This window comes from Phaenicophaeus curvirostris, chromosome 9 (assembly GCF_032191515.1).
Source record: "Phaenicophaeus curvirostris isolate KB17595 chromosome 9, BPBGC_Pcur_1.0, whole genome shotgun sequence".
NCBI lineage: Eukaryota > Metazoa > Chordata > Aves > Cuculiformes > Cuculidae > Phaenicophaeus > Phaenicophaeus curvirostris.
Genome location: NC_091400.1, coordinates 11,737,228 through 12,012,652, shown reverse-complemented (window position 1 = coordinate 12,012,652; position 275,425 = coordinate 11,737,228). Strand labels below are relative to the sequence as shown.

Genomic DNA, 275,425 nt, shown 5'->3' with positions numbered 1-275,425 from the left:
GCAGATGTATCCCTTAAATCAGAAAGTATTTGAACTCAGAGCTTGTCTGTAAATACGTCTTTGTTTCACCTATGCTTTGCAGTGAAACAAAGGCTGCAGCCGGAGAGCCACAATGAATCCCAGGATGGTTTGAGTGGGAAGGCACCTGAAAGCCCATCCAGTCCCACCCCCTGCCATGGGCAGGGTCACCTCCCACTGGATCAGGAGCTCCAAGCCCCATCCAACCTGGCCTTGAACACCTCCAGGGATGGGGCAGCCACCACTGCTCTGGGCAGCCTGGGCCAGGGCCTCCCCACCCTAAGCATGAAGAATTTCCTTCTTATGTCTAAGACGACTAAATCTTCCCCTCTCCAATTTATAGCCACTATAGGAACATAAAGATAGCTGCCTTTAATGCCTCAATTTAAAGCAAAATTTACTTTCAGTAGAACACTGCTTGTAATCCTGGTGTTATGATATCCTATTGGTGCACAGGCTACCTAAGCTCAGCTGAGCTCAATGACATCAAATCATTTCAATATTTTCACTATTCCTTTCTGTGCAGTCTGCAAATGAAACAACAAAAGTAAATTGTGGTGACAAACAGGTCTTCTGCCATAGGTAATATTCATTACCTACTTAAATTATCTCCCATAATGCAGAGGCAGACAGAACTTCTCCCAGGTTCCTTCTCCACCTGGGAGGCACACCCTGCTCACCTGCACTTACAAACTTCTGAAGCTTGATCCCTGAGCTATCCCCAGCTAACGGGCAGGGAAGGAAAAATCACCCTTAGACAGCAGCAGGCACTGAGGGGTTCCCTGCAGTCATTGCCTTACAGCAGAACTTGGGCACCGGGAGGGGGGCACAGACCGGCCTCATCCGTTAATGCCCCCCGGGGTGGAGCAGCAGCATTAAAATCCCTGCAGGTGTGAGCAGAGAGGTTAATGCAGAACCTCCTTTAAAGTGTATTTACAAGGTGAATTTTAAAGCCTCTGAGAGCCAAAACTTCATTTCTTCTGATAAAATTATGTTGACAGAACGTCGAAATTTAATGTCATGTTGAAGTTGAGTTTATTCAGCTCCAGCTTCCATTCTCCGATCTTGTTATTAATTTAATACTGAGGTAGAAAAGCCCCTGGAGGTAACGGCTGTGTATGTGTACTGATACACAGGGATAAAGGATAATAATTCCTTGGTCTGTTGAACTAAGTAGTCTATTTCCCTGAATGTCATATTTAAACACTTTCAGCTCAGTAGCACTAGCAGTTTAATATTCTTATGTTGCAGTTTTCTTCATTCCTATGTGCATAGTATTATACTAAAATACATGATGATTTCTCAGTTTCTATCAAACACTGCCTTACTAATTTTCTTCCATTTTATATATAAGATTTATTACTAAGAACAAAACATCCTTTTATTCTCCTCATTCTATTTTAGACCAGAGCCCTTCCATTTAAAAATAAAGTGAATTACCTTTAAAGTAGAGTGTCTCTGTAATAAGGTTTGAAATGTTTTATCCAGCTAGGGTCTCTCTCTTCATTCCAAAGCTTAAAAGACAAGAGCTTAATCTTCAGAAAAGGGTGTGTTCCACACTGAAATGTATGGAAACCGCCTGGAGGGCTCTCAGCTTACACTGTGTTGCAGTCATTCAGGATGGTGCTTTGCCTCTCACTGTCACTGGGCTTGGAGGCACCGTACCCTGGAGAAAGCTAGCGCGCACTGCTGTAATGGCCTTAGGAGGATGGTAGAAGGTCCAGATACGTGAGCTGGCTTTCTGGCAGTGTCACAGATGTGATGGTGGGCTGCTTGCAGCCTCCCTGTGCCTTTCACTCAGCAGGTAACCTTCACCAGATGCTGGTTCACAATGTATGCCTTCTCTTGTGAAGGGTTGGAAGTCCACATGTGAAAGTCTAAGACAGTGTAAACATGATTTGGTACCAGGAAAAGTGATGCTCTGTTGGAGCATGCAGAATGTGAGATGGAAGTAATGAGGTACACTGGTTTGTTTATTTATTTAATTTTTTTCTATGTGCTGTATTCCAGAGATAATTTACATTTATACTAGGTAGTAAAGTATGGGGCAAACCAGATGGCTGAAGCTGTTCTCACTTGTACTTTTACCTGGAACCATAACATTATACTTCGCCGTAACAACTCAGAGACCTGGAGTGACAGTCTTAATCGTAGTCCCCGATGGGTAGAAGTAAGAAACCTTTCGTTCAGCTACAGCAAGATCCCACAGTAGGTTGCAATGCCCTGCCCCTGGCACACCCTTCTGACTTAGCTGTGGCTGATATTTCCCATGCTGTGGAATCCCTTGGTGGTGGCAGTCTGGATTTCTCCTCCGAGGAGTTGTGCCAGGCAGCAAGAGTCCCACTGCTGGTGCCACCAGCCCTTGACCCCTCTCATTGGTACCCACTTATGGATGTGCTCCTCTAGCATGGAAGCCCCCACTGGGAAGCCCAAAGGAGTGGGCCAAGGTTTTTAATATGAAGAGCAGATCTGCAGGTGGAGATCCATACATCAGCATTTAAAAATGTACTGTTTAATCTCAGAGAATTGGCTACAAGGGCCCTGGGTACAAGGTCAAAAGTGTCTCAGCCCCATAACAAACCAGCACCCCCAGCACCAGCAAAAACTCATTTCATAATTTCAGATGGGGTCAATATTTTTCCCAGCTTAATTTTGCCATGGTGGGTGCTGTGCCAGATCAGGTGTCACCCAGCACTTTGCAGCATTAAAGCTGAGAGCTTGTGTGAGCTCCAGAACACACAGCATGGCTTATTCAGCTGCAATGCAGTTTTTTGCCCTCTTTCTTGGCCCCCATGGATGCTTTAGAAGATAACAGTATTTCATACAATCACAGAATGGTTTGATTTGGAAGGGACCTCAAAGCCCACCCAGTTTCAACCCCCTGCCATGGATCAGGTTGCTCCAAGCCCCATCCAACCTGGCCTTGAACACCTCCAGGGATGGGGCAGCCACCACTGCTCTGGGCAACCTGCGCCAGGGCCTCTTCACCCTCACAGGAAAATGTTTCTTCCTAAGATCTCATCTCAATCTTCCCTCTTGCAGTTTCTCTGGAGCCCTTTTTTCTAACCCCTATTGCCATCAACAAGTTCACCCACGGCTGAACATGGATGAAATTAAGACAAAGCTGAAAATTATTTAACTGACAATGGACCCAGCACCACTCCAGGTATTTCTCCAGCTTGTCTGGCTCTTCAGCATTTCCTTTCTCTCCACACATTTTTCACTTTTGCTAAAACCTGCTCCACTGGTTGTGGCAATAGCTTGAAGGGGTTGTGTAAACAGCAGCACTGCCAGGTCATCTGCATCTCTGCTCAGCTGGTGGCAATGCTGGCGCCTCTGGTCCCTGCAATCTGTCATCCACAGGCAGACAGATGTTGACAGTTGTTCTCCTGCCGACTGCTCCCTTAGCCATCGAGTTACTGTGCTCATCCAGCCATGATTCATCTAAGTTAACCAGGTGGCATTATATTTTAAAGGTAGAGACCCAATTTCCATGGTAAATGTCCCGGATTTTTATTTCCCCTGGTATCTGGAAAGGAACATTTCCAGAAGGCACGTACAGGGCTGTACTGGGACAGTTTAGGATTTGTATTACTGAATGCAATTCTGATATTAATGATGAAAAAATGACTGATTCTGTCAATCCTGTGTTGTCTCAGGGAAAAGAAACCAGAACTGATTTATCCTTTGTGCCATTTGTTAGTTCCATCACACTCTCAGTAAGTTCTAAACACAATTGTAATGGCATGGGCTGTGTGCCTGACTGGGAATGACCTCAGGAGGATGAAAATACTTCTGTAGGTGTTAAATAACGTCTTATGCATCATCAACACAAGGATGCATTAAGGTTAGAAAGGAGTACGGCAGAGCTGAGGCAGCGCAAAAAGAGAAAACATTTGATGGCAATTAAGATGCGTATCTTTCTTCTCAAAAAGATTAATTGAATTACAGCTTTGTTAAAAGCATCTTTCAGTTTTGTTAAAAGCAATAAGAACCCAAAAGAATTGTCTTATGGTTCAGTCATAAATTAATTATTAACCAGCAAGAGTAATCAACATCATTGAGCAAACGTGGTGCTCTCTGTTAAAAGCATTGCAGCATGGATTGTCATGGCAGGCATAGCCAGATCTGACACTATGAAGTGAAAAAAAAGATGGGGATGATAGAGGAGCTGGTTTTGGGGCACATGCTGGGATGGAGAAGAGGTGAAGCTGTGCTGGAGGGAAGCCCTGAGCTGCGCTGGGGCACAAACCTGCCCTGTAGGGCACAGCTCCACAAGGTTGCCTTAGGTAGCTGCAAGTCATGGGACTTACCTACCAACCTCCAAGTCCATGAATTGCTTTACAGTTTAAGGTTAGCAGATAAAAAAGTGTTGCATTTGCTTAATGGCAAAGATTTCCCTTGTTTGAAGATAGTAATACAGAAATTTGTTCCATCTGTGCACCTTTCATTTAAGATATCAGCAGTCATTGCTGCTGGAGACTGGGGAATTCCAGCGTTGCTTCTCCTTGGAGTGGCATGGAGCTGACTCTTTGGTCTGAGGGAGCAGCGATACCCACAGTGAAGGGCACCAGCCTGGCCCAGTGCCTGCGTGCCGGGCATCCTCCTCCTTTGAGGTCAGGGAGCCACCTGAGCGCCCACCGCCCCTGCCTCCCATGTCCTTAATTCGAGCTGTTCCCATTCAGTGACTCTTGTGAATGCTATAAAACTGCAGTTTACTGAGACACCAAGGGCCGAGGGTGTGATAGGGCGCCAGTTTAGTCCACAAAATGCAAGAGCTATGATAAGCAAGAACAAAGGACAAAAGGAAAAAAGGCAGAAATTGTGGCTAACAATTACATGACTAACCCACTCGCTCCTCTGCAATGATTAAACATTAAACTCCCACAAGCTTAATAAACAAAAAGAAAAGCCCTCCGAATTCCCCCAAGGCTTTGTCTTCACAGCAAGGTCTGAACTTGAGGAAGGAGTGTAGACACAGCCTCCACTGAGCTCCTTCCGCCCTGATGGGTGTCTGTTGGGGGAGTCTGTAACAGGGGTGTCTCTGGCCAGGCTGGCCTCAGCATGGGATGCTGCCGCACTGTGAGGGTAGCTCCCATCCTGTCCCACCCCATGCCGTCCCATGCAGCAGGGGGCCAGAGGCTCTGTCCCTCTGCAGAGCCAGGGGCTCCACCTTCTCTGCGCAGGTTCCAGACCAAAGAGGCAAAATGGAACCTCTTTTTTTCTCCTACAAAGAAATGATTTGGGTTTACCTCTCCTTAGCTGTTATAACCCCACTGGCTTGTCCTCCTTTGGCTTCATTTTATTCATCAGGTGGATCCCAGGCAGAACTGCCTGTAGCCTGAAATTTGGCTTTTGCTACTCATCGCCTCCCCTGTTTGCCAGCACCAGTTTAATTATTCTGACTGACTTCAAAAAGCAGGGAGAGATTTAAAAGCAGCCCAGGTTGCAAAGCGAGGAACTGAACTTGCTTTCACAGAGCAGCCTTACCAAACCAAAGGCCGCAGAAGTGGTTCTCTCATTGGTGGAACCAACCACTGCTTTATCAAAGTGAAGAGTGGAGCAGCTGGCTTCCCATGCAGTTCCTGACTTGGCTACAGCTCCCAGCTGTGCAGAATCCCATCTTCCCTTGGGAATGCAGCACAAGCACACATAGGCACGCTGAAGCAAGCAGCACGAAAACAGACCTTCTTTTCCAGGGTCCCACAATGTGCTTGCTTCACAAAGACCTCAGCTTTCCACCTCTTTGCTCTGCTGCCCATGTTTGTGTTGCAGGCTGTGAATAGCATCACAGAAGCTGCTGAGGCTGTGATTCAGTATTTTCTTGTGGGCAACAGTGGGTCACTGTGAGGAGGGGAGGGGATGGATTGCCAGCAGAGAATGCTCTGAGGGGGTGTTATCCCAGAGGCTGGTGTCTCAGGACAGCTGGAGAAAGGTGATGGAAAGGCCCCAGGTGCTGGCAATGAAGGCTCTCCCATTGGAGCACCTCCAGGACTGTCTGAGCAGCTGTGCTGCAGTCGGGCACCTGGGAAGGTCCAAGGTCACGGTGAGGCTGTGAGGGAGCTATGAGACAATTCCAAATCACCACTTTTAGCTGTGTACAGCAGGTAAAGAGAGATGCCCTGGCTGCATGCTGGTTCACAAATACAGCAACGTTGTTCAGTCATCCCGATTGCAAAATACGAAAATATCCCACTGCTGAAGCTCATCTCTGAACTGCATCACTGTGGAGGGAAAGAGACACCTGAAATCAGAATTGTTTTATCATAATTGCTTATTGCTGTGTGCAAGCCCACTGACAGTCTCTGCCTAGCTGGTATAAACGGGGCTGTAGCATAATGGGACGGTTCCTTAACAGAGCTGAAGGTGAGGTTAGGCAGCTGCAACCAGTCAGGTTATCACATCCAATAAGTTAATTAAGCCACATGAAAGGTTAGCTTAGAAGATTTACCTTTTTTATGTTTGCAATGGGCTGTGGGGCTGTTTCCAGCTGGGGAATGTGGTTCAGTGAATGAGAGATGGCGTATTAAGCTCAACTGCTTGAACAAATCTGTGTGCAAATAAGAGCTGCGGATTAAGGACTTAGTTGTAAGGAGTGAAAATGTAGAGCTTTAAGGGACTTAGAGAGCTGGGCAGGGGAGAAGTAAAATCGGAGAGGAAAGGAAGAGAACAGGGAGAAGTGAAAAGAAAACAGAGAAAGGAAATTATGGAGCAGACATGAAACAGATTACCAGGAGGAAAACAAAACTATATGGAGACTGGGTTGTCCTCTTTCAGGTGGTGATGGTGAAATAAAAACACCTCAGTGGCCACTTCAGTTCAGCTCCCCTGGAAAGCCTTGTAAAACCAGCAGGACATGACCAAAGATATGGCAAAGGGCAAGTGTTGCTGCCATGTAATCTGTTTTCTTTCATTGGAGGGAGGTCATGGCTCTGATATTTTCCTCCTGACTGGCCTGACTTGAGTACCAGGCTGTTTGTTTGTTTGTTAGTGCAAGGTTTCCAACATCTGTCTGTATTTTCCTAGCAGCGACCTCATGGTTCCTGCAATTTCCCACCCTTGCCCACAGACCTTTCTTGGAAGGCGAGTTCAGTTTGTGTTTGTTAAGTACCCTTCAGCTGAACTCACTCAACACAACAACACAGTGACTAAATTGCAACGGATGGGAACTATCTCAGCCTTTCTGTAATGCTTTGCTAATAGTAACGAGCAGGTCGAGCGGTGGAACCAGTGGGGATGCTGAAGAGCCATGGAGGGATTACATAGTCAGGTATTTCTGGAACCATCTAGATTTCTAAACATACAGATGAAATCATGAGGAGCTCAGAGTGCGGCTGAGCAAAGCAGAGGCAACTCATTCTTCACCTCCACCGCCAGGCCAAAATTGGTCCAACACCAGTTGGATCAGTGATGTGGTCACCTGGCTTTACAGCAGCTGGAGCTGGAACCTGTGAAATGGCCACCAGCCAGGGCTGGCTTCTGACAAGTCCCTTGAGCCTTTGGAGTAGCTCCTGGCTCACCCGTGCGTGCCTCCTGCAGCAGGTTCAGCCTGCAGCTCACCTCCTGGGGCATCTCTTGGGGTTACCTGCAGGAAACAGAATTCCTTGGGGCAATAGAGGGAAACCACAAAGTCAAAGCCTGGAGTGGAAATTTTGCCAAGAAACAAGCTGTTCTCTGAGCAGCCAAGTCATGACCTTATGGATTTGTGCCTGACACTTATCCCCACGCTGTGAGGCTCCCTGCTCCTTCCCATGTCCTCCTGGCTGTCCCCTGGGGGGGACTGGGCTGTAGACTGCTGCCCAGCGGGCAGAACCGCAGCTGAGGACCACATTGCTGCTCCACCAGCACTCCAGCACGTCTTTCCTCCCACTGATTCTTACCATATGGACAGGGGTGCTGTTATCTTTGGGATTCGTTAGGCTCTTGCAAATCTGATTTTAATTAGCCGGTGCATTCTGAATTCCAACAAAAATGTATTTTCAGCTTTAATTCTGCTTTAAAATTGGCTTCTGCGTAAGAATATATGAAAAAATGATGTGTGTGGACTTGGGAGCTTGCTACCTGAATGATTTATCTGCTAATGGATATCCCTAAATGTTTGACATTTCCTGCAATATGTCAGTGTTATAATTTGGCAGCTAATTGAACACTAGCTTTATTGAACCGTCTCTAGGAACAGTTTACACTTAAATACACAGCCAACTGTTCACTGCTAAAGCTTTTACAGAAATGGTTGCCTTAAGTTTCCTTTCACGATCGTGATTTACTGCAAGCACATTGCCTTTTTCTTTTTTAGCAAGCAAAAGAATGAAGTTTATGTTGTAGAAATGTGAACATGGGCTTTGGCAGGCTGTTTTTCTGACCTCAGAATCACTATGAAACATGTATTTTAAATACTGTGAATCCTGAGAGTAAATGTATTTACAGGAATGGAAGCCTGACCAGAATGATAAATGTATCGGGCTTAATCAGAAATAAACAGTGACTTATTCATAGCTGTTTCAGAAAGGCAGGAATTCTGCTGATGCTGTTACATAAAAAGGCAGTTTATAGCAAGCAGAATGTGTGTGCCGAAGTCAAGGGAAGTCTTCACAGACACATGTTTTTCCCATAGCTACGTGACTTCATTCCCCAGTGGCGTGGCTTCATTTTGACAGACTCTCCTTTTCATCTCTGGCCGTTGCGCCATCCCCACGGTGGTGGGATCGCTGGAGAGCACAGTGGGAACTTGATGAGACACAGGAAACTGAAGTTGAGGCTTAAATCCCTTAAGACATCCCAATCTGTATTCACAGGAGGGATGCCCAGTGCTAGTCATGACCTGCCCCAGGAACCTGTGCGACAGGGGCGTTTGCTGCACTGCCTGGATTTTAGTCCAGGTCAGATGTTATTCTGGAGTATCCACCACTGCCCCCGCCGTGCCCCCTCCCTGCTTGTGGGAAATGCTGGCTCGGAAGGCAGCTCAGGATCCCACAGGCAAGGCTGCACCTGTCTGGAAATGCAGTTTTGAGAGCCCTGCGTCTGGAGTCCAGCAGGAGTAAAGAGCTCGCCTAGAGCTGGAGCCTCATCTGCCCCATCTCAGTCAATGGGATAGTCAGGCCAAAGGCTGCAATCCAACCAGCAGTGGGGCTGGAGCAGAGCCACGATGAGCTTTTAAATTGCTCTTGAATTGACCCTGATTTTCATTTGAAAACTGTGATTGTAGAGCATCTACGCTGAAGCCCAGAACACCAGAACCTGCTCACTGGCTTTGAGCCCAACACATGCTCCATTAAACCACAATTCATTTATTCTAAATAAATAATCGTCATCCTTTATGACACCATAGAATACCTTGAGTAGCGTTTCTGCTGATATTAAAGTAGAAGAAGAGGAGCAAGAGATTGATAGCCAATGTTTTGTGTGCTGAAAGGCAGAATTAATCACAACTCCAGTCCAGGATGGCACCACTGCATGAGCTCTGGCCTCAGCCGGCCTTTCACCATATCAGTGTTGCTCAACATTTCAGCCACAACACAGGTCTGGGATAGAGTCACCCTGGAAAGAACAATTTATAATGAAGGTGTGGATCTAATGGCATTAAACAAGAGGCCTTTCTCTGAACCAGGCTGTGTTTTGTCCCCTCTGGCAGCAGTGGGGTTGCTTGCGTGGCTGCAGTACAAGTCAGACCTGCAGGGCCCGGAGGCTGCCAAGAGTCGTGCACTAAAATTCCAAGTGTAGAAGAGGAGCAGGAGGAAGGGACATAGGCTGGAGGGTCAGTAAGGGCACAGAGCAGTATGTGAACTCACACAGAGTTACCAAGTCAGTTGCACAAGTGATCTAAATTGGGGTCATTCACGGGTTTTGTAAAGCTAGAGCCCACTTAGAAAATATTATTCAGTCAGAAAGAAATTAGAAAATGTGTGCAACAGTGGGAAAGCTGAGACGTGAACATCCCCAAACTGTTTCTTCCTATAATCTAGAGCTGGGTTTTGTCATCCAAGCCCAGGCCTTAATACAGAGGAACTTGCCATTTTTCAGCAAGAACCTGTGGGTAATGGGAACAGGCTGTTGCTTGAATTTACCCTTCAAAGGAGCCTGACACAAGGAGAGGCTGCAGCTGCTTACTTTCAGTCTGTGACAGACATGATTAGTAGGTTAAACTCATTGCTCTCTCTCATTGCTCTCTCTCATCAGGTGCTCAAATCACTTCTTTGAGAGGGGAACCATGAGAACTGACTGATGCCAGGAGGTGGAAGAAGGTAAGTGTGTGCCACATGGCTTGGAATGGTAGCCTTGCTTCAGCACAAACCGAGCCCATGTTGGAAGAATTGATATAATTTATCAGTAACTTAGAATTCTAAGCTGACTTCTGGCTGAGTATTTGGCAAAACAGCTGCAATCCCATTTTGAACTTGTAGCAGAAAGACTGTTTCTTTTTAAATGAGGAAGGGGCAGCTCTAGGCACCTCATTTTCTGGAGGTGTTTTGCAGGCAAGGGGAAAAGAAACACTTCTGGTTTCTGAGTAACTATTCAAAAGTCCACACAGAGGAACCACAGGCGCTGTCTCATCGGTAACTTTTCACACAGGCGAGTTAAGCGATGCACAGCTCTTCACAGGAACTTGCTGTTTTGCTGGGGAGCAAGTTCGTTTCTAGTATTGTTAATTTTAATAAGCCCTCTCTTGTCTGGTGGTTAGACCAGGTCTACAAGTTGGAACACCGGGGTACCGCCCCTGCTCTTTGTCAGCCTTGTGTCTCTGCTCAGGCAAGACACCTAAATCATTCAATTTTCCTGAATCTTCAGCTCTAGCGCTGCCCATCTCCACTGCTGAACTGGAATAGCCTTTGCAGAGCTCTTCAGGTTTTCTGAGGGGAGACATTATTAGTGTCATTTCTGATTTAGGTTACACCCACGCAACCTGCTTGTTCGTGTGGAACAGTGTCATTTCTCAGACTTCCTTACTCTGCAAAGGCTTGGTGTTATCTGCATTAGGAAGTGTGATTAAGGAAAGAAGTATGCTTCTTTTTCATGTTTTTAAATTATTTTTTTTTAACAGATGTCTTCTGAGGGTGTGCTTTTTCCACAGAAGTCATTCTACCATTTTCTAAGCTGAAATCTTTGCTCCAGTGAGTTCTGCTCCCAAGAGAACCCATTGGCATCGTCCATGAGGGCTGGAGTCCACGCACTGCTGACATTTTCTTTGAAGTTCTAAGCATCTATTTTTGACACAAATTTCAGTCAAAATAAGGGATATCAAATACTCCAGAACTCAGCCTTGGGTGAGGCAATCCTTGTGGAGGCTGTAGGTGCTTGGGCATCCCTTATAGAAAGCACTGGCATTGATGTACACAGGGTTTTATTTACAGAACCTCTGCTGCTCAGTCCTCTAGCTGTGACCCTCGAAGCCCTCTGCAGTTTCTAGAAAGAGCCAAGTTAGTTGCTGGTCATAGGTAGACATGAGGATCAATGTACGAAGGCTGAAGAAGCATGTCTAGCAAAGACATGCATCAGCAGGCTGTTGAATCAGCTCTTTGAACAAACTGGTGGGTGTTGGAGTCGGGCTGTAGAGCCGTATGTGCTGACAGGCCCATCTGAACACCAGCTAATGGCAAAGGCATGACATGTGTCATCAACTGAACAACGAGAACTGGAGACAGCATTTCTGTCATTGACTCAATAGTGTTGCAACAAGCGTGGTGTTTCTCCGGTGCTCCGTGTCTGCTGCCACATTTTGAAGTTCATGGCTATGCCTGTTTTTCCTTATTTTTTGTATTTCATATTAGGGTCTCAGCAACTTTACGTGCAGTAAGCATTTACTTGCCACAAATACCACACTGATGTTCAGGCATAGCAAGCATAACTGTGGTAGAGTTCATCCTTTTCCAAACCTTTTGCAAGAGGACCGTGTCACTCCGGCTTTTGGGTGAGCTGATCATTACTAGCCCGTGGCTGCCTCTCTGAAGAGGCAAGGAAGAAACTTCAGGCAAAAATCTGCAATATTCATGGGAAAAACAACTGCTAAATATTGGTTGTGTTAACTGGGAATTGCAGTTGAGGTTGGGAGGCTGTAGTCCTTGCTTACATGCGGCTTTTTTGAAGTATAAGCAGAGATAAAGCTCTCCGAGGTGTTTTCAGCTGGAGTAAAAATACTGAATCTCATGCCAAGGTTTGCACAACATGTGATTTCCTCCCCTTTTTTGCTAATAGTTCAAACTTATAGAATTTTTAAGGTTGGAAAAGACCTCTAAGCTCATCCAGTCCAACTGCCAGCCCAACCCCACTGTGCCTGCTAAATCTACTAAGCCCTGTTCATGGGATGCTGTAGAGTCTTTATCCAGAACTATGGGGTTCTGCAAAATTGCTACACACAGGTTGAACAAGACTGTGATTCTGTGAAAAGTATGATGATTCCCTGGTAAGGACGAGCATCCCTGTCATCAACACTGGGAATATGTTGGAGAGGACCAGGCAAACACTTCTCTGCTGTCCAGAATAAGAGATGCATGTTCCAAACACAGACACCTCGACGGTGCTTCCAGGTCTTATTCCATACCCAGACACAGTCCAGCAAAGGGCAGGGATTGTGCCCCTGTACTCAGTACTGGGGAGGCCACACCTCAAATCCTGGGTTCAGTTTCACAACCCTCACTCCAAGAAACACATTGAGGGGCTGGAGCACATCCAGAGAAGGGAAGGGAGCTGGGAAAGGGAATGGAGAACAAGTTTTACAAGGAGTGGCTGAAGGACCTGGGGTTGTTCAGCCTGGAGAAGAGGAGGCTGAGGGGAGACATCATCGCTGACTACAACATCCTGAAAGGAGGTTGTAGAGAGGTGGGTGTTGGTCTCTTCTCCCAGGTAATAGGTGATAGGATGAGAGCAATGGCCTCAAGCTGCACCAAGAGAGGTTTAGATAGGATATTAGGAAAAACTTCTTCACTGAAAGGGTTCTCTAGCACTGGCAGAGGCTGCCCAGGGAGATGGTGGAGTCACCATCCCTGCAGGTGTCTGAAGGATGGGCAGATGAAGTGATTAGGGGTATGGTTTAGTAGTAGACAGGTATGGTTGGACTTGATGATCTCAAAGGTCTTTTCCAACCTAGAGATTCTATGATTCTATGATTCTATGAAATGCAGATTATTAAAGGTTTGGGTGAGAAGCAAGATCAATTTTGATTGAAAATGTCATCTCCTCCACACTGCTTTGGTGTTCAGTTCTGAACGCACCTTTTGAGCTTCTCCTGGGCCAGCCCAGCCCTGTAAGCGCAACGTTTGTCTCGGTGAGAGGTGAGAATGAGCCCGGTACACACCAGCATCTCCGGAAACCCCCGAGCAGCAGCAAGCTGGCAGCACAATCTGAGTGCTGCAAAAAAACCCTATTCACCATCATCTCCGATATTATTAATCAGCCCACGGTTTGCCCAGACAGGAAATTGTTACTGACCACTTTAATTTTGCTAAACAAATGAAACCACCCTATTACTCATTCAAATCTAATAAACCGCAGAACACAGAGGAGGAAGTGAGCACTTTAAAATGGCTTGGAGAAAAGTTCTCACTTTGTTTTGCCATTTAATTAAAGCCATGCTCTTTACAGGAAAAAGAATAATTAAATAGCAACAATGGGTGTACTATGATAACCTTCTCCAACATGGAACTGTCTACCAAAGGCAAAGGGACTTCTCATGCTCCAATTTGTATTCCCAGAGCAGTACCTGCTCCTCAGGGATAAAAGAATGAGAAAATACATTGAGTCCCAGGACAGATCTCTTCTGTCAATGAGCTGTTGGGAATTACAGAGCTTCATTAAAGAGACCAGTTAAATAAATTTCCTGATGCTTAAGGCCTGCAGATACTCAAAAAGCAAATTGCTGAAGATGGGCCCTGCAAAGCACCTGACATCCAGCTGTTCCATCCATGCCTTGGCAATTCCTGACCATCAATAGTTTAAAATATCCACAAAATCTCACCTCATGTTTTGTATTTGCAGTTCTAACACTATTTCAAGACGTGATGTGATTTGTATGCTTGTGTAAATATTATCTTCGCAGTCAGAAGGCTGAACAAGCATGAATGTACTTGTACTGCAGCAGAGAGCGATGCTGTAATTGTTTGCCTTTCTTCTCTACGTCAAATTATGAATTTAAATGAAGGCAATTTCACAAACAGGCATAAATGAGAATTCTTACTCCAGCATAAAAGCTGTATAATATTTCGTAAAAACATAGAATGGTTTGGGTGGGAAGGAACCTCAAAGCCCATCCAGTTGCAACCCCTGCCATGGGCAGGGACACCTCCCTCTGGATCAGGGGCTCCAAGCCCCATCCAACCTGGTCTTGAACACCTCCAGGGATGGGGCAGCCACCACTGCTCTGGGCAACCTGGGCCAGGGCCTCCTCACCCTGCTTGTGAAGAATTTCTTCTTAAGAAGCCTCATGTTTTACTCCTTCTACCTGAAAGAAGAATTCATAAATGACAATTATTCCTTTGTAATGTTTGGCATCTAAAAGATGGTTAAAGAACTAAAACACTGGTACCAGATAATGTCAATAGTAAGGGCAAATATCACAGAGAATCTAACACACAACATGTTTTCTGAGCACAGCAAAGGCCATTAAGGCTTTTTCAAGTACATAGGAGTTTGTCCCTGTCTGTACAACACGTGTTCCTTGGAACTGCTGGCGATTGGCATCCTGAAGCATTTGATGGAAGGACCTTGCCAATATGGAGCTGGATGGAACAAATCTCTCACCTGATTTGATGTAGGCAATCTAGTGCAGCCTTAATCAGATGCAAGAGGAGGAAGGTCAACAACCAGATGTATTAATTATATTGTATATTAAAGAAGCTCTTAGCATATTTACTAAAATTCCCTTTTAGGCACCACCAGAACAAACTGTTGTCTGGTGAGGGAAATCATTTTTGTGGCCATGCATCAGGTCCGTGCAGGGACCATGTTATCCTCACCGTGCTGACGTGGAGCCGGCCCCTGTCCCCTTCCCCATCACAGGTGCGCTGCAAAGTGGGATGTGATCTGCTCTGCTTCCCATTCATCAGAGTATTCTCCCTACCAGTTCAGTTGTTCTTACTTCATTTGTTTTGTTATTTGGAAAGACTCACAGATTCAACATCCTAGAAAACAGCTGTCGTTTTTACAGGAAAAAGTATGTGATTCATAATTTTCCAGAAATTCGCACATTACCCATGGGACATACTGGCACCTTCTGGAAAACAGGCTACATCTTGAGCCTTGCACCATATTGTTTCTCTCTCTCTACTTGATGTACATTACAAAGAAAATGATTCAGTGGTGTCTCTGCAATGGCGTTTTGCACTGGCACAGAGGACCATGCTAGATCCAAGGAGATGGAGGATAAGGAGCTATAGGGCAGACTTTATTGCTAAGCCAGATCATGCAAAAGAAATCCATAATGCAATTATGATTCGGTGTTTAATTTCAGTAGCCACGTTCTGCTCGGTTTCTTTTCTTTCCTGTCTAAAAGCAGTGTCCTCCAATTGCCTCATTGGATCCATAGGGGTGTGATGGAACCAGACTGTGTGGCAAGGGTCCTGAGCAAAAGGCGTCATGGCCAAGAAGACCCTCAGCTCCATCTTTCTTCCTTGTAATTTTGAGGGGTCTACTTCCAAGCGATGCACAGAGTGGAAAAACCTCACAGATACTTGAAAAAATATTAATAATTAAATAGACTGAGCATTGCATAAGCTGCCGGTGAGCACACTTGGTCTCAGAAGGAATAGCTGGATGTTTTGAATAATGCACTCTTAAGAAACCTCCAGAAAGGCAAAAAATTATTCATGAAGTGCATGTAAGGATAACAGTAGCCTGTCCACTAAGCTGAAAATATCTTTCTGTCCTCCTCCACTTTTCATCCCCATTCATAGGGTACCCAGCGTCCCAAGGCGTATCACCAAAGCTACTCCATATACGCAATAGGAGAGTAAAAGCTTTGCTGTTCAGAGGTCCTTACTGACACCACATGTGGCCAACATCTGGCCAGGACTTGAAGGCACTTGGTAAGGATGCAATACAAAAAGCAATAATCCGAGTTTCAAGGAGTAGCCTCCAAGATTCTCTGTTTCTGTTCTGCAAATGATTCCTCCATGTCAGGGCACCACAACGCTCAACAGAACCCACCGTCCTTGGCCAGGACCCCACCTGCCAAGGCCCTGGGAAGAGGTCCCTCTCCTGCCATCCCTCCAACTGCCTGAATGAGTTTGGTTCTCCAGCCGCCTGTCCAGCTCGAGGCCACCCCAATGCCCTGGATTCTGACACTCACGTTAAGACAGTGGTATTTCCTACTCTCAAACTGCGTCTTCCTATCTCTTCCTCTGAAAGAAGAACTCTGGTGGAAGCGAACAGCAGCCTTCAAAGGGAGGCTTCCCTGCAGAGCTGTTGGACCTGGCTTATGGCTCTGGAAGCCCCCGAGCCCTCACCCGAGCAGTTCCTCCCCAGTTTTTCCCTGCAGATCCCCTCCCAGCCATGCTCCCAGCAGAGAGGACTGGGACAACCCTGGCCAGGGCTGGTTTTCCCCGTGCACTCTGGGTTGCAGGAGTCTTTAGGAGTACAGGTTCCCTGCATGGGATCCCCAGCAGTGCAGGGAACATGCTTACCACCACAAACCCCACGTTATACAAGCGCCAAGGGTCCTTTTGCTTGCCCATCACCTCCCAGCACTTACAAGAAGTGATGGTATAGGCCTGTTAAACACAAAAAAAACAGCCTAGCCCCCAGCTTGCGGAGCACTTCTACCCTCCTTTCCAGCATACCTCATCCTTCATGTTTGCTCCAACAATTGTTTAAACAGTTTGTGTTTGCTTAAGCAACCAGATTTATATCCTGGATCAGTAAATAAACCTGTAAGTGTGTGCTTTCCTACAGTAACTTCTACTCTGATTACTGCAAAAGACAACAAGTAGGAACAAATTACACATGTGCAAAGGAAACCGGTGTCTTTAATGACAAAGATCAGAAACTAAAGGCCTGGTTTGATGTATGCAAGCAGACATACAGCCAGTTGTGGTTGCCTGGCTCCAGGATTCAGGCTTCTCTAAGCAAAATGATGGCCAAGTAAAGATGTTAGGGAAAATGATAAAATGTGAATCCTGAAAGTCTGTGGGTTAGGTTTGACTGAGCTTTGGCCAGAGCTGCTGGATTGAGGAGCTCTGTCTCCTCTGGCTTAGACATTACATAGCAGAGCTCGTAATGTTTCATCTATTCTGGAATGTAATTTTGCAATAAATACCAATCCAAACTGTTAGGTGCAAAGGAATTCTTTCAAGCAACCTTTTACATTGCCCACCTGTGTTCAAGTCAGTGAGAGTTTGGGAGGAAGGTGTCCCCTGCCCCGGAGAGAGGAACCGCAAGGAGCTGGGCTGCACCAGATCAGGCACTGGCACTTCAAACCTTGCCATCTTAAGACAGGAGCTGGTCAGGTTTAAATCACAAACACACAGTAAAATGTACTTGAACCGAGGCCACATAAACGAAGGGATTGAAAAACAGCTCTGTATCTCAGTCCTATTTCCCTTTCCAGGAAGGAACATCTCTTGGGTAATCTAAAAACAAAACAAAGTAGCAGAAAACTTTACTTAACCTCGAGCTAATTTCCTCTCCAGACTAAATTTAGCCGGTTAGCTGTTGTTTGGTGGATGTGCCTCCCGGCACAGGGACTGGCAGAGGGGGGTTTGCCATTTGCCCTATGCAACTGGTGTAGCACCCTCGCTCCAGCCAGCTGCTTGGACTTCACATCCTACCATTAATTTTTAACCTGAAATGCCGCTTCACCTTTGGAGACAGCAGTGCTGGAGTGGCAGCAGGAGCCTGGTGGCTGGATTTGGCTCCCTGGAAAAGCCCAACCGCCCAAACGGCTGCTAGGAACCGACATCCAGTGCCTTCTGCCGCTCACAGGACAGGGGGGAGGAGAGCAGGAGGATACAAACATTATCATAAAGGCTTCTCCATGCTTATTTGGAAACAGACAGGCATTAATTCAAGGAAGATCAAGTCAGGGACCAGCCCAAAGCACTTAGATTATTTTTCCATGAGTCAAGAGTTGTACTCAAAACAGAAATTAGCCTACAAATACCAAGGCCATGCTGGTGCACGGAGCATTTCCCAGCACAGGTCCCTGCTGCCAGCCTCCTGCTGCCGAAAAAAAATGAGCTGACAAATGGCTTGGAAAGTTTTTGAAACTTTATTCATTCCATCTGTCTCTGACTTTCTTAAATCTTCTAATTTTAAGGCCAGAAGTTATCTGTACTACTGTCAGCTGAAGGTGTATCAGTCCTCGAAGGAGCATAAAAGAGTTATGAGTACATTTAGAAATGCTCTAAAACTGAGAGCAAGTTCTTCTGGAGGCAAGGATTGAGGGAAGCTGGAGACCACAAGAAAGTGCCACCTTCCCATACCTACGCTCTCATAAGTAGTCTAACAATAGGAAGAAGGGGAATGGCTTTCAGCTGAAAGAGGGGAGATTGAGATGAGATCTTGGGAAAAAATGTTTTGCTGTGAGGGTGGGGAGGCCCTGGGATGGAAATGAAAAGAAAGCTCTACTACAGATAATGCTTGTACTTGAACCTCCTGTCCTCATCAACACTCTTTCCTAAGCCCGTGGCGGATTCGCTTGGATTTGTTGGTGGAGAATGTATGGGTTTACAGACCCACAGAGCCTCTGTTAGGTGAAGGACGCTGTGCCAGATGCAAACCAGGACGGAAGGGGATTTAAAATTGTTTCCACTCTTACAGCAGGAGCCTCTCTTTCTGTCTCTGGCATTAACAAATAAATGCAATTACAGGCAGGGCAAGAATGAGCAGCTGGTTTCTCGTAGGAAACAAAGTGGTGAATAATTAAAACAATTGGCTCTAGGAAGGAAAAAATTGTTTTTCAGTAATATTTCTATTTTTCATCTGGTGACACCAAATCTGGACGAGATCTGTGGAAGCTTCTTCAGGACTTGTTTGCAGAGATAAGTGCAGGTGGTGTCACGGACTTCACAAAAAGCTATGGATTATACATAGCTGGTACTTTCAGGGAATGATTATTAACAGGAGACACCTCTACCTCTATTTATGGGTTGCCTGAGCACTGCCACATCTTCTGAAAGAAATGAAGGGAAAGATTAATCATTTATGCTTCCCTGACAGGTGGCAGGGGGCTTGGAACTGGATGATCTTTAAGGTCCCTTCCAACCCAAACTATTCTATGATTGTCTTCTCTGAGCAGCTGTGCATGTGCAGGTCCTAGAAACACAGGTACTGTTTTGCAGAGGGATCATTATGAGTGAGAAATAAACTGAAACTCCTTTGTATCTCCTCCCCCACACTGTGAAAAGTCATGGCTGGCTGGGCCCCATCGGAGCTCAGCTCAGAAAGCAGTAAAGGCACTCAGAAGTTGTTTTTCCCACCAGAAAAAGAAAAAGAACAATTGTATACCACTTCCATTTTCTGAAGAGGAAACGGTGATTTGTCTCAGCCACGCTGCTGCCTGGGAATTCAGCAGCCTTTGGTCACAAAGGAGTTAAACAGCAATTCCATCCCAACTCTGGAAGAAAACAGGTTATCTGGATTGCTCCTTTCCAGAGAAAATAAGCATTGATGCTCTCTAGGACCTTTTCTCCTTGGAGGTCCGTGGTGGCTCTGCCTTGGCTGGTGTTTATTGAATCCCACCTCAGTGTAACACAAACATGGTGCCACACCTGAAAGCTGCTGGAAAATCTCAGCGAAGCAAAACAAGAAATGCACTGAAATGGTCTGAAATTCAGCCTCCTGAGCGGTCAACAATTCCAAGGCACGAATTAATTACATTATGCAGGCCAGCTCACCCAGCAAGTCCTGGTGGAAACCCAGAGGAGTATCCAGCAAATGAGGGTGGGGAGACACTAGCCCAGGTTGCCCAGAGGAGTGGTGGCTGCCCCATCCCTGGAGGTGTTCAAGGCCAGGTTGGATGGGGCTTGGAGCCCCTGATCCAGTGGGAGGTGTCCCTCCCCATGGCAGAGGGTGGAATTAGATGATCTTTAAGGTCCCTTCCAACTCAAACCATCCTATGAAGTTTTCATTATGACCTTTTAAAATATTGCAACAGCATCGCTGGAAAAGCCCCAGATCCTCTTTTTCTTCTGTTCTGAACCAGCCCCTCCAAACCACGCTGCTAAATCTCACTCCAGGTCTTATGTCCAAACACAAACCCATCTTGTCTCCTCAGCATGAAATCCTATAGAATAGCTCTGCTTTTGAGGAGCCTGTCACATATTTCTGATTTTTAGCCCAGAACACGCACTCTTGTACATGTGACAGACACGTGCTAGAGTCCCTCTGGAGAGCATCACCTCTCCTCGTGGGGTTGTCCCCACTAGACATAAGGGAAGTGATACACAAAAGCACAGTAAAACATTTGACAATGAGTTAACAATTGCCCAAAGGGCGCTTGTTCAGCTTTAGATCAGCCTCACACAAATCAGCCCAATAAACAGCAGTTCCACAATACAACTCCTTCCTCTCCCTGTATGACACCTGCTGGTTTCCCTGCGGATGATGGACCTGTTTTGGGTGTGAATCGGGCTTGTTTAGGAAAAGCAGCTGAGTCACTGGTAACATCCGGTGCTGTAATCAATTCCCCACATGGTCACCAGTTATTCCTGGTTTATTTTCTGGAGACCTCTGATTTGCTTCTCCAGAGCTGTCATTATCTCGTTGTGACTGGGGTCAGCTAAAGTCACATGTCAAATAAGCAAACGTTACATACCTCTCAGTGCTCTGAAAGAACTCCAAGTCCAGGGCAGCAGCTAAGCAGAGGAAGTGGTGGAACGATTCTGATGTTCGTTTTCTTCCATCCTCATCTGTGAAGTGGGTAATTCAGAGGAACAGAACTATCATACCTCACATTGGTACGAAAGTACATTCTTAATAAACATCTGCAATATTAACTGAGCAAGATTGAGATGAGAACTGTCATAAATCTTATGGTGACATTAAACATCAAAATTTCAAAAAAGTCTTTAAACAACACATTGCAAGGTGCAGCGGGGCAACCAGGAGACAGAACATGTGGACATCCCGTCTTTGAACACTTTTCCACTCTGCAACAGGGATGTGATAACAAAAACTTATTCAATTATTTCTTACAATGCTTTATCATAATGCCTATGCCAGAACATCCCAGATTGAGATTGCGTAGGAAGTTTTCATCATGTCATGTCATCGTTTTCGTGGAGCTGACTTTACCAGTCCAGTAGCATTCTTCCCTGTAGAGTACATCCTGTGCTTACGCAGCATTTACTTGTAGCTAGTTGTTGGGTTTACAAACAAAACTGTGTGAAAAATCTGTATTTCTCATTGCATTAACAATGAGTAAACCCAGCAGTAACGTAGATACTGTTCTACACGTTGTTTGTATTCTGAAAAGGAAGAGGAATGAGGCCAGGCTCCTTCAGAAATGAGACAGAAATGCCATTGAGATCTCGTTTCCTGTGCAGGAGCTTGTGAGAACTTCAGTTGCTGCAGCCCTACACTGGTTTTGAGCGGTGTCATGGTTTGGAAGATCTGCTACATCCTCCCAAAATCACTCATTTGAGATGAAGAAAGCTAAAAATGGGCCTGCTTTTTAGGTAAAGAACTCTAATAACTTGAATAAATTGAGCTGAGGAGAGCATTGGCCTCTTCTCCCAAGAAACGTGTGGCAGGACAAGAGGACACAGCCTCAAGTTTCACCAGGGGAGGCTTGGATTGGGTATGAGTTAAAATTCATTCACTGAAAGAGTGATGAAGCCCTGGCAGAGGCTGCCCAGGGCAGTGGGGGAGTCTCCATCCCTGGAGGGGTTCAAAAAACCTGTAGGCACGGCACTTCAGGACATGGTTTAGCAGGCACCGTGGGGCTGACGGTTGGATTGGATGAGCTGAGAGGTCTTTTCCAACCTCAATGATTCTATGGTTCTATGATCTTATGACAGTCCCTTTGAATGGAAGCAGAGACCTCTTCACGTCTACTGCTGATGAAGAGTGGGAGGGAAGCCTCAGGACATGTTTACGGCTAGAACAGCCTCACCATATCTGGTAATTAAGAGATCATCCCTGACGTGTCCAGCGAAGGACAACAGGCCGCTGGCCTCCTCACCACACATGGCACAGCATATGCCTGCTTGGACGTCAAATCCTTCTGAAGTAATTGTTTAAATTAGTGGCAGCCAAGCACAAGTAGGAAAATGTTAGATGCTGTTTGTGTGCTGGTTGTACACACTGCCATTCAGAGTCCTTAATCAGACTCCAGAAATGGTGGGATGGCTTGAAATGCTGGGTTTTTTTTGTCAGTTATAGTTTAGGGTTTCTGCTTGTTTAACTCTGCCTTTCTGTGATTCAGGATATTTTAGGGTGGTACCTGTCAACTTTTCTGCTTCCAGGGTGTGGGGCTTCTAAACCCACTCTCCCTTCCAAACATTATAGGATTTGTGAAAAGTTGCAAGGTGGCAACACTATGCATGTATTGGTTGACTTTTTTGGGAGAAGAGGTCAATGACAGCTTCTACTTTGCTCCTTGCGAGCAGATGGAGGAGAGAAAGGCAATCTCTGCCATGCAGTCTTGTCACTACATGGTTGCAATGGTCAAACCAGGCATATCAGCTGCACTGTGAAAAGTAGTCTTCAAGCCAAGGTTGGATGGGACTTTGAGCACCCTGATCCAGTGGGAGGTGGCCCTGCCCGTGACAGGGGGTGGAACTGGATGGGCTTTGAGGCCCCTTCCAACCCAAACTGTTCCATGATTCCATAATCTTCAAATCCAGAATCTGAACTGGGAGAACAAGATGGACAATGTTCACTTCAGCCAAGAGAAATAATTCTGGACAGTATTCTGGTTTATACATTTTTTAAAACATATTGTGGCCTTTTCTGGGAAATTAATTTCCTCGTCTCCTCTTCCTCCTTCTCCCCTCCCACCTGAAATGGTGGCCACCAGAAAAGAAACTTCTTGATCCCAGATTTGTTCCATTTCCTGCAGTAAAAATTAAAATCACTGCCTTTTTCGTAAATATCTGCCAAGGACGGAGATGCGCTACTCAAGAACTTTCTGCAACTGCTTCAGTTTGAAATGAATAAATCAGTGGGATCTGAGGCTCTAGCCAGCATTTTCTAATTTGTTTCTACTGGCAAAAATGCCGCAGTGAGTTACATCCAAACAAATTTGGTGGCAGCATCTGCTTCATAATGACCTAAATGTCTAAAGCTAATTTTAGACAGTGACTTGCAAAGGGTTCAAGCAAGGCCTTCAGAGCCTGGATTTCATTTTTCACTCCTTTAAGCGAAAAGCTGATCTATGGCATTTATGTGGTTACTGTTAATTTAGGGATCCATGGTGGGGTCCTCAGCCAAGCAGAGCTGTAACCCATACCTGTGCACAGGGCAAGACCTCCACATGTTCAGAGAAGCGCATCAGCATTGTTTGTTGTGGAGTTGGAGGAGGATCAACCCTCAAGGCCACAAGTGGTTTGACATACTGAGAGGCGAGTCTGTAGGGAGAGAGAATGTGTTCTGACACCCCACCTGACAACGCTGAGGAAAATTGGGCAAACCTTGGTGTTCAACAAACCTTCAGCAGTTGTATGGTTCGAGAAATCCTGTCTCTGGGCAGTCTGTGATGCCTTCAATCCCTGGACTGACATTTCCAGCTGCGTTGCAAACATCCCTGGCACAGGTGGCAGTGGTGAAGTTCCACCTTCTTGGCTTCCAGAAGGATTTAGGCGGCTTGTGTTGGGCTGCGTTTAGGATCTGCCCTTTGGGATGGAGCTCAAGCAAGTAGCACTGCTGGAGTTGTCTGGAATTTAGAAAAGGTTACAATCCTCCTGCGGTTAGTACTAAAGTACCCGTACAAGTCCTGCTAACAGAAGGGCTCCACGCTGGCAGTGGCTGCTGGGGCTCTGTCTCAGGCTATGGCCTCGGGTTTGGGTCTGATGTGCTCTTTTATCCTCTGGAATTTCTGTTTTATTCCAAATTTGGGGTTCTGAGCTTAGATGGGCTTTAGCGCCCAGGACTGCTCTGTTTGATGGTTGGACTGGATGATCTTAGAGGTCTTTTCCAGCCTTAACAATTCTATGATTCTCCGATATTCTATCTATATGACTTTTACATCCAGGCTATGTCAGTGTTTCAAAAATGCCCTATAATACTGCATCATACAGACACTAAAGAATCTAGAGGCATAAACAACACCACGTTTCTGAACCACATGAGCAAATGTGCTCTTGAAGGGCATTTTAAAGAACCATTCTGTAATAAAATTAATCACACTAATGATAATACATAAAAACAACTTGAAAATATACAAGGGATTATTACTATATATGTTGTAAAAAGACCATTAAAAACATATTTAGCACTTGAGTTGTATGTAGATTCGGCCTTGTGTTTTAGGGATTTTATGGTATGATTTTCTTTTCTTTTAAAGCTAGTGGTAAAAACACAGCTCAGGTCAAAATAGTAAATAATGAATCACACACAAATTCAGCCCATTTCCTATCTCTCCCTGAAAAAATGTTGATTCCAGGCATGGGAGCAGAACTTGGAGCCAAGCAGTGATTTCTTTATGAAAATCATGACTCATAGGAAAGAATGCCTCAGGGGACAGCAGGAGAAAGACTGAATTCAAACAAAACCATAAGTAAATTTGCTTTAAAGCAACAGGCCATCAAAGACAGGGCAAAAGGTCAGTAAAGGCCCTCAGCCATTTCCGTGTTGTTTCTGTTATCCTCACAGCATCCCCCAGCTCCTCCACCTGGAAACGCTGTGGTGCTTCCCCGGATGCTCCTCGACAGTGTGGGTGTTGGAGGGGCAGCACCAGGGGGAAAGGTGTGGGACACCTGGGGACAGCGCAGGGACCGGCCTGAGCCCATCATAGAATTAAAGAATTGTTTGGCTGGAAGACACCTTTGAGATCATCTAGTCCAACCGTCCCTGTCCACTACTAAGCCAGATCCCCAAGCAACTCACCTACCTGTCTTTTAAATCTCTCCAGTGATGGGGACTCCATCACCTCCCTGAGCAGCCTCTGACAGTGCTCAACAATGCTTTCAGTGAAGATTTTTTATTGTGATATCCAAACTAAACCTCCCCTGGCACAAACAGAGGCCATTTCCCCCTGTCTTATCACTTGTTACTTGGGAGAAAAGACCAGAACCCACCTGATCACAATGTCCTTTCAGGAGCTGCAGAGAGTGATGAGGTCTCCCCTGAGCCTGCTCTTCTCCAGGCTGAACAGTCCCAGGTCCTTCAGCCTTTTCCAGCCCCTTCCCCAGCTCCATTCCCTTCTCTGGACACACTCCAGCCCCTCAAGCTCCTTCTTGTACTGAGGGGCCCAAACCTGAACCCAGGATTTGAGGTGCACCCTCCCCAGTGCCAAGTCCAGGGGCGTGATCCCTTCCCTGCTCCCTCTGGCCACACCACGGCTGATTCAAGCCAGGATGCTCTTGGCCTTTTGGCTGCCCCAGGCCACAGCTGACTCGTGGCCAGTAACTTAAGTTGTTAAACTCATGTTTAGTAACTTACGTGCCTCTTTTGCCTTGCTCTTTCCCTATTCACAAATATGAACAAAAGCAGTTTCTCCACCTCCATAAGTTGCTTTGCAACCTCTTGATGAGCCTTTAATTTTTACAAATATTCCTTGCCCTCCCCGGGAAGTGTCTCCTCCCTCGGGCAGATTCATTCAGTGGGGCAAATTGATATTCCTCAAACACATTTCACAAATGCTGATTGTGAAATCAAAACAGAATTTCAGCTCAGCTTTCAACAGCAATCTCTCATCTGATTCCCATTTCTTTTTTTTCTCCCAGAGTGCTGATGGATGATTGATTCCAATAAGCATTGCTGTGTACATTTACTTAATTATTTATGAGTAATTAAAATACCATGCCTCCTGTTCCACAGCCGATATCACACAGCCAGGAGCACAAAACGAGGCAGTGATGCAACATAAAAATGTAGGGTAGCTTCTTCCTGTAGGGCAACTGTGTGCTGCTTTAATGTTGTGTCGTTAAAGCTCTGCTCAGGACCAATTAATTTCAGTCTGTGAAGACTAAGAATATTATTTGTGTTATCTCAGTACAGATCATTACTCTCTCCCACGCATTTTAGGAGCTTTCAGAAAAAATGCAATTCAGGTTCCAGCAAGATAATGTGGGGCCTCGGGGTAATTCCCCATTCAGTGCCTTTCCTTTGTTGGGATCAGAGTGCTTTGAGCTGGCAGGGGCTTTTACAGGATGCTACAGCAAAGGAACTATATATTTATAAACCATGATTGCTATAGAAAACAAATTTCTTTCATTCTCCATGAACACTTAAAAGATGAAATAAAGACAGTTTCCTATTTCAGAGTTAATTCCTGATGACGAAGGAAAATGCATTACAAAGTTAAAATTTGTGTTTCAAAAAACATTGAACTGGAATGGATTTGATTTCTTTCCACTCAGACTCACTTCTTTACCTGCTAAGATATAGAAGAACTGTTTCATGAGCTGGAGTTATGTGGACAGTTGGGTTTATCCCTAGGAAGGGCCACCAGAAAGTTGTTTTGAGTGGTTCAAATTCATGGAGCGTAACTAACCTGCAGGAAGAAAAGATCTGTTAGCAACCAATCTGTATAAATGTTTTATTCCATATCACCATGTCAGGGAGTGATTGGCCCTGAGCCACCATTTCCAGCCATAATACCCTCAGAAGCACTGGGAGGGCAGTGACAGAGTGGACTTCTACAAATACTTGGGAAAGCCTAAGACCATCTGCCCAGAGAGACTTTACCCTGGAAGATGTAACACAGATTAAAGTATCTCTTATTGTGTGTCTGATGGTCCTTTACCCTAGAGGTTCCTGGGTAAGGTCTAAACCATCTAAAATCCCTTTGCTGTTGGACACAAAGCTCTTCAGCCCCGGAGGAGCTTCTCGCAGACCACAGATGAGAGCCATGTGTTTTCCTAGTTTGTTTGGGTTGGTTTGGTCTTACTTGGCTTCAGGGGTGAAAATTGTCTTGTAGTAGACACTGAAAAAAGCCAAGAGAACGAATCTTTCCTTGCAGAAATTGCTGTGGCAGCGTCACCCATACCATCCCTTGGTGTCCATGGTAGCATGGATAACTCACTGACCGTTCTCCTGCATGAGAACTTATGGAAGGGTAAAACACTGGAGTCTTGTGTCCAGAAGACTATTTCATCAAACGTCCTTGTCAAAATGATAAATACAATCCATTTCTACTGTAGCTTTGTAACTCCTAGAGATGTGCTGGCCTTCCTAGCTCATTAACTTGTGTTTCTTTCAATGTAAGAAATAATTCCTGTTTATATAACGGCTGCCTGATTAGCAAGGAGAAGAGTGGCAGAAGATTTAAATGTTAGAAAACAAAGGAAACCAGCTGGAGTGAGAGCTATCTTATGACCTGCTATAGGGCATGAGGAATTTGGATGGGCTGGGGAGTACCAGCAGCCAGAAGGAAGAGTGTAGGGCGATGGGTGATGCGTTTTGGTACCAGAGAGAAATAAGGAACTGCAGGCTTCTGAAACAAGCTCAGGCTGCAGGAGATGAAACACTAGGAGCCCCTGTGGTCCACATCTGGCACTAACAGGAGAGGCAGAAACTGGGAATTCACCTGAGCTGAAGGGAGAAGATTTTCTGAGTGGGCAGTTTCAAGCCAGAAGAAGACAGAAAGTATTCCTGGCTGTTCACAAGGAAACTGAGCCTCGCCAGAGAAAATGTACGTGTCAAGGATACAGCTTGAAAGGTGAGGGCATGTGTGAGGAATCCTGCGGCCACGGGTGTTTGTGGTGACAGCTGGGGTAAAGGAAAAAGTACTGGGTTTCCAGTGGAAAAGGCGGCATCAGGACAGCTTACATCAGAAGTGGGAAAAGCTCGCTTCGTAGTGGAGGAGCCTGACAGGAACAGCCACGTATTTCTGTTTTTGCTTAACACTTCGTATTAAAATTGCAATAGTTTGTTTGGGCAGGAAAAGCCAATTAGTGTAACTGGTAACTAACACCTTCCCAGTCTGAAAGAGATGGGAACCGCTGCAAAGGAAGGGTCAGGTGGTGCTCAGCAAGTTAGAGGGAACAATACAGGCATTGGGTCCTCCTGAATTAAAAAACTGCACAGTATTTGCCAGAGATTACAGTGACACACGCTTGTTCTTTAGGTGTTATACAGGACTGCAAGAGACCCAGAGCCCTAACTACAGAGAAGGAACAACAATCAGGAAAGAGTCAAGGAGCTACCTTTGCTTTATTGTCAGCCTCCCCTCCAGTATCACCAAGAGATCAGTGAGGATGCTGCATTACAGTTGTGATCCAGTTTCACAGCCTACTCTTTCATTTCAAGTTAATTAACATGAATGAGGATTTAACATGGATTGGGGGGTGGTTCTTGTTTACCAGAGTGTCAGCTCTGCTTACCTATCAAGATTATTCTCATTTTCCTGACTTTCAGATCCACAAAGTGACTCGGCTGCTGGATGAGGGAAAGGCTGTGGATGTGGTCTTCCTGGACTTCAGTAAAGCCTTTGACACAGTTTCTCACAGCATTCTGCTTCGGAAACTGTCAGTCTCTGGCCTGGACAGGCGCACACTCTCCTGGGTGGAAAACTGGTTGGATGGCCGGGCCCAGAGAGTGGTGGGAAATGGTGTTAAATCCAGCTGGAGGCCAGCGACAAGTGGCGTTCCCTAGGGCTCAGTGCTGGGTCCAACCCTGTTCAACGTCTTTATCAATGACGTGGATGAAAGCATTGAGTGCACCCTTAGCAAGTTTGCAGATGACACTAAGCTGGGTGGAAGTGTTGATCTGCTGGAAGGTAGGGAGGCTCTGCAAAGGAATCTGAACAGGCTGGACCACTGGGCAGAGTCCAATGGCATGAGGTTTAACAAGGCCAAATGCCGGGTCCTGCACTTGGGGCACAACAAGCCTATGCAGCGCTACAGACTAGGAGAAGTCTGTCTAGAAAGCTGCCTGGAGGAGAGGGACCTGGGGGTGCTGGTTGACAGCGACTGAACATGAGCCAGCAGGGTGCCCAGGTGGCCAAGAAGGCCAATGGCATCTTGGCTTGTATCAGAAACGGCATGACCAGTAGGTCCAGGGAGGTTATTCTCCCTCTGTACTCGGCACTGGTGAGACCGCTCCTCGAATCCTGTGTTCAGTTCTGGGCCCCTCACCACAAGAAGGATGTTGAGGCTCTGGAGAGAGTCCAGAGAAGAGCAACAAAGCTGGTGAAGGGGCTGGAGAACAGGCCTTATGAGGAGCGGCTGAGAGAGCTGGGGTTGTTTAGCCTGGAGAAGAGGAGGCTGAGGGGAGACCTCATTGCTCTCTACAACTACCTGAAAGGAGGTTGTAGAGAGGAGGGTGCTGGCCTCTTCTCCCAAGTGACAGGGGACAGGACAAGAGGGAATGGCCTCAAGCTCCACCAGGGGAGGTTTAGGCTGGACATTAGGAAAATATTTTTCACAGAAAGGGTCATTGGGCACTGGAACAGGCTGCCCAGGGAGGTGGTTGAGTCACCTTCCCTGGAGGTGTTTAAGTCACAGGTGGACGAGGTGCTAAGGGGCATGGTTTAGTGTCTGATAGGAATGGTTGGACGTGATGATCCGGTGGGTCTCTTCCAACCTGGTTATTCTATGATTCTATGATTAGATACTAAAACCAGGAACCTGGAGGGAAAAAGCCGTTTATCACAGTTAGCCTAAGTCAGTGTTTGTGATGAGTAGGTTATGGCACTCTCTAACCATAAATGTGAGTTGCTTTCTCATTAAAACAATTAACCAGATAGGGGTTTGTTAGAGAGAAACTACACTTAACACCAAAACATCGCTCTGCAGTTGAAGTTGGACGAGCTTGGAAACAAAAGCTGGGGAGGCCAGACTGTCAATATTTTGAAGCTTCTTACAAATCAAAGCCTGGTTCATTGTAAAAGGGCAGCAACAACAAATATCCCAGAAACTTTGCTTTCATGTTTTCCTGCCCATCGTCACTGCTTTGCTGTTTGTTTGTTTTAAAGTGCTCCCCTCCACTGGTGCTGTTACAACACACTGTTTCCAGACATGGATGGATGTTTATAAATCCGTGGGGAAAGATTTAGCTATCTTTTAAAAACAGGCTATTTCTGTATCTGGGTGTAAAGGACTGATGTTCAGTGGAGAGTCTCATCCCATCAGCCTTCTCTCTGCTCTGGGTCGCTGCGGTCATGTTTACAGGACAGACATGGAATGACTTTTTTTATGGTTGTCCCAGTAGCTGGAAGACGTGACCATGGATTTCAGAGCCTTCAGAACAAGTAAACCCTCAAGGATGCCAAGATCCCATAGAACAGTTGCAGGAGTCTGAAACAGCTAAACAGAAAGAGGGTTTTAAGATACTTTTAAGTTAAGATGTTATGATCAGTGCAGCATTAGCATTTGTACTTGAGTCCAACCCATCACACCTGTATCACATATTGATTTTTTGGGCTGTTCAGCAGTTTATATATCATAGAATCATGGAATGGTTTGGGTTGGAAGGGACCTCAAAGCCCATCCAGTTGCACCCCCTGCCATGGGCAGGGACACCTCCCACTGGATCAGGTTGCTCCAAGCCCCATCCAGCCTGGCCTTGAACACCTCCAGGGAGGGGGGAATTTTTGCCCAGTTCCACTTTACTGCACCAGCAAAAAGAAATAATTTTGTGCCAGTGAAAAACTAGAGCGGAACTGATCCAGTCGCCAGACTGGGGTTTCTGCAGAAAGCAGGAATTCTGAACAGGCGCTGGACAAAGCTTACAAGCTGGTACTTGCCTTGTGGGGAGAGGCCGGTGTGTGTTGGCAGCTCTGCTCCAGCACTCCCAGCTGCGTCCTCTGACAAATGTCATCCTTTCCGTCCCAGGGGTGAGGAGATGAAGTGGGAACGAACATCTAGTGGATCCAGTATTTGCACACAAGGAGATCTGGCAAGAGACATGTAAAAATAACACTGAACCTACAGGCACTTGGTTTGGGAAATGGGTGTTCTTTGGGTTTAACTTTTGTGAGAGGTCACCCAAGGACAGAGAGAAATAGGTCAGTTTGTGATGTAGCATGTTATTATCGTCCTCCTAAAAAGGCAGGGGCACCTACATTTTTTAGCATTTTAGTGTAGAAATGGAACTTGTGGGGAACTGGATCCCAAGTTCAGCCCACATCCGTCCTAGAGACTCAGCCCCATCCTTTGCATTTGTGCAGTGCCAAGCACAACGAGACTTAGAATCACAGAATCGTTAAGGTTGGAAATGACCTCTGAGCTCATCCAGTCCAACTGTCACCCCAACACCACCTTGGCTGTGGCTCATGTCAGGCTGGCGATGCTGCCAGGGTCATCGCAGGGGCTGGAGGCATTGCTTTTGCAGGATGCTGTAGGAGCAGCCCCTGCACAATGAAGAAAACGTTGCTTTTGAAGACAGTAAAATAAAGTCACTTCTATAGCAGGGGTACCTGGAGCCAGTGTGACCTGGGGGATGGACCTTCAAGGCACTGAGAGCCAGGCCGGGGAGCTGAGGCTCACTTCAAGCTGTCCTGTGCAGGATGTGTGGGTGCCGGGTACCACCTGCCGGTGGGCTCGGGCAGTGCCTGCATCCTGCACCCAGCCCCTCGGCTGTCAGCTCATGGGCAAGGCGATTCCATCACATCGTTCATGCTCAGCAACTTCAAACTCCGCAGAAGAGAAAAGCGGAGACCGAAAAGATCTCAGCCCAGACAGACATTAATCGATGGGGGAGCGATTCAGCACCTTGAATTTGGGTAAATGCCTTAGTTTAAAGGTGTCGATCCTTATTTCCGTCAATAACACAAACGCAAAGAGTGATGATATAGTGATAACGGTGGGACTGGATGATCTTAGAGGTCCTTTCCCACCATAATGATTTTGTGATGTTCCACGCAAGCCAATGAATCATAGAATCACCAGGTTGGAAGAGACCCACCGGATCATCACGTCCAACCATTCTAAACCATGTCCCTCAGCACCTCGTCCACCCGTGCCTTAAACACCTCCAGGGAAGGGGACTCAACCACCTCCCTGGGCAGCCTGTTCCAGTGCCCAATGACCCTTTCTGTGAAAAATTTTTTCCTAATGTTCAGCCTAAACCTCTCCTGGTGGAGCTTGAGGCCATTCCCTCTTGTCCTGTCCCCTGTCACTTGGGAGAAGAGGCCAGCACCCTCCTCTCTACAACCTCCTTTCAGGTAGTTGTAGAGAGCAATGAGGTCTCCCCTCAGCCTCCTCTTCTCCAGGCTAAACAACCCCAGCTCTCTCAGCCGTTCCTCATAAGGCCTGTTCTCCAGCCCCTTCACCAGCTTTGTTGCTCTTCTCTGGACTTGCTCCAGAGCCTCAATGTACACAGAAGGATTTCCCCAAGAGCTTCAAGGTGTCGAACAGCAGTTAGAGGGTTCCTAAGCTGCTCAACAGTTTTCTCCCCTTGAGACCGCCCACCCAAAGGAGCGTTGCTTACCTCAACGATGGCTCTGCCTCACCTGGCCAGCAGCTACAGTTGTGGTTGAGCTAATGCCGGGCTTCTTGATGGACCAACAGCTGTGATATAGAGGAAACAAATATTTTTAAAGAGTTATATGAAAAGGAATGTTTATATTTATGTAGTGACCTTCCAGAGTACTGAAAAGAGGCCTGCCGGAAGCTGGGGACAGGCTTTTTAGCAGGGCCTGCTGCAACAGGACAAGGATTAATGGATTTAAACTAAGAAAGGGTAGATTTACACAGGATGTATGGAAGAAAGCTCTTAGAATGAGGGTGGGGAGGCCCTAGCCCAGGTTGCCCAGAGCAGTCATAGCTGCCCCATCCCTGGAGGTGTTCAAGGCCAGGTTGGATGGGGCTTGGAGCAACCTGATCCAGTGGGAAGTGTCCCTGCCCATGGCAGGGGGGTGGAAGTGGGTGACCCATGAAGATCCCTTCCAACCCAAAGCATTCTATGATCCTATTTTGTGATCAGAAGTCAAGACATCTGAGTTAAAGAGATAATTTCAATAGCTAAATTGGAACCGGGTGAGGACTCTGGTTGCTAACAGCTGTTTGCCAATAAAACATTCCTTGGCATTTTCTTTGAGGAAACCTCAAAAGATCTTTTCACATTAACAGCCTCCAGAATGGGTGTTCAGTTTCCTATAATTGTCAGCAAAGCATGGGAAGGTTGATATCCTGCGTGGGAGCGTGATGCCCGGCCAAGCACGGGTGGCAGCCAAGGAACAGCTGAGAAGTGCCCGAGCACTGCCGCCAGCTGGGAAAAGAAGGCATTCCTGAGAAAAATGAGTTGACAGAAGGAACTGGAAGATCAGCTGGGGTGACAGGAGAATGAATAAGTGTTGGCTCCATTGCTTTAGTGTCTGCGGGAAAAAGAAAAGGGGAAAAATATTTTAGTGATCTTGAAGAGATCAGAGCAACTGGGGTAACAAGAGAGAGCTGAGGAGAGGGGAGATGCACAGTGATCTGGAACAAAACAACAGCTAAAGCCCCCTGTAAGTCTAGGGAGAACAGAGGAAGAGTGAAAAGAGGGTGTTTGAGAAGGTCTGATATGGAAACCGGGTGCTTGTCCGAAAGGTTTCCTAATCTTCAGATGAAACCGCTTTAACTGCTCTATAACCTTGTTCCTGAAAATAACATTACATTCCCAGGACCAAATACATGACCTCTGGTAAAAAATCTGTTTGGTTTTGATATCATCAGAATTTATTTAATCGATTTAATTTTCATTAGGAAGGAAAGGTAGCACGAATACTTCAGTTCTTCACCCTGCTGGGTGGTATTGGTGGGTATCAAGATTCATACATACATTCTTTGCCATTTGCATATGTTTCTCCAGAAATACTAATTTCTTTTTACTTTTCTGGAACATGAAAGCTCCTCCCATGCTGATCCTGTTTGGAGAACCTCAGGCAGCTGTTAAGTGTTTAATCAGCTGAAAATAAGTGATTGCTGATGATCCTAATCAGCCAGACCTCAATTGCTGCTTGATATCTCACTCCATCAAAGGAACAAATTGTGAATGCACAAATTAAGTGTGATTTAAGGACACTTAAATACTAACAGAATGGGGCTGTGGATGAAATTGTAGTGGCTCTGGTTCTTAATTTTCACAATTCCTGTCAGCTGTTGTCATTGCTGCCATTATTTGGGATGTGCAAAACTTGGGTTTCTGAGCCAGCCAGCCAAATAGATCAAACAAGGCAAATGCAGATATGTGAATGAGTGACACTAACAAACCCTGTCTCTAAAAGAAGTTTATCCGGTTGCTGCTTGGTATTTGTACTCTGACAATTCAACAAAAATACTAAAATTTTAAATATTTATTCCTTCTAGTTTAAATACCAAACTAAGAGGGTGTGTTTTGTGCCTGTGATCAATATTTGTTTTCATGTGCTGCAGCGAGGTCATAGAAACAATAATTCAGCAGGACAAGGGAGGGTGTTCTTTCTAGTGTGATAAATGACTACAGCTTGAGAGAGCTTGGCAATACACAATTTTTCCTGCTTCTGGTTTTTTTTTTTCGTTCAAAAAAACCACTCTCACTGGTCAGGAGGATCCTCAGCTTTCATATACAAGAAGTTACATCCCTACTATGCAAGGCATGAGATGCTGAGAGGAGCACACACTGAGGCTGGAATTACTTTTCCTGCCTGGGATAGAGTTTTGTAGGCTGCTTTCATTCCTGGGCCAGGTTTACTGATGTAAGAGAGCTGTAGTGTTATGTAGCATCACCCATGTAAAATTATATGCTTCAGCTACCTTGAGAGAACAGCTTGGCTGCAGAACCAGAGCTATTGCTAGCGAACCCATCCAGCAAAAAACATTTCACGGATGCTGAGTGGCAAATGAAGGGCTAGCACGGCTCCTGCCGCCCGTCAGCCCCACTGCAGTGATGGGGAAGCAAAAACCAGTTATTGCTGCCATAAACATCACTCGATGGCATTTTTTTGTGCCTGCGTGTGCTGTTCTCTTGCCATCAGTGAGACCCTTTGAGTTTCCATGGGTTAACACATTACTTTGTGTACCCTGTTATTTTTAAAAGCAATTAAAAAGCTGAGTGATATCACCTCGCACACTCCCGTGAGTCTCTGCTAGTCAAGGTGGTTGCCTTTAGCTTGCTGTAGTGGTTTTGGTTCCACTGAGATATGTAATTCTAGTTCTAGCAGGGATATTTGAACTATATTTTACAGCAAAAAAAAAAAAATGCTACAAATCAAATAGCTATTCCTGAGAACTCCCTTGATTCACCAGAGCCAGTGTAGCTGGAAGTTGTTTGCATTTTCTCCTGCCTTGAAGCCCTGATCGTGGTCTGTAAGGGCTGCAGCTTCTGTACCGCCCCCTTCTTCCTAGCCTTGTTTCTCCTGGGTTTTATCCCAGCCCAGTGCGGAGGATCAGCAAATCAAACGTGCAGCCAACACCTCTGGGTGGTCTTCAATGTCTCTGTTATTTCTATTGGAGTGAGAAGGAGGGCTCCTCCCATTCCACTTGAACCCTTCCTGGGTTGAAAGGGACCTCAAAGCCCATCCAGTCCCACTCCTGCCATGGGCAGGGACACCTCCCACTGGATCAGGGGCTCCAACCCCCATCCAGCCCGGCCTTGAACACCTGCAGGGATGGGTAATCCTCACCTTCTATGGGCACAATGCACATGGATAATGCAGTACGGTGGCAGCAGTGGGTCTTTGGAATCACTTGCAGTCACTATTCCAGAATAAGACTCATCACAACCCACCGCAGCCAAAATTGCGCTCGAAAGGGCCATCCCAGACCATGATGAGCTTTGTTAGACCAAATACATGGCGATCCCTTTGTACGGACACCTGTGCTCATAGAGCAAATAAAACAGTGTAGAAAAGCCTACGGAGGTCTGGCATTTATGGGTTGGCAGAGAAAGGTTGGCAGCAGGCAGCCTTTACATCACTTGGTCTGTGTGTGAGCAGTGTCCCAGGCTCTCCACCCACTCCCACCGCTGCCCTCAGTACCTGAGACTGAGATCAAGCTTTCAGGAGCAACTCTCTGAGCAATGCAAAAAAGCCCCAACTGCTTCTGGATTTAAATGGATGGATCCAGTGAGAACCCCACAGGAAGTCCGGCACTTCAAGAACACTTATAAAGAAAAAGGAAAAACTTACATTGAAGCCCTGCTGCCCGGATTAGAGCAAATAAAGTGCAGTTTCCAACGAACATCTCTCGGAAGTTACTGTCTCAGACTCGAACCAGCATCTTCTGCAATGTTCTGCATGCGGGCAAAAGAGTTCCTTCGGATAGGGTTTCTGGGTACATAACCTTAAAGAAGAAAAAAAGAGGAGGGAAAGTGAGATATTAAGAGTTTTCAGATCCACAGGACATTTGTGTCTGTTTCTTTTCCCAGTTTTCTTTCTTCCAGCTACTCAGTAAAGATTCCCACCAAACCTCCCCTCCTCTCTGCTGTTAGTCTGTCGCTCTGCAAGAGTGTTATCCAAAGCTAAACATATTTGTAGCATTTCTCTAGATGGTAAATTTCTCTTGTTTCTATGCAATTTGTCTATTTTTACACAAATAGCAAACCCATAAGATGTGTTTGTGTTACCTGTCCAGCATGTCATGGTGGGACGTAAACCTGAGGACCTTGTCCTGTACATCCCAGACATGGAGACATCAGGGTGCCACAGCTAAGGGGTCTAAGGCATGTTTTCTGCTGACTAGGTGGAAGCACATTGATTAGGTGACACCCTGAGGAGTTACTCTTCTTAACGAAGCAGCAAAGTGATGAAGATGATTTTACGGCAGGAAGAATAAAGAATGAGTGCTTTGATGCTCAACAAAAACTCCATAAATGAGCCCCTATTTTGGCACTGTAGCATCTTTAGACCTTTCACGCAGAACTAGGAGAGTCTAATCTGATTTAAAATGCATCCAAATTCTCAGCAGCAACCGGCAGGAAAGCAGGATAGCCCTGACATCCAGACGGCCAGCTCGGAGAGGGGATCTGGAGCTGAGACAGGGTTGCGACACCTGAGGGTCGGTGTCTGTCTGCAGGCACCTCGCTGCAACCAGGGCAAACTTCCAATGGCAGCAACAGCGCTAAAGCCTGTCCCAGTGCCAGCCATCGGTTCCAGTGCTGTTGCCTCTGCCTGACGGGGGCTTGAGCCACCCTGACCCCAGTTTCCCAGTTATGACAATTACAGGAATAAGTAGACTTCTGTAGCTGCTGGGAAAACTGAGAGCGAGATTGTTTAAGTCAAAAATAGAGACCTATTTTAAGTGCTGGGGCTGACTCTCTTTCTCCAGACCGAAGCAGCCCGCAGGCCATCTGTCTCCTGGAGAACAGCTCTCCAAGACTGGGCACGAAAAGATCCTCAAGCACACCATGACTTAGGAACCAGCTCCAAGACAGGGAGGACAGTTTTATTTGCTGGCTCGGGACACCCCATCCATGGGCCAATAATCCTCGCTTCATCCTCGTGAGGAGAACAAGCTGCGAGAAAGGTCACCAGGATTTGCCCCAAATAGCTCGGGTTCACAGTGTGGTCTCGAGCCAAAGTTTAGATAAGCATGAAGAGCTCGAGATAAGCCATGTTAAAGTAAAGGTCAGATGAGATCACGCCAATGCCTGATCATTCATGAGCAAAGTATTATTATCAGTTTCCACAAGGGATCCTGATTTGTGAACAGGCTGAGGTGACTTTGTCAGGTACTGCTGCTCTCTGATGTTCTTCATAATGAGGGTGGGGAGGCTCTGGCCCAGGTTGCCCCATCCCTAGAGGTGGTCAGGGCCAGGTTGGATGGGGCTTGGAGCCCCTGATCCAGTGGGAAGTGTCCCTGCCCATGGCAGGGGCTAGAATTAGATAATCTTTAAGGTCCCTTCCAACTCAAACCATTCCAAGATTCTAAGATTACCTCAGTACCAGCCGTGCTATTTAATGACAGAAGATTTAAGTACATCTTGGTGTCCCAGACCGCAGTTTCTTCTTTAACCTTTCATTGTGTGTGAAATACTTGTCATGTCTCTGTTCACCAGGGATTAAAACAAAGAACAGCCCTGTAGCTCGTGCTGCCACATCTTGGTGTGCAACACAAGCCCAGGTGAGACAGATGGCATTGGGAGCATCACCCCAAAGGGGCTCAGCGTTTCTGGATCCTAGAGATGTTTAGGATGTAGCCTGGAGCTGGTGGCCGGTGGCTGCCCATATCCCTTCCAACCCAAACCATTCTATGATTCTGTGACATAAGAGGTGTCAAATCAAAGTTTTCATCCTCCCCCATACCTGTCACTATCTTTAAACAAGTGTCATCTAGACCACCTCTGAAAACCTTGCTGGCTTGCAGAGTTCCCACGCTATCACAGCTGCAATTGCCAGGAGTCAATGAAACCAGCTCAACTGCAAGCCACCTGCATTTTGAGAGCAACGCATCCTAAACACAGGTGGATTTGGTTTATGCACACACCCATCTCGAGGCCTGCAGCTGTGTTGGGATTCAGCAGCAAGATCTACTAAATCCAGAAAAAATGGAGTGGAGCTGTGTTGGGAAGATGGTTTGGTAGAAGCTCCTCCCTGTTCTAAACCTTGGGGAGAGCTTGCTGAAGCAGTCCAGGCACAAACCCTGCATCTTCCTCTGCTGCACACACATCCCCTCGTGCCAAGCAGCCTGGTATCTCTCTCCTCTCCACAAGCTCCTCCCGTGCTTGATGGCAGCAACACTAACACGTTGATGCCAATGCCCTGTGCGCACAGCCCAGCTTCCATGACTTCCCATCAACATTTTTCCTGGTTCTGTTAACTCCCCCACTCATGGATTTGCTTCATCTTGGCAACTAATTTACTCTTTCCAGAGCCATATTCGTTGAAACCGAACATTTCACAGACATTTTTATCCAACCTGAGGAGTCATAGCTGGCAGGGAGAACGTGGAACTGAAGGCTGCCAAATACTCATAAGTGCTGCTAACGGCGCAGGGCTAAAGGGATGTCCAAAAAAGAACCCAGCTCCCCAAAGTAAAGCTTAACCCATAGAAAGACTTAACAAGGGGAGAGATGTAGATGGGTTGTTACAAACTGCTCTTACCTGACCAGGTGCTGCAGTGAAACACAGAGGTGAAGCTGAAGTAGTGCTAAGACTGTTTGATACCACATGGGTCCTTATTTCTCTTCTGTGACAGTGGATTGCTTTAAAAGTTTGTCTTAACCCCAGATCTACAGCCCCAGCAAGTCTTGATGCCCACAGCTGATTGAGATTTAAATGGGTCCTGCTTCAAACACACCTTCAGGGTTTCTGGCACGCCTGTCGGTGGGGCAGCAGCTTTTCTCCAGAGCTGATCTCAGCCATTGTGTCTTCATATGCTCAGCATAAAGTAAAGTAGAGCAAAACCTGTCATGCTAACAGGCTTTGAGCCCCTTGATCCAGTGGGAGGTGTCCCTGCCCGTGGTAGGGGTTGGAAATGGATGGGCTTTGAAGTCCCTTCTACCCCAAACCATTCCGTGATTCTATGCTGATAAAGACTGAAATTAGTAATCATCACAGAGCTGGGAGGCACAATTTAGAGACTATTATTCTATTAGAAATTTAACTCCATTGCCACATACTTACTGCAACCTGAAATTAATAAATGCACACTTTGGGATATTTTCTTTCCATTTGATGAAATCACTCCAAAAGCTTCAAGGGGGAGAAGACCAAGTTGCTAAGGGAGACTGAATCATAGAATCATAAAATAACCAGGTTGGAAGAGACCCACTGGATCATCGAGTCCAACCATTCCTATCAAACACTAAACCATGCCCCTCAGCACCTCATCCACCTGTGCCTTAAACACCTCCAGGGAAGGTGACTCAACCACCTCCCTGGGCAGCCTGTTCCAGGGCCCAATGACCCTTTCTGTGAAAATTTTTTTCCTGAGAACATCCTCAAAATTGCAAAAGCTCTGTGAAGGCTGGGAGAGCATAAGAGCAAAACCACACATCAAAAAAAATTGTCTTTGAGCACAATCAGGCTCTGACCTGCCTGAAGAGACACCAGCCACCTCATCTGAGCTCCAGGCCAGTTCTCCAGACACTGGCCTTTGTGCAAAGAAAACCAGAAACAGAGGGTGACTGGCATGGCTTAAAATGAGATAACAGATGTCTCAAATGAAGGTGGGAGGAATTGGTGCCCTGAATGTTTTGGCCCAGTCTCTGACAGTGCTCAAACACCTCCCCCCCTTCTGTGTTTAAAGCAAAACATGAAGAACATTCTGGTGAGGATGCAGGGCAGGAAGCCTTCAGAAAAGGGAAGCGACTTCAACTGAGAAATTCCCCTTCACCTTTCAACCATTATCTCATACTTCCCAGTCTTCTGAGTTAGCAGCTAACAGGGTAGGTTTTGAAAGAAGTATTGCTTGTGGGGCTAAGTTGAATTGCTGGAAAAGGTGTAAGGAATTTTGGTAACAGCGTACTTCACAGCTTTCTGGTACTGAGCGGAGAGCAGAGGGGGGATGGCAGGCTCCAAACACTCAGCCCCAGCCTTCCACTTGCATTCCTTTGCTCTAGTTTTATTGCAGAGAAGCACATTACCTGTCTGCCCTCAAACATGTCCCTGTGGCAACAAACAGGGCTCTCTTGGGGCTGATTTCCCAGTACTGCGTCAGCACCTTCTTCTGGTGATGCTTCTTATGGTAACAGGCCCCGAGACTGTCAGAAAGAAGATGGGAGACTGATGGTGTCCAAGATTCCTTTTGGATGATCCTCCAACTGAGAACTTGTTCTTGCAGTCTTTCACTCTTGACCTCAATCTGTACATCATGACTGCAATTTTATCTGAAATGTGTTGCAAAATCCACATATTTGCCTTTATCAGCAGAAATCCACAACCTCAAATGAGATGTTTTTGACAAGCCTCACTTTCCACAAAGCTGTGCTGCCAGGAGCCACATGCTGCTTCTGTGGTTCTTTCTGAACTGAATCCCATACTGGCTTTTCCCTTGTGTCATTCAGCTGCTAAGAAAGCCAGCACAATGGATTTCCAGCTCCGGTCTCCATACACACTGTTATTTGGCTTTACGATTATCACTTTCCCCCACTTTGTTGTGAGTAAACACGCTTCATCTAAGCCTGTCATAAATTTACCTGTTAAAAACACTCCGTGGACTGCTGGCTCTGGACAATGAGGGAGTACGCATGTATGCATGTACGCAGGGAGATAAGCTTGAGCTCCACAAATTCCAGTTAGGGTTTTGGATTTCAAAAGTATTAAACTCCCCATGGGCAGCCACCAGCTACAGGCTACATCCTAGGCATCTCATGGAAATCATGGAAATTATTCTTTAGAGCTCTAAGTCCTATAAATTGTATCTGTAATTGAGAGTTCTCTCAGCTGTAAATCAGAAATTATTGATCTCTTGCTTTGGAGATTCTTCCTTGAAGGTGAGAGGGTAGAATCAGACTCACATCCAGTACAAACCTTACAGATCCACTACATAGATCCAACTAACAGAGCAGGCGATAAAGAAATCCTATCTTTTTTCGCTGCAGCAGAAGGCATTTCAGTATCTGTTTCTGCTCCTTTTGCCCCAGCTGCCTGTCAACATTAAGGAAAACACAAAGAGAACACCAGGAATGATTACACTTCCAAACAACTAAATTAAAGACAATTCTTTTCTATTTGATGTGTGATTAGGAATAGCTGTGCACAGCCGTGGCAGTGGAAACCTTAAAATATCTTCTGTATTTTTAATAAGGTTTAAAAAACATTCCTTCTCTTCTGCTCTATTTTTTCTGTGCTTGTCTTCCTGTTAACATTTACGCCAAGAACCATTGTGAAACCCCTTTGCTAGCATCAATCCACAAACATGGTTTCTCATTTCTAGGTAAGGACATACACACACACTTCAGGTTCACCATTTAGCAGGAAAAATGTCAGACCCATAAAAAGCAAAATGCAGCCCCGTTACGCCCTGGGTGGCGGAATCAGCCGGAGACGGTGGGAGGCTGTGGGCTGCCCGAAGATCCAAGTCCTGGCTGCAGTCAGGAGCAACAGATGGTGTTTGTCGAGAGGATGAAGCCTTACCTTCTTATTTTATCATGGAAACATCTATCAACAGTCACTATTTCACTCAACAGATTTAAGACATACATCCTGTGAGGAAAAAGCCAGAATTCCTGCTGGAAACCAAAGCACCAGATGCAACTGGAAATCCCAGTTTTGATTATGAAAAGACATCACCAGCTTTTGCATATATTTTATTTTCTCTTTAAGGAAACGCCCTGAGCACAGAGATTACATCCAACAGAGACTTATCTTTACAGAACAATCAGGAAATAAAGATCATCCACACACCTTTCCCGCAGCAGCACAGATCGAAAGGACTGATTTGAGCTCCGAATGAAATGAACAATACTTAAACCAACTTCAGAAATCCTTGCACAGATGAGATAATTAAGCCTAAATTACCATCCTTGACCAAGATGTGCCACATTGGTGCAAACTTTATCACTAACAGCTTCATCAGTTGTGCCTAGTGACTAAGCACTGAGTAGAACCACCTTGTTTCAGAGCCTGTTGGATCAAACCTCCAGCAGAACAGCCTCAGTCTGAAGCCACCATCCACAAGGGATGACAAAGGGTCCAGACAGAGCTAAGAGTACAACAAAACAAGGAGATGGTTTGGTGTATGTGACAGGCAACAGCTACAAGGCAGGTTGGGGTTATACGCTACGTGAGCTTGCAGTGAGTATTTCACCAGAGGAAGCTCTCTAGAGTCTGCAGCCTTAGTAAAAGCTTTGTGAATGTGCGGAATTCTATGACACCGCCTGGAGCTGATTTTTCAGAGAATTATACTGAAAAAAAGTCACAAAACAAAGCTAGCAGAAAAACTACTTTGCCACGTATTTTGTGAGTTCCATAAACTTGACGACCAAATCTTTTTCCAAATGGGTAACTAAAACTAGAACTGGAAAGACCACCTCTACTTCAATACCATCAGCGGGGCTTGAAGCCAGTCATACGCCCACTGCGTGCCAGAGATTAGACCAGATCCTTACAGCTGGGCATGCAAACCTACAAATATCAGTCAGCTGCCTCTCAGTCCGGGTTTTGAATCAAAGGAGGCACCACCATGCTCCACAGTGGACCCCAAAACCTGCTTAGTGCTATCACATCAGGTGTCACATCACTTCTCGTTTCAACAAAACCACTTCAAAGGAACGCCTGCCCACCAGCTAGGGATGCACGAAGCCTTCTGTGATGCGGCCCATTCTCTATCACCTACCTGGTGAGACTGCAATGAATGGGGTTACAAGTCTAATGACCTCCAAGCAACTTCATTCACTTTGCAAAATGAGAGGGATACATAAATATCCATGGAGCAACTCAATCATGTCATGGAAGAAGACACATGCTCCTACACTTAAAGAATGAAGTTTAGGACAGTGATAAATTAACTACACAGTTGAAATCACGAGAAGAATTTGGATAAACAAAAATTTTATAATTGCTGACGAGACAGGGATTAACCACTTATTCTCAAAAACAGCAGCAGAAAGAGAACAAGATGATTTTTGGAGGGAGTTCACCAGTTCAAAACAACTTCCAAGTTCTTGTTTTTTTCTTCTTCTTCTGATGTTGTGATAAGATTCTCAAAGGATCGGAAAAAAAAAAAAAGGTCTTTTTCCAGGAAATACACATAATATAACCTACCTCCTCCATGCATTGTTCTCTTAATGACACCTCTTATCAGTTTATATTAATATTAAATCATCTTTATTTTAGATATTCTTTGTCCAGTTTGCTAATGTTCTCTGAAAGACTAATTTGCTTGCTAGAATTTTCAGTCACTTTGTGCCTGAAAATTTTAGCTTGCTTTTGAATGTCTGCCAACAGCAAACAACATTTGAAAGGTATTGGCCCTCTGCCCTACTAGAAGGCTACTTGCAGCCAAGACTTCTCCTCCTCTTTATAAGTACTACCTAAACTGTAGGAAAATGCTACACGTTCGAACAATACCCCCTGCCTTGTGATAAACAAGAGGGCAGCGTTTCTCACATTTAGGTCAGGACACTTTTTTATCAGAACATCTGTCAGGTCTGCCTACTGCTTTTTGCCTAGCAAGAAACACGGTACATGGAGCAATGCGGTTAGGAAATACAATCATCCCTTTCTAAGAAGGCAGACTTGTTTCTTCAGGATGCCCATTTTCCCCGTTCATGTCAGCCTGAGCAAATGGTGCCACAGCAATGCAAAGATGAGGAGGGAGAAGTAGCTCACGGAGGTAGTGACTCTGGAAGCCAGGCTCTTTGCATTGCAGTTGTTGGAGTAGCAGCACTGAACACTCACTCCAGGTGCTCTGGATCCGTCCCTCCTCGCCCGGTCGCAGAAGGACCTGAACGAACAGGACTTCATGATGCCACCTGCAACAGAGCCACAGTGAGACCAAATCAGCACATTCATGGTCCTGTCTGCACCCCCTCACCATCAGCCTGACCACCCAAACACTGAGCACATCATCGGGTCTGGCTGTTCCTTACAAGTGAATGAATACAATTACACCAGATTACAGCACACTAACAAGCTCCCACTTCATTTAAATAATTACAGTTTATCTTAGATGCAACCTCTCCATCTTAAATTTCTCTGAATGTGCTTGAACGCAGTGCCTCATTAGTTTCTTTTCTTTCCCAGTTTCTGGGTATATCATCTAACTTACAAATGCAGATTAAGGTAAGAGGTGGGCAATACATAAAATGTTTTTGTACAGCTTTCATGCAGTACGGATACAGCTCATCATGGCATACTGACACACCAGACTTGGTGGGATTCAGCTTCAGACTGCTGCTAAATCAATAAAATTGGGGATTGAGATTTATTATTAGGATTTCTTTTCATACAATGGTTTGAGTTGGAAGGGAAGATGAAGGTCATCCAGTTCCACCCCTTGCAGTGAGCTGGGACACCTCCCATGGGATCAGGGTGCTCCAAGCTCCATCCAACTTGGTCTTGAACACCTGCAGGGATGGGGGAGCCACCACTGCTCTGGGCAACCAGCATCTCCCCACCCTCATTGTAGAAAATTTCTTCTTATATCAAGTCTAAATTTCCTATTTTGAGAGGAAACATTTACCTTTGTTTTCCTCATTAGCTCACTGTATACTCTTTCTCCTTCCAACACTAAATATCTATTTCTTGTATTAAAAATTCATTGAGTCTGAACTGTTTGTGAGCCTTACTTCCTTGTCCTCTGATGACCGCACACGCATCTGAATGCCCTGGGCACTGCTGAGTCCCTTGTCTGTTGCAGTCTTCATCACTAGAACCTACGCAGGTGTAACACTGCAGCGCTTCACCTGCCAGGGAGGGAAAAGAGACCACTTACAGCAGGAGTGTGCAGAGTTTAGAAAAACTGCTTGAAAATATCCATTGCACATGCAAAAAATTGCAAAAAAGTTTAAAAAAACCTCTAAGGATTCTGCAAATCCTATCTATTTTTCTCATCCACACATTGATTTTAAAGACAAAACCCCAGACATACATTATTTAGTTGTTATAACTTGTATTTAACATAATCCAAGAACATTTGATGTTCTGTAATTGCATCCACACCTTCTGGTAACATTTTCAGAGCAGAGTCTACTGTAACAAGTTGTTTTTTTCCCACTCTATCATCATCTTCAGTCCATAATGCCACAAAAAAGTACATTGCAAACACATGAGATCTTAATGTGATCTGTATTTCCTTTTCTCCTTAAGCACCAATTCTGCTGGAGGTGCATCTTAGGTGGTTTGCTTTTGTTTAAATATCACAGCAGTAACTCGACCCTCTTTCTGCTACTTGGCTCAGACTACCTGGTATTTTCAAAGGCAAGCATGAACTTGAAATACATATAAACTATCTTATTTTAAACTCGCAGAGCAGAAAGTGCACTTGCTACCCGCAGGGACAGGTGCATTCAAATTTATAAGCATACATATTTCCATTTCCATTACATAGAACAGGTGAAATGTGTCGCTAGTAACCACATACCCCAAATAATCTGAACTCAGGAAAGAAGCCCAGACCAGCCAAGAGGCTCAGCCACAGCCAAAGTAGGCCACGAGAAGGAAAGAAAAAAGAAGAGAAAAGGGAGTTGACTTACTTTTGAGTACAAAAAGGGAGCTGACAAGGACCAGGCTGAACACTGTCCACATCGTGGAGATACAGATGTCCCATTAGCCAAGGAAAGCAGTTTGTTTGCTATGAAAGCCTTAACGCTTATCTTCCCTACCTAATCCTCTGCAGAGGATAACTTAGAGGATAAAGAGGTGTGCGAGAATGCGACTTATCGAGCTTATTCTGGTCGTGCTTCTAATCACACATTCTTCATCTCCACAAACCCTGCAGGCAAAGTCTTCCAGTGGCAGGAAGAAGAAAATATATTCACCTTTCAGTGACAGATAGGCTTCAAAACCATCACCGTGTGTCACAGCCTCCAACTCAGACAAACGGCCCCATTGCATTTTCGATGGGATTTGCTGGATCAGGGTCAGAGTAGTAAACATTTTGGAGGATTAAGCCAATGCGTGAGACCCAAGTGGCTCAAACCTAGTGTGTGTATATAGATATTTATAGAGAGAGCAAGATTACGCATGATGTGTGCACACGAGTAGTACATTCTGTGACCCACAAGTGCTCCAAGCAGTGACCCCCATGGGGTTTGGTTCCAAGAGCTACCGTGTCCGGCGCTGTGGATGAAGTAATCAAGTGAACTACGTAAAACAGACCCATACTTATCTTCAACTTTAACGAAAAAATTTATTTACAATAGAGAATTTCATTTCAGTGACATGCATTTTCCTTTTTTTTTCCTTTTAAATCTTATTTTACAAATCAGCAAACGCAGATAAAGTTTACACTCCTTAAGGCAAGAGTCCCCATGCAAGTAATATGTGTTTATATTAAATCCAAAAGACATCCAACATGGGAACTCATGTACAAAGGGAAGGCTAGGATCAGCAATTTGTAATTTCTTCGAGAACTTGACAATCTCCCTGATACAGGAACTTTGAGATCAACTTGCTATGAATTATACTATGAAAATGCAAACAATAGCAAGAAATTCTGATAGTCATCTTTGTACTGCATACAATTAAATCAACTTTATTTAGAAAGAAAATACAGTAGTGCATACGAAAAAGTGAAAATATAACCTGTCCACATAAACGTATGGACATCAGTGTGCCAACGGTCATATTGCACTCGGTAGCCAAGTCCAGAGATTTGGTTAGAAGTTAGCTTTTCCCCATTTTGGCAATCAGTTCATCACAAATCTTTGTTAACTCTTCTATCTCTTTATTCTGGAAAATAAAAGGCAACGTTAAGGATTATGAAAAATATTGCTGCATTAAGCTGAGCATTTTATTCTAAATTATCCAGCCTTTGGGAGAAGCGTGGGACAATGAAGTTTTCTCCAGTGCTGAACACAGAATATCTAAACTTATACATATAAACATAAACAGCACAGCTAGGTACGGTGCTTTCAAATGCTCTGCTTGCTTATTTCCACATACAGCTCCTCCAAATTCAAGAAATACAATCTAGCACTAAGGCAGACAGCTCTACAGCAGTTGTTCCTCGCACACAATAATAACACACAGTGTACGTTTGTTCCTAGGCTGCACTTGGATAGTGTTATTGTCAGCCTGATTTCCAGGGGCTTTAAGGAAAGAGGAGCTGTAGCTGGAAGCGTGTGTCTCTGCTGAGCCACAGAATAGAGGATATAAGTAGGGATTTCCTGCAGTCCCTTTGCCCTAAGCCGTGCAGATCTGTATCCAACCCTTTTGTCTGTGCTAACAGTGGGTGCACATCAGCTGGAATTGGAATTGCAGCTTAAACTGAGAACAGAAACAAGAAATGAAAATGAACCAAACCAAGAATGACCTTAAACCCAAGAACCAAAGCAAACCCAGGCCCCTGCTTGGTACAGAGCTGCACACTGAGCTTTGTCTGAGTTGGAACCAGCCGTGGTGGGATCAAAACCTGGAAGAGGGGTCCATGTGCCTACATGGCACGTTGCACACAGCTGATTCTGCTCTAAGGATTTGGACAACACTGTTCTCCCTGGGGCTGGGGAGGTGCTGGGCCAGCTGGATGTGAGGAGCAAGACTGGTTCTTGGGCAGACCCTGGCTGTGGTCTGAGCTCGAGGAGAGCTGGATGCAGCCGCTCTGGGGAGAAGGTGTCACTCAACTGGTCATCCCATTGAGTTCTGCATTAAAGGAGCTGAACTGCCATTTACCTTTTGTTCCAGTGTTCTTTCCAAGGCATCCACTTTCAGCTGCTCTTTGCGAAGGCTGGCCTGGTACGCCGCTTGCTCCTGCTGAGCCTTGCTTCTCACTTGTGCAATTTCAGCATTGGCTCTAGAAAAACACAGGCTTTTGTCATGTTGGGTTCCCTACAAGGAAGGCCAGTGGGCACTGGAGGATGGACTGCATGTTCACAGATGGATGGTGAGAGGGATAGTGACTGCACATCTCTGAAAGCAGCCCGAGACAGACTTCTTGTGCTCCCTCGCTTGCTCAGTAGAGGCTGCAAAGGCTTTTCTTAATGTCTGTGCCATTCTCTTCCCTGATTCTCTTAGACATCTGTGCCAGCATCATAAATACCACTTAGATCCTCTTGCAGGACCTTTTAAATGTGAAAATAATTCTTTGTTTCTTTAGTCATGGTCAAGAGATGGAAGAAACACCAGCACATGACAGAAATTCCCATTATGGGCTACCACCCCCCTGACCAGAGCAGCCCATGCTCTGCCTCCTGAAGGAGCAGGTTTGGGATGCAGAGTCCAGCCCCAGAAACCTTCCAGCAGCATGAACTGAAGAGAGATGTCTACAATCAATTACCTGTCCAGTTTTTCCTCGGCGTGAATTTTGAGTGCTTGGTATCTCTGTTCTTCCTTCTTTACTCGTGATAAGTACTCCTGCGCACATTTCTTTAACACTTCTTCATTCTTAAATGCAAAGATTACATCACATTTAATTCAGGAGACTGAGTGTTCAACAGGCACCCACGGGTGGGACTCACATCTGGGTATTTTAAGGGCTGCAGTCTGACCCTGACACTCCCCACAGGAGCCATCTGAAGCAATACTACACAACACATGATACCTCACAACGCTTCTGTTTGCACCTGATACCTGGCCTCAATGCTTTGTCTGAGGATCCCATCCTATCACATGCTTCAGACACAGCCTCTAAACAGAGGAATTCACACCCTTGATTGTAACAGAACACTCAGTCCAGAGCCAGCCCTGACATGTGCTCAAGTCCCACAGTTATGTGACATCTACTTATATCGTGGTGTCACAGATGTGAGCATGTTGCTCTGCTACAAGATCTTCATCTTTTTTTAAGCCAAAAAGCAAGCACAAATGAGCACTTGCATCCTCCCTCCCCTCGGCACACTAACAATACACAGGATCCAACTGGACACTGAGCCATGCCTGCTGGTGAGCAGCACTGGGACATGTGACAGCTCAGCTCTGCTCTTTAAAGGAGAGAACTTGAACAGGACTCACCTTCCGAAACCCCTCCAATACTTCTTTCATTTTTTCATATCTCCTGAAAAGATCTGCCAGTGATTTCTCCACCGAGTTCAGATCTGCCAAAGCTTGTTCCTTCTCCACTATCAGCTGCTGAACAGTGTGATGGGAGACAGATTTCTCTCTCTGTTCATCCTCTGGTGGAAAGAAGAGAGGGGGAGGAAAAAATTGACTTTCAAATGGGTAACAGCAATAAGAACACCAATCCCACTAACTTCTATAGTTTCTATTAGACTGTGCTCTACATTACTAAGTTCGCAGGATCCAGAATAGTCACTTTTATACAAAGACACAACCCTGTTCCGGAAAAAGGCTGCTAAATACACTGATATTTAAATATTTTGATGTTGGGGAGATCTGTGAATACCTCTCTGACCTCATGATTTGTTTCACTCTGAACTCAGCTGTCCCCATGAAAAAGGCATGCGTTGGATTTCCCTGGTTTGCCTGAGCTGAAGAGAAGGACGTTTATGCACATCACTAGCACCAGCAATACATTATTTGCCGTTGCTGCTATATGCTTGTCATCTCCTGGCATCTCTTCCAGCCCTGTACAAACAAGGCACTTTATTTAATGGAATTAAACTCAAGTTCTTCCCTTGGAAACACACCATTTTGCAAACTCTTGTCCTCAGGATTACTGTAGGCAAGTGCCAGAAAAGAAATCTAACATTAGACGGACTAAATGCTGATTGGCAGAAAGCAGCTTCCAAGCTTCGCCTGTGTATAATTAAATTTGAGGCAGCAGTGGTGGGAAGAACAGAGCAGGAATCCAAATCCATATGGAAGAGAAATGTTATGGGGAACTGACCTAGTAATAAAATGGAACACCCACATAACACTGGAGGAGAAGGTCTGGCATTGTCTTCCTAAATGCTTCATCTTCACACCCTAAAACATGATTTTTGTGTCCATGTGTTAAGGGCTACTTTGAATGATGCTGAAATGAAAACCAATCGGCAAAACACATAGGTTTTGTACTACTGTTTTCCTTTGTCCGTGATGGAAACTAAAATGAGATAAGAAGTCCTCCCATGTAAAAAGCATGGGGCATTTCAGAATCTACAACTTCTCACTCAAGCCTTTATATTTTGAAATATAAAGAACTAAACAAAGAGTTTACTTTTTTCTTTGAATAGAAGTCCTCATCTGAATTAAATATTTCACAATGCTGGCCAGCTCTGAAATGTCAAAACTGATACTGTCAACTCCTGAACTGAGATTAATCTTTTCTTTGGCACATCCAACCCTTTTATCCACTTTTTGCAATCCTAACTCAGCCCAGAGCAGTGATGATGCCACACTGTGTTCCTGCTTACGTTGGCCATGTTCTGTGTTCCTCTGCCACCCCTGACAGCATCTTGCAGGGCAGAGCCTGACCTAAGGCTCTTTCACTCTATGAGATGTAGAAGACTGAAAAAAACAGAGCAGCTCTCAGGACCTGCACTGAGTTTGCAGTACTGGAAGCTGCAACACCTTTATTTTACAGGTGAACAAACACCTTTGAGATGGTAGAGCTGAGAATACAGAGCCCTGTACTGCCACATTAGTTTGGTAATGTTTAACTCTTCATAAAAAAATCAATATTCTTTTCTATTTCATCTTCTTAAAGATGCTCTGATCACCTGCAATGTCTAAATAAAGGTATTAAGGAAAATGGGAAAACGATTTGCCATCCTATGTTTATTTCTCTAAACCTGAGATGCTGTCCCCTCATTTCCCAGCCCAAGCTTTGTTTAATCACACCGGAGATTATGCTCTGCCTTGCTTAATGCCAAAACACTTGCTGGTAGGATCCCGCTCTTTGACAAAACCCCTGTTGTCTCAGCTTCGTACAGGGAAAGGGATCAGCTGACATGACCGTGTCCCACACTTGCATGTATTTCATGTCACAACTTGACTTCTTCTGCTGTCTGCGCTATTTTAGCAACTTCCTTCTGCTTTGTTTTTAGGGCAATCTAGGAAGTTATTAATTGGTGATTCACTCCCTCACTAAGAGTGACCCAGCTCTTCCCGTCCCTCCCAGAGCATCAGAGGACCCTCCTCCTGCCTCCACTGGACCCGCTCCCCAAACACTCAGCCCCAGCCCAGGGGAATCAGGGGCCAGTGATACCCGATACTCCCTTTGTCCTCTCCCTTCCACTATGGCCATGGAGTGAGCTGAGACCTCATTAGACTCCAAGGAGAGAACAAGAATTTATACTGGGGAAGGGAGCAACACATACAGTGAAAAGAGGGAGAGTTTCCCCTGAGCTTTAGGATCCGACGATCTCAGAGAACAGCCAAGGTACATTTAAGCAACTAAACACTACAGAAAACAGAGTGGCATCTGGCTGGAGGGGGACTGAAAGATCTAGGTGATATTTTCTAAAACTAGGACTTGGCTTCAATGAAAAAGTTGCTCAGCTGCACCATGCTGATATCAGTGCCAGTCAAACCTTAGTTAAGCAGCTACAGATACTCACTTTTAAAGATATTTATGCGGTTATGTGATTAAAATAGTCTAATTAAATGGCTTCCATGTCTGCAACACACATTGCCCACCAAGAATAACAGCCTGCGCAGGACCAACACTACCCACACGGACAGAACCAGAGCACCACCACAGCAGATTTGTGGTCAGGCTCAGTTCAGCATCACCTCCACCACTCAATGGGAATGCAGCAAATCGAGAACAAAAGCAAAAGGAACTTAAAAGTGCAAAATGCCAGTGTAAAAGTTGGTGAAAAGCTTTACTTACCAGGCTTGCCTGTTTTGTTTTTTGCAAGCAAATAGCAAGAAGCAACAAAAATGGAAGCAAAATAGAAAATCAGGAATTGTTAGGAAAGCAGAACATAAGTAATGCAACAACCTGTAACACACAGAGCATAACATCTGTTTGCTTTTCTTAATGAGAATTTAACCATCTATTTAAAAGTACAAGAATAAAATACATGTTAAACAGAAAAAAACCAACATTTGAACTCCATCACTAAAAAGGCAAACCCACAGCAGGGATTCTGGAGGGAGCTGTGGATGGCTGTGACCAGGTGTGTGTAGGGTGGGTGCAGTGAACTTTGGGGGATGCAGGCTCTGATCCCTATGGCTCAGTGCCATGAGCTGCACAACTTGGGCACCTGCCAGCAAAGCAGGAGCATGTGCAGCCTGGAAAGTTCTTTCTTCAACTCCCTCCTCAACAGAAACAACAGTGTTCTAGGGGCTGAGGCAAGAGTAAGAAAAAAAGAAAAAAAAGGTAAAGCATCAGTAAAAAAATATGGAAGAGGCACCAACAGGGATCTTTACGCTGACAGCTTGCGAGCTCTGGCTGTACAGAGCCTGGCACGGCACTGATTGCATAAGACAAGTTGGGTTCTATATGAATGTGACAGCAGAACTTGACCTGCCACAGCCCGTGAAATCAAAGGCAATTACTGCTTGCAATGCATATTTTCAGTGCCTTTATAGGCAAACGTTTAGAATTATATATTGTTAGGATGGAATATGTTCGATATTCATTATACAGACAAATGAAAACCTACAAAAAGCTGAGCAGAAGCCATCAACCACACTGAATATTCATGAAAGGGGCCCGGGAAATTGGTTCTCTCATAATGCCTTCCTAACGGGGCTGTATAAATAGCTCAAAGGGGTTAAATCACAAACAGGACCAGCAGAGGCATTTCTTCTGTTCAAAGGCATGTTTTGCTTTAGCAGCAAGGCACTAATGGGTAACAGTGAAGTAGATGCAAACAGCACGCAGTGGCATTTGGATGAGTGAATTCCTTTATCAAAAGGGACAGTAATTTATGACAAATGACACAACAAAGCGGGACAATTAGATCAAAAACCTACATTAAATGCAGGGAGAGGAAGCCTTGCATTTAACATATTAGCATGCTGTAGGATTTGCATACTGCTCTAATTAACACATGCTTTCTGTGGTTTCAGGTCCTTTGCAAATGGACAGTAAATTACATTATTTATAGTCACAGCTCTTAAAAGCTTGCCGTAGATCATGGAAAGATTCTGACTGACACTCTATATTTGAAGAGTAAAGATCTTTCTGTTCCCTCAGCGGTCAATGCCCCCACGCTCTCATTATCCTCAACTGCTTTGTAACAAAAGGAGACAGCAATTGCAGAATTCACCATGTAAGCCAAGCCGGGACTGTGCCTTTGCCTCAGGACCCTGGTTCTGTACCTCCTTTCTGCTCTGCCCTCTCACAATGTGGTTTGTTTATAAAGAAAAAAATCTTGTTTCTCAAAAATATAATCTGAATTTGTTATCAAAAAGAAACTCCTGCTGCAAATTCTACATGTATGCTTGGGGAAAGGACAGCTCCTGTGCTTGTTCACATGGATGGCCGGGTTTGAATCCACACCAGGGTGTGTTTAGTGGAAAGCAAAACAATTCAGTTCTTTCAACACTCCCGTTTTAACACTTTCACAATGAACATGACAGATGTTACATCAGAACGCAGGCAAACTCACTCAGCTGTACATAGAAAAGGCCACGGAGGCATCATGGAGAGTGAAGCCAGGTATATTAGCATTATACATTATTAATTACTGTATAATTTATTATTTAATTGTCATAACATTTGTTTAATTGTTTACTTATAGGCCCATTTTCCCCTTCACTTGAAAGGGGGCTGGGGCGTCTCCCAGTGGCTGAGTAATGCAGGAGTAATGCAGGAGCAAATGCACCAGAGATTGAACTCCTTCCTCCTGTTCTCTTTGGGAAAAGATGTAAATTGGCTACAAAGGGATGTAAAAACAACTTGAGCATTAATCAATAAAACAACACCCCTCCCAGCAATTTAGAAGAACCCAAATCTTTGGGGGTCACCCCATACGGACTGTCTATGAAGGGAGTGCCAGGTTTAAGAGGGGCAGAAGAACGTGACTATTGACAGCTGTAGGAGAAGCCCTTCCTTGGTACAAACCCGTTAGAATGATGCAGGTGTGCCTGCTGTGTTCCCAGAACACTGCTCTGTGACGGTTCTCCCAGAGGGAGTAAAAGAAATAATGTCTGTCTTTCTATTTGCAATAAAGACCGTGTAAGCAGGCGGGGTTCCTAACACCCCCTGCTCACAGACATCATCAGCTAGGCTAGCCCTCCTTCTGCACCTCCTCCAGATTTAACTCCAAGGTCTCTCCTAATGGCTTTTAACTGTGTTTCACAGCTCTCTGCTGCTATACTCTAGCGTGCCCAGAGAACCTTGGTCCTGCTTTCTCAGCAGCCACTGCTGCTTCTCCTGCTCTTCCCAGCACTTTTGGCCATGAAGAACCCACGACCCTGCTCAGCTGAGACAGCTCAGGCTGAAGCCGTGCAAACAGCACAAGCCACCGGCACTTTCTATAGCCAGACTGAGAAAAAGAGCTTTGGAGCTTATGTGATGCTTTAAAATCACATCCCAGGGGCCAGACCTGTGCCAACAAGTCCTGCAACTGCTGGTTTTGAAATGGCACCGCCTGTAGCATTTTTTATTTATAGGCCATGCTGTTAACAAAGGTGTTTTTTAATTACTGAAAGGCAAAATGAGACCCTTGTGACAGTAAATAATGGGGGGAGGTGGATTGGCTGCTCGCAATCTCTCAGCTGGGATTGGAGTTAATCCAGGTTTTGATCTGCCCAATGCACTTAGTCCAGATAATCCCTGTTGTTGTAGAGAGCTAAGTTTGGTATCTCCTGTTAAACAGCTGGGAGCAGATGACTAAAGAGTTTTTAGGTCACTGAGATACCCGGAGATCTCCTGGAGATACCTGTGGACTCTGGGCAAAGCATTTGAACATGTTTCCTGTGGGACCGTTTGATGCAGAAGAACAAGCCCTGACCTTGCTGTGTCACCTGGGCTGCCTTGGGGGCTGCTTTCTGTGCCATGAAGCCCTTGATTTTCATCACAGCCTGGCAGCACGCATGGTGCCCTCAGATGCATTCGCAACTCCCAGCAGCACCAGCAGACATAGTGAAGCCCACAGCCTTAAACTAGGCTTCAGAAACTCAGGAGTGGAGGGTAGCATCTTTCAGAGTAGAGACACCTACCTATCATCTGAGCAATCGTCTTCTCGTATTCTGAAACTATTTTCCTATAAGAGGGAAAGAAAAAGAAAAGCATTTGGCAAACATCATAATTACTAACGCTTACTTAAACAATGATGCTATTCAGTAACTGAACTATGACATTTTAAAAGAGATACAGAACCCCTTCAGCTTTTACATGCTCCTTATTACCCGAGTGAGACATAAAACTGACAGAGTAAACATTGCACCTGATCTTTAATTCTCCATGTAAATCAGTAGAGGGGAGGGGAGGGAAAAGGGAATGCTGTGAAGCAACTTCTGTTGCTTGAAACACACCCAAAGTACAGCACCAATCATGATTTAAGTATAAATGAAACCACACTGGTCCAATTCTAGAGTTACAAAGAGTTTGATTTTTCCATCACTTTCTCCCCTCTTCTCCATGTTTGTGTTTGCTTATTTTTAATGTCAGTGTTAAATAAAGTTATAACTGGTAGCGAGCAAACCTAACTGGAGTACAGTTGGCCCTCACCCAAAATATGTCTGATCTTCCTCTCTCTAAATGTGACAAAATGATCCATTCTCACTTAAGAGAACAAGACTCAAATATTCAATAATGTAGCACAAAGTCTATCCTGTCCTGCTTCCCAAATCTTTTTTTGAATAAGAGGTGGTAAAATATTGCTTTTTAAGACTCTTATTTCATACACTCGCGGTAGGCTTTGAATTTCCTTCTCAAAAAGAGGTTAGCCAAAATAAGCAGATTAAATGTGATTTAGAAAGATGATCCCTCCCTTTCCAGAGCCAAATAAAGCTAATGAAATGAGACTAGCTTGATCTGTGCTTCGATTCATGAGCCACGTAGGACTGTCTATGAGAAACAGAATTACCCTGCACTTCATCTGAAGTGGATATTCAGAATTGGTGTTTGAATAGATCTCTCTTGAAGTCTGAGCTCATTTTCACTTGCTCCCTTTTCGAGGTCTACTAGTCAGTGAGGTTACAGAAAAAATGTGAGAAAATCTGAAGACAAAAGTCAGTAAGGAAAGGAGAAATGTGTAGAGCTCCCGAAAAGCTAAAGCAGTAACTCCAGCACCAGCTGTCTCAAATCTGAATCACAAACGGAGCCCAGGACTTGAATAATGGAGCCTTGCTTCTCCTCCTTGGGGGAAGCGATGCTTTTGTGCTTGCAGCTCCAGATAATCCCTTCACTCCTTGCTTATCATGTCATATCTAATTGCCGCATCCCTCATTTACCATGCAGGGACTGTTTCAACATTTAATCTTCCAAGAGAAATCTTTTTTTCATGCACACATGCATATTTTATTACTTCGTGTGTCATATTGGGTTTTTTCACCCCTGTGTCCTGAGGATGCCTCTGTGGAAAATTCAGCTTTAGATAATATGGTTCTTTCAAACCAAATTTTATTGAAGTTGTAGACACACAATAAATGATTGCAAGGAAGATGAAGGCATAGACGTACAGCATGCCTGTCACTCTGGGTCACCCTCTGCTCTCCTCTCGTTAAGGAATAAGCAGCTTCTGCCAGTGCCCGTTTGCTGCCGGCAGGCACGCGCAGCCAGGCATTTTCCAGGGAACAGACTGTGTTAGGCACTTGAGCGCGTGCTGCGTGCTGAGCCAACCCTTACACAATCCCTAGTGCTGTCCATGCCTTGCTTTGCTCCCTAGGTTGGACTTTTTGCAGCAGCTCCTCTGCACTTTGCCTCATTACGCATCTGTGGGCTACGCCAGGTTTTGTTTCCTTCCCAAAGCCGAGTGCAAGTGAGGCGAGAGGAACTCAGCTGGGCACTGGGAGATGGTTTTCTGCAAGAAATAAAGCGGCTGCCCTTGCCTTCTGCAGACTCCGCTCTCAAGATTCTTTGGCTCAGTGCCCTGCGCTGCCGCTATTCAAATCTGCCATGTGTGACTCCTGGCATCCATGGCAGCGTTTGCAGAGCTCTGCAACGCAGTTCCCTTCTACCCTTGCTCTCCCAGTATGCTTTTCCTGGATTTAAACAGGAATTGCATATGCAGGTCATCACTTAACACAGCTCATTGGCTTTAGCTTTAAATCACTGAGACATTTAATTCTGGGAAGAAGCTGGTGCTGGAACAGAAGCGATTGTGAAGAAAATGCAGTCTCATTTAAAAGAAAGATGCTAAAATAATCTGACAGTTCCCTTTCATTTATCAGTTAAGGAAGAGTTCTGTATGTTTGAAGGTTAAAAATAACAGGCTTTAAAAGCACCATGAAATATTCTTAATACAGCCTGGTTTGCAGTTGATGACTTTCTCAGATTCAGAGCAATGTGCAGCTGAGGTGGGGCATTCTCACCCAAGTCAAACCAGTTATCTCCCAGCACACAGACATTGAATGTAATAGAGGCAGTTTGCAAGGAGAAACAGAACAGAACAGCTACAACTAGAATGAAGTGCAGAGCTCAGGGTCCCTCTGTCAGCTCTCAAATGGAACAGCAAAATCCAAGATAACTATTGCTTAACTGACATCAAGCTCTGGTTGCAGCAACAACCAAATCAGCTCAGTTCAAAGAAAAGGGAGTAGAACCTCCTTGAAGGTCAGCACTCTGAAGTCACAGTGGTTCCTGGTTTTCTACTGGCGACTGGGATTTTGTTTTCTACTGCTAAGAAACGTTCTGCAACAAAAGGAGGGAGCCTGTACTTCTCACACCTACCTGCAAACCTTCATACACTGTGTTCTGCAGGCAAAACTATTTGTGGATAGTGAATTTTCAATTAGCACACGCATGCCCCTGCCAGTTCCACAGACTCAGTCACTCAGGCAACAGGCACAGTGCTATACAAACCACTGAGAATCCACAGCATGAAGTGAAGGCAACGCTTCCTTTACATTAACTTAGATTAAGACCTCTCTTATCTCAGTTTTTTGAGGATGTAAATGAGATTAGCACCATAGAAGTCTTCAATGATGACCCCTTCTTCAAAGGGTGCCCATCATGACAAGTGAAGATAAAGGATCAGTTTAGGATGCATCCAAAGCCTGCAGTTAAAAATAACACCCCAAACTCAGCTAACCAGAACAGTTGTACAAACACGGTACTGTGTACTGCCCCCAGCCTGAAAAAAGACTCTGTCAGTGTGGTTAGAGACAAGTGAATAACCCACCTCATCTCCATCACTTCCCTTCTGCTTTCTTCATATTTCTCTTTCCACTCAGACACTTCTCTTTCCTTGGCCACAATCTGAAGCAAAGAAAGCAAATGACCCGTTAAAGACGAAATTAAATAACTGTACAATAATGGATTTATTATAAAATCCTAATTAACAGAGGCATTGTTTTCAAGGGCACAATGGGTTCAAATGCAAGCATCCCCAGTAATTTGTTTTTTCTTTTTCAGACTGCAATTTGAAAAGTTCAGATGTGAAACTATACTCAAAATCTGAAAAAAAACCCCTGACTTCAGAAAGTGGATGCAATGTTCTTGTTTCATGTTTCATTCCTGATCACAACATGGACACTTCTCAAACAATAGAACAGGACACCACCCTGTATCTGCTCTGTCCTGGTGCCAAATCTGAAACACTTCTGTGCGTGGGTTTGGAACCCAGTCCATCCTCAAAGCAGGTTCCACCGCTGCTGCATGCATATTTAGGGCTGGCTGTCCACAAAATTCTATACACAAAAGACCATGTTCTTTGTGCGCCTTTCACTCAATCCATCATAAAGTTTGGAACACTCACACTAGATTGTACCCATTTTTAATGGTTATTTGCCAGACCAATATTACACACAGCTTTGTAAAACACATAATTTTATTCCTATTTCTGTCATCTTGCAATTTTTTATATAATTACATCGCAATGCCAAGATGCCCAGAGAACACCTGAGGTTAAAAATAATAAAGCTTTATTTTCTATAACGTCTGCTTTTCACTTGGGTCAAAACAAGTAAAACTTAGAGTGCAGCATGTTTTATTTTGGCAGCCACTGGTGGGGTTTTAGTGTGGCTGAGGATGGTTTTGAGAACAGAACAAGTATTCATAATATGAATCATTTGGCAGAAAACAGCAAAGCAATAAACCACAAGGTGCACACATTTCCTTTCCTGAATTCTAAAGAAAATTACCTCTGCTCTGGCGAGCCGCAGGGCAGAGTCCAAGTCCTGTTGAGGGTAGAGAAGAGCTGTGGTGCCTTCTGCATCTGAGGTGCCAATCCGGGAGTACAGTGCACTTTTAGAGATGGAAACATCTGCTGGGATAGCAGGTTCTCTCTGTGTGTTTGTTTTTTTAAATACAAAGAAATGAACCATTAAATACGTGTTTAACTCACATGGTTTCTGGGTGCAGTGCTAGGCACCAGGGTCCTGAGCTAGGGCTGGAGGCACTACTAAATCGTAACAGTGGTAACTGATAAGAAACTTGGAATTTAGCAATCATAAAATGTGCATTTAAGATCCATAGTAAGCATCAAGAGAGCCACAATACTCTTACAGAGAGAAAATAAAGAGCACTTTGTGATGTAGAAATTTCACCAAAACATCCACAAGGAATACATATCAGTGAAGGAAATTCAGATTGGAGACAGAGGGCTTGTTAAGGGGAATTCTGCTTCCACAAGAGCAGATCAAAAAGCCAGGAGCAAGAGGACACCTTGCTTTCTCAGGTCTGACCTCCCAGTATGCTGTGTCCGTCATAAACAGTGTTCTATAACAGCTGTGAATGTCATATAGAATCATAGCATTGTAGAATATCCAGGGGACGCTGCTGCCCCACAGGTATTTAGCATGCGATTAGTGAGTTAAATGAGGTTTTATTTGCAGCTGCCAGTTTTGTTCATGTCACCGGCCCAGGTTCACTTGGGAGGAGAGCAGTGCGTGAAACACAGCAGAGCAGAGAAGTGGCTGTGACGCCGAGATGCCGTGGCTCACAAACACCACTCTAGGTGTGCACAATTCCAGTTACAGCACATTAAAATCAAGGAGATCATAAAAGACAGTTAGGAAAATGCCAAACAAAACACGTGTAGCAGAACTCTGGTCTGGATTTCTATGCTGCCATTCCTGAGCTGCTCTACCACAGCTCCTCCCCCTGCGCTGGTTCTCCAGCAGTAGATCCATCTTCCTAGAGCTATTAGATCGTAAGATCTAAGAAAGGCTGTTCTGAAGGTCAAATCCATTGAACTGTGTGTATCGTATTTTGAAAGCCTCCTGCAGCATCATTTGCTGGATCTCATGAAGAGGTCGCTGGAAAATGTTAGTTGGGGCAAAAGAAACAAATTTCTGCAAGCTCATACAAAAACAAGTGCCAAACTAAATGCCAAGGTGAGGAAAATTGTTAGGAAAAAACCCAATTAAAGCGTTTAATGCATACTTATGCATTTTTTTATATAGTGCTCACCGCATCACTGATATAATTATGTTTTCTCTAGTGCTGTCTTCAATGTTGCCAAGTTGTACAAAAGAATAGTAATAATTACAAGCAAAACAACTTACATTTTCAAAAAACCTAAAATAAAATCTCTTGGAATTCAGCCATTGAGCAGAATTGCTTGAGGTAGTGGTCTGACATGTACAGCCCTAACTCTGGAAACCCCTCACACGAGTTACAACCAGGCTGCTGTGTTCTCTCTTTGGCAGGAACCATTGGCCCAAGCCTTCGTGGCTTTATTTCAGTTTTACACAGCTCCATAGTGATGTGCAGTCCAGTACCTGTTACCCGCTGCCCCCACACTTTCCTCACCTGAGCACATAATACAACCTGACCAATAGGATGACGGCATTACCCAAAATAATTGTCAGTGCTTGAAGTTCAGCACCAAACTGTGGAGAAGGTAAGCAGTTAATTGCAGTAATAATAAGCAGAGGGATTTGTAAGTCAGTGAACCTCACGCAGAAAGATTAGAGTCTGCAGGGGAATCACTACTAAATGTAGGTCAACGCAATCTCAGTGTAAATGTTTGAGAGCCCAACACTCATTTGCTGCTCTTCCCAGCATCTTCTGCAGGAACCAGATCTCTGACCAGAATGGGAATCCGTGCCCATGGATTAACCAGCTGCAGCTACTGTGCTGCAAGAGGGTGAGAAAGAAGGGAGAGGGGAAGGGAGAGGAGAGAAGGTGGTGCTAAAATGAAAATGAAAACTAGTTTTTATTGTACCATTTAAAGGGATTTGTATTTCACCCTGCTGAAAATGAGCTTGTCCTTTATAAGCATCCCCAATACTGCCTGGGTGATTATCGAATGACCTGTGCTTTTAACAAGTCGATGAGTGTGCGGACAGGTCAATGGAGGCAGAGCAAGACGTCCTTGTGCTTGCAAATATAGTGAAAAGCAAGCGAAAACCAAGCATAAAGTCTCAGCTTGTAAAGTTTTACAAGAACAGTGTCCCCATTGAAGGCCATATCCCTCCTCACTCTCACGTGAGTCCCCTCAAGCTGACATCAACCCCGTTTGTGCCAATGCCTTTCCTTTCTGTTTCTCTCTTTTCCTTGGAAAAAAAAATCACTCAACTCTCCACCACCTCAGCATCTGCAGTGTGGCCGACACAAACCTGTCAGCTTTCTGTTCATGTTGTGCCTATAAAACCATTGTCACAGGCCACCCTAACATAGCCTGTTTAATAGAGAAGCACTAATTCATCTCAATGCTGGAAGACAGAAACCTTTGGTGATGTAAAACCAGAAGACCGGTCCTGCTGTTGTTGGAGTTTGAGAGTGGCCAAATCACTTCCCTCTGCCTGAGAACAACAAACTGCATGCCCTTATTCTCAGCCCCAGTGGTAAAAGATTAAATACAAGCATCTCCTGCATTTTAGGTGACCTAAGCTGCCATAACAAGTGCTTGTATCTGTATTTAGCACCCTACTCTCATTACCCATCCTGTAATGGTGTAGCAAATGTTAAATGTAATTATACAACATTAAGAAAAGCACTCAGACCAGCCAACCAGAATGGAACTCCGCCAGCTAGCACCCAAATTTAAGTCACAGCAGTTGCCTAGTGGATCCTATTATACCTAATCCAGGTCATCAGTCATTGGAGGTCACATGGGTTGTCATCACAGGCTAATTTAACATCAGCAACCTCCCACTGAGATAGTAAAGTTACGCAAGGACAAAGGTCCTTCCCGGCCTAACATGACACCCACAGTACACAGCTAGAAGTGTTCCTATGCCTGGAGCAGCGTCGGGCTTTGTGAGCACCAAAACGCTAGCGATTCTCTGCCAGAGGGTGGAGTTTTGCTTATTTTTCTCTCTTGACCCCTGCTTATTGCTTTTGCCATCTCTGTTAAACAGATGAATGGCATTTTCTAAACAATCACATGAAATCCATTCCCCATTTCTAAGGCATTCATAACTCGTTTGAGACAAAGGAAAATGCTGCAATGACGTTTAAAAGCATCTTAAAATATAGCTCCACATAATCAAATGCACACCATGCACCTCAGAATCTTCCCTTGGTAACACACAAGAATTCAAAGACACACAAATCTCTTTTCAGTCTATACCAGCCCAATTACTGAGTTTTTGAACCGCTCGCTGGCAGCAGAAATGCTGGTGTCTAACAGCAGGGTTAGCATAACCTGCGAAGAGCATCTAGGTACAACTACATGTTTCATCTTGAGGGTTTCCTGGTGCTGGAGAGCCCAACTACCACCTCTCACAGCAAACTGTTGGGAGGAGATGGAGGCAGAGAGAGAATAAGGAGGCAAAGAGGATCTAGAGAGGTTCCCACTCCTGACAACTGCCACTGAGGGCAACGGCACCAGAGGATAGAGTCACACACACGTGAGCACTCAAACAGGAAGGGTTAACCTTGGTTTCTACTGAAACCAGCACATTTTTCTTGATTAGATAAAAGATTGTAGCCACATACTTTGAAACACTCCTAAATTGGCAAGGAATGAGTTTACTTCAATAACTCTATGTGCACCATGGAAACAGCTAGTTCGTGGGCTATTTAAAGTAAGTAAAATAAATCAAACATAACCATTATTTTTCCATAGAAGTACAGTTAATCTAGGAAAAAAACCTTACTTTTATGAACCAGCTACTTTATGACTGATCTTTAAAGCACTGAGAAATTTTACCCTATAATCAGCCCAAATGTTGTTATGATAGAAAGGCCTCAAGATGATACAGGGCCAGGCAAAATACTTCCCACTGCCTTATTAACGGGCAGTATAAGAAGAGAAAGGGCATTGGAACATCACAGGTCAGAAGCACATTCTCCTCATTTGGAAGAAAGTGCCTCCCTGCCTCAGGACCCTGCCATCCTGTCAGCATCCCATCCAACTGACACCCCACCTCCCAAGAAAGCAGCTGACCTTTCTGGCTTGATTTTTTTTGTTAAAAGCACCGTGAAGGGCATCATGAACAGACTGTACAGCTGGGGAATCATCAAACTCAGCACATCAGAGTCAGCTCTGCTGTCCCATTCCAAACACAGTGAGGACCACATGCATCCCCAAAGCGATACAAAGCATCACCCTAAGGCAGAACTACCCAGCAAAACATAGAAGTGACAATAAAAAAAAGGTTTAGATCTTCAAGAATAAAGACAAATTGTGTTGGGAGGTCTTTTTTCCTCAGGAGCTCCGCAGCCCTTCACAGCCTGCTGCAGTCCCTTTCTTCAGATGCCTGAAGGCAGGGCTGATCAAATTTCTCACCTCTGAACTCTGAGGGTCAAGATGTCTGATTTCAAGCTGAAACTACCAACAAAAGGCAAAATGCTCCTACAGTCCATACCTATAGTATCTTTATAAGAGCTCTAGCATTGTTTTGCCATCAAATATTTGTGACAAATCTTGCTGTAGACAAACAGCCACCTGGATTATAGAATCTGCCTCACGTGGAAGGTACGTGTCTGCTCAGAATCACGGAATAGTTTGGGTTGGAAAGGACCGTAAGGCCTATCCAGTCCTAACTCCCCTGTCATAGACAACTCACACTGGATCAGGCTCCTCAAAGCCTCAGGTTGCTCGAATTTGAAGCCTTCTTGGCCTTCATATTTGGCTTTTGTTAATCGGGATATAGCAGAACATTGCAAGTGGAGCGGGTGACAGCGTTTGTGCGAGGCACTGCTTTCAGCATGCTCATCGGTGTCACACCAAGGTGCATACAGCTCTGCACTGCACTCAGAGCCTCAGTTACCTTGTTAAAGAACAAGCAGCACTCGGGTTCTTAGTCTGCCCACACTCTCACACACAGCAGGCACAAACCAGATACCTCGGAGCAGAAAGAAGACAGGGTAATCTGCCTGGCTAGCTTCAGCGCTTCTATCCTCATGGCAGCAAACTCTAACTCCTCCTGTCAAGTGTGTGGTCATGAGCAATCCAGAGACAAAAGTGAATTAAGAACATCACCAAAATGTTTAACGCATTAAAAAATGGAAGGTTATATTTAATGTATATAGTTCCGTCAATTCCTGGATGACAAACACATCCCATGTACATTTCATGACTAGAACATTGATATTAAACGCCAGGTTTTGGTCAGTTTTGAGGTAGCTGTACAGACAATTTTATAGGGGTAAGTATGGATGGTGCTTTGTGTAAAATGGATGTTTTCTAAAGTCAAAGCTGGTTTTCACAGACTCCTCTCCTTTTACTTTCATTGTCCATGAATTTATGCCAGCTACCGCTCTCAATTCCACCTTTGCTGGTTTAAAATTTCACTATAAATATTCTAGAAGATACATCCTAACACACCAAACCAGTCTGCAGAGCAATTTGATTTTCCTAGAAGAAGCTGTGCCAAATTCTGCATTAGATAGATTACCAGAAAACACAAAGCCTAATCTTCATTGCAACAGAATTGGGGCCCAAATCTCTGAAAATTAATCTACGCACACAGACTTGCTAAGGCCAGGTGTTAAAACAACTCTCCACACACGATGTCCTGTGCTCCAGCTTAAAAGTTTTTCTTGATAAAGACTTCTGCAAAATCTACAGAACAGTGGTACAGGACAGCTGAAAGTGCTGATGAAATTTAAGCTTATGTATTGTATGAACTGACTTAAAATAGCTCTGTTCCTTAAGCTCCTGAAAGGCCAAATTGAAAAAGAACCAAATCATTATTTTGCTTCTTCTCCCCCTCCCCTCCTCCATCCACCTGTTCAGCTGAGGCGAAGTTTGCCTCTACCTGTACCCGGACATAAAGAAAAGTGACATTCATATTGATGCTACAAACCTGAAGTTTCTGAGCAAATACAGGGGGGTTCTTTTCGGCTAGGTCAGGATCTAGGTACTCAGGCTGATCACACAGGGAGGTTTTCTTAGATATCCTATTGAGCAGAGCATCAGCAGAGACAAAGGAGTCTTCAGGAGATGTCTAAAGGGTAAGGAGGATAGAGAGTGAGCAACGGAGGTTTTTGCCCAAGTATTTCAGGCCAAAAGCAACACACGCGTGTCTGTACTTCCTTGATTCCTAGCAATTTCACGCCCTACTGAAGATTATGTTGAAATTTGCAATTAATAGGTGCGGCAGATACTAGAGAAGGGCAGATTTAGACTAGACATTAGGAAGAATTCCTTCTCCATAAGAGTGGTGAGACATTGGAACAGGTTACCAAGGGAGGTTGTGGCTGCCCCATCCCTGGAGGTGTTGAAGGTCAGGTTGGATGGGGCCTTGGATAACCTGATCCAGTGGGAGGTGTCCCTGCCCATGGCAGAGAGGTTGGAGCTAGATGATCTTTAAGGTCCCTTACAACCCTAACTCTTCTATGATTCTATGATAAACGTCAAGAAGTCTTCCTAACTGATTAAACTCCCCTAGACTACCAAAAAGTAAGGAATATCAGGATCTCTAAAGCACTGGCTCTCAATCCACAGACCACAGCTCACTCTTGATACTTCTGCAAGAGTTGTCTAACAGTTATCACCAGTTTTATTGATATAATAGCTTAAGTTCAGTTCAGGCATCTCCAAGTCAGACCAAAAGCCTTGAAGACCGCCAAAACAGAGGGGAATCTCAGTAAGATTCTCCTTGCAGTCTTTACAAAGCCTTCTGCTACTTACTGGGGATACACAGAGTTATGCTCACAATTACAATGTGATAAGAGCAACTACACAACACAAGGGTGGACAGAATTAGACTGACAAAGCCGAGACCACTGGGATTTGAGTACCCAAGACTCCCTGCAGCGAGAAAAGTATTTGATCTCATTAAAAATGTTTTGTGAGATGGCATAAACAGCATCATTAACACAAATTAGGCCCAGTATTAGAGTGAGCTGCTTCTTGTTCTGATGCTTCAGTAAATATATTGTCATACAGCTTAGCATGCCTCGTGCTGTAGGCTTTTGTGAAACAAGTTTGCCTGGAAAAGTGGAGGTGTTGAGGGAACCTTCATGAATATGAGAACCAACGCTCTAAAGTCTGGAGGCAGTGCAAGCTGGGATCAAGGAAAGGCTTCCCACTCATTCAAATCCAACCTAGAGGAGCCACTGATTTAACTGGAAGCAGGAATGAAAAAAAAATGTTCTAACGACAAAAAAAAAAGTTAATTTTACATTATCAGATGGCAACAAGAGTTCACAGTTCATATGAAAATGTGAATGTGCACCTGTTCTTTACCAATAAAATTATGGGATTTCAACAGAGGTTACAACAGAAGAAACCATGCCTCTCTGCCCTTACCTCATATAAAAAATATTTCTTCAAATATTGGGTTAAAGCACAGTGCAAAAAGGCCTATGTGAGAAAAGCAGCACTTCAAAGTATCAACTTAGAATAAGCTATCACAAGAACATGTTAAGCTACAGTAAGAATTCAGAAAACTATTCTGAATTCCATAAGTGTCATCAACCTCCCTCTCTCCTTTGGGTCCTACTAGATGCTACGACCAAAACCTTTAAGTTCTAGGTTGACTTTCACTCTACTTTTGAGGTTCACCTTTGCTACCTCTTACAGGACATGAGAAATTTCTGTGAGAAAATTTCCAAACACTTATCACAAATCACTTACTATTTCAATAGCCTCTGGAGTTGTTCCGAGGGTCATCGGTTCCAGGTCCTTCTGCTTTGACTTGTCAGGCGACTGTAAGTGCGCCTCCTGGCTAGCAGCTAGGACTCGGGAAGCTGGATGTTGTACCTTCATTCCAGAGGACTGCTGGGCCTCAGGGTCTTCAAAACTTGACCTGGAAAAGGATTGTATACACGCTTTCAGGGTGGAGCAGGAGGTCCTTATAGTTTTGCTTCTGGTAAAAACTAAGCAATTACTTTTATGTGCTTGCATCTACATACACATACACTGTTTCAACTCAACTTTAATCTTTCTACCTCCTAACAGTTTGCAATATCCTTCCAAAGCAACGCACCAATCATCTAAACACAGCCAGCTCCATCAGAAAGGTTCTGCACATCTCATAGATATCCCTCACTTGCCTTTCCCCCTCCTGCTCTCACTCTGACCTACATCTCTCCCAACAAACAACTCTTAACAACAAGAACAGATGTCCTTAACAAGCAACATTTTGAGAAGTAAACACAACCCCCACATCCTGTTCTTATGAACAAGGCTCCTTGTTCAGAAAATATATCTAGGAAATGCCAAGGGAAAGTTGCAGTCAGGAGATTTCTAGATTGACATGAAAGTGACCTCAGGATATGAGGAAAAAACATAAGTAGAAAGGCATTGCCTAGTGAAACCGTTGCCACCGTGACTGTATTTAATAAGAATATGAAGGAGAAATACATGTCCTTATTCCTTGCCATTCTAAACCTTCTCTGCCTTTGCCCTCTATTCTTTATCATATGTGTACACAGATGGGAATCTATTTTTAAACAAATAACTCGGCAACTCAGAGGCAGCGCGAGGAGGAACTGCCTGTGTACGTGCCATGATGGCAACCCAGTTCCCTGCCATCCTTTCCCACCACTGAATCTGCTTGTGGTGACCTACCCTGAGCATGGCGTGGTGGAATCTGACAGCCTGACGGGAGGCGATTTGACGGGGCTCTCCTGCTGTGCATCAAACATTAGGTACAAAGATTGTTTCTTCAGGGTGCTATCATCCTGCTGGCGACAGGAGAAGAAAGGCTCATTAAGCAACTCAACCGCTTTCCATTAAAGCTAATTCAGGTCACTGAAGTGCCCAAATGACTTGACAGACAACTCATAACTCAGGGCTGTAGTAGAGTCTATGCTAACTGACACGGAGATGAGCCCTTTAAGGAACAGCTAGAGGAGAAAACCTAAACAGTTCACTCTTTGTAATGGCTCTTCTTCTCCCCCTCTGGGGTTCATCAGATTGCTGGTCCTGCCAAGCTTCTCACCAGTGTAAGCACCTGACTTACATGCTTTATTTTCCTCCCTTCCCTTGCGGATAAAGCCCATTGGATCTAGTCAAGCCATCAGTTCTACGTATTACTTAGAAGTAGAGCAAAACAACTGATAGCACACAGTACTGCACTCCCTATATCTCATTTATTTGCTGATGATTCCTCCCATCTTTAAAGTTTTACTCTCAGTTCCTCAGAATTAGTCAATAGCTGCTGTAGACAGCTCTGTACTCAGCTGCAAACACTGATCTGCTTTTAATTCCAGAAAGAGCTACTATGATGTTAGTTGAAAACTCAAATAAGAAAATGAAACAAGCTCTGCAGGACACAGGAGAACAAAGCACATGCAATTTACCCCAGTTATGCCAATTTAAAGGAACTGGTTTGCAAATCTGCTACACGCCCATTATAATTAATTTAAGGGGTAGTGAGGCTGGTGGCATTATCACGATCGTATATTATGACAAAGGAATGCAAATGAATGGAAATGGGAGTGAGAACTTACAGGCACAGAGGAGCCTATTTTCTCCATATATTCTATTTCGTATGAGTTGCCATATTCCAGTTCTGCAACAGAAACAAAAAAAGACATTAAATACATGCCAGGAAATTATTTCTGCAGAAGTAAATGAGATCTCATTTACAAGGGCTGTTCCCCTTCTGCTCAAAATTTTCTGAGGTATCAGAAAGAGAATATGCAGAGAGAAAGCAGAAGGTGTGCTGATTGTCCTCAATGAACCTATGAAACACTTCAACCAAATTCATTTGCCTGAAAAATTTCAGTGTTATCAATTTGCTGAGGATTCTGCCCCAGGGGCCAGAACATTAGGACAGTTTCAGAGGGCTTTCAGTGCACAGATGACTTGCCTCTGTAATATTCTCTTATCACAGAAAACACATTTTTCAGCAATTGGTAATGCTGATATAAGTTTCCTTTAACGTATGCAAAAAGATTTCAAAAGCTGTTGAGAAATGAGGTTATTTCTGTTTCTTAATGTTTAGCACACAGTCCTTAATTAAGGATGACTGATGCAGTATCACTGAAGACAAAAAGAATCATAAAATACCTGTATGCTCATTGAAGAAGGGGCGAGACAGCCCAGCTTACTGGGCTGTTATCATGGAATGGTTTGGGATGGAAGGGACCTCAAAGCCCATCCAGTTCCACCCCCTGCCATGGGGAGGAGCACCTACCACTGGATCAGGTTGCTCCAAGCCCCATCCAACCTGGCCTTGAACACCTCCAGGGATGGGGCAGCCACCACTTCTCCAGGTTCTGGGAATCCCCTGTCCTGCTCTTCCTGGGACTTCCCTTGCTCCAGCGACCTCTTGTCTGACTTGATCTAGCGCTTGGCTGCAGAACTTACCGCCCCCACTAAAGATCTGCACCAACTGTATCTCATTTTAGTTTCAGAGGAAAAGCCTAAGGCAGGAAGATTTATAAAGAACCCTAAATCTAAACCCTAATAAAAATGTAAATCTTTATTACTTGTCTACTGATAATCTCTGAATTACACTAGAGGGAACAACCAGCATCGCTTCCCAATCCATGGTCACCCAGTAGCTGATTCAGAGGCAGGCAGACAAAACACATCACAACGGAAAAGAGCGCATAACTTCCTTCACTGAAATAAAAGCAAACTCTACCTTCAATGACACCTTAATTTGAAAATTAAAAACATAATTAATTTGCCCTAATGCTGTATTTTACAGGTTCCATGAGTTAATTCAACAAACCATGCATACAATTTTAGTTGCATTAGAGAATTCTAATGAATTCTAATTAATTCTAATGGATGGCACACTAGCATTTACATTGCAATCACATCCCATGTTAAAATTCTTCTGGATTTGGGCAGCTTTTGAAAAGTAGGGCTTGTGTTCGGAAGATGATGACCATCATTAAAATGCCTGCTCTTTAAAAGGAAAAAACAACTCTAGAGATAATCTCTTACCTGTTCTGTTAAAAATAAAAATTTGAAGGGTGCAATGGGAGTTTAGAAAGTTCAAATTGTTTTTATAAAGCAAAGCACCATGGAGTACAAGCCCTGTGATGCCACAAGTCTACGTATCTTGTCAACCAACCACTGAATGGGAACAGTCACAACCACTCGCTACCAGACGTTGGAAGATATTAATGGTAAAACATCTCAGTGATGAGAACGCCATCGTGCAGGTTCCACACGTTTAAATTCCTGGCACTGTATGTTCTCAGTGGTAACAGGAAGCCAGGTAAGATGGACGACCTCCTGATATCAGAAAAAAGCTTCTTCCCAGAAAGAACAAATCCAAAACTGACACGATGAGTTTCAGGCCACCTACTCAATGCCAAATTGACAGAGAAAGAATGGGAAGCCAGATAACGACATCTAATGTTTAGTAGATGCCTCTCTGTATTTCCTTTACCTATAAACAGCCCAGTGACGTGCACCAGGAGTGTTTCTGGGGCAGCTTTATGACTCCAAAGAGCCATCGGGGAGTGAGCAAACAAGCACACTTGTGAGCAGGAGATGTACTGGCACTGTCCTCTGCTGGCACGGCCGGCAAGGGATCTTCAAGCTGCCTGCAGGGCTGGTTGAGGCTTTGCAATCGCAATCCAAACTGACTTTTGGGACAACACGTATTTAACCTCACTGATTTAAAAAAAGGCAGGACACAGATGGAACTACTTAAACTAGAAACAAAAGGAATAACATGGCTTGCTAAACATGGTTTGTTTTGTCTCATTGCTCTCATCAGTTCCCCGCATAATTAGATGCTATCTCCTCTCCTAGGTAGCTCCTCTAAGACATTGCCTCCCCTCCAAAACCATAGGCTCCACCTACACCTACCTCTATCCATTCAAAAGTACAAATGCCCAGAATACCTCATGGAATAAGAGAATTATCTTTAATAAATACATACAACAGACTTACTAAGTGACGTCCTCCAACTCCTCCTACAAATAGCTGTGCGTTTATGTCAGAGTTTCCTGCTAATCTTTACTGCTCATTTCAGGTCTATGCAGCACAAAAATGGTTACAGGCATTGCCTGCAACAGATGAGAGCTGGATGTATCAGCTGACTCGGGAGTTGGACTGTATCGGTACAAAAGCCGTGTTAGGTTACAGGGTAACACTCACCCCAGTATCTGGGAGGGGTAAAAATATTCCCATTGAGAAACAGCCCTGGAATGACTCAAAGATTTCTCACTGCCACAAAAGCAAGGCTGTCAAGGGAAAAAAAAATATTATTTTTAAGAGATCTGAAGGGCAGAAGCGTTGTTGATTACAATTAGCATGTAATCTGAAACTCTGACTGTACCGTGGCGCACAGACAAGACAATTAGCATTTAATTAGGAGCTTTGCTCACTTTCTTCTACCCAATCTGATAGCTAAAATGATCACCTTGGAGTACTTCTCACTACTCTTTTGTTCCATTTCCTTCCATGTAGTTTCCATTTTCCCAGGTTTGGGGGGCTTATTTTCTAAAAAGTGTTGCTTTAAGTTATTTTTTTAATACAAATTATATGAACCCACAGTCTAAAATTTATAATTTGACAATAAAGCCAAATAGATTTATCCAGTCTGAAACACTTATCTGTACAGCAGACTCAACAGATTCCCCAGGCCACGTAAGCATAAGCATGTGTGCATCAGCGTGTGCAACCCCCTTAAAAACACTGTCATTATTTGCACCTTTTAATGTCAAACACATTTGACCTAATAGCTTAGCAGTTCTGAATTGGGCAAAACCTCCTCAAGTCCAGTCTACAATGGCCTAAAGTAGCTTTACCAGCAGATCAGGAACGAGGTTGAAAGGTCAGGGGAAAAAATTAAGTTCTGATCAAGAAGTAGTTGTTTAAGCCAAGTTCAAATCACACATTCTTCCCACCCACAAAGCTGAAAATCTGCTCTTGGAGCAGACATTGCAAAGCTGTATTGTTTCTGTAAACCTCAAGGAAGGGCACACACCAATTCCCTAAATCCTGTCTCCTCCACATTCCATAGACCTGGAATGACAGCTCTTCTAATAGAAACTTCCAGCTTCAGCTAACAAATGCTTATAGGAAGGAATGACAGGAGAAATCTTAATAAGCTGGTCTAGAAGGAAATTTTGTCTGGTACGTGAATGGCTAACTATCTTTTGCATGGGGTATCCTGGACATTTTTACCATAGAATCATGGAATGGTCTGGGTTGGAAGAGACCTCAAAGCCCATTGAGTTCCAATCCCCCTACCATGGGCAGGGACACCTCCCACTGGATCCAGTTTCTCCAAGCACCCTCCAGCCTGGCTGGCCTTGGTTGGCCTTTTTATGCAGAAAGGTATCTGGAAGCTCAGAATCTGGAGGAGGGGTGGCATGTTAGGGGTCTTAATGCAATACACAAACTTCAAGCAGGACTTTAGCCTGAGACATTCTCCCGTTCTAGAGGAAGAGGCTTGGGCAAAACCAGTAGCTCAGTGACTCTGGATTCAAGAGCTCTGACTAAAAGCAGCATCAGACCCTGGTGTCCTGTGAAGGCACAGAGAGAACAGGTAGCATGCCCAGAACAGAGCATGGCTATAATTAACTGTACAAAACAAGTAAAAGCCTTTCTGTGGAAGGTCCTTTACTTTTCCTCTAAGCTTCCTCTCTACTCTTTCTTGAAAACACCAGGTCAGGCAATAGGGGGTCTCACATTCAGCTCCCTGTGACTGCCAAGTTCCCCAGAATGGTCCAAAGAACATAATTTTTAGTCTGCTTTCAGGAAAGTACATGCTGACATCCTTGAACAAACCAAACCCCTCTCTCAATAAATACATGGCTAGCCGGATGCCGACAGCCCTTTGAAGCCTACCCTCTGTAGGAGAGTTGAACTTCGTCTCATTGACAAACGTAGACAGATCTGATGGCTGCGGGTAATCCTGCTTATCCGTGTTCAGGTCCACAGTCATGCAGGTCCATTTCTGACCGGTCACGGATGATGCCAGCTTCTCCTCATCTGTTGCGTGAACCACCGTGGATATGACAGGAGGTGTTTCTGGTGTTGGCAGTGGAGTGGGATCCTGCAGAAAACAAGGGTGAATTAATTCCATTATCATTCGTTAACACATGGAATCGTTAACTTTCTGAAATCCTTTGCATAATCACGGTATCCTTTTAATTCCATACTCCTTGCTGCAGCTCCGTATAAAATACTTTAATATTGAAGTACTTCATTTAGAACTCTACTAGCAGCAAGTTCTCCCCATATACCTAAACTCTTTGAGGATAAATACCCACATTGCAAAGCTGCCTTGATAATAAGGAAGAAAGAAAACCCAGAGCTGTTTAAACGTTAGGCACTTGACATAAGTGGCACACATCACCAATGACTGAAGGCTCTTGACTACCAAAACCAACGTTTTAGGCTTCCCTCATGGGAGCTTTCATGGGTCCATGAGGTCATGAACCCGTTTCTTCGCTTCCAGGCTGTCAGGCAGCACGAATGAAAGGGTAGGATGGATAAGAGGAAGATGAGCAGCAGCATGGAAGGAGCTGTGCCACATCAAAGCATTCAAGGCTTTGTAGGCAGAACAGTCTTTTTTTAACTCCTCTTCCAAGAAAACTACCTGCTGGCAGTTTAGAATGAGGAATAAAACCATCTGAGCACATGTGCCTGGGAGATCAGCCCACTTGTTTTATTTCTATTTCCGTTCCAGCCCACCAGTTTGATGCACTTCGTTTCTGACGTTCTAATCTAAAAAATCCAGGCTGAATAGTTCCAACTAGTTTGCCTGAAGATATTTATTCATATTTTCAGTCCATTGTAACAGGGCTTTCCTAAGTGCACACACGAACCGTCTAACTGGAACTCCCAGAGCAAAGACTAGATCTAACATATTTGTTGCACATACACTTCTAGAAATGAAAAGTTTCATACCTTATGATTAAAACTCAGTGTGCTATACTTGAACACCAACATGCTTATCTTCTTTACAAAAGCCGTTTCTATTATTAATGTATGATTACACAATTAAATACACAACATTTCCCTTTTTTGCCCCTATAATTACACAAACCACATGCATCAAAACAAGGCAGTTCTTTACCTGAGAAGGAGGATCAGATAGTGGGGATCTTTTTGGTGATTTTTTCACCCTAAATGTATCACTGAAAAAAAAGTTTGAACAGTTAATATGGTGATACCAGCAAAAATTGGGTCATTTCACACTTAGCAAGAGACAGCCAGACAATGCAACCTCTGTAAGCCCTTCTGCTTGAAAATCCCACCCGCCAGGCAGCAGCACCACAGGGAAACATGCCGTTAGTACATATTCTCATCATGCACTTGGAACAGGCCTCGATTCCCCAAAAGCTGAGAAAAGCAGGATTGCCATATTTTTCATGCCAGCTCCTGACACATTTGCAGGAGGGAGGTGCTGCTTGGTTGCCATTCAAATCCCTGCAGCACTGCAGACAACCTCAGGCACATTATTAACTTCTGTCTGCTTTCTCCTCTGAAAATTAGGTCTCTTTCAATGAGAATTAAAACTGTGATAAACTCGTAAGCTCCAATGACCCCATAAATCATTAAGAAAAAGCACGGCGTGCTTTGGATGAACTGCATCAAAACAGACACAGTTCCCAAGGTGTCAGAACGTTACAGATGTGCACAAGGAACTTCTCCCTCTTTAAGACAAACACAACAACAAACATGGCAATCCTACTTCCAGTTCCCCGGAGAGCTCACAGTGCAGAGTGGGCACATGGACACTGCAGCCCTTCAGAACCCCACAGGTTTCAATCAAAAGGAATGAAGAACAAGCATTGTGCCTTGGCATCTCATTACTAATGTTGCCTTTACGTTTATTCACAATCAATCAAAAATATTTCCGTGCAAAGAAATAAACCACTGACCCCCTGTTCTCTGGATGCACATTGCCAGAGTTATTCCAAGAGGGAGAAAAATATCACAACAAACTCATTGTGAAAGACCTCAGGTTTGAACTGAGATGCACGGACAAAAATTAACAGCTCTGCCTGCTCATCCCTGATCAATGCATGGCAAGATCGACAATAGGAATTATAACAGTGGGGTTCAATTGGCAGAGGGTAAATCAATACCACAGCTACAGGGGAAAATAAACTGGACAGCTGAGTATCAGCGTGCTCAAAGCTACTGATTATCTGGTCACAATGCTGGAAGTGATTAGGATAACTTGTTCCTTTAAGAAGGACAAACACTGTGTGGTATTTATGAAAACATGGTTGTACAATGTTATTGAACAGTGGTAGAAATAAAACTTCTGTGCTTTAGCTCAAGGATACAAAATCTATATAATTTTGAAAAGAGGATCTCTTCCGATAGGCAAAGAGAATGAGGCAATAGATTCCTCAAACTCATTCTCGGCCAGGCATTTTACTTAAAATAGCTTTCAGACATGCCAGGAAAGTGAAATAGTTAACATAAAAGATTCATGCTGAATAATAACTGATCATGCTGCAAAATAAATGAGTAAAATTAAAAAGCCCATAAATCAAAGAGGAATGTTAGCTGAGAATTACTTACAACAGAGAACACACAGACATCACATCTTCTACCATCCTAAGACAAATAAGACAAAGAAAAGAGAGACAGACAGAAGGAACTGACAAAAAAGATAAACCTACAAACACTGTTAATGTTAATAGGTTAATGCAATCGGATCATGCATATTTTCTACCTATATAATCTTAACATCTACTTTTTATTATGAAATACAAGCAGAGAAAAAATATTCAGCAAGTCCTTTAATGCTTTCAAATTCAACGTCATATTTTTGACACGCTTTCATCTTAAAAGAACATGTTTTTCCAAGCTGAGGCCTCTGAGTTAAGTTCCTATAATGTACAAACCATCCCTTCCCTGCTGGCAGCCACCTGCTTTCTGCTCAAAACACACAAGTTGTTACTCTATGGGATGTAAAACTGTTCTGTAATGGCAGCTGAGATTAAGGGAAGAGCGCAGTTACGCAGGGTTTTGTCATGTCTGTTGAGTTGTTATTACAGAAACAGCGACTTGACCCTTCCATACCATTTACCCAAGTCAAGAGAGAAAATGACATTTCTTTACATTGCATCTCCCTTGGCTCTGACTGAAATCTAGCTTTGTGTTCCGACAGCACTAACTGACTGCCCCAAACACAGGAACAAATCCTGCCACACAACCAAGGCAAAGAAAAGTCTTCATCCCCTTACAAGGCTGGCGGCTGCTGCTCAGCTCCTCTCACATGCAATGCTCTCCAAAGCCTGGTCCTTCGGCTTCCAAACACTGCCTCCAGTCACCCAACGGCTTCGAGACCATGCCTACACAAGCCACCTATTTTTATTCCTCACTATACACAGGCACTGGGGAAGCATCAACTGCCTCTTGTTCAGAATCATCTGAGCAAGATGATCTGTCTCAAAACAGCTCAGCACCATTGATGTGATTTGCATTGAGCTGCCATCTCTTCTAAAGATCTCATCTTTCCACTTCGAGGTCAATGCTCAGACTGCTGAGCATTTTATTCAAGAACAAAACCTGATTATTTGTATTGATTTAACACAGGTAAGATCTGGCAACTGGCACAGATTCAGAGCAGTACAAGCTTAGCAATGGTTTAAACTCATGCCTGGCTTCTTCACCACTCATAAGGATAACTTAAAAATCGCTCTCTGTTCACGAGGAACACATTTTCAAACCCACTGCTTCCCCAAGAAGCCTTAAGTGGATTGTCTTCTAGGACGCATTATGGCTGCAGGCTGCACTGGGTGTTTCTCTTCTTTGTTAGAAACCACTTGCAAAAGTAGGTTACAGCGCTGCTGCATTGAGCAGACACCACACAATGCAGTGAATGCAGTCCCAGCAAGGGCTGGGAATTCCTGAAAACCTCCAGACCCAAGAACCCATAAGCTCTAGGATAGTTCCACTTCTGCCACCACAACAAAGAGCAGCAGTGAACTTTGTAACTGTAGGACAGGGTCTTCCTGCAATGGATTTTCCCAAGGAGACGTGATTTAGCAGACTCTTTGTAAACTCATGTTGGCCCTGAATTAACAGCTTTGGGATTGGTTCTAATATTTGGAGCAGGAATCAGTCAACTCCACAGCTGCTACTAGAAGACACGGGGGGCTCTGGCTGGCTGCAAGTATCAGACTTCCCTTCTCTTCTTCTGCATTTCCACAGCAAGATTCCAACTGTTCCTCTCTTGCACCCAGACTTTTAAGTCTTCTTGGTTTTGATTGCAGGCTTGGAAAATGAGTCAGTGTAGCATGTACATTAATTTCTGCTAAATTTCAAATATGCCTCAAAAAGAAGAAACATGGGAAAAACAGGCCCCTCCCTCAAAAAAATACCTCAAATGTACAGCTGTCTATACCTTCCATAAATCAAGAATGACCCTAATAAGCAAAAAATGGCACAAGCTTCCTTAAATCTGTCAAGGGAGGTGAATTAGAAGGCTGGAGGGCAGCAGGCTGCTCGGAAAAAGCTGAATCATCTCTATCTCACTCCATAAGGGAGATCATCTTTTGTACTGTTTTACATTAACCACGTTATCTTCAAATTGCCAGGCTTTATAAATTTTTTAATCACATTTTTCTTAGCTAGCTGAAACATCTAAACCATAAAGGGACGTGCACCAAGATACTTATAGACAGACAGGATATCTATTTCATACAAATGGGATCTCAACTTACTGATTACTAACTCCAAATAAACCACGTCTCAGCAGATAAGGCACCGTGCACGCTACCCAGTTAACCACAGAGCCAATGGAAATAGACACTGAGGTTTTTAACCAAATATCTAAATATAACACACTAGAACACTCCTCCTGCAATGTGCCCACTGAGTCTAAAAGCTGGATATTTTTCTAACACGCAGCACTCTGAATTTTAACCCTTCACAGCATTGTAAGCTCTTTCACAGAAAGGAATTTTTTTTTACATTTTTTTCTCCTGTATTTAAAAATTATATTTCAATGCTGCACTCTCCTCTTTCAGGTTATTTTCTTTTAAATACCTGGATAAAACCACCTTCCTGTTGTGTGCAATAGATCTGTCATTGCCTTACTATTTCACATCCCACTCTCAAAACCTACTTTGACCATCTTAAACAGTACCAAATTCCCAAGATGAGGTCACAGGAAACTTGGCACGACACTGATGAAATTTGGCTTTCATCAGATTCAAAGCTACTCTGAGCCCCATAACTTCAAAAATCCGGCTGCCAGACCAGCGACCCAATCTGACTTGAAACAGCCCTGGTTCCCCTCTTCAGTCTGGAAACACCAAGAGAGGTTGGAGGAGAGCACGTACAGTCTCCTGACATGAGTCCAGTTCTGTGGTGACCACGTTCAACAGTATCTCTCTTTCTCTACTCAAATATAATATAAACCAGGTATAACTGTGCTCAGGGGTAGGAATGTGCCTCTGTGCCATTTAACTTACGTTTTTAGTGGCGTCTTCTTCTTTTTTGCAGGTTTATTCAAGTTGTCTCCTTCAGTTCCGTTTGTTTCATTGGCACTGGCTGGTATCTCAAAGGAAGCTGGAGATTTAGAGGGTGAGCTGGCTATCTTGGAAGAAGACTTGAAAGGGTCAACAGAGTCCTCGCACATGTCTGGCTCAAAAGTGTACGTTTGCTGAGGCAGTTTGGGCGATTCTTGCATTTTTGTACTAGAAGAGAATGGGTTAAAATTGGGGTCATCCCACTTGTCGATATCAAAAGTGTAAGAGCCTTTTGTGATAGGGATTTCATTTGGATCCACAGGTGACTTGGTCGGTGTGGTGGGAGCATTGTCAAGCTTTTCCACTGACTTCTTAGTCTTTGGCCTCCGTAGTGGCATTTTAGCACCAGGCTTTTTACCTGCTTTTTTGGGAGGAGGAGTACTCTCCTGCTGGTCTTCACTCCCCCCTTTCTCTTCAGAATAATCGAACTCCAGCCTCACGGCGACACCTTTGACCGGAGGGTCCTCCTGCCCTCCCGTGTCAGGTGGAGTCACCTCCACAGCCTCCGGTGCCGTTGTAAGAGGTAGCGTTTTCTTATTGGCAGGGGGAGAATTCTGTACTTTGCTGCCTCCAGTGCCAAATGCGCTGATCCCTTCAAAACTGTCTGGATCCAACGGGTTGGATCCTTCGGGCACAGGCGGGGCCTCCTGTTTCTCAGCAGAGATTTTAGAAGGATCAGTACATTCGGGCTTTACTGAATCAGCCTTTGCCTCAGGTATGGGTTTATCCTCACCTGAGGCACAAGTTGCTTGTCCAAGGTCAGACAGTTCTTGTGGTGTTTCCTTCACTGGTGGAGCCTCCAGAGGTTTCTTTGCTGGCTGCTTCTTTTTTACGGAAGCTGGTCTGGATTTTTTTGTTCTCTTAAGGGTGCTAGAAGCACTGCTTGAACCAGTACCATACACATCTGCTGCCGGTGCTAACGTCTCACTGTTGCCAAGATAAGATGCTCCATCAAAATCACTTGCCTGCAAGCTAAGAGAGCGAGACAATGTAGATTTGGAAATTGGAACAGAATCAGTGGATTTTCTTCGAACATTCGCTTTGGGATCTCGGTTCTTCGATTCTGGAGAGCTCGGTCCTAAGGCATGGAGAGAATCCACCAACTCAATATTATCGAAGTCCAAGTTGTAAGTTCCACTGCTGGCTATTGGCTTGTCCTCATCGAAGACAGTGGAAAAGGAATGGGAAGGGGGACGGAAAGGGCTTTCTTCAACTGATTCGCTGTGAGAGACATCAGTTACAGTTACAGTTTCTGAACATAACCCTGTGGGAACAAACAAAAGATTGAATTTTAAACACATTTTTAAAACTGGAGCTTAATAAATTTTACTATAATCTAATATTACTCCAAGTAAAAAAAAATTAAAGGGTCAAAAATCATACAAGTGGACTAAGCAATGATTAAAGTTACGTTTCCAATATAAGAACTAGATTTGGGGAAAAAACGGTTCTGTTCTCCCAGGAAAAGAATTCAAGGCAAGTTTCATGAAAACACAGAATATGTATTTGCAATAGCTTCTAGAGCATGTCTTCTAACATAATTATCACTTAGTTAACAAGATCTAAACTAGTTACTGCTTAGTTAGAGAGACTGATACTTCCATAACATGCTAACTATGCCAAATACCAGAAAAAAACAAACACCATCATTTTAATACTCCTGTTTTTTTACTGTTATCAGGAGTTCCCAGAACTGTGGCAGAGCTCCCACACAGTGAATTCCCTGTGAGCTGACTGGTGCTTCAGCAGCGACACTTAAGTTCTGTTTCCCATGTGCTATTTTTACCAGTTTCCCAGAGGAACATGGCTTTCTCTCACAACCCATCAACACTGCTCCTCTTTCTGTCCCGAGTAATCAATATATGCCTCTTTGACCTCGTAATTCCAAGTTTATAACGAGATATGAATCAGTGAGAACTTCATATGAAATAATTATGGTAAAGGTAAGAAAAGCAGTCAATTACAGCACTGTACAAACATCCTCAAGTTGAAAATCTTCCTTGAAGAAGACCAGTAGAAGCTCCATAAGAATGACTTTAAAGGGATTTTTCAAAGCGTAGTTCTAATTCAGTGATGAAAAGAAATTTTACGGAGAAAATTACATGCTAAAAGTGTGAACAAGCAGCTTTTAACCATAATTAAAAATTTGCTTATTGAATGGAGTCCTAAAAAGAGTTCCAGAAGTCTCTAGACTGGGGATATAACAATAGGATTGGACAAAGCAGAAAAATATACAGCATGTATCAAGAGAAGTGGAAAAAATATAGGTAGGAAAGGACTAAGATGATCGTCCTTTCTGCCCTCCCATTCACACTGAAATGTCCCTGGAGGTGTTCAAGGCCAGGCTGGATGGGGCTTGGAGCCCCTGATCCAGTGGGAGGTGTCCCTGCCCATGGCACGGGGTGGAACTGGATGGGCTTTGAGGTCCCTTTGAACCCAAACCATTCCATAATTCTGTGTTTTACACTTTTTGCATATGGCTTGTTCCTGCTGTCATTGTGCTGTTCTCTATCCGAACGTCCCATTCCCCTCTGCCCATGTGTGCGTGACCCAGTCAGGGATTCAGAGACCCAGGAAACCTCTTCTCCAGCTCCCAGCCCAAGCAAGGGTAAACCAGCTCCAAGCTCTCACTAACCCGTCCAGGAGCAAAGAGCCCCAGTGTTGCCTGTTGAAGCTGTGCTGAATTCTTCATCTCGTCAATTGTTTTAATTACACAATTATGAGGAAAAATAGTCAAGCAAAAATGAATGCTTATCTAATCCTTAAATGATTCCAGAGACATTTCTACACATCTTTTCCATTCCAACCTTGACATGTTTTGTGAAGTACTTCCCACTTTGCTCAGCTATATTCATTAACGTTGTTCATAAAAGTGATACCGACAACCAATAATTACATTTAGTCAGGAGCTATAAAAGGATTAAGAACAGGAAAAAAAAATTCCTTTGTTTGAGGGGAAATTATATGTCTACAAAGAGATTACAAGAGTTATCATTTATGGATGTAGAGGACAGAAAGGGTTCAAGGCAACTGGACATGTTTCCCAAAGTAGCACCTAAGAGTGGCACCACGGATTTCCAGAGGTTGGCAAAGCAATGACAGCTGCACAGTCTCTCTTTTAAGACTGTGGAGGTTTAATGCAGTACATCAATTAAAGTAGTATTTGAATGTGTTTTTTCTGCTAAACAAATGCTGATAACGTGGCAGTACTGCAGGACAGTTTATTTTCTCCTTATTCTCTGCCAGGTTGGTTTCAGCCTGGCTGAGTGGTCACAGAATCACAGAATAACCAGGTTGGAAGAGACCCACCGGATCACCGAGTCCAACCGTTCCTACCAAACACTAAACCATATCCCTCAGCACCTCGTCCACCCGTGCCTTAAACACCTCCAGGGAAGGTGAATCAACCACCTCCCTGGGCAGCCTGTTCCAGTGCCCAATGACCCTTTCTGTAAAGAATTTTTTCCTAACGTCTAGCCTAAACCTCCCCTGGCGGAGCTTGAGGCCATTCCCTCTTGTCCTGTCCCCTGCCACTTGGGAGAAGAGGCCAGCACCCTCCTCTCTACAACGTCCTTTCAGGTAGTTGTAGAGAGCAATGAGGTCACCCCTCAGCCTCCTCTTCTCCAGGCTAAACAACCCCAGCTCTCTCAGCCGCTCCTCATAAGGCCTGTTCTCCAGCCCTTTCACCAGCTTGGTTGCTCTTCTCTGGACTCGCTCCAGAGCCTCAACATCCTTCTTGTGGTGAGGGGCCCAGAACTGAACACAGTATTCGAGGAGCAGTCTCACCAGTGCCGAGTACAGAGGGAGAATAACCTCCCTGGACCTGCTGGTCACGCCGTTTCTGATACAAGCCAAGATGCCATTGGCCTTCTTGGCCACCTGGGCACACTGCTGGCTCATATTCAGTCGGCTGTCAACCAACACCCCCAGGTCCCTCTCCTCCAGGCAGCTTTCTAGACAGACTTCTCCTAGTCTGTAGCACTGCATAGGGTTGTTGTGCCCCAAGTGCAGGACCCGGCATTTGGCCTTGTTAAACCTCATGCCATTGGACTCAGCCCAGCGGTCCAGCCTGTTCAGATCCCTTTGCAGAGCCTCCCTGCCCTCCAGCAGATCGACACTTCCACCCAGCTTAGTGTCGTCCGCAAACTTGCTAAGGGTGCACTCAATGCCTTCATCCAGGTCATTGATAAAGACATTGAACAGGGCTGGACCCAGCACCGAGCCCTGGGGAACCCCACTTGTCACTGGCCTCCAGCTGGATTTAACACCATTTCCCACCACTCTCTGGGCCCGGCCATCCAACCAGTTTTCCACCCAGGAGAGTGTGCGCCTGTCCAGGCCAGAGGCTGACAGTTTCTCAAGCAGAACGCTTTGAGAAACTGTGTCAAAGGCTTTGCTGAAGTCCAGGAAGACCACATCCACAGCCTTTCCCTCATCCAGCAGCCGAGTCACTTGGTCATAGAAGGCGATCAGGTTAGTCTGGCAAGACCTGCCTTTTGTGAACCCATGTTGACTGGGCCTGATCACCCGGTTCTCTTGCATGTGCTTCATGATAGCACTCAAGATCACCTGTTCCATGACTTTCCCTGGCACTGAGGTCAGACTGACAGGCCTGTAGTTTCCTGGGTCCTCCCTGCGGCCCTTTTTGTAGATGGGCACAACATCAGCCAGCCTCCAGTCCAGTGGGACTTCCCCAGTCTTCCAGGACTGTTGGAAGATGATGGAAAGGGGTTTGGCCAGCACATCCGCCAGCTCCTTCAGTACCCTAGGGTGAATCCCATCCGGCCCCATAGACTTGTGACTGTCCAGTCGGGCTAGCAAGGCACTGACCACCTCCTCTTGGATCATGGGAGCCTCATTCTGCTCCTCTAGCTCCTGGGTTTGTACACAGACGGAACGACCCTCCTTACGACTAAAGACTGAGGCAAAGAAGGCATTAAGTACCTCAGCCTTTTCCTCATCCCCTGTTACTGTTGTCCCTTCTGTGTCCAATAGGGACTGTATGGTCTCCCTAGTCCGCCTTTTATTATTTATATATTTGTAGAAAGATTTTTTGTTATCTTTCACTGACTTGGCCAATCCAATTTCTAGCTGAGCCTTAGCCCTTCTGATTTTTTCCCTACACAATCTCACTTCCCTCCTGTAGTCCACCCAAGAGGTTTGTCCCTTCTTCCAGAGGCCATAAACATTTCTTTTCTTCTTGATATCCCTCAAGATCTCTCTATTCAACCAAGCTGGCTTTCTCCCCTGCCGGCTTTTTTTCCGGACCACGGGGACGGCTTTCTACTGAGCTGCTAGGACCACCCCTTTGAAGAGCTCATTAATAGGAGTGGATTTGCCAGCTGAGCTGCTGCTCACTGCACTGGGACATCTGTGGCGGGGAGTCGGAGTGTGCCGTGGAACCCTGGAATTAGAGTGATCCATGCACTGAACACTGGGATGGGAACGGGAAAGGCTGAATGGGAATACATTACAATAAACACCGGCACAGCTCTAGTACGTCAGCGAGTACAAATGTAGGTCAGCACAGAATAAACAGCATCCGAACAAGAAATCGGCTGCAATTATGCTCTGTTTTCATTCTAGCATGTGCCAAAGGCCTCGATAGGATTGAGGCTCCTTGTTCAAAGTCAGCACAAACACGCATTTAAATAAACTAAACGAAACCAGTGCCCTGCAGGACTGGGCTGTAAATCACAGGCATGGTGGAGCAGAGAGCAGGGACGCATTGCAGCCACAAAGAGAATGTCCAAGGCTTTCCAGCTGCTCCAAGCACAACAGCATTCACATTTGGTGTGCTCCACACAGCGTAGAGCTTTAATCTTCTCTAATTGCTCATTTTACAACTTCCTGCTAATCAAATTCTTCACTTAGAGTATAGATTTCTGCAGAACAGTGCTTGATGCACTACTGTAATTTATCATTTCCTTATGAAGCAGTATGTGAAGCTGTCTCAGAAAACATGGCTTTTGGTGGGACTGGAATGCTGCTACTGGACTCCTCTGGCATTACAACCAAAATGGCTCTGTACAAGTAATGAAGAAATGCTGGAGAGGCAGATATAACCAGTACTCGCTATCCAAAAACCAACAGGGCATCATTACTACAAGGAGATAGGAAATGCATTGTTTCCTGACATTAACAGCCTGTTCAGAGACCAGGGTCATTTGTCCTTTTACACCACAGAATGAAGCAAATTGGTATCACCAACTACAGTATTTCATTAAAATGCAGTTTGATCGCACAGGGACACAGTACTACACGAGGCAGGAAACTTAAGGCAGGACTCGCCTTAAAGGGAAGCCAGCACAAGATTTTAAATCAGGTTGAAGCCGTTCATTTGTGCTGATGGTCACAAAAGCATTCCAAGAACACTAGCAATAGCAGAGAAACCTAAGTTGCCACAACAAACAGGCAATTCCCTCTCATTTCATTAATCAAAAAAGAAAGTCCCGGTTCTGCTCCTTCCAGAATTCCACAATATCTGATTTCAGAACTCTTTGCCCAGATCAGGTATGAAAACCAAACCCAAACCAAAAAACAACAACAAAAGGTCTAAGACTTCTGGTATCTGGATGATGAGACTTCTCAACGGGAGCCGCATGATGTATGTAGTGCTTGGCATTTTCCCCTGCTTCCTATTATGGCAGAATTAAAAGTTGCTAGAACGATATGATGACTGTTTGCATTAATAAATAAATTTCTGTTGTTAGTATCAACAAAAAGGAAACACAAAAAATCTTTTCTAGTCAACTAGAGGAATCCTTTTTATGTGCATTATAAAATACTCAGATTTTGGTAGAACCTCAGACGCCAGTAAAGCATTTTGTTATGAATAACGAAAATGTATTAAGAAGCTAAAAGGAAAAATATTTTAAGACAGCTAGAAGTACTTTGTATGTTTTAAATTCCAACTAATTCCTCCAATGGTGGAGCTGTGCTGTATGATAGGGTGGCTGAGTGCTTTGCTCTTTGTCAAAGTATCTCTAAAAGAGTGGGAAGCCCATAGCCTCGATGCTGCTGAGCTGGAAGCAAACTGGAACACAATTTTGAAAGGCTTAGAAACAAAATTTAACCAGATCTAAGATAGCAAACACAGAAGAAATTAAATTCTAGTTGTTTTCTAGAAAAAAGTAAAGAGAAACCCTTGGAAAATGCATCCAATGTGCACTCATGTCCTCCCCTTCCGTGCAGTAACACCGTGGACCAGCCCACATTGCACATGGGAATGGCAATATGGAACACTAGAAACCCTGAAATAGCTTATTTCAAGTTCCTGCTTGTTATGGGATGCCTTTGAACCTATAAAATCAATTAGTGGTGCTTTTATAACTGTAAAAACACTTCTGCCAATTATTCTGAGAGAAAAGTTGAGATGCGAAGTTTATTTTCGGTTTTCCTGTGTCAGGCTTCAAGATGAAAAAAACGGAAAAAGAACATTTTCCTACCAAACACTTTATTTTTCGTCTGGGCCAGTATTTCTCTAGAGGAAAGCTTGGCCTCAATTTCCCTGGCACAAGACAGACCTGAATGCGGGTCTCCCATATCTTGAGCAGTGAGTGGTAACGCACAGAGGGGACCCCAGCACTCACATCTCCCCTGTGTGCATCATCCAAATTCAGTAATTAACTGGGAGAGGTGGCAGAAGAAATGCTCCTGTCTGGCAGGAATCCCTGGACAGAAACAGGAGGTGTTTGAGAAGAAGGGCTTGGGACACTTTCTGGTGCTCAGATGGCTGGAACAAGGGACAGGAGAACATTGCTATGAGGAGCTGATAAGACAGGCAATAATAATTAAAAATACTACCGATATAATAATAAAATTTTAAAAAAACACCCTGAAATTCTTTTTCCTTGAGAATATAACCTATGTTCCTCACCACAAAAAGCATTTACAGAGGAACAGAAGGGTTCATTACTGACATTTGTGGAGTTCAGAGGTAGCTTCCATATAGGCTCCGTTACTCTTCTTCCCCTCCAGACTCCCCTCTTCTGCTCTGCTGATGATGAACTGGAGCCACACAGCAGGTTTTACCCCACCAGGAGCTGGCACAAACCCAGGGTGAGGCCTGCTCGGTTTCACTTTCATCGTATTTATTGAGTTAGCATTGAAGTCAACCTAATTAAAAACTCTCCTGTTGGCTTTCCAGCAGTGGGGTCCAGCTGCTGCACTAATGATATCATGCAGCATAACTACAACCATCTGCATATGTAATTATTGTCAGATAGAGATGAAATAATCCTTTCAAAAGCTTCATATCCCTCCTCCTTCCACCCAAGCACATGCACCATCACCAACCTCTCGCAGAAGACAAAGCTGTGCAGCTGGTGAACCAGAAACCCATCTGGACATTGCTGCCTCTCCCTGTGTGTGTGCCAGGCTCTCCGGCTGCCCATATTCCTTATTCCTCTTTATCGAAACCTATTTATTTAGTTGTATGGTACCAACAAGGAGCTCCGCTTCAACTGCCCATAAACCCCGAGTAAGGGACTCATTCTCTCTGCATGCAACTACGTGCATAACCTATGAGGTCAGCAAACTACCAGATAACTGCTGCTCACATGCTTTATGAAGTACAAGACGTCTAATTGTTCATGTTTCTGAAGAGGTGTGCAAACACCTCAGCCATAGCCTCAGTACTGTTAATTTCATAGAATCCTAGGATGGTTGGGTTGGAAGGGACCTCAAAGCCCATCCAGTCCCACCCCCTGCCATGGGCAGGGACACCTCCCACTGGATCAGGGGCTCCAAGCCCCATCCAACCTGGCCTTGAACAGCTCCAGGGATGGGGCAGCCACCACTGCTCTGGGCAACCTGGGCCAGGGCCTCCCCACCCTCACAGGAGGACATTTCTCTTAAGGTCTCATCTCAATCTCCCCTCTTTCAGCTGAAAACCATTTCCCCCTCGTCCTATCCCTGTACTTCCAGATAAAGAGCCCCTCCCCAGCTTCCCTTCTTCTAGAGATGTCCAAAACAAATGAATGCTTTGTGTTGCCCTCCTACAGTTGGATTTTTTCTGCATTACACATCTTCCTTCCCTCACATAAATTACCCTGTTTTATAATCCTTGCATCGTTTTGGGCTGCTGAATACAGCTCTCTCAATTTGTGGGAACTTGCTTCCCATGGCCAAATCATATCTGCAAATTAAATGTTTTCATCTCTGCCATCCGATGGCCTCCAATCTAGCCCACACTGGCGATGAACAGATCTATTCCACTCCTTGTTCTCCTTCAGTAACATCTGAAAGAAAGGAGGGGGAGATCTGGGATGTAGGGAGACAGGGATCACATGTGCCAGGGAAGCACGTGTGTAATCAAGGGTTTGAAGATAATCTACTGCTGTAATTAAAACCACACTCCAATCCTGTTCAGCATATGTCCCCTTTTGTTCTCTCAGCACTTATTTTGTAACCATTAGATTACAAAAGATCAGCAAAAGGAAAGAAGACAGAGGATGAGTGATGTCGTTTGCTACAACAAAGAAAGAACTGTAACAGCAGAAAAGAAAAAGCATCAGGATGTCTCACTATTTTATTTTTATCTGGTGGAATTGCTTTGTTGAACATCCTTCTAGCTTCTCAAAAACTGATTAAATAAATGAGGATCTTAAGCAGTATTCCTTAATAACTCCCAGAAATGTATTAGGCAGCTCAAGACATTTGCAAGACTTATTTGTCACTGTCCTAAAGGCTTAAATCACAGTTGGGCAGCCTTTATAATGCACACACCAGCCACTGCTTTGCCCATTGCTACATACAGCTGCTTCTACAGTGGACACAGGAGCTTCAAACCACTGCCCAGCAATCACAGACTCATGGGATAGTTTGAACTAGAAGGGATCTTAAAGCCCATCCAATTTCAACCCCCCCGCCATGTGCAGGGACACCTCCCACTGGATCAGGGGCTCCAAGCCCCATCCAACCTGGCCTTGAACACCTCCACGGATGGGGCAGCCACCACTGCTCTGGGCAACCTGTTCCAGGGCCTCCCACCCTCACAGGAAAACATTTCTTCTTAAGATCTCATCTCAATCTCCCCTCTTTCAGCTGAAATCCATTTCCCCTTGTCCTATCCCTGCACTCCCTGATCCAGAGCCCCTCCCCAGCTTTCCTGGAGTCCCTTTCAGTATTGAAAGCTGCTCTAAGGTCCCGCCACAGCCTTCTCTTCTCCAGGCTGAAGAAACTTCCAAGAAATATTTTATGAGCATAATTTCCTTGCCTATGCCAATACAGACACCTCCCTGCAGCTTCCCCTTCCCCAGGCACTTGTCCCACTCATCGCGTGCTTGTTACCTGTGTCTTCCACGGGCAGCTGGGGTTTTATTTCTTGTTCTGCTCCGTCTGCTACAACTGCTGCTGCTGCTTCGGGGGGTGGCTGTGGGGGCGAAGGTGGTGCCTTTACCGGTGTAGTGGACTCTGGGGTCTCAAATGCTTCTTCAGAGTCAGAGCTCCTAGTGAAAACCAAATGAGAGACTGATGAGCACAGTGAAGGTTCACGTTGGCAGGTCATACTGGGAAACGCAGGGCTTGCTGAGCTGATGGCACAGACCTCAGTTATCAGGCTATCTCTGCACTTCCCAAAGGAGATTTTACATCACAGTATGGTTTCCAGAGCAAAATATGGCTATGGTCTTCTTCATATGTCAGTATTTACGTCACTTAAGACTTCTTTGTGTTACGAAAGTGAACACATACTAGGAAATAAATCCTACAAAGCCTGCTTTCCAGTGTGAAGGAGGCTGAACCTCACAGCCAGCAGCACTGACACCCTGGTGTTAGCTTCCAAAACTCTCCTTAGCACAAGAGTTCCTACAGCAACTATAATAAATTAAAAGAATCTCCGGAAGACATTTCATCACTCCATGAAAAACCCTAGATGAAACAGCACCAAATTCCTGTGTGTGCTCCTACAGGTGAGAAAACAGACATGGAGATACCAGAGGTGCAGCAAATCTTTGGGCACCCCCTGCTCCCACAGAAACGCTGCGTTCTGGTTTTAGCAGAATTTTACCATAAACCTTGTCAAACGGTGAGTGTATGGCAGTGTAACACAAAATACGTGGAGTCCTGGTAGCATCAGTAATTCTTTTCTAGCACCTTACACTCACACAGGCACAAAAACCCAGGAAGATGACAGCAGCACTCAACATGGAGCCAAGAAAACGGAACACAAGCATGAAAGTCAGCAACTGTACGAAATTATCGGTAACTGAAGTATTAAGTGAAGATCTAAACCACAGAAGGACGCACAATTTGCTCTTACAACTGAAAGCCTTCAGAAACTGTCCCGCTCGATCTGAAAACTATAGATCTTATTAGTTTTTAAACCAAATGGAGACCATGCTTTTAAATACCTCTTCTTGAAGCCCTTTTTGTGAAACAAGGGATGCAGTGGCAATGGTGTCACATTTAATATACACTGAATACACATACAATGAACATTCAGTAAGCATTTCTGTTGGTCAGATGCAGGTTTTCACTGCTAGTCTGTAATAAAGTGAATTGAACATGACAGTCTCCTGAAGGACAGGACTGACATGCCTATTCCCAGTGACTCCGCACGGCTGTGGTCTCCACAGCTCCTCACAGCTGTCTGCACTCCACATGCCAGTGCAACAGGGTCAAATTTTGCCATTGACTGAAAAGCCATTTCATGCCCCAGAAGCACTCCACAAGCCATCCTGAATTGAGGACCCTCCTCATTTTGTTCGAATTAACAGATAACTCAGAGCTGCCAGATTCTGTCTAGTTCCTCAAAGCTCATCATTATTTTAAGCAGCTCGATGTCAGGAGAAGGGCAAGTGCAGGATTTGCATTCCATTACATTTGCCTAAATCCATCACAGCATGAAGTCTTTGGTGAGATTGGGAAGAAAAGACCCCGATGTCACCCCTGATAGCTTGAGGAGCACAGCAGACCTGATTCTCCCCAGCTGCCTCCGTGGAATCCTGATGAGAGCCCCCACCTCTTTACACACCATTGGGATACCCACCACAGCCCAGAGCCAACCCCTGCCTCATCACCTCTAGCCCCATGCAAAGCAAAAATCTGCCAGCCGGCTATTAACTTTGGATGTTTGCCTTACTTGGGGATTGTTGGAGATGGCTTTTTTCTCCCCCAACTTATGTCACTGCCTGGGGAAGTGTTCAAAAATAGCATGCCTGGCTTTTGATGACATCTATGGCTGTGGCTTCTCCTTAGTGTCATTGCTTGAACCATAGCCATTGATCAGCCCACAGAACAGTTAAACTAGGAGAGGTAGGCTGCAGCATTTTAAATCACATCTCTTCAAAGCTGCACCATGTTTGTATGTTCAAAATATTTCAAGCTTAAGAACGGCTGCAAACAAAGAGGTCCTGTAAATAAAGCTGCACAATGTGTATGCAATTAAATAATGCTTTCTCCTCCTTCCATAGAGCCGCTCCAGGCAACTTTTAAGTTGAAGAATCAAGGAGATAGAAAGTCGTGTCATATTTTCCGAGAACAGAGGTATTTCTTGTGTCATGAAAATAAACCTAGAAAGTTATCATCTAACCCAGCAGACTGAAAGGCAATTCGTATCCCTCATGCTTTCACGTAATTGTGCTGTACTTAATTCATGTTTTACTCTTCATTTCTAACTGAAAGTGTTGCTCTGTAATGCTGAAACAATAACATCTGGACTCCAAACTGTCTGTATAGCACACGTAACATATACAGTAAATATATAGGTATAAGTAATAGAACTGAAACTGGAAAAACCCTCTGTTTTCACGTCCTACTCATATTTGTCACTGCTTTGTTCAACTGGCTCAATGTGTCCTCTGTGTCCTCCTTTATCCAAATGACGGGAAGGCTGTGCACATTTATTTCCCTTTTAAACAAGCTGCTTTGCTTTACTTGCTGACTTCCCTGGATGAGGTGGGCCTAAGCGTTTCATAGAATCATAGAATAACCAGGTTGGAAGAGACCAACCGGATCATCGAGTCCAATCTGTTCTTTGCTGCTTACTCTAAGAGCCTCCACACTGGAGAACCTCCCCCACCTGTGGAAAGCAGTTATGGTGCCAGAGCTCCAGCACAAAGCTTTCTTTGCTAATATTTAATAATTCCCAAAAGATTCCAAGGCAAGGCTTCTAATTTTCATCTGCCCCTCTCCACAACCAGCAGGAGAATCAAGTAAGAACTGCCTTAACTGTAACCCAAGTGCTGTGGAGTTTGTGATGAGAAACAATTGAGCTGGTATTTGATTAAGAAATATGATGGGAAGATCAACACCAGAAAAACATTCCTTGTCACAGCCTGGGCTGTGGGAGAGAGCACAATGCCTGGAAGCACACGCTAGGACCACGCTCCAAGGTCTGCATTACATACATCCTGGAAAAATTACACCATGATCAGTTTATCTTAGTGAAAATACAGATGGTCCCTCTACTTACGATATGTTTTTAAGACTACAAAACTGCAAGAAAAGCTTTTCCCAGAACAACACGATTTCCCATGGAAAGGAAATTACATACTTCAGCCAGTTCTGTTCATAATGTCTTTTCTCTGAGAAACACAGGGGATACGCAGAACAACACAAATGACACTGCTGTGAAGTCCATGATGTAAAACCGATTGCAAGTGGTGATTTCCATGAGAATCAGCACCGATTCAGAGCTGCACAGACAGCATCCACTGCGGACCCAGCTGTGGGCAGGCTCTCACAAAAGGAAGAGCCCCTGTACCATCAACAATGTCATTTCCTGAAGCTCCAGCCAAGGATGAAGCAGGAAGAGATGGGACACTTGGGTTTGGAGATGGAGAACCAATCTGCTGGCCCAGCTCATAGCATTGTGGAGACTCAGAGTCTGAGTCTGCAGGACTGGTCTGTGGGGCAGGGATGAAGTAAAAGTTAGAGGAAGGAACACATATTCATGCATTCATTTTGTCAGCTCAGGTTATTAATGGGAGTTCACCTTTATAGCATGTCATATCTTTCTGTCTGTATCCTTTGGGGTTTGTACATAACAGGCAAAAAATGTATAAATTGTAGAAGCTACAAAATGATTAGGTGATAGTAATGGAGTACAGAATGTTCTTTCAGTCCACTTCTTTCATCTCCCTTCCCTAATGACAGCCAGTGAATAGTAAATACAACATGTACAGATGGGATTAAGAAGCAGGGGAGAAGCAAGAAATGCAAGAACCATACTGGACCAACACAGATCTGGCAACTGCACATCAATCTGCGGAGCTGGAACACTCCCATTCTCAGCTGGACACCCAGAGGTCTTGGCCAGCCTGTTACATGAATCTCCAGAGGAAACACTGAAAGGAGTCACCATGGCTGACTTCTCCTCCTTTGGCCTTGTGGAAATCCAGCCTCAGAAGTCACATTACTGTTCTTTGTAAACCTCAGGTGCTTATAATGTTAAGTCCTCCCTGGTTTCAGTATGAAAACTTGCCTTTTTATCACTGCTGCTGGAAACTGTTCAGTAAGTGAGAACAAGATTTCTTCGTTCCGATGCCTCTCCTCACTGTTTGCCCTCTTCAGGCACAACAGTCTCTGAGGTCATCCCTGTTGGCACTTGGAAATCTGATCCATTAAAAAAGCAGTTCGCAACAGAGCTGTGGCCTCCAGCCATATCGGATGATACTGAAAATGCCTCATTACGACTGGCTAGAGCTGCGGTTCAAGGGGAAAAGAGCTGCCCAATTACATACATCACAAATCCACACCGGAGTTACCTGCAGAGCTGTTTCCTTAGGCCTGAAGAATCAAATGACAAACAAGAGCACACAGAGCACATGCGTCTGTTACCAGGATATCACACAATGCCCAGTTCTCATAGTGAGGGTTCTGTGTCCCAGAGGGACTCGTAGGACTCACCCAGATGGGGTGTCTAAAGCCGTGTGCTGGGAGGACCCAGCAAACACCACCGTGCTGGTCACAAGCACTACCTGTGGCAACACCTGAAGTCAATGCACAGGTTCCATCAGACCTGGCTTTCCAAAGCAATGGTGACTGCCACATCATACACTTAAGGTATAAATTTCACATCAGCACTTACTGAACATTTTTTGAACCATGAAAAAAATCTAAATCAGAAAAGGAGAAAAAAGGCAACCTCTTACAATGTTCAATTTAGTGCTGAAGATGAATTTCGGTTTTCATTCCTCTAAATCCCATTGGGAGATAAGCTGGAAATAAAAGGGAGGGATGAGCTCTGCACTCTCACCTCCATCAATCATTTCCAGGGATGATCCTCATAAAACCCACATGAATAATTCAGGTCTGGTTTACTGCCGAGATCGGAACCGAGGATGCAGGGCTGCCTGTGTACTTCTGAGGTCAATTTTATTTCAGGGTCCCTAAGGAGGCACAGACACTGCACTGGTGAGAGCCACACAGACCAAGCTAAGGAGACACTCAGTAACTTCAGGCTCTAGAGTTTCTAAAGCCACAGAAGGAAGGAGCTCAGAGACGCACATTAATTTCACTTAAAGGTCTTCCACTGTAAACAGGCTGATAAAACCCTTTAAAAGGCGGGGGGGTAGAACTACATGATCTTTAAAGTTCCTTCCAAGCTAAACCATTCTCCGAATCTATGAAATTTTCCTGGTGCCATTTTCAGTGGTTAAGCTGATCTTTCAGGATAGATATTTAAAAAAAAAAAATCCACCAAGATCAGAACCACTCAAAAAGAACAACTCTGAGGCGGGATGTTTCAGCAATAGATCTCTCCAGCTCTGCCACTGAACTGCTGCAGGCAAACAGCCTTGGCCACTTCACTCCTGCATTCACTTCACGTCTGCCTCACCCACTCAGGCTGAGGTCTCTCAATGGCACGAGCAGCATCTTGCTGTGGATATACACATAGTCCAAGATGGGGAAAAGGAGTGGTCAGCACACATTGTATTTGAGGTTTTTTTTCCTTCTGTCATATAAAATACAGTAACAAACAATCTCCTAGAATGCATCTCATGGTATCACTCCTATTGCAGTTAGGCGGCTTTGTAATACAGACAATCTGTTGGTTTGTTTGGGTTTTTTTTCCCACCTTTTTCTTTTTTTTTAAATTTTTTTTAATTTTTTTTCCCTCAGACTCGTACAATTGCCATTCTGGATCATAATTCAAAATCACCAAGGAGTCCACATGGGAATTATTCTCCTGAAATTAGCACTTCAGGCCAGCAGCCGTTAGCTGACCCGAGGGCCTACTCACAAGGACCACGAATATTCTATTATCATTACAACAAAAGGTCATTTTTCCATCCCAGCACTAGGTTAGGATAAGAGCAAAGTGTTGTCAGCTTTGTATGCTATCATTTTTGTACGGTATTTGCCTACTCAGTGACTTCTAGCTAACCTGACATCCCACGTTAATGAGCTTCTTTTAGCATGACAGTCGTTTGTTATGTCATTGTTCACCAACGTGTTTTGAATATGAAACATCATTACAGATTTTAGATTCCTGTTTTCAACGGTATGCATTTGCAACACATAGAAAACAGATAAAATGGCAGATTCATCTGGTTATCTTAGTTACCAGATATTAATATTTGGTATCAAATTTGATTTGCTATCAAACCTAGCATCCAAGGATCTGTTAAACGCATTGTATTGAAAAACAACCCAAATATAAAGGGTGACAGACATCAACCTAACAATGTTTCCTCTTCTCTGTAATAAAATATACCATTAAAATGATAGAACTCTTCAAAAGGATTCACCAGCACAGAACTTTGCCCAGAGCAAAAAGCCAGTGACCTTCGCCTCACAGAGCTAAAGGGTCGGTGACATCTCTGGGACTGCTGAAAGCCATCTGCCCTGCTCCCTCTGAACCCGTGGGGAACGTCCTCAGCGCTGGATTTGCAGCTTACACCGAGCCAGGAGCTGGGGGAGGACGGTCATGTCACTTACATGTCACCAGACTCCATTTACAAGGCAGTTCCTTTAGGGACCCATTTCGGACCATTAACTATTACTGGACTTCTCTCCCACTGCTGTAACAGGATCACCTACCCTATGATTAAATAAATTCACAACAAGCCTGTATCATGAGGAGACAAAAAAGAAGAAAGGCATGCTGAGAGGGAAACAGATCACCAACCTTGCCCTCGGCTCCCATCCTGCTCCTGCTGGCCAGACACCTCTGTCCTGCCAGAATGCTGCTACTGGTTTGCGCACAAGATGAGAATTAAGCCTTGCAAATAGAATAAAATAATGTTTGGTACCCGCAAGGTGGCCAAGGAAAACCAGAGGGTGTTGGGCTCCGAGGGTCTGCTCCAGGGAAATGCAAAATGCCCCAGACTACACCAGAAGTGGGAATTCACAGCTTGCCTCCACTGACTCCATTCTAAGCAAGCCCAGCACCTCATAGGGCAGCACTTTGGTCTGCTCTCTGATGTGCACCATGCATGTACACAATATGTAGAATACACGTACCAAAAAAAGGTGATTACACTACCTGCACTGTTATATTGGTGCCATGGTTTATAGGTTTCCAGTTTGCAAAGCCTGACCATCAAAATCAAAGCCGGGATTATGTCATCTTAAATCATAACACTGGAAAATAACGTAGCGTGACTTCACAACACTCCTCACCACTGACCTAGTGATCTTCTCTCTCCAGTTTTACTTTAAAACTGGGTATGGCTCAATCAGAAACAGGTATAACTACCGCTTCTGTAATCACAGCAAATTAAAATGATTTTATAGAAGCAATCCATGAACCGGGATGAAGTTAATTTCCTATGTATCTTCATTCTTTACCCTGCTATCTTTCTGACACATTAAAATCCTAACAAAAATAACATTGTAGGACAGAAAACCAGAAAGCTATGTTTTTTAAAAGGGTTTTTTTGCAAAAGTACACATCCAGTAAAAGTGCAGAGGCTTAAATAGGAATTATGTTTTGCCTTCATGGGTTTCTGCAGCAAAAGGAATATTCCACACAACAGTCCACAGTTTCAGCCTCAGCGTGGGTATCCTGCCTGACATCAGAGCAGGAGAAATGTCACATGTTCATTTTATGACCTGAGCTGCGCTGCAGCACACCAGCATCCTTTGCAGCTCTCACTTAAGAATAAAGCTTTTAACAAATAAATCCCATTCTGCTGAAATGACAAAGACCTACTTTAGTGCAGCATAGTCCCACAAGAACTCATCTTGGCACAGATGTATGCAGAAAGCAGAGCAGGCACTCCTCTCCAGAACAGGATTTTAATATTATTTCAGCCTAAATATTCCTACAAGAACCATGGAAAATGTGGCTTTCCAGAAAAATAATCACTATTCCATCAAAGGTGATACCTCCTGGCCCATAAGTGATGTGCCCTGAGAAGCACAAGGTTTAACATAGAGACAAGAGGAGGAAGACCATTCTGCACCATGCTCAGAAGCAGCTAGAGTCACTTCCCTACTGGGTGCAATTTCTGTGCATCCAGTCCTGCCCCAGCACATCTCTTGCAGTTCATAGAATCACAGAATGGATTGGGCTGGAAGGGACCTCAAAGCCCATCCAGTCCCACCCCCTGCCATGGGCAGGGACACCTCCCATGGATTTGGTTGCTCCAAGCCTCATCCAACCTCACCTTCAACACCTCCAGGGATGGGGCAGCCACCACTTCCCTGGGCAACCTGGGCCAGGGCCTCCCCACCCTCACAGGAGAACATTTCTTCCTAAAATCTACTCTAAATCTGCCCTCTTTCTGATTTACACAAGAGTAAAATGATGCGAGAGGCTAAGTGTGGCTCAGTTAAACACTGCTGCTGGTGGAACTCTGCTGAAAGATGTCACTGTTCTTTTGATAACATTCAACCTCCAAAGTCAAGTCCTTGTGCAACTCACTGCCTACAACACAACAATCTGACCAACAATATCTAAAATAAAATGCCACAGTTTCTGCTTACAAACAATTATGTGGGACTTGAGCAACGGAAAATAATACTTGGCATATTATCCAAACCACACAGGTCAGTTTGGAAATGTCTTCTAGAATAGATTGAGTAAAGAAAACCCATAAGAATACCTTAAAACATTAATAACTTACTATAAAAAGGCCAATTTCTCCTCACAGGATGATTACATTTAGCGAACAGGATTAGAGCTGCAACGGAGGAGAATCAAAAGGGCATAATCATTTTAAAAATAATGTTGATCTTTGAGTTTTAACCTATTGTAGTTGCATTCTTTCTCCAACAACTGATACGGGAAGGAGGAATTATTTTTTTCCGGCTTTTTCTGCCTATTTACTCAGTGTTTTTGAGAGCATCTTGTGCACAAGCCAAATTCATACTCCCACAACAGAAGTAATTTCCTGCTTTTACACAGCAACCAGAGAGGAACATCTCAAGTTGTGGGGAGCCACATCTGAAGGAATAAACACCGAGGGATAGAACATGGCATACTTACAGAAGCACTTCAAGCTACTTAGAACATATTTATACCGGAATAAGCAAGAAGTTCCTCGTACTGCTTTAAATCACGCTAAATTTCTCCTTTTTAGCACTTTTCCTGTTATCTAAAATGTTTGGTTTTCAACACCAGTGATATAAATGGAAAACAAAATGAACTCAATCGTTTCTGACCAGCTTGCCTTCCCTTTTCCTGGCTCCAGCCTTAATAATGAAAATATCTCTGTTACAGAACCAGGACTCAGAACTGAAGCATTTCTTAATTCCTCTGCTCTTTTCACACAAATGCTTTATTCTCAGAGGAGCAACAGGAAAATACCATTTAATTAAAGGCACTCATCTTCAGACATCACAACGGCAAATAAACCAATGTGTTCCTAAATCACCAGAGGCTGTTAAATACTCAAACACATAAAGCTCTTCAGAGATGAAACAGTACAGATGGGGGATACTCTCATATCCAAGGCAGAAACCCAAAAATATAATCAGTTAATAAAATAATAATCCCAGTCAGTGCGGCATTTTGTTCACCCTTCTAGGATAGGGACTGGTGTTCGGGTCAGGAGTTGACATTTAAGTATTTAACACCCATGGCAAATACCTTTCCTCTGCCTTTGGTAAGAAAAATCTAAAGCTCTAATCCAAAGAACAACACCCTGTTGCCCATCTCCTCCGAAAGGTTCCATGTGCTTGTGGTCTCTGCCGTCAGCATCATGGCTTCAAGGGAAAAAGGATCAATAATTCATTGGGAGCCAGAGCCATAGGTCTGAAACGGCTTTGTTTATTGGAGCTATCTTTTCAATGCAGCAAGGCTTTCCTGAGCTGCATCTCTGCTCAAAAGCAGGACCCAGGGACAGAAAAGCAACTGTGAAGTGCAAAGATGAATACCTGACACCTGCGATCCCTGGAGGACCATCCTGAAAGGCACGGAGATCCGTGAAAATACTGAGATGTGGAAATCAGACTGTGCTGCTGTAGTGCTTATGGTCCTTCTTTCAGAAAGGAAATAAGGACTGCATGAAGGGTGGAGAAGGGAGGCAGGGAACCCCTTTGCTGAAAGGGAGAGAGGGGAGAAGAGTCCCTCTGCACCCATCCTGCTCCACGTTCTGCCTATGTCACCCTGCACAGCCTCTGTAGAGCTAGGCAGAGCTTTGTGCAGACCCTCACTAATCCTTATTCCTCCACTTCAGCCCATGGAGCAGCTACACAGAGAGAAACACGGGCAGGAAGCAATGGGAGCAGCAGACAAAAAAAAAAAATCTCAGCCTCCTAACAACATCTCTCAAAAGGCTACAACAGCATCAACTCCCGACTCCAGGGAGAGTGCGATCCTTCTGCTGCCATCCCAGCCCCATGCAGCTCTGGGAAGGTTCTCATTGACTTGAGCAGAGCTGTAGTTCTTCCTCTCCTGTGGTCACACTCCGTGCTGCTCCAGCTCTCACACAATGAAAGTGTCCCTTGAGGTCTCTGCTGCATGAACGCCCAGCTGAGGAAATTGCTGACTCAACACAGCAGCAGGCCAGAAAAGCCATCCCCGATTCACAGTGGCACCTCAGCAGCTGGCACCCAGCTGTCCTGTCCACAGCCTTGTAAGGTGAGGAGCAACGCAGGTAAACCTTCCCTTCCAGGCTCCTTCTTTGGATGGGAGCAGTCCTGCGCTCGAGAAATTAAACAAAGGCATTCAAGTCCCTTGCTCATCCTCTCCCTCCTTTAGCACCAAACCCTTTTCCCAGCACAACAACGGACTCTTTCCTAATGATAGCAATGAATGGTTATTAACAAGACCAAAACACGTGGGGTTCTGTGCTGAAGGAAAGTCAAAAGCAGCGGCTTCTTTGATTCTAACTCTTATTAGGAGGCAGGGACAATCTGGTCCATACTTGCCTCTAGAAACGAGCTGCTTTTGTTTAGGAAAAAAAAAATCTTCTTAATTTGAACATAATTCTGCTTAATCAAAATAAAAGAAATTGAAAGGCCTGTATTTTCCCAAAGTTTGCTTTTCATCCCAACAATACAAATGGCCCCAGTTCTTCATATGGGAAGCAAGAGGCTTCCCGAGCACCCATTCATCTCGGCAGCAGAGGGAGAGGAGCTGTAGCAAACAGGACTGTGGGGACACAACACACAAAATCAAGAGAGATCTACAATTGTCCTCAGATATCTACAACTGCTTAAACCAAATTCAGTTCTCGTGCTCTATGTATGGACAGCGTACATTGCCAACTTCACTTTGGGTTCTGGAGCTGATGAAGTATCTCACTATCTTGTCTGGTATCACCATCAATGAAGGCTCTCTGGCCAAAGCATGCCTTAGGGGACATTTAAAAGCTCAGACTATGGAGGAAAAAGGTAACTAATTTAATTATTTGCCACATTAAACTGGCTTTCTGATGCTAATGGGAGTGCAAGATACGACAGCCACAGCCTGCTCCTCCATTTGGAGGGTTTCTTCAGAGCATTCAAGGATCTGAAGGAAAAGGACAGCTTTTTTTTCTTAGACATTTTTCTACAGTAAAAAATATGTTTGTTTGTTTCTTACAGCAAACATGCCCAGTTTTTCAACAAAAATGCAAGATGCATTGACATTCTAGTTATAATTAAAACCCTGCCTTTTGCAACGGAAAAGCCCGCTTACCTGGACTAAACAAGGCACTGGTTACACAGCTCAATCCTTACAAAGCATCAGAGGTGGGTAAGGAAACAATAAGACATGAGTAAATACAAAAGCTCTCCATATGTCTAAGGTCTGAAAACAAAGGAAGTGTGTTTATAATAGAAAGAACCACTTCTTCACGTACTATTATCACATTGTAGAAACATTAAAATCCCCCAGATCATTACCTTTTCAAACACACGGGACCAAAGAACATCTTTGATTCAAATTTAACAAGCAGTTCCTTTGGCTGCTGGGTCAAGGAAATCAAAAAGCAAAAGCAGAGAGGGGAACGGCTCTGACTGTAAGCAACAGCCACAAGGCATGTGCAGGAATGCCTTTTCATTCATGTTTTCACTACCTCGCATCAGTTTGTACTCTCCAATTTGCCCGTATGTCTTAATACATAATAGATGACAGGAGTTCCATTATGCATGGCAGAGGGCACACTATTCACTGTAGAGAGCTTTATAATATACACGTATTTGCCAGATGTGTGGTGTGCCTCACTAATAGAAAAGCGAGTGATTCTGGGGTCTTTTTACTCTGTTTTCAAGTCTAAACGTGACCTGCCTACTTCTGGTGACATATGTAGCAGTTGATATAACAGCCTCTCAAAGGAAGCGCTGTCACTGACTTCAGAGCTGAGATCCTTTGGACTCAAATAAGGGAGGCTGGAATAAAAGACAGGGGAGCCTGACAGAAGAATGTGCTTGTTACTTCTGGTCCATTTTCTCTTAAGTAAAAACGTCCCCACGCCTTCCAGCAATTCATCCTATTTAGTAGACAAATCTGGCAGACAGAGCGTGCACTCCTCATTGATGGGGATGCTCACTGATGGCTGTCGGTAAGAGGCAGAAGAAAACAAATCTATGTAGAATGCTGACAACAGGCAGAACTATCTGTCAGGGGATGACCTCAGACGAAATACCAACTCTAGAAAAGAAGTCTTCCACCCTCAAGACCCAAAGTCTTTTAAAGACAATATACATCTATCTCCCACTCTTCCATGTGTACATTCATTAAAATGATTTTCCTATTATGAGCATATAAGACTGTGCAAATATTTCATCAGACTAATTTCTTTCAGATTTTTAACAACTATGCAGTGGCTTCTTTTAAGCTTGGGTCATAAATGAACAAAAAATGTTCCAGCAAGCAAGGGCTGTGTTTCTGCTGGTAAGCAGGGGTAACTTTTCTATCTACACGTGCACATCCACACGTACATGCAGAGCAGCTGCTCCCATCTATGATGCACAAGACTGAGTCAACCCAGTTTAAATTCTTCTGAGCCTTCCAGCCACCACCAAACAAATGAAGGGACCACACAGAACAAGAAATACTGAAGAACAACCCACAGGGGCACTAAGATCTTGGCCTGCTACGAAGGATCAGTAACATTCAATTTCTTTCTTGGAGCCTGACCCAGCTCCCACTGGAGTCAGTGGGCATTTCACCATCAGCTTCAGTGGGAGCTGGCTCGCTCTTCAGTCATTTTCCTCTTGGACTGGCGAGGAATGAAAATGTTAGAGACACAGCATGGGGAGCTCCTGATGGGAGGAAATAACACATCATCATCCCTTTGGCAGATCAAGCAATGAGTACTGAACGTAAATCCTGTCCAGTTGCTGCAAGGACAGCAACCACAAAGCTCCACAAAAGGAAGGTGTGGTTCATACTCAGAGAAAGGAACCCGTTCCATTGGAGAAAACACAGTTACTCAGATGACGACTGGCTAAAAGCTACCAACATGCAAAAACCTGCCACCATTCCCAGTTTTATAATGCTTATAAGGTACTGCCAAGAGATAGAAATATATTGCTATTAAGAAAATCACCGATGTATAGGAGAAAGCAAGCTGAATCCTGTTCACATCCCCAGCAGGACCCAACTGGCCTCTAAATATAGCACAAACAATACTCGCAGGAGACCCTCACGAGCACACTAATGTAGGCACACACACATCTGAACAAAGTCACACACAATAAACAACATCATTCTATCATTTGTCCTTATTTCAACTGAGTCCACTCCTGTTATATGATGGAAACGTGCCCTTGATTTGCTCAATCTGTGCCCACCAGGGTGCCTGCTGCGATTTGCTCAGCACATGACAGTGCTTATCATGTCAATAGTGAGGTCTGAACAACAACATTTTTATCTGCAGTTAACTTTCATTGTCACGGGCTTCCCTTGGGCTTTCCCTTTCTCATCATTCAAAACTGACTTTTTTTTGTTTTAAATAAAAGGACAATTGTCTCCTGACAGTGACTGGGTCACTGACAGCCCCCAGCGAACAACAGAATACCTCAGGCTGTCACTATCGATACTGGGTTTATTACGAATACTTTTATCCTGGCTGGAATGAATGTACGTTAAAATTGGGAACTTGGCATATGCATACAAAGAGCGTGTTTCATCATGGATACACCCTAAAATCTTAACCTAGACCCCTTTCCAGCATCAATTCTACCATCAATTTCTTTCTACGATTTTCCCTACTGTTTAGCAAAGAAGTCCATCATAGGATGCTTTGAAGGGCCTCCCAAATCAGCATCTGTTTAAGGAACTTGTTTGTCCCTGTATTTTGATGTTAACATAAACCTGTTCCACTAATGATTTCTGATTTACATCCCACTAATCTAACAAACTCGGGGCAGCCAGCTCCAAGCCTGCTTCCCCTCCTTTAAGAAGCTCTCTCCATTAGGTCGCTGCTGATGGCTCAACCGAAGACTTCAGGGATCCTGTAACAGCATGGGCAGTTGCCCAACTTGCCTGGGACATGCCAGATGTCTTGCCTCTGAACTATCACTGCCATTAAGGAATTTGCTTGTGTGCGCAAAGTAAGTTAAATGTAACCTCATTTAAAAGGTGTTGGTACAAATTATAACATTTAAAGTGAAAACCTCAGACCAGAACTGATTACCATCACATGCTATGAGGATGCTCTTGTCTTCAGAAAACAGGTGTGTGCTTTCTCAAGGATAAAGAAACATATCCATTCTTATCTCATTTTAAAGAGCGTTTAGTTGGAGTGGGGAAAATGGCACTATTTTCTAGTGATTCATACGATATATGATTAGTAATAACTTTCCCAAGCTCTTCCCAAGGACGTCAACAGTTATCAAATGACACCTGTGCTAAAAGTGCATCTGTTGATTACCTTAGGCCTTAAAACTTAATCTCGAAAGCCCTCAGGAATGATGAACCGCAAAGAGGAGCATATTTATATATAAAAGGAGTCACTAAAAGTGATGACAACATAATTTACTGATATGCCCCCAAAACATATACATATATATATGTATACTTTGATCAACATGTTCCTCCGCAGAATGGATTCTTACAGGGCTGGGAAAATCATCAATAAAACCCACTGAACCCAGCTTTAGGTACCTGTCTCTGACTGCCTAGTCCTTGGATCACTGTGAAAAATCAACCTCAGTTTCTGTAGATGAAAATGTAATTTACAGCACTTTAAAGATAACAAGACATCGGTTTATTCCAGCATATCGTTGAAACAGATGCTGTATGAGGAACGTCAGTACTGTATGAGATGGAACTGTACAGAAAAACAGCTTAGTTGGTGAAGCTCCACAGCAAAGGAACAAAGGATGCAGAAGTGCTCGTAGGCCTGAACCTCACAAATATAAGACAGTGTCAAGCAGATCTATCTGCTGATGCACTGGAACATGACAATAGGGAGCATGTGCCTGCTCATAAGGCCTGTTACAGACACAAAACTATCAGTGACTGTTCTGTTATTCCCCAGTGACTCTGAAGCCTTTATCTCAAACACACAAATGATGCTTCAATGATAATCAGATCTACCTCAGTAAGCAGGCATTACAATAAAAACAATTTAAGAGACCTATATGAGACCAGTTTATAGACCAGCCCTGATGGGCAAATACCTAAACCTTCCTAAAGTACATGATTAGAAACAAAATCAGTGCTCAGACACATTAGAGAAATGTGATTTATGTAACTGAAACAACAATAAGAGACAAGGCAATTCTTCCAACATCCATTGAGAGGGAAGGTCCACGCTCCAGCACACCAGCTGAGTCGTGTGGGGTGGAGGGTTAGGGAGAAAAGGCCGTTGGCTAAGGAAACCAATAAATCCTCAATCAATAAATGACAAAATCCCATTTACAAATGGGAAATGACTCTGCTATTTCTGCATGCACATAGATATGTGTGCACTCCCATATATGATTCAGCCATCTGAAAAAGTGATATCTTGTCCTGAATAACCATTAATTGTTTGCTTTTTCCTCCTTCCTCCCAATGGATCTTTCAGAGCTGGCCTTCAGCAAGATCAGATCTAAGGACCCCTTGCTTAGGATTCATCAGAGGACATAATGCAATGGCAGGGGTGGATGCTGGCAAGGGTGATGTGACCTGAAAAACGGTATCTATCCAGAGAAAAGCAAAAAGCAGCTCTGAAAAACCAGTGCAATGCAACTCCATGCTGTGCATTTGAAACAGCAAACATGGAGGTGGTGGGTTTGGGAGGGGGGAAGGGGTGATTTTTTGTTCACGAGAAACGGTCATTGTGTTTGATTGATTATGCATCCAAAGCATAAAAAGACAAAACATATGGAACGCAGCTATTGCTCGGCACAAATGAACCGAGGTGGTCGGCCTGAGCGAGGTTCATTCATACCAGGAAAGCGTTATAAAATACAACTCCCAATATTCAGCAAAACCTTAACTGCAGCTGAATGCAATTAGAATGAAACAAAGGCCCCAGACACAAAAGTCAGCGCCTTCACGCATTGTACAGGTTAAGTGAGGAAAGGCTGCGGTACAGAGGAGAGAGCAAAGGGAACGCATACTTACATGGCCTCTGACGGCTCCCGGTGCAGGCTACCTGTCTGCGCCTGCTGCAGGGACTGCGAGCCTCCCATCCTCGGCACTCCCTTGGGTTGAGGGTAGATGAGCGAGGTGGGTGAGCAAGGCCAGCTCCCTCCGTAATCCCTCCAGCAAGGAGCCGCGGCCGCGCTGGCTGTGCAGAGCCTGCGATGCTGCAGTGCAGATGGAAACAGCTGCTTGCATCAGTGGCGGCACGGGCAGCAACGCTCCAGCAGCAGCTCCTCTTCTCTGAAATGGTGCCAGCTATTTTTTTTTTTTTTATCCAGAGGAACACTATTTATAAAATAAAATCAAACCCCAGCCACTGTGACAGGCTAATCATCTGCTGAACATCAGTGGTCCACGCAGCTCCAGTGCAAGCGCCTCTGAGACCAGACTATTGGCTATTGGAAACAGCTTCAAAAAAAAACAAAAAGGGGGGAAAGAAAGGAGAAGAAGAAAAGCAGACCCTCCCTTTAAGCACACATTGTCAGCTACTGTGGCTCCCTAAGGACCTACAGGCAGGACCACTACATTGTGTTGACTCAGCTGATTTGAAATGCAAATGCACGTGTGCACTGCATGCCCTGCATACATTTCCTTCTTGTAACAGGCAAGTTGTGCTCACTGGGATGACTGCAGAAAGGATTAATAAGCAGAAAGCCTGCTTTTCTTTTTTTCACTTAAACAAATGAGCTCATCCCTCTTGCAAAAATGGAATCTTCCATGAGGAACATAGGGAGAATATCATGAACAGCCAAGGTAAACAAGCCAATGTGGGAGCGGACCCTGCCCAGCACAGCTCCATCCATCGGTGCACTTAACCATTTTGCTTGTGCCTATATGGCCCCCCATGATGCACGAAGAGGTGGAGAGCCATGGGGATGCTCCTCATCTAACGCTGACATGATTAGCAGCGAGGATCTGTGAGCCTAGAAAGCACAAGCCCAAGCAAACGGACCCAACAACTACATTTATCCTTTTGCCACTGCTGAGGTACCAGGGTACTGGGCGTTCACATGCATCACGAGGGGAAGGGGCTGGGCACCAGTACTCTCTGCATCAGTGTCTTCAGCAAAATAACAGATGCTCCACATAGAAGTTGTTTTGCATTACTAAAGGAGCAAAAAGGAAAACCAGTTCATTACCATCTGCACTAGGAGCTAAACTCCAGGGACACAAATGGCTTGAAGCTATGTAACAGTTCCGGATACACGGCAGAGCAGAGAGGTCAGATCAGATAAATTTAACAGGAATATTAAAACAAATTGACTTTCAAGCATGGCTTTCATATTTCAGAGGAGACCTCACTAGGCTCATACCTTAAGCAGCTTCTGAGGATTTTTTTCCTGCTTTTGAAAGGGAAAACTAGTCGGGTTTGCCTACTTTACAAAAGCAGGAGTTGCTGTACACACGTGCAAAGTTCTGCCTCTCTGGGTGCATCAAGAATAAATTGTTCTTAGGATAACGAGAAACAAAGGTGCTCAGTGAACACCAAGCACGTTTCATTTCCAGAGACTGCCTAAAATTGAATTCTGTTTCATGAACAGCATCAAAATAAACATGCCTTTTTCTCCATTTTTTACACAAAGGGGGAAAGCCAGTGAGCCAGGACTTTGGCCACAAACTTCCAAAAAAGTTACAATTTTTGGGCTGTTTCATCTCTTGTAAAAGCCAGACTCTCATTTCTAGTGTCTCATAGCTCAAAGCTCCTCTAAAGTCCCCCAGAGAAGCAGTGGCACCGCCTCAGTCAGAGGCAGAGCTCAGGACTCCTGGCACCCGGCTGGGTGCCTGGTGAACCCCCAGGCTCCACAACGGAGCCTAGCCCTGAGGCTTCCTTGTCGAGGCAGTGGCAACTCATTACACCTTCTGGATTTCCAGGATAAGGCTCTCACTACTGGGGCAGTCTGACCTGCCCAAGCCACCATTTCCAGCCATCATTGGATAAGAGATGAGGAATCAGACCAGTCCTGGGCACCATCACAACTCCACAGGTCCCAGAACAAGTGCTGAAAATACACGACAGTGTCACATCACAGGTTTGCACCTCTTCTGTGCCGGAGAATACAAGCTGCCTTGGGCAATTACTCTTGCAGCAGTTATTACTTCACTGGTCATTTAGCAGGACAGCATAAAACGCCATGAATTGGACAACTTCGTTAATGACAGCAAATCAGCAGAGCCAAATAAAAGCACAAGTTAGCGTGCAAAACTTTAACATAATGTCACAGACTCACAAAATCACCAAGGTTGGAAAAGACCTTTAAGATTATCAAGTCCAACCATAAGCTTAACAACTGCAAATCCCACTGCTAAGTCAGGTCCCTAAGCACCACATCTTCACATCTCTTAAACACCTCTGGGGATGGGGACTCTACCACCACACCAGGCAGCCTCTGCCAGTGCTCAGCAGCCCTTTCAGTGAAGGAATACTTCCTAACATCCAATCTAACCTCCCCTCATGCAACTTGAGGCCATTTCCTCTTGTCCCATCACTTGTCACTTAGAAGAAGAGCCCAGCATCCACCCCACCACAACCTCCTTTCATGAGGTCTCCCCTCAGCCTCCTCTTCTCCAGAGGGCCCTCAGCCACTCCCGGAATCCCTGTTCTCCAGCCCCTTCTCCAGCTCCGTATGCATTTTTCAGGGGCATTCCCAAGTAAAACACAGGATGTGAACAAAGAGTACAAAACAAAAGCCTGTGTATACTCTGGCAGTGCATTTGCAATGGTTACTAACTCCAGTATTTCCATCCAATGCGGGAAGTGAATGGTTCCAGCCAGCAGACTAAAATTACACGGCTGCATTCAGAGACCCCATTAGGTTGAGGTTACAGCTCAGCTTCAGTTTTGGATGTGGTAGCTACAGTGAACTATAGAGGACTCGTCTTCTGAATGTTGCAAGAGCTCCCTACAGGATTTCATTTGTTAAAGAGAAAAGGAAAGCACTGAGAAAAAAAAAATCCCTTTGAAAGGTAAATGTCATATTGAGAGAAGGAAAACCCCAGCAGGTACCTGGAAAGCAAGGCGGAGAACCCAGGCACTGTTTGTCCTGTCAATGGGAAAAACAGGAATATCAGGGCATCTTCCTAATAAATGTAAAGAATTCACTTAAAATGATTGTGTCAACTCCTTCAAGCTTCATGTGTACATCTATTAAATAAACAAAGGCTCAATAAAAAAAGGCTCGGATTGAATGGTGTTCTGAAGCACCATAGTCCTTTAAGGAGTTGCATAGTGCCTGAAAGTTTTTATGCTGTTCCCCAACACTTCTATCATCAGACACTCGAGTTCAGCTAGAAATCGTGGGTCTTGGCTGATGCATTCACTGACAGCCTGCAGGATCAAGGGCTTCAGCTCAGCTTAGCAGAGGCTCTGGTCTATCACGATGGGTGACATAGGCAAGGTATTGCCTCCTTTTTCCCTCCCTTTCATCCCTGTTTGTGTGCCCGGCTCAGAGATTCACTGTGAGGAAAGCTCACCACCTCTAAGCCGTTCCTGCATTTTAAGGGGACAGGATTTAACTCCTCTCCAAGGAGAAGAAATGGGAACTGGAGCGCTGCTGAAACAAGAACATGGGCTGCAATGCTAGTGAGATCCTGATGTATGTGCTCCTACTACTGTCAATACCTCATTGACTGGCCAGGAGAGAGCTGCATGGAGCCTTAGGGAAATGTTTCACACTGAAAATACAGAATTTCAGCCCATTACACCCAATGATGGTTGCCCAGAGAGACATTACATGCTCAAAAGCTGTGGTGGCTCTGATCCAGTACTACACCAACAATACCCCACAAGAGAAACTAAGACAAAATCAGATTTGATTTAGGTGCAAACTTCTAACAGTGAGTACAGCTAGCACATGGGTAGGCAACACACAGAGGAACAGGTATAAACTGGAGAGGAGCAGATCTAGATTAGACATTAGGAAGAATTTCTTCACCATGAGAGTGGTGAAGAGCCCACATAATCCTTGAACTGCTCTAGATGTTCAGAGGACCACACCACTCATTTTGCTTCTTGCGCTTCAGAGAGAGGGGACATGGAAATGAGCATCACACAGCTGCAGCAGTGAGCTTGCAAAGCTGGCTCTGGCCTTTGATTTCTCCGGGAAGCAGAAGCACAGACCCTGTTCCCAAGCTTCCCCTGCAGCCACCCCACTGCCTGGCATGAAAGCCCTGGGATGACAAGGGAGCTCTCCCTCTCCTGCCTGGCCCCAATCCACACTCTGGGCCTCTAAGAAGCATCAACTTAGCACTCCATTAAATGCTGGCTTTTAAAAAGATAAAAATTGTGTTGACACTTTAAGTATATTTTGTAAGAACTTCTCTGGAACCTGAAAAATACACAGATGTAGCTCAAAACAACAGCAACAAAAAAATTTAAACAACCCCCAGTGTGGCTTCAAAGGACTTAAAAATGCCCCAGGCACTTCAGCCTAGGGATGAACAGCCACATAACAACATAATGAGATCCCACTGCTGAAAAGGACTGGTTAAGTATTCAGTACCATCTTCTAAGATGCATCATTTTGTCCTCTTGCACCTTTCATCCATTTACGCAAAAGCCATAATTTGGCCTATACTAAAGCAATGTTTTATTGAAACTTGATGTCTGTTGCTCAGTTGTTTAAAACACTGTCCAAGGCTCCTAAATATTTGGTCTCGCTACATTTCATGTTTATATATAAATTCAGCCTCGGGTCACTTGCACCCAGTTTGAGATTCTTGGCTTCCATCAAAAAGCAGTGCTGGGCAGGGCTGGGAGAGGGTTTATGATAGACTGGAATTTATGGGCTGCTCCTACACTCTTGGCTTCGCCGCCTGTCATGCCAGGCATTTATGCTGGTTATAAACACGACTACACAGACACACAGAAACACCAGAGCCCACTGGAAGAAACCCCTCCCTTGCACATCATCGATCCCTCTCCTAGATGTGCAGAAATGAGCACCATATAAAGCAAACTGCATCGTTAGAGCAGAGCCAAACATCCCAGTTACAGAAAGGGGTCTCGCTGGTATCCTGAAGGCTACTGCCACAGCTCTGAGGAACAGCACTGTCTAAAAAAAAACAATGTACACACAGGAGATGGTAGAGAAAAAGGATAGATTATGGTTTAAAAATACTTCCCCTCCGATATAACACTTAGAGCACGTTGCCTTTGGACCCCAAAGCCTTGAATGCAGCCTGGGAAGAGGTTTGCACCCCAAGGACTCCCTTTATTTGTAGGATATCTGGTATCAAAGGGCTCACGGCTAGGGTATTAAAAACATCAGACTAATAAGAAACACAGCAATATCATTCCTAAAGCACTAGAAGGACCAAACTGCTCAAAAAATTCAACACTTCTGTATGGACAGAGTTGCAGCAAAACCAGTGCCTCTGGGAGGCTGGTTGCTGTTTGGAGAACACATTAGCACATAAAAGCACTGACATGCTTTGAGGTGCAGTGGTGACAGCCTTGTTAGGACACCCAAGGCTGGAGAGCCCTCTCCTCCAAAACCCTTGGAGGAGCACCAGCCCCCCTTGGCCTTGGCTGGTGTGCACAGGCTCCAGCTGCCAAGTCCTTCCCAGAAATCCAGGTCTCCCAGGACCAGTGTTGATCTTTGGGTTACAGAGAAGGTCAAGCAGACCGTTTCAAACCATGTGGGCACCCAAGGTTTGGAGTTTGTATTTCTGAAGACTGTACAGACCTCTAAGGAATCCAAGTATTGTCCATTATAGATTGCACAAAAATACACAGCTCTAGATATGCTATTCATACCCCTGAGCTCACCAGGTTCTTGCCACACATTTCTTTTCAGTCCTGGGACACTCAGGATCTCTCTCTCTTTTTTTTTTCTTTATTCTCCAAATTGGTCTCTCTCACCCCTGCAGACAGTTTTTTTCATTCCTTAGCCTTACCTCCCTCTCCAAAGTGGCCAAGAGAGGATCTGTCTTACAATTCCCACTTGCCTTGAGGAGAGTTCAGCTAACAGACCTCTTCAAGCACTGAGCTGCTGAAGCGGCCAGTGAAAGCTGCAAGGCATTTGCTGCCTTTCCCTTCTGTTCTTCATTCAGTTAACTCTACTCTTACCTTGTGCCCAGTGATGTGCCAGCAGGAATCTTTGTGAGACCATGCTGAACTCCTATTTGTTTTTCCAGCCAGGTCATTCCATGATCCAGCTCACCACCTGCACTCCGGTGGGACAGGGACATTAGCAAAACCTAGCGCCACCTGAAACCTTTCCATCTCCCTCTCTCCAGAGGTGTGATTCTAATTCTGCTTTGCTTCAACAAACAGCCCCACCCTTGCCTGTCAACACACCATTTGGCACTAAAAATCTTCATTATTTTCTTAGAATTATAGAATGGTTTGAGTTAGAAGGGACCTTAAAGATCATCTAACTCCAACCCCCCTGCCATGGAGTGGGACATGTCCCACTGGATCAGGCTGGTTTATTTTGAAAGATACTGTCCCAGAGAGAACCTCAGCAAACACCACCTCCCGAAGAGCCAAGCCAGTTGTTAAAGAGGAACAACTTCTTCCTTTTGGATGGAAGAAAACCAGATTGATTTTTTTCTCTTCCCTTGGGCTTATGGGCCAACTTCTTGCTACAAATGAAAGAGTAAGGATGAAAAGGTACCTGAAACATGCAATAAATGGATTCTATTTTGGTTTAATGGCAAAAACCAGTAAAGCGTAACAACTGTAACCCCTACGCTGTAGTAGTGCCTAATAAATAGGGATTTAGTGCAGTTCATGTCCACAGTGTAATTATGATATGATTACAGTCTATAATTAGCAATTTAAAGGCACATTCCCCACCATCCTTCAAAGATCCAGTTATCCCTAATCTATTCCCACCTCAGAACAGATAAATAAGAAATTCAGCCTTGAAGTAAGAATGACAGACCTGCAGATTGAAACCGCAGACTTGGTGGGTTTGGTTTTGTTGTAGCTGTTTCTTTACTTTTCTTTTTTGATGGGTTTAGAGTGGGGAGCTGGTTCATGACTGGAGAGTGCAAATGAAATCTCAGCAGAAAATAATCAGAGTGTGTCAAATCAGTGGGGTGTTTTTCAATTTTTTCTTCAAGAAAAATAAAAGCAATTAATTCCATTGCCCCTGTACAATCCCTGGCACAAGACAGCCCTATCTGTGTTACCGTGATATCAAATAACACACCGTAAAATAACACGAGGAGATAGGAGGTGCAAGGCTTCAGAGATTTAACTCACTCCTACAGATTAAATACTTTCATAAACACATTGTCTGCTCCACCACTTATCTAGATTAACACGGTGCGAGTGCTTTATTTGCATCAATACATCGTCAGTTCATGAAAACTCCTACTGTCCAGAATTTGAAGGCTGAGTACACTGACAGAGTATTTCCATCTGACAAGGCTAAGCAAAACAGAGAGTGATGATGCACCCAGGCTGGGCACTGCACCTCATGGGAAACAAATGCTAGGGTGGGTTGCTTAAAAAAAAATAAAAATAATTCAAATAAAACCAAAAATCAGTTCCCCCACCCCCTCGATCACTGTCTGGTTGCCAAGGTCACTGCCTAATCTAAATTGCAAGTGCGATTAATGGCATTAAAAGTTATGAATAAGCAAGATGCGGGCTTAGTTATTGAAATCTCCCGCATGGGAAACCCACTGCAGAGATAACAAAAGGGGCCTCTGCACAGTGCTATTCAGGATGCCAGGGGCTGCAGCCTTTGAGAGCTCAGCAGTGAATTAGGAACGTGAGAACTCAACGCCCCAGAAGATTCCACGTACAAAAGCATTTTATGAAACTGAGCAGTCACACAAACAAGGAGGAGAGATTTCCAGGAGCCGAGCACACCCAGCACGGTGGCTGTGCAGGGACTCCTCCGGGGGACAGGTTTTGGACATCTGCTCATCTACAGAGGAGATCTACGTCGCAGCTCAAAGGCAGCCAAACCCCTATGGAACACCCTTCATTCCACACCATCTAATGCAGCTTCTGGCCCATCATATCCTCCTTTGCTTCCTCCTCCTGCCGACGTACAAACACTTCAGTTTTGTATGAACCAGGCCTGAATTCACTGGGTCAGCAAACAAAACTTCAAACCCGTTTCTCCCAATCTTTCGGACCAGCCTTTGACCTGGGACCATCAGCATAAGCACAGCCAAGGATGGCGTTTGTTCTACTGCCGAATGCGCCTCTGTATATCACATCCACAAGCTAAATGCACAAGGCTCTGCTGACATTTCGATTCACCAGAGTTGCAAAACCACCACCACCAACTATGGGATCTTGTCTTGCTTCCATGGCTTTAAACATCCCGAGGTGGAAGATCCCCAAGACAGCTGGAGAGAGGCCTTTTAGGAAAGGAACCACATAATGCCAAGAGAGAAATGATGTTTCTAAGGGCTTTTATGCTCCTGTTCTCAGCTGACAAGATCCACGGGGTACCTGCCCATGGCAGGGGGGTGGAATTAGATTGATCTTTAAGTTCTCGTCTAACTCAAAACATTCTATGATTCTATGAAGTAGGTTGCCCAGAGCAGGGGTGGCTGCTCCACCCCTGGAGGTGTTCAAGGCCAGGTTGGATGGGACTTTGAGCAACCTGATCCAGTGAGAGGTGTCCCTCCCCATGACAGGGGTAGAACAGAATGGGCTTTGATGTCCCTTCCTACCCAAATCATTCCACGATTCTATTTTTGGTATATTTCAGGGTTTTCTTTTTGCTTTTATTTTAAAAAGATTTCCTATTAGGGGCAGAGTCCCCCAAAAGCACAGGCTGTATTTAGTCATAACTTTGACTACTGACAAATACAAAATACACCTCACTCAACAGTTTTAACTCCTGCATTGCCTGCTTTAGGACAGGAGGTGATCCCCTGCAAGTCCTCCTCTCCCCTGGTAGTGCCAGGTTCCTCCGGTGCCCGTGTGTGCCAAAGCGCAACCAGAGCCACGTGCACCACCTCCACCTTAGTTCTCTACTGCCACAGCTTTCCAGGGTTGACGCAAGATGATTAATGCCATTCTGAAATTCATTGTGGATAAATCAATTAGCGTACTGACATACTCATTTTCATGCTGCTGAACCTGCTTTAGCAGTAAGGAAATTACCATAAATTGCCTGGGGGAACCTGTAAAATGCACAGAAATAACAAGCAAACAGAGGGCTACCCTCGCCCTTTTGTCCATTGCTGCACACAGAGCACAGCTCTACAACACACAAATAATTGCTCTCTTTGAGCGTAGCCATGCTGACAGAACATGCCCCAGGGGCCCAAATTCTGAACCAAGATACAGTTACAAAACTGGTGAAATTCCCCACTTCTGTCAAGCATCCATTAATACCCCATACTTGGCCTTTTAAAAATACAGTTACTGGAAACCGTTTGTTGAATTGCTGCTGTTTTATGGAAGCTGTCCCCTACCAGCACACAACACAGGGGTCTCGAGGTACCCTGCCCACCACACGCAGGCGCCCCTCAGTCATGGGTTCATCCAGAGAGGGCTGCAGGATCCTGTCATTCCTCTAGAGACCCCACCGTACCAGCCCCAGCACCAGCTACAAGAAAATACACTCGAGTCCACAACATTTTTGGCTTGAAACACAGCAGAGATCCCAGGATTTGATGCTATTACTTAGTAACAAGCTGAAGAGATCGACATTGAGCAACACAAAGCATTTCCCTGCCTGGGGCTGAGCAGTTCTGAACACATCCCTTGGGAGACACAATCTCTTTCAAAAGCCTGGCAAGGAGGAAGCAAATAAAGTGCAGGGCTGTGGCTCATTCCTGCCCGTTCGTTACAGACTGGCTCATTGCATGGAAGGGATCTATTTTTTATGCCGTGCTTCAGAAGATGAGGAATACTCTTCGGGATGTCAGCCACAAAGCCTCCAGAAAAATCCTTGGGTTTTAGTTTCCAAGACTGAAGCAACTTGATCGCAATACCTTCATTGTGGTGCTGTTACAGAAAAATACCACTTCGCTTGTGCACCAGGCAGTTCAGAGACACACTGGGGTGTGCCACAGTCTAGTTCATAAAACACACCTCAAAAAACCCAACCCAACACAACCCCCCTAAACCAGCAGCCACCAAAAAATCCTCAAACCTCAAGGTTTAGAAACAAGAAGGTCTTGACATTGCATTCGCATCCCTCACTTCATGTCCAATCTCTTTCACACTCAGTGTATTTGTAAACTGAGTGGAATGACACATCCCTTTCAAAAGGGTTACATTCACTCAAGGGAAAAAGAAGTCACGGAGCTTTCCTGTTTTCCTCTGTGGCACCAATAACTCAGCTTGCTTCCTCCCATGGAAGCATTGCAAAACCACCTTCTGGAAACCAACACCACAGAAAGTTGAGCTTTCTGTGAAGACTGCTGAGACTTGGATTTCAGATAGAGAGATTTGTTGCTGTGCTTCCAATTGGCTCTGGGCTCCTTTCAGGAAAATCGTGTAAGAGAGAGATACCTTTTAATTCCAGAGGTTCAGAGACTAGCACAAGTTCTCCATCCACCTAGCGCCTCTCAAAATGATCTAACTCCAGCATGTTCTAGCACGTGAAAGAAAACCAACCCAATATCTGACAACATGGATAAGCCATCTCTCTGGTCATCCCAGCCACATTTAACATCAGAGGGTAGCTTGCAAAGCAGACAGTGAGGCTGCAGGTGAGGACATGCACAAAGACAGCATTTGCTTTTTGCTCTACCAAATGGATTCTATCCATCTCTCTTCCTCACAGGACAATCACAGGAATGGATCAGCTCTTCAGAGCCTTTCCAGCTCTACCCTTAGGCCTTCCACAAAGGACAAGTTACACTCACTAGCAACATTTCAGCTCTTCTCTCAGATTATGAAGTATCTGTGACACAGTTCACAACGTGACTGTCATAATCTCAGAGGAGGCTAAAATGCCTCAATAATGTGTTTTGCAGAACATGGTGCAGTGGCAATGCATTTGCAGAAGTGTAGCACCTTGCCATCCAAGCATAAGTGTGACAAAGTGAAACATATACCAGTTTGCACGCTATTCTTTTCCATAGCTAATTTGACTTGATAGACGTGAATCACATAAAAATGCAAGACGGTCAAAGAAGTATTTACATAAGGGGCTCATTATAACAGCCAGCAACTATTTGTATATTAATAGATTTGCTTTTCAGGAGGATGCAAGAATTATCTTGTGTCCCACAAATGTCTAATCCTCACCTCTCTATGCATCTTAATTTCCAATGAGACCTGTGAAAGTCTGCCTTCATGTTACAAAAAGAACAAACAGGCGGGTTCAACTGTCGAGAAGGGCGGCTGCGGGTGATAAGGCTGCTATTCTCAAGGTAGAACAAGGATGAATTTTGGTTCCCGACATCCTAGGCTAGTTTTTGATTCTGCATTAAGCAGTTCTACTAATATCAATTAATTACTCCCTTGTTAACCCCATCCAAGAGATTCTTATGCACACACAGATGTTTACATTATTAAACACACTGCATCATTATCAAGACCAAACAGAAACTTCAGAGCCACAAGCCAATCGAAATCTGTGAGCACAGCAGCCCTGCCTGTTTGTGGAGCTCTAGAACTATTTCTCCTCTCTTTGATTCTGAACTCTGGTGAAAAGATAAAAAAAAACAAAAACAAACCCACCATGTGTTTTGGTGGTTTCAATCTGGATTTGTAAACAGCCCTGTGTGACTATGCTGAAGCACTCAGCATGTAAAATTCAGCCCAGGGTATCCATCAAGGTCAAACAATTTTGGATGATTCTGATCATGAGAAGCTCGACACGAGCCAGCAATGTGCACTCGCAGCCCAGAAGGCCAACCATGTCCTGGGATGCATCAAAGGCAGCATAGCCAGCACATCAAAGGAGGAGATTCTGCCCCTCTGCTCCTCTCTTGTGAGACCTCACCTGGAGTATTGTGTCCAATTCTGGAATCCTCAAAATAATGAGATGGAGCTGTTGGAATGGGTCCAGAGGAGGCTACAAAGACGATCAGAGGGTTAAAGCACCTCCCATATGAGGACAGGCTGAGAGAATTAGGGTTGTTCAGCCTGGAGAAGAAAAGGCTCCAAGGAGATCCTATAGTGACCTTCCAGTACCTGAAGGGGCTACAAGAAAGCTAAGGAGGGACTGTTTACGAAGGCTTGGAGTGATAGGACAAGGGGCAATAGGTATAAACCAGAGAGGGGCAGATTTAGGCTAGACATAAGAAGGAATTTCTTCACCATGAGAGAGGTGAGGCCCTGGCCCAGGTTGCCCAGGGAAGCTGTGGCTGCCCCATTCCTGGAGGTGTTCAAGGGCAGGTTGGATGGGGCTTGGGCAGTCTGATCTAGTGGGATGATCCTACCTATGGCAAGGGGGTTGGAACTAGATAATCTTTACAGAATCACAGAATAACCAGGTTGGAAGAGACCCACCGGATCATCGAGTCCAACCGTTCCTATCAAACACTAAACCATATCCCTCAGCACCTCGTCCACCCGTGCCTTAAACACCTCCAGGGAAGGTGACTCAACCACCTCCCTGGGCAGCCTGTTCCAGGGCCCAATGACCCCTTCTGTAAAGAATTTTTTCCTAACATCTAGCCTAAACCTCCCCTGGCGGAGCTTGAGGCCATTCCCTCTTGTCCTGTCCCCTGCCACTTGGGAGAAGAGGCCAGCACCCTCCTCTCTACAACGTCCTTTCAGGTAGTTGTAGAGAGCAATGAGGTCACCCCTCAGCCTCCTCTTCTCCAGGCTAAACAACCCCAGCTCTCTCAGCCGCTCCTCATAAGGCCTGTTCTCCAGCCCCTTCACCAGCTTTGTTGCTCTTCTCTGGACTCACTCCAGAGCCTCAACATCCTTCTTATGGTGAGGGGCCCAGAACTGAACACAGTATTTGAGGAGCAGTCTCACCAGTGCCGAGTACAGAGGGAGAATAACCTCCCTGGACCTGCTGGTCACACCGTTTCTGATACAAGCCAAGATGCCATTGGCCTTCTTGGCCACCTGGGCACGCTGCTGGCTCATATTCAGTCGGCTGTCAACCAACACACCCAGGTCCCTCTCCTCCAGGCAGCTTTCTAGACAGACTTCTCCCAGTCTGTAGCACTGCATAGGGTTGTTGTGCCCCAAGTGCAGGACCCGGCATTTGGCATTTGGCCTTGTTAAACCTCATGCCATTGGACTCTGCCCAGCGGTCCAGCCTGTTCAGATCCCTTTGCAGAGCCTCCCTGCCCTCCAGCAGATTGACACTTCCACCCAGCTTAGTGTCGTCCGCAAACTTGCTAAGGGTGCACTCGATGCCTTCATCCAGATCATTGATGAAGACATTGAACAGGGCTGGACCCAGCACTGAGCCCTGGGGAACCCCACTTGTCACTGGCCTCCAGCTGGATTTAACACCATTTACCACCACTCTCTGGGCCCGGCCATCCAACCAGTTTTCCACCCAGGAGAGTGTGCGCCTGTCCAGGCCAGAGGCTGACAGTTTCTCAAGCAGAACGCTTTGAGAAACTGTGTCAAAGGCTTTACTGAAGTCCAGGAAGACCACATCCACAGCCTTTCCCTCATCCAGCAGCCGAGTCACTTTGTCATAGAAGGCGATCAGGTTAGTCTGGCAAGACCTGCCTTTTGTGAACCCATGTTGACTGGGCCTGATCACCCGGTTCTCTTGCATGTGCTTCGTGATAGCACTCAAGATCACCTGTTCCATGACTTTCCCTGGCACTGAGGTCAGACTGACTGGCCTGTAGTTTCCTGGGTCCTCCCTGCGGCCCTTTTTGTAGATGGGCACAACATCAGCCAGCCTCCAGTCCAGTGGGACTTCCCCAGTCTTCCAGGACTGTTGGAAGATGATGGAAAGGGGTTTGGCCAGCACATCCGCCAGCTCCTTCAGTACCCTAGGGTGAATCCCGTCCGGCCCCATAGACTTGTGGCTGTCCAGTCGGGCTAGCAAGGCACTGACCACCTCCTCTTGGATCACGGGAGCCTCATTCTGCTCCTCTAGCTCCTGGGTATGTACACAGACGGAACGACCCTCCTTACGACTAAAGACTGAGGCAAAGAAGGCATTAAGTACCTCAGCCTTTTCCTCATCCCCTGTTACTGTTGTTCCTTCTGTGTCCAATAGGGACTGTATGGTCTCCCTAGTCCGCCTTTTATTATTTATATATTTGTAGAAAGATTTTTTGTTATCTTTCACTGACTTGGCCAATCCAATTTCTAGCTGAGCCTTAGCCCTTCTGATTTTTTCCCTACACAATCTCACTTCCCTCCTGTAGTCCACCCAAGAGGTTTGTCCCTTCTTCCAGAGGCCATAAACATTTCTCTTCTTCTTGATATCCCTCAAGATCTCTCTATTCAACCAAGCTGGCTTTCTCCCCTGCCGGCTTTTTTTCTGGACCACGGGGATGGCTTTCTCCTGAGCTGCTAGGACCACCCTTTTGAAGAGCTCCCAGCCCTCCTGGGCTCCCTTGCCCTTGAGTACTGTCTCCCATGAGACTTCACCAACCAGCCTGCTGAAGAGATCAAAGTCTGCCCTCTGGAAATTTAATGTTACCGTCTTGCTAACCACCCTCTTCACTTCACCTAGAACAGAAAATTTTATAATCTCATGGTCGCTTAGTCCTAGGCGTCCACCTACCGCCACATCCCCTACAAGGCCTTCTCTGTTCACCAACAGGAGGTCCAGGAGGGCACCTTCCCTGGTTGGTTCATTCACCAACTGTGCAAGGAAGTTGTCTCCCACGCACTCCAGGAACCTCCTAGACTGCTTCCTTTCTGCTGTGTTGTACACCCAGCAGATATCAGGCAGATTGAAGTCTCCCACCAGAACGAGAGGCATCGATCTAGAGATTGACCGCAGCTGTTTATAGAAGAGCTCATCTGCTGCTTCTCCTTGGTTGGGAGGTCTGTAACAGACTCCCATCACAAAATCTACCTTCTGGTGGGCTCCTCTGATTTTGACCCACAGGCACTCAACCTCCTGATCGCCACAATCCATCTCAGTGATGTCCAAGTCCTCCCTTACAAAGAGGGCTACCCCACCTCCTCTCCTACCCTTCCTGTCCCGCCTGAAAAGCTTATACCCCACCATAGCCGTACTCCAGTTATATGAGTCATCCCACCACATTTCCGTGATGGCAACGACATCATAGACCCCTTGCCCTACGACAGCTTCCAGTTCTTCCTTCTTATTTCCCATGCTGCGTGCATTGGTGTAAATGCACTTCAGCTGAGCTGCTGAGCCTTCAGCCCTCCTAGAGGGAACAGGGTTCGTTCCCAACTGCCTGGTAACTGGAGTAGTTAACACCAGAGTGCCTGCATCTCCCTTAGCACCCCGAGGTGTGTTCTCCCCCACTTTTTGTGCGGTGAGGTACTGGTGGTCCTCGCCCGCGCACCCTGTCCCAATCACCAATTCCCCACATCCAGGCTCGTTCCTGTCTAGCCTGGGCTCAACCCCCTCCCCCTTCACATCTAGTTTAAAGCTCGATTTATGAGCTTGGCTAGGTTTCTGGCAAGGGCTTTAGCCCCCCTAGGAGACCCATGTGCCCCGCCCTTAGCGAGAAAGCCTGGGGGTGCGTGAGCCCCCCCATGATCAAAAAAGCCAAAGCCCCTCTCCTCGCACCAGGCTCGGAGCCAGGTATTAATCGAATTCTTCCTCCTGGCTTCCCCCTCCTCTCTATTTAGCATTGGGATGGAGCAGAATACTACTTGTGCCCCAGAGCCCTCAGGTAGTATTCTATTTAAAGTCCCTTCCAACCCAAACTATTCTATGATTCTGGAAAGAGCCAACATCTTGTTGTGAATATCTTCTAACCCCCGACCTCACCTGGTTCCTCTCTGTTTTTAGAGAATGACCACAGTATCTACCCTGCATTCAGAAAGTTCTCTCGAGATGACAGAACTCGCGTGCTGGTGTAAAACAGACCTTTGAGCACCTCTGTTACCCACCAACTACACATGGGTTAAAAACTGGGGGTCCAGTACAGCGTTATGGAGGAACATTACACAGAGTACAGGGCTAACTGTGCAACAGCAAGCACATATGCTAGAGGTGAGGACACCAGTTGCTGATGAAAATAATCAGAACTTTAGGACAAATAATTAAACAACAAGTTTCCTAGATATTACCCTGTGGATAGCTTTTTGAATAGCACAGGTATTAATTCACCATTCCACAGCAGAATACATCCATTGTGTAGGTTTCCATTAGCGATTCAGAGTATCCTCCTGCTGACAGCGGCATCTTTTGACATTTCTGAGCAGAGCTTTAGCAGAACAGCTTTATTTCCCGTGGTGCCCCCTGCCTCATAGCATACTTGTCCCAAGCTGATGGCCTCTATCTGCTGGGTGGAAAGCACAGTTCTCCAGGGACTGCCCGTTTCATATTCTCAGCTGTGCCTTGACCTTTTCCATTAATAGATGTCACAACAAAATGCCTTTATTGCTGAGCCACAACAGCACCCTGGTTAATCGCCCACAGGACAGGCATCAGCAGCAGCTCCGACATGAATATCCAAGCTTCATCTTGATTATATCTGAGATGGGAGGGCTCAGTCTGGGGATTTTCCAAGCAAAAATTCCCTAGGCCATCTATCAAACACCACGGCACCAGTCAGTGCAAGTTTGAAGGCAAGAAACTTTTAACTTATAAACTGAGATAATTAATTTCTTTAGCAAGAGCAATGCCAAGCTGAAATTCTCCCTTCAGTACTGAAAACTCTAATGCAAATCAGTAGTGTGGGGTGGGGAAGACACTGGCAGCATCTGAAGGGGAACAAATAGGACAATCTTCCTGAATGACACCTGATCTTGCAGAGTTTCATGAAAAACACAACCCAACCCTGAATTTCAAGAGGGGAAAATATTTGGAAAAGCCCTAAAAACTTATTAATTTAAAAATAGCAGGAAAGATCAGCACAGCAATAACCAGTGTAGTCCAAGCTCCCTCTTCTGGTCTTGTGCAGTAAATATAGTGGAGTAAGCAGGTCTTGATAGTCCCAACATTTGGCTTCAAACTCGAGTAGCAAAGCGTTCACAGAACTTAGACGAAACAGTTGTTATTCAGCCTCTTTCACACTATTACGTTTTCTCAAGTAAAGGATGGGCAGACACTGAAATTTACTGCGACATGTAAAATAACATTGCACAGTACCGCTTTTCGTCCCTTGTGAATCCTTCTGTTTCTGGAGCAGGCAGTTCTACACCATCACCAGGGCCCACAGCCAAAGGCAAATCCCCAGAACAGAGGTTATCAGATTCTTTGCCACTATCAGTCTGGGAAGTTCTGCAAAACAATTATTAAAAACATGCTTTCAGATCTCAGAAGGCCCAGGAAGCTTCAGTGAAGCCTCCTTACAAGATGAACTTTGACTCGATCTGAACTAAGAAGCACACCATCCCCTCCCCGATACTGTCTCTCACACTTCCCACAAATTACTACTTTGTACAAAACCTATTTCACTGCATTTCTCAGATGACCATACATGCAGTAACGTTGAAAAGCTTTGACAGCTCTTACAGACCAAAACATTACCTGCCAGAAAAATTTAACTATATATATATATAGGAGATTAGTAAAATAAATAGAACACTTCTGACTGCTTCACAGCTCTCACACAGCCCTTTTTCCTCACATACATTACAAACATTCAATTACGTGACTTGAGTGACTTGTCTTATAGAAAGAACTAAAATCCAAGATAAAAACTCTCTTACTTTAGAAGCTCTCTTTATACTGTAATGCTAAACCCACAATAATCCCTGAGCTCATGACATGAGTGTTAAGGGCTGTAACGCTGTTGTATTTGTTAGTTCCTACATGCCCCTCTGCTCTGTGGAGCCCCACAGGACCCAGAAGCATGACAGCTATGTAATGATTTCCCAAGCATGGCAATTTGGCTTAGTAGTGGGCAGGTACAGCTAGACTCGATAATCTTCAAGGTCTTTTCCAACCAAATGATTCTATGATTCCATGAAGCATGGACTAGAGAGTCCAAGGCTCTGTTCAAGTAATAGTGCTGTGGGTTGCTCTGAGGAGGTGTGGAAGGAGCTCTCACACTCAGCCACTGTGCAGGGGAGAGGAGGAACAGCCACCTGACTGAATCTGTGGCACATAAGTGAGGGAACTCTGGCTGGTCCTGGTCCTAAAGGCAAACTAGAGCGGAAGGCACCCTTATGGCTCCGTGAACTTTCAGGTTTCTTAAGCAAAACCCAAATTAGAAAAAGCCCTCAACAGCAACACAAACGAAACACTTCTCTCATAAGCCTTCTTTAATGCTCTTTAAATGGCCTCAAGTTGCACCAGGGGAAGTTTAGATTGGAAATTAGAAAAAATTTCTTTACCAAAAGAGTGGTGAAGCGGCTGCCCAGGGCAGTGGTGGAGTCTCTATCCCTGGAGAGGTTCAAAAACCATGTAGATGTGGCACTTCGGGACATAGTTTAGCAGGCACGGTGGGGTTGGGCTGATGGTTGGAGTGGATGATCTTGGGGGTCTTTTCCAACCTTAGTGACTCTGTGATTCTAAGGTACATTACCTCTGCACCCAAAAACCACCCCACAAGAAGCCGCATTGCATTAACATACTCTGATCTTGGCCACACTCATTAAACTAATGACGGAAAAGAAACTACATAACCAATGACTTTGTGTTTCACAAGCAGGAGCAGTATAGGTCTTGTCACACCACTCTGTCCTTCCCAGGGCACCTCCAATGCAGCAGAGCGGCAGAGATGTCCTGGGGTAGCAGCCTCCCTCCCTGCCAGCTCCTGCTTCCAGATACCCAGATGCAAATGCCGAAGGAAACCTTGGTGGAACCAGGCCTTGGCTGCTAAATTTCTTTCAGGTTTCCTGAACTAAATAGAAGCAGTTATCTCAGCCGTTCCTTTTCATATTTCCTCTCTCCTCCCCCAAGTAACTACACTGTAATTGTAGACAGCAGATTAAGCCATGTTACTGAACAAGAGTGAGTGAAGTTCAGGGACAGATTGTGCCTTTCTTTAGAAACACGTATACAAACAGCAGATAAACATAAATCACATCCCCAAATTTAGTTACAATACATACCACAGTAAGAGCAGTTATTCCTCAAAGCATTTATCCACTAAGATCACGACAGCTCTTTCTAGCAGGGGGTTAACCTTGACTAGCTCATATCCATGAAGCTGCTTTGTGCTACATGGGACAGCTACTCAGTGATTTCTTCTAAGAATTATCCCTGCTTTCCACACTCCTCTTTTCCTCTCCTTTCTTCCTCACTGCCTCCCTTCCTTCCTCCTTCCCTCTGTTCCTTTCTTCTTTCCTTCCTCCTTACCCTCCTCCTGTTTTTCTCTCCTTCCTTCCTCCCTCCCTCTCTCCTTTCCTTCCTTCCTCCCCTTCTTTCTTCTTCCCATCCTCCTTCCCTTTCTTTTCTCCTTCCTCCCTCCCTTCTTTTCTTTCCCCATTTGCCCACACCAGTCAGACACTGATACAGACTTCCTAAATTTTCAGTCACATCGAATTAAAACAAACAAACTAGTAAATAATAATTAAAAAGCAAGTGTTTCCTTTTCACCGAGAGGTCTTTTCCCTCTGCTCAAAATGCCCTTGTCCTAACACAGTCACAGCACCAAACTCATACGAAGGCACTGTGACTAAATAGGGTGGCACGAATTGAGAGTCAGATTTTAAAGCAAAAAAGTAAACTGCTAAAAATAAGCGAACACCGCACATGTGTTTGGAGAGTAAACAAAGCATTGCAACTCCCAGACAATTCAGCAGAGGGCCCGGCCAGGCAGACACACCAAGCGCACCCAGAGCTCTGGCCCCACGATGCACACACAAAGCACCCCAGTTGGCGGCTCCAGCAGCGCCCGTTCCTCCCAATGCCCCGTTGCCCGTCCGGCTGAGCCCTTCCACCTAAAGGGAAAAAGTATTCTGAGATACCCTTTGAGCAACATCATTCCTAATGATCTTCAAAAAGCAAAACTTGCCGTTGAAACACAGGCATGTTGAGAAGAGCTCTGCACACAGCACAGGGCTCACCCTCAAGTGTGTTCTGCTTCGACCTAAAGCAGATTCACCTTCTGACTTCAGCTCAGTCTCATCTAAGCGACTTCATTTTCTGACAGTGAACTGCATGTGTTTCGGGCAATGTTTCTTTCTGGAACTGACAACACAGGGCACTGGGATGCAGAAAGGCCACTGCTTACACTTATTCCTACAGAAACCCAGGCCATTCTCGAGCTGGAGGAGCTGTAAGGGAAAGAGGCGGAAAAGGTCGCACCTGCAGGGAGGGGCAGACAGGAGGGGTAACCCCAACCTGACCACAGAGGATTCCATCCCATGCATGTCATAACTCGGGATGAACTTGAGAGATCATGAGGGTCTCTTTCTCTTCTTCAATGACCAATGCCAAGTGAGGATCTCATCTGTCTGCTTGCCCTTGATCCTGGATCCATGTGTTCCTGAATCCAGCTCCTGAGCCCAGCTTCCTCCTGCCACTCACCTTTTTCCCGTACGTAGAGCATCAGTGATGACAAAGTCATTGAGGGGGGCGCAATTTCATATGTATATTTTTTTTTTCATGAAGGCTGTTTCAGTTTTATTTTCCAACCTGCAAGTCTTTTACTCTCATTCTGCCTTCCCAGCGGATGGGAAGGGAATTGGGAGCCCATCTGCTCAGTTTTAGCTGCCAAAGCAGGACAGGCTGGGACTAAACCATGACACAGACTTATAGTATCTGTACATATTAAAATCCACAAATAATACCCCTTCGTGTCTCCAAGCTTCAGCTAAACCATCAGTCACTGGATTCCCATTAAGAACATGCCTTGTGCAAGTGAGCTTGTAAAGATACACAGCAGGGATGCAGTCGGCACTTGCATTTTCTCCGACATCTTGCATCAACCTAAGCACTGGAAGGCACCCATCATCCATGTGCCGTGGGCAGAAGGACTGTCAGACAGGGCACCACAGGCAGCCCCCACTCCTTTTCCCCAATGCTGTCATTCTGACAAGGGGTCCACAGCACAAAAGGGTGTTGAGCAAGGCCAGGAAAAGTAGGTTGCAAGACTAAGCACACCAGGTCCAGGGCTGATATTGCCACGTAAGAATCTTGGCACTGTTCAGAGCGGTTTGGATATCAAATTGCCACAGCATAGTGCTACTGATCATCGCCCATCACCAAATGGACATCACCTGCAGATGAGTACTGCCCACCAGTGGCATCATCAGCTCACAAGGGGCAAGACATAGAGGTTTTTTCCAATCTCAGTGATTCTAAGTTCATCCAGTCCAACCATCAGCGCAACACTGCTGTGCCTACCAAAACATGTCCCAAGTGCCACATCTACATGATTTTTGAACCCCTCTAGGGACTCCACCACTGCCCTGGGCAGCCTCTGCCACTGTTTCATCACTCTTCCAGTGAAGAAATCTTTCCTAATATTGAATCTAAGCCTCCCCTGAAGCAACTTGCAGCCATTTCCTCTCATCCTTGTTACTTGGGAGAAGAGACCAATACCCACCCCTCTGCAACCTCCTTCTAGGTAGTTGCAGAGAGCGATGAGGTCTCCCCTCAGCCTCCTCTTCTCCAGGCTAAACAGCCCCAGGGCCCTCTGCTGCTTCTCATGAGGCTTGTGCTCCAGATCCTTCACAAACAAGCTGGTGAGTTTGGAGTAGACACAAAGTCTGCACCAAGTCTGGTGCACTTATCAAGCCACAGTACTTGCATCAGCTCAGATGTCAAGTGGCTATCTTTAAATCCCTGCTTCTCCACAGCTCTTACTAAAACAAGACTTGCCATTATTTTCCAGTGAGTAACATTCTAATAGCTGTAGCAAGGACACCACCAAAAGGGACAGGTCTTCCCGGCACACAATAAATCACACGCTGGCCAGTCTGCTCCCTGTAGAGCCAAACTAACTAGAAAACAAGCATCTTTCAAGCTCTGTCTCTGTTTATTTTTAAGTCATTCTCAACAGTCACTTTCTGCCCCGCTGTGCATGCAGATGCCCCTGGTCCCCCTGCCTGTGTTCAGCCGGAGGAGCACACCCCGAGGGCATCACCTTCCCCAGGCTGTGCACTCTGCGACCAGGAAAGGTCCATCTGCAGATAAAGCAACACGGCTTTCGGTGCATCACTTCTCATCAACTCCCTTCTGACCACTTAACGTGTCCTCTGCGTAACAGGAGCTGGAAGAGAGCCTGAGGGAGGGGAAAACAGCGTTTTCTACTGCCAACTCAGGTTTAGAACAATTTTGATTCCTGTGTGTTCATCCCAGAGCTGCACCAGCTCTGCCTGCTCTGGACTAGATGCCTTGCTACAGCTCTGCAACCTCAGGGGGAGCTTAAATACAAGAGCATAAGCTTTCCTTAGCCTGTGGGAGGGACCAGAGTTGGGGTTGTCTTGCCTGTTACCTATGGCCTGATCCTAATGACAACTCACACAGCAAGCACTTTCCAGGCTTGCATCTTTCCCAGTGCACCTGCAAGTTTTTTTGCTAGCGAGACAGGCAGCAAGTCGGAGGGAACTCATGTTTAACACCCCTAAGCAGAGAGCCCAGCTGAACCGTGCTCTCCCAACAGCCAGGGCACTTCTCTGCCTTCCCAATCCGAGGTTCCTCATACAGAACAGAAGCTGTATCACAGAGCACGGCACCTAGAGCACCGCACCTGCAGCACCAACAGAAAGATGTGTCTGGCCAGAATTTCTCCTAGTGCAATGTGTCCTGGCAAACCAGAGTGAACTTGGCCTTTCACTTCCATTGCTAAACAAAAAAAAACCAAAAACTTGGCAGAACAGCCAGTGAACTCTTTACCCAGTTCTTTTCAGGACAGTCCTCTGCAGAGACAGTAAACAAACCCCACTGACCCCAGCAGATGATGCCACGCTGTCCCTGATCAATACGGAATCAGCCAGGAGGAGAGAGGCAGACAGGCAGCCTCAGGGAGCAAAAAAGGGATACAGTTTCTTGCCTGGACAGATGGGGGGACAACCTGATCTTTTAATGTGTGCTGCCATCTGGAAGACATTTAGCACAAACTGACCCCTCTGCCTTACACACACCATTATTTTTCCTTGTTGAAATGCACACCCTATGCACTATGTGACACCCCTTACACGGAAATGCATGGAAACAAAAGGAACTTACCAGTAAATAACTAAATATATTGAGGGAAAAACCCCCACTTCATAATTGTACTTTGCTGCAGACAGACTGGAAATACATTGTGCCATCTAGCAGCCCTTGTGACATTTCAGAAACGTAGTGGAGTGGTACAACCAGAAAGCATCAACACGTATGTGTGCAATACAGAATTGTTTGCAGCCCTAATAAAAAGTAGTGGCACAGTATTTCTACACAAAATGCCAAAAAACTGTTGCCTATAGAATCATAAAACGGTTTTAAGGGATTTTAAAATCACCTAATTCCAGCCCTTCTGCCATGGGCAGGGACACCTCCTACTGGATCAGGTTGCTCAAGGCCCCATCCAGCCTGGCCTTATTGAAGTAAGATGACCACATTTATAAAGCCACTACCTGCTCCACATCACAGGTGAAGAGAAGATGAGGGAGAAGGCAATGACATGGAACAACAAACACCACTGAAACTCTTCCCGTGGACAGGAAAAGCCCAGTCCTGCTCTGACTGCTCCTCAGTTTGAGCACAATCCCAGGCATTTAAGAGTCCTACTTTTATCTGCTATCAGAATTATGTTGTTATCAGGTTAGGGCTGACCAAATCACAGAAGCTGGCAGGGTTTGTCACTGCCAGAAGATAGCTGCAACCATGCCTGGTTCAGACAGGAGCCAGCTGCACCAACATTAACCCCTCTTCTTCCAACTGGCTATATCTGCAGGTGAGCACACCTGGAAGCTGCTGCAGATCCTCTGACGGGACACCAGAGAACGAGGGTCACAGAGAAGCTGGCAAGTAGCAGCAGCTCAGACAGGAAAGATGGGTGGAAAGAGAAGAGGAAGGTTTTTGAATCAAAGCTGAACAAGGATACAAAATAAGGGAGTATAGAAAAACACTACTCACAAGAGTTAACTCGTGTGACTTTAAAAAAAAAAAATCAGAAAAATTTAAACTAACAACCACAGAGAGCTACCTGCAGCCAAATCCATTCCAGTGGACCACATTGTATTTCTCTCTCGTCTTCCTCTGCTTCAGGAACTGAAAACCTACCTATTTCCATGCTGAATACCCCTGGCTTGCAATTTTTCAGCCCTGAACCCTCGCAAAAACCCTTGGCCCTTCCCTCAAGGTCAGGATATGGAAACAAGAGCCAGATGCTGTGGCTGCTGCAGAGTCTTTGCACCCTCACCCCTACTGGGCTCAGTCACCCCATACGGGTGTACGACAGCTCAGCCCCAGCACTCCCAGCCTGCCCGACTCAGATCACGGAAGAACCTTGAGATGAACTTACAGACATTAAAGGTAAAAATGTTTTTAAAGACAGCAGTTAAGTAGATCAACAGAAAAATTATACTATAATTAACTTTAAATTCCAGATCAGAATGTGAACAGTGAAATTAAGAGGCTCACAAGAAGCAGTAAATTAAGACAGTGTAAGATTGCTCTTCCTAAATGTTTCCTAAGGTCACACTGAATCACAGACAGCTCGTGTGCCTTTTTCCCTATGAAGACCTAACTATTGCCCCAAGGGCAACAAAGACTATTTCAAGACCGTTTTCCAGAAACTATATATAAATATTCCCGGCACTTCTGGTGTTCATCTGTTTTCATTCCTTTGCACTCAGAGTAGCTCAGAGCTCCACATCAATTAGCGCTCGCTCTTTTCTAACCACCTTGCTACCCCAGCCCACAGTCCATTAGCAAGAAAAAACATCAACAGAATCCACAAAACCCCATCAGTAACACAATTACCCTTGTTAGAAACAAAGAAACACAACTCTCTGAGTGAAAACTTACAAGAACTGGAGCAAATCCACATCATTAGCTTCCCACTGCAAGCTTCTCTAGGTCACTTTACTCTGACTGCAAGGAAAAGTTTGTTTCTCAGACTCACTCACCAGTGTTTGCTAAGAGCCAGCCTGGGGACTGATGGAAGACCAGTCTGGGCTAGATAGCAAAGTCACCCAGATTTTAAGGTGGATTGAGCAAACCATGCAAGCTCCTTTCAGCCTTTAGATAGCACGTTATTGCTACTTCAGCTAACCAATTTAATACTAGCTTAAATATATGATGTATGTTTACACTCCACTGAATTGAACAGCAAACACGCCCTGCAAGGCTTCCTTCACTCTTGGCAGTTAAGACAAATTCACATGCCCGAAGATCCTGACAACTCAACTGCCACCAGTACAAATAAAGCAACAGTCCCCTTCACAGCGCAAATAATGGGAGACCAAAACCCCAGCATCCAACAGAGATGAGATACCTGAATGCTTTATAAGCAGCATTATACTGGTGAGGAACTTCTCAAAATTAAAGAAAACATCCAAAGGATCAGTTATTTTGTAGCAATTCAAAAAGTATAAGCACCTAAAACCCATAAGGCACATACTACACCTTCACGTGGCATGACCTTCTTCTATGCCACAGCAATTCCATCTCAAGGAAAGGTAAACAGCTTCCTTTGAAGGTTTTGATAAAGGGAGATTTAAATTCTGGTAAAGATTTCCACTGACAGATGCTCCACTGCCTACAGACTCAGCAATTCCACCAGCAACTGGCCATTCCAGACATACATCCAGCTGAGAAGAGCGACAACAATTCCTCAGCTAGCGCTGCCCCTGGTGGTCCTCAACCCACCCACATCAGTGAGTGGTTTGAGCCACTTCTCACAGCTCCAGCTGCAACATCTCCATACAGTACCTTGCTGCAGTCAGCTCAGCACCATCCACGAGGCCAACATTTCCACACTCTGCAGAAACAGCTAAGGGTTGCTCAGAAGGGTCAAGGGGAGAAGCCAACTGTATGTCATCACCGGGACCACGAGGGCTGTGAAGATAAAAGACATGGGAAAAGGCAGCCTTAGAGATCAGAGTTATCGCAGAACTAGGGCTGTTTGGCTGATCAAATGGACTTTAGCACATGTATGCTAAGGTGTGTGTTAGGGAACAGTGAAAGTTGGTGCTTTTAACAGAAGTCAGTTTTGTGCACAGCTCTAGTTCCCACCAGCCTGAAGCCTCAGGATTTTTGTCTGTGTTACCACTGCAGGACCAGCGAGACAGTACAATCTAACAGCAAATTCAGCCCCTTTGGATGATATGAGCTACTATTTGAACAAAAGAAATGGCAAGACTTCCTTGCTCAGAAACCTGGTAACACACAGGGAGCTTGAGTCCAGATTTCACCTGCTCCAAAGCTGTGTGAGGGCTCTGCACAGGGAGCACAGAGTCAGACAAAGGTGTCCTGGATTCCACAGGGAGACTCCTCACCTCGCCTTTTACCCAGCGAAAGCAGGGTGCTGCCCGGTACTGAGCGGCTCAAAGAAAATAACTTGGAAACACACCCTTGAGTCAATAAGGAAAGGGCCTGCTCAAGAAGTGGGTTTTGTTTGGTTTTAATAAAGACACCAAACTATGGGAACCCCCTGAACATAATGGTTGTGTTGTCTACTTCAACCCAACTTTCCTATGTGGCCACCCAGGGACCAGGGTCCTAGAAGCAGCAGTTGTCCCTGAAATTTCTAAAATCCTCAGATATCCGTAGAAGATAAAATGTGACCTTTAACTAGGATTTTAATTTCACATCTGTGGATTGACCCAACCGGCTCCATTATGGGGTGCCACTTTCCTAAACCCCCTTTGTCCACGTTGTTTCCAGCACCAGCAAGTGAATACAACCCTGTGCACAGAGGGATGGTGCCTTACACAAGCAGACTTGAGCAGAGCTGTACAGACCTCAACCTGTCACTCGGCATTTGGAATTACAGCCTAAACCAAAAAATTCCTCAACTGGGGCCTTCAGCTTTAACACCAGACAGTTACCACCTTGCCTAACCGCGAATCCAGTGGACCAGTAGGATCCTCTACTACAGTCTAATTTTGGTCGAAAGAATGTAACAAGGAGTTAAACTGCACTGTAAAAACGTGAATGCTATTCCAGTAACTTCACGCTTAGAATAGAATCACAGAATCATTAAAGTTGGAAAAGACCTCACCCAGTCCAACCATCAGCCCAACCCCACTGTGCCAAATAAACCATGTCCGAAGCACCATGGCCACATGCTTTTTGAACCCCTTCAGGCATGGAGACTCCACCACTGCCCTGGGCAGCGTCTGCCAGGGCTTCACCACTCTTCCAGTAAAGAAATCTTTCCTAATATCCGATCTAAACATCCTCTGTGGAAACTTGAGGCCATTTCCTCTTATCCTGTCACTTGTTCCTTGGGAGAAGTTATCTAAAGGATTCTGTAAAGCAACACGTTCCTATGGGAATAATGCTTTGTCAAGCTTGCTTCCTGTTCTTTTTATTTGATTTTTAATTAATTACCCCTGTGATCCTTTGTAAATCAGTGCTGCTGCTTTTCACCCAGAATCACAAGGTTGGAAAAGACCTACAGGATCATCAAGTCAAACCACTCCTATCGACCATTAACCATGCCCCTCAGCACCTCATTTCCAGTGTTTTCATTCTACACCCATCCCAGTTTGTCCATGGCATCCCTGACCGACCACGTGGCACCCTCCTCTCCATTACACCCGCACTAAGAGGAGGAGGGCTAAGCCGCCGCACAAGGTGCAGCTCTCAGGTGACACCCTAGAATATCTAATTATTTTTAATATTTACAATTTTATTTTTATCCAATTACAACAGTAAACATTTAGCTGTCCACACCTTCACAAGTCCAGCTCCACCAGAGGGCTGAACCTGTGGGAAGCTTTGAGCACTACAACTTTTGGTTTTCACTCATCACTAGGAGTTGCGTGTACTTCTGTCACAACTCAGGGTGTCCCTCTGCTGTGCCTTAAAAAGAGCATTTAAAAGCAGCCCTTGACAATGGGATGCTGCGACATGAGGTGATGGACAGGTCTTGTTCTGGCTTCTGAGAGAGCACTGACAGTCTTTCTGAGAACATACAGAAGTCATGGCACAAGCCAAGGCTGTGACTGAAGTGATTTTCATACCAGCAACAGACAACGTAACTGGAAACTGGGGCTCGGGGAGGTGATGGGGAAGCCGCTCATTGCCAAACCACTCTGCGCTGCACGGCACAAAGAACCAAGCTATCCAAGAGCTACTCAAACGAGTTCCACAACTGACGTTCCCAGGCCTCGCAGGCGCCCGCCGCCAGGTTCCTGCTGCAAGTCCTCTGCGGCAACCTGGCTTTTAGGCCAATTTGTTTCTAGAACAGAGCTCTGTAAAAAGGCCACAGGCTTTTTCCATTCCATTGCTTAAGTCTTGAAGAGGATCTACTTCAAATTACTTCAAATTCTACTTATGACAAGCATGACTGAAATACTCCTCAAAGGAAAATACCTCACAGTTTAACAAGCAGTTGCTTACCAACAGCTGCAGTGAGCACACTAAATTCAGCCCAAAGACCAAGGGTTCGGTCTGTTATTAGTGCCACAAATGAAAGACATTGCCCATCCAGTGTCCTTAGGCTCTTGAGTTTCATAATTTCCCTTACAAGGCCTCTCTTTACCCTTGAAAACAGATTTTCCAAGGCACTATCAGAAGGCAGGAATGCAAAGAGCAAGCTTCAGTCATTAAATATCAATGAATGAATGAAAACCTGAAGAAATCAATGCAATTTCTTCTGTTTAAACACAGAAGCTCTGACCTCTATGCAAGACGCTCTCAAACCGAGGCAGGGAACGTATTTAAAATATGTAAGAAAGCACATCTTCACACATGTGGATACAGAGGCAGCAGCGTTGGCTCCTTGGCACCAACCCCGCAGCCATCTCAAGGATGAGGAGCTCTGGTGGGTCCATCTGTTGCTCTCCTACTGATATCAGCGAGATGCAAACCTTAAAGCCTCCGCTTCATACTCAAGGTTTCAAATGTTTTGACGCTGGTGCTGGAGACAGAAGGCAGCTACAGGTCTTGGCATTTTCCCCCTGTCCATGTTTTTCTAATCAGGAGAGCTTGATGTGGCTCTCTGAACAGTCAGCAACAGCTCCGAGTTTGCTCCAAGGAAAACCAATAAGCATTTTAAGCCTTACTGTCTCCTAGCCCCAAACATTTGGCTGCTTTTGATGAGATAATGGCAAGATTTGTACGTCCTGCTCTTACTCCAGAAATCTCTGGAAAATAGCACCAACAACCGCAAGGCAGGACTCGGCTCTTGGCCCTCCCATCACCCACTAGTGCATTTTCTTCTAGAAATGAGGTGTTGGTCCCTGGCCACAGCAAGGCTGAGACATAAAATCCTCTAACGTTCATACTTGGCTTTTTATTAATTTAGGCCAAAAAGTCCAATTTTTAAGCCTCAGTTTACACATGTACAACAAAAAATATTAATTTATCACACAAAAATACTGTATTTGCTGTTTCTGATAAGTTCTTGCCCTGCAATTCTTTGCAAGGGAAAGAAATCTAGCAGAACCAGTTCAAATCCATTTATTCAAGCACACTGGACCAAACAAAATTTCAATCATTGTATTAATTCCTTCATACTATTCACTTTTACCTTCTAATGCTTAATTTTGCAGCTTATCTTGTACATCAGCCACATTCATTTAGAAAACCCAACAATAAGCTACTACGGTAACTCTATGCACTTTTGGGATTTCTGTATGTTAGAAGTATTTTCACAATTATTGTGACTCCTGTCAATATAAGTTAGCAGAGTAGAAGATAAGAAGCTATTTCTCAGATTAGAAATCAACATCACCGTACCAGAAACAAAAACTACTCTTGTTCAGGAAACTACTCAGGACTGCTGCATAAACTACCACCACAGGATTAAAAACAAACAAAATCCTCTTACCCCCCTGTACCTGGTGAGGTAATTTAAGATCAATTTAAGCAACAGACTTTTAGGAAAAATATGAGATGCTGAGATGGAAATGTCAAGTGTGGCTTCACTCCCCAGTGAACTAAGGGGACATCCACACAACGATCAAATGATGTCCCCACAGGGCAGGTCCATATGCCAGCAGCAGCTTTTAAAGCTCCAACACAGCACAGATCAGGGCTCACCAGTTACTTTTGCTGCTCACTAAGCGGAGATGACATGCTCATATTCACAAGTTCAATTTTTGGGAAACACACTGCCTTTTGTAAACCCAAAGACTTAAATCTGCATTTGTGATTTTGGAAACACGTCTCAAATTCCTTTTGCATTCTGAAGGAGGAACTATGCCCAAAGTGCCTCACATCAGTGCTCTGTATTTATAGCTCGGTCCCTCCTGCGTGCCTGAGCCCAGCCGAGCTGGGTGCTGTGCAAACACTGTAATGAAGGTGTCCAAGAGATGAACCGGCATGCGTTAATTAAACAAAATTATTGTTGCGCAGGGGACACACAAGTTTGATGTACAACACTGTGCACTGCAGAGAAAAGACGTTGCCACTGAGATACAATGCCAGAGCTGGCTCCTGGGGGAATTATCCCAGTATCTGAGATTTACGTGCTCTGCCTCTAAACCAGAGTTGGGCCGTCAGCGGAACAGGTCTGGATGCTAAGTGACCACTCTCAAAGTGCCCAGGGAGAGCCAGCCCAGCACTCACGCCTGTCCCCAAGTAAGGGAACCACCACCATCCCAGCAGAGCAGCAGGAACCAACCGCTTCTCCTGCGGGCTGCAGACTGTCCAGCTGAGCCTCCAGCCACAAGGGAGTCCCTTCCCGTACTGCAAAGACCCATACTAAGAGAATAAGAAAGGAAAATAGGCACAGAAACTGCATCCTGGAGAAACAAAGGCATCTTTTAAAAGGCTACCTGAGGGCAACACCCCATCTATTAAACCCAACCCCAGACCCTACAGGGAACTCCACACCATCCAGCCAAGTGGGATGGTAGCACTGTCGCTGTCGGAAAGCTGCACGCTTGATGATGGAGAGCAATTGTGGGAAAGGACACTCTTCTGGCAGCGCTAGTGGAAATCCTGACAAGACAGAGGAGTTATCTTGGCAGGAGATGGTGTTTATTCACATGTTACCTGAGGGCCTGGACTTCCTCGCTCACCCAACCCTTCTTGCTGAGATGTCCCTGAAGTTCTGTACCGCATGTTCAAGATTGATCATCGCTGTGATTAGTCACAACCATAAAGCAGAAACAAATTACTTCTTTTCCCGGAGTAGCCTACATTACTGTGGTCACATTAAATCCTAAAAGTTACGCTGGTTTATTACATTAGACAAACACACACAACTACTTTGGATTAAAAGACTTCAGGGAACTGAAGCACGCGTTGTGGCATTACATCCTCCACAAGCTAAAAGAGGGACAACAGGAAGCCACACAGAAGTCTTAACGGGATAAATCACGCCTGCACGGGATGAATAAGCGTATTTGCCATAATAACTGTCAACCAGCATAAAAAGTCCATAACGTCACACGAGCAGCTTCTGGAGCCTCGGGAGGGCTCAGTCGCGTCCTGATGCCGAAACTCTCCACATTCCAGCCGGTAAACCTGATCCAGAAGCTGCTGGGTGTGACCAGAACCCCCCATCCCAGAGCCTCCTCACCCGGCCCAGTAGAACCCTAACCCCACGGCAGGAGCTGCAAAACCATCACCTTTCCAGGCTTCTTCTTGGAGGCGAGGAAAGCCAATCCCCCCAAGCCCAGAGCTGGAAACTCTTGGAAAAGTTGTTCAAAGGAAAAAAAAAAAAAAAAGAGGAAAAACAAACCCTTTAGAGCACGACAAGCAACAGCTAACATCTCATTTCTGATACTCTAACTACGCGTTGCTTTTTGTTCCTTCCTTGGCTAACTTTTTACTCACCAACGCCAGGAAACAATCACCAGCTCCACAATCCCCAGGCATCCTCGCTTCCGAAACAACCCGCAAGAGGCTTTTTCACCCCGACTCCTTCCACTTCTTCCACCATCCCGGGTCTTTTTTTTTTTTTCTTTTTTTTTTTTTTTTCAGTTCTTTTTCCCACCCCTCCCGCACGCCAAGCCCTGCCCCGCAGTACAAAAGGCTGGGGATGAGTAGGAGCTTGGAGCTCTGAGGCTCCTCCCCATGAGGCTCCCTAAGGAAAGGACAAGCCAGACGAGCCCCGCGTCCTTCCCCGGTTGCTGGAGCCGGAGCGCTTTTCGCACGCAGAGAGCAGGGACCCCCACCCAAAGGAACGAAACCGCAGCTCCCACGTGCGTTTTGTTCTTTATTCCTGCCGGTTTGGTGGTGGAATTGCTTCCAGGGCTTGGGTTTTCTAGTCACAAGCCGAGGCTGCTCCGGGTTTCCCACCCGCTGCGCGGGGTTGAGGAGGATGCGGGCAGATTAAATTGCAAATGCCTTCCAAAAAAAAAAAAAAAGTCACTTCAGCAGAGATTTGAGCAATTGATGGGGTTTTTAAAGTTTCAGGATGCAGAAAGAGTGTTTAAAGGTAACTTTTTAGAAGTTACAGAGAGCAGGAAAAGTTTTTAACAGCTTCCACTGAAACTTCTGGTTTGCATTTAGAGCTATAAGCAACTAACTTCTGTATTCTTAGTCTAATTCTTCCGTTAAGTCCCACATCTTAAATTTGCACAGGTTTTCTTACAGGTTTCTTTAAAATCATGCTGGTTTTCTTACAGGTTTCTTTACTTATAAGAAGAGGGAACAGTTCTCATTAGTTGCATGCCCTTATTAATTCAGCACAAAGCAGACGTGGGTCTGTTAGAGCAAGGCCACAGGAGGACACGAAGATGATGCGAGGGCTGGAGCATCTCGCATACAAGGATAACCTGGGACAGTTGGGGTTGTTCAGCCTGGAGAAGAGAGGGCTCTGAGGAGACCCGAGAGCAGTTTCCAGTACTGAAGGGGGCTGCAGGAAAGCGGGGGAGGGGCTCTTGATCAGGGAGTGCAGGAATAGGAAAAGGGAGAATGGTTTTCAGTTGAAAGAGGGGAGATTGAGAGGACATCTTTGGAAGAAATGTTTTCCAGTGAGGAGGAGGAGGCCCTGGCCCAGGTTGCCCAGAGAAGCTGTGGCTGCCCCATCCCTGGAGGTGTTCAAGGCCAGGTTGGATGGGGCTTGGAGACCCTGATCCAGTGGGAGGTGTCCCTGCCCATGGCAGGGGGTGGGACTGGATGGGCTTTGAGGTCCCTTCCGACACAAACCATTCCATGATTCTATAACTAATCTCTTAGGTTTCCCACAACACAAGAGAGTAGCTTCAAATACCTCTTTGCATCGAGATACACCAAACTGCATAGACAAGCTGCCAGCACCCAACAAATTAATTGAGTCTCTACGCAGGGAGACCATTATCATGTTCACAACATGTCATACAACAACTACAGACTAAATATCTACAATAGCTATCCCACAGCAACTTAGTGCTTACCAAGATTCATTGCTTACCAAATTCTCGACCGAGATATTTCAGGTAAAACACTGGCGCTACAGGGACGCAATTTAGCCCAGTTAGAGTTTTCCAGCTCACTTTGCCCAAACATTCGATCATGTTGCCAGCTCTGCTTGCTTGGGTGATAAAATTAATTAATTAATTAATCTTCAGAACTCTGTATAGATCATCTTAGCAGGACCACGCATCTTCATTTAATATTAGGGTACAGTAATTATACCAGTTGGACCTCTCAAAGCACCAATTCAGAACGGAGCCTCAAGTGGAAAAAGGTATTAATCAGTTTGGATTTGACCCTTGAACTGTTTCTCTCTCCAGCTCTTGTTCAATTTTCTATGAGCAAAGGAAGGGAGCAGATTTTTGTTCAGGTAAGTTTTGTGTTACAGGAGAACTTCCACGTTCCTGAATCTGAAAGCAGATGAAAGGGATTTCCCATGGATGTGCTCATTGCTGCTTTCAACAATTCAGATGCGTAGAGGAAACAGAAGAATAAACCAAATGACTCCTAGAGACGAGGTCAGATAAGGAAATGGGGGAAGATGATGAAAAACACATAGCCTGCCAGCATCACCTGGGCTGCAAGGCATGGCTCACTGTGGGGAAACACCACACCCTGTCCAATATGCTGTGGGGAGTTGACTTAGCTGCCAGGTCCAGAGCCAACAGTATCCACTCTGACAGCAAGGAATAGGACCAAGCAGAGTAAAAATTTCTGGGAAGAGCAGCTCTCGTTTCCTGCCTCCCAAAAGCAGCAGGAAATGAGGCACAGAAGTTACCATGATTTCTGATGCAGCTACAGGCATCCAGCCACCCTCTCTATGGGGGGCGGGAGCAGAATTAAACTCTTCTTTTCATCTGGAAACCATTTCACAAATAGCTTCTGCAGGTAAAACAGCCAGAGGAGGAGCGAGACCCCAGGAAGCAGAAGACTCGTTAAAATAAATGTTGATGTTCCTTGCAAGCATGGCTTCTGTCTGGCACAAAGCCACAGCCACAGGCTAGCTATGTGCTTTCTAACAACCCCAAATTTAGCATTTTTGGAATAAAATGGTCATTTTGCTCAAATAACACACCTCTCCCTATTTGTTCATTGGCCCCTTGCTACACCAACCCTCTTTCACCTCCTGCTGAGCAATCTCAACTCCCCTTTGCCATAAAAACATTCCCACCTCCCTCCCAGCACCCTCTGCTACCTAAATACCAGAAAACTGATGTGCAGGACTCCAGGAACACTGTGCTGTGGTATGCATGGTTATCCGATTTCCCTGTGCAAATGAATTAATCTGCATTAGTAGAAGGCTTGTGGGTGGAAAGAGGAAACAAGCAGGGAAGCAACAGGAAAATAGGAGGTAAGCACCCTCCCAGCAAGCCTGGGAGACAATTACAGGACAGGAGCTGCCTTGCAGGCTGCAGCCTGCAGTGACTCTCTGTCTGGCTGAGCCTGGGAGAGACCTCAGATCAAAGGGCCCTGGAAGAAAGTCTTGCAAAAGCTTTCTCCGGAGGGCCAGGGCTGGACAGGAGTGGTGAACTGATGATGAGAGGGACTCGGAGCTGGAGACGTTGCTCCAAGCCTCATCCAGCGTGGCCCTGAACACCTCGAGGGATGGAGCAGCCACCACTTCTCAGGGCAACCTGGATGGTCCCACTGGAGCCCAGTCCTTCCCCAGCTCGCAGTGAACAGGTAGCCTCAAGGAAAGGCCAGAAAGCATCAGGATGGTGTATACTAGGAGAACAGCTGGTTTTGTTAAGGTAGAGCCCAAACATTTTCACCCACCACCACTATTCTGCATTTGGATGATGGATTTTATTTTTGCTAGATCCCTACCTTTTGCTTTTCTACAAATGCATGAAAATACCATTTACCGAGTTATCTGGGAGAAGGTAGATTGCAATCTTCAGAGTGGAGGAGACCCTAAAAGTAATAATTGTCTTTTCAGGCTAGCAATAGTAACAGGTACAACTAGGTTCCTGTGATGAGCATGTAGTTACCTGACGTTACAGAGGCACAGGGCGCTGGAAGGCAGAGCACATACACACCTGCACCTCACCCCAGCTCCTATGCCCCATACTGCTCCTGACTGTAGGACCTACACAGGACTATTCTCCTCAGGTGCACAACATTTTTACCCTACACTCAGGAAGATGTGAAGTTTAATTACAGGAAAACTAAAGGTACTCAAGTTCCATACCTTCAGAAGTGCTGGATTCTAAACTATGACTTGAGAAATGTCATCAGACCTCACCATTCCAGCTCTGCTCTACAAGGTGCTCTTAGACCATGAGTGGAACCTGTCAAGAGCTCCTGGTGGGCACCACACAGCTAGTGGCAACCCACCCTGCCCAGCTCCTGCTAATTCCATCCAAGGACTTTTCCCAGAAATCAGGTTGCTCCGGTCAAACCAAAAGACTTGGGGTGGAAGTGAGTCAGCCCTCAAAAAACCTGTGAAAAACTCACGAAACTGGCTTGGAAAGATGGTTACATTAAATAAACGTGGAAAACCCCAAACCAAATCAAATGAAGCCCCGACTCCACACAGCTTTTCTTTTTTTTCTATTCTGGTTTTTGAGAATGCAGGATGAACTCTGATTGAATCAACATGGTTTTCCCTGTAAGCATAAAGAGGAATCTCACACTTCTCCAGCTCTTCAACCTGAGGTTATCACTGGTCTATAAAGCAAAGACAAATACTACAGTATTTGTGTTAAACTTATGAAAAAAGAACAGCCACACCTGTGCTTGTTCTGATCAATAGGCTGCATCACAGACTGATCTTTAAGAAAACGTGTGTGCGTGACCTTGATTTGTTCTTTGTGAAGAACTAGTGCCCAGTTTTAAGGCCATTTGCAACAAAACAGTCCATATAAATAAACTGTAGTTTAACATTAAAGAGGAGTTTGGTTTGCATCTCCTAATCTCGCAGTCATGCACTCAGCCAAACCACAGCTGCAATCAGCATCAGAGCAGCTTCACTGAGAGATCCAAGCCACTTCTATAACAAACACCTGAACTCTTCCCCTCTGCTCAGACCCCACCTGAAGTCCTGTGTCCAGTTCTGGAATGCCCAACAGAAGGAGAAGATGGAACTGTTGGAGCAGACCCAGAGGAGGCCACAGAGATGATCTGAGGGCTGGAGCATCTCTGCTATGAGGCCAGGCTGAGAGAGTTGGGGTTGTTCAGCCTGGAGAAGAGAGGGCTCGGAGGAGACCTTAGAGCAGCTTCCAGTACAGAAAGGGGCTCTGGGGGAATCTCAGAAGGGATTACAAGGGCTTGGAGTGATAGGACGAGGGGAAATGGCTGTAAATTTGAAGGAAGATTTAGATTAGACATTAGGAAGAAATTCTTCACAATGAGGGTGGGGAGGCCCTGGCCCAGATTGTCCAGGGAAGTTGTGGCTGCCCCATCCCTGGAGGTGTTCAAGGCCAAGTTGGATGGGGCTTGGAGCCCCTGATCCAGTGCGAGGTGTCCCTGTCTATGGCAAGGACGTGGAACTGGATGGGCTTTGAGGTCACTTCCAACTTAAATCATAGAATGGTTTATCTTTCTACAAACAAATTGCCCACAACCATCATTTGTGGGGGCTGAAGTTGCATGATCCCCAGCAATTTTTATTGGCGAGGCTTTGGAATGGCCACCTCTTTAAATTCCTAGACTTTTACCTTACCCTTCTGCTTTGAAAAAAAGACTGTTTAATGTTAAAGCATTATATTTTTGGAGGATCAAAGGGATGGGAAACTGCAATTCTGCAGATTTGAAAAGAAGCAAGATGGATTTTTAGAAAAGCCTAGGATAGATTCAAAGCCTCACAAATTCCAGGGATAATTTCTCCAGGAAACCAAAGCTTATTTGGTGTTTCTACCAGAAGAACGAGATTTGAAGAACGCTATGTGCAAGAGAATTTCTATGTACCACACAGCATGGAAAAAAAGAAAAGATATGGAAAATCTCAGAGACTTTCAGATATTCAGCACAAACCGACTGTATTTTGATTCATTTAATGGCACTGTTAGGAAAGAGAGATGGGAGTTTTAAGGGCTCATTTATTTTCATGCCAGCTAGAACTTTTTCCTTAGTTGTTAGGGGCTCAGCAATGCACACATGCTTTTTGCTTTCATTCCTGGAAACAAATGCAATCTCTCTGGCTGCTGCAGGGTTATTCTTAGCTGGCTTTGATATTTCTATCAGCCAGGAGAGCATAACAATGTTATCATCATCACAAATTCCAAAGATTTTACATAAGCTCGAGTGACTTAAAAAAAAGAAACAAGCCTTTATTGATTACACAGTTTGTGCTTTGTTTGCTAAAGGAGCTGGGAGAAACAGGCTGGAAATTAACGAAGAAAGCAGTTTGCTGAGTTTTGGTGTCATGAAGCAAGTGCTCAGTGATTTTCAGAGCATCATTTACAAAGGGAAGCTAAACTTTACAGGTTTGGAGTTGGTAAACGCCAAGCAGTTCAGGACAAGGAATCATTTAAACCCATTGCCTACACACAGCCTGTGTTCCTAACTTGATTTTTGATCAGTTGAAACAAGATACCTTCCTTATGACAGCAAAGCAAGATAATGGGTAGCATAGGGCCAGTAGGACCTGTAGGAAGGTCTAGGTGAAAAAGGACCGCAGGACTGTACAGCATCCCCCTGGCTGAGCTGTTAGAGGCTTATGGCCAGATTCTTTGCCGATATCGCTCCACAGGAGCAGGGAGTTTGGCCCAGGATTCACTGCCTTCAAGGGCAGGTTGCAGCCGCAGCCTTTGCTCACTGTTTTCTCTTGGATGGAATGTACCAAGGGGTGAGGAAAGTGAATTAGTGGAATTATAGAATAGTTTGGGTTGGAAGGGACCTTAAAGATCATCTAGCTCCAACCCCCCTGCCATAGGCAGGGACACCTCTCACTGGGTCAGGCTGCCCAAAGCCCATCCAACCTGGCCTTCAACACCTCCAGGGATGGGGCAGCCACCACTGCTCTGCGCAACCTGGGCCAGGGCCTCCCCACCCTTGTCATGAAGAAATTCTTCCTTATGTCTAGGCTAAATCTGCCCCTCTCCAGTTTATACCCATTGCCCCCCATCTTATCACTCCAAGCCTTTGTAAACAGTCCTTCCCCAGCTTTCTCGTAGCCTCTTCAGGTACTGGAATTAGATAGGAAACAACCTTGCAGTCTTGGAGCACTTTCAGACCTCTGGTTGTTGTGTACAGAGGACCACAAAGGAATGGGGCAGGTACAGCACAGGGAGAGCAGGGAAGAGGCAGGATTGAGGTGAATAAAGAGGAAATGCTTTTTATCAGGAAATGCTTAGTCTGGGAAGAGATGCCCAGCACGTAGCAGGGAGGAGAACAGCATTAACATAACATACTAGGGCTGGATCATGACAATAACACAGAATGGTGGTGCTCAGCATTTCACAGGGACCTTAGAATCCAGGATAATTCAGCCTTAGACTGGAGCAATTAAAAATTCTGCAGTTTGAGATGCATTGATTCTTAAAGGCCAAAGAGACTCTTCTGTAAGAATTAACCTGTCAGGAGCTGGTCAAAGCGACTATAGATGAGCAGAGATCCATAACAGATAGATCCATAACAGAGTTTTTTTACTTTCCCAGAGTATCCAAATGTCAAGGAACAGTAGTCTCTAAGTAAGCCCCACCTGCTATTAGCAATGCTCTTCTGAGCTTCCGCATACCTGGAGCAATGTTGATAAGACAGGCTCCAACGTCATCAACATAAAAGACTGCAGGAAGCAAAACAAAGCAAAGGACCAGTGCTATGGAGTCCTGGCTCTCTAGACCTGTTTCTGCAAAGGACTCATGCAGTGCTGAGATGCAGAAGAAGTGAAAGGAAGCCACATGCCAGTCATGGAGAACACAGCCCAGGTCTGTAGCTGCTGTTCTTAGAGCTGCCCTGGTGGGGTTCAGAGCTGGGGCTGACTATACTTTGAGTATTCTGTTGGAAATGGGGACAGCGGAACTTGCTCCATGGGATTCAGCTTTGCAAGAAGCCAGACAACACAGTTAGGACAGAGAAAATAAGGGGGTCTGTGGGGTGTGTAAAACCAGTTCTGAGAGAGCAGGCAGCTTAGTCGGAAGAAGCATGATTGAAAAAAAAAAAAAACATTTGTGGAAAGCTAATTGGGGGAAAAAAACATAATTGAAAAGTGATTTTTAGCTTAATGGGTAAAGATGACAAATACTGATGCAAAACTCCCTGCTCAGACATGGGCCAAAGTATCAGCATCCTTGCTTGGATTTGTTTAGCAAACGCCTGTATTTGATTGAATGGAATTTCTTAAGGAACATAAAAGGCTGTGTGAAACAAGCAGCCCACATACCATCCCTCCGTGTTGGTACCTACCTAAAAAATATGTGGCTAGGGTTCTCGAGAGCATCACAGGACGTGTTCAGTACTTCAAGAAGCACCAGCAGTTTGGCAGGACCAGAGAGGATTTACTCAGTGTCGTTGGGAATAGAAGACAGATATAAATAAAATGAACACCCAGCATGGTATCACAGACCTTGTTTTCTGCCGCAACATGCTTTGAGTACAGCAGGGCACGCTGTCAAATCAGCATTCTATAGAAGCTTTACATTGACTTAGATGCTGCCTGAACCAGCAGCCAGCTTGGTCAATGGTATCCATTAGAGAAGATGGCAAAACTCCCTTTCACTTCTTAAAAAGCGGTGTGAGATGTGCTTTGGGTAAGAGTGAAGTTATCTTCATTTTATTCTTCCATGAACAGAAAAATCCCCAAACTAAACACTGCATAATTTGCAGAAAGGAAATTCCACAGAACTGCCCGTGCAGTTAATTCAGTGCAGGACTGCATCCCCCACAGCACAGTGGCACAGAGAGGTGCACCTACTGAGGATAACAAAGGGAGCAAGATGAGGGGTGGGGAGTAAAGAGAAACAATTCAGATGCAAAGAGAGAAGGACAGGAGAGACACAGCCTGATTAATTTCATGCATATCATTTATGTGCAAATCACCTTCAGCTGTTTCTCCCTTTGTTTTGTGATCCCGAGGTGCTGCACACCTGAGCTAGTTCTGAAATTAAATAAATAGGGAACTAAGAAAGCTGCATAATCACCATTTTGATAATTTCCTTTTGACTCCAAACTCTTCTTTCGCTCCAAACCCGCTTGACTGATCTGGAAAGCAGTTCTGCATTCCATACCTCATCCAGCAAGACTGTTAAAATATTTAATACTGTATTTTTATGCATACAAAAAAAGACCAAGTCAGTATTTACTAATGACTGAACACTTGCCTGACTGATTGAACTTGCCAATTTTTGATGGCAAGAACAAAGCACGAAGCAAATCCAAAGTATGTCTAGACCAGCTTTAGAGATCTTGTCTGACCTATGCATAAAGAATGTTTCTCAAGTAGTTTTGCTGATGCCAGCTGCTGCAACGCACTTCCCTCATAAGAGTATTGTTTAAGTTTATAAGTGATGTGAGTCACTGTGACAGACCTCCCCATTCTCTAACCTAGACGAGTGCTCGGTAGCTGGCAAAGGGCCCTCCTGGCCGAGTTCCTTCCTGTGCCATAACTGCTAGGAAATTCTTGTCCCCAAAGCAGCAGAACACCCCAGCCTCCTCGCCCTTTCCAGACAGTTTTATGTGCCACTCAGGGAGGAGCAGGGCAAGGGGCAGCCAGCAAGGAGCCCACAAGCACCACAGAGAAAGGAGGTTGTAGGGAGGTGGGTGTTGATCTCTTCTCCCAAGTGACAGGTGATGAGAGTAAATGGCCTCAAGTTGTGCCAAGGGAGATTTAGATTGAACATCAGGACAAAATTACTTCACTGAAAGGGTTCTCATGCACTGGCAGAAGCTGCTTGAGCAAAGTGGTAGAGTCCTGATCCCTGGAGGGGTTTAAAAGCCAGGCAGATGAGATGCTCAGGCATATGGTTTAGTAGTGGACAGGTACTGTTGGACTCTTATCTCAATGGTCTTTTCCAACCCAATGATTCTGTGATTCTAAGCGTTGCTTCTGCATCATCAGCTCCAGAAAAATTCAACACTATCTGCAGAAGCACCAGAAGCTCTGGGAATGCCAGCCCCACACAGAGACCTCCTACATTTGAGGCAAGTGAAGGCTCTGGGTGTCTTGCTTGGCACTGTGGTGAGCACAGCCTGTTCTGCTCCAAATAATAAACCAGTTCCTCTGCAAGGTGCAGAGAACATCACCTCACTGCAAGACAGCCATCATTGCTTGCAGCATGCTCAAAGCTCTTTGTGCCCATCGCTCACTAGCACAGCCCCAAGCCAAGTCCATGAGTACCTCCACAGCCCTGGAACACTCAAAAGCCCATTGACAAGCCAAGTGTTTTGCCAGATCAATACATCAGCGCATGATGCGATCTGTTCTTCCTACCCAACAGATGTGCAGCTGGGAATGACTTCAAAAAGCTCCCTCAGCACTTTTTTCCAGGAGCCGATTTTCAAAAATTCCAGTTTGCACGTATCAGCCAGCTGGGTTACAGAAAGGTATCAAGAAATTCCACTCCACCTCTAAGCATGCCTAGAATTTTGCCATCATTTCTGGTTTTTTCCAGTGCTCTGCTCAGCACCTGCCACAGCCCATGACGCAAACAGGAGCATTGTAAGGACTCCCTGTACATACACAAATGGTGGGGAGGCCCTGGGCCAGGTTGCCCAGAGCAGTGGTGGCTGCCCCATGCCTGGAGGTGTTCAAGGCCACATTGGATGGGGCTTAGAGCAACCTGATCCAGTGGGAGGTGTCCTTGCCCGTGGTAGGGAGGTGGGATTGGGTGGGCTTTGGGGTCCCCTTCAGACCCAAACCATTCTATGATTCTATGAGCTGTATGGGTGTAAATACTAGAAGAGAACACCCCCTTTGGGTCATGATTTTCCTTTCCAAGCAAAATTCAGGCAGCAAAACAGGGTGGCTGGGTGCCCAATAGTGAGCAGGAAAGATGACATTTTGATGCCCAGATGTGACCACCATGAACACAGGTTTTCAGTCAGACTCAGCAGAGAGACAGAGAAGTCAAAACCACCAAGGAAAGGGTTATCTTTCACTCCTTTTTGTGCTGACAGACAGGTTTGCCAAAATCCAGCCCCTCCCTGCATCTGCTAAGAGCACAGCTGTACTTCCATAAGAAAGCGGGGCTAATGCTTTAGCTACAACCTCCATTCCAAAAATATTTGTCCTTTTTACTGTAGATTTGAAAGGAAGTTAGTGGTGCTGTTTTATTGCCTTAAGACACAAAGGGTCTTAAGGAGGTGGGGGCAGGAGTTGCTGCAGTTCTTGGATCTACTGTTCACCACCAGACCACCCTCTTTCCCAGTGCCACAGCCAGGGAGGAAAGAAATTCCTCTATAGGAAGAAATCCTAAAAAAAGGATTTAAGAGTCAGATCACAATTTTGCCCATCTACCCACAGCTCTAAGAATTCTTGTAAGAGATGGACCTATACAGAAGCAGCGGAATGGGGAGGAAACATTGAAATAATCTAGAGCACGTGACTTTCCTCTCATAAATATAATATAGTTCTTGGTGCCATTTATTTTGAGAGCTGGGAAGGATTCCTTCTCCCTAGAGTTCTTTCCATAACGTCCAAGCACCCACAGTCAGCTCTTAGAAATATGGACTGTTTTTGCACAGCTATAGCATTTATGCTCCATAAGGCTTGTAGGGCAATAAAAAGCCAGAAACCCCTCTGCAGCAACAATCGCTGTCACCAGAGCACACGGGGCATGGAACACAGCTTCAAATTCAATTATACAAACCCAGTTTTAAGCTCAGAGGACTGGTCAGCATGGCAGATCCACTGAAGACAGAAAACATTAGCTGAGTTGACTGCTCTGTTTCATATTAGAGATGCATGTTCCACTAGGAAATGAGCCTGATCACAGCAGAGAGCCCTCTCTACCTCTGAGACTCCCCGATGTTTAAGCCTACCCCGCTGTGACCCACCCGCAGCGTCTCCTGCGAGTGCATGCACACGCGGTATGCGTGACACTGCTTACAGCTGCGGTCCAAGAGGAGCAGCTGCCTGCTGGTGCAAACCCTCCCACTGCAGAAACAGGTGATAATGCATTCTTAAAGCACATGCAAGGATGAAGCAACTACTCCATGAATTGCCAGCAGCTGTTCCAGGAGCCCTGCCCTGCTTGCCACAGGTATTTATTTAAAGTAGGACACCCACCCTGCTGTAAAACATGCACGGAGAGAAGTGTGCACTGCCCTTCAGGCTTTGCCACCAGGCTATGCCAGCAATTTGTTTGGTGATACCAAAGCCACTCACTGCAAAGCTTCCCAACATATAAAGGGACACAAACCGAAAGGAGCTAGAGAGAAATAACAGGCTCTAATTTTCTTGTCATTTCACAGACAAATCCTTAAAGAGAAAGTCGTAAAAGTTCAGATTTCCAGTGCTGCTGGTATTCTGCTAACGCACATCTTGCTCACACAAGTAGGTCCTATTCACTCTCTGTCCCAGACTTACATACAACAGCAAGAACTCCCCCACATTTTCACAACAACAGAAACACCTCAGGTATTTTCACTTCCAATCTGTTTTTTATCATTTTAACCTTTAAGGAACATAGCACTGGAATATTTTCCCTCCTTATTCAGTTAGTATCATCTCTGTTTTTTTGGTAAGAGTTATAATCACAGAATGGTTTGGGTCTGAAGGGACCTCACAGCCCATCCAGTCCCACCCCCTGCCATGGGCAGGGACACCTCCCACTGGATCAGGGCCTCCAAGCCCCATCCAACCTGGCCTTGAACACCTCCAGGGATGGGGCAGCCACCACTGCTCTGGGCAACCTGAGCATGTTGTGATCAGATAAAGGGAAAACACTTGTTCCACGGCCTCAAATTCTTTTGAATTAACAGCTCAAACTTGATAATTCAGGCAGCAAAGTAGTAACTCACAAAAAGAAGTCTTAACTTCAATAAAGCAGTCACTGCCAGGTGTGGAAACTATAAAACATAACAACTCAGACTCCACAAACTCCAGCCAAGGAGAATTCACACCTGAAACAGCTCTGAGTCATTAGAAACACTGAATAATGCAGAGACCAAAGGTGCTGTCAATACCATCCTATTACATGGGAGGATAACAGGGAGGCCTAGACAACTCACAGGGTGAGTAATTGGGTTACACTTGTTTTTACAAGTGTAAAAACCTGCGATCTGCCAGGTAGGCACTGCCCATCTAATTTATCTGGGTCACCAAAACTCAAGCAAAGGCCTGCTGACTTAAGGCTAGGAAGTGCTATTTGCTTGCCTAACTTTAGGCTATGAGAGGTGAACGCTGGGAAGCATAAGCAAATCCACACAGGTAAGGGCAGGAATCCAGACTGGTAGGTGGAACAGGTAGGAATTGAGCTCCTCGGGTTTTAGGACCTCTCTGCCCTTACTAATTATTTCAAATTTCATCTGCATTTAAAGGCAACAGAAATTTAATAGACATTTAAGAATCGAGTAAGTGCTGTGCCCTCCCAAACTGCCCAGACAGTGGATATCTGCCCTGAAAACTGTATCCATCATGCCCCGAGGCCTTGGCTACAGCTTCATATAGCGATTTAAAGTAAATACCTTTCCGGAGGTAATCCTGCCACAGCCACATCCTGGAGTTCAGCGAGGTCAGGGTTCTCAGGCTCAGTGAATGCACACAGTGGCAGCTTGCTTTTGGCATCCCCAAGTGAGCTTTCAAGTTCAAAATTCATCTTGTTTGGCCAATTTTCAGCAACAGCCAGATCTGTGCATGCAGAATTCTCCCCCTGCTCCACCACAGCTGGAGAGGGATTTGTGTATAGGTCCGTCTCCTGCTCTTCAGTGCTGGTGTTTAAAGCTGAGGCACCTTCCCCAGTGACTAACATCCTCACAGTACCTGTTCCAGGCATGTCTCCAGTTTGTTCCTTACCCGTGTTTGCTGTGCCTAATGCCATGTCACTGTTTTCTTTTACATCTCCCTCACTCACGTTGCTAGAGTCTAGTTTAGAGTCAGCTTCCAAGCAATCAGCATCCTGGTTTAGTTCGGCTTCTAAGTAATCTATTAACCCATGCACATTTGCTTTCTTTTCTTCCTGCACATCTTGTGATTTTTCCAGTGTTTCCAAGCATTTCCTATTCCCTGGATCATCCTGGATCATCTGTGTTTCATTCTGAGACTTAATATAAATAAACTCGCTGCAGATGGGTCTCTCCTGATTTTCCTCAAGTGACACATTAAAATTCTCTACCAGTTTTCCATGATTGTAAGATCCTCCTGGGACAAGTGCTGAAGCTGCCATGTCAGCGATGCTCTTGGCAGTGTCTGAATCACCGTACTCGCTTTTCTCCTGCTCATTTGCTTTAGGATCCCGGCACTGTTCAGCAGGAAGACTTACATCCTCCCCCGATGAGGCTGATTCTGCATTGCACTCCGTAATTAAGTTATTTCCCTTCTCAGTGGCAGCATCTCCTAAGCCACTCTCCTGTACACCGCCTGTGGAGATAACAGCTCCAGTGGGTTGTTGCTTTCTGTCGGAACACACAGGGAAGTTCTCAGCTGCTGCCCCATCAAACGAAGCCAGTCCTTTCTTCTTTATCTCTAAGCTCATTAGCGGTTCAGGATCAACGCCACCAACACACACGCTTGCCTTTCTCTCCATCCCACTGCTCTCTGGATGCTCAGGGGTTCTATCTGGCTTTGGCAGCTTTTCCAGAGCGTCTTCAGCAGGTGTAGCCCCATCCAGCCTAGGGACCACTTCTAAACAGCTACCGGACTGCCTGTTTTTCTCAGTGGCCTGGAGATCTGCTGGTGGCAGCTCTGACGTTGTGTTTTCTTGTTGCAGACGTTTGCCTTTGGCAGCTTTGCAGGAAGCCTCAGTAGCTAAAGACAACTCTTGTCCCTCTGCTTCCGAGGTGCGCTCAGGAGCTCCTCTGCCCATCTTGTTTGACTCTGGAAAGCTCTCAGGGCCACACAACTCCGCTGTATCCTTGGCCATCGGGCTCTGCTTGAAGTCTGCATGGTTTTCAGACAAAAGCTGGGGTAATTCGGCACTCAGAGTGCTGTGGACAGACTTTTTAAATATCTGGCTGATGTGCTCCCTGAAGTCTGGGAGGCTGGAGCCAATATCCAGAGAGCCACAACTCAGAGCCTCATGCTCCCGTCCAGAGTTCTCGGCAGGCTGCTCGGCAATACCGATCTTTGCCCTGGTTATGTTGTTTTCCTCTTTTGAAAGCTCTCCCATTTTCTCTGAATTCCCAGGTTTCTCTAAGATCTCACCGCCCCCATCATCCACACAGATATTGGTTGCAATTTCCTCATTACAGCCCTCTTGTTTACCAGCAGATGAAAGGCTCAGCAGCTCCCCTTCTAGAGTAGGGAGAGCGAGCGGAGTCTCTGCTGAACTGTCACTCTGCTGTTCTTTGAAGTTTACCTCACTTCGTGTTTCTTTGGATTTAATTACAGATATCTCTTTCTCCAGCTCCTCAGAATGGGACTGCGATGAGTTTCCACTACTCTGCCCCACATTTAGAGTCTCTGCCAGGACTGAACTCCTGTCTCCATCACCCTGAACACTATGGTCTGGAGCACCTTTATCATTCACACACACGCTCCCTACAGAGGTGTTTTGTGAGTTTGCTGGTTGACCTGTGCTTGCCCTGGGGAAAGAATCTAAGTGCTCAGACACTTGAGAACTTGCAGCAATCGGCAAATCGGAGGTACTTTCCAATGTGTTTTGGTATGCCACAGCTTCTAGCTCATTATTTGGCAATTGCCCACCAGTACCACTGTCTGCATTGTTCCCAGATTGTTGGCTGGGAGCAGAGGTCCCGGTAGCGAGGGCTGGGAAGTTCGCTTGGTCTTCACCAGCCTCCTCTGATGTCAGAACACAGCTGGATTTACACAGCTCTGTGGGAATTACTTCTCCTTGTGCCTGTAATGGTGAGGGGGATCCTTGTGCCCCTGGGCTTCTATAAGCCTCCAAACCGCCTGTTTCTGCAGCAGAAGCTGTGTCCCCACAACTTATCTTCCCATTTCCATCTTTCTGTACAATTCCTTCAGTAGCAGCCAGACCTTCTATCTCATCAGAGGTTTTTGCCATTAATGGCATTTTCCCTGGAGTTTCTGGAGGAGATGTTTGGGGATCGTTTTTCTCGGGATTATCACAAGTATGTGCTATTTCTGTATTGCTTGGCACGGCCTGCAATGTGTTAGTGGCACTTGCAGAGTTCTCTGTCCCCAGATGACTGTTTATAGCCACAGCACAGCTTTCACCAGCATTATCCTTTATCCTGCATACACTGCCTGGCTGCTCGTTCTTGTCAGATTCTTCAGAACACATATTGCTCTGACACGCTGCTTCATGCTGACTAGCTGAGATCAAAGAATTATTATCCTGCTCGGGCATGTTTGAGTTTTGCTTACTGCAGCAGTTTTCTTCTGCCTTGAGATCAGTGTTGTTTTGCTTTTTGGAATCCTGTAAATGAAGCATGGTCACACCAGCAATGTTTTGCCCCTGTTGGCCACTACACACATCCTCCAACACCAGGGCACGGCTTTTATCCTCATCCTTTTCTCTCACTGCATCAGAGCCACATTGGGTCATTGCTGGACCCTGCACAGAAGATTCTTTACTGAGGTTGTTTGAAACATTTAGAGGCATTCCTGGTATGTCGCTGTGATTATTTAGGTCCAATGGCTGTTCAAGTTTTAGAGCCCTTTCTTTGTGCTCCTGATCATCTGCTCCAGTGACAGTTGTCAGACAGCTTTGCTGCTGCTGCTGTTCAAGGTCTGGCTTTGAAATCCAGCCACTGTCACCAGCAGCAGACATAGATTTCTCCATTTGCTGTGCTTGGGGAAGAGTGGCTGAAACATCTGCATCTTCTTGCAGGTCTCTGATGCTGCACTCTGGGGTCTCAAAAAAGCTGTACGTGGCACTCTCAGAGGGGCAATTGTTTTCACCGACATGGCTGTCACCCCCATCCTCCACAAGAACTTGCTGATGAGTGAGTCCCAAAGTCCTGACTACAGCTGGGGAGGTTTCCAAATAAGCCATCTGCATATGTCTGTGACTTTCTGCAATCCCTTGCTCCAGCTGAGCTTGCTCCAGCACAGCTGATCTGCATTCACTCTTCAGTACCAAATCCTTGTCCTCCACAAAGCTTTCCATCATGGTTTGGTGCTCCCCTTGTTGGAAACCTTCATCTTCCTTCCCATCCACAGCACCGCTTTGTGCAGCTGCAGGTTCTTGCTCTGGATCACTGCAAGGCCCTTCTGTGATGGGACCGTTCAGTTCTTCGATTTCCACACCCCGCAAGGCCTCCGCAGTTTGTACAGCCACACAATCCCCAGTCCCTGCCAACTCGTTTAAGCCCTGGAGCTCAAATTCTGATTTGGACGTTTTCGTACTTTCTTCTGACGTGCCACAGCTCTCTGTCTTTTCTTGACTCACAGTTTTGCTTTCAGATTCTAGCACAGTTTCTCCAGCAAAAGCCTTTTCCCAGGACTCGCCCTGCTTACTCTGCTCAATATTATTGTTCTTGGAGTGGAGGAGCGATGAACTGTGTGCACCAGCTAAACAAACCTTTTCAGTCCCATCACAGCCTGGCTGGCCTGAAGTTTTGTCTTCTGCTTCAGTGTTAAAGCAATCGGAACTCAGTGGGCGTTCTTCCCTCAGAAACAGTGGCAAAGCCAGGTCATCTGTGGCAGTGCTTTTCTCTTCACTCATTTGTTGTTCTGGTTTACAACCAAGAGTGTGTGAATTATCTTTGGGTGATTTAAAGTCACTGTCTAAATTCATTACCCCAGCTGCTTCCTTCAGGTCACCTGTTGAAGTCTTTTCACAAAGACTGAGTTTTTCAGGATTGTGTCCCATGTGGGTATTTTCCCCATCTTGGTGGTGGCTAACAGAGTCCAATAATTGTCTCTCAGCCCTCCTTGACTCCTCAGGCAATTCACTGGTTTTGGTCACTTGTGCCTCCTCTGTTCCAAGTTTGGTTTTCTCTCCCACTTCATTCGCCTCTGTTTCTTTTTGATTCGACTCTGTGGATCCTCTCACAGAAGTACTTAATGCATATTCTTCCAGTAATAACCTTTTATCTGCCAGGGAACTTTCCTTGGTGGGATTGATGATGCTTTCTGTTTCAGAATGCCTGGTGCTTTCTCCAGGCACATCACCTGCTTTTATCAGTTCATCACTATCAGCTTCATCTTTTGGGCTCTCAGTTGTGACAGCTGATTTTTGTTCTTGCTCTTGCTTAACTGATAAAGGCACACTGAAATGCTCAGCACTAATAAGCTCATCTTCTTTTTGAAGCTCTCTTTGAAAACTGGGTTCTTTTTTTTCAGAGGCTGTTTTCATCACTTCATTCCTTACTGGATCTTGAGAGTTATTTCCAGGCGTATATTCCCTCGAAGGCTCTTCAGGCTTTGGTACTGGGGAGAGATTTGAAGGGTTGGAAGGCAACTCTGACATTAAATTACAGGGTTCTGAGCGTTCCCCTTCATTTCCACACAGAGCTGGTTTTGCCTCACTCCCTTTAGCTGTTGTTACAGCCCCCGTCTGTGGATTACAGACCTCACTGGTCTCAGGGAAGCCCTGAGCACTTACAGTTGCTCCAAATTTTTCACTGTCTGAGCCTCCTGTTGCTGGGCAGTTTATGATTAAGGTTTCTTTTCTCATTAGGAGACCCTCCCTACCATCTGGGCTCTGTCTACCTTGCTGTGTTACAGCCTGTGGCTGACCTACTTCCAAATCTCCTTGCTCCTGCTTGGCCCCCTGAGCAGTAAAATAATCTCCTGTTTCTTTGCCCTGGGGGAATGCGTTGACATGTGGTTCCCTCATGCCACCCAGCTGTTCGCCCTGCCAGACCAATCCTAATTCGCTCAAACTCATTTGTGCAACTCCTTGCTTTCCTCTAATTGCTGAGGGAGTGCTAGGCTCTGGGCTTGAGTTTCTGGGATCATTGTCCCCAGTTTTCACAGAACTGCCAGCAGCATTGTCACATTCTGGGCCTCTGTCCACAGATCCAGCATGTGCTCTTCCCTCTGTGTCGTTCACTGGACCTGCTGATGGCACAACTTCCTCGCAGACTGAAGCTGGCAACTTGTCATTGCTGCTTGCAAGATCTGCTGAGAGATGTTCTTCAGCACAGCCTGCTAAATGCATCGGAGCAGGCAGACTTCTGTCTCCAGCTTCTGCAGCCTGCATTAATAAATTAGAGTCTGTTTGTCCTCCTTGCTCTTGTGAGATCACGTTCTGTCCTGTCACCTCTGAAGACATCGTGCTTGAATTGAGATTTGATAAATCTTCAGCACCGGAGCTACTGACGCTGCCAACAATGGAAATGTTTATTTGTTTCACGTCAATAAAAGAACGAAATATGAAGCAAAGGAAGCAAAGAGTGAAACCAAGTCGTGCCATTGATGTTTCAAAGCCATGCAGTACATGCACTGGGAAATTGATCATCTGCTTTCAGGAGCAAAATCATCATACGCAGTGATTTAAATGCTCATAACATAAATAGATCTCCAGTTCCACCTGAGAGCCACCACACTCATAGCATGCATTTTACCCCTTCCAAAATCCATGTTAGTTCAGTGTTGGAAGAGGTGACACAAATCTAGCAGATTACAAGAGCAACACTGAAGGGTGACAAAAAGGCTGGGAAAATCATCAGTATCTCAAAGAAAAGTTTCTCATTTCTGCTTCTATGAGACTGCTTTGCTCAAAGCTACAGGCTATACAATCCAGGTTAGCTGCTGTTATCTGGCTATGCTTTTATTGTGCTGCAGAAGATTAAAAGGACCCATCTGTTGAATATTCTCTCCAACTAATCAGGAGAGTTGATTCTTACCAAAAGGTTAAAGGTCTCACCTTGCAGAAAGACTTTGCCACATGATACACACCTCATGAGGTCATTTTATTGTAGTACATATACAAGCATTTGCAAGACCTCTCTCCCTACCCATTAAAGATAAGATAGAAAAGAATGGAATTAGAGATTACATGGGTGCATGAACTCCATAGAGGAAGCTATCTTTTATGTTTTTTCGCATGCACTATGTGGACCTCATTTTCCATATCTAGGTTTGTAGGTGATGGAATAACCTTGTTGTCTCCCTCACCTCCCCTGGGGAGACTGGGCACATTGTCATTGCCTTAGGAAACACTGTGTCAAAGACCAACTCGAAACTGAGCCCAGAGTAGTACCTAGGAGCAAGGGGCATCATTTGCTTGACATGAAATAACGAATCTCCCACCCATCCCTATTCAAAACAAGATACACAGACTTGCTGTCAAATTCCCAGAGGTCAGTGGAACAGCAGCTTACTCCAGTTCCCTAGTCACACAGAAAGATCTCATTCATGGTGAGCCCATCACTGGGGCTTTGCCACAGCTCAGCAGTGACAGCCTATATTTCAGAAATGCAGTGTGCTCTACAGACCCGAGTAAAGATGCTTAAAACATCTTCCATAAGGTACACAATAGATTGTATTTTAAGTAATCTCCAGAGAAATGAGGATCATTAAGGTTGGAAAAGACTTCTAAGATCATCCAGTCCAGCTGTCAGCCCAGCGCCACTGTGCCCACTAAACAATATCACAAAGTGCCACTTCTTCACATCTTTTAAACACCTCCGACAACGGAGATTGCCATCTCCCTGGGCAGCCTCTGCCAGCGCCCAAGAACCATTTTGGTGAAGTAATATTTCCCAATATTCAATCTAAACCTCCCCTGGCACAACTTGAGGCCATTCCTTCTCATGCCATCACTTGTTACTTGGGAGAAGAGCCCAGCACCCACCTTGCCACAACCTCCTTTACAGGAGCTGCAGAGAGTGAGGAGGTCTCCCCTCAACCTCCTCTTCTCCAGGCTGAACAGCCCCAGGGCCCTCAGCCACCTCCAGAGTCCCTGGGCTCCAGTCCCTTATTGAAATGATAATAAACCAATTGAACATTTAGGGTAAGACTCACATCTAAAGTAAAACATCTCTACCATACAACTCATTAAATTTCAGCAATGTTTGCCAATGGTTTGTACATTTAATTTATAACATCAATACACTTAATTTAAACTTAGAAATTTGTTTTGCCCAAAGGGATTTTTCTTTTCTTAGTGCACTGAAACCCCCTATCCATATAGAGATTACTGACATTGAGAACAACAGAGGGCACGGTGCAGTATCTGGTATCTGGTGGATAACTACCAACATGGGGCACAAGGGGACTTGTACGAACAACAAGACGATGCCAGGAGGCTCTCTAAAGAAGGAATAGACTTGATCATTTGACATTAATTTTGCACTCAGGGAAGCTTAATTAGAAGATGAGGGACAGAAACCACAACACTGACTCAGAGAGGGGATGGCAAAGCAGGAGTCAATTGCCATTCCAGCTTTTTGTTCATTTTGCAAGTCTATCTTCTTACTGCTGAAATTGCTCATTAGCAGCTGTGTGCCCTGGGTTCTCCATCCTGGAGGCATGCGCCTGTCAGAGATGCAGTGGTCAGGGGAAGGACAAATGCAGGTGGAGGTTGAGGGATAGAAAACCTCTAACCTGTATGAAATCAAGCATCAGACAAAGCAGAAAACACCACATACAGTTACAGTTTATCCTGTATCTTTAACCTCTAGTTCTTAGCTTGTTGTTAATTCCATCTGTCAACGGAGTTGGGAAAAGAACAACAATAAACCCAGAACTGAGACATCGGTGATGTTCAAACCAAACATACATCATTGTGTATTTGCATTTTACAGATCTTTGTTGACGAAAATTTCTCTAAGATGTTTCCAGACATGACTTCTTTGTTGCATTAGACTTACATTTGCAAATACCAAATATGAAACAGTTGCAAATATGCCTGAAGTGGTCAGGTTTCCTTGAAAACAACTGCTAAACCCGTGAACTCTACTGCCACACTGGTGTCAACTCTGTAAAGAGTCGTCGTAGTAAATCTGCGACTCACTTCGCAGGGTCCAGGGCAGGTGACAGTCCTATTCACTAAGCTATTCAGCCATATGAATTGACTAAAACAATATTTCTGGTGTTGTATAATGCTGAAGATTTGTTCATTTTGCTCAGGAGAAGATGAAGGAATTGGGACAACTTTGTAATAAACATACACTGAACAGCATCAAAGCAACAGTGCTGGAACATGGTGTGACAGCACCTTCCACTGCTCTAATGACGTACCTACTCATCACCTGCTCTGCTTCAGCTTGCTGCTGCTTTATTCACAACATCACAGAACCAGAAGGTTAGAGTTTCCAATCATAAGATCTGTCCAGACTAACCTGTTTCGATATCTTCATTTGTGGTTCTCCTGATGGAGGTAACAGACCTAAACAGGGAACATAACCTACATCTTCCTTTTCATTGTTTACAATTGTGCTTTTCTGTCTGCAAGATGCTACTGGTTAGAGAAACATCTGCTGGGAATGACTTAAGCCCAGCTGATCCTGCTTTAGGGCAGAAGGACGGACTGACTGATCTCTTAAGGTCACACCCAGTCCCATTATCTTCCACTCTTTTTTAAAGAGAACAGCACTACAGGGAAATGACACCACATGCTGGAGATAATTACCCTGGGTAAAACCCAGTCTAAATGAATATGTACTAGAGATCAATAATTACCTGCAGAGAGAGAATGTATTTTCAGTCAACCTATTCAATAGGATCAACGGAAAGCCGTGACTCTAGAAGTTGGGTGTCTTTTTTTAACTATAGGAAAATAAAATACATTGTCTTTTGCGGTATCTTGTTTGTAATCTGAACTAGCTCAATATTACTGAAGAGAAAGAATCATTCATATTTAAAACAAAGCACACAAATGACAAAGCATGAAAGAACATCAAAGTTCCTCATGGTTCAGGTAGAGCTTAGGGGAGGAAAAGTCATTTTGCCACGAATAATCACTGCACGTAACTGATGAGATGTTCAAAAAAAGAAAAATGCAGCCGTGCAAAGCCCCAGGTGTGTAAGTAACTTGAAATGTGTCCCACTGCACTCAAGAGTTATCATAGAGGACCTTTTCCTTGTCTTGGAAATTAAGCAAACAATTAAGGATTTGCAAGTTCAAGGCCTTAACGATCCTCCCAGCTGCAACATGAAACAGCAATGAGTCAAACCTGTGGGTGTCTAAAGTGTTTGTTTTGCAGAAATAATTACCAAGAAATTGTTTGTTTGGAAGCATATGGAAAATTTATCAATTAATTTAATACCTGTAGTGAACCTCTTCCACCTTCAAAGCATATCATGGCAAGTTCCAGTTATCCCAGAACAAATGAAGAGCACTGCCCAGTTAATGAGACGTTTATTAGGATAGCACTGCCTGGTTTGTTTAGGGTGGGGAGCTACAAAGGACATTAAGAAACTGATGATTTATGGTGCATCTCCCATAAATCTCTGGGGATTACAAGCCCTTCCCAGTCTCCCAGCCATTAACAGTTGGAGTCACAACTCCCATGATTCTGTTTTGCCATCTACAGCAGAGGCAAGGGGACAAAAGATAAGACCAGGAGCAGCAAGAGAAAAGCTCTCTGGCATTTACTGAGGGGAAGGTAGAGATGCCCAATGTGTGAAGCCAACCTGATAATCAACAAGAAAACAACAACAGATGATGATTCAGCAACAGGAAATCATAAAGAGTTTAAATTTTCCCCTTTCTTATTCTTTTGCTTTCCTTTTAAAACACAGTGGTGACTTAAAAGAAAAGGCAGCCTTTCCAACCCAGTCATGGTTGTGAGGGGAAACACGGAGCGCTGAAGCCTCTAGAACACAGAGGTCACCTACAGCTGCTCTCCATACCCCAGTAACTCAGAACCTGAGTGACTGTATTCCCAGGATGATAAAGGCCTGAAATCTGAGGATGAACCGAGAAAGCAATGAAGGGATCAAATGCCCAGCCAGCTCTGCAACCACAGCACCGGCATAGCTGCTTCTTAAGTGTTTCTGTTCTGTTTCCCCTGACACAGGAGAGATCGGTCAGTGTCTGCAGTCTGAGTATAGGCATTTGCACACACTGGGCTGGAGGACTAGAGTTAAAGAATCCTGCACTACAATCTGTCTGAGGTATCGAAAGTTCATTAGGAACATGGAAATCATGCCCACGTTCCCTTTAAAGAACCAAAAAGGCAGAGAAAGTCACTGTTTGACCTTTTCAGTGTACACACACACATGAGAAATCCATCAGGGCTAAAGGGCTGCCGACAGCTGCCAGCCAACCCTCCCCACCCTGTGGAGCTAAGCTTGTAGGAAAAAGCTAAGCAGGAATAACGATCTCTGGGATCCTCCTGGGAACTGCCCTCCCTTTCTCCCCCCGCCCCGAATCGCTCTGCATCTCCTTGTTACATACACAGGACAAAATGCAGAGCCCGCAATAGTTTGCCTGAACTCAGTTATTCTACCATTTACAAAGTGAGCTCAACTACTGCTGCAGTGAGCAAGCAAGACTTCCTGCTCCAGTTCCACATCCAGCTCCTGGTCCCCATCCAAGATATCCAGAGAGGTGACAGGAAGCATGGCACCGAATGGATGGGCCCACAGGATGCAGGGAAGCTTTGGTTTGTCATTCCTGTGGGTCCCACAGGATCTGCATGCAGCGCTCCAGGTGGGAAAGCAGCCAAGTTCATCCACAATTCTCCTGCACTGCTTCTGGGTTCATGCCTTTTAAATTGCTGCATCTGCTTCATCCTAAACCTGCTGGGAAAAACACTTCCCGGGGTAGAGTTGTCCAGCTAAGGATTCCACAGGCTTTGTCCAGGAGAAAGGCAGGGTTCCACCAAAGCAAAGCCTGAGGCTTGTAAACTCTTCTAGTTCTTCCACATTTTTATTTTGCGTGGAAAGTTTACAGATCAATTCCAGACGGTGTTGCTTTTCAGCATGCAGGAGTGAGAAATAGGTACAAGAATCTTGGACCAAAGCAGAGTGTTTTAAAGTCAAAGTCACAGACTGTATGAATTCCAAAACATAAGAATTTTAAAGTGACCAAAATGATTTCTGAGGATTTGAGGAAGATGGGAGAAATCCACCCAGAAGGCTGGAGAGCAGCAGCCAAGGCATTTTTCCACACAGAGCTAGTCCATCCCATGACAGCCGGTCACTCGCAAGAGACTGCAAGAGTTCATTTGAGGGTGGAAAAGATGTGTTCAAAGCAGCACACAAGAGCGAGTTAAAAATAAACAGCTAGGAATCTGAAGCTTCACAGATTTTCCGTGTATTGTCTTTGTTGCTATTTTGGCAGGATAGAACTTAGATAGAACACCCAAACCAGGGCTGTGCCAGCAGGTTTTGGAGTAACAATAAGCAAAGTGATTGCAGAGTTCCTGCCCATCCAGTAGGATTCCTGAAACATGAACCTGATGTGTCTCTTCAAGCAGATTCATCTCAAGAGTCATAACTTGGCATGCTGAAGAGTAAAGCTGGTTTGGCCAGATAGGATATAAAGTCTGAGTTCTTGGTACTCATGTTTTTGAAAGGAACCCCTAAAGAACCCTCAGCTAGGCCATTTGTGAGCAGCACAGCTGCAGAAATGCAAACTGGACACAGAACAGGATAGTAGCACCTCTGCTAATGCTAAAGGAATAACAGCAAGGCAGCATCTGCTGCAGCCGAACCACAAATAATCAAACCCAGAGATAAGAGACCCCACCTTACAGACTCCATCACTCCCCCTGGCCCATTCTGACACCACTTTGGACAGCTTCACATGCTTGATGGGCAACAGTGCAGCCCTGTGTTAACTACTTGTACACAGCCCATTGCTTCCAACCACATCAGCGTGTGCCTGCTTGCTTCTTCTGTTACCACAGCCTTCCCAAGGCCACATGCAAAAGGCGCTGACGCTAATGCAAACCATTGCCTCACCTCAGCTCCCCTGTCTGTTATTTCATGCTTAGGGCTCCTCTACCTGCTCACAGCTGGAGCCTCAACTCGTGCTTCCAGTAAAACCCAAAACCACAGGGAAAATCATCTGCCCTGCTTCCTTATCAGATGACTTAAGGTTTTAGATCAGAACCTGTTAACCTGTTATTTCTGCCCCTAGTAGAGCAGGAAAGAGAAAACTTGTTACTTTGAGATCAGAAAATAAATATTTTGCAAAGGCGCTGTTGAGCCCTACAGTGTGCTAGAGCATCTTTTTTGTTTACTTCTTCCAAAGACAGAGGCAGTGAGAAACGGTAACCAGGGTTGATGCAGACAGAAAAAGGCCCAAATCATACACACCCCACTTGAAAAAGACGCGGCAAATCTTTCTGCAGCAAATTCCCCAAACTTAAAGTAAAATCATAGAAATGCTTCAAATTGCCCAATGCCGAAGAGTCTTACACGTTTATCAGCAATCTCCTGATACTCCTTCTAAGCTGCATTTATCATTCTATGCCAGGTACATGATCTGGCAAGCATTCAGCTCTATGTTAAAATCAGGCCAGCATCATCTAATTCCTTCCTTGCAGCAGCTGAAAACTCTAGCAGCGTGGGAAGAATTGAAGTATTAGAGTAAAAAAGTATTGTATTTATGCTTCAAGCAAAACATTCCCTTCAGGATATTAAATAAATACAGATTACATCAACTTTTGCCATCATTACTAGCACTGAAGAATGTCTTCACTCTGAAAGTAGCTCTATTTACTGAATCAGGTGAATTTTAAGACCTTTAGGAGAACACAGTGCTCAAATATTGGCTGGATTGATACTTTGCAGTAGGATTGTTCCACCGAGATGAGCATAGCACTCTGCAATTGTTTACACTTACGTCCTGCCTCACAGTCACACGTGACTACAAAAGACATGTTGATGTTTCTCTTTCTTAGAGGAGAGTTTATTAGTGTGAGCAAAAAAGCAGAGGAAGCTTGGTTGAGTGTTATTACAGCAGCCAGAGCCTTGTTTATAGCTGCACAGCAAGGCGAGAAGGTCAGAGTGGCAGACAGCAAGTAGCCTTGCTTTGTCAGGTTGCTTTGAAGACCAACACCATTATCATCCATCAGGATGATAGAGTTTGAAAATCAATTACACCAGAACAAAAAAATTAATGAACAGCACCTAACTATCAACAGCAGCAGGGCTTTAATTCTGTTCACATAAAGAAACATCACTTCTTACCTTGCAGGTCCTGGAATCAATGGTGGGGATGAGCTCTCAGCCAGATGCACAGCAGCAGGGAGAAGATCCGAGATGTCCTGACCTCCAGATCTTCCTGTGCTGTTTTCCTGAGGGCTCTTCAAACTGTGCCCATTACCAGGAGGTTGGCTCAGTTCCGAATCTTGTGGAGTGCTCTAGAAGGAATTAAAAAAAACCAAAATCAATTTAAATAGCTACTGGTACTTTGGAGTGCATGACGTTTTGGAGAACACACAAGCTTAGGGAGTTTTGTTCTGTCCACTGACAGACAACTCTGTGGTAGGCTTCTCTGTGTTGATGGAACTTGCAGGTTCCAAAGCCAAGGCGCTTTTTTCGTAACAGAAAAACAGAAGGAAGTGGCTGAGCCAAAAAAAAAAAAAAACCTAGGAAAAGAACAGGGAGAGAAGAATGCAACAATTGTTCAAAAGCAGCCAGGGCCTTTACCGACCCAAGGAAGGTATCATCTTCTCTTTTTCCAAGCCTGGCAAAGGCTTCCTTGTTACCACGTTTAAAGTGACAAAGGATGGAAACAAGCTATAGACTTGAATGCCAAAATATTAATGATATCTTCGGAGTTAAGATAGAGATAAAGCCAATGGCAGCCAAGTTAGAGAAGCCAACATCCGTCAAGGCCCAGCAGCTGAATCCAAGTCCAGATTCTTTCCCTCCCACTTCAACAAAGCTCAGATTGCCTCTGAACTGAAACAGAGTGGCTGATTCTTCACCACGCTATCTTTCTGTTACAACAGTTGCAGGAAACACTGCAGTTTCTGCAGTGACAGCTACAGAGATGCTACTCCACAAATACAGTAATGCTGCATCGCCTCCTCCCAAAGGGGAATATTTACCCAGGACCTTCCTACATTGAAAGGTGCACGTGGTCTTTGTTTTGATTTATTTTGTTTCTACTACAAAGTTTTCTGCACCAGACAGGAGGAGAGTCCTGGGCAAGTGGCAGGGCTGTGACCCTTGGCCTGTCCGCAGCCCTGGACATCTGACAGGACCACTGACAACAGGCAGTGGCACCTTCCTGCTGGATTTGTTTTGGCAAAAGTATTTTTAGAAGGCAAAGAGGGGGTGGCAAGAGCTGTTCTGAACAGGTTATATCCTCAGGTAGTAAGAACTACAGAGAAACAATTAAATCTAAAACAAATATGATGTCTGAATTAAGAGGTTCCATTTCAAATCCGCTTGTACATCAAACAATAGTGAAAGAGCAGGAAAACTGCACAATCAGATCACCCTCAACATACAATTAAGAATTAAAACAGCAGTGACTCTAATTGTACAAAGCCTAAGGCACACTTAATGCAAACACACATAACCGACAACAGCAGTGTCCTAGACAAAAAGCACAGTACGCAATCCCAACTAATCTCCTGGGGCTTTTTACTTTCAATTTTGAGGTTTGTTTTGTTCTAGAATTAGTCAATACATGGCAGAAAGCTACTGTTTACAAAACTACTCTGTGTGAGCACGGTTTGCTCTCACACATCCTGAAGCTTCTTGTGATCAGAGCCAGGAATGAGACACCCAGTGGACAAGAGAAGCCCTCGTAATGAGCAATTGAGAAGGTCAGGGCATCCTGAGAATATAAAGGGACTTCCCTTAGACTTAAGGCAAATTTGATTAACTCTTACATCCTCTACCTCTCCCTGAAGGAGCCTCTTCAATTCAGATTTGTTTGTTGAAGTCTCCTTCATCCCCCTGCTTTCCATTGAGATGGACCAAGGGCTCTTGGTTTCATGGTTATTAAGCACTTACCCAGCATGTGCTGACATCTGGCATTTGGAATATTTATCCAAATATGTACATTGGCCCCAAACCCACAGCGTATGGCAAAAAAAAAATACTACAATGTCAGGATTTATACAAGGAAATTTGTTTCTTCCAGCCAGAAAAAAAAAAAATAAATAGAGCTTAGTGTACAGGGCTCCGCTTTGCAGTTGGTGCTGGGTTTTGGGCAGCCTTGCTAGTGAGAAAGTGAGCGTGAAAAAGTTTATGCTGAGAATTTATTTCAGCACACACACACATAAGTGGTGAGAGAGAACTATGATAAAAGGCATTATTAAATTAATTATCAAGAAGAAGCCCCAATGAACCAAACCTGTGACTTGTGGGGCCATAAGTGATCACACTGGAGCAAGCCCATAGCCCAGTAACCACTCACAGACCACCACACCTCAGAGCTGACCCCACCTGAGAACATTCAGGAAACAGCAAGCCCAGGTGGGGAGATTCACTTCTTGGCAGAAGAGGAGGTCCTTCAGCTTCTCAGATAGAACCTCAGAGAGCCAGCCCCCAGAACAGGCACTGGTATTGATCCAGCAAGGAAGCAGCAGGTTGGTAGACTCGCAACAAACCCCATGAAGCAGCCACAGTGCCTTGTTCTTACTTAGCCAACATATTATGTCTTACTGTAAGGGGTACAGTTGGGCCATCCTGGGAGGTGGGCCACTAATGAGAGCCTCACAGTAGCAGCCAAACAAAGAATAACTTCCAGGCCACTCACAGACAAAAATTACCTCCTTTCCTTTCCCAGCAGGATAGGGAGAACCACACAAACAAACCCAAGATATTAGTCCAATTTACAAGTTTGTCCAGATGCCACCAGCAGCTGGAAAGAGCAGCAAGAACCAACTCCTTGTTTTACCTGCTTTCTTCTACCAGCATCTCAAATGTTATTCAGCTGATTTGGGTGATAGGCAGGAGGAACTTCTCACAGCTCTCTTCAGAAGATGAAGAGCAGCAAAATGAACACAGAGAAGAACTAAGTCATTTCACTGCAGTCTTAGTACCCACACATTTCTTCTAATTCATCTCTCTTTCACATGTATTCATTTAATAACCAGAAAACCTCCATGCTCTGTGAATCCACAGCAGCAAAAATAATTCAAATGCTCTATGATGTTTTCCAAATTTAAGCTAATTTCACAAAACAGGCCCTGGAGCAGCTTTGCAGAGCATGCTTTTTATTTTTAATTAACATCTGTGAAAACAATTAGAAAGACTATGTTTTGTTCAGAAGTACCATCAGAAAGCTGCTGTTCAATAAATGACTTTTGAGGTTTCAACACATACAGGCTCTGGAGTGATTTACTACAGCAGCTTATAGCTAAATGTGCTCTAGATTCATTTCAAATGCAACATACTCCTTTTGGAACAGGATTCTGAGATTATAAAAAGTTACTTAATTGAAAGACTTAAAGAAATAATTGTATTAAAAATCAGAATACAGAGGTTCTCTGCTGTTTTTCCTTTAAGCCTAGGATAATTAAAAGTCCCAACACCAAACAAACTGAGTTTGTCACAGGAAGTATACAAACAACAGATGGAAAACTAAACAGCCTGTGCCTTTGTTCCCCTAAAGTCAGCACACAATTTAAATGAATAAAACCAATTCTCTTAAATATGTGTAAGGTAATTTGCATTAAACTTTTCCATAATCCATTGGAGTTTGCAAGAATGCAAACTGAATTTCCAGGATGGCTTCATTTTCTTGATGACTTTGAACAGGAGCTTGAAAGTTAAAAAAAAGGGAGCTCCACTAATGCTGCAGCCAGAAGGATCTTGTGTACTGCTGCTCTGGCTGCAGTTACCGTAGCGGGGAGAAATTCCTTTAGTGCTGCATGGGACCCTGCTGGAAGCCTGGCTCCCAAGACACTGACTCTCTCCTCCCAGCTCAAAGCTGGAGCAACAGCATCAGGCACAGCCCCAGCTCTGTTCCAACGATGGAAGCAGCCCCGTGTTTCTCCATGAGCCACATGAGGTTTCTGCTTGCAGTGTGCAGAACGGGGCCAATGTTAAAACCTGGCATTCTCACTCAAAACCCTCCAAATCAAGGAACTGCCTTGGTCTCCCAATCCTCCTTCCTTGTACATCTGCTCTCTACAGCATTCCTCCATCACACACCCCTCCTTTTATAGCAGCACTGGAACATGCCAGAGCTCTGATGAGCTATGAGTAATCTTCAAGGAGTTACGCTAAGTTTCCATTCCCACTGACTCCCTCTGATTACTGTGAGGGAGCTGGAACAAGCCTTTACGAGTCCCAGTCAATGAACCAGAACTTACCTTCTATTTTTCTCCATGCCTTCCATTACAAGCTGGGGTTTTTTTTCTTAATATCTGCCTACAGAAGTGGTGTTCTTTCACCACCAGCCAACGCCTCCTCCACGGGACAGGAGCAGGCAGCAGTAGCACAGAAGAACACCAAGACACAGAACAAAGCTCAGCCCTAGGGCACCCAAGTTACCACTTCAGGATGAACTGCCAAGCTGACCACAGAGGGAGGAGGGATTCATGGTTCTCGTTAGGGACAATGGGTCACACATGTCCTCAACCAAACACCTCCCACATGTTCTCAACCAAGCACCTCGCCCACGTCATCAGCCAAATGCCTTCCACATGTGCAGGTGGGCAGACAGCACCAGGCACACGGAGATCTCAGAAAGGTTTCCCTGCAGTGCTTGGTGGGAATTTTGCTGCAAAGAAACAGAGTGAACAGTTGGTCATGCACAGCCTTAATCATTAGGCTGCTCCTTCTTCTTATTGTACTTCAGCGTTATATCCATGGAACTGAGATGCCAAAAAATGGCTCGCTGCAATCCTTAAAACAATCAAGCTAACATAACAGCTCAGGAGTGAACCGATACCCTGACACTGACTAGAAACCAATACCATGAAATAGGAAAAACCCAGTCTATTCAGAAAAGCTAAAACTATGATTTCCCAACCATGTGCAAATCTGTTTTCAGAAAAATGTGACTTTTAAAATTTTCATGCTACTTCTAAATAGAGACTTGTAGTAAATAATTCTAGGGGTTCTTCCCAAATACTTTTCTTTTTCATCTGTACCCACAGAAATATGTTTCCCATCAGGAATGGCGGTGGCTTTACAGACGCAAAGGAAGATTAAACCATTAATTCAGGAGAGAAGGAATAGCTTTCCAACCTCCTTTTCACTATGCTTTCAAATTAAGAACCCTGTCACAATTCTGAATCTTTATTCTCCTTTCATCCCCTCTCCTTTATCCACCAGGAAGATGAGAACAAGTGTAATAATTATTCATCACAGTGAGAAGTGCCCCAGAATTTGCTGTATTTGCATAGACGTCTGTATAGTTCTCTGAAAACAGATAGTGTGCTTTTTTGTGCAAACTCAAACAAATACTCAGCATCATTCACCACGGAATATTGGACCAGTAGCAATTACCATTGGCAGTAAGCACTGATTAATGGGGGGCTGGAGGAGAATCATAGAACCATAGAATCATGGGATCACAGAATGGTTTGGGTCGGAAGGGACCTCAAAGCCCATCCAGTCCCACCCCCTGCCGTGGGCAGGGACACCTCCCACTGGATCAGGTGCTCCAAGCCCCATCCAACCTGGCTTTGAACACTTCCAGGGATGGGGCAGCCACAACTTCCCTGGGCAACCTGAGCCAGTGCCTCACCACTCTCGTGGTGAAGAAATTCCTCCTTATGTCTAGTTTAAATCTACTCCCCTCCAGTTTACAGTTTGAGTAGTGCTCAAACAACAGAAGCATCAGCAGGAGGCGTGCTGGCTGGTAACCAACTGCCATCAAAACCTTGTTGGGGGCATGTGGTGACTGGGTGGGTGTGGAAGGGTTCTGCTGTCCTGTGCAATCCTGAGGTGTGACGGGTGAGTTGGAAGAAAACAATAATTCAGAGAGTAGAAGTGTTAGATCATGGTGGATACGACAAACTCAGAGAAAAGCCCGTGTAGGGTAACAGTGTGCCCTGTTAAAATGCTGTAGGCAAAACGGGAATGTGTTTTTGTTCCCAGTTGAATATAAGCAGTGGAATGTATACAGAGGTTATTGCAGTATTCAGAAAGTATGTAAACACACAGTGTGAGCACCAGGGCTTGAAGGGATTTGCCCAGTTAGCATCTGAGGAAATGGAAGCTGAAGACTGGAAAGCTGTTGATGTGCCCAGCATGCTCTGCTGATGCCCACAATCCTTGGACCTCTGAAAGAAGAACCATTAACTACATCCATCCAATTAACTACATCCATCATTTCTCATGGGCATGAGGAAGCTGGTATGTGGGAAAAGTCATAGTGCAGAATATTAGCTTCAGAATGTGCAATCAGATTTGTTCTTAAGAATTAAAAGGAGGAATCCTGGCAGGAACACAGCACGATGACTCGGACAAACAAATGGACCCTTTATAAGTGATGGTACCTCTGGCAAGTATGTAAGTATTGCCTATCAACTCACGCAATTCACAGGAGAAAACAAACCAGGACAAAAAAGGATAACCACACTTTAGATTTATGTTTAAAGAGAAATGGACAATAACAGCGATGTGGAGCAACCAGCTTTGTTTGGCTGTTTACTTATTTAGCAAACAAAGAAGAAGAAAGGATAAAGCAAAATATATAGAAATAACTTATGTGGTGACCGACTTTGAAATTCCTTCTTCAACTGTGAAGCAAAATACGTGCTGCTAGGAGTTCAATGCAGCAGCAGTTTTCACCTTCAAAGAGCTTTACAATTACTTGGTAGCTTTGACTTTTCTGTAATCATGAGAAAAGCTGTGAGAGATGACAACTCTCCTTTTCAGAACTTGAGAGTGGCAAGAATTAAAAAACTGAGCTAAAATCATTACCCATGAGAAAATCAGAAGATCCAGCATCTTCCAGCTTGAGAAAATGTTGTGCTCATGTTTCCTAACATAGACAACTCCTTCCATTTTTTACTTCCTAAGATCATAGAATAAGCAGGTTGGAAGACACCCACTGGATCATTGAGTCCAACCATTCCTATCAAACACTAAACCATGCCCCTCAGCACCTCATCCACCTGTGCCTTAAACACCTCCAGGGAAGGTGACTCAACCACCTCCCTAGGCAGCCTGTTCCAGTGCCCAATGACCCTTTCTGTGAAAATTTTTTCCTAATGTCCAGCCTAAACCTCCCCTGGCAGAGCTTGAGGCCATTCCTTCTCGTCCTGTCCCCTGTCACTTGGAAGAAGAGGCCAGCACCCTTCTGGTAAGATGACCTGGTAAGGGGCATAATTCTAGTAGATGGTGGACCCTGAGACAAAAACAGTCATGGAAGTCAATACTAATCCTGTAATGTGCAGTTCTTTTGGGAGCTGGTCCAAGAGTTAAGTGCAAAGCCCCCATGGAGCAGCACCAATCACGTGCCTCACTCTGCCAAACTTCTTAGAGAGCAGAAGAGAGCACGGTGGGGTTGGGCTGATGGTGGGACTAGATGATCTTAGAGGTCTTTTCCAACCATGATTCTATGATTCTGTGATAGTTCTGGTGGTCCTGGTCAGCTTGGGTTTGCTTATAAGTGAGGGTTTACTAGCCAGTCTCTGAGCCCAGGCCATCAAGATTATCAAGGGCTGAGGAAGCACACAGGCAAGTCAGTCTCTATGAAATGATGAGCCTTTTCTCTTTATTTCAGCAATGTAGATGATTTTTGAACATTTGACTGTCTAGAAAAGTCAGGGAAAAGCCTAAGGACAGACCTTGCCATTCCTGCCATTGTACTACCCAGTGCATTTGGATGGATGAAGATGGTTGTAGCGAGGTCAGTGCTGGTCTCTTCTCCCAAGTAACAAGTAACAGGATTAGAGGGAATGGCTTCAAGTTGCACCAGGGGAGGCTTAGATTGGATATCAGGAAAATTTCCTTCACTGACAGAGTGGTGAAGCCCTAGCAGAGGCTGCCCAGGGCAGTGGTGGAATCTCCATCCCTGGAAGTGTTCAAAAATGTGTGGATGTAGCACAGAAGCTTTGCCATTCCAGTAGGGCAGGGTACAAACCTGATATCTCTCAGCAGCTTGGACTTTGTGCACTGTTAGAGTGAAACAACCATAGAATGGTTTGGGTTGGAAGATACCTTAAACCTCATCCAGTTCCAATATCACTGCCATGGGCAGGCACACATTCCACTAGGCACCTTCTCAAAGCCCCATCCAACCTGGCCTTGAACACCTCCAGGGATGGGGCAGCCACCACTGCTCTGGGCAACCTGGGCCAGGGCCTCCCCACCCTCATAAGAAAATATTTCTCCCTAAGATCCCACCTCAATCTCCCCTCTTTCAGCTGAAAACCATTCCCCTCATCCTATCCCTGCACTCCCTGATCAAGAGCCCCTCCCTGGCTTTCCTAGAGCCCCTTCCAGTACTAGAAGCTGCTCTAAGGTCTCGCCGCAGGTTTCTCTTCTCCAGGCTGAACAACCCCAACTCTCTCAGTCTGTCCTTGTATGGGAGGTGCTCCAGCCCTTGCATCACGCTCGTGGCCCTTCCCTCTTATTAAACGAGTTCTAAACTTAGCACAGACTCTCCCATCTTTAACGCAAACCACGTGTAGAGCTCCCAGATGACTCAGCCGAGCGGTAGAACTGGGCTGTGGTGCTCTCTGATAAACACAACCACAAAAACAACAACTCATGTCAACTGGTACTGAGTTATGAGAACAACATCAGTGTAGGAGCTGAGAGGAAAGGCAGCATGCGAAGAGGGTCAGACACAGGCAGCTTCTCTAAAGCAGAGATCACCACCAAAGAAAACAGTTAAAATAAACCAGATTATTTTTTACAACTTGCTGAAAACTTAAATGGAGCTGCCTTGCAAGTTTGCAGGCAGCGTCAAAAACATAAACCCCAGCACAGCCAAGCCTGATGCTCACACTTTGAAACGCAAACCATGCGAACCAGCTTCATCACGCACTACCTGCTGGGCTCCTTGGCTGGGGGGGAGAAGGATGACTTGGTTTGCACTGGGAACTTCTGACTAAAAATAAACATATTTAAACATTTCAATGACTGTATGAATTTTGACTCTTCATCATGCACTACTTCCTCAATAGCCATTCAGCAGACTAAGTGGGGTTTAAGACTTTATTTCTACTTCTCCATGTCTTCCATCACCATTAATGACATTTAAATATGAGTGTAACTGGGAGCAGAAGATCAGTGCAGGGTAAGCTGCCTGTGAAACCAATTTCTGTGAGGTTTGCTCAGGGAAACGCAGCCACACCATCACACTCACCTGGTTTTCTGCACTGCTGTTCTCATTGCCCATTGCAATGCTGGCATCCAATAGCACACAGAGATTAGAAAATGATCACTGGAAGAAAAGAAAAAGCTCTAAGTCGTCTGTAAAAAAACCCAACAAACAGCCCTGGATATGCTGGAGGAGTGCCACCTCGGTCACTATACCAGCTGCCATTCCTGACACTCAGTCTGACAAGGATTTCAAGTCATAAAACTTTTTATTCCAATGCTTTTATTCCACTGTGTCCCTACTGGCTTCCTTACACTGGTTCAGTTTAACACTAGAAGACACTCCCTGAAACTCCACTTTGTTACCCCCTCTCGGGATCACCCCATGCCATTTGAGCAGAAAGGCATTTTCCTTGCCAAAGGTGCTTGGACAGACAGCCCACAGGAAAAATCCTTCATGTTTTAACCGTGTCCAAATCACCTGTGTGTCTGGGAGACCCTGGGCTCAGCTGCAAGCTCACAGCCTCAACCACAAAGCTAAATTTGACCATTGCTGTAACAGAAACAATTTTCTGTTTATGCACTCAGCTTTCAGAAAGAAGACATTGATTTTTTACCTTTATCACTGGACCTGGACCCTGCCACCTCCCTGGGCAACCTGTTCCAGTGTCTCACCACTCTCATGGTGAAGAAATTCCTCTTTATGCTTAGCCTAAATCTGCCACCCTCCAGTTTATACCCGTTCCCCCTCATCCTATCACTACAAGCCTTTGCAAACAGTCACTCCCCAGCTTTCTTGTAGCCCCCTTCTATTCCTTGTAGCCCCCTTCTATTCCTTGTATTACTAGACAGGTGAAAACTACACACTTTCTTCAATTGTTTTTTTTTTCCAAAGAACATGAGATGCACCTGTGGCGTATGGCAAGAAAAGACTCTGTCAAAGCCAGGCTGTAAAAGCGAGGTTGCACTTTGTCAGCCAAGGAAACCATATAAGCTTGTAAGGAATGTTATTGCAGTACACTTTTTTTAAACTTGGGAGATTATTTTTCTTCACAGGAGGCTTGGAGAGAACGAGAAACTCAGTGTTGTGCTTTTAAGCCATGCTGTGTTTGAACTTGAGTGTCTCCAGGGGATGAATCGGTGCTGGAACTTGCTCCCGGTGAAACCACTGAGGCCAGGGCTGCACTTTTAGTGATTAAACAGCAAGGCAAGGTTTTATGTGCTGAGATTGCTTCCAAATCCTCTGCTGTTTTAAAATAGTACACAACTAAATTAAAGAGTACATGCAATATTTTCAAAATCGCTGTTCCCAAAGTCTGAAGTGCTTCATCAGGAAGCAGCAAACACACATCTTTCCAGGCTCAGCTCAGTGAAATGTTCCAGGACAACAGGTTGAGATTAAAATAGTTTAAGTATGTATTGATATAACAAAATATTCTCACTGTTAGAGCAGCTAATTAAGGTTTCAGTGCACAGGAGAGAAATAACAGCTTCATTACAGCAATGTTTCCCCCACAGCTCCCTAGGAGCAAATATACCAACATCTCTGTGTAAGCTTCTCTCTTCCCAGCTCTCTTTCTGTTCCCACGGACAACACGTGAAAACACCTGAATATTTAAAGCCCTTAGAACTGTCCCATAGAAGCACTCCCAGCAATAACATCAGCTGGGGAATGAGTTGTTTGGTTAATAGGGGTGAGTTCTTGTTGATCAGTTGTGGATAAGGTGAATTCTGCTTATCAAGTTCTTAAACAGATCAGGCAGTGTATGGCACAGCATTCCTCTGTTTATTTAGAGTAAATTCACTCACTGTCACTGCTCCTGTGCCAACTCAGCAATACTGACTGCTACAAAGAGCAACTGCCTGTAGAGGCCACATTTGTAAGAGTCAGTTGAAAGAAAAAGTACTTTAGTTACAGGTTTTTATTAAAATGTACAAGAATCAAAGTAGAAAATTAGAAAAGTGCCTCACAAGTGATAGCTCTCACAAATCTCCTAGGATAGGACTAACACGTCCTATCACACTGCCTGGCTACTCTTGTCTGTCCCTAGAGTGTGAAATTTCACAATTACCACACAATTTCCAACTTACCAACTGCTTAATAGTGATGATAAACATAATAAATAGGGGATGAAGTCATTATAGACTCTGCAGTAATGCAACAAGTGATAAAAACAACACACGAATTACACTGTAGAGTAACTGAGACAATTTCCCAATTACAATGCCATTGTAATCCTTCTTATATACATGATTTCTAATGCATTTTCTCCATGCACAAGCACCACTTAGGTTGCAAACCACAAGCGCTTTATCATATGTATGGAATTTCAAATAAACATTAAAAACATGCTGAAAAGTCATTCATTAAATAAACATAGGTTAAGCAAAAGATAATCGTTCTCATCTTTCTATACTATCTTTTACAATTTGCATGTCATTATTACAATTATTTTAGGAGTACATATCTTAGACAACGCTCCCTGGTACCAAACTGCTCTGATCAGCTCAGAGAGTCCTTTGTACACATACAGTAAAACAACGGCTTTCCTGCAAGGGAGCGAGTGAGCAAACATTTAACTTCACACTTACATTCCGAGATTAATCTAGCAGCTTTAGGTTCCCCGACACTTTCACAGCAAGTCTTCAAACCATTCCTTCCATCTTCACCTCCCAAGTGTTCACCTTATTTTCCTCCTGCCTCTCCTCAGCCTGACACAAAGCCTAGGCTCAGGGACCCACCTCTATAACCTGCTGAGCAACCCGCTCGCCTCCACCCCGGGCGAAAAGAAAACAAGTTGTGCTTCCTCCACCAGGGCCTCCCCTGCTCCTGGGACACTGCTGGGCTCTGCATGCCATAAATTGAGTACTAACGCCTTTCACAAAAGCAACCCTAGGGAACATGGATTTCAGTTAAAATGTATTTCACTCTTAGTGTTTCTTGGCTCCTGGTGTAAGCTATGCTTCTTGCCCTACAACAATGTCCAAGGAAAGAGTAGAATCCTAGAATCATGGAATGGTTTGGGTTAGAAGGGACCTCAAAGTCCATCCAGTCCTACCCCCTGCCACAGGCAGGGACACCTTCCACCAAATCAGGGGCTCCAAGTCCCATCCAACCTGGCCTTGAACACCTCCAGGGATGGGGCAGCCACCACTGCTCTGGGCAACCTGGGCCAGGGCCTCCCCACCCTCACAACATTTCTTCCTAATATCCCATCTCAATCTCCCCTCTTTCAACTGAAAACCATTCCCCCTCATCCTGTCCCTGCACTCCCTGATGAAGAGCCACCCCTCAGCTTCCCTGTGCCCCCCTCGGCACTGGAAGGCTGATGTATCAACAACACTGTGAAGCACTTGTTTTCCATGGGAAGTGGGTACTGAGGGGGGTATCTATCCACCATCTGCGTTTCAAGTATGTTTATGTGTTTTACCTTTCAGTTTCCATATTAGTCCTAAAAGCCCTCAGAAATATACACTAGCAAATGTTGATGTTCCCGTTCAGCTTATGCTGAAATCATTTCTCATTTAATCATCCTGAAGGGTGGAGACGTGACAAAAACCTTTTGAAATGTGCTGTTGCAAGAAGTACTGGTTTATGGGTGAGCAGATTATTATTATTAATGATCATTGTCTGTTCCAGCAATGTTTCCACAAAGGGGTGGACAGCTGATAACAAAACACAGGTATTCATCACTAGTGTCCACTCCAAGGGCTTAACAAGTTTCTGTAAGCACTTCTGTAAGTGGTGCTTGGTGGTGCCACACAGCAAAGGAATTGCCCATGGTCCATGTAGAGCTGCTAGGCAGTGTTTCTGACTCCAGTATGGAAAATTCATATCCGACATGAATAAGAGGCAGGTTTTCCCAGGGAATCTTCTGTGCTGGCATTCTTGTGCCTTTTCTCTTTTACACAAAGTCTTGGTTACAAACATCTGGCTTGAAATCGTGAAGCATTTGGAGCTCTGGTCTGAACAGTTGTGAGGTCAGGGACTGTGAGCAGCCTTGCCACTGGAACCTTTCTTTATTCATGAAGCTGGTGATCCAGCAACCCAAGCCTTCAGCATTATTATACCATCTTATGCCACTGTTACTGATCAAAGCAGCATTCCACAGATCAGGAATAAATTACTTCTATTCCCTGAGCTTTTCCACATTATAAAGTAAAGTGGGTGTGGTATGAGTGGGTGTGGTGGTATGTGGGACATACAGTAGGTCAAATAAATCTGTGCTACACCTTGAAGAGCTCAGATGGAAAAGTGAAAGATCAACAGCGAAGCTCAAAGACTAAAAGGTGTGAATGTGGCTGTCATATTCCCTTGTCTCCCCAGCCTGCTTCAGAACCCAGAAAATCTAAAATCATCAAATCAAAGTGTTAGTCTGCTCTTCCTTACGAAACAGTATAGAATTTGTTGTAAAATTCGTTGCCTATAGACAAAAAATTATGCATTGTTTTTCCTTAGGCTCTGTGCCATGAATTTAAGAGCAGGGATCCTGTGGTAGCTCAGGAAAACACAAGCTTGATAATATATCCTCAATTCTTCACTTTATTTCCTCATAAACAGCAACCAAACTCATATTTGGTTTGATTCCATCTGTAGAGCTAAGGCCAGAAAATGCTACAAGTGAAAGGGAAGGAGCTGCCTTGCAAAATGGTTGCCTGCACAGACTCAGGGGACAATTACCTGCTGGCAGCTGATGGTGATTTCTGGCCATGTATTTTTATCAGCCAAACTTGTGTAAGGTTTGCAGAGCCACACAGAAAACTTTACTGCTTCCAGAACCGTGAGTCATGGGAAATAAGGGAAGCAACATCCATGAGGACAGGCAGCAGCCACACTCCCTGATCTCTGGACCTAGAACAAGTCTGTCTGACAACACTGATGTTACAGCTTTGGGACAGTTTTCTGACTTGCTGTCATGTCCAAATTACGATCCACTCAGATTCCTTTCCCAGCTATCCCAAGCAACGCCTATTCACCGCAAGTTGCTTGCACCTGTGTAGATGCTGCTCTTCTGCTCTGTTTCAGTGTGAAGTCACATCAATCTGCGTGAACCATTAACCATGAGAGCATTCCTCATCCTCTGATGTCTCAATTTATCCTCTTTGATTCTATGACAGAACTGGTGGGAGAAAATGCACTCACATCAGGCTGCTTTACTCTACTTGCTGGAATTCCCATGTGGTTCCTCATCCACGCTTCACAGGAGAATGCCTTTTCTTGATCAAAAGAGGATCAAACCCAGGAGGATTGGCAGAGTCAGACTAGGGGAGAACACAGCTCAGACTTAAAGGTAAGCTATGCAGCAGTTAATGAGTTCAGCATTTCAGTAAGATCCAAGTGATTTGTCATGAGTGACCCAACTTAATCCCACTGTATACAGTGTTTGGTCTGCTTCCCGACCACACACTGCTCAGAGGCATGAGCTGCTTGTATATTGAATACATTCTACATTAAGTATTTATTTAAGACCATTTCTTTTGTCAGTTTATTTTATGGTAAAAATAGTGCAAAAATAAGACAAAATGTGTTCATGTTCCTTAGTTTCACATGATAGATACCACACATAAAGCATTGCAAAGCTCTGCCACACCGTTATGCACCAACTGTTCTCGTAGGTAAGAGAAGAAAAGGGACTGTTTAGTATTTTGCTCCTGTCCCATCTTGATGTAAATAATGCCAAACCATTCTTAGTTTCTGCATATTAGTACAATATTGTGGAGATCTGCAAGGGTGCCCTGCAATAGCCCGTCAGCCCATGTTTTCATACAAGTTCTAAAAGAGCAACTATCAGGATCTGGGAGGTAAAACATAATCCTATAATGAGGATTAATAAACATGGAATGACTTAAATGTGCACAACTTGATGGGAAAGATGTTGCTTGGCAACACCAGCGGCTGGATCTGCTGCGAAATCATGATGTTGCTTGGCAACAAAAAGCTGAGCTGGCCTTTTGTGAGAGCTGTGAGATGGTGTTTTGCTGCCTTTCCCCAGAGAACAACAGGGACCGCCTGTGGTGAGCAAACCGCTGGATGCAGGGCAGGGCTGAGGAACCAGGGCACATAAAGCACGGGAAGAACGTATCACAAGTGGAATTATTTCTTGCCTCTTTTCAGGTTCTTTTTCCTTGCAACTGTTTTCTTCGCTGTCCCCTCTGTAGTGTTTAGCTGTCTCTTCTGTCCTTTTTTTCTCCTCCCTTCGGCCAAGTTTCTCAGTGGAAATAAAAGGGAGAGTGAAGAGCTGCCTTAAGGTCCGCTTTTCTGAGGGCAGAGGAGAGTGGCAGAGGAGACGCAGTGCGTAAAGCTGCTCAGAAGGCAAGATTCCTTCCTTCTTGTTCTCCTGAAGCTGTGGACCCTGAGCCAAGCTGCCAGCCACGGTCTCTCACCACCTGCCTTCTCAGCTGAGGCGTGTTGACACGCCAGAGCTGGCAGGTTGGGCTTCACGCTAACACAGCCTGCATCCCCTGACCAAGATCACAGGAGAGGGGGACTCATTCTCCAATGCTCAGGGATTTTCCTTGGGCCGACAGGAGGCTGCTGATGGATTTTTCATGCTGGCCCAACACAGGTAGACAATAGTGTGTACACACAATCACACACGTACATACAGCTGCATTTAGTACCTAGTATGCATAGATAAATGCATTCTATGATATCATCACTTGGGTAGGATTGCTTACGCAAGTTCTGCACTGGTTCATGGAGCAGAATAAGACTGCTGACATCTAGAGAAGCAGCAATTGCAGCACAGAGGGGCCGAGTGGTGGCCACTAATGTGTAATCCTGCACTAAGCAGGACTCCAGGGCTAGTGTTCAGCCCTCAGGAGCAGTACAGAATGAACACAACTCCTGCCTTGATTTGGCATTGCTGCTCTAAGAGAATAGGTTACATTTCACATGGAATCTGTACTGGATTAGGGACTTCTTTCAAGGGTGTAACACTGATTTAGCTCTGTACAACAAGACCCCACTACATTTCAAGGCCAAAATTCTTCCCTAGGCTTATTGGTGAAAGACAGCCAGGAATGCGTTTGTGTGCAGTAACATCAGAGAGTTATCACTGAAGACATCAGAAGGAAAAAAAAAACAGTGGAGCTAACATAATTTTTACATGCTTTTTTTTCAAATGATAATAATTGCATAGTAACAAGCATGCTTCCTTACTGTCATTACCATTATTTACCATTAAAACTAATGTAGTGGATGAATGTTTAAAACAAATATGAATGTAAATTCTAAGCCTATTTCCCCCTCGACTCCTTTGATTCAGCTAAGCAGACATGAAAAACAAGACTGAGAGGTCACTTGGAGACAGTTCCCAAAGGTTTTTTTGATGGTCTGGTGACAATGACTGCTGCCCAGACTACACTCCCTGCTCTGAATCTGAGGTGCTGATGTTTGCCTCTGTGGCAGAGGCTTTTTAGAAAGATGATCTCATGCTGTGTTGGCGGGAAGGGGTCCTAGCAACCCGTGGGGGTTGGTGGAGGTAAAGTTAACTAAGCCACTCGTTGTTGTTACAGATGGCACAAGTCTTCATCCTTGTGACAGATGTAAACCTAATCAGATTCTCCTAATGACAGATTTAAACTCGTATAACATATTGCCTTGCCCAGCCAGGTCTGCGCTATTTATATCCATGTTATCATTTTCCACTAATACAAACAATATCCAGTTTCAGAAGTCCACTCTCACTTTACAGGTGTATTTTTCCATCGGCATTTCTTCATGGTTAGTGAACGTGTTAGATACAGGCTCTGTGGTTCTGGAATTCAGTCTCAGAAGGTTTGCTGGAAACCAGGCTCACAAAATAATTGTTGCTATATATCATTATGCACCGCATGTATATTTTTAAAGCAGGGATTGTAATATTGAATGAAAATACGGGGAAAATAACTTCTGGGATCATCTGCAAATGTCTGCACTATTGGCTTCCTGAGTCTGCAGACAGCCTGGCTATTAATGATGTAAGTGTCCCCTTCCTTGTCGGTAAGATTTTAACATTAAAATCTCATTATGTTTTTGGAATATTAAGTGTTACTTTGGTTTGAATCATTACAACAGACAGAACTTGACAGATAAACAGAAGAAATTTTATTTTGCAGCTGGCTTCTATTTATCAGCTATTGACCTTTCTAGTGTCACAAAGCACTTCTTTTCATGCCTACAAAAATAACAAAATAAAAGGTAATAAAGTGAATGGAAATAAGCAACATCACCCTTATTCTCCTCCAGCTGCACCTGTGATGTCTACAACCTTAGGACACGGTGTTATCCCTGTAATCCTGTGGCTGGCAACATATGTGCATGTGGACTCCTAAGTAAAACTGGTAACTCGTTGGGGTGTGAAGTCCCAAGAGTCAGCACTGACCTCTTCAATGATGGCAGAAGACCAGTGCAATGGGAAAAGTGGCACATGAGTTTTTTAGCTTGATTTTTTTCTGAGATTTCATCACTCAGACAGAATTATCACATGTTTGTGCAAGCCTTACACAGCCTTTGTGCAAGCTGTCTCTCTGGATGTTAAAGATGCACGTGCCTTTTGGTACTGCATGTCCTTGGCTTGCTGGCAGAAAACACCTTTTTCAGCTGGAACAGGGCAGGATATTAAAAAGAACGACTAGGCTGATGCTGTGTGGAATTCACAGATGGCACTTCTGTCTCCCTGTTGCATCAATTTTTTTTAATCACAAAGCACTCTGAAATATTAGCAAACAGAAAAATATAAAACTTCTGCTGTCAACAAGAATCCATGACAGAATGCAGGGAACTGAATATCAGTCATTAGCACCCAGAAAGTGGACACCAACCATACTTCAAGTTAATGGAATGAGTACAAAATAAGCCCTACAATTGTTTGTTGAGTTTAAGGTTCATATATGACTGGAATCCGTACAGCACCACCTTCTGCAGTTAAAGGGCTAAGGAGAATCAAGATTTGTATCTTCCTGCTTCCGGATGGGATTCTTGTTTTGTTGCACAAGCAAACTCTTAAAGGTTACTTAGTGAAGTCCTGCACATGTAGAAAGGAGTAATATTCTCTGAAAAGTGTAATGGCCTGTGGAGTTGAATCAAAACTCTTCAAACTTCAGATATAAGAACAGAACTTACCATACAAAGATACGACGAGGCTCTAGGATCTGTTAATGCAAAAGGCTTCAGTGCAATTGCGAGAAGTCTTGAACTCTTTTCACCAACAAAAATGGTTTAATAGTGCCATGGTTCAAATACTGGGTTTGGGCTGGCAGGTCTTCATGCCGAGACTATTGCACGTATAACAGTTAAGAAATGTTAAGGCTAGTTTATAAGAATGCAAGGCTATCTCCATGCTCAGTGCTCCTGATACACATCACCTTTTGGTGTGAGCAGTGCAATGAGTTAAGAGTCCACCACAGAAACTGGAAAAATAGAGTGTTTTATGTAGACCCTGAATTTAAACCTCCTGGCCCCTTGCATCATGCAGAGATTTTCATATGGGTTCAATAAAATTGTGCAGAGCTCCAAATTTGTGGGTAAAAGCAGCTATTTCTCATAAAGAAAGTGGTTAAGTGCAATTTTCAGTTTACATTTGGAAGAGGCATGGAAACTGTGAGTAACAGGCAATGCAACAAGTAGACATGCAACTTATTCCAGCAGTTAGTTGCTGCGGTTTAAACAGTATCAATATGCTGAATATATAATGCGCAGACACATACAGAAATATAAACCCAACTTCTTTATAGTCTAATCAAAAGCTTTTTCATGACGATGGAAAATAGGTCAACAGCTCACATCATACAGAGCTAACAGTAACAAAAGTGAAAGGCACATCACACATGTATCCCTTGGAAGTGTCGGAGAATTCACAGTCTTTATTGTGCCAGAAACAAAATGGAGCACATTAAAATCAAATCTAAGGTCCAAACCTGCAGATTTACTAAGTTGTGCTATAAAAAATAGGATTTTGGTACTCGTGATGCTTTTATCTGCTTTTCTATACTTTACTCCTCCTTCCCTTACTGCAGCGATCTTTGTGTTTCTGGCTTCAGCAAGGAGCTGCTCATGATGTCGGACTGTGTTAACATCAAAAAGTGCTTTTGTTCCAGAAGATCTAGACACATCCTCTTGCCCCTTCTGGAGGATGAGTGAATACCGACATTGAATCCTAAGTGCATGGAAACAGGGGAGTTTGGCTGACGCTTCACAGAATCACAGAAAAACTGGGCTCATGGATATCTCTCTCCTCTATTTTAGTGTGTATCTTCCCAAAATAGCTGCATTTTTTACAGGTCTGCAGGAGGAATCACGTTTGGGGAATGGAAGAGGATGTTCTGAAATCACATTACCCAAAGAACCCTTTGAATACATATGCCATTTGTTCTGATTTGATCCATTCATTAGTCAGATCTGTTCTGCAGAAACAGCTACAGGGTTGGTTCACCAATAAAGTTTCCTGTTCTCTTTCATTGCCTCTAGGGACATTATCTCATGGTCCTGTTTTCTCATAATTATACCAATCCTGTTTCCTTCTAAAATATTTATGTTGCAAATATGGCAACCGTTCACACATGAGAAAATTATTAGTATGATATCCATCACATTCTGTTTCAATAGCAAGAAAAAGTGTTTACACCCAGTCAGCTTGCCATGAATCAGCGAGTGTTTTCTGGTTACTTACATTCAGAAAAACACATTTCATCCAGGTAACAAAACAAATCATTCTTACCTTTTAGCTACGTATAGTCCTATCACCATCCTATACAATTCTGCGCATCGCAACGCTGTTCACACATGAAGCAAACAAACATACCCTGACCCACCTGCAAGGGCTCAGAGCTGGCTGAGCCTTGGCTTTGACCAAGAACCCAGAGTGCGAGCTGGATTGTATGCTTGCTGTGAAACAGAGAAGTAAATGAGTCCGTCAAGTCCTAACTAGCGTTTTATGACAAACTTAATTTGGCAGGAATATATAGTTCAATGTTTTCTCAGACTTGCTGAGCCTTGTATATTCTGTAGATCTGTCTTGATCAGCTGAGGTATTTCCATAATATCCTGCATTCAGGAGCTTCTAACGAAAACATACACAAGTTAAACTGAACTTTGTTTCACCATGTGATTTTTAGAAGCCAGTGCTTAAAAAGGATTATGTCAAGGAAAATAAGAACTATGATGTGTGATGGCTCTCCTCTGGCTCTGGCTGTCAGCAATGCAGCTCTTCAAAGCATGAGCTGCTGCAACTGAATATAGAATCAACTGAATTTTAGCTATTTCTTTAGCTTCAAGTTTAGATCACAGATGTAAGGTAAAATTTAGCCTTTTTCAGTCTTGGTATGGACTTAAGGGGCTTCTTAGAGACTGCCATTCTCTAATACTGCCACAGAAGTTGTTAGATATCTGAGAATTTTAAAGAAAGCTTCAAGTGATGAGAAAGGAATATTCTCAATAGTCTTCAAAAACACCCTCCTCCCACCCAGCAAAATGTAAGTTGTCCGTGAAGACAGGGAACTCACCACCGCCTGCTGGAGGTTTCACAGCCTGAACCTTCACAGTGATGCTTCCCCTCCACCCCCTTGTGCTGCCTATGCTGGAAGGTCTCCAAACTATTGCTTTGATTTCTATTTCTATTTCTATCCCGCATGCTTTGTACTCAGATTTGCAATGTGAATTATGTTTTGTATGAGGTGGAAGATGTCTGCAGGCTTACCTGTGGGTGTGAAGTGTCAGGCTGGACCTGAGGCATTGGTTTTATTTCCCATTTGCTGCTGGAGTGGCTTTGAATAGGTCTTCTTTCTAAACAGCCCCACAAACCAGTGCTTCTGTGACAATCCAAGTACATCCAGGCACTGACAACTTACTTTACTGGTAAAATCACCGAGCTATAATAAAACTTAGACCAGCTTAGATCAGCTCTTTCCTAGAGTAGGTTGCTTTCCACAGCCTCGATTATTGAACTGCTTGATGAAAAATACTGACTAGGTAATCCTGAGCACATGCAAAATGATAACCTGTCTCCCTCAGCCGGGGTATCTGAGACTATCATTGCACAGAGCTCTGTTTCAGAGACAGAAGAATGCGTGGATGTGGATGTAGATGCAGATGGCAGGATACTGAAAACGAAGCCAATGAAGATTAGATGTTCCATCCATAGGTCCATCTGACTTTTCTGGCCAACTACTGGCCCTTCTACCTTTCTGCTTTCCAAAATCCCTTTAAACTAAGATTTATGGATATATGTATTAGCATCTACTTAATTAATCTCCATATCTATAACTAAACAGGTATGACATGAAGGGATGGAGATTTTTTTCTCAGCTCCTACATCTATAGCAGGTTTCTAACTCATCTCTTGGGCTGTGTAAAGGGGAAAAGGTCTGCTCCTAGGTAATTTACAGCTTGATCCAGAGTAGCTGAATCATGAGAAACAAATTCAAGCTACAAGCACTCTATTTTTTATAAGATCAGATTTTGTAGGAAACACCAACTTCACAATACAGACAGAAGGGTACCTGCCATTGTCACCTTGTTCCCAATTGTTTGTTTCTGCCCAAAGATAAACCAGCCTTTTTAAAGGCAGATTACTTGAGAAATAGATTCCCAAACTTACAAGACATACCAAAACATTGTGGTAACACAAACCCTGCTCATTAAAAAAATAAAGAAGTAACAAAAGTGGCCACAGTCTCACATGTTGACAACACGTTTCAATATAATGACAACAGTGTTCAAAATAATAACCTTATCAAATCCTTGTTCATCATTATTTTCATCTGATTAGCTCTCCCAGTGGGTAGATAGAAAGTGACTTCAACATGAAGATCTATAGAAGGTTTGGGTCACCAGAGGAGATACTGTCTTTTACAGCCTGAAGCAAACCTCATTGTACATGACAGTAAGAATCATCGAGTCAGTTCTCACCAAAGAACAGCTCAAACATCTGAGTAATCTTTCTAGCAACCAGTCAGCTAATTTTACCTCTGAAATCCTGCATGAGAAACGCGCATTCTTGTTGTTACATGGCAACTTCAAACCAACAAGCAACTATTTCTGCAAATAGGGCAACGGTGGAAGAGCCACGTTCAAAACTCCAGCACTTGCACATGGCTATTACAGTCTGTCATGCTCTAACATGTTTTCAAAACATCTATTTTAGGACGTGCAGACTTAATGATCTGTCCCTCGGCCAAAGATACTGGCTAAACAGACATCACCCTGTAGATTACTTTAGATTATGAGTACTGCAAAACAAGTTATACAAGAGATCATGAAACTATAGAACCTCAAAGGAGCCACTTTCTTTTTTTATAAGGAAAAAAGTTTCTTTCACTTATAAGCCACTCCCTTTGCCTTTTTGTAACGTCTCAAACATGATTAGTAAGCTGGTTTGAGTCTAGACATTTTTTAAGTTTAAAGAACTAATAAAGTGTTACTTACCTGAGTTTCCTCTAGACTAAAAATGAAACTGTCCCACTCTGCCCCTGATTTTCATAACCTTCAGCACTCCTTCTCTCCTAGCTGGTGTATGGATCCCCTTTCTCCCTCAATCACATGAAAGTGTTCTATTAATGTGAATTGGCTGATGTTTGAGAACACTATGCCGGCCAGCTATGAGGTGGAAGGAATCTGACCCAGGGAGCTGCAGGGCTGTGACACATCATTTCTTCGCAGGAATTCTCCATTGCTGGATGAGAATAACATGAGATCGGTCCCGTACACGGGGCGCAGCCTGCTGTCACTGTTGTTTCTATACCACTTGCTTTAAGGCAATGAGAAAAGTTCTACAATACACCAATGTAACTGGGATTTTACCCTCTGGCTTATTGCCCCAGGACTATAACCACTAAGTAGCAGGCTGCCTCTCTAACCTGATTCACTTGGTAAGCTATGTTTGGGCAAATGAATCAGTTTAGCATGTGGCAAATGCATATAAGCACAGCGTGGCTAGAAGTGATAGCTGCCCTAAGAAAACCATTGTGAGTCAGCACCGCTCCGCGTATTTTTAAAGGAATGCTTTGCCAGAGTTCAGAATAAACAAGGTCTGGGAATGCTGGCAGATTACCTGGCAGGAGGGAGAGAAGGAAAATGTCGCCTCCTGCCTCCATTCCACTCTTCATCCCCTTGCCTGCTTTCAGCCTTCTCTTGCCCACAAAGTCAGGAAAGAGGGAAAGCAGCTTGTTTCTTCTCACAATGGGCAAGACAGAGCTTCCAGTCCACTTGTTTGAAAGTAGTGGCTGAAGATAGAACATTACATCCGTGAGCCTTGCAGGAAAAGCACATGCCACTGCAGTACAGGGTTGTCTTGGCTAGAAAGCCCCAAAGCATGTGTCTCTGGAATGGGAAACCCACACTGATCATAGGAACAGCTTTTAAGTAGAGCGTGTTTTCAGTTAGATGGTACTTTTGGTAAATCCTCCCTTGGAATACATTACTTTAGAGAGGAAAAAATTATTTCTTTCATAACCTGCTGTGAGTGACAGGCCGTTAAACACACATAATAAAAATACATTCACATCAGCACCAGATGTGCAGGAGCGATTGCTGCGACGGGACTAAATCTGTCACAGAGATGCTTAGGTTTAAGTCAGCTGTTTGTATGATCTTGGCAATGTTCAACAGGCGATAACTCCTAGAGATGGCTATAAAGAAAAGTGAATCCCTATGAATTTTCTGGGAATACAGAAATAATTGTCATCTTAAAATTGCAATGTCCAAAAACATCACACAGTTATGCAAAACATGGGCACAACTCTCCTGGGCACAAATTGGCCCTTTCTTTCTGACATTTTTCTGTATTTGCTTGTAATCCCTTTGTTCTTCCTTTAGAAATGCACTGGATGGACCACCAAGGCAGCAGCCATCAGGCTGTTCTCCACTCTGAGGTGTCACCTGTGTCACCCTCCAGCCAGGAGACAGCGCACTGAGGGGTGTGCTGGCTGACGCTTCCCCTCTGAAGTCCTATCCTCCTGCAAGAACATGCAGTTCCCCATTGTGCCCAGTGCTCACAGATTCAGTTTCTCCAGGTGATACAAGATGACTTCATGCTTATTTATGCTGTCTGAAACCACCAATCCGTCCTTGCAACAAGAAGATCGAGTAGGGATTAGGAGTCTTGATGTCTGACCCATAGCTGCACGGTGTGTGCTGTGACAGGCTGCTCCATGTGAAGAGCAGCACTAGGCTTCTCCTCTCATTCCTACCACTCCCAAGTGATGTGTAGCTTCAGAGAAAGAGCTTTTTGTGATGGAACTGAAAGCTGAATTCAGATTAAACTCCGCTGGTCTCTGTGGGATGGTCTTCTTTCACATATAAATACAAGCTACTGTACGAATGCGACAGTGATTGTTGAAATCCTTTTATGGTCTATGAAATTCTTGCTAAATGTGAATTTAAATTCATTGCACGTTTTAGTGTTTCAGTTTTGGTCCACATGGGTTGCCTCTTTAAGAATTTTGTTTGCTACTTTCCTGTGTATTTAAGACAAAGAGTGTTCTGTGGGGTATTTTGCTTTTGTACCCAACAAATAAAAGGCCCTGCTTCTCTAAGCACCAAGAAAGGTCATTCACAGATTGCAGGAACGGAAGAATCATTTCCAGAAACACAAGATTAGTGCTTCTACAAGTCTGGATGCAACAGGATTTCTTCAGCAAGGTGTCAAAACATTCCCCTCATATTGAACCTTTTACTCCTTTGCCTCCCACCCAGCTCAGCATTTTGTATTTTGTACAAAGCCTTTGGAATAGGGAATATTTCCTACTATGTGTTTGCGTGCTGCAATATACAATGAGCACCAGTCTTGCTTGGATCCTCTCTTGAAACCTTCTGTGTCAGGACCCAAAAGTGTATTACTCATAGAGAATTTGCAATGCAAATTTGACAGCACTCTGCTAGTCACACTAAGTATAAGAATAGAAAATTGTCCCAGACACCAAATTCTAATTCAATCATTTTATTCTGGGAAATGCAATATTTTAAACATATCTTTTGAAAGACAGCTGCAGCCTGTAGTGCAGCAGAAGTGCTGATTTAGGGAAGGTGAGGTAGATCCATGACTGTACATTCAACCAGTCTGATCTATGAAGATGCTTTCATAGAATCATAGAATCGTTTGGTTGGAAAAACCAACAATCTCAGTTGGTGACCGAGATCATCAACTCCAGCTGTACCTGTCCACTACTAAATCATATTCCTAAGCACTTCATCTACCCGCCTTTTAAACCCCTCTAGGGATGCAGACTCCACCACCTCCCTGGGCAGCCTCTGCCAGGGCCTGAGAATCCTTTTTGCGAAGACATTTTTCCTGATGCCCAGTATAAACCTGCCCTGGTGCAGCTTGAGGCCATTCCCTCTTGTCCCAATACCTGTCACTTGGGAGACAATATCAACACCCACCTCTCTACAACCTCCTTTAAGGCAGTCGTAGACAGTGATGAGGTCTCCCCTCAGCCTCCTCTTCTCCAGGCTAAACAATACCAGGTCCCTCAGCTGCTCCTCAAAGACTTGTTCTCCAGCCCCTTCACCAGCTTCGTTGCCCTTTTTCTTCTTTAGAACGCCTGCTCAAAATACTCCAATGAAACACCACAATAATTAGAGGAACTCAACAGTATTATTCACATAATGAAGCACTATATATTATATCTTTACATTTTGCAATCTAAATTTGAAAAATAAGCAGAGAAAGCTACAAATCCATCCCTAAAGTCCTTGCAATGAAAAGCTATCATTTAAAAAAAGTAATCAGGAAAGTTTCTAGAAATCAACTTTTCATCTACTACATTGTTATTTTAATCATGACTTAAAATAATCCCTTATATCCTTCCAGTATCTGAAGGGGCTACAAGAAAGCTGGGGAGGGACTGTTTGCAAAGACTTGGAGTGATAGGATGAGGGGCAATGGGTATAAACTGGAGAGGGGCAGATTTAGGCTAGACATAAAGAAGAATTTCTTCATGCTGAGAGTGGTGAGGCCCTGGCCCAGGTTGCCCAGGGAAGCTGTGGCTGCCCCATCCCTGGAGGTGTTCAAGGCCAGGTTGGATGAGGCTTGGAGCCCCTGATCCCATGGGAGGTATCCCTGCCCCTGGCAGGGGGTGGGACGGGATGGGCTTTGAGGTCCCTTCTGACCCAAAGTACTCTATGATCCATAGAATCATAGAATCTTTGGTGGCAAAAGACCTTAGAGATCATTGAGTCCAGCTCTACTAAACTATAGAATCACAGGAGATGGTATATGAGGAGAGCCAGAAAATATTGGGTTTGTCAGGACATCCCTTTGGTTTTAGGGAGCTCAAAAACTTTCATCAGCCCAGAGTGGTAGTGGAGGAATGGCAGAAGGAGGGCTTAGCCTTGCTAGATGCTATACAGCCGCTAATTTCATAGAATCATAGAATGCCCTTGGTTGGAAGGGACCCATAAGGATCAAGTCCAACTCCTGTCCTTGCACAGGACAATTTAACAAGAGGCAGAAGAGACGCTGCAGACAAATGTCAAAATTCAGGCTGTAACGGAGTTCCTCGGGGTGCTTCTGACACCTTGTGCCCCACGGGGTGCCCAGAGTGATTGAGGGATGCGGCGAAGCTGTCCTGCTCTGGAGCTTGAAATGGAGTTGGAGCACACGCAGCACTCCCATGACAAAAGGGCTAATTCTAGAAGGAATAGAGCGGTTTAAAGGTATTTTGGGAAACAAGGAATATAGGAGTCTTCAAACAAGGCACAAGGAGCAATTTAATAGAAGCGTGAGATGGGTTGGGAGGGCTCTCAAGGCTCACACATACCCACCCCGTCTCCACAGAACCAAAACTCCACAGAGCCTAGACCCAGCCGCCCACTTCTTATAGGGCAGGGCTGCCTCTGATTGGCAGCCAGGCCCCTCAGGCCCCGCCTACTCCCGCTTCGCAGGCTCTCATTGGGTGGAAGTGCTGCCTCTGATTGGCGGCCCGGCCCCTCGGACCCCGCCCCCTCTGGCTCCTTTTGGGTAGTCATTGGCTGCTCATCCCGAAGGCCCCGCCCCTCTGCCCCGCCCACTCTATTTGGGTGGTGATGCTGCCTGCGATTGGCGGCCGGACAACGCAGGCCACGCCCCCTCCCGCCCCCGTCCTTATTGGGCGGAGACGTTGCCGCTGATTGGCAGCTGGACTCATCAGGCCCCGCCCCCTCCCACCCCACTTTCATTGGTCGATGCCGCTGCCTGTCAAGGCGCCTTGGCTCCGCCCCCTCCCGCCTCGCCCGCTCTCATTGGGCGGCGGCGCGGCCTGTCTCGGCCTTGCCCCGCACCGCCCATTCCGCGCGCTCTCGGGCCGGTTTGAGCCTCAGCGGGCGCCGTAGCCGCCGCCCCGGGCAGCGATGTCGGAGGCGAACGGCAGCGGCCCGTCCTCCTCCTCGCCCTGCTCCCCCCTGAGCCCCGGGCCCCGCCGGCCGCCGCTCTCCGCCCCGCGGAACGGCGCGGGGCCCCGGCACAGGCGGCGGCTGCCGGGCCGCCCGCCGGCCGAGCAGGGCGACGAGGAGGAAGAAGAGGAGGAGGAGGAGGAAGAGGAGGAGGAGGAGGAGGAGGGGGGGGAGGAGGAGCAGGAGCGGCGGTCCGGGAGCGCGCAGGGCGATGAGCGCAGCAGGAGGACGATCCGCAACCAGTACCGCGAGCTCATCTACAGCGTCCAGCGTGAGCGGGGCCGGGGAGCGGGGGGAACCGGGGTTAAAGCCGGGGGATTAGGGGTTAAAGGAGTCCCCGGCCCGAAGGGGTTAAAGCTGGTGGATGAGGGATTAAAGGAGAGTCCCTAGCCCCGCAGGGGTTAAAGCTGGTGGATAAGGAGCTTGGAGTTAAGGGAGAGTCCCAGTCCTTTTAGCTGTTAAAGCAGGTGGATTAGATACTCTGGGATGAAAGACAGTCCCTGACCTGCAGGGGTTAAAGCTGGTGGATGAGGTACTCGAGGGAAAAGGTAAAAATCCCTATCCCCGGAGAGACTAAAGCCGATGCCTGAGGAGCTCCGGGATAAGGGAGAGTCCCTGTCCCTGCAGAGTTTGAAAGTCTGTGTATGAGGGGGTAGGGTGTAAGGGAAAGTCTGTGTCCCTGGAGAGGTTAAAACCTGTGCATGAGGAACTCAGAGATTAGGCAGAGTCCCCGTCCACTGAGGGGTTACAAGGCTGTGGATGACGGGCTAAGGAGTAAAGGAAAAGGGAAATTATCTGTCCCTGGAAGGGTTAGAAGCAGTGGATGAGGAGCTCAAAGGTAAGGGAGAGTCCCTGTCCCTACAGGGGTTAAAAGACTGTGGATGAGGTGATAAGGGGAAAGAGAGGCTCCCTGTCCTTGGAGGGGTTAAAAGCTGGTATATGAGGGGATGACAGATAAGGGGTGGCCTGCAGAGGGACCTGGATAGGCTGGAGAGGTTGTCATTGAGGTTCAGCAGGTTTGAGGTTCTGCACCTGGGTCGGGATGATCCCAAGCACTGTCTTGGCTGGGTGGAGAATGGATTGGGAGCAGTGCTGAGGAGAAGGGCTTGGGGTGCTGGGGCTGAGAAGCTCAGTGTGAAGCATAACAGGACAATCCTCTCCCTCTCCCGGCTGGTGATGCTGTGCATTAATAAGCATTAATATAATTGGAGCCTGCAAACTCTTGCAATTAAGGTACTCTATATTTCTGCATGTATGATGGGCCACGAACCAGCTGGTTTTGATTTAAGGTGTACGTATTTCTTGTTGCTTCTGTAAGTAATTTTGGATTTCATTTCTCTCTTCTTCCCAGAAAATCGTGAGGATATGCTGAGTTCCAAAAGCAACAGACTGACAGAAGCTTTGCAAGAGGCCAATAAACTGTTTAGTGGAGGTAAACCAAATGCTGTGGTCCTTATTAGAGGTGGTTCCTTGGCCAGGTGTGAGGGGATGATGCCTTGTAAACAAGGAATGGTGAGAGAATGAGGTTGAGGTGGTAGTACTTTATCAGAATTATTAAAATATAATTTGAAATAGATATGTTCAGTTTAAGGGGAATTGTTTGAATAAGCTGATTTCAGAAAATAAATATTACTTTAGTGTTTGCTTGTAGAAATATTCCTTGCTTTGTCTTGACTCTGTAGAACAATACATGTAAGTAGTATAAAAGGTATCAGTTTAGATGGGTCCATTTCACTTGGAGAGGTGGGAAACATCGATGAAAAATGCGTTTTAGTCTTTAAGATAATATGTTATTTTTCTGTGCTTGCTTTTGTCAGTGTCATCCTCTCCTCTTCTCTCTCTCTCTCTTTTTTTAATGCAAATATTATTACAAGTATTATGCGAGTAAGTTTGTTAGAGGGCATTGCAATACAGTGATTTATAGAGCTTAGCGCCTGGGATAGTCTGGGTGCTAAGTTTGATTGTTGTATTTTTGACAATTTCCTGTTATTAACACAAAACAATCCCTATAACAGTTTCCTGTGCGCGAGAGGCTGCGCTGGATGCCCAGTTTCTTGTCTTAGCATCAAATCTAGGGAAAGAGAAGGCCAACGAGCTGCACTCTGAGATGGCAGCGTTTGATTCACTGGCCTTTGCAGAAGACTTGGTGAGTTCCGTACTCTGGGTTTGCCAACAGTTTTGCTGGAGGTTTGCCCCATTTGATACAGAACTGTGAAATAAAAGCCTTGGGTTGTCAGGCAGTATGCAACAGTTCTGATGGAATTTAATATGCTTTCTATGAATGTCTTTGATTAGCTTTCTGGTTAGCATTGTTAATTGTTTTAAGCTATGTATTAAACATTGCCAGTGTGCATAGGGCAAATCCAACTTAAAATACAGACTCTCCCCCTCCCTTCCAATGCTTTATCCCAGTTCAGTCAGTTCATGCTGTTCTTGTGCACTTTATTTACACTCAGTATTTTGTTGTTTCCCAGTAGCAATGCAGTTTTTTTAATCCTTTCCACTTCTTTATATGTTTTTGGATGGAGTTCTCAAGACCTTTTGTCACTGACATGAAATGGGACTTATGGATATGAGTGTGCTCTTAGACCTGACGCATTAATCTCTCTGTACGGTGTCTGGGTAGAAAACTCAGCTCAGACCGACTTTGAAGCAGGCATTTTTTTCTTCTACCTGAAATTCTTCTTTTATGTTAATGCAGATTAATGAGTGGGAGTCTTGGGTCAAGTCTAGAGCTCTGCAACATAAAACTCCATCAAGTTAATTGCTTTATTGAAGTTTTTCCCTAGGGAGGTCTGGATGCAGGGTTGAGCCAAATAAATTATTTTATGGTTTTTGAGGAGCTGGGCTTCCTGGAAGTGTGTAGTGTTCAGAGACTGTGAGGCACCTTAGCTTTACAGTGCAATTCAAGTAATGCCTTACTACCTTGAACATCACGAAGGCAAATTGTATGGGCTTCAACAAGGCTCAGTGCTGGGTCCTGCACTTGGGTCACAACAACCCCATGCAGTGCTCCAGGCTTGGGGAAGAGCAGCTGGAAAGCTGCCCGGAGGAGAAGGACTTGAGGGTGTTGGTTGACAGTGGCTGAATATGAGCCACCAGTGGCCCAGATGGCCAAAAGGGCCAACAGCATCCTGGCTTGGACCCGCCATGGTATGGCCAGAGGGAGCAGGGAAGGCACTGGCACCTGGACTCAGCACTGGTGAAGGTTCACCTCCAATCCTGGGTTCAGTTTTGGGCCCCTCACTCTAAGACAGATGTTGAGGGGCTGGAGCTCATCTAGAGGTGGATGAAGCTGGGAAATGGTCTAGAGCCCAGGAGTTCTGGGGAGCTGCTGAGGGCCCTGGGGCTGTTCAGTCTGGAGAAGAGGAGGCTGAGGGGAGACCTCATTGCGTTCTGCAGCTCTTGAAAGGAGATTGTGGTCAGGTGGGTGCTGAGCTCTTCTCCCAAGTAACAAGTGATAGGACAAGAGGAAACGGCCTTGAGTTGCTCCAGGGGAGGTTTAGACTGGGTATTAGGAAACCTTTCTTCATGAGAAGGGCTGTCGAGCCTTGACAGAGGCTGCCCAGGGCAGTGGTGGAGTCTTCATCCTTGGAGGGGTTTAAAAGCTGTGTGGATATGGAGCTTAGGGACAGGGTTTAGTGTCGGAGTTAGCAGTGTGATGTTTATGGTGGGACTCGATGATCTTGGAGGCCTTTTGCAACCTAAATGATTCTGTGATTCTTTCGTTGAAATCCTATTGAAATACAGGTTGTTTTGTTTTCCCACAGCTCTTTTGTCATTGGCTGCTGGTCACAAGAAGTCTGTATGGGAGTGCAGTAAGGTTTTTGCAGTACATCAAGGAAATCAAATATACAGGGATAGGAAATATTACTCTGGCAGCACAAGCACCATAACGCCGCTAGTGCATCCCCTGATCTTTCACTAAATGAATTTTCATTACAGCTCTTTTTCTTTTGCAGCTAACATTCATGGGAATAAACCGCATAGAAGTAGAAGAAAATGATAGCGATTCTGAGGGCATTTCAGGTGGCTACTTACCTAGTAATGCCTGGCATAAGCTGGGAGAAGAAACAGAGAAGTACTTCAGAAGAGCACCTTCTTTTCACTATATGTAAGTGTATTTAAGGAAGGAGTTTATTTTGCAGCAGAAGCTCATAGCCTTAATTGACCCCAATATCGCGGGTGTGAGCAGAGTGCAATCTCCGGTCGCAGAGCATCAACAAGAGGTCTCGACTCACACCCTCTCTTTTAGGCTTCTAACTTGGTGGGGACTACAGGCAACCAAAGTCAGGAGCCTAAGTTCCTTTTGTAGTCAATGGAGAGAGGTAAGCACTTCAGGAAAGTGCCTCAGTCTAGCACGCGTGTGCCGTCATATTTTTTAATGAGAAGCTTTGGACTGAAGGATGTGAACTGCACACTCCATTTCTTAACTGGTTTTAAGAAAAGGCTTAAAGTTTTCAGTTTAAAAACCAGGGTGGGATAATTGCATCAAATTTTAGTCATCTGTTGATAAATTACAGTATGGACCTGACAACATCCACTGGGAGCAGCTTTTGGGGATGGTTGTTTACAGAAATCTGTACACATGATGAGGCTTTGTTTTTAGACACCAATCACTACTACACATTTCTACCAGGGCATCAATGCTCAGTATATAGAGTTCTTGGCGTCTGGTGTAAAACACTTCCATGTGTATGTTCTCTTTATTTTTGTTAGGTTGGGATCTTTCAAGTCTGATCCTCCTGTACCAAGGCAACGGATTGAGAGGCAGAGAAAGGCCGCAGGGGGAGAAGCAAAACGGGCAATGCCTGCTCAGGTTTGTGAAGCGTTATCTTTATTAACAATTTGTTACGGCTTAGTTATTGCAAGGGACTTTTAAACCATTCTGTTCGGGTTTGGATTTTGTAGTTAAGTACTAAAAGATTCAGACAATGCTATTAGGCTTCTTGCTTTTTTTTGTGTGGACTGCAGTATTTCACTGCGTGGGAGGAAATAGGATTCACAGACTGATTGCAGGTTCAGAAATAGGATTCACAGACTGATTGCAGGTTCAGAAATAGGATTCACAGACTGATTGCAGGTTCAGAAATAGGATTCACAGACTGATTGCAGGTTCAGAAATAGGATTCACAGACTGATTTTTCAAGTTCCGATTATCTTATCTGCTCTGATACTTGTTGCTTTGAAAGGAAACAAAAAAGAAACTTCTTTACATTAGCATGTTTTCAACTTTATTTAAGGAGTGTCCAGAGGCGTGCGACACTTGAACAGAAATGTGGTTAACAGTAGCAAACCCGTTAGCTCACGCAACTGCTGTTTTCACTGTTTTCCCTGTTCTTTTGGTCTTATGCTGGCAGAGAGGCAGGCGTTTGGGAATACTCAGAGAGGCTTATGTTTGGAACTTGGCAAAATAAACTGTATTGTTAAGGTGAGCCTCTGCCTGATAACAGCAACACATGGGGGCAAAATGTTGAGTGTGTCTGTAAATACAGCTTATTTCATAGTAACTCAAACAGCGATAGGAATTGTTGTGATCCTGCTTTTGTGCTAGGAAGAAGAGGAGCAGGAGGGTTTGAGAGAATCCCTTCCAGAGCGACTGCTTTTTGGGTAAACACTGGTGATCAGCATGCACGTTAATCTGTGTTAGCGATGTGAGAGAGCTTCTGGACCTTGATCTGTTGCAGGGTGGTCAAAGGGAGAGTTTTAGCTGACAGGAGCAGCACGCATGTTGCTGAAAGCTGTTCTGAAGAAGGGAATTTGGTGTGTTACAGTACATGAAGGAAGAGTTAGAGTAGGCTGCTTGACAAACAATGAGGAAATCTGTAATATTACAGTAGTTAAGTCCTTTGACCATGTCACACTTCATGCTGTTTCATATGTGTAAACATAGGTGCCTTGTCAGAAAAAAGGATCTTAACTGCCCCTTTATACTATAAATGAACCTCACTAAACTCCCAGGCCGTTGCACCATGAGGGGTCACCCAGTGCCACAACTGTGGGGAAGCAAGCACAGACTTGGAATGGGGCTTAAAATGTACAAACTGTGCCCTTTTGGTTTGATGCTGTGAGCTGGGGATGAATTTCTGAAGCACTTTGTAAGATGTCTGATGTTTGTATAAGGGTGTCTGTAACTCTGTGGTGTAAAGAGAAAAATTTGCCTTTTGCGTGTTCATAAAAGGCCCTTTTCATATCCTTGTCCTGCAACAGTGGTTGTTTGAGGTGAAACTCTGTTTCTTTTTTCCAGTTGAAAAAAATGGAGGAGTCTCATCAGGAAGCTACAGAAAAAGAAGTAGAGAGGATCTTGGGGTTATTGCAGACTCATTTTAAAAATGATTGTAAGTGTGGTTCAATTAAAGCTATTACAGCATTAACTCAAGAGAATTAATACTCTTGATCTGCTACAGTTCAGGGTGGTTGAACTGTAGAAACAAAGTAAGATGGGGTTTGCAAGTGGAAATGTTTGTGTTGCAGGTTGAATACCAACTGGCTGTGTATTTGTTATCAGCACTAATCAGCTGTTGTTTGATTGCAAGGGAAATCTAAATCCTACCATCACCCTCTTACTAGAGCGCCCCATTTCTAGAAGGCAATCAAATCATGGAATAGTTGAGGTCAGAAGGGACCATCCAGTCCCACTCTCCTGCCACAGATCAGGGGCTCCAAGCCCCATCCAACCTGGCCTTGAACACCTCCAGGCATGGGGCAACTGTTCTGAGCAACCTGTTCCAGGGCCTCCCTGCCCTCAGTGTAAAAAATTTCCTAATGTCCAATCTAAATCTTCCCCCTTCCAATTTAAAGCCATTCCCCCTCGTCCTGTCACTCCAGACCCTTGTAAAACCCCCTCCCCAGCTTTCCTGCAGCCCCTTTCAGTGCTAGAAGCTGCTCTGAGGTCACCCTGCAGCCTTCTCTTCTCCAGGCCGAACAAACCCAACTCTCTGCCTGTCCTCGTAGCAGAGGGGCTCCAGCCCTCGGTTCATCTCTGTGGCCTCCTCTAGACCTGTTCCAACAGTTCCATCTCCTTCTGATGTTGAGGATTTCAGAGCTGGGGCACAGGACTTCACGTGGGTTCTCACCAGAATGGAGAAGTGGGGCAGAATCCCCTTCCTCTCGCTGCTGGCCACATTTCTTTGGACGCAGCCCAGGACATGGTTGGTTTCTGGGCTGTGGGCAGGTGTTGCTGGCCCATGTTGAGCTTCTCATCCCCCGACAACTGAAGCCCTTCTCCTTGGGGCTGCTCTCAATCACGTCATCCCCCAGCCTGTACTGAAACTGTGGTTGCCCTGTCCCAGCTGTCCATGTGTGTGTTTGTTCTGTGGCAAAAGATGGAAAAAAATTCTCTAGACACTTCTTTTCTGCAGGAATTCACCCTTGTAGCTGAATTGATGTAAATACCCAGTCAGTATTTCAAAGGCATGCTGGCTTTAAGCGTGTGTTTATATGTCTGAGCTCCAGATATGCTGCCTGTGTGCTGGGGTTTGTAACAAACCCATTTTTATATCTCCAGCTAACACACCTATTTCCTTCTTTGACCTCGTGATTGATCCCAACTCCTTCGCACGCACTGTGGAAAACATCTTTCACGTATCCTTCATTATAAGGGTAAGGCACGAAATGTTCTTTAAATCCTATCTTGGAGTTTGGAATTCTCTAGAACTATTGATCTATGTCCTAGAAAACTATGTTTTTATGGTTTTATTATTGACATATTGGGAATCCTAATCCTACAAACAGTCTGTGACATTTTGGTAATTGAATAAAAAAGAAAACAGAGTTGGCAGACTCATTTTTTTAAACTGATTTTTCTACTACAGTCAATTTACCAACAAAACAATAGTAATATTTTTGCTGTCAATGCCTTTTTTGAAAAGGGATTCCAGTTCACATGATTTTGGATTATAAAAGAGCAGCCAGAGAGTACTGAAGAGTCACTGAGACTGTGGGAAAGCACGGCAGTGCAGTGGTTTATGCTCTCTTCAGATCTGTAGGTCTGCACTTCAAACTAATAAATGAAGTTAATAGAGGGAAAGGGAAAGACTTGCAAATGTATTTTGACTAAATTCAGGTTTAGAGAATCATTTGGTTGGAAAAGACCTTTGTGATCATCAAGTCCGATCATACCTATAGTGAATAGTGATGTGATTATAAAGGGTTAAGTCAAGTGTATTTAATGAAAAGTAATGATTTTTAATAAATCCGTTTGTTTATAATCCAGCAGTTGCCGACTGCGCTTTTGTCAAGAAGTGCTGTACATAAATAACTGTTCTTATTTGGAGTGCCAGTGAAGACTGATTTTTAATAGATGTACTATTTATAATGATGTACTAGAGTGATTAAAAATGAAATCTTAGTGCATTATCCTAATTAGATATTCCAGTTTCTGAAACTTTAAATCCACTGTCTCTTAGGATGGCTTAGCAAGATTAAAGCTGGATGATGATAAATTACCAATAATAGGTAAAGTCTCACTTTATTTGTTTATTTCTTGTTACAACATTGGAAAGTAGTTGCATTTTATGTGTTTATGAAGTTCTAGGTGCATTTTTAGCTGCAAGAGCAGAGATTTGGGGAAACATGTTGACTGTAACTGAAGGCATGAAGAGATTGAGGAGTAGCTGAAGGCATTGAGTCTCTTCAAACATTAAAATATGGGAAAAGGCCGTTACACTAGTCTCTGCAAATTAATTTTTAATAGAAGTAAAATATCACTACCCTTCCTTTCAATTGCAATTTTAGCTCATAAGTATTCAAATGCTGTTACACTTTACTGAGAAAAGGTATTTTTGTTTGTGAACTCTCCTATGTCTGAGTTGGGAAGGGCTGCAGCTTCAAAACAGCTGGAAAGTAAATGCCATCCTGCATACAAGGTCTCTGGCTTTTGTTCCCACAGGACATCAATGGGACTAAGATTTTGGAGGGATTTTTGTAAAGGATTCAATACTTGGGTCTTCTAGGGACTGTGAGAAATTGTTAGTTTCTAGATTTTTGGGAGGCAAAACTGAAGAAATGCATTAAGCAGCGTCTGGTGCAGGCTTAGAGACTGGCTTAGTGACTGGCTTAGTGGAGTTTGTGTAACCGATTGGCTTGTTGAGAAGCTATTCCTGGAGGAAACTGCCTTTATGAGTGTTATAAAATACTGTGTTTTGAACAGAGCCTTCAAAAGATGATGAGGGGAAGAAGGATGACTACAGTGATGGAGCACGGAGCCAGGTTGTGTTATCTCTGAGCCATCAGGAATGGAAGGTATAACAGCGCTTGGTGCTTCGGATGAATGTTTGCTTTTATGAAGTGTAAGGATGCATCTGAGATGCGTGCGGTGACCTACTCTGAGGACAGGGGTTGTTATTTATATTATCACTACATTTAATTGTGTGGATTCCAGAATAATCGCTGACCTAATGAATGCTTTTCACTGCAAGAAAAGTGAGAGAGCAATTGCATCCTTGATCCTTGAAATGTGGTCAGATTCAGTGCTTTTAAGCTACGCAATGTCTTGTCTTGCCTTTACTGTTTTTACTGTGATTGCATCAGTATGGAATCTGTTTCTTCCCTTCTATGTGATCCTTGCTTCCAGAGGGGAAGCTTTCCATACGATTTAGCAAACGCTGTTTGTCATAAACCTTAGGCAGAATAGGTTGGAGTATGTACAACTCTTCTCTTTGTCCCTCACTGAGTGCACAGAAGAAACTTGAGTAATTAGTATGAGAAACTTGATTAAATGCAGGTGGTAACTGCAATTAAATTGAAACAATTAAGCTCTTGTAACTTACGTAATCATGTCATCCCTGAGCAGGAGATCGTAGAAACATATGAAATAACAGAGCCCATGATCAGCCCTCCCTGTCCTAGAAATGAAGATGAAATGGAGATGGCGTAATTCTCCAAGTAAGTGCTTTTCATACATCAAACTAAGTAAAGAGCACAGCGCATGCATTCCTTAGGCACGTGGGAGAACTGCAGGGAAACCACCTGCAACTTAGAAATGTGGAAAAGCTGTAAGCACGGCTACTGTATGACATCTGGAGCAGTTCTTTATCTCTTCATGGAAGAAAACGTCATCTCTGTCATCTCTGCAGTAATTAACTTAAAAAAACCCTTTATTTTTACATTTGCTGGTCAGTTAAATTATACTTTTTTGATTTTATACTTGTACTTGGAGTGCAGTTAGGTTTTGTACACTCTCTTTGTAACCTACTGACAGCTGTGAATTAATAGGGTAGCATAAGGAAGGACTTAGGGAAGCAGGGGAAGGCTAGACAGTCTGGTTCCCTCTAAAATCCTTTAAGGGATAAGATTGAATTATTTTATTGTCACAGTTGCTTGGTAAGTTCCAAATCTTAATGCATATTGTTTTATTGTCTTCTCTTTTTCTCTCCCCTCCAGGTGCCTTAATGAAAATATTTTAAAATTTTTCCTCCAGAAGATATTTTATATGTATATATTGTAAAATTAAATCTATTTTTATTGAAACATCTCGACACTTAATATAAGCAGTTTTGTTTATACATGTCAGAGGGCTATTACCTAATATTTTCTATTTATTGCGGCTATGTTTACTACTTCATATGAAGTTTATTAACACTTACAAGCTTTCAGAAACAGGAGATGCTATCCCCCTTCTTTCTTCCCTTGTCTCTTGCCAACAGCAGCCTGCAAGCAGGATTTACATGGTTAACAACTCCATTATCACAGTAGAGGTGATTGAGAAGGTCTCAGGTGCGCAGGAGAAATTTGATATATATTTCTGTTCTTACTCTTCTTGAAATCAAGGTTTGACTTCAGAACTTTGGTCTCAATTACAGACAAAAATTCCCCCTCCCTTTTCTCCGAAGTCCATTGTATGTATTTTGTTTTGCGCCTTAGGTGGGACAGCTGGCTTAGGCCAGGGAAATATTTTCTTCAAAATAAATAAAGTCTAGATTCTTCTCCAAGTCGCTCTTGTGAGGGCTGCCAGCGCTGCAGCCCGAGCGCACGTCTGGGGGGCAGCAGAATCACGGAATGGGTTAGGTTCTCAGGCCCTGGCAGAGGCTGCCCAGGAAGGTGGTAGGGTCCCTATCCCTGGAGGGGTTTAAAAGGCGGGTAAAAGAGGTGTGTGGAGCCATGATTTCGTAGTAGACAGGTACGATTGGAGCTGATGACCTCAAAGGTCTTTTTCAACCAAATGATTCTGTGAGCTGCCAACATGTGCTGGCAGCCCAGAACCAACCGTGTCCTGGTCTGCATCCAGAGCGGTGCAGCCAGTGGAGCGAGGGAGGGGATTCTGCCCCTCTGTTCCTCTCTTGTGAGACCAAACCTGGAGTCCTGTGTCCAGTTCTGGATCCCTCAGCATAGGAAGGACATGGAGTTGTTGGAACGAGTCCAGAGGAGCCCCTCTAGACAGCCTAAACACCACGTTTGACTTCTCTTTCAGACTGTAACTGCTTACTGTGCACTATAAAAGGGAGCATTGCTTTCTACAGTTCTGTCTGCAACTTTTACCCCCAGTGCTTTATGAGGTCTGTCAGCCCCTTGGGATGGATGAATGGCTTCACTGCCTGTTGCAGGAGGTGGGAACTGGATGATCTTTCTTGGGCTTACAAGAAAGCTGGGGAGGGACTGTTTATAGAGGCTCGTGCTGATGAGGGGCAGATTTAGACTAGACCTAAGGAGGAAATTCTTCACAATGAGAGCAGGGAGGCTCTGGCCCAGGTTGCCCAGAGCAGTGGTGGCTGCCCCATCCCTGGAGGTATTCAAGGCCAGGTTGGATGGGGCTTGGAGCCCCTGATCCAGTGGGAGGTGGCCCTGCCCATGGCAGGGGGTGGAACTGGATGGGCTTTGGGATGTCTTCTGACCCAAACCATTCCGTGATCACAGGCCAAGGAGATGATGTGACCGCTGCAGCCCCTCTGCTTATGAGGCCAGGCCGAGAGAGTTGGGCTTGTTCAGCTGGGGAAGTCTCTGGGGAGACCTCAGAGCAACTTCCAGTGCTGAAAGGGGCTCCAGGAGAGCTGGGGTGGAGCTCTGGATGAGACAGTGCAGGGACGGGACGAGGGGGACGGTTTTCAGCTGAAAGAGGGGAGATTGAGATGAGACTTTAGGAAGGAACGTTTCGCCGTGCGGCTGGGAGGCGGGGCCGAGGGGGCAGCGGTGCCCCGGCCCCGCAGGTGCTCCAGCCCAGCCTGGGTGGGGCTGCGGCCGCGTCCCCGGGGCGGAGGGCGGGCCTGGACGGCTCCGAGGCGCCGCAGGGGCCGACGGAGAGCCGGGGTGGAATGATGGAGGGGGCCGCCGCGCTGCCGGGGGCGCTGCGGTTCCGGGGCTGCGGCCGCGGCTCCCCCTGCGGCTACTGCGGCGCGCGGCAAGGCAAGGCCAACGCCGGTAAGCGGGCAGCGGGCTCCACCGGGCGGAGCGGAGCCGCCTGAGAGGGTATTGCCCGCACTAAAGATGGCGGACCGTGCCCTCATTAAACATGGCAGCAAAGAGCGCGTTAAAGGTGGGGGGGACGCCGCTTCCGGTGGGCGTTGCCTGCAGTGAAGATGGCGGGCCCCGGAGCGGCTGCTTCCTGTAGGCGCTGCCCTCATTGAACATGGCGAAACAGAGACCGTGTTAGAGCTGGGGAGGACGCCGCTTCCGGTGGGCGCCGCCCTCACTAAACAAGGCTGGGCTCTATGTATATTAAAGCTAACGATGGGGCTGCTTCTCGCGTTCGCTGCCCGCACTCAAGAGGAAAGGGACCCGCCTGCCGCGGGCGCTGCCCTCACCGAACATGGCGGTGCCGCCGCTTCCCGTGTGCGCTGCCCGCAGACAAGATGGCGGCGGCCGGCGCTTCCGGCGGGGCGGGGTCGCGGGTGGCGATGGCGGCGGGCGGCGCCTCGCCCAGCGTCGTGGAGTTCTTCGGCGGGGAGGACGGCTACCGCTGCGGCTACTGCAGGAGCGACACGGGCAACGTGTCCCACGGTGCGGGGCGGAGGGCGGGGCGGGAGCCGCTCCTTCCCCAGAGCTCGCTTAACGCTGCGAGGGGCTGACCGGGCGTGACAGCGGGTCAGAGAGCGGTTTGGGTCGGAGGGAACCCCACAGCCTATCCCGTCCCATCCCCTGTGGGCAGGGACACCTCCCGCTGTGTCAGGGGCTCCAGCCCCATCCAACCTGGCCTTGAGTGCCTCCGGGCACGGGGCAATCACCGCTGCTCTGGGAACCCGGCCCAGGGCCTCCCCGCCCTCAGCAGGCAGAAATTCCTCCTTATATCTAGTGTAAATCTGCCCCTCTCCAGTCTATACCCGTTGGCCCCAGTCCTGTCACTCCAGGCCTTCGTAAAAAATCCCTCCCCAGCTTTCCCACAGACCCTTTAACCTTCGGAAGCTGCTCTAATGTCTCCTCGCAGCCTTCTCTTCTCCAGGCTGAACAACCCCAACTCCCTCAGCCTGGCCTCACAGCAGAGATGCTCCAGTCCTCAGATCATCCTTGTAGTCTCCTCAGGACCCACTCCAATGCTTCCATCTCCTTCTTACGCTGAAGATTCCAGAACTGGACACGGTATTCCAGATGAGGTCTCACAAGAGAGGAATAGAGGGGCAGAATCATTTGAGATGGGGAAGGCTGCAGGTGGAGGTGGTTCCAGAACAGTCCCCTCTGCTCAGCACATATCTCACGGACTCGGGTGCTGTTGTCTCCATGGAACGGACAGGGTCTGGAAAACACTGCTTGAAAGAACATGCGATAAAAACCTATGCAGTCTTAAGGACATTCTGTTTACCTTTCAAAAGGAACAGTTACTTGGATGAAAGTAATTCTTAACTCTACTTTAGTTTAAATCAAAATATTCCACTTTTTTAACTGTAGCTGTGTCTCATATCACTGGCCCAGGCTTCTGGCTGTTTAACAAAATTAAGGAGCCTTTTTATATCATTTTGTTGTATTTTTGGGAAAGAGAGCAGTGGAGAGGTCAACTTTTTCACTTAGAATCACAGAATGGTTTACGTCAGAAGGGACCTCAAAGCCCATCCAGTTCCACCCCTGGCCATGGACAGGGACACCTCCCACTGGATCAGGGGCTCCAAGCCCCATCCAACCTGGCCTTGAACACTTCCAGGGATGGGGCAGCCACCACTGCTCTGGGCCAGAGCCTCCCACCCTCACAGGAAAACGTTTCTTCCTAAGATCTCATCTCAATCTCCCCTCTTTCAGCTGAAAACCATTCCCCTCATACTATCCCTGCACTCCTTGATCAAGAGCCCCTCCCCAGCTCTCCTGGAGTCCCTTTTGTACCAGAAGCTGCTCTAAGGTTTCCCCAGAGCCTTCTCTTCTCTAGGCTGGACAAGCCTAGAGAAGCCAACTTGTATAGTCAGAGCACTAGAGTTGATTGCTTGTCAAGGTTGATGTTGGTTTTGGTCTTTTTTCACTGTTAACATGGGTGTTGAAATCACTAATCTATGAGATTTATGAATATGCTAAATACTCGAGAAACATTCACTCGGTTGTCACCAGTCAGATTTGCAGTGCTGTTTCTGTTGAACGTGCTCGTATTTTCATGTTTTAAAGCATAACTGTGGTCAGTCAAGTGTATTCCTGTATTGTGTGTTTCAGGTATGTGGGCACATTCGATGACAGTTCAAGATTACCAGGATCTCATAGACAGAGGATGGCGAAGGTAAATGAAAAATGAAAATACAAAGTCATGCTATTAGCTTATTTTCAACATAGAATCCAAATTTAAAGTTTAGATATGTGAAAACAGTTAACAAGGTTTCCTGAGTTATTGAAATAGAAGTGTTTTCCCAGTGCTCTGCAGCTTTTTGTAATGTCAAACTGTTGAACATAATTGGTTATTTTAGAAGGGTAATATTTTAGTATAGCAGCAAAAACCTGAAGAACTTTTTTCTCTACTTTTGTTACTCTTTGTGTAAGAGTTTGATATTATTTTAGCAGAAAAGGTTGATCTATCGTTTATTTTGGGGTATGAGAGACAAAAAATCAATATATGTTCATTGTTATTTTTAGAAGTGGAAAATATGTCTACAAACCCATCATGAATCAAACGTGTTGTCCTCAATACACAATAAGGTAAGACGCTCAAAATATACCACTGTCAGTGATTTGACTGCTTTTGGGTGTGTTCAACCATTTGTTTTTACTGCTTTAAATACAGAATGCTTGAAAAGTTTGTCAGTATTTTATGATGCTTTGAATACCATACGTGTCGCTAGGTTTATGTGCAGGCATATCAGCAGGTGGGTGATGTTGTCCTGTGAGCGGCTGGCAAAGTGTGTGCCCTCACCTTTTTGCTTCTGGGTTGTGATCTGAAGCGAGAGTCATAGAATCATGGAATAGTTTGGTGCATAAGGGACCTCAAAGCCCATCCAATCCCAACCCCTGCCATGGTCAGGGACACCTCCCATGGATCAGTTTGCTCCAAACCCCATCCAACCTGGCCTTGAACACCTCCAGGGATGGGGCAACCACGACTGCTCTGGGCAACCTGGGCCAAGGCCTCCCCGCCCTCACAGGAAAACATTTCTTCCTAAGATCTCATCTCAATCTTCCTTCTTCCAGCTGAAAACCATTCCCCTCGTGCTATTCCTTCCCTCCCTCATCAAGAGTCCCTCTCCAGCTTTCCTGCAGGCTCCCTTCTGTGGTTGCTCTCAGGCTCAGTGATTGCAGGAGCCAGTGTGTCCATGTCCCACAAACGGCTTTAGTTGCCCGGATAAGAGAGACTGTTGGTTAAATAGGTAGGAATAATTGTAGATACGCTTTCCTGCTCTTAGCATCAATGCTGTATCTATGAGATGGATAAGTGAAAAAATTCAGTATATTCATCTCCTAGGAAAGCTTTTTTATGCAGTGCTTGAGACATCTTGTTATATTTTAGTAATCATAGTGATATACACACAAAACACAACATAAAGAATGATATTGTGCAGTACAAGGCAATAACATTTTATTAACTTGAAAGCGTTGGTAAAATATTTCATCATTTAACATAGGGAAATTTAAGAAGTCATTAAAAACACGTACGCATATAACTTTTTAAAGTGATTCCTCTAACATTTTTTTCTGAAATAATCTTTTAGAAAATAAATTATCGTATTTTTATCTTTTTAAGGTGCCAAGCTTTGCAATTCCAGGCCTCCAAATCTCACAAGAAAGTTCTGAAGAAAATGTTGAAATTCATTTCCAAAGGAGATGTTTCAAAAGGAGCAAATGAAGGTAAGGAGTTCTTGGCATTTGAAAGCTGATGCTGATGTTTAAGAGGGGGATCAAATACCTGCTTGAGCGATCGAGTGCCTAATATGCTTTGTTTTTATAACAGTCTGGCCAGGCTGTGTCTTTGCAGTTGGTATTGAATCAAGAGCTTGGAGATCAAACTCTGTGGCTGACTTGCTCTGCTGAAGAATATTTTGCCTTACTTTTTGCATAGACCGGCTTATTTCCTTTTTAATCTCTGGGCATGTGCTTACTTTCTGGCTGGCTGCTGTAGAGGATTAGACCCCATTTTTGCCTCTATCGTAAAAGTGATGATCTGGAGAGGACAAAGTAGGATGGCGTCTGGCAGAGAAAAGGAGGAACAGTCAGGGAAAGGAGGGCTCTTCTTCCAGGTGATTGAACAATCACAGAATCCCTACATGGAGGTCTTTAGAGGGGCCCTCTGGAGCTCATCCAGTCCAGCCCCCTACTGGACCAGGGTCACCCCCAGCAGGGCACATTGGAGCGTTTCCAGGTGGGGTTGGATCTCTCTGGAGAAGGAGACTTCTCATGTCCCTGGGCAGCTGGTTCCAGTGCTCCACCACCCTTGTGAGAAAGAAGATTTTTACCATGTTCAGCTGGAGCTTCCTGTGCTCCAGTTTGTGCCCAGAGCCCCTTGTCCTGTTGCTGAACACCACTGAACAGAGTCTGCTCGCCTCCTCCTGACCTCTGCCTGTCAGATATTGATCAGCATCGATGGAATCCCCTCTCAGTCTGCTCTTCTCCGGGCTGACCAGACCCGGGTCTCTCAGCCTCTCCTCTTCAGAGAGATGCTTCAATTCTCTCCGCTGGACTCCAGTCATTCCTCATCTTCCCTGAACTGGGGAGCCCACAACTGAACACAGGACTCCAGATGGAGCAGAGCAGTCACACTCTATTTATCCAACAGCAAAACCAGCCCTGTTTGGTTGGGGTGAAACTCTCTTGTGTTGGTTCGGTATCTGTGTGATTTCCCTTTTTTTGTGTGTGTGTTGCTATTTTTGTGTCTTTATTTGGAGTTAGGGCATGAGGTGAGTTGGCTGACCTGTTTTAGTGCAGAAAATAAAAGGTGAATGAGTTGGTGCTGGTAATTCAGGGTCGCACAGGAAGCTTTCTGTTCTCAGACTATTGCAAACAGTCAGTTTATCTGTGGAAAAACAGTTGTACAATTGGAAAGAAATTAATTTAATGTTAATTATGCAAGGTGTGAGCTGCAGTTATATAGAGAGAAATTAACTTGTGCGGTTTTTAATTGTTCCTAGAAGAGCCTATGGAATCCCACGTAGAAGGTGCCGTCGCATGTGATTTTGCATACAGAAGTGAATTTCATGTCTCTCAGTCCGAAGTGACTCCCTTGAGCGCTGATCACATAGAGAGGGTGGAAAATGAAGATAAGGACACAGGAGAAACAAAAGAAGAGGTGAATGAGCAGAAGGAGGAATCAAGGTCTCTTCAGATAAGCGCAGATAAAGACACGCCAGTCCCTGGGGGACCATCACGTTCAGCTACAATCGTTCACGCACCACCTAAGCCAGGTAGTCAAGTTTTTGTCAGTAATTGGAATTATTATTGGAATTCTGTTGTTAATTGGAATATACTGTCACGATTTCACAACTTGTTGAAAACTAACTTCTTGTCTTGCCTAGTGATTCAATAATCATTTCTCCTTGTTCCCTGTACTCTTGCTGATTTGTGGAATTATAGTGGATAAATTGAGAGGTGCTGTGGGTTACTTGGTTTCTTAGTTTTTCAGGGAAATTGTGTTGATTTTGGTTATATTCATTTTTTTGTTTAGTTATTGATAAGACATATCTACAGCACAGAGTTTTCTGTAAGCTCTTTGGATGGCAGTCAGATAGGTCAGGGTGGTCAAATCTCATCAGGCATCGGGACCAGTTTCCAGCTAGGGCTACTTTTGTGTGTGGAATGAGCTGTACATCAAGTTTCCCTTTCTCCAGTAAGATGCAGTGACTCTGGCTTTGCATACCTGAGGTGTGGTTGTTTCAGACAAAGCTGGACAGAGCTTCGGCTGATGCTGCAGGAGTGCAAGTTAATGAGCAAGGTTAAGGCGTGGCCATTAGTGTTTGTAAAAATCCAGACAAAGGCTGGATTCTTCACAGATATTCTGCACATGTTGGGATGTCACAGTGATTCCCAACTGCCCTCACGTGCTACACGTTGTGCCACTATGAGGACTTCAAAGTACTTTTTCCTTCACAAAGATTTCTTTAGCTTGGCTAATTTCAAGTGAAATGATGTTATTTTGTCTGTAATGAACATTCTTTCCAATAGGTTCAGGTTCCCACCAGCTTAACAAGGAATTTTGCATCTAAACAAAAGGAAAGTTCAGACTGGGAAGGACAGAATCAGAGCTGTTAATGCATTCCTGGAAAACGCGTCCAGGATGTTTAGTAGTGTATTTTATAAAATGCAGTCAAAACTCTTACAGCTCTCAGGTAGTTTATATATAGTCTCTATAACTTTTATTTCTTGTGTAGTTTTTCAAAACCGCTTTGTTTTTTAAATAACTGGTGAAAAACTTCATTTTGGGAGCAAATGGAGAGGGCATTGACAGCAGGTGGCAGGCTTGGGTAATGAGTGTGAGTGTAAATCTGCTGCTGGTCTGGAAAGGTGAGGGTGGGTCCTCAGTTGTGTGAGGAACAATATGGGGTAAAGTTGTAAACATGGAAATGCACATAAAGAAAGCTTGAAATATTGTGCTCTGTTTCAGGAAAAGAGGGTTTACTTTAGAGGAAACACTCATTAGTGCTTTCTTTCTGGAGGATTTACATGAAATTTAAAAGAAGAATAAATATATCAAAGCTGATTTAATTAATCTTTAATTTTTTTTTTTTTAGGGTAGATGGTGTCACAGGTCAAATTTAGTTTAAAACTTTCCAGATAGGAAGATGTTTAGTTTTCATTTTGGAAAATGTAGGCTTACTCTGTAATACAATTGCTTAATTGCATGTTTATTCCTTTGTAAACAAAGCAGGACATTGTCCTGTAGGAATAATGGGCTGTTTCTGCACAGTTTCAATAGAAAAGAAGGGTTGTTTATGTCTGTGTGCACATTCATTGTTCTAAGACGTTTTTCTTGCTAACTTACAACTTGTAGAAGCTATAAGACATGAAACAGATCCTGATACAGATGAAGTACTCATTCTTCAAATGTGTTGGAAAGGGGAAGATTTAGATTAGACATTAAGAAGAAATTCTTCATGCTGAGGGTGGGGAGGCCCTGGCCCAGGTTGCCCAGAGCAGCGTTGGTTGCTGCATCCCTGGAGGTGTTCAAGGCCAGGTTGGATGGGGCTTGGAGCCCCTGATCCAGTGGGAGGTGTCCCTGCCCCAGGCAGGGGTTGGAACTGGATGGGCTTTGAGGTCCCTTCCAGTCCAAACCATGATTTTCATAAAAGCACAAGAATAAGTGGTATAATTTGTTAAGTTGCAAGCCAGTTCTGCACTGTATTGTATGAATACAAGTATTTTAAATAAACCCTGCCTCTGGCTGTTTTGCCCATGGAACAGTCACACAGGATTTGTCCTTTCCTGGTCAATCGTTTTAGCTGTGTGGATGAAACGAATACTGAAAAACTTTAGTGGAGAGGTAAGAATGCTCGATCATGAAGTCTGCTGGTGCAGTTGTAGGATGTTGGAAGGGTGCCTCCCCACCCTCACAGGAAAGCATTTCTTTCCAAGATCTCGTCTCAATCTCTTCTCTTTCAGCTTAAAACCATTCCCTTCATCCTGTCGCTGCACTCTCTGATAGTTTGGTGTGCAGCCACCTGGGTTTCTACGGCAGTCAAACAATTGTCTATGAATTCAGTTTTGCGGTTTTGATGGTTCATCCCTCTCAATATTTCAAGCCAATCTCGTAGCTGTCTGGATATGATACATCATCAAACCATATATTAAACGACCTTTCCTTGGTTTCTGAGAGAGGATGTGGTGCAAGGATTCATGGACTGATTTTTCAGTCTTTTTACAGACAGGAAATCTTTTCACTGTAAGTTTTAAACAGAACCTTGGCTCTGGGATGGAGTAGTGGCCAAGGTGTTTCTGTATTAAAGTGCTGCAGAGGAACAATCACTGCAGTTTGGCTTGGCATCACGTGTTGTTGCTAGCTGTAAATGTGAAAGATCATGGTATGTTCAGAGCACAGCTTGCAGTTAAGAGTGATTTTAACCATTTATTTTCAGTGATTATGCGACAACCACTTGTTTGTTGCAAAATGTGATGTGAAATGTTTTCCCGTGCCTGTCTAGGGAAAGGGGCTGATCTGAGCAAGCCCCCGTGTCGCAAAGCAAAGGACATCCGGAAGGAAAGGAAGCTGCAGAAACTCCTTCAGAACCAGGCACACACATTGGAAGGCTCTCAGCATCAAGCAGGAGATCAGAAAGTCCTCTCACAGAACTCCAAACCTAAATCAAACCAACCTAAAGCCCTTGAAGACTTTGTTTTTGCCTCTTTACCTGATGATGCCCCACACAAATTAGAGGTAATGTCTCATTCACTTGCGTTGAAGGTCAGTGAAGGAAAATTCTATGGAAAAGGTGTTTGATAAAAGCTTGGGTGTTTAGTGTCTGTGGCTTTATGGAATGGTTATTGTTTAAATCTTGGAATAGATACGTTACTGCTTGTAAGGTAGGTATGGTGGAGCTGAGCTCTGTGTAACCACAAGAGGGTACTCGAGCATTTGCAGTCAGAGATGGCAGGACCAGAAACCAAAACAACTGGTAAATTGATTTCATGCAGCATGACCTGGAAATGAGAGATGCTGAATGAGAGAAAGGCAATAGTTAGTTCTGCTGTATAGAAATACTTAAACTGTCTGTGCTAATGAATCTTGGTAAGAAAGCAGTAACTGTTCATAAAATCAAACAGGTAAGAAGATAGCTGCTCTTTATCAATGTCATTGATCTGTGTTGATGTCTCTGGGAGCCCTAAAAGTAATGGTAGAAAATTTTGCTTAGTGTACCAGTTGTCATTAAGTCTATCAGTAATGCGGAAACACTCATCTGGAAGGAAGGCTTTTGGACTTTGTAACCCATAAACCCATTTTTTTTTCCTGGTAGCTGGAAAACCACCTGTATATCAGAGTTTTCCTGGAGTTACTGGTATCAACGATGGTTTTGGGAGTTAAATTTTTAATATTCTTTTGTTAATTACTGAAAGAGGTAGCGATGATGACTTGACAAATTTGCCCTGAATAACTGCCAAGAAGCCATGAAATTGCTTTGTTTCACTGGCTCCTCCAGGTTTTCAGCCGAGTTTTGTGACAAGCACGATGGCTTTGTCTGGTCATTTTCATTTAGGAGAGGAAGAGAAGGAGTATGGTCCAGCAGCGTTTTCCCAGATGGGCTTTGCTGCTTACTGTGGTGCCAAGTGGCATGCTTTGTTTTGGGTTTTTTGTTTTTGTAGGTCTGAACTGATGTTATTTGTGAAAACAGAACCATACTGAAAATTAAGTGATTTGGGAAATGAAAGTGTTTGTAAAGAAAAGAAGTGCAGTGTTGCTTCTGTGAGAGCGTTGGGGAGCAATCATTTTTACTAAGAAAATTCTTAATTTATAGATTTTTTACAAATAATGTATTTGTGTGTGTGTAAGGGCAATGGTGGGAGAGATGGATAACTTCCTATTGCAATTAACTCCTTATTGAATGTGGAAATTGTGTTTCTCCTTCCTCTTTACGTTTGAAAATTATAATGAAATTCCCTTGGGATTATTGCAAAAAACACCACAGTCTTTATTTAAAGAGCGTAGCTGTGAGTCTTCCAAATGCATGGGTCCCTCAAGTATTTTTCAGTATAGCATGAAACTACAAAAAGAGGTTTTTAGAAGTACAGAAAACCTCTTTATGATGTCGATCTGCACACCATTTTTTGGGGTCATTTCCTGAAAACTGTTTGTGTAGTTCTTCTGTGGGCACTTTAGTCCATCTTCATTTGCAGTTTGAAAACCTTGTATGTTATTCAGTGTAAACATAGAAGCCTTCAATGCCTAAATTGAGCTGAAGAATTTGAAGGCTACTGTCTGATATGTATTAAATTGTTTGGGCCTTGGTGCAGAAATTCCAACTTTCTCTCTGTTGTGATGTTTGTACGTGCATGAATATGTAGTTATTTCATGGTATTGTAATAATAAATATGCTTGACTTCTTCTGAAGGTGAGGGTGGTGAGATCATCTCCACCGAGTTCCCAGTTCAAAGCCACGTTTCAGGAGTCGTACCAGGTCTATAAGCGTTACCAGATGGTTATTCACAAGGACCCGCCTGATAAACCAACTATACATCAGGTCAGAAGGGTTTTATGCAGAGCACAGCTTCCCCTCCACTTCATGTGTCTTGCTTCTAGGAGAATGGATTTTATATCCATTGTGTACTCAGGAGCATGTAAAGTATTGTGGCAAATAAAATCAACGTCCTGAAAGTGCAAGCTCTTTTCACAGCTCTTTGCGAGCACCACTAATATTTGGTCTTAATTGCAGAGAGAAAAGTTTAAGCAAGTTACATGGGGATGCTCTTGGGTGAGAGGTGGAGGATGAGACTTTTAGAGCTTGATACTGTGGGCCTTACAAATGCAAATCTCATCAGAACTAAAACCAGCTGGACACTCACCCACTCTCATTGGCTTTGGTTTGAATGCTTCCCTAAGGAGGAGCAAGCATGGTCAGGGCTAACGTGTGAGTGAAGAGTTTATCACACACATGGATTGTTGATGTAAGGTTCACAGAAGTTGTACAAATCTCTTTGTTTTCAACTGGAGCCCTTCAAGAAGCAATCAGTGCAGTCCATCTAAATTACACGTTGCTGTTGCTTCTCTTAATGGTGTGTAATAGTTCGCTGTCAGACCTATTACTGCTCAAATACTGTCAAGAAAACAATTCTGGACTCTGGAGAAACAGTACATGTAGCAGAATGTGGAATGGCTAAGCTGTGTTAGAGGGTGAGTGCCATTAAAAATAATGCATTTTAAAAGTCCTTGAGACCGTGCAATGAAAATAACATTTGGTCTTAAGAATAGGTCAAATAAACTGACTCTTTGAAGTGTTCCAGTGCTATACATTTTTTATTCTTTACTGACATTATCAACTGTCAGTTTAAGCTTAGCACTAGTTGTCAGCATTTCCCTGTAGGAGGCTTTCCTTGTTACTGTGTTTAACGCAGAGAACTGACTTCTGAGGCTTTGAAGTGGATAGGAGGAGATCTTCTACTAGCCTTGCCTTCAGAAGCTCGTTATCTGGTTATGTGCAGTTCGAATAGTTACGCCTGTGTTTCCCTTGCTCTGAAGGTGAGGTTAGTCCCAGTCTCCTTTGAGGAGCCCCAGTTCAAATCATCCTTCAAGCAGTCAGCCACTCTATTTGCCAGGTATCAGATGGCTGTACACAAGGATGCTCCTTCTGACTGTGGCGAAACGGAGGTATGGTTCACTGCATGCGGCTTCATGGAAACATTTACAGTGAAATGATGGGGAACGGTGTCTCTTAAAGTGATTCGAAGGATTAAAATATTGGAGTTTACATTCGGGAGGGAAAGCATTGTGGTTTTTAGCAAGCTTCAGCCTAGGGGAAGCTGAGCTGGAGAGACAGGGATTCTGCATCATCATAACTGAAAAATGCATGTTAGTTATGAGTTAAGTAGTGCTGCTGTTTGTACGTGGTTGGTGAAAAGGTTGGGACTGAGGTTTACACTGGAAATGGGAAGATGGCATGCAAGTGCTTTTTTTCATGACGAGAGCATCTGCTTTAAAGCTCTTTGGAATCTTTCCCACATTTCTCTGCAGTTTTTTCTTGTCTTGGTTAATTTAACAGGTGACGGCTTGAAAAAGCTCAGGTTTATTCACATTTGATTGCTAAGTGTCCCTTTCAACAGGAGCTCACCTTTACAGCAGAAACTGTGCAAAAATCGTAGAATCACCAGGTTGGAAAAGATCTCTTGGACCGCTGAGTCCAACCATTCCTATTTGCCACTAAACCATGTCCCTACCAGCTGGTGGACTGAGATCCAATGACAGTATATTGTGTGTGAATGCAGCCTGCTACAGAACAGCGCTTGAAGCGCTGTGAATCCTGAATCAGTGAATCCTGATCTAATCAGTAAAAACAAAAGCTCCTGTAGGATTCTAACCAAGCAGCAATTCTCCATCTCTGTGGAGGCAACACGACCTTCTCATTAGCAGAATTAATAAAGCTGCTACGTCAGGTCTGTCATTTCTACCTATTGCAGATGTAAGACTTCAGTATTGATCAGCTGTCTGGTCAGGCCTCTCTCTCTTTTCTTGAGAGCAGTACGCACAGAAGCAATACCTAGCAAGCTGCTTTCTGCTTCCAGGTAGAACAATAAACCCGCATAACCATTTTTGGCTTTAATTCAAAAGAGTGTAAGGAGAGCTTTTTTGTGAGATCTCTGTAATGCTGCTGTGGAAAGCCATCAAAATGATTCCGCTTTGCTTAGGTAAAATAGTAGGACTCATAAGTAGTAGCCTCTGCTCTTTTTGCAATTACTAATATATATTTGGTTAATTATAGTTAGGTAAAAACTGGAAACATGCCAAGGAAGATCGAGCTATTTACTAGATTTGTACCAGGTGTTCTGTGATTCATCTGCCATGATGAACTTATTTCAGCCCTAATGCTTAGATATAGCCAATGTTCCACTGTGCTTCTGCCCTAGAAATCCTTTTGCCGCAGAGAGGGTGGCAAGAATTTAATGTACTTTAATCTTTGTTCAAAATGATGAGATTCTTTTAATACAGTCAATGCATCATGAAGAATCAAGAGCAAAATCACACTGGCAGCTTGCAGGTCAGCTCTGAGTAGCTCAATTCACCTAATCTGTTTGAGTCAGAGTGTGTGGTTTGGGGTAGATCTGGGTGTGATGGCCCAAATCAACCACAGGACTCTCTTGTGAGTCTCGAGGAGGAGAGCTTATAAAGATACATTAAGGGCAGTTGCCATTTTCACTGTCTTACAGTGTGAAGTCTGTCATGGGCATCACTGTTGAACAGGAAGGAGATGGGTTTCTGTTCACACTGCTCTAGCTTAATGGGTTTGTATCCTCCTCTTTTTTCCTTTTTTTGTTTTGGTCATAGCTGTTTCCCTGCTCTGCTTTTATCTTCTCTCTCTTGCATCGTGTTTGTTTGTACTCAATGTCATATTCCAGTGGAGTCATAGGATCTTCTCTGAAGCTTCCAGTAGATGTACAACTTGGTCTGATGCTGCTGGCTTTAGTTTCGGTCCTTCTTTGGCATTCATACATTATCCGTGTGTTCATGGAGCTCTCTGCCCAAGAAGGTCTTTCTGTTGACAACCGTTGGGCGCTAAAGCTCTGTCACTTCAGCCAAAAGCATTTTGTATATGATCCCTGCGGGAAGTAAACTGAGGAATACTTTACACAAAACGTGTTTTGATCTAGATTAGAAGTCTTATCTTTTTTTTATAAATACTGAATTTGTGTGAGAGGAGAATTATGAGTCACTTTTAAGACTAGAAGTGACCGAGCAGATCACTGATCCAGGTTGTTCAGAGAAGGGGTGGATAGTGCTGTTTGACAGACCTCAGTGTTTTTTTCTTCTTCCTCCTTTTCGGACTTGTTAAAATACTGTACAGACATTATGGAGCCAAGCAGTTCTTGAAGTAAAGGTAGAATGAAATCCTGTCCTGTGCACAGGACATTTTATCAGGGCAGTAACAAGCCTGCTTTGGGCTTGAAACTGGCAAACACCCAGGAATTTTGTTGCTCTAAAAAAGAAATTTTGCTTTTAATCTGTGCAATCAAATGTATCTGCGTAGGGTAGGTGAACCCCTTCTCAGGGAGGGTCCTGCACACTTTTGTGTTTGGAAATTTTCTAGTTTAGGAAAAGTATTTAATTTTATATTTGGCTGAACACTTTGTAGTCAGAAACTTGCCTGTGTTTAAATTCAGAATCCAACAAAAATTGTTATGGGATATATTAACAACTTCTTTTTGGAATGTTGTCCTTAGGTTGTTGGCATTACAATGTACTGCCTGCCTATATGAGCTGCTTGACTGCTTTAATATTGACCTAATTACATTAAAAGGCAATTTTAGGAATGGATATAGAGTTTGGGTGATTATTTGAAAATGACACTAGTGCAGAAACCTATGAAACAATTCTCAATATCAACTAAAGGTGTGAGCCATGAAGCCAGTTATTACTCAGAGAGTGTGAACTAAGTCTTTAGTTCTATACCTGTGCAATGTCTACACAATGTCTATCCTGGTAATAGGTAATTTCCAGGATAGGGAGTCTATTGAGTGCTTGACACTAAGGATTGGTCTGAGCTCCTGGGCCCTCCCTGGTCAGTGCCACTTTGAGTCCAGTGATAAATTGTGTTTCAGTGCCCTTCAAGACCATAGGTTGTCTTGAATATTGCAGTTTCCTCCTTCCTTTCTCCTCTCCTCCTGCATCTCTGATGGAGATGGCAGCAGCACCAGTCATTGTGTATGTTTGCATTGACAAGAATAGAGTTTGCAGTTCTGCTGGGGAGTCCTGTGATGGATTTGGGTGATCTAGTGCTGATTCCTCGCTGGTGCAGTGGCTTCCGTTTGTTCTTATAAAAAGCAGGGTAGAGATTTCAGGTGGAATATGTTTTTCCTAAGTCCCAGGGTTGGTGTTGCCTTTTCTGTGGGAACATCATCACGTTCTTCAGTGCTGCTTTTGCTGGAGAGTAGAGACTATGGTGAAGTAGAAGTAGTTTTGCCATCTGCTGAATAAGTTAACACTCTAGGAACAGATTTGAGGATCTCTCTGCTCCTGGAATCAAAGGTAATTTACCTTGTGAGTGGAATTTTTTCAAATCTCTGGTTTTAGCTTGACATAAAAGCTTACAACTGCTGTCTGCATAGGCTTTTAAACTATTGGTTGTCCCCTTTTCTCTCAGTTTGTCTGTATAAATCAAACTTCCCTTGGAAATCTCAAATTCCTTTTGTTAGCGGCTACAGGATTTCAGCTTCACAACTGACCAGGCTTTCTCTGGGCTGTGGAGCTCAGTTAAGTCCTGGCATTATGCAAAGTTGTTGGCATCTAAGAGTATTCATGTCAGCGTGTTCTTATTGAGTTGAATTGGTATCCTGAGAGAAAACATAGCAAACGATTTTCTAATTGAAGGTTGCTTCATAGTACTTGCTTTTAAATAGCCCTTTGGAAGAACTGCTTATCCAGTTCTTCTCTGTGGGAAAATCAAACCTTGTTATGTTGCCATGTAGATGCATGGTCATCCGCTTTTCTAGTAAAATACGTACTCTTAAAAAAGGTTTGTTGGAAAAGATCAGAAGAGTTAGGGGGAACCTCAACAGATTGTTAAGCAGTAAAGTTGAAAGGGCTTCTGGATGAGGTGAGATGCAAGCATGGAAAATGGGTGTATCGCTGCCTGTTGGGACAGGTTTAGCCAAGGCTGCTGCTGAGTTGTTTAAGTTCTTGAGCTGCTTGGTTTTTTGGAAGCTGTGGAAATGTGCAAGGGAAGAACCTGCCCTGGTGTTTGTCACACTGTGTATTTCTTCTGGCCCTTTTGGAGGCACTGTACACAGCCCTTTTCCCCAAGTCCAAGACTGGTTCCCTGGACTGTTCCCGATATTTTCTTCTGGTAAAGCAGTGGAAGGCTGTAGTCCTGGTGAGTGTGTGGATCTGTGTCTGTAACACACAAAAAGCCACTAATGGGATCGATTGGCAGAATCCAAGTCCAGCAGAAATACCTGAGTTTCTGTCTGAGAACTGCAGGGAGGACTTTGTAGAACCCAGCTCAACTGGAGATGCTGTGATCCAGCACTACTCCAGCTTCAGGAGGATTAAAGAGAAGGTGGAAGTAGATATGTAGATGCTTCAGAATATTTTGCCACCTGTATCGAGTGTCCAGAGTGTATTTCTCCCTATTTAAATGATGGATACAGACATGGAGGCAGAGATTTTAAATGAAATGAATACAAGGAAAATGTTTCTTCTTGGTCCTTTCGTCTCAAGAAAGAAATTGTTTGATCCCAATGATATAACCAAAGGCTAATTTGGATGGAATAAGGGTTACCTCTAGCAGCTTTCCTTATTGAAGTATCATCTCTCCAGAGGAATTGCATTTCTGACCCAATGTTGTCCTTTAAGATGCTTCTTGAAGTCTGTTACAGAAGCTGTCAGCACATATTATAGATGCACACACTTCCATATCTAGAAGCTAATTTAGTTCTTTAGCTGCATTCAGTTCTTGTGCTACAAAAATCAGTGCCTATCATTCCAAACTGAGCTTTACATTGTCATGTAAAAATTCTCCAGTGAACTTGATGGATCTGAATGGTTTAACACACCAATACAGCACATATAGTCCATTAATGTGATTTTTTTGCTTGAAGTCTTTTTTGAGGTGTCTGTCTTAAAGCACAGGGCTGCAGTGTAACTGAAACACACTCTGTGGCAGCTGTAGCAGCTGAAAACACTTCCAGGAAAGATCATTCTACAGTATTTTCCAGAAAGACTGAGAGCGAACGATTCTCTGCTGTTTGGTCCTCCTGAAGCAAACATTTTCTTTAATTTCTTGCCAGTGTTTTATAACGACAAACTTGTAGAAAAACAGCATGTCTCTCCATTCCCTCTGCAACGCTGGCTGGACGCTCTCTCTGCTTTGTGCTTAAATAAATATTTGTCTTGGAAGAGAAGAATTTCAGCACACACAAAAGATAGGCTGTTTGGAAAGGTGCAAAAAATTACTGAAATGGGGGTAGTTGGGAGGGTTTCTTTCCCTTTTTTTTTTTTTTAATTGCCTCCCAGGAATCCACTTGGACATAGAATACTGAGCGAATAGCTTGCGAAACACCAGGGAGCACGTTCGGATCAATCTGAAACTGATTGAGTTGCACAGTGTTAGGTTGTTGTGGCCCAGTCTGGACCCTGTGTCCCCTCTGTAAATTTAGGGACTCCCCGTGGCTGATTAACGTAAAAAAATAACACCAACGACTGACCTATAAGATATTTATTCTCACAGCCAAAAATCTTGGGAATAGGAAAAGTGCTGGCTTAGCAAACCCTTGGTAGGAACAACAAGGAAGAGGAAAAAAGAAGGAATGGAGACAAATAAAGAGGAAATAAAAGAAGAATAGCAAAGATTCATAACCCCAAGTCTCCAGTGCTGAAAGGATCCTTCCAGGATGGTGGACACACAAATGGACTCTCCAGAGGATTATTTATAATTTTTGGTGGGCCTGCACAGTGCTGCTTGGGTAAAGTCCTGGACCTGAGCTTGGGGGGCTGCTTCTTCCAAGGAGGCTCTTGGGGCAGCAGGCACAGCTGGGCTGCTTGCAAGGGTGCGATGCGGTGTTGGAGGACACTGCCTCTGCTACAGTCTCAACCATGACTTAAGGCAGCCCAAAAGGTCTCTTACATAGGTCTCTCTAACCCAGTTTTCCCTTTCTTTTCTTATTTTCTCTTGAAAGAACACTTAAAAATCCACAGCCTTCTATAGCTTGCCTGGGAGCTGTACGCTTGTACAATGGTTCTGAATTGATTCTTTGATCATTTTGGTAGATGGCAGTACCGAGCGGATAGTTGGCTTGTGGTGGCCAGGCTGCTGCTGCGGCACAGCATCCACTGTGATGGGTTTGTTTCAGATCTTGGTATTGCTGCCTTAAAAACCTACAGCTGATACTTCTGTGTCAGCACAGTTCCTTCTGTTCACTTGGGTGGCCCTCATGACACTAGTGCTGTGGTTTCATGGGTTTTATTCTTGAAATGCCTGTGAGAAGCAAAGAATTTGGGCACCCAGACAGCTGAATAACTTGTCCATAGTCATATCAGTTCAGATTCTTTTTGCATCACTGTTTACGTTGTTCTTAATGACAGAGTTTTCTATGTAAATCCATAGAATGAAAAGAGAATTCACTGAAAGACCTGCAAATCTCCATTATTTTGAGAGAAATACTTCTTCACTGGGAGAGGCTGCCCAGGGCAGTGGGGGCGTCTCCATCCCTAGAGGGGTTCAAAAAGCATGTGGCCGAGGTGCTTCGGGACATGGTTCAGTAAGCAAGGTGGGATTGGGTTGGGCTGAATGAACTTGGAGGGCTTTTCCAACCTTTATGGTTCTGTGTGGTTGTGTGATATCAGGAACGCTCGCTTCAGAAGGTTGCAGAGCTGCTGGGTGAAGCCCACGCTCGTTTTGCATCCAAAGTGTGTAAATATCTTCCCACCCTTGTAAAAGGAGGCAGGTGTTAACACTCTGGTTTTATTACGGCTGTTTAAAGCTGTGCATGTGCTTTCACTCCAGCAAGAAGCATTGGATTGAACCAAACGTACCTTTTATATTCCTGCCTTTTCCCCACTTTGATTTGTTTCTCGGTGATGTATTCCTCTCTGTTTTACTGATTATGTTTAAATTTCTTTCCTGTTGTTCTGCACCAAAGCAAAAATGTTGCAGATTTCATATATATTGCAAAGCTTTTAAAGTACTGAAGTTTAAGTAATTCAGCTTGAAATTAAAATTAGAAAGGCATGACTTTGTGAAAGGAATTTTAATCATGCTTATGTGACAGGTTGATTTATTTTAGATGCAGCATCACCTTCTAACTGTTTTTCTTTCATGGTTTATTGAATCAATTCTGAATTGTGCTCATCATAAACTTGCAGTATTAAAATGAGTTTGTTAGCTTAGAAACCAACTCTTACATTTACTTCAGTTTAAATAAATGCGTAGACAAGATACAAGCCTGGATGGTGATGGAAGTGATCTGAATTTGGGATTGGGAGAGGAGAGTAGGGCTTGAGAAGGTAACAGCAGAGGTTGATCTATTTATTAATTCAGAATTTATTCAATTAAATAATTATTTTTTTATTTTGAGAATTTACTAAATTAATTTATTAATTCAGTTAAGAATTTATTAAATTTATTGATTGATTGATTGAACTCAGAATTTATTGGATTCTCGAGCTCTACTTGCCAATTAAACTCTTCCTTAAAAAAGCCCCAACAAACCCAAACCAGAAACTGAGTTCTGGGGTGTTTGTTTCTTAATTGACTTCTAGGGAAGATTCACTGTCCTGTGAAGTTCTCTGGGACTTCATTAAGATTATTGTCTACCCAGATAACTTAGCAACTGTCTGCAGATGAAACAATGCATAACAAGACTTGCGATCCTTTTTTTTGCATACGATTGTGATACAAATCTGAGGGTAGGATGTTGTCCTGCTCACTGGTGCAGATATCACAGAAGCCTGTGCTCCCCAGCAAGGAGAAATTTTGCTCAAGTACACTTAGAAATTCCTCCCCCCTCAAAGGCAAGGGATTGCAGAGCAGGGCCTGGAGAAGGGATAAAACTGTTTGAACAGCAGTGTTGGCTCAATTTTCTCACCCGTGGGACTTGACTTGCACTATAAAGCTGAAGTTACTGATTAAGAACTATTGGGGGTCTTCTGACAGGAAAATTAATAACACATGGTTTATTTTTTCTGAAGCCTGCACAGTCCAAAACCACTGTTGGTAAAGAGTGATGCGCTCGCAATGGAGGAATTTGTAACTCTGTTCTTTTTTTATGGGAACATAACTCAATAATTCAATTTTGAATGACATTTTTTTTAAAGTATGATCTGTTTGGGGTTTTTCTTTTTCTTTCTTCATTCCCACCAAACTGAAAAAACTGTAGAATTTAATTAAGATATCATTTCTTTTTCCAGAATCTGAGTCATTTAGAGTGGTGATGACTAGATCTGAAATGGGTCATTATAGGAAATACACCATCCCCTGATTTCGGTACCACCTTGTAGAAATGCAGTATCCTCCTGTAAAGGCTGTGCCCTAAGGTTTGCCATTCATCACCAGACCAGCTGCTGCTCTGTTTTGGGGGAGAAAGGTCCGAGAGAGAACTCCTGCAGAGGCTTGATTCTTTTAGCAGCTGCAGGACACGCTTTCCCAGAGATGCAGCCTTAGAGAAGGTGAAGGTTCCGTGTTTGCTTTGAGCTGCAGTGGGAATGATGCAGTCAATACTTGCAGATGGGTCTATATATCTAGCAAAGGCTGCCTTTTTCTTTGTGAAAATCTGCTTTGCAGCACCTTTTGTAGGAAATAGAAAGCTTTGATTCCTTAGATGGTGTACATGGAGCTTGATCCAAAGTCAGTAATTCACAATATTGGTACTTTTTGTTGTTGCTTGCTTTTCTTTCCCCTCCTTCCCTGGGGAGAATGGGATGGCTGACAAGGAATCACCCCAATCTTTTTATTCCCCTTTAAATAGAGTAATCTTCTTTAATTAATCTCAGAAACTCTTAGAATTCTTAAATCTTGACAACAATCAGGCTTTTGTAGGTGTCCATATATGTTATTTTAATCAAATTCCTAACTAAAAGTTCCTATTTACTGTTCCTTCGCAGTTTGAGAACTGGAGTGTTTGGGGGTTAAATACTGACCAGAACCGTGTAGCATGTTTAATGTGGAGTCCACCAGTAGGGAAGTATTTATATTAAATGGGTAAATGATGGTAAATAAATAGCTATTATACTTTATTAGTATTTGACTCCTGAACAAGCACCAGATCATTAAAACCTTGCCGTTTAGATTGATTGCCTGCAGCACATCATCTTGTATTGAGTCAAGAGCTGAGATTTGAACCTGCTTGCACTTTCAGGAAGTTGATCTTATTTTTTTTTTCTTCTTCTTTAGACTTAAACCAAGCTTGCTTATGATTTTGAATATGACATAATCAGTTCTGAGCCCCCTGCCTTAGGGATGGGGCTTTGGTTCCACCAGTGGAACGGTGGGAGAAGCCTCCATGTTGCAGCCAGTCACAGAGAAGGAAAATATGCATATGTTGGATTAAAGACTCCAAGACCAGACCTGTGTGACAGGGGGATAATGCTCTCACATCACATTTAAAAAAGATCTTCTGTTTTATTGAAAGGGGGTACTTGGGTGGTTAATTATTGCAGCAATTTGTGCTTCTAAAACAGATAGAAAGTGGGTTATGGAGACTTGGTTTTAACTCTCAAAATCTGATGGTGTTTTTCAAACATGTTTTTGAAGGAGTGTGTGTGTCTGTGTGGGGATGTATCCTGCAGTATTGCTCATATTTCCCTTGTTTTTCTGCTCCGCATGTCTGGACTGTGTTCTTGGGCCCGTGTCTCTGGTGAATCTCCCTCGCTGCAGTTCACGCGGTTCCTCTGTGACTCTCCTCTGGAGGTACGTACTCCTTCGAGATGCAGGGTTTGAAATGAAGGTCTTCTTTCCTATTTGCTCTCTGTAGCAGCAAACCATTCCAGCATAAGTGGTGTACCTGACTGGATAATAGCTGGATAATGAGCTGCCACTGAATTTCACATCATGTCATTAAGAGACAGTAGCGGAAAGCACTGTGTCCTCTCTGCTCGTGATTTATCTCTCTTAAGAAGTGAATATATTGCTAAACGACTTGCTGAACTTGTATTTGACTCAGTCTCAGTTAAAAGACCAGGAGAAATGCTGTCACTTCATTTTAGGTAAGCAAACTGCTGTGAATTTCTTGCGCTGTCTTTTAGTCCTAAAGAGTTAAGCACTGTGTGACGGTAATGAAATTGTCAGGTTATAGTAATTACGCTGGTAATTTGATCTGTGGCAGCTTGAATGAATCCATGTGTGGAGGGTTTGTTGCTTTTCTCTGCTGAGTCCGCTGCCCTCTACATTCCTGAGAGCTGAAGAGTAATAGAGCTCATTAGACTTTATAGGAAAGGGGCTTTTATCACCTCGTCAACCCGGGCAGCAGACTGCCATTATAGTCTTAATTTTTTGCGGCTACGTAGATGTTGATGCTCGCTTCCCTGCCAGGTTTATACTGGTATTGTTTCTTACAGACACTTTTTATTGATGTTTCGAAGCTTGAATTAAATTTTGTGTGGCACCACTGCAGATGTCTTCAATTATAGGAAGTTAAATAAAAGGGGTTGTGTATCAGGGGCCAAGGGATTATTGAAATTCTTCATTCTGGATCAGTTGCCACAAGCGAATCCAGTAGCGTGCAGTCTGTTTGCTCTTTTGAACAAAAATAACTTAAAATCAAATTTAAACCTTACACATTTTCAATTTGTAATTTTGTGAATTTTTAATGCTGTTATTAGCTGTGAAATAGAGTGAACACCCAAACTCTTCCTAGATTTTTATTTCCTCAGTTTATTATTCTGTTTAGCTTTGGTTTTGGCTCTGGGCTCTGGCATAAAAAATGTATAGTTTAAAAAACGATGCAGTCTGTAGTAGCAGAAAATGAGACAATTTTCTAGCAGTAAACAATATGTAAAGAGAACTGTTTGGGTTTTTTTAGTTCATCCTTTTGTCTTGGAGGCTACATCCAAGCATTTGTGAGTTCACGCTTGACATATGCAGATACTGCCCTCTTTGGAAAGATGTAGTGGTAACGATTCCTTAGAGGAAAATGGCTTTGCAGGAGTCTTAATCACAAACGAGGGTGGCCTGGTCACATCTTTCTGCCAAAGTGGACTTGTTTATGGAAGAGGGCACAGGGAAGTTCTGAACTGCTCCAGGTGGGTCCCTGTGCTCAGTGAGATAGGGGTCTTCTGGGGCAGTGTCTGTATCGATGTGGCTAATGGTCACCTCTGTGCTTGTCTTTCCCAAGCTGTTCCATCTTGTGTTGGTACAACACTTGTAATGAGCCTCAGCATTTGGATGTACTACGGCATTACGCAGCCTAGCAATGGATTTGTTTTTGTTTTGTTTTCACATCCTTCTTTAATTGCTCTTTAGTCTTTCTCTGTTTTGACTGATGCTAAGAATTAAATTCATCAAGTTATTAGTGTGCTATTACAAATTATGCTCCTTCGCAGCTTCACCAATCTTTGTGATAGTTCAAGCTGACAATGACTGTCCTGATTAAAGAACTGGTGATACAGCTCTGGTGATATGCTTCTCCTGTAAGGTACAGAGTCGACTCAGTAGGCAGTGCCTTATGTTTTCATGCTGTGAGTTTATTTACTTGGTTTTGATATGGGATCACAGGATTGTTCAAGTTGGAGGAGACCTCTTGGGATCAGCTGGTTCAGCCCCCTGCTCGAGGAGGGTCAGCTAGAGCAGACTGTCCAGGACTGTGGGGTTTGAGTATCTCCAAGGATGGTGACTCTGTAGGCTGAGTGGGCAGCTTGTGCCATTGTCTGACCATGCTCTCACCAGCTTGTTTCCTTCTGTTGAGATCGAACTTCATGTGGTTTAATTTGCACTCATTGCATCTTGTCCTGTCAGTGATAACGACTGAAAATAATCTGGCTCCCTTATCTCTGTTCCTGCCATCAGGTATTTTTCCATCCTGATGAAAACTCCTCTTGCTTCATGTGCTTATGAGGCTGAAGAGTCCCAGCTTTCTCAAGCTCTCCTCAGATGCTTGAGCAGTCTAACCATCTTTATGGTTCTTATGGACTTGCCTCAGTAAGTCCATGTTTTCCTTGTGTTGAGGAACCCAGTCCTGGACCCAGCAGTGCTGATGCAGCCTCCATGATGCTGAGCAGGGCATCCCTTGACCTGCTGGTAGCGTTATGCCCAGTGCATCCCAGGATGCTACCTGCCTTCCTTGCTGGCTTTCTCTGACACAAACACGCAGTGCTGCCTCTCTGCTGACACAGCCTATAGTCGTAGGCAGCTTTCACAGCATCTCCACTAATCCCTAATGAAAGGAGGATGTGGTAGTGAAAAGGAAGTACGTTGCTAACCAAAAGATAGAAATCTATCCTATGGTAGGTTGCGTGTGTGCCTTTGGGAAAGAAACTGCTGGGATTAATCACTTCTTTGCCGAATAACTTCCACTGGAGTGCAGAAGTCAGGGGTTTCCCAGCTTTTTTTTTCTTCTTTGTATAAGGAATAGCATGGATTTCACAGCTTCTTCCCTCTGTCAACAGCAGAGGGTGAAGTGGAAAAGTTCAAAGTAGGTGATTTCATTAAACATTTCAAAGGGAATTAAGGGTGTAGTTGTTATGGTCAGGACCTTCTGCTGGTAGGAGAGCATTGGTGCCTTCTGCAGGGCACATTGGTCTGGCACGCCGGCTAATAAGTCCAATTCCCATCATCGTCATAGTAATGATGATGTTGTAGGAAAATATCTCTTAAAAGTAAAGAGAAAGACCAGTGTGCTTTGAAGAAAATTAGGTGCTGTCACCATCACTGCAGGTCAATTATAGGCAGTCATTACACTGAATTGTACTAATTGGGGCAATCTGTAATACCAGTTGCTATTAAAAATTTAAATTTTAATAATGTGTTATAAAATATGAGCAATCAAATGGGTTCATGGCATCATTAGCAGAGTATGAAGACAGGTAGAATTAGCATGTGATGGAATATGCTGTGATTTTCCCTGTGTTAGTGTCTAAACATTAGGGAGAAAATGATCTGTTTTAGTTTTTGTCCTGGATTTAGTTCTTATTTTGTTGATTGTCTCAATATGACCAGGTTATAATAATTTGTTGTACTGAAGCTTGAGTATAAATTATTAAATTAAAATATGTTGCTCACTCTGGATTGAGTCCAGAGCTAGGGTAGAGTTTCGGGTAGATAAGCCCAGCCTTTACCAGTGGGATTTGCTCCCCTGCTGTCCTTGTTGTATTTTCCATCACCTTCGACAAACATGGTCCCAGGTGGACATGTCAGGAGTGTGAAACGTTGCAACCTGCTGCAGGGAAACGTTTCGTATTCCAGACCTGCTTCATGTCAGATTGCCTGAATAGCACACACGGGGAATCCAGGTAAAGGAGTCAACTGTTCATGGAGAAATCGGAGAGAACCTAATCCTTACAAGCGTTACAAAGGATTACATTGTATGAAAAGCTTTCAAAGGAGGAGGAAGATGTTAGTTTTCTAAATGTTATTTACTCAAGGTAATGGAGATCCCAGAATGTTTTGCGTGAGATCAGTGCTGAGCTTGTTCTGTTTGTTACAGAACATTGCCTCTTTGTGTGCAGGACCCTGTGTTGTAATGGCATCAGTGAAACAACTGCAGTTCATGCTTTATGAGACATTCTGACCTGATGGCAGTACTGCAGTGTGCAGAGCTCTGGTGACCAAAGTCATGCGATGCCGTTTGGAGGTCTGGGGTCGCACACGGGCACAGCGTTCCTTTAGCTGCACAGTACAGTGCAGGGGCAGCATGAGGGGGAATGGTTTTCAGGTGAAAGAGAGGAGATTGAGATGAGATCTCAGGACGATCCTGTGAGGATGGCGATGCCCTGGCCCAGGTTGCCCAGAGAAGCGGTAGCTGCCCCATCCCTGGAGGTGTTCAAGCCCAGGTTGGATGGGGCTTGGAGCAACCTGATCCCATGGGAGGTGTCCCTGCCCATGGCAGGGGGTGGAACTGGATGGACTTTTCCAACCCAGACCATTCTGTGATTCTGTGATTTTGCTTTGAGTGAAAATCCTTTCCATGTTGGCTTAGACTGCCTTTTTAAAAAACTTGCTAAAGCCTACGTGATGAGTTTTTGATGAAGAAAGAAAACCTATTTTAATCGAACCTTACTTCAGCCGGTCTGTGTCCTGTTCCTAATCGTGTTTCTCCTTGGCTTGCAGGAGGTGCATCATTTTTTCTGTTTCCCTGGTAGCTGAGGGGAGAGCCCAACCTGTGCTGGGACATACTCAGAGACAATCTGTTACTTGAGTGTGTCCCTGCTTAGAAGTTTTACTACTGACTGTGTGATTTCATTTGGCTCAAATAAAAAGCTGAGGATATTGTGTGAAACTGTAGCTGTTGAAGAAGTAGCGCTGTACTTGAATGAGAAGAAATGCAGTTTAAAATGCTGCTATCCAAGTCCAATATCCTCGTATACCGCAGACTGAGCTCTCAAATGTTCAATTGTTTCACTTTTACAGTCTCTGCAGCTCCATATCTAGTTTTACGTTGTATAACTATATGAAAATGCAAATGTTTTATTAGATGGCCTTTAGCTTGGGAGTTACTGGTTGAGTAAGTCAGTTGAAATGGGGTTTGTTCATGTGATTGCTTTCTTTTGATACATATGGTATCAATTAGGGTAATTCCTACTGCCCATCATCTCTCCAGTTAGCGCTACTGTATCGACAGACGTGGTTAAACCCGCCTTCTGTCCTTGTAATGCAGAACAGTCGGCAATAGCAGGTGATACTGTCAGTTTTACTGAGAGAGAAGCAGCTTTCTCAAGGTCTGGCAAGGCAGTGAAAAACATGACTAGATGGATAATTACGTTGAGCACAGTGGAATTCAGGATTAAAGTAAACTTGACATGGGAGAAAATAGCACGCCAGAGCTGGTTGTGTAATACAGCGTAAATTAGATCATGTTTTTCTTCATGGGAAGCATCAGTTTCTGGCTGTAGGTGTTTTTCCTCATCCAGAAACGTTCTTCATTGCGCATCCAAAACTGCCACATACAAGGACAGTGAATTCCTTTGTGTTTATGCAAAAGGTTCCATGATGTGGGCTGACGAAGAAGCAGCTCCACAGATTCTGTTGCAACGGAGAGTTTTGGGTTCTTAGATAAAGGTTGTTTTGTTGGTGGTAAAGGGTAAACCTTCTGAAGAGTAACCGTCACATAGAGTAAGGTGTGCAGTGCATTCTGTAAATGCGCGTCTTAAACAGCTTTAATGGCCAGTGAGAAACTGAGTTTCTGAGGCCAAAGCACTTCCAGTACCTGGGGAGAGAAACAGTGGCATCCCTGCTGTGGCAGAACATGATGGAGGGCCTGGGCAGTCATAGCTGGCTTTGGGAAGCACCAGGACACTGAATGTCAGCGTAGCACCTTCCTGCCTTTGGGCTTTGCCTCTCGTGGAAGAGCAAGTGTGTCGAAGTAAAGGCCAAACTGTGAGGGGAAAAAAGAATACCTGCAGAAGTTGTAATGACACGCTAATAATTGATGAATCCCATTGTTGTGCTCGATGGCAGCAGCTGTTTGCAGGTTCATGCTTGGCAGAGCTGACAGGTAGGGGTTACTAATCATGGGTAAACGATGATCAGGAACGATGCAGTGAACCAGCAGTGTTTTCCCTACTTGTCCAATATCTTTTTTCCTTTTCCTAAACATGGAGAGCAGGAGTAATTTCTCACAGTATTTGCTTTTGTCTTAACATACTTTCTAAAATTGTTTTCGTGCTGCCAGTCTGCCCATTGCATCCCCCTGTTGTTTTTGCTTAGGCAGAGGATGTGCCAAACGGACCAGACTGCGGCTACGGTTCCTTCCACCAACAATACTGGCTGGACGGGAAGATAATCGCCGTCGGTGTGATTGATATCCTGCCCTACTGCGTGTCCTCTGTCTATTTGTATTACGATCCAGACTACTCGTTCTTATCTTTGGGAGTCTACTCTGCACTGCGGTAAGAGGAAATCTTTGTTATCTGCTTAGACATCATAGTACGAATTGGTACTTGTTTCTAAACTTGAGCTTTTGTATTTCCAGTCTAAACGTGCACTGGTAACGTGATCTCCAGCAAAGTGCTTATAGGTTTGTTTTTTTCCTTAATTCTAATTTAATTTTTAATTGATTGCATTCCAAATAACTTTTTAGTCATCATCCTTGAACAGTGTTATATCTTTCTGTTTAGCTAAATACAGCAGTTTTGAAGATTAGAAAAACACTTAGAAATGAAATACCTTATTTTTATTGCCTATGAAAATAATTTAGTATTGCCTGGTTTCAGCAAGAAAAGCCTCTTTTTTGTGTTTGAATAGAAATAATTTTTCCTTTGACCTTTTCCTTAGCCCAGTCATTCATGAAATGAATCACTTTTATAGTTTTATGCACATTGAGACCATAAAAACAGAGTACCTAAAACTCGTTGTCTTCTGAATTAGTATCTCCTGCTGTACTAGCACTAAGTCTATTTTTCAGGTATGTTAACCTCATTACCTTTGTCTTTAGAAAGTCTGATGCAGGGATTAATCTTGTGAGTTTTAAACCCTTAAATTAACAATCAACCTGGTGTTGCAAAACAGTAGGAACAGTGAGTAAAGCTTTTAGCTGTGAGTACAACTTGTATGTTAAGTTGGAGGTTACTCTTTTTCTTCCTTGAGCAATTTTATGGTTCCAATATTATTATAAGGAGGGGAAAAACCCTAAATGAGTGGAAATATTTACGCATCTCAATTTTTTTCTGAGCTTTTTTGCTCCATTGCTTACCTGAAGTAAGTTGGTCACAGGTGCGTGGTATGGCCAGTGATGTTCTCATGGGTTTGTTCCTCGAACCAGACCCGCTGATGTTCAAGTTTCCTTAAGTCTGAGAAGTTCTAGCAGAGAACTTTACCTGTTCAGATTTGCACTATACTCCCTCGCCTATGAAAGAAGCACTGGAATTGTCAGATCCAGCTTTCTTCTTTCTGCAGGGAATCCTGTTGGAGTGCAGCTTCTCTACAGGTGGAGCTTCTGAGCTATTGTTTATTTTTACCCACCGGAATGGATAAATACGACATGGTTTTCAAAATGTGTAAAGCACAAACATTGTTTTTAGGAAACTGATTCATATGATTTTGCAAATTAATGTCTCACAAGTCTGATCACTCATAATTTGTTTAGATTTTCATTATGATCCTTTCATAGAATCACAAATGGTTAATGTTGGAAAAGACCTCTAAGCTCATCCAGTCCAACTGTCAGCCCAACCTTGCTGTGCCTACTAAACCTTGTCTCCAAAATGCCACATATGCATGGTTCTTGAACCCCTCCAGGGATGCAGACTCTACCACTTCCCTGAACAGCCTCTGCCAGGGCTTCACCACTCTTTGTTTTGATTTCCAAGTCTTTCTTTAAATAGACCTTTTGGGTGTATTCCACCACTCTCTGGTGAATTTTGTGATTCTAAGTAATCTTTACATGAATTGTTCAAATGCATATGCCAAAGGGATTTTCCCACCAAGTTCACCGTTGAGTTGCTACCATCAGTCTGATGGTTTACTGCTGCTGACATGAAGTGTTGCAGTCCCTCCTCTCCATCTCTGCTGTACGCTAGGCTTCTAGCAATGATATATTTAGACAATTTACTGAGCCGAAGACTGTTTGGCTTAGCAAGCTGGTTAGTGAGCTGAGCTGGTCCAGTGATGAACCTGTTAGCACCAGAGCTGGTGCAAGAGGTGTGATACTTGAAATTATCCTGATTATTTTTGCTTTCATATGAGCACAGAATCATGCGATAGTTTGGATGGGAAAGGATGTCAAAGCCCATCCAGTTCCACCCCCGGCCATGGGCAGGGACACCTCCCACTGGATCAGGGGCCTCCAAGCATATAACATAACAGACTAAGTCCTCTTAGGAAATGTTTTTCAGTATTAGTACATATGACATTACTTTCTGTAATATTAAAAAATATAATCCATGCTTACAAATTCTTACAATGAATTTCAATGTTCTACATAATAAATTTAAAGCTTTGTTGCTGCAGCATGCGTGGGTCTCTCAACTGGTGAAACAGCAGCTTATAAATTCTGCACCATTCAGGCAATAAAAATGGGTTTCCAGCAGTCTCGGAAGGAGCCAACCTTGTTCTTCTTTCAAAAAGAAAAAAAAGAAACCTGGAGAGTTTGGTAGGATTTAGGAAGTTGCAAAGTAATCTGATACCATCAAAGCTGTTGCCAATTTTCCTCCGAGGAGGTTAAACCACGTAGCAGCACTGTCACTTCCACTTCATGCTACTCGGAGAATTCTTGCTGCTGAGTCGAAGAAAGGGTGGGATTTGAAGATCAGTTGAAATATGAAGGCATGTGAGTGAAGAATGAGGGGAGAAGCAGCCACTTTTGAAACACCCGTCTTGCCAAAGGGAGACAAAACAGCAAGAAATACAGAGTGATTCCTCTTCGTGGGAAGAAGTTAAGCCTGCCCCCTGCTACCTAAAAGCATGAATAGCAGACAAGGGCAGTGCTCATGATCTCTGTTTTGTGAGAGGGCAAGTACTTCAACTTCTTTTGGGATTGGGTTCTGTAGAACTGAAGTAGCAAGTTGGAATCTTGTATTGATGAAATGAATATGTGTTTTCCTCACTACTGGCTACTCTTGCCAAGAAAAAACAACCATTACTGCTCTTTACATATGTGCCAGAGCTGAAAGCTTCACAGAAAGGTAACTGCAAGACTGTAGTCCCTTTTCCATAGGGATTTAGGCCAAATGAATGCAAGTAGATGTGAGTTATGCATTACAATGACACCTGATTGCTATTCCTGGTTTAAACTGATGGGATTGGAGGACTCAGTGATGTTAGATCCCAGCACACGCTCCTGGATAGAGGAGAGAGGAAGATGCTTCAGCACCCCGTGTGTTTGGCTGAATAGATAAATGAAAGATGGAACACAAACATGAGTTAAGGGTCCTTCCTGAGGATGTTTTGCTGGAGGCTGTGGTTCACACAAAGGCACTGGCAGCAGTTCTAAGCAAGTCAGCTTTGCATCACGGGCACTGATTTCTGTGGACAGAGCGTAGTTGGCAATGGTGAGACTCCTGATGCAGCCTGATTTTTACATCATTATCTTCTGCTCTGTTTAGAATCATAGAACAGAATCATGGGATTGTTTGGGCTGGAAGGGACCTTAAAACGCATCCAATTCCACCCCCTGCCATGGGCAGGGACACCTTCCACTGGATCAGGGGGCTCAAAGCTGCATCCAAGCTGGCCTTCAGCACCTCCAGGGATGGGGCAGCCACCACTTCACTTTCTGTTCTGTCTTTGTGCTTTATTAAGTGAAACAGTGTAGCCCGACTGGGAAGAGTGTCTAAGGGGCTTTGATATGCAAAGATAGTGTTTTTTCCTTATAGTGTTCCAGATTTTTGAATTGCAGAAAGAGATTTGTATAATTCAGTCCATGATAAATTTGCATGAAGCAGTAACGTGGTTTAACTTTGTGCAATGTCTCAAAGGTTGTATCTATTTGTAGGCTTTTGGGAATACAGAAATCCCACTTCTGGAATCTTTTGTATATACCTGGCTTTTCACTTATGGGGTAACTTATTTCTAGACCTTCTTTTGGAACTGATGTCTATCAATACAGAGTTATCATGGACCTACAATGGTCTCTGTGAATTACATGCAACTGAAATGTTAGGTTTTCAGTATGTTTTCAACATCTTCATTACTAACTGAAGTGATAAAACCCTCAGTATTTGTATGTGCTCCCTGTCTGCATGTGCTTGTTTATTATCCCTTGGACATTGAAGGTAAGAACCAACGTCCATATTTTAAAAAATTTGATACAAATGTGGACTGCAAAGTTAGAGGTGCTGTAAAAATTAGGATTACAATGGAAACACTGGCAGAATCATTATCATAATGTGATTTTCCTTGTGGCAGTAAAATAAAAAGCAAAGTTACTTTGGACTCTATTTTGACACTTCTCTTTCAGAATAAATGAGAGAATTGTACAAACACATGCGGCAGGTGAAAAATACCTTTTGTTGTGTAAAGATGAATGGTTTCACATGTGAATTGTTAGAGTGGAAATAAGTGAGCAGACAAGAGGCTCATCCTTGAATCTTGTTTGTTAAAAATACTGATGTTTTTCTGAGCTGTGTCAGCCAGTCAGCTAGGCCAAACGTCTTCAGAATTCCAGCATGCAGGAATATTAACAAGAAACCAATCAAATAGGGACTATTCTAGTCACTTTATTTGAATTTCAAGTCAGTCAGTTGGCAGGATGAAACACAAAAGCAAAAGCATTTTGAAGCCTGACATGGTCCTTTGCATTTTGATGATTTGGTATTTTGGTTTTTTTAAGCATTAATTTTTAATTTATCATCTTTGGGGGTTTTTAAGAACTAATTTTGAGTTTATTATCTTCATTTTTTATTTGGTAGCAGTTTAGTGCTTTTAAACAGACCAAGAGCCAGGTAGCTGTAAAATATTTCAATATGAAGGGGTAAAATGAATGTAAGAATTGTATTCAGAAGTAATTAGACTCTTCTTTCCTTTCACAGGGAAATTGCGTTTACTAGGCAACTTCACGAAAAAGCTCCTGATCTCTGTTTTTATTACATGGGTTTCTACATCCATTCCTGCCCCAAAATGAGATACAAGGTAATGTTTGTTTTCACTTATTTCCTTAGCGTGCTGCAAGTCAAAGCCTTCAACAGTGTTCATCGTCATATAATGTTTTGTTATTGTCACTTTGGATGCTAAGTAGACTGTATGTGGTTAAATCTGAACATTGGTTGCTGTTTAACTTGACTTAAGTGTTTTCTTTTTCGATGTAGGTGCATGTGGTATTTATTACAAGCTGGCTTATAAGCAGTTCTGCTGGGGAAGTTTTCAAGGCTGTCAGATAACAGTTTGTCGTTCAGCTACCTGGCTATCTTGTGCTTACAGTAGATCGTCTAGCAGACTGGAATTCTCCTTCTTTAAGGTTTGCGTGTGTGTGGAGCTGTTGCTTAGTGACACTGATAAATTGCCTTCATGGTCCTGGTTGCGCTTGGGTTTCCCTCTTTTGTTTTTGCTAGAGATAAGTGACTCGCTCTGTGATGAATCATAGAATCATAGAATAACCAGGTTGGAAGAGACCCACCGGATCATCGAGTCCAACCATTCCTATCAAACACTAAACCATGCCCCTTAGCACCTCGTCCACCCATGCCTTAAACACCTCCAGGGAAGGTGACTCAACCACCTCCCTGGGCAGCCTGTTCCAGTGCCCAATGACCCATTCTGTGAAGAATTTTTTCCTAATGTCCAGCCTAAATCTCCCCTGGCAGAGCTTGAGGCCGTTTCCTCTTGTCCTGTCCCCTGTCACTTGGGAGAAGAGGCCAGCACCCTCCTCTCTACAACCTCCTTTCAGGTAGTTGTAGAGAGCAATGAGGTCTCCCCTCAGCCTCCTCTTCTCCAGGCTAAACAACCCCAGCTCTCTCAGCCGCTCCTCATATGGCCTGTTCTCCAGCCCCCTCACCAGCTTTGTTGCTCACAGTGAGCAGTGAGATTAGCAGCAGCTTTGAGCCAGGCAGCAGAGTTTTGAGGAGAGGGTCAAGAGCATCCATAACCGATCTGTCACCAAAACTTCTTTATAACCCCTGTTACCTTCAGCTTTGTTCAGACCTCAGTGCATAAGGGCGTCTCTCTGCTTTGGTTTTAGACCTGGTGAATGTGGTATCTTTTCTTTGTTCATATATTGTTGCTTTTTGAACTTCATGATGCAATTTCAGAGACCTGAATGTTGATACAAATTTGCTGAGCATTGACGCGTAACCAAATGTATCTGTTAATAATGTGGAAAGCTCGAAAGCTCCTGAAATCTGGAGTAAGAAGTACAGTCTTCTCTTTTCTTTTTTTCCTTCAAAGTGTGCTAAGAATCTGAAATGTTTCCAGCTCATTTTCAAAGAGCCAAAAAGTTGTGAAGGTCATTGAAGTGATGGCTGTGAAAGAAAAACCATTTCAGCCTTACAGTGGCCAGCTCTACAGGTGACCGTGACGGTTCAGTCTTCTGAAAAAGTGAATATGAAATTTGAGGGAAGCAAGTGGATGAGTTGGAGGACACTTCCACTGCAATCACAGAATCATAGAGTGGCTAGGGTTGGAAGGGACCTTAAAGCCCGTCTAGTTCTGAGTACCAGTTTAAGACCATTTGGTGATGTGAGGCAGTGTTTTGACTGAAGTCTTTATCCAGACTTGTATGCAGGCCAAAGTAAAAGGAATTATTTCCAACAGTCTCCTTCGGTATCGGGGCATGGCCAAACTTCAGATAGATGGAACACTAGAAAGGGCTCTGAAATGTCAGAAAAGAAACAAAAGGCTGATTCATCTGTGATTAATCTTTCCTAAACTGAATACCTCAGACTGACTGTGGTTGTAAGTGGTGCCCCTCAAATTTTATGGCACTTCAGAGCCAATTTCTTTGGCTGCTTTCGGGAATTTCAGCATCACTCCTGTCACAGCAGTGGAATGCACCCGGGGTAGCCTGGAATTCCACGTTCATGACATTCACAAAAGTCTGGCTCATCCTCGCTTCTCATGGCTCTCTTGCCATTTCTGACCATGGAATTTAGGTAAACTACAAGAAAGCTGGGAAGGGACTTTTTACAAGGCCATGGAGTGATAGGATGAGGGGGAATGGCTTTAAATTTGAAGCGGGAAGATTTAGATTGACATTAGGAAGAAATTCTTCACAAAGAGGGTAGGGAGGCCCTGGCCCAGGTTGCCCAGAAAAGCTGTGGCTGCCCCATCCCTGGAGGTGTTCAAGGCCAGGTTGGATGGGGCTTGGAGCCCCTGATCCAGTGGGAGGTGTCCCTGCCCCTCGCAGGGGTTGGACCTGAGTGGGCCTTGAGATCCCTTCCAACCCAAACCATTCTATGATTTTCATAAAAACACAAAAGTAAGCAATATTATTTGTCACATTGCAAGCCAGTTCTGCACTGGTGGTTGTGTTCAGAGTTATTAGAGGTAACTTGCTTGTCTCTGTCAAAAGGAGCTGCCGAAAAGATTTATTCAGGATCATATTAATAAACCAGAGGCAAACTATCTTCTGAATGAAGTAGCTGGTAGAAATTCCTTGTGTCTAATTCCCAACTCTGCGTAGTCATAAATTCACTGCTGATGGCTGAATTGTACTCAGTCTCACTTGCAGCTGATTTAGGGACTTGCAGCAACCATTAGCAACTCGAATGAGGACTTTGAAATGTTTAGACAGAAGAGGTGTGGGGTTTGTTTGATTGGGTTTTTTTTTGGAGGGGGAACAATAAACTTCACAATTCCCATGTCTTTCATTTTTCTCCTCTATCCAAGGAATGAAGTCACAACTCGCATTTCAGAATTGTCCTGTTAGATTTCTGTAAATCCATTGGTCTGTGCCAATAAGTGTGAGAATGCATCAAATTGAGTGTATTTTTAAAGTTTCTATCTAGCAGATGGATGGATATAGTGCTGCTTTGTCACTTTCACTGCATTTTTTGTCTATTTAATCCATTTTTACTTCTAAATTTTGTCTGTCTGCCTGTCCGTCTCTGTGTATTCCCAAAAGTGAGTACATTTGAATATGCAGAGATGCAGAGCTGTGATGCAAAAGCTTAAAACATATTTATGAAGATAATGCTCTTCGCTTTTCCTAACATAGTCTCTGTGTGGAGTTGTTCATAGCAGTGCCAGATTTCAAGTGTTAGGCAAAATATCAAAGTTCTTGTGTCCTGGGGAAAAACAGCCCTTTAAATCCATTGCTGCAGTGCAAGGCATTGACACCTGTGTGAGTTTTATCTTTTCACCACACTTATTGAATCTGGCAACACCTGGAGTATTGTATCTCTCGTTTAACTGCCAATCCAGTTGTTCTCATTGTATTCTTTCTTATTTTTGCTGGTTTACTGATTATATTAGCTCTAATTAGGTAGTGCTGTCAAGCAGAATTCATTCAGTCTGAAAGCCAGGAACTCTGCTCTTCCTGGCTGTGCCATATTTCACCTGTGGTCTGTACAGGAGGACCTGGCTGACAGGTCAGTTGATCCTCACAAAAGATGTTTTTTTCTCCACTTCTCCAGGAAAGATTTAATAGTAAATACTTTAATGAGTTCTGGTTTTGCTGTGACCTCATTAGTTTCACCGAGGTACTGTAGTACCCTACTCTGAAGTGTTGCGTTTAATCTAGATGGCAATTCCTTATTTTGAGTGATTATTTGCTTTGTCTGAGTTTGTTTGGCTGGTGACTGCATCGAGTCTCCAAGTGAATAGTTATTAATGAGGTTCCATTATTTATCCTCCATTCTGATGTTAAACACAATGCTTGTAACAGTCTGGTTTGCACAAAGTTCAACGTTGGTGTTTGGGAGCCCGAGTCCCAGACTCCTGTAGGGAGGAATGGGCTAGGAGCCAGGAGGGAATGATGCCGTCATGGAAAAGCAGGCTTGGTCATCCATCCCCTCACTCCAAGGCAGTGCCAGCTATATCTGTGTCGTCTTCAATAAACGTGCACACGTCTCCATGTGTTGGGGTTTATATCCATATCTCTTCTTGTGCCTATCTATTCTAGGTTTCTCACTGGATTTTTTCTTCATGTCTGACCTGAAATTTTCTTCCTAAAATCTCTTACCTTGTCCTACCTATCGTGCCCATAAAAAAAACCCAACATTATTTGCAACACCCTTTTCTCTAAACCTGATGACTGCTGTCATGTTTTCACAACTAACCCTGAGCTAGAATGACCAAAAAGGGTGTGAAAATGACCCTATTGTCAACTAATTGAAGAATGGGTTTGTAGAACACAGGAACAAAATGCTCTGTTTGCCCCAACACAAACAGGCTGTTGTTTGTGAATGGACAGAAGGAGAGATGCGCCTTTTGTTGCACTGATCTATGGATTTTATTTTTTTATTAAGGCTTCATTGTATATGTTGGTTTTGTTTGGTTTTTTTCACATTCTTTTAATTTCAGTCTTTTCCAGTTGGCATTGTGTGGCTTGCCATTAATTGTTTTTTATTATCTTCCATTCAGGGGAAAGGGGAAGAAGACAGATTTTGCAGTGTGTTTTGAGTAGTGCTTGCTGCTCTGTGCATCCTCCATGAGTGTTGTACAGCAGGAGAGCAGGACACTGAATCAAAAGAGCCAGCAGAGAGCTGGTCCCAAGTGCTGCCCCTGCTTCTCAGTCAGGGCAATCCGAGAATGCTGTGCGGGGAGATCAGGTGGGAAGGTCTCCACAGGGAGAAGCTTTGAGGCTGCTCCACCACAGTTCCTGCTGGGTGAGGTGCAGCACTGAGGAAGGATCCAAAGGACAGCACCTGGGCAGCCTGGTGGATTGCAATGGGGTGTTTTATGTGTTTCTAATCAGAGCTCAATCCATAAGCCCTGGCTGAAGCTTTGCTGTTGAAGATTTGGCATCTTTCTCAGAACTGTGTCTCTCACTGTTGCTGATGATGGATTAATGGGTTTATAAGCACAAAATGTGTCTCTATCAGTGGGTGCATTAAATGTCTTCTTGATCCCATTCATGGCTGAATTGTTTGTCTCTAAATACTTGTGATCACAGCCCCACCTTCTGATGAAGCTTTATATGAGACTATATTTACCTCCTTTGTTTCTGTTGTGGGAAGAAGTTAGTGCGATGATCCCAGAAGAAAGATCATATGCCTAAAGCCAATACTCATTAAATGGAAAATTACCTAAAAATCTCTAGTAAGCTACAAGGTAAATTCTGTGTGAACTGAGCTTTTTTGACTTGTCTTGACTCTGTGGTGGCTGCATGTTGTGCAGCAACAACAAAGAAGAATGAGTGTGAAGTTTCTCCTGAGAGACTCTTAAATCATAGAATCACAAAATGGTTTGGTTTGGAAGGGACCTTATAGCCCATCCAATTCCAACCCCCTGCCACGAGCAGGGAAACCTGCAGAATTTGTTCCTTCCTTGAGTTTTTTGAACTTTTTCTGGGTTTGTGGCCAAATCTTTGGCTCCTCGCTGTGTTAGGTTGCTTGGACTGTGCAACACCAACAAAAAACATCCCCTAAAGGGGTAGCTTTAAATCTTTGGCAGGGGCAGGTGGAGGCAGAACAGTTTAGACACAGATTTGGCCACTGTCCTTTAGATGGGTAGATCTATTTAGATGTGTAGAGCTATTGTGCCAGTGCCTGCTGGCACATGATGGTAAGCAATCAAGTATTTATCATTAGGCCACACCTCAAATCCTGGGTTCAGGTTTGGGCCCCTCACTGCAACAAAGACTTTGAGAAGCTGGAGTGTGTCTGGTGAAGGGAACAGAGCTGTAGAAGGGGCTGGAGAACAAGATTTGTGAAAGGCAGATGAGGGACCTGGGGTTGTTTAGCCTGGAGAAAAGAAGGCTGAGGAGAGACCTTATCACTGTCTACAACTGCCTGAAAGGAGGTTTTAGCAAGGTGGGTTCTGATTTCTTCTCACAAGTGCCAGATGATAGGATGAGAGAAAATGGCCTCAAGTTGTGCCATGGGAGGTTTAGGTTAGGCATCAGAAAACATTTCTTCATTGAAAGGGCTGTTGAGCTCTGCAGAGGCTGCCCAGGGCAGTGGTGGAGTCCCCATCCCTGGAGGTGTTTAAAAGCTGGGTAGATGAGATGCTCAGGGATGATTCAGTAGTGGACAGGTATGGTTGGACTTGATGATCTCAAAAGTCTTTTCCAACCAAGTGATCTATGATTCTTTGCTGGTGATGATTTGGGGTTACTTTGTTTACATAGTCCAAGAGCTTCTTTTTAAGCAGCTGGCTGGGAATTGAGATTCAGGCCATCTTAATTCACTTTTAATAAAAAATCAATGGGTTTATTGTGAAAAAAAATACAGATGTAAAACAGTACCTGATAAAAGAATTAGCTGTGTGTTTAACCTTACTGTTTTGTTTTTTCAGTGCTACTGGTGCTTGACCTTCTTCAGTGCTGAGACTATTCTCTTTCATGGTAGTTTTACATTCTAATTTCACTTGGACTACAAAAACAAACTCTGCCAATGTTTTTCATCTCAAGTGCTTACCAAATCCCTCCGATTTTAGAAAATATTTAACAAGTAATCTCCAGACTAAACCCTCATTAAAACCTTTGCCCTTCATGTGGGACAAAAGTTCAGAGAAGTTCTGGTCGGTTCTGATTTGGAAACTGTAAATCAAAAAAATATCATAGTGTGAAGCATTAATTTAGGCTTGGCAGCCTCACTGGAGAACTCATTCCCAGAAGTTTCCAATTAAAATTTGACACGTCTAATAGCATAAAGGGAAACACCTTAAGGACTCTTTCTTTTATTTTATAAAGGAGGAAAAATGCCCCAAATAAGTGAAAATAAGAAGTCTTGGAGGCATTTTTTATTAGTCACATTTATGTTATTCAGAGAAACCACATATTCAGGATCTTCTTAGCTAGAATAGTTTTCAGTATTGCTCTTTAAACAAACTATTCGATAGCTTGGTCAGATACATAATAAGATGCAATTTTTCTTTCAGTTTTCTTTTTCCTTAATATCTTGTGTTCTCCTGCTGCTTGAACAAAGGCCTTGGGTTGCCCCAAGTTATACAGATTGGACATCAGGAAAAATTTCTTCACCCAGAGGAAGGCCCTGGCAGAGGCTGCCCAGGGAAGTGGTGGAGTCCTCATCCCTGGAGGGGTTTAAAAGCCAGATAGATGAGGTGCTCAGGGATCTGGTTTAGCAGTGCACAGGTATGATTGGACTCGATCTCAAAGGTCTTTTCCAACCACATGATTCTATGAACAGCACAGTTTGGCTGTTTCCCTGCCTGTGGCTTTTCCCCTCTGTTTCAAAAGAGAGAAAGCCAAATCAGAAGCAGGACAAATTGATGAGGGTGGCTAAAGCTGTGGAGTAGACCAGGTAGGAGGAACCAGTAAAGGAATCAAGTCCCTTCTGGCTGATGGAAATACCACATTTATCTGTAAAATCTTAGTTTTAACGCAACAACTGTTTATTGCATGTCTGCAATAGAGGCAGGAATGGTCCTCAAGTAGGACTCCTGTTTGTGGCTTGAAGTAGATGCTGATACTGTTCTTTTAGTCTTCATCAAGTTTGGCTGCATTCTGGATATCTGGCATAACCTCCAGTGGCTGCTCTCATGTCATAACAGCTCCAAAAAGGTTTGTGTTCTGTCTCAAAGAGTCTGGATCTCCGTGAAGATTTTAAACAGAACCAAAACAAGGTTATTTTAGATAAATATTTTTTTTATTCCAAAACCATTTAAAAATAGCAGATTTTACGTCTTGTTGGATGTTTCTGAATGAAAAAGCAGCTGCAGAGACAGAGCAACGCACAGCTGTGTGTTGACAGACTGCATTTCACCAGCAGGTGATACTGGATTTGAGAAGCTGAAACCTAAGAGAAGTGCTTTGGGATGGTCTGTAAGGTGATGTTTCTCATTCAAAGCCTTGTAGTTCATATTCCCCAGAAGGTCTGGGCAGTACGAACAGTGCTGCTGTGCCAGTGCTTTTATATTGTGAGGTGAGGAAAACAAAATAGTTTCAGGTGTGGAATTTTACCATAGACAGAATTACTTCTGAAATATGCACAAATTCATTCTGAAACCAAAGAGAGATGATTTTTAAACCAAATTTTGCCAATCTGAAGTTTTTCTACAGTGGTAAACATCAGCAGTTCCCTTCAGAACGTCCCCTTTCCATTTGTGTTTGTGTGGGGTGTATGTTAAAAATTAGCGATATTAAGAAGGGATATAAATAGTATGCTTAGAGGTAATTTTTTTAGATGATTTAATAGTTTTAGAGTGACTAATGAAACATGAACATAGCAGTGCCCATGTACCCAAGGCAGGATCTGGCAGGAATATGGAGTGAGGTGCAGGGGGAAGTGAAGTGAATACGTTGCTTAGTTTCATGTTGAGTTGTTAACACTTTTAAGAAAGTAAATAGAGAGTAACTGCTTAGAGAAGAAAAGAAAAGGGACAAAAAGTCCTTAGAAATTACTGCATTTGATTTAAGAGATTCTGTGGATTCCCCTTCAATTCTATAAATACAAAAACGGTGCCGATGCTCTTCATCGGGAAACTCTGTACCCACCTCCTCCACGGAGTGAGTCATGGGATGTGGGTTTAACCAATAGTGTAAATAAAATGCCTTCGTGGGAGAAATAGCTTCTAGTATGTTTGGAGATACTTTTAAAAGGGAGGATACTGAGGAGGATCAATGGCTTGTTTAATGTTCACCTCTAATTACAGTTTCAGTCACTGGCAGTGGTTCCTGCTTCCTCTGGGTCACCACCTCAGCCTCTCACATCTTCAGGGGGCTTGTTAACATGGTGCTAAATTCTGATGGATGAAAACATCTTAAGGAAGTTACCTCAGAACTAGTTCTTCCTATTTTGACAGCAAAAATAAATACTGACCCTCCAGTGACGGACTGGATAATCACACTTCCCCTGACTGTTTCGCTCAGTACTAAATAAGCTCTTTTTTCTTGTAACCAAACTAGTAATGCTGCAGTGCAGTTAACTTTAGATATCCCATTCTGTGACAGAACATGACATTATAAAAGCAGTTGGGACATTCAGAGTAGAACTGTGTAGTGGTGTGATTTTTATATGCAAGAATCATAAACGTGCTCTGTTTCAAGCTGAAGGTGCAGGGCTTTCTAGGAAAACTGCGACTGGGCGATCTTTCCTTACACCCCTGAGTGTATCTGTGCTACCAGAAGGGCTCAACTGTCACCCTGTGCTTTCTGTGCTTAAGCAGCAGCTCTGAGAGATGGGGACTTGCCTGTTTGTGCCTTCTGGCCCAGATGAGACAAGGTCTTTAAATACACAAGTAATTATGTTCTGAAGTTCTTTAAAATCTGACTGAAAAGGCATCTTTTTTCCCAAGTTCTTGAATTCTTCCATCTGAGTTACGGTGTTTGAAAGTGCTCTTTAAGCATTACCTCCAGATACCTTTCTGTTTCTGTTTGGATAGCATAACGTTTCAAAGCGGTTTATTTAATAATGTCATTTCCATTCACTAGCTTGAGAGGATTTTCTAAGGCCTTGAGCTTTAAGCTTCTGCGTGGAATTGGAGAAATATTGTTTTAACTTCATATAGAAATTTGCGTTTAATTTAAAAAAATCTCAGAAACTGAACAGTGTTTTTTATGAGTCAATGCTGAATGTTTTTGAAATGAGAAAATTGTAGTCAGACTGTCCACATTTTGGAAAGATACGTCAAATATCTGACAAGGTTAGCATGAAGGGGCTTTTTGTCCATGTGTGCAGTTATGACAGTTTATGAGAGATTATTTTTGTATTTCTCACTCAATAATTTCAAGGTGGTGGGAAATATAGCAGGGGCTGGAGCCCCTCTGCTCTGAGGCCAGGCTGAGAGAGTTGGGGTTGTTCAGCCTGGAGAAAAGAAGGCTGCGGGGAGACCTTAGAGCAGCTTCCAGTGCTGAAAGGGGCTCCAGGAAAGCTGGGGAGGGGCTTTTTACAGGAGCCCTGGAGTGATAGGACGAGGGGGAATGGCTTTAAATTGGAAGGGGAAAGATTTAGATTGGACATTAGGAAGAGATTCTTCACGATAATGTAAGGGTGGGGAGGCCCTGGCAGTGGATCCCCAGAGAAGCTGTGGCTGCCCCATCCCTGGAGATGTTCAAGGCCAGGTTGGATGGGGCTTGGAGCAGCCTGATGCAGTGAGAGGTGTCCCTGCCCATGGCAGAGGCGATGGAACTGGATGGGCTTTGAGGTAATTTCCAACTCAAACCATTCTATGATTCTATCAGTCTATATTTTTATGATTCTACGAAATTATGACAAAAGTTAATTCTGCTATAAACACTGGGAAGAGTTGAACGGTGAGAAAAGGAACTGGGAAAGTGGGCAAACATTCAAAAAATGGTTCTGATTCTTCAAAACTGAGTGTTGCAGGGTAGGGCTGTGTCTGAAAGAAGAGCAGAGGTTGTGACTGCAACTTTTTATGGTCCTTCTTTATCACCAGGCTGTCACAGTGATTTTCTGTCTTTCTTCCCAAACATCAGTCACCTTCATAGTGTTTTCATAGTCAGGGTTGGAAAAAATTAACTTCATATCAAGATGATCACCTTCATTACCTATTGAATATTATTGATGTGAAGAATTCTTAATTGCATCGACTGCAGGGCGATTTCTGATAACACTTGGTCTTTTAACTGCTACCTCAAAACCAAAATAACCGAGATCCTTAAACTTTTCCGTTCCATCTATTGTATGTCTGGTTTTAAGCTAAAGTGTGTAGTGAATTTTCAGTTTAAGAATTACTTTGATATTGCCGCCCTACAGCTCTGAATGTTGCGAGGCTGTGGATTAAACAAATAATGGCTCAAAGGTAGATTTCCGACTTAAGTTATAGGCTGATGACTAATCTTGTTTTAAATGAAATGAAGATCTGATTAGAGGAGTTGGTTGTTGCTGAGGTGGTGATTTGCTGTGGAGCTGGAGGGAAAATAATTATGGCTGTTTAGTTTCTGGGAATGTCTGCAAAGAATCTCTTTTTAATAAATCAACAAGCGACGGTGGAATTTAACTAACCATTGCCTGTGAGCTATTCCAGGAAAAAGTCCATGGATTAAAAAGCAAATGTTACTATTGAAGGAGCAATGAACAAAATGCTCTGTCACTACTGCAATGCAAATAGTGTCCTGCTTACTGCTGAGTGGGCTCTTCTATGAGGTTTTTTGGTCTCTGTTGTTTGCTTAAATGACCAGTGCTTGGGACAAGCTGCTCTGAGGTGCTGAGGTTGTTACTGTCAGCAGAAGCTCAGCCAAGCTATAGAGGATAACTGAAACACAGAGCTTCAGTTAGCAAAGCCAACGCTTTTCCAGTTCATCTCAGATACTGTAAACATGTGTTCTGTTGATTTTACGTTCTCTTCCAGTGCCAGAGTTAAATTTGTGTTCCTGAGGTGGTGCTGACGTTACTAAAGAAGTAAGCCTGGAATTTCAGTGGACCTGTTTGACTCCTTTGTTGTAGATAAGACTAAAATGATTTCTTGTCCATAGGAAAATCTGGAAACCTGTAGCCAGAGTGTTCTTGCGCAACTGATATGACTTCTATATTTTCATTTTTCTGTCTCCTACTCTCCTTTCCAGGGTCAGTACAGGCCATCGGACTTGTTGTGTCCAGAGACGTACGTCTGGACACCCATTGAGCGATGTCTGCCCCTGCTCGAGCATTCAAAATACTGCCGGTTGAACCCGGACACAGAAGCAGGTATGTTTACAGTCACGATAGGTCTGTAAAGTGTCCAGATTTTGTTCTATAATGTATTGGTATCATCTGCTGCTGAAGCATTACTAAAGGGGGCCTACAGGAAAGCTGGGAAGGAAGTTACAGGAAGTTTGGGTCTGAAAGGACCTCAGAGCCCATCGAGTTCCAACCCTCTGCCATGGGCAGGGACACCTCCCACTGGATCATGGGCTCCAAGCCCCATCCAACCTGGCCTTGAACACCTCCAGGGATGGGGCAGCCACAGCTTTTCTGGGCAACCTGGGCCAGGGCCTTCTTTCAGCTTAAAGTCGTTCCCTCTTGTCCTATCCCTGCACTCCCTGCTCAAGAGCCCCTCCCCAGCTTTCCTGGAGCCCCTTTCAGCACTGGAAGCTGCTCTAAGGTCTTGCTAGAGCCTTGTCTTTTCCAGGCTGAACAACCCCAAATCTCTCAGCCTGGCAAAACTAGAAAATCTGCTTGGGTTCCTTGTCTTTCCCCATGCTATGCATGTTACAATTTATGCTGTGACTGGGTTGCTCTGCTGGAATGCTAAGATAATGATTATAATGACTGCAGAAATGAGGTTCAGATACATTCTTAGGTGTAGATAATGATTTAAAAGTTACAGCAGCATGATTACATTAAATGTCCTGTGCAGACCGAATGTTCTGTGAGGTAGCTGTGTGATGCAGGGGGAAACGGACTGGGGAGTGCGCTTGGATGCTCTTTGGAAAGAGTATCTGTCACCGCAGGAAAAGCTCACTGCATAAGAGATTTAACGAGGCAGCGCCTTATGTTTTGATCAACTCAAATCATCATTAGATTGGTGAGAGGGAATTCTAGACAAATTACAAAGGTAAGCAGAAGAGGAGAAATGGTTTTGGAGGTCAGCAGTGTTCCAGATACACTTGTTACTGAGAAAAAGTGCATTAATTTATGCACAAAAATGGCAAATAAACTGCCTTTGAAGATGTCAACTTTGTACAAAGGGGCATCATCTTCTTGGTTCTGTGAAATTCTTGAGGAATACCAGGTGCTTGGAAAACTGCAGGATATAAATCTGTGCATCATTATCAGCACAGAATATCTCATTCCAGCACTGGAACTGTCTCTTAAATCCTGTGGTTTAAGGAAGTTAGAACATTGCTCCACAATAAAATGCACTAGACCTGCTGTGAGCTTATAGACGTTCAAGGTTTAAATAATTGCTAGCTCTAAGGAAGCCATTTCTCAACAGTAAAATCCATTTTCTTCTTACTTCCTTACTCTCTGCCGTAATCAGCAGTAGGAGTTTAATGAAGTTACAATGAATGTTAAAAAGCAATAGGAATGATGGTGGGCTTTATTCCTCATGAATCAGTTTCCTGTACCACAGCCTATAATTATGTCCATTTAATAGGCCATGATTTATCAGGAGAGGGACTTCTGATGTAGAGACTGAGGGCAATAACCTGATCCTGTGAAGAACTGGGAGAGACACTTGCAGGGGCTTGCTGTGCTGCCTGGGACGATAAAGCAGTCGCTGGAAGTGCCCATCTTTTCCTGTTGTCTGTAAGGTTAGAAGACTCCTGAAACATGACCTCACATGGGTTTGTGCATCGTGTTTGGCAATTTCCTAATTCCTTTTCCCTCCCTTAAAAAAAATAAAACGATTGCCCTGTAAATTTACTGGTTATAGGTTATGAAAATGCATTGTAGAACAGCAGCAAGTGCTGCTTCAGGAGAGGTGCTCTGACCTTCCGAGTTGCTGTAATATGGAGAGGATTTCTGAGCATTCACACATACTGCCTTGCTTTCACTCAAGTGACAAAGCCGTGCTTGGTCTGAATTGTTAGGCACGGCCTGCGGCAGTCTCAGTGGTAGAAGCTGTTTCCTACCTCTCTGTGTCCCCCTGTTTGAGCAGAAGCTTTGAGAAGTGCAGATCAAAAAGGATTTAATGCTGTTGTTTTTTTTTTTCTGGACTGATTTGTTTGCTGAAGTTGATAAATTGTCTGAGCTGATACCCATGTGTTCAACTTCCTGTGTATCTAATAATAGAGTGGGCTAAAAATGGAATCAAATGGAATATATTAATTAAAATGAAAGTACTTTCTCCAGTGTTGAAAACCACATGTGACAAAGGCATGCGTGGACTCCTCTGTGCTGGCTTGCTGTGTTCTTGCAGACAGGACACTGATCCAGAGAGCATCATCTGACACAAACCACAATGGATGCAAGTGGATGGTGTACAGAAACAGAAGCACATCTGATTTGTCTGGGCAATTACAGTAATAGATAAATTATCTCTATTAGTAGGCTAAATAGGAATAGCCTTAACTGACTAAACCATGAATATTTTGGTAAACATCACAGTAAAAGTGACTTTTGAACAGGGATCTGAGAAAATACTTTAGTTGTCTTTTAGAGTTTAAGGAGAACTCTTTCAGAGCATGAGGGGTGTAGGAGAAGTAAAGAATATGTGGACACACAAAGGAGGTTCCTTCAGGAACAGCTGTAGAAGTCTGGAATAACAGATCCCATGGTCAGTCAGGGGCAGAACCTGCATTGCTGGTGCTAGGGATGAAGGTGGGGTTGAAAAGACTGGAAAGCATTAGAAATGAGGTTGGACTGATGTGAACAGGGTGTGGGAAGCTGGTAGGGACACACATGGAAAGACAAGGAAGTGAATTTCTCAGTAGGTCATATAGGTGGAACAATGAGAAGAAGGACTTGGCAGGAAAGAAGAAAACTGTGGAAATAAGTAATAGATTAAAACTTGAGAATGTAGGTGAATATTTGTAGTGATGAGTAAGAGAGGCTGGTTTTTAGATACACTGTGGAGGGGGAAACTAGGTCTTGAAAGACTGAAGAGATTACAAAGCTAAGGTCATGTGCCAGCAGAAATTTGCCAGTGGGAACAAGTCGGCGCCCAACTTCTTCATTATTCTGGATGCGGAGAGGGCTTTGCTCGGCCATCTCCACAGAGCAACACAGACCCTGCTTCTTCCAGCACGGGAGTGGAGAACTCCTTAGAAGAATTTAGGCTTTAGACCATTTCCAGGTGCTCTGAGCCAAAATGCTGATAGGCGTTGGAGTCAAGAGAAGATAATTTGTCTGTCTTGTGCTTTTTAGTGATCTCTCTGTAGCCGCCCAGGAGCTGTTGGGGCTGTGTCTGCACAAAAGAGATGGTGAAATCCAGAGAGGTTTATAAATTGCCTCATGATCCCATACAGGTCTTAATCATCTGGAAAAAACCTAACTGATACTAAAATCTGCACCTGAGCCCTCCTTTCCAAGGAGGATCAGTCCAGTGGTTGGTGCCAGAGCTCTGGGACACAGTAGGGATCTTGGAAGTTGCAACTTGATGTGAGAGGCCTCACTTCAGGCTCACACAAGTCCCTCTGTAAACCCCGCCTTCGCTGTATTCTTCTACAGAGATACCAGATCACTACTGATTTTGAGTTACTGAACTAAACAAAATTACTTGATTTCCAGTCTTTTTCTGTAGTCTTGTCACTTTTATTGCAAGTTTTAACCAGAGTTTTAAAACTTCTAGGAATACAAGCTGAAAAAAAATGTGTTTTTTTCCCCTCAGAAATAGGTCTTTCTTACATATCACAGAACTAACTGTTGTGTGCTGTGTGCAGAATGGAAAAGTTCACAGTTCGGCAGTAGTTGTTCTGCTGTGCACAGTAAGTTGGGGTTGTAAAAGGCAAACGATATTCCCAGGAGCCGATAACTTCTGGCTACTGTTATTAGTGACTTGATTCTGCTTCTTAATGGTCTTGCAAGAAACTGAGGGTTACAAGTTCTAGTAAGGAAAACTTAGAATCCATACCCGAAAATCTGCAGACCTGGGCAGTTACGCAGAACTGAATTTAGTTTAAAAACATATTTGTGTGCGTAATGCTTTCACAAGAAAATAACCCGTCACAGCTATTTCAATAGCCTCGATGTCTAACGCTGTGGTTTTTAACACATTTAATGTAGTGCATTATTTAGATACTATTATTTTCTAATAGAATGGGTGTATTTCAAACACGTTTTACATTTGTTGTGTATGTGAATGCAAGGATTTTGTCTTTTTCTTCCCCGTCAAGTACAAAGGCTGCTTTGTTTTAAGATATATTTTAAAAGCATAGGGAATTAGCACAATTCTGAGCTTATTCTTCCTCTCTTTCCTAATGGAAAAGGTACAATTGCATATTTGTGTCCATGGAGTGAACTGTGGTGGCTGTTTAGATATGCCTGGTAGTTTGGATCCCTGGCAAAGCGAAATGTACATGTGGTGGTCCCTCTTTGGGTCTCAGCAGATGGACTAATGAGAAGGACAGCGCGTGTTAATGTTTGTTAGGGGAGTATGATGCAGATTAATGTTTGTCGGGGTAAATGCACCGAAGTTCTTGAGACGATGAAAATGTGGTCAAAAAACTATCACAGATGGAAAACATTAAACAAATTGTTTATAACTTTGCAATCATCTGATTAGGGAGAAATTGCCGCTCTGCTTTCAACCAAATGTTGTTTATAATTTTTAATGATACAGCGTTGTGTGCTTTGGAGAGCTGGGAAACGTTTAAATAAATCCTGACAGATTAGGAACCAAATTCCTCTAGAGAACCAGCTTTCCACTATCTTATCAGGGCTGTAGGCAATAAATCTGAGTTCTACCACCAAGAAAAAAACAGACATATTGATTATTTCTAGAAGCTTACATGTTTGTATCTGTTTCTAATTAAGTATATAAACACTTGGAATCATCAGAATGTGTATTTCTAAATGCAGTGTGATATTTAAACAATGAAGATGTAGCCAATAAGGTGGAGCCAGGCAAATTTTTCCCTCACTTTTTAGCATGTTTGGATTGAATAGAAGTGGCTGGCATGGGATTTTAGCGCTGTATGTAAAAATATGCTCAAACGTTCCAGTGCTTCTGCAATAAAAGGTAGTATTATTAATTTGTGGGTCCTAAACAGCTGGCACTGCATAAATGGGCTTGTGGGTTAGAAATTACACTGAATTGTCAGCTCTGAACTGACTCTCCCAATCAATTGCAAAGGCAGGAAGGTCTTCACCATGGGGTTTGAAGTATGGTTGTAATATGAACTCCATTTTGTATTGGTTTAGTGAATTTCAAACTTATTTGTGATTTTAAAGTTTGTATTTATTGATATTCTGAATAGATCTGTTTCTGCCATCTGTGTGGCACAGTAAGCAATGCCGCTCAAGAAACAGCGTTGTCTGACTTCTGGTATGGTTTGTGAAATGCTTACATTGGACTCCAAAGGATGGTTTAATCCCAAATGACTGTCACAGGGATTATGTAACCAACAGATGCATTTTGGAGTTACATAATTTTTTGAGGATTTTGCTAAAAAATAGCGATATCCCAGTCTATTTCTCCTCCTATTGAATCATACAACCATAGAATCACTTGGTTGGAAAAGACCTTTGATATCATTGAGTACAATTATACCTGACCACTACTAAACTAGATACCTGAGCACGTCATCTACCTGTCTTTTAAACACCACCAGGGTTGGGGACTCCGCCCCCTCCCTGGGCAGCCTCTGCCAGGGCCTGAGAACCCTTTTGGTGAAGGAATTTTTCCTGATGTCTAATCTGAACCTCCCCAGCACAACTTGAGGCCATTTCCTCTCATCCTATCCCTTGTTACTTGGGAGAAGAGACCAGCACCCACCTCACTACAACCTCCTCTCAGTCAGTTATAGGCAGTGGTGAGATGAAGAGATGAATGGTTATGTGCTCAAGGTGCTCCTTCACTGTTTGATTCTCTAGCCAAGTAATTCTGTTTTTTTTCTGTGGCCGGGCTGGACCAGAAGTGAACTCATGGGTTGGTGGAGATTCAGAGGAATGTGGGGAAGAACAAGGGCTCCCCGGGATCATTTTCCATAGTCAGAAGGTATTGAAAGCACAAGAAGAGAAATTAAAAGTTAAATAATGTGGGATAAGTAGGGCAATCCTGCAGATTCATTTCACGCTGAGGATAACCAGCATATGGGGTTAGTTTCAAGATGTGATAGAAGTTCAAAGCCCTAATTAGGTGCAGCCCCAGAGCAGCTGTGGCCGCAGCACCACAGGCATGTGCTGAGTCCCCACACAGCCACACACTCCGTGTCACCACGCAAGCTTTTCCAGGGTCAGACCTTTTGCAACCATCCCCGGTGCCTTGGAACATGTTTACTCTGCTCCGGTGACATCATCCCAGCTTTTCACATGCGACATAATTGATTCCATGTTTTAATTAATTTAGCCAGTAAATTGATTGCTGTAATCTGATTTATTTAGCTGATAAGCTACTGCCAATTGCTTCAGTTTTGCCTGTTCCATGGAAATGCTTGCATTTATAATTCTCAGCTTGATTCTTGTATTTGTTTTTTTCCTCCTTCTCACAGATGACCTTGACAAGAGTTTGGCTTTGCCTTTCAGGAAAGCTGGGGAGGGGCTTTTGATCAGGGAGTGCAGGGATAGGACAAGGGGAGCGGTTTGAAGCTGGAAGGAGGGAGATTGAGATGAGATCTTAGGACGAAATTATTTCCTGTGAGGCTGGAGAGGTCCTGGCAGTGGATGCCCAGAGAAGCTGTGGCTGCCTCCTCCTTGGAGGTGTTTGAAGGCCAGGTTGGATGCAGCTTGGAGCAACCTGATCCAGGATGGTTTGGGTTTGAAGGGGCCTCATAGCCCATCCAGTTTCACACCCTGTCATGGGCAGGGACACCTCCCACTGAATCAGGCTGTCTCAGCCTGTCCTCTGAGCAGAGGTGCTCCAGCCCTTGGATCATCTCTGTGGCCTCCTCTGGGCCAGGTTGTAGGCTACAATAATTGTATTATGTGACAACTCCTCATAAATAGACCTGGAATTTTATATTTCTTGTTTTATCTCTTTCAAATGTGTCCAAAGCAGTGGGATGGACATGGATTTTAGCATTGGGCAGTGAAGTCAAAGGGCTGTGTTTGCTGGTCAGCCCGAAGCCTTGCAGGTCACTGTGAATTCCAGCCGAGAATGAGAACTGCTCTGAAGTGCCGTCTTTACAGGAAGTGTTTTCTGTTGGCCCCGATTCATGTTTACTACTGGAATAATAAGAGTCAAAACACAATGAGTTATTGTTTCCGCACAGCACAGCAGGGTTCATGGAGTTTGAATGCATTTCATGTGGAGATCAATCTGCTCGCTTCTCCAGAGTGAACTGCAAATCTTAAAGCAGTTGTGTGATCCCAGGCACAGAGCCCGAAAGTTCTATTCATATGATGTCTTTAGGATTTGCCCCCACTTCAGCTTCCTGTCTTTACCTATCTTAAGGTTCCCTAGAAGTTATACTTTTCAAATGGTAATTATTCTTTGTTCATGTTTGAAGGATCATGGATAATATTTTGATAAGGTGCATTTTATCATCTCTTTTTGAAGAATGATTTCAGAAGTTCCTCTTTTTTCCTTGTTAGTGACTGCAGAGTTGGCTGATGGAGAACATCCTGAGCATTTCACTGTACTTCTTTGTAATTTGTACCTTTTGGCTTTAATTAAGAATTCTTTTCATTGGATGTTGTTGTTGTTTATGCTTCATTTTAACTGCATTCTTATTTTGGTTCGAGTTAGGATTTTTATACCCCAAGGCATATTGGTCTTTAATATTTCTGGATGTCTGAGCCTAGGATCATAGACTTGGGATCACAGACTGGTTTGAGTTGGAAGAGACATCAAAGCTCATCCAGTTCCAACCCATCTGCCATGGATGGGCAGGAACACCTCCCACTGGATCAGAGTGCTCCAAGCCCCATCCAACCTGGCCTTGAACACCTCCAGAGATGGGGCAGCCACCACTGCTCTGGGCAGCCTGGGCCAGGGCCTCATCATCCTCACAGTAAAGTATTTCTTCCTAATATCTATCCTAAATCTCCCCTCTTTCAGCTTAAAACCATTTGCCACTGGAAAAAAAAAACAGCAAACCTCCCACTGGATCAGATGCCCCATCCCTGGAGGTGTTCAAGGCCAGGTTGGATGGGGCTTTGAGCAGCCAGATCCAGTCAGAGGGGTCCAGGGTTAGAACTGAATGAGCTTTAAGGTCCTTTCGAATCCAAACCGTTCAATGAGTCTATGATTAAATGAACATGAATTTTAAAATGCAGCAGTAGTGGTATTTTCAGAAAACCTATATATCACTACCAGAAATGTCTTACTCATGATTTATTTTGTCACACACTGCTGTTCCTTTGCAAGCTAGGTTTTTTTTCAGCCATGATTCAGGAAGACTGCTCTGTAGATCAGCTCTGCTTTCATCTGTGCTTCATGCAGATCAGTTTTATAACTCCATGCAGTTTCCATTATGCATATTGAAGTGAATTTCATAAATTAACATCATAAGGACAATATCCATAACTAACATTTATGCTCTTCAATTCTCTGCAGTGGATGAAGGTCGTGTTAAGGAACTGGGCAGATTGAGGGTGCTGCACAAGAGGACCGTGATGCCTTACAGCGTTTACAAGAGAAGAAGAAATGGGCCAAGCGACGAAGCTAGTGTTCAGCTGTACGCAAGCTTGGTTGGACAGATCTGTGCAGAAAGAATGTTGTTGTTTAGAAGTTGAAAAATGATTAAATGGCATTTCAGTGGCGCTACACTTGATTGCACTGCCAGGCGATGATGTGTACTATAGTTATGTGAGGGTATGCCTACTCAATAGCACTCTGGGGCACAGGTATGTATGTATCCAGGCTTGTGTGGACACATGGTACTGTGTTTGAAGGCCAACTCCAATAAAACTTACAATGCAGCAAGGCTTTAGCAACATAAGTTCAGAAAAACATGCTTGCAATATATTTTCATTAAGTAGTTCTGGCCTTTCTGTGCATTTTGAATAATTTTAAGTATCTAAGCAAAATGGAAAGCAGGTGTCTTTTTGGTAGAGACGAAGGTTGACTGAATCTACATTAACAATAATTCAGTTACAAATGTTTTCAGGTAGCACCTTGGGTATCTGTAGTTTAAAATTGCCATGAAATTTATGCTTGCATTTGTACGCTCCTAAACTCTTGTGAGAGAATTGAAACATGCTGTTACTTTCTAACGTGAAATCTGGCATGGTTTAATTTTATTTCAATAGCAGATTTAAAACCAGGAAGAAATTCCTTTCACCTCCTGTTCTCCATTTGTTTAAAGCAGTAGGTGAGTGCCTGACGTCCTGGTGAAGGTAGGAGTTCATCGTGGCAGGGGATGCAGTCAGTGCTGTGGGAAGCTTCCCCCTTTGGAGGTGGAACAGGATCGTGGCACTACAAATCTACCAAAGATATGTAGCCAGGCGGCACCGTGGGTTTTGGTATCAGCCTTATCCTTTGTCTAGAAAGTGTGGAAATGTAATGCGCATCGCTAATGTGAAACAGAGCTTGGGAGGGTTATCCTACAGCTCATCAGCGCACATGTCATTTTTACTGACTTCTGTTTATGGGGCAGCAGCTCATGAGTTAACGTCTTTAATAACAGTTACTGAATATTTCTGTTGGAAACACAGGAAGTCACAATGCTTTATCAAAGCACTTTATTATCTGATCTACGAACTTTGCTATTAATCATCTGTGTCCCTGTCAGGTTGTACAAGTTACGAGAATTATTTGGGGAAATAACCCTGTTTGTTGTGTAATTCAGTGATGTATGGAACATCATACGTAACCAGTGCGTCTGTGTTTCTGGTCATTGGGCATAAGAGGAGCTGCTGTTTATCAGGTTGGGGCAAAAATAATTGCTGTTTCTACCCATCAACTTTATCTCAGCTTAGAATAAAAGTTATTAATTGAAATAAGGACCATTAGATTCTATGCATTTTTGCCCCCAAGAAGCAAGTCTGCTTATTCCCTTAGTGTAGAACTCTGGAGTCCTGGAACTGATGGATCCCTCAAAGGTGTTTTGAGCTGCTGCTGCTTGGTCGTGGAGAACCTTCTCTTGCAAGAAGTCGTGGAGATGCTTGAAAATGTGGGATTCATTGGGAGAGAGGGCTGGGAGCAAGCTGGGTGAGGGAGAGTTTGGTAGCCCAGGCCTCTCCCAGAGGAGACATCCCCTTCTGAACTCACACAACAAAATTGCTCAAAGTTTCTTTGTTCCCATATTTAATTTGACAGTGTAATATAAAAAAGAATAAACAGGGAAAACAAAACCATTAGCATAAATAGAGTGAATTTTGTGCTTTAAAATGTTACACTACATGAACACAGTTAAATATAAGTTTAATCTAAACTAAGCATCACAATTTACAGTGATTGAATGGCAATTTTTTTTGCCCCAACTTAATACCTTGAATCACCTGTTATCCTTTGAAGAGAGGCTCTTACTTAGTAGGTGTTTGTCCTCAGAAAGAAATCAAATTCACTTTCACTCTGAGGCTTACATCACATCTCCTGTCATTCACGGGCTTGATTTGATCTTAAACATTTGGCCAATATTATTAATTGATGATTTTTATGTGGAACAAACATAAGAATTTTGGGATTCGAGTGCATTGCAGGTTTAACTTTTTTCCCCCTATCTGTTTGATCATTACAATATTAATTACTGATGCAGAGTACGGTTTCAACGGTCATTTTAAGAAGTAATTTTATGCTTTATTAATAGGGGTGTGTTGTATTGATCTACTCCCAGTCTGCAACAACACTGATTGTTTCTGTCATTTGTTTTATCTGTCGCCTGGTACTGAGCAGTTTCTGTATCTGTGATCTACTTTGGCCATGTCTTATCTAACCCTACCACCATGAGAGAACCACTAAATGCCATTTTATTATGAAGAGTTCCTTTCTGTGGGAAAAATACACCTGGCACTCACTGAAATGTCACAGCAGAACACTCTCTGCCTGTGCAGTGTGTGATACCCATATGGCTTAAAACTGAAACAGGTAAGAAAACCTTTTTCTATGATATAAAATGAGTTAATGGGCACAGAAGAATTCCAGTGTGACTTTCAACATCTTAGAGATTATTAACAGCATTTAATGGTGGCCTTGCTATGCTCCTTGAGAAGTTAAAGTCTCTGTTAAATTGCGAGGGAGCAGACAGTGTCGGCACGGAGAGTTCTGGCAGAGCTCCATCTTGAATCACAGAATGGTTTGGGTTGGAAGGGACCTCAAAACCCATCCAGTTCCAACCCCCAGCCATGGGCAGGGACACCTCCCAGTGGACCAGCTGCCTGCTGTTTGGTACTGAGATGTCTACTTCATAGGTTTTAGACATCCACCTGATGCGCTGTTTCCCTTGGGGAGCTTTTAATGGCTGCAGTTAGAGTGAGGTAAGTATAAAACTGCAAACTGAATACAGCTTTAAGTTGTTGTGACCACTAAAAGTGAACGACCATGTCATTTGCATTCAGAAAGGCTGCTTTCACCATCTGACCTCCCCTGGAGCCCGCTGGGCTTCTGGCTCTCACTGAACTCAGATAGAGAGACATAAAAAGTCAACACTGAGATTAACTCAGAAATTGAGTTCATCCGTAGTAGGCTGAGGTCCGACTGGCTTCTCTAGTGGTGTTTTAGAAGGAATCGGTGCAGTATTTTCCAGACAGATACATCTGTCCCCGTTCCAGAAGTGGATTAGAGCCTGAGGCTGAAGTTCTGTGCATTTTGCCACTGACTTCGGTGGAGCTGAAAATTCACCACTGTTCCAATGTTATTTAATAAGATGTTATTATTGGGAATTATTGAATTTAGAGAGATTTAATTTAGTACAAACTATTTTATAAAAGCTTTTGTAACATAGTCAGTTTGTGAGAGCTTATCCCTACAGAAAGGCTGCCTTGCTCTATTATCTGCTGATAAATGAGGATTAAATGGTGGCAAGAAAATGCAGAGCTGTGCCCAGTGCTAAAAACTACTTTTCTTTATTTGAATTGGAAATAAATGGGGAACTTAGTCATTTCCAGCATCAACACATTTCAGTAAACGCAAATGAACCGCGTGTTCAGTTTGTAACTGCCTCTCAGCAGGGCTGTTTGACTTGTAAGTAGAGAAAATAAAGTTATTTCTAGTCTCTGTGAGCTGCTGTAAGTAAATAATAGCTCTGAGTGTGGCTGCTGTCTTGCTTTGTAGGAATTTCATGATCTTGGAAGTTGTCTGAATGTTCAGCAAACAGCAGAGTCTGGGGAGTCAGAGGGCAGCAGTGATTAGAAGGGATGTTGGTCAGTTCAAAACATACGTCCATGTTTTACAAATGAATTTTGGTTCTAGGTGTACAGATTAGTGAACGTTTTGTGCTTCAAAACAGCACTTATAGTTCATTTGTGAATAGAATTGAATAAAGAGGTGGGATTTTCACCAAGGGAGAGCAGGCGGGACTAGGTATTTATTTTTGTTGGGCCAGCTGGTTGGAGAGAAACTTTCTCTGCAGAAAGTAGCCAACCATGCAGCAAGGAAATGTGGATTGTATTCAGGAAGACAAACAAACACAGATTCATTTTCCTGCTTAATGGGGCAGAATTCGAGGTCATTCTGGGTTCCTGAAGGAGACTTTGTTGAAGCCCGGTGCCACCATGGCTTGGAATTCTGGTGTGCCAAGGCTGGCGGTGGTGCAGTGCACAAGGATTTGTCCTTCACTTTATAATTATTGGAACATTTGTTTTTCTGCTTCATTGTTCCTTCAGAGAGCCCACATCCATCACTCTTTTTGAAGTTCTGGTAGTATCTTTTCCAGATGATTGTTCTGAAGCTACCAGCCTGTTGCCGAGTTCCTTCTCTCTCTCATCATCCCAGATTATCCTTCAGATGTGTGTTACATGCTCGCCTCACCCTTTGGAAGGGTGTAGGCAATGTTTAAGGCAGGAACCATCACTAGTGTTTCCAAAAGCACCGTAGCCACACAGCGTACCCAGTGTGTTTATGGAATTGTACTTCCACAGCCTTTGGCTTATGATCTCACATACTGAGCACTAAAAATGCCAGATTACGTTTCCACGTGCCAAATGGTTTGTTTTCTTGGGTGAATGGAAGTACTGGAGAGTTTCCCAGCCCTGGCTCTGTGGCTGTCCCTTGGAGGCCAGGGTGGTGAACTGTGTCAGGCTCGAGCATCGGCTGCAGAAGGTGCTGAGGAGAAGAAGATGCCTCAGAAGGGCTGGCGATGGCCCGGTGTGACGGAGCGAGGAGCTGATGGTGCCCGCTGGCCAGAGGAGCGTTAGCAGGTGAGCAGTGTGTGTGATTTGGCTGCAGTTATGGGACAGAGGTTAGACTTGCTGGGGAAATAAAAAGGAACTGTGGGAAACAAGTAGTACCAATGACAGCTTTTAATGTCAGTGGTAGCTGCTAACCAAGGGAGTACAGCCAGCAGGTCGGTTATAATCTCATTTTATATGAGGTTGTTTTTGAACAGCACAATGCCTAAGCAGCCAAGTATACAAGCACTTAGTAAACAGAATATTTTGTGAATTAAACTGCTTAAATACAGAGAGAATGCACAGGTATTAGGTGAGCGTTAAAACACAAAATGCTCTTACAAGATATAGATGCATGATAGCATCTCATATCATCAATAAACTGGATCCAAGGACTGACTGGGGTCAGCGGATGCCTAAATAAAATAGTATTCTATAAATTATTCTGCTACGTGCATTTTATAGTGCATTTAAAACTCATCCTGTGAGAGGTTTGTTTTCTAACAGCATTAAAATCAATAGGAACATCAGTACCTGAACATAGAAACCCAAGTACAGCACATGTTAATGCTATTTATTAATATGAAACAACCTTAACACTGAAAACAGTGGCTTTTACTGACCTCTGACCAATCAAGTAGCAGCTCAGAGCTTTCCAGCTATGTTTTACTTTATGTTTATTCATTTCCTTATTATAATGATTCCCATCAGATTCTTGTGCTTCCCATCAGTTACTTCCACTTGGGGTTTGACACATAATACATGTGTCTGCCAAAAGCCCTGCTGAGCAATTGCTCTCTGGACAAAAGAAAGTGTTAGGAAGTCTGTTAAGGAGCGAGGGTAGCCGAGGGACAGTCAGTCTGCAACCTTTGTGCAGCAGAAAGAGCGGCGTTTATTTACAATGTCGTCTGCTGCAGGCTTTAAAATAAATGTGTGGGATTTCATCCGTTTCCCCTTGTTGGTGACATCTGATCGTCATTGTCCGGCAAGAATCAATGGAGCATTGGAGAATATTGAGAGAAAAAAACAGTTAAGGTCAGTGTTTTGCTTTTATGGCAAAAAAAAAATGGAGTTAAGGAATGAAATTGTATGAATTCCTTTCAAATTCTCTGGGGGCACGGGGCAAAAAAGTGCGGGTTGATAGGACTTGTAGAAATCATTTGCAGCTTCTCCTCTGTCTTCTCCGGGCTGAAGCAGGGGAAGGAGACACCTGTGGTCCCTTGCATGGCGAACCTCCCTGTTGGTAATGATCTCTGATGAAGGCAGCTCAGTGAGGGCCTTGGAGTGATTTTCTGCAGGGAAGAAAACCTTGTTACTGAAAGGTTTTATATCTGGTTTTTATTTTTCAGACTTCTTGTTACAAGTGCACCTGGTTTGGTTTGTCCTCCCTGACTATGAAGAGCAATCACTGAGGTTCCTCCTTGCGGCAGCTCTAGACATTTCTGAAGGTTGTTAATAGTCATAGAATCATGGAACAGTTTGGGTTGGAAGGGACCTCAAAGCCCATCCAGTCCCACCCCCTGCCATGGGCAGGGACACCTCCCACTGGATCATGGGCTCCAAGCCCCATCCAACCTGGCCTTGAACACCTCCAGGGATGGGGCAGCCACCACTGCTCTGGAAAACCTGGGCCAGGGCCTCTCCACCCTCAGCGTGAAGAATTTCTTCCTAATGTCCAATCTAAATCTTTCCCCTTCCAATTTAAAGCCACCCACCCTCATCCTATTGCTACAAGCCTTCAGGAACAGTCCCTCCCAGCTCCCCTGCAGCCCCTTCAGGTACTGGAAGTCAACACGCTATTTTTCCTAAACTGACCAAACCCAATCACAATCCCTTAAGGATATTTTATTGAGCTTTCTTAGCTATCTCCCCGTGGTCCCTTCTTATCTCTGAGTGCTTTGCCCTCGTGCCAGTGGCTCCAGTAACCTGCCACAATCATTGCTGTGGTCAACACCAGCACAAAGATGTTTCTTCTTCAAAGGAATAACTGTCACGATCCAACTGATGTTTCTGTTCAACACAGACCCTGTACTTTCTGTTTATCTCCAGTACAATCCAGTGAAGCCCAACCCTTGCTCCACCAGCCAACATCCTTTTTCTCCCCTCAGGCTCTCACCCTGCACCAGCAGAGGGCACATTCCAGCCTGCAAACTTCATCGCAGTCCATCGTTCCTTCTTGACTGGGCATCCACATTCTCTGGGTCTCTTCTACTAATGTCTCAGCCCGAGTTTAATTTTTCCCACTCTGCTCTCAGTTGGGGCATATCAGAAAAAGAAATTATTGCCAGGTGGGTTTGACCAAGCTCTGTGCTTTATTAGTTGGGTGAAACTAAAAATCAGGATTAAAGGCTATTTTGAGACAAATAGTCTAGATTTTTGTAACGCTAAATTCATTAGATGTGCGGTGCTCCTTTAGTCTGGAGGAGGCTGAGGGGAGACCTTCTCACTGCCTACACCTGCCTGAAAGGAGGTTGTGGTGAGGTGGGTGCTGGGCTTTTCTCCCAAGTAACAGGTGATAGGACAAGGAGGAATGGCCTCAAGCTGTGCTAGGGGAGATTCAGACTGGACATTAGGAAGAAATCTTTTACTGAGATGGTTATTGGGCACTGGAACAGGCTGCCCAGGGAGGTGGTGGAGTCCCCAGTCTTGGGGGGGGGTTAAAAGACAGGCAGATGAGGTACTTAAGGATATGGTTTAGTGGCAGATAGGTATGGTTGGACACTATGATCTCAGATCTTGCAACCTGGTGATTCTATGGTTACTGAAATTAAGATCCATAGGACACATGAGGATGGGCCACCGGGCAGTTACCCATCTTAAAACGCTTTGGATGCTGTTGGATGCCATGGCAGGGGGTTGGAACTGGATGATCTTTAAGGTCCCTTCCAAGCCAAACCGGTCTATGACTCTATGATTCCATTCCTTTCCACGCAGTTCCTATCAAACTGTGTGCAGAAGGAGCATTCATAACATTGAATATAATGCTTCTTGCACGTATTTTGACAGCTACTTTGTATTTCTCCATGGGGTTGCAGCAACTGAATCAGTGCATCTCAAGATAAATGTTTTCTGAAAGTGAACCAAGTGTGCTGGCATCTTCTGGTGCCAGAGGCGCGCGTGTGGTGCTCACTTGCGATTCACTTAGCCACTGCATTTTCAGGTACGAACAGCTTGTTCAGTGCCTCGCTCTCTTTGCAGAAGCCAACTGATTTCTCAGTCAAACACAAAATTTTGTTTTAAAAAAAGAGCAAAAAACAATGGTCAGTTGACCTTAAAAACCCCCAAACACTCCTCATTGCCAGTAGATCCTTGACAAGGTTTCTGGTGGTTTCATTGACTGTGAAAGCTAAAACGAAAAAATCAAAGGTGCATTATTTTTCTGCTTTCTTCTCTTCATTTTTACTCTCAGGTTTTCTTGCTCCCCTATGCAGGGAATGATATAATGTTGAAATCAGGTTTCTAACAGTGAACTTAGAGATCAGGGGACTGCAACGCTTTTCTTTATTGCCAAGGGCATTGCAACTCATTTGTTTTGGGAATATGTTAGTCTCGATGGCTCAAGGTGAAAGCGGTCAAAGAGTGATCAGTTGCAAAAACAAGGATCCTAACTGTAAATTATTTGTTATTTTTCATACATCCACGTTATTGCTGTGCCCAGAAACCTGGAGGAGGCTTTGCTGTAACAGCTGCTACAAGTATCCTTAAGCTGAGATTATCCTCACCCTTGAATTTTTGCAGTTTGTAAAATCCCAGATGTGTTGTAAATCCTCCTTTCTAAGCTGGCTCCAGTGAAGCGAGTGAGAAACTGCTTTCCCGGAGCAAGGTAGAAGGCTTGGAAGAACCAGGGTTCAGAGGAGTGTCCTGCTCCAGTTGTTGGGCCTCTTCTCAAGGGATGGTGATGCCCGAAGGCTCACGCTGGACATTGGGGAAGAGGAGAAGAGGAGAATTCTCCCTTGCTGGCCTTTGGGGAGGCCCTGGCCCAGGTTGCCCAGAGCAGTGGTGGCTGCCCCATCCCTGGAGATGTTCAAGGCCAGGTTGGATGGGGCTTGGAGCCCCTGATCCAGTGGGAGGTGTCCCTGCCCATGGCAGGGGTGGGGCTGGATGGGCTTTGGGGGGTCCCTTCCCAACCTATGATTCTATGATTTCCTGTTTACTGTATAATATTTTTCTTGCATAATATTCTATAATAATATCATAGATTATATTTCTATACTCTTCTTGGTTTGTGAGCATCCTTAGAGCTTGTGTGCTTTATGGTAACATTTATTGCTTGTTCCCTGTGTTTTCTTCAAGCTCTTTTCAGAGAGGCATCTCCATTCCTACATGAAACAGGGATGTTCCATGGTGCTATGAGACAGCAGGACTTCTGTCGCTTCCTTCTTTAATTTGGAGGCTGTCAGCACATTTCAGCCAGAAATAAATTAGCACCTCCTTACCAAGTTGTAATTAGGGGATATGTGAGTCGCTGCCTTCTCTGCACAAATAAATACGGCAACAGTCTGGCAAAAAACTTTGGTAGTTTAAGTATTTGGTTGGGAAGAGAAGGGCATTTGCATGGATAAAAGGTAGGGACCCCAGGTGCGACCTGGCAGCCAAGCCACTGGGATAACGCTGCACCTTGACTGGTGTGTAGGCTGCAGTTTTACCCCAGAAGCTTCAGCTTTTTCCATCATGCAAAACATCCTGTCTCATTACTGACTCCCTTCCCTCCAAATCAAGAACTGCTCCAGGGGGTGATCCCCTAAAACTTCTGGTGTTCATGGGCCATGTGACCAAAGAGATGTCCTAGGAATCCCGGCTCAGCGTGGCTGAATTGGAGCTTATGCTAAGTAAGTACTAAATCTAAGTTTTTATTTTATTGCCTCGTATTATGTATTAAAAATAAGTATTATTATTTCCATAATGGGAGGGCGCAGAACACTGAAATAGCAAGATGAGGCTTGCTAAAATTAAGAATGGACCTTCCTAGTACAGCAGAACTGTGCTAACAGAAACCCACTCTGCCCACAGGAGTGAAATCGCCACATCTGCTGCTTCCAAAGAGGAATACACTTCCTACATCTGAAGATCTTGGTGAGTTTTAATGGCTGATTTTCCCTTCCCATCTCTTTTGTTGTTGTTTGTGTGTCCTCAATTATTCTTTTGCACACACAAGCATCTTTCAGTTCATTAGAGACTTTAGAAATTGAGAGGTTTATCTGTAGCAGGTGTGGTCCAGTAGAGTGTACTCGTTGCTATTACCTTGCAGAGTGACCTTCTAGGAAAGAAAGAACACATTGATGTTTACGGTTGATAATCTATCGATTTGCGGTCGAAAACAAAGGCAATCAACGGGAGGGCTGTAATTGTTTCATTAAGTCCTATGAACAATGTGTTGTACATTGATCCAAAGCGCCTTGGAGCTACAGCCTCACAATGTCACGACTCTTCCCATGGGCACCTTGTTTTCCAGTTTGCTGGTACTTGAAAGTGCTTTGATAGTCTCACAAACTGCCATCATTCAGCATCGCTCTGGCTGAGTGTGACCATGGGGCAAGGTAAGTGACTCTAGAATCCAGACAGCTGAGCGCAGAATGGTTTCCTGCCCTTTCAGAGTTGCTGAGGCCTTTAGAAGTGACTCCACTTTTCTCAAAAGTCAAGTTAGGGAAATCAAATGTACTGGTACCCATCCTTTGGCCAGCGTGAACTCTCCTCTGAACAGGCTGCATGGAGTGTAATTGTTTTGTCTTACTCTGCTTCAAACAGAGATGCTATGGTGGGTTTAAAAGCCAGAAGGCCAGTCCTCCTGAGAAGTTCCTGGTGCTGTGGGGGAATGGTTCTGTCCTCCTGAGAAGCCCTGCAATTGCTCGTGCTGTGTAGTGACAATCGGGTGTTTAATAAGAAGTTTGCTTCTGACTTAACAAGAGAGAGGTTTCCCAGCTTCTGTTCCAACCGGCATCTGGGATCCCTTACAAACTTCTCTATATCATTGTTCTTCAGTGCATTTTATAATGAGTAAAATCAGGGTTACAATCTCCTGAATCGTCTAGTGGTACTACAAATACTTACCTCTGCATCTTGCTTTTACTGGAGATAAAAATCCTTTGGATCAAGCAATAGATGTGTATTATAGCAAAGCTGTAAACATTTGTCCTCCTTAAAAGGTTGAAGTTAGGGTGTAACATGAATTTATAACCTCAATGGTTTGTCTTAGCTGTGTTGCCTCTGACTTCAGGGGCTCTGCAGAATAACCACGCACTGTGTGATTTCATCCCTGCTCTGGAGATTCTTGCCCATGGCCATGTCCCTTTCCCCTGCTGCACACCTCCCACACTAGCTCTGCTGGGTCAAGCCCGTAAAGATCTCATGATAGTCATACTTCTCAACCACTTTACCTCTAGAAATGTGCATGGAAGGATGGCACTGCCTGTTAGATGCGGTATCTGAGATCGCTCAGTGTCCTTGCTGAGTTTATTCTATTCTTCAAGGACTGTGCTAACAAGAAAAGCTATAAATTATATGCAGGATTTCTCTTGTTGTTAACTTGAACCAAGAAAAATGGAACATTTTTTATGTGCCAGCTCTGAGTTCATTTGGCTGCAGTTTTAATTCGGGTCTCCTTTTGGGTGGCGAGGCCTTTCACAATGAGTGTGGTCATACTTGAGATAGAAAAGTCTTCCTGAAATCCTTCAGCAAAGCAGTCCAAGCAGTTACGGTGATGGTACAAGGCTTTACCAAACTTCTCGTGATTCTGATGTTTATAGCTCAGAATATTTTGCACACATGTTCCAACTTTATGTCCACAATATTTGTTAAACCAACAAGTCTGTAGCAGACATGAGAGCTACCATCAGGAAACTTGTTTGACAGTTTAAACAGACAGCATCTGTGTTTCCTACATTTCAGAGTACACAAAAAGAATGAGGATTGCCCACAGCTCAATTAATTCAAGATGTTGTCATGTGGTGGAACGCTGTCTTGGAGATGTTAGATCTAATTGAAAAAAAAGGGGGAGGGGTTGTTCTTGTGTTTGACTGAGTTTCATCAGTATCATCTCCACGGTGGAATGTTCCTGAGAGCTGCAGTCTTGAGTTTTGGGAATTCAGATAAAGTGGTGTACATCAGGGCTGTCCTCTGCTTCCAGCTCTGTCTTTGTTCAAAGGGAACTTAGGGTTTTCAAATTTCAAAGCAATATGAGTCTTAAATTGGGTACCACTTAAACATTGTTTAAAATAACACCAAAATCATCACGATTGTCAACGAAAAGGCAATCAAACAAAGAAAAGAGACCCAAAGGAGCAAAGACAAAATACTGGGGTGTTAGTGCTGTGAAATCAGGGGGGGTGGCAGGGGAACGGAAGCAAGTTCTCCAGTTGTGCGATGGGAGGCATCTTATGCTTGCATCCTTCACGTTGTTTAATGACAGTGGTTGCTTTAATGGTAAGTCAGAGTTGTCGTTCTCTGTGCCAGTGAAGTAAAACCCAGAACTAAACCACGTACAAAGACCCATGCGTCACACACCACGCAGCCACAACCCCGGCCGCTGCAGATGAGCCTAGCTCTGTCAGAAAAGGACACTTCTTGTAGGGAATGGTTGTACTGCACAGCTTGGGCTCAGCAGCCCATGTAAACAGATGCTTAAGGCTAAGCCCATGGGGAATGTTCTGATGAGGTGAGCTTCACGAGAGCCAGGACACCACCAGCGCTGTGATTTGTTATAGAGGCATTAAAACATTATCACATTTTGTAATTGAATAGGACATTGTAGTGAATAGGACCGTGTTTTGGCACCTGCTTCAGGGTTATCCAGATTTATGTTGACATAAACGATGAAGATAAAATAAGAATTTGCTCTTCTATGACCAAAACCCCTTCAACTTGCTTAAAAATGCAGCGAGGGGAAGGAGCAGGACTATTTTCCCAGAAGCTGTAATCATGGATCAAACTGCAATAGCTGTGTTGAGTGCTAACTGGACCCACGATTTCATCTGTTGGCTTCACTGTGGCTCTTTGCAGGGTAAGATATTGTTCACTGTTATCTCTGAGCCTCTGATTCTTGTCTCTGGTGACATGAGGTGCTTCTGTATACAGCAGTAGGATTTTGGATGGACTGTTGCTCTGCGCTGTGGCGTGTGCTGATACACTAGGGAAACAGTCCACAACCGTGACAGTTGTGTGTCAGTGTCTTTATCTGATATCTGCTCATAAACCCTTCCCTGCACAACTCTGGCTTTTTGTAATAGAGGCCATGCAGTGAAAATCATGCACGCTTATTCAAAAATGTATAGGCTGACCTGAGAATTCTCTCTGGGCAGGGCTTCTCGGGTCAGTCAAAATGAATGAAAACCAAATGTGCCTGGTTTTCTGTTTACTCTTTCCAAAAACATAGCACATACGCAGTGTGCAGCTGCTATCCCGAACAGGTTTTCCCCCCTCGTATTTGGGAAATCGGTACTTAAAGAGCATATTCTATCGATGGTGCCGTAGAGCAAGGGATGCTGGTCCAGTTCACAATTCATTTATCAAACTGTCTGGAAGAATTTTGAGGAAGGTAAGACAACAATGGAGTTGGAGCTAAGACAGTCAGTATCCAGTGCATTTGTGTAAATAAAAAGTAACAAAAAGTCCATATCTTGCCCCTCAGGTTCTGTCGGCTCCAGGAGAAGTGCGATTAATCCTTTGAAGGCACTGTTCTTCCTTCTTTTACAACAAGGAATGATATTTTATCAGCTCCCCTGGGAACTCTGACATCCTCAGACAAGGGACTGTAAGGGCAAAGAACTACCATGAGTGCTGCAGGGTGGTGAAATTCCACCAAGCAATTGCTCTACCAAGGAGATGACAGGTAAGGTGAAGCTCAAGGACAGACCACAACAGAATTTTTATGATTTAAAAAATAGCTGAATGGAAATGTTTGGATAACAGAGAGCTGGACCAGCTGACCTCCAAAGGCCCTCCTCTTCAGAGTTTAAATGAGAATGCCCTTTCTTTTAGGTTTTTTTTTTGTGTCATTAAGTATGTCTCTGGGTAAGGGGATCTATGGAAGATGACAGCGATCAATGGAAAAAAAGCACTGAAGATTTAAAGGGAACGATATCACACTGTCCACCTACTGGAAACCAGACATGGCAGCTGTGAGTCCCCAGTGGTGTGTGTGGCTTTTCCACTGGCAAAAAGCATAACGTGTCATTAAACTGCAGTCGATCCCCACGCCAGGTACCTTGTAGCTGTGGTATGCAGGTGGATGAAACGGCTGATAAGGCAGGACTTATTCTTTGCTAGACCTAGTGAGAAGCCTCAAGCTGGCTTTGACCTGGTGCTTTTTCTTTCTTTGTTTTTTTTTTCCCCAACTGTTTCAACAATTAACCATTCTCCCTCCATTTGCGGGATGATTTCCTTTCAAAATCCACTGTTTTGGGGGTCTGGCTGATCTCTCTTTTTCCTGCTCTCTTCTTGCCCCATCCCTGGCAGTGGGCTAGGGGGCACACACGATGGGACCCATCAACCTGGGGGAAACACACATAATGGAACCTCTCCCTGGTTGAACAGGCTTGCAGATTGCCAACTGATTTCCCCAGCCAGCTAGGACCTTTTGGAGTCATTCTATACCCTTTGATTGCCATTGTGAAAGACACTAATTCACTTTTGTGTGAAACTTAATCAAAATCAGCCCATCGTTCCCTTGCCCGTAGCCCATTAGAAATGCTTGTGCTGGATTTCAGAGACTGGCTTTTCGCAATCTATCAAGTCCCTCTCTAAAGGGTTGGTTATCTCTTTCTCCTGTGCGGGATCGTGACAGGGCATCAAGGAGTCGCTGTGCTTTCTTTGGCTACAGGCGTCTGGAAATAGGCAAAAAGTCACACAGTTACTGTTATTTAATTAAAATGCCCAAATTACCTTTGGGATGAGCATTCTTTGGTCTTCGGAGGAGAATGGAGCTGTCTGGGAAACCCCTGTGCAGTGCTAAGAACACTGAATTGACCTGGCACTAATCACAAATCGCCTGTTATAAACTAAATTAAAGGGGCTTTTCCAGGTATTGAGGCTTGTATTTGGGCTGCTGGGTGAGTTAACAGGGCAACATGTTGTGCAGAGCTGGATTCAAAGTCATGACAAGATGTGGGTCGCTCTACCTGGGTTGTGTATTGTCAGAGGATCACTCTACCTGGGTTGCACGATTTTGGAAGACAAAATACACTGATTTATCCTTGACAGAGGGTAAAGACCTGCTTTTGCTTTGAGGATGTGTGGATAGCGTAACTCCCATCAGGAGCCGCTGATCCTAAAGCCTTGTTTTCTGGCATTCTCTAAAACCAGCCTAAAAAGTCGGTAGGAGGCAAAGAGGTGGAAACAAGCCAGGATGTAAATTCAATAGGTTTTTTGGTGTTATAATATCAAATTATAGCAAAAATGTTTGCCATGTTGACTAGTTGGGTGATAAATGAATGTTTCTCCCATTCAGTCTAACACAGTGGTTCTGTCATCCCCAACCAGACTTGGATCACTGCAAAGAGCCTCAATTCTACTTCCTGAAAACCCGGATCCGCACTGTGGCAGGGGTTCCCTCTGGCACGGGCGGCTGTGCCGTGGCCAGTCCCCAGCCCACGGCAGGGATCCCTGCATTGTGCTCCAGGCATAAATGCTCTCAATGGGATTAGTGCGGTGAAGGGGCGAGAGGCTGTGGGAAAGCCTGCGTGTGTCATATTTCTCTCGTCTGCTGTCGCAGCTGAATGTCGCCGCTCGGCCAACAATAGGGTTAAAAAAGTTAGGAGCAACTGTTGTGGTAGCTTGATTTTTGAATTATGTATTCATGAATCTGAATAATAGCCTTTCAGCTGTGGTATTGTCCTTTGAAACGCTCTGGGAATCGTAAGATGGGATGGGGGTGCGGAGAGGGATGGAGAAGTGCAGAGGGGAAAAAGTGTGGAAAACTAGGACTTAATCAAAAGACAGCGACAAATTGTATGAAATGAGATTTTTCTTCCCTGCTTATACTGTGCCTACAAAATGAGTTTTCACTTGGAAATGTTTACTTCTGTCCCAGCCTAATAACGCTTGTGTTCTCTCCCTTGGCTGAGTGCTTGGAGCCCTAACAGGGGACGGGGCAAAGCTGTAAACACCGGTGTCTGCTCCAGGTGGCACTGGGTTTTCCCATCTCTTATGCAGGTCAGAGGAGCAATGAGCTACCCTGATCTGCTTAATGCTAGGCTGGGTGTCCAGGGGAGGAAAAGGCATCTTTGGAAAGGAGAGAAGTTGGGAAGCAGCCAATAGGACCAAAGCTGTGGGCCGTTTTTTAGGAGAGCACCAATATACAGTTCCCAATGTAGTTTTATTGATGTCATTGCCTTTTACGTTGTGTTTGAGAACTTATCTCCTGCAGCAATAGTTGTAGGCCTTGAGGAAGATGCTGGCCGTGTTGGGCAGGAGTGGGAGGAGGTGGTGTCGGTGCCAGCCCTGGCTGCCCGCGGTCCTGCTGTGCCCAGGAGCCAAGCCTGGACCCAGCCTGGGACATGGCACACCAGAAACCCTCCCTCTCCTACTTGCTTAATTGACACAAGGCAACATTGGACTCCAAACACATTTTCTTGTGAGCAAAAGTGATTTTGTATCACTTACCCTGTTTACCCCCTAGGATTATATTGGAAATTTCATAGGGGAAAAATATTTTCTCCCCGCAAAAGTCCATTCCAAGATGTAAGAGCTCCTAACCAAGCTGTGGTAGACCCTCCTCAAAGCCTTCCAGACCCTTGTTCAGTGTGACAAATGTGCTCCTCACCTCAGAGAACACATCCCGTTTATTCCATGGTGCTGGAAAGTCGAAAAACTTTCTTCCTGATGCAAGTCAAAGTACAATTTGCACAAACGTGCCCAAATAAACTAGCTGCTTTGGCACAGTGAGCATAAAACACATTAGTAAAACATACATTATGAAGTCCCCAATCAGCAAAACGTGGCCAGCCTTGCTGCTTAACAAACGTGCACATTGTCAGTTGTGACAGCCTCTGGAATTTGGCACAAAGCTGCAAGGGCTTAAAGCACAGGCATTTTCCTTAGCATCTATTTTTAGTGATTATATAGACTCTGCTTGGAGTAATACCTGGGCTCCTCTTGGTGTTTGATGTATTTATTCTCCCTGTGAGGTCGAAAGGAAGAACACAAGCCAGTTGAGCTGTGTTGCTGTTCTTTTCTGCCGAATATCTGGAAACTGGAGAGGTTTGGGCCTCTTCTCTGTGAGTGAAGGCACCACCATAACACACAACAGGTCTGAGACCTTTTTAATGCATTAGGTGCAATTAAATATGTTTCCAGAAAAGTTAGCTGTCCATCTGCTATAGGGGGAATTTAGTGTGCTGTGCTTTTCTCACCCCCTCATAATTTTCTTGTCCTTTTCTATGTAAAATCACCCTTATGTACATTTAAACACAGTCCATTTTGCATAATGACATTTTCATCTGCAGGAGCTAATGAGCCAAGGGGGAAATGCACTTGCTTGAACAAGTTGTAAAATGAACTTTTGGAAGTGGATTGGAAGGGATTCTCTTACCCTCTGTTTGCCCCAGCGGTTGCTGAGCCGGTCCCACCAGGGCTGTCCCCATTTCTTTGGTGAGTCTTGCTCCTATCACATGGCTACTCTCACTGTGTGAGGCTGTTCCTTTAAGCTGGTCTGTGGTTCTCCTAAATGGAGCCACAACCGGCCTCATGGCTTTAACTTCTTCCTTTCATGCCACCTGGGCTGTGTATTTTTTCTGCTGCCACTCATGGAATCGTGGAACGGTTTGGGATGGAAGGGACCTTGAAGCCCACCCAGTCCCACTCCCTGCCTCGGTTAGGGACACCTCCCACTAGATCAGGAGGCTCAAAGCCCCATCCAACCTGGCCTTGAACACCTCCAGGGATGGGGCAGCCATCACTGCTCTAGGCAAATTCCTCAGATTCGAGTGGTGTCCCTGCATCATGATGTCAGCTTTTTCAACTACTGAGGTTACTGTAAAATTCCTTCCAATAAACTCTGGGCTTGTATGTACAGCTGCTCTCTCACCTTGCCTCTTGTGGCACTCGATAATTTTGGCCAGTTCCAGAAAATGAATGCTTTTATTGTTTCATTTTCTCAATGTGAAGCTCTGTTGGGTTGCTTGGAACCTCCCTCTGAACTGGGCAGGTACTGGAAATGGGCGCTGGGCTCTGGCCCTGCATTGCTGGAAATGGCTTTCCTAAGCACAACCATGTCTTTCTCCTCTGCTGGTGCAGCCTCAGAGATCTGTCTCCTGTTTGCTTTGGCTGTGTCCCACGTGTTTTTCCTCCATGATGCTCGGAGCCACCTGGGAGCGCCTGCCTTTCCTCACTGCTGCTCCCCCACCTGTCTGTCCCCACCACAGCCTGCAGTTGACTTTGCTCTGCCATGCAACAGCTATTTAGTGCTGTTCATCTGGGGCTGGATTGCTGCTTCTTCCAGGTATGCTAGACCTGGCTCTTGGACATCTTCAGGGCAGGCATGGAAAAGGGTCTTTGTGTCTGTTCAGGTTCTGCTGTTGACGTTCTCCTCAACAGAGTTATCGAACTCTTCACTACCATTTTTACCATGATGTGTCTCTGACCGTCCTTCACCAGTCCTTTGTAAGCCATTTAGCATTTCTCTGACTTTCAAAATGATTTTTCTATTGGAATACCTTATTCATGCTCCATCTGCCTCCATCCCAAAGAGCCTTTATCTCAAGTCATCATACAAGGTTCTCCACTAGTGCGTATTGCCATTTGCTTCTGGGTTGTCCAGCTGCCCCTGCAGTGTGGTGGCATTGCTCTAAGCCTAGAACAGCTTCTCTTAACCCGCTTCAACAGAAAACATCTTTTATTCAAGTGTCCTACAAATGAACCCACCCCTGTTTGGCAAGCCATTGCCTTCCAAGCCCCCAGGTGCTTTGCTCTGTAGTGCAAGTACACTTCCCTTTCTTTGGGATTAGTGTGAAATATGTATTCAGGATATGTGTGAAAAGAGTGATATCCCTCTACAGCCACTGGTGTGCAAGATCATAGGGCTCCCTGAATGCTTTTATCAGGTGCTCTAGAGTTCACTGTTCCTGGCAATGGCCACCATCTACTTCTTGCCTCTTTTCCCTCATGAGATAGAAAGAAACTTTACTTTCCTTTTATCCTCTTTATTTCCCTCCTGGTAACCTCTAAAGTCAGACTCCTTTCATGGTTCCGTTCCTGGGCACTGGAAATTCAAGTTGCTTGGCAGTCTGAGCCCATGTGGACAAGTCCATTCTTGTTTTCCTGTTAACCTTGTGTGAGATTTGATAGTTGGAGCCTTTGCTATTGGAATCATAGAGTGGACAGTCCTTTGTGCAGCCCCAGATGGGTCACAGGCTCACTTGTAGCCCTCGGGTGACCCTTGGATTCAATAAGTCTAATACCTATGTTCAGGTAAACCAGCAAATTACAGCTTTGTTGAACCCTTGCTATTGCCTCCCACTCAAGACCAGTGGTTAAGATGGATTATGAGGCACGGTGATCTTCAAAGACAAGTTTGAATTATTGTCTCCCATTTGCCTCTCTGTGGGCAGATCACCTAATCCCCTGGAGATCCCAGCCAGCGGGAACAAAGAGTTCTAGGTTCTATGGAAAACACTTGGCACACGGGGGCTTTGCTGCTGTGAGATGAT

General features: G+C 44.4%; 3 protein-coding genes across 10 annotated transcripts; 2 read left to right on the top strand and 1 right to left on the bottom strand.

Moving 5' to 3' along the window:
- Positions 1 to 46,779: 46,779 nt before the first annotated feature.
- Positions 46,780 to 187,136, bottom strand: TACC2 (transforming acidic coiled-coil containing protein 2). Of its 4 annotated transcripts, XM_069864096.1 has the most exons (24): positions 186,995 to 187,136; positions 173,636 to 173,713; positions 173,318 to 173,377; positions 164,587 to 164,759; positions 151,092 to 156,818; positions 131,937 to 132,062; positions 123,270 to 123,401; positions 89,553 to 89,710; positions 79,203 to 80,523; positions 76,300 to 76,335; positions 74,840 to 74,900; positions 73,606 to 73,813; positions 69,291 to 69,352; positions 68,407 to 68,522; positions 67,471 to 67,642; positions 65,696 to 65,836; positions 64,733 to 64,813; positions 59,636 to 59,779; positions 58,675 to 58,751; positions 55,550 to 55,593; positions 49,502 to 49,662; positions 48,828 to 48,934; positions 48,224 to 48,344; positions 46,780 to 47,284 (listed from the first exon to the last, which is right to left on the bottom strand). In XM_069864096.1, the coding sequence occupies exons 2-24, from the start codon at positions 173,666 to 173,668 to the stop codon at positions 47,219 to 47,221; spliced, it is 9,327 nt and encodes a 3,108-aa protein (XP_069720197.1). In that variant the 5' UTR covers positions 173,669 to 173,713; positions 186,995 to 187,136; the 3' UTR covers positions 46,780 to 47,218. The 4 variants fall into 4 exon arrangements, with proteins under 4 accessions (XP_069720197.1, XP_069720199.1, XP_069720198.1 ...); XM_069864098.1 differs by lacking the exon at positions 131,937 to 132,062 and having other exon boundaries at positions 173,630 to 173,713; XM_069864097.1 differs by lacking the exon at positions 173,318 to 173,377.
- Positions 187,137 to 191,833: 4,697 nt separating this feature from the next.
- On the top strand, positions 191,834 to 202,869 carry NSMCE4A (NSE4 homolog A, SMC5-SMC6 complex component). The gene is made up of 11 exons (XM_069863990.1): positions 191,834 to 192,209; positions 193,290 to 193,370; positions 193,954 to 194,084; positions 195,901 to 196,052; positions 196,658 to 196,757; positions 198,186 to 198,276; positions 199,446 to 199,540; positions 200,347 to 200,395; positions 201,090 to 201,181; positions 201,732 to 201,823; positions 202,322 to 202,869. The coding sequence occupies exons 1-10, from the start codon at positions 191,897 to 191,899 to the stop codon at positions 201,813 to 201,815; spliced, it is 1,188 nt and encodes a 395-aa protein (XP_069720091.1). The 5' UTR covers positions 191,834 to 191,896; the 3' UTR covers positions 201,816 to 201,823; positions 202,322 to 202,869.
- Positions 202,870 to 204,216: 1,347 nt separating this feature from the next.
- ATE1 (arginyltransferase 1) lies at positions 204,217 to 259,674 on the top strand. Of its 5 annotated transcripts, none has more exons than XM_069863766.1 (12): positions 204,217 to 204,292; positions 206,498 to 206,561; positions 206,912 to 206,974; positions 208,014 to 208,117; positions 209,395 to 209,667; positions 212,398 to 212,630; positions 214,300 to 214,428; positions 225,265 to 225,297; positions 231,247 to 231,428; positions 236,007 to 236,106; positions 247,559 to 247,679; positions 256,075 to 259,674. In XM_069863766.1, exons 2-12 carry the CDS (start codon positions 206,500 to 206,502, stop codon positions 256,251 to 256,253), a joined length of 1,479 nt encoding a protein of 492 aa, XP_069719867.1. In that variant the 5' UTR covers positions 204,217 to 204,292; positions 206,498 to 206,499; the 3' UTR covers positions 256,254 to 259,674. The 5 variants fall into 5 exon arrangements, with proteins under 5 accessions (XP_069719867.1, XP_069719865.1, XP_069719864.1 ...); XM_069863764.1 differs by lacking the exons at positions 204,217 to 204,292; positions 214,300 to 214,428 and adding exons at positions 204,726 to 204,871; positions 215,424 to 215,552; XM_069863763.1 differs by lacking the exon at positions 204,217 to 204,292 and adding an exon at positions 204,726 to 204,871.
- Positions 259,675 to 275,425: the final 15,751 nt, after the last annotated feature.

Excerpts from the sequence above, each read along its gene's own strand:
- ATE1 (XM_069863764.1), top strand. The coding sequence starts at position 204,769 with ATGGCGGCGGGCGGCGCCTCGCCCAGCGTCGTGGAGTTCTTCGGCGGG. Across the intron at positions 206,975-208,013 it reads TGTCCTCAATACACAATAAG|GTGCCAAGCTTTGCAATTCC; the intron begins GTAAGACGCTCA and ends TATCTTTTTAAG. Across the intron at positions 231,429-236,006 it reads GGAGTCTACTCTGCACTGCG|GGAAATTGCGTTTACTAGGC; the intron begins GTAAGAGGAAAT and ends TTCCTTTCACAG.
- NSMCE4A (XM_069863990.1), top strand. The coding sequence starts at position 191,897 with ATGTCGGAGGCGAACGGCAGCGGCCCGTCCTCCTCCTCGCCCTGCTCC. Across the intron at positions 193,371-193,953 it reads CAATAAACTGTTTAGTGGAG|TTTCCTGTGCGCGAGAGGCT; the intron begins GTAAACCAAATG and ends TCCCTATAACAG. Across the intron at positions 196,053-196,657 it reads GCACCTTCTTTTCACTATAT|GTTGGGATCTTTCAAGTCTG; the intron begins GTAAGTGTATTT and ends TATTTTTGTTAG.
- TACC2 (XM_069864096.1), bottom strand. The coding sequence starts at position 173,668 with ATGGGCAATGAGAACAGCAGTGCAGAAAACCAG. Across the intron at positions 67,643-68,406 it reads TCCACCACGCCATGCTCAGG|GTCAAGTTTTGAAGACCCTG; the intron begins GTAGGTCACCAC and ends ATCCTTTTCCAG. Across the intron at positions 48,345-48,827 it reads GCCGAGGAAAAACTGGACAG|AGCCAATGCTGAAATTGCAC; the intron begins GTAATTGATTGT and ends GTGTTTTTCTAG.